General features: G+C 41.2%; 1 long non-coding RNA gene across 1 annotated transcript; it reads right to left on the reverse strand.

Annotated features, from left to right (window-relative positions):
- Nucleotides 1-5,806: 5,806 nt before the first annotated feature.
- LOC142069852 (uncharacterized) lies at nt 5,807-226,325 on the reverse strand. Its single transcript, XR_012665820.1, has 5 exons — nt 226,258-226,325; nt 195,869-195,931; nt 137,299-137,366; nt 25,465-25,510; nt 5,807-5,932 (listed from the first exon to the last, which is right to left on the reverse strand). It is a non-coding gene; the product is annotated as an uncharacterized LOC142069852 (long non-coding RNA).
- Nucleotides 226,326-288,358: the final 62,033 nt, after the last annotated feature.

The following is a 288,358-nucleotide window of genomic DNA, read 5'->3' on the forward strand; positions in this document are numbered from 1 at the left end:
AGAAGTGACCAGAGAGCCCTGGAACTCAGGGCAGGTCTGCACTTAAATAGCTGCACCCGTGCCACTGCGCTTTAGTGAACATGCTACTATGCTGCCAGGTCAGCTCCCCTCAGTGTAGTGAAGCTACCTCCATGAGAGATGGTAGCTATGTCAACGGGAGAAGCTCTACCATTGACATAGCACTTTCTACACTGGGGGTTAAGTCAGTGTAACTACGTCGCTCAGGGGTGTTGATTTTTCACACTCCCTGAGTGACCTAGTTATACCAATAAAAGGAGGACTTGTGGTACCTTCTAACAAATTTATTTGAGCATAAGCATAAGCTACAGCTCACTTCATCGGATGCATTCAGTGGAAATTCATGCGTCCGATGAAGTGAGCTGTAGCTCACGAAAGCTTATGCTCAGATAAATTTGTTACTCTCTAAGGTGCCACAAGTCCTCCTTTTCTTTTTACAGATACAGACTAACACGGCTGCTACTCTGAAACCTATCGTTATACCAATGTAAATTTGTAGTGTAGACCTGGCCTCAGAAACCTTCCCATTCAAAATGCTGAAACCAATATGTCTGCATGAAATGTTTCATTTTCAACGAAACACCGTATTTCACCAAAAATGTTCCAACCAGCTACACTACTACTGTGAATCTCCTCTCTGTGTTTCAGCAAAATAGTGGATAAAGGAGAATAGGTTGGTATAATTTCTTTAGATTTTCATCTTCCACAAGCCCCATCCCAAGAGTCTGTTAAGAAAACTTTGCCCCCCATATTGCAGTCAGATCCCTTCAGCTCATGTGGAGCCCCAGTGAAGTCAGGGCACAAAGTCAGGGAGATGCAGAGATCAGCTTGCCTGGATCTGACTGGAAGACTGGGGTCTTGGTATCCAGGCAATGCAATTTCTGTTTGTGGCTGAATTGCAGAGCTACATTTGTAGTAAAAGGAATGTGTCATGTAAGGAAGCCACATGATATCTGAGGTTTCTGCCTGGAGACTGCTGATGGGGTTTAGGGTTTACATCCTTCTTTTATAAAGTTCGTATTGGTGGGGTTAGGGGACCTCACTATCTTATAATGTAATGTTCTGAATGAGTATTAATGATTTAGAAAATGAAATGAGCACTAAGATGGCAACATTTGCAAATGACACAAAATTAATTTAGGTTACTTAGGATTAGAGAAGACTGGGAGGAATCTTGGAAGGACTTAACTAAATTATGTGATTGAACAGCACCATACAGGTGAAGTTTGATGCTGACAGTGTGAACTATTCATGCACATTGCTAGGTTTTAAATTAACTATGACCAGCCAGAAAAAGACCCAAGCATCATTGTGACTAACTGTCAGGGGAAAAAACAAAACAAAAAACCCGCACAATCAAACAAAATTAGGATGCATAAAGAATGGAATAGAACAGAATAATGAAAAGATTATAATGCCATTGTATAAATCAAAAATATGCCCTTAATTTGAATAGTGAGTTCAGTTCTGATTGCCCTATTTCAAAACAGATCTTACAAAATTAGGAGTTCAGAGAGAGAAGACAAAAAAGATAGAGGCAAAGGAAAACTTCAGTACGAGGAGAGACTGAAAACACTCTTATTACTTTGGAGAGGAGAATCCATCATGACCCTATGTAAATTGTTCCAGTGGTTATTCCCACTGTTAAAAAAATCATGCTTTATTTCCAGTCTGAATTTATCTAGCTTCAGCTTCTAGCCATTGGCTTGTGTTATATCTTCCTCTGGTAGATGGATGAGCCCATTATTAAATATTTGTTCCCCATGTGGGTCCTTATAGACTACAATTAAGTTAACTCTTAACCTTCTCTTTGTTGAGCGTAATAGCTCGTGCTCCTTTAGTCTATCACTGTAAGGCATGTGTTCTAATCCTTTAATCATTCTTGTGGCTCTTCTCTGAACTCTCTCCAATTTATCAACATTTTTCGTGAATTGTGAATATCAGAACGGGACACAATATTTCAGCAGCAGTCACTACAGTGCCAAAGACAGAGGTAAAATAACCACTCTACTCCTGCTCAACATTCCCCTGTTTATGCATCCAAGGATCACATTAGTCCCTTTGGGCACAGCATCACACTGGGAGCTCATGTTCAGCTGATTATCCATCCCCTGCAAATATTTTTTAAGTCTCTGCTTTCCAGGATAGAGTCTCTTATCCTGTAAGTATGGCCTACAATACATTCTTTGTTCCTAGATGTGTACATTTAAATTTAGCCATATTAAAACACATATTGTTTGCTTGTTCCCAGCTTACCAAGTGATCCTGATCACTCTGTATCAGTGTCCTGTCCTCTTCATTATCTACCCCCATTTTAGTGTCATCTATAACCTTTGTAACTGATGATTTTATGTTTTCTTCTTAGTAATTAATAAAAATGTTAAATAGGATGGGGCCAAGAACGGACATGTGGTACCCCACTAAAAACACATTCACTCAATACTGATTCCCCATTTACAATTACATTTTCAGACCTATCAGTTAGCCAGATTTTAATAGCTGGGTTAATTTTATTTCTTTCTAGTACAAAGTGAAATGCTTTATAGAAGTCTAAGTATATTACATCAACACTATTACCTTTATCAACCAAACTTGTAATCGTATAAAAAAATCAAGTTAATTCGATAGGATCTTTTTCTATAAACCCCTGTTGTTTGATATTAATTATATTATTCTCCTTTAATTCTTTATTGAGTCCCGTATCTGCCATTCCATTATCTAGCACAGGACCGATGTCATACTGACAGGCCTATAATTAGCAGAGTCATTCCATCTACTGTTTTTATATATTAACACAACATTAGTTTTCTTTCAGTCTTCTGGAACTTCCTCTATGAAAATCAACATTAACCGTCCAAATAGTTCCTTAGCCAGCTCTTTAAAAACTCTTGGGAGCAAGTTATCTGGATTCAACACAGTAAATGGTAAATGGTGAGCAAGATCAAGAGATGGCTTCTTGAGCTGGGGACTAACAACTGCTCTTTCAAGAGCCAGTGACTTCCTGCCTTCTCAAAGACAGACACTGAAAATCTCTACCAAGATGTACCCAATAATTGAGACACTCACTTTGGTGTTTTGAATGTATTGAAATTGTAAACTGTGAATTTAAATATCCAGGAGGGGTTTTTGGTCCTGTTTGCAGGCTAGGCGGCTCTGTAGGGAAGCATGCGATCTGGGCCTACCAGCAATCAGTTCAGCCAGCTTAGAGTAAAGTGGGGTGAGTTGTATCTCTCCGTTTTAGGAAGCACACAGCTCTGTCTCTCTGTGTTATGGGGTTCTTATTGTGTTATTATTCTGAATTATAAGAAATACAGTGGTGTTACGCTGCAACCTTCCTGCAAGAGTATATATGTTTTTATCCTAACTCCTTTGTTTGCATGCTGTGAAACGTAGCACTCATCCCCCACTCCTGTCCCTTTACATTAGGCAGAAGGGCCAGAGTGGTGTAAAGGGGTCTTAGAAGCAGAATGAGTCCCCAGGAACGGTATCTGAGGAAGACAATTGTTAGGGGGACATGCTGGGGGACTGGAGGGGAGTGTCTGAGATGGGGGCAACGTCAGATCTGTAGTTATTTCGGCAGGACTGTGACCTACAGGTCAACACTAGGAGTTAATATTTAGACAGGAACGCAGTGCTAAGTTAGGCCAGCCCCAGGAGTAGCCCAAGATCTAGAGTATGCAAAAGTATCTTAAAGCCACTTTAGCCCTTCTCCCGTAGGCTTTTAGAAGCATGCACATAATCTCACCTGGTGTGTCTCTGAAAGATTTCACTAGGCGTGGAGGATATGGTTCCAGTTCTCAGTTCCCTCAACACAAAACCTCTTTAGTATTTGCATAATCAGAGGTTGTTTTCATGGAAATGATTGTGATGTTACAAATCCAGCATTTTGATTTTACTGCATGATCAAGGAGGAGGAACAGTTGGGTTGAGAGAGAAATTTTTATTTAAACAACAGTCTTCGATAATTAGCAAAAAATGGCAAGGGAAATCATCATCTTAAACTTGATATATTTGAGCGTACTCCTCAGTGTGAAAGCCTCTTTTTAATGTGGCACTGTTGATCTCACTTGCTCTTTGCATTCTTTTCCCATGCATTTCTTGAACAGCAGTTATTATAGAAGGACAAGACGTGTATCTTTACCTAGGGACTCATATCTTCAGCGGCATGGAGAAACAGGTGCTTTCCTCTTGCTTATTGCCATTTGGAAGGCTTTCAATTAATAAAGCCTTTTTAAAAAAATATGTTGAGACTGCTTGCCAGTGTCATATCAAAACTGGTATAGTTAGTCATATTTTTATTGCCAAGAATATTTAGTTTTTTGAAAGCATTTGTTGGACCATCCTATCACTGCTGCCAGTCTGGCTTTTTCCAGCTGTACAATCAACACCTCTTGCCAATCACTGTGGAAAGTGAACTGGTGTTATTTAGTTTCTTTCCTTGGAAAAATTTCTGACTGTGTATGCTTTTTGTCTGAAAGACATAAGCTATAATTTATGAAGGAATCCATCTTACTTTTCCCACAAGGCCAACATTCCTCTTTCATTTAACTAGAGCGTTTTGCCAGCTGATCCACCTTTACTTGCTGCTTACCTTCAATACCTGAGACTGTTCTTTCAGAAAGGAAAAATGGCCTTGTGTTCAGATGCTGGACTAGCATTCAGGCACTCTAGGTTCAGTTCCCACTTCCACAGACTTGGTGAGTGTCTTAACCTCAACTGTAAAATGAGGATATAACAATTACTTGGTCTAACTTGTGTTATTTATCCTTCAGGGAATGAACAGTTTCTAGTTATGGGCATGTAGTACAATGAGGCTTCCAAGTGTTACTATAATATAAAATAGTAATAATATCCCCCATAGCTAAGAACATTTCAGGCAACAATTGTCTATCAGGTACAAATGGTTAAGGAAATAAATAGAATTGCGCCTTCGGTAAAGAAGGATCAGGAAAAAAGGGGTACATTGGTGTCAGAGCTAAAGTAGTGTAGCTCACATTGATTTGGCATTTAATCTATGCAAACAATTGTAACTTACAAGAGAAGATGAGTTATAACCGAAAAAGCAGTGAGGCGTGAAAACACATAGGGGAATCTACTTTACCCTATACCTCCTTTTGGCTGCTTTTTCCAATACAGAAGCAGCATGTAAATTACATTCCTGCTATATATCTACAGAATGCCAAATTGATGCAAGTTGAACCTTGCACCTATTTTCTAACTCCTTTCCATCCAAGGTGGAATGTACCCCATCAGTGATATGTCTGTTGAATTTGTCTTTTTAGTGTGTCTTTAAAGGAAAATATCACATATTAATCTGTGCTATATGAAGTATATGAAAATATATAATGAAGACCCACAGTAATTAAGCTCAAAGCAGTTTAATTGAATTATATTGACATTATAATGTTCATATTCTAATGAGGTAATTAGTAGCAGCTATTATAAGTTTAATTAGCCAAATATAGATGTCTTATATGTAAAGGTTTCTTTAAAATACTTCAAAAGTGTTATTCAGGAATATTTTGATATTTTAGGACCCACGGAATTGTTTAATTGTGGGGATTTTTTTTTTCATTTGAAGCTCTACTTGTAAGTACAAGTCCTAGCATTGATCAAAAAAGCTATGGGATAGGTCCATCATAATGGTGGATAGGTCCCTCAATGGCTAGTAGCCAAGCTGGTTAGGGATACAACTATATTTTCTGTGTGTCCCTAAACCTCTGTCTGCCAGAAGCTGGGACTGGACAACAGAGGATGGATCACTCAATACTTGCCTAGTTCTGTTCATTCCTTTTGAAGTATCTGGTTCTGGCCACTGTCAGAAGACAGGATACTGGGCTAGATGGACTGTTGGTCTGACCTAGTATGGTCGTTCTTATGAGAATCATCTGGTCTTCTTTGACTTTTGATTTGCCTGGAAATTAGAATGTAATTGCATATTAACTAATTTAAAATTAATCTACATATTATGAAGGGAGTTATATCCCAAATGAAACCAAACTTGGCACAATTTACTATGCATCTTTTCTATCTACCTTACTGTATAGTCACTCAATATTTCCTCATGTAAATTACAATATAGACTTATTTAGGTATTTTAATAAGGTTCTCCTTCAGACTTCTCACTCATGGAAGATATTGCACTCATTAGTGACTTGTGAGGCACCAGGATTGGGTTTCCTTTTCTTGTCATCATAAAATCCATCCCTCTATCAAGGAGAAATAGGCAAAAGCAGGAGTGTTTTTTCTGTCTCTGTTTTCCAGTGATAGCCAAATCAAAATGAAAGCCAGTGATGCAGATCTGCACCCCATTATGTGAACTCCCAAAGTGTGAGGAGGGTTGGATAAATGGGTCCAGTTTTGGCCAATATATAGTATTGCTCCCTCAATCTGCATACTCAACACCCATTGACATCAATAGATATTGCACATGCAGACTGACAGCATGTCATGATATCCACTGTGTATCTTGTCAGTGGACCTCTGAAAAATATTTGTGATGAACCCTTCAAAATAACATAAAGTTGCCTAGTTGCAGATCCACCAATGAAAGTGACTAAATGTTTTCATCATATTTGCTGTTACTGTTTTCCAGACATAGTAAAAAGACAGTCTTTGCTGAAAGATTCGCCCCAAACCCGTGAATTTCAGTCAAAGGGTTTTAATATAAAACGAATGAAATTCACCAATTTTTATGACAAAAATTGGTGATTTTGTCTTAGTTTTCCATAAATCCATAAAAGGAAATGCAGTACTATGCAAACTGAATCTGTTGGAAAGGTTTGACAAAACACATGCACACTGAAACTGGTGGGTGATTATGGTTAATGGTGCTTAGATCCATCAAAATGTCAGACTGTGCCAAAACCATTTCCCCCCGACAGAATCTGACCACATCACCTCCCCTACAATAGACTCCTTCCCATAACCCCCAGGAAGACTCTTGTCTGCCTTATGCTCTTGAGTTCTTGATTTTTCTTCCAGGTTAGACAGCTTGGCTCACCCAAGCAGGCAGCTGGCCAACATCAATCAGCTGTACCTCACGCAACCACCTGCTACTCTACCACAAACTCACAGCTCCATCTGGGCCCCCTGTGACCATGTGGCACAAAGCCCAAGAATCTTGATTTGATCTACCCCAGAAGCGTCTGCTTGTCACCCAAGAGTATACAGAAGAAGCAGCAGGAGAGGATGAGGATATAGAAGAACTTCAGGAATCAGAAATGCTTTAATACTTACTTGCCAAAACATCAGTACACAGAATATAAAACAAAATGTGCTGTTAGGATTTGCATAGTTACATGAGATGATCAATAAAGGAGATTTTTTGTTACTAATAAGAATTTTCACTCAGACACGACCCAAAGATGTTCTTTATGTTGATCATCCGAGAGCCCGCAATCATCATACTGCACAGAAAATCAACTAAAATAGAAAGCAAAAATGAATCAGAAATTGAATTAGCACAGCTATATTTCCATACCTCATTGTATTTTTAAGTTCATATTTTGATCAACTTTGATACAAGCAATCTTGATACTGTGAGTTCACAAACAAAATTTTAGATAAGGCTCCATTTTCAGGTTAACTGGGGATTTGAAATAATGGCACTGCACTTTTAGCTGAAAATACACCCATTAACACACATTAGCGCTCTTTACAAGGATTATGCAGTGTGACAAAGTTCCTCCTCTACCTTGGTGGGTCTTGTGCTTATTGGCAGATATGCTCAACTTGGAGCATCACAGCAGCCCTCAGTTTGGCCGTTTTCGTGAACCCACAGTCCAGGTCAACTCCTCCTGTGTCTGACGAGGAGTTGGGAGGTTTGGGGGAAAACTGGGCCCGCCCTCTACTCTGGGTTTCAACCCAGGGCCCTGTGGAATGCACGTGTCTAGAGTGCCTCCTGGAACAGCTGTGCGACTGCTACAACTCCCTGGGCTACTTCCCTATGGCCTCCTCCCAACGCCTTCTTCATCCTCATAGGAGCTTCCTCCTGGTGTCTGATAATGCTTGTACTCCTCTGTCCTCCAACAGTCCGCGTTCTCACTCTCAGCTCCTAGTACCTCTTGCTCCCAGGTCCTTACATGCACACCACAAACTGAAGTGAGCTCCTTTTTAAAACCCAGGTGCCCTGATTAGCCTGCCTTAATTGATTCTAGCAGCTTCTTGATTGGCTGCAGGTGTTCTAATCAGCCTGTCTGTCTTAATTGTCTCCAGAAGGTTCCTGATTGTTCTGGAACCTCTCCTGTTGGGAAACGGAACGTCTTTTGCTTGCTCCTCAGGTATCTGCTTTCTATTCTTTCCTAAAGCCCCTGGCCCAGATTTTTCTTACTTTTTGCACCTGCCTTAATCCCCCCCCCGACCGGGCCAGACGCTTTTTTTTGTTTTCTTTTAATCTTTTGTGTTTTTTTTCCCGTTTACGTGCTTCGGCCCTTAGCTCGCCAGCACCCGCCCCCCCACGCCTGCTTTCGGGCGCAGTTATTTGCCTCAGCTGAGCCCCCGGAGGAGGTGGGGGAAGATTGCCGATTTTGCTGTCCGGAGGGGGGAGTGGAAACCCCCAGACCCAGCCGTTTTGCTAGCAGCTCGGACTTTACAACATTCTCAGCATGCCGGAAGCCTTGGAACACAGCCAACACAGCTGGAGAAGAAGATTTCAGAAGACAGGAGAAATAATCCAGGAGAGCTATAAATCATCGTGAAGGGGGCCGTAAGACTGAGTAATTTTCTGAATTATACTCTTGTGGGGGGGAGTTTGACTGTGGTTACTTGCGTTTGTGGCGGCACAGGGGGTGTGGCGTGGAGACCCCCACCCCCGATCCATCGGTGCCCCTACCCCCCCATCGTTATTACAACTGTCACGGCCCCCCCGCCGTCTGTCCCTGCTGGCAACCTGCCATCTCCCTTCGGATCCAGCTGTTCACTTTGAACTTTGCCTTCCGGACCGGACATAACAACCGACCAACCGAGACTCTTTGGACAAACGTGTGTGGGTCTGCACCCCCCCCCGGATTGCTTATCCCACAGCTTGCCCCTATTACCGGACCCCGATTTTGTTTCTTCCCCCCCTCCCAGTCCAACCCCCTCGGCATTCCCCTCCCTCCCCGCCTGCAGCCTAGCGGGGAGGAGTGTTTTTTTTCCTGTTCCCCTCCCCCCTTCTCCTTCCGGTGTCTCCCTGTCTCTCCCTGCTCACAATGGCGGGGAATGAGAGGGGTGAGGCCGCTTCAACAAAACTAGTTGTCCCTCCCCCACCACCACCCCTGCCCGACCCCCAAGGTCCCCCCACCACCACTATTGTCAAGATACTTGCCCCCCCCCACAGCAGGAGGCAGTGGGCCGATCGCTGCTGCTGCTGCACCCACCGCCCCCCCAGATTCTAGGAAACCCCCCCTGGGTTGGCCAGAAGGGCCAGGGCAGGAGGAAAGGAAAGGGCCCCGCTAAAACCACTGAGTCCTCCATGGCAGAGGCTGCCCCCACCGCTGTGGCCTCGTCATCAACCGTGGCGCCCTTCCCTGCATTTCCCTCCACCAGCTCTGCGATTGTCCCTCCCCCGGCCCCCAGGACGTATGCCCGGGTGGCAACGGGCTCCTCCCTGCCTGCCGCCTCATCATCTCGCCCCCCCCTGCCTCTGCCACCATCACCAGCAGCCGGGGCCCTTTCCCCGCCTTGACCAGGAGGCACGGCGTCCGTTGCCTCCTGGTGCCCACCTCGCCCCACGTGGAGACGTACGTGCAGGCATTGGCGAAGGTGGTAGGACCCACGGCTATTGTGGCAGCCTCCAAGATGTATGGGAAGGTCGTTTTTTTCTTAGCCTCGGAGGCTGCCGCCCAGGAGGCAGTGGAGAGGGGCCTGACGGTGGCGGGGGTGTTTGTCCCCCTAGAACTGTTAGAAGACCTGGGCGTTCGCCTCGTCCTTACCTCCGTTCCTCCCTTCTTACCCAATGCTGCCCTGTTACCCGCTCTCTCCACTCTGGGGAAACTTGTCTCTGTCATCAGCCCTCTCCCGTTGGGCTGCAAGGACCCCACCCTCCGTCACATCCTTTCGTTCCGCCGGCAAGTGCAGCTTCTACCGCCGGCAGGGGCGCGTGATGAAGAGGCGCTCTAGGGGTCTTTTCTAGTCCCCTACCAGGGAGCCCTCTATCGGGTCTTTTACTCTACCGGAGAGGCCCGGTGCTACCTCTGCCGCTCAGCGGGGCATGTCCTCAGAGACTGCCCTTTGGCCCAGGGGGGAGGGGCACCCGAGACCCCCGAGATCCGGCAGGACATTGGCCCCGTTGCTGCCGACGCCCCTGGCTGCCCGGCACCTGAAACCAACCCTCCTCCTACTCGACCCATCGCTGCTCCCGTCCGGGCCCAAGAAATACCTTCCCTACAACGCCCGGGCAAGCAAGGGAGTTCCACCCTTGCTAGTACCACTCCAACAGAGCCCATGGAGGAGGGTGTGGCAAGGATATTACCGGGTAGAGGAAAGGGCCCTCCCCAAGGAGAAACCCCCGCCCCTCATGTTGCCTCACCGCTACCTCCCCGAACCCCTAAACCATCGCCTCCGCCCCCCGACACAACCCCTGCTAACCAGCCCCCAGATGACGCTATGGAGGGCTGGACCCTAGTCCAGGGGAAGTGAGGCAAGCGGAAGGCTCGAGCTCCGCTGCATCCATCCGACGCGGAAGCCCCCTGGAAGACCAGGAAAGGAAGCACTGCTATAGAGCCTCCCGCCACGGCCACAAGCGAGATCCATCCGCTGGTGTTGGGAGGGGAAGACGGACTGGCATTGGAGGGCAGAATCCCCCCTCCACGGGAGACCCTCCCCTCCGAGACTTCTGAGGACGCCCCTTCTGCCTGGACACTACCCAAACCCCCCGCGGACCCCGAGGCGACCGTTGAGGCGGGCCCTAGAGGAGAGGCCCCCGGGGTGGCAGGAGTTGGCCTCTCCCCCGTGTACGCGGAGATTGAGGCCCTAGATTTGACCCCAGTCACCCAGGGAGGGGATGATCTGCTGCCGGCTGGCCTCGAGGTGGGCAGCCTTACCCCAGCCTCCCTTTCCCCATGCTCCCTCCCCCTAATTGCCTTCCCGGGTGAGTACCCTGCAGAAGGTGGTCCACCACCTGATGCCATGGCCTCTAAGACCACCATGGAGCCAGCATCTAGCATTATTGGGAGCCCCCTCCCTTACCTCTTAACCCTTGACTCTGCTCAGGAGGCACTTTCCTTTAGCTGCTTGCCTCCTGCACCCCAGAGCCTTACCCCTGCCCCTGCCCCTGCCCCCACCCCTGCCCCTGCCCAAGTCCCCTCCTCCTGCAATGTTAATGCCGCCCCTGGGGTTATTTCCTTTCCGCCTTTCGCAGATTCCCCCCAGGGAGCAGTCTTTGCACTTTCTACCTGCGACCCATTAGGAGTGGCAATTTTTCCCCTGCCATCCCCCTCCACCCCAAGGCGTGAAATGAATTTAATAACCCCAGCCTCTCAGACGCCCCGTCGGTGGTCCGCACCCTGTCTACCCGCCTTAGTGGACCACGAGGCTGTATTAAGAGGCACATCAGGGAACACCTCGGGAATTGTAACCCCACCCTCCCATGATCTGCGGCATGCGCTACGGAAGTTCCTAGAGCACACCCGTGGCGCCCGCGATAGGGCACAGCTGGCTCTTCAGCTATGGGGGAACTTTGATCAAATCCTCCAGGCCACAAGGGCCCTTATAAAGGAGGGCAGGGGGCAAGGAAGGCGCGGTGCTGCGGCCTACGAGCGAGCCCGCAGCTTCCGACGCGATCTACTCACCCATGGGATGGGTCACGTGTTGCTGCGCTACCCGCTGGGGGCCCTGAACACCCCCGCCAACATGAGGCCCCCACCCCCCCAGCCCTCCGCATGATGCCTCTTATTATTGCGACCCTGAACACCAGGGGCTGTAGGATGGCTCTCCGCAGGTCCCAGGTGCTCTCTTACCTTCGGGAAGGGAGGTACTCTGTAGTTTTCCTGCAGGAGACCCATACGGACCCAGCCGCCGAGGACAGGTGGCGGCTGGAGTGGGGGGATGGGGTATACTTTATCCACTTCGCGACCTGGCAAGCTGGAGTGGTGACCCTGTTCTCCCCCAACCTATGGACCGAGGTGCTAGGGGTCAATGAAGCCGTGCCGGGCCACCTGCTGCACCTTCGAGTCCGTATGGAGGGGCTCGTGGTTAATCTTGTTAACATCTATGCCCCGCAAATGAGCTCCAGGCGGCCACAATTTTATCAGCGGGTGTCCGACTTTCTCGGCACCCTGGATTCGCACGAGTGCCTGGTCCTGGGAGGGGACTTTAACACCACCCTCGAGGAACAGGACCGCTCAGGGGCCGAACCGAGTCTGGCCGCTGCGAATTTTCTCCAAGGGATAGTTGACCATCACTCCCTAGTGGACGTCTGGCGTGACCATCACCCAGATGACACCTCCACGTTCACCTTTGTCCGGGTGGAGGCCCATCGGTCACACCACTCTCGGTTGGACCTTATTTACTTATCCCGTTTCCACCTTTCACAAGCCCACTCCTCCGCCATTCGGCCGGCCCCATTCTCTGATCATCATTTAGTCACCATAACGGTCTCCCTCCGTGCAGAGAGACCGGGGCCGGCCTATTGGCACTTTAATAACAGCCTGTTGGAGGACGAGAGCTTTGTGATGTCCTTCCGGGAGTTTTGGCTGGCCTGGCGAGAGCAGTGGCGTGCCTTTCCCTCGGTGGGGCGATGGTGGGATCTCGGGAAGGTGCGCGCCAAGCTCTTCTGCTGTGACTACACTCGGGGCACCAGCCAACGGCGAAATGCGGCGATAGAGCAGTTGGAAGGGAGGTCTTAGAGATGGAGAGGCGCCTGGCCGCCAACCCCGAGGACCCGTCCCTCTGCGGAGCGTGCCGGGAGAAGCGGGAGGAGCTCCGGGCCCTCGAGGACCACTGGGCCCGAGGTGCCTTCGTTTGGTCCCGCATCCGCCTCCTTCAGGAGATGGACCGCGGCTCCCGCTTCTTCTATGCCCTGGAGAAAACGAGGGGGGCCAAGAAACACGTCACCTGCCTTCTTGCGGAAGACGGCACCCCCTCACGGATCTGGAGGAGATGTGTGGGAGGGCCCGTGACTTCTACACAAGCCTTTTCTCTCCAGATCCGACCGATCCTGGCGCTTGCAGGGTGCTCTGGGAGGAACTCCCCACGGTCAGCGTGGGCGACCGAGACCGACTAGAGCTGCCTCTCACCCTGGCCGAGTTCTCGGAAGCCCTCCGTCTCATGCCCACCAATAAATCTCTGGGCATGGAAGGGCTGACCGTGGAGTTTTACCGCGCGTTCTGGGACATTCTCGGCCCAGACCTAGTCACCGTCTGGGCTGAGTCCTTGCAGAGCGGGGTCCTCCCTCTGTCGTGCAGGTGAGCGGTGCTCGCTTTGCTGCCGAAGAAGGGGGACCTCCGCGATGTACGAAACTGGGCGTCCCGTCTCACTCCTTAGCACGGATTACAAAATCGTAGCGAAAGCAATCTCGCTGCGGCTAGGGTCTGTGATGGCGGACGTGATCCACCCAGACCAGACCTATACTGTCCCGGGTCACAGCATTTTTGACAACCTCTTTCTAGTCCGAGACCTTTTGGAACTCGGGCGGAGAGATGGTCTGTCATTCTCCCTCCTGTCTCTTGATCAGGAGAAGGCGTTCGATAGAGTAGACCATGGGTACCTCCTGAGCACTCTGCAGGCGTTTGGATTCGGACCTCAGTTTGTGAGTTTTCTCCGGGTGCTGTATGCCTCCGCGGAGTGTTTGGTTAGGCTCAACTGGACCCTGACTGAACCGGTCAGCTTCGGGCGAGGAGTGCGGCAGGGGTGCCCCCTCTCAGGCCAGTTGTACGCTCTGGCGATCGAGCCTTTCCTGTGTCTCCTCCGCAGGAGGATGACAGGGTTGGTGCTGCGGGAGCCGGAGCTGCGGCTGGTCCTGTCGGCGTACGCTGATGACGTACTCCTCGTGGTCCAGGACCCGGGCGACTTGGCACGTGTGGAGGCATGCCAGGCCATCTATTCGGCAGCCTCCTCCGCCCGAGTCAACTGGGTCAAGAGCTCTGGCTTGGCGGTGGGGGACTGGCGGCAGGTAAGCTCCCTCCCACCCGCGCTTGAGACCATCTGGTGGAGCGCTGGTGCTCTGCTCTACCTCGGTGTTTACCTTTCTGCCACGCATCCCTCTCCACCGGAAAACTGGGAAAATTTAGAGGGCGGGGTGATAGAGCGGCTCCGGAAATGGATGGGACTACTCCGATGTCTCTCCCTCCAAGTGAGAGCACTGGTGCTTAATCAACTAGTCCTGTCCATGCTCTGGTACCGGCTCAACACCCTGGTCCCGGCCCCGGGTTTCCTGACTAATCTCCGGACATTGATTCTGGGGTTCTTTTGGTCAGGAACGCACTGGGCCCCTGTAGGGGTTGTTCATCTACCCCTGAAGGAAGGAGGACAGGGCTTGAAGTGTCTACACACTCAGGTCTGTGTCTTCCGCCTCCAGGCCCTACAGAGGCTCCTCTATGCTGCAGGCATTTCAGCCTGGAGCACACTGGCACATGCCATCCTGCGCCGCATCCGAGGGCTCCGATATGACTGTCAGCTCTTTTATCTCCATCCGGGAGGTCTTCCACAAGACCTCTCGGGGCTGCTGTTCTTCTACCAGGACCTCCTCTGGACTTGGAAACTGTTTTTAACGACCAGGTCCGTGGCAGCCACCGAGGGGGTAGATCTCCTCGCGGAGCCCCTGCTACACAACCTCCAGCTCCATGTGCAGGTGGTGGAGTCCCGTTCAGTGCGCCAGAGCTTGATCCTGGAAGAAGTCACAAAAGTTGGAGACCTCCTGGACTATGATCGGGGAGACTGGCTGGATCCCCTGATGCTCACCCGACGCATGGGGCTCTCCAGACCTCTCACCCCCCAGCGCGTACTTCAGGAGGCGAAGGCCGCTTTGCCGCCCGCTGCTCGAGCTTACCTTGACCAGGTCCTGCTCGAGGGCATGCCCCACCCACCCTCTATCCCAGGCCCGCTGGACCTTTTAATTGGACCCCTGCCCCACAGACCCAATCGACCCCCTCACCCCTTCACTGCGAGCCGGCTGCATAAACTGCAGCCGGTACGCTTCCAAACCATGCCAAGGAAACATCTGTACATGCTCGTGCTCCACACCCTTCATGCCCTCACCCTAGTGTCCCACCCCGACACAAAGTGGCAAGACCTTCTGCCACCTTTGGAGGGTGAGCAGCCCCGGTGGGCCAGCCTTTATTCCACCTTGGTTCCGAGGCCCATCGGGGACATCAGTTGGCAGCTCCTTCATGGAGCTGTGAGCATGGGCACGTACTTGGCACGGTTCACCCCCGTCCCAGATACTTGTCCTTTTTTGTGGTGTGAGGGAAACTCTGGTGCACGTATATTTGGAGTGCGCCAGGCTGCAGCCCCTGTTCCAGCTCCTCACAAATCTCCTATTACATTTTTGGTTGCATTTTTCCCCTCACCTTTTTATTTATGCACTCCCCATCCGTGGCCTCACAAAGTTGCGGGATCTCCTAGTTAACCTCCTCCTGGCACTGGCTAAAACGGCCATCTATAAAACCAGAGAGAGGAGGTTGGCCGATGGAGTTTCCTGTGACTGTGGGCCGTTTTCCGATCCTCGGTCCGTTCACGTATCCGGGCGGAGTTCCTCTGGGCGGCGTCCACCGACTCCCTTGATGCTTTTGAGGAGTGGTGGGCACTGTCCGAGGTTTCTCTGCTCGGTGTCCCTGTCCGGGTCCCTTTGACTGACCCTTTGATTGGGGGAGAGAATAAGGGACCCCAACTCCAGCCATTGCTGCTGCAGACACCACCACCTTAGAAGGATCCTTTCACACGTGGATGCATGTGCCCCCACCCCCGGATTGTCAACCACACAGCCTGCCCCTCTTGTTGGGTGCTTTCAGAGGAGGGAATTGTTGGTGACACTTGGGCATGGCGCCAGGTAACTCGAAGGGGTGGAAGACCACAAGAGTCGATGAAGTCCCCTCGCTGTGAGCCACCAGGTAACTCGGATGCGTGGAATACCACGAGAGTCAAGGAAGCCCCCTGCTCTGGGCCCAGGCAAGCTTGAACACTTCCCTCCCCTGAAGCTAATGAGAAAACAATTGTGATTGGCTGCTGTGTTTCACATTGCATATGCCGCTGTTTTTACTTTGTAAGTGTGTTATGCAAATAAAAAACATCTTTTGCTTCAAAATACTCTCCTGTAGCCATCTGGCCCCACCCTGTCACAGCAGCCAGTGAATAAATACTGTGTGGCTGGCTCAGGTTAATACTTGAAAAGTCTTTGAGTCTTGCTCACAAAAAGAGAATCCTATTGTAAGCTGCACATATGAATAATGTTGGTGGGGTTCAATAGCTGTGTGCAAATTATTATCTAGCACTAGCCACAGGGAAACATTGTCAACATCTGGAGTTTTTATTAAACAAATACCAACAGCTACCGTTCGATTGCTTTCCCAAAGCAAAGATTAAAAATTAGTCCGTCAGACACCTGCTGCATGAGATACCTACACGCGAGCTGTCCCCTCCACACCACAGGCACAGTAGTACTTTTTACTTTTTCTTTTTAAAAAGTGTTTTGAATCATATTTTAAAATCCTAAAAACTTATTAGAACTGCACAAATCCCTTTGTGATTAAACTTTGGAAAGCCGTGATTTGTTACATCGCCAAACTTTTCTCTTCAAGTAGCACAAAAACCCTGATGCTAAAATCATAATCCTATCTATGTCTTCTCAGTGTTTTCATACATAGCATAAGTAACATGATGTGACAGTTGCTAAATTTTTGTGTTTGTTTTTTCATGAACAGTAAATTAAATGAATGGAGATGTAAAATTCCAGATAAAATGAGCAGCACATACATTATTACTGGTCCAGGATTGTGTGTTTGTGCGTGTGTCAGGAACTGGCTCAATCCTTTCCTAAAGTCTGGACAATTTAGGAAACTTTTACAGCACTATGTATTTTATTTGGTGCTCCTCCTTAATGATTTAAGTTGGGAACAGAAGGGGAAATGCAGCAAGAGGAGCTATACTGGTGACACTTCAGACCGCACCAAAATCAGGAAGTAATAAACAATATTTTATGAGAATCTGTTTTTATATTAAATAGCAAGTCTATTCCATTACATGCTGTAAACTGAAGGTATCTGTTTCTTTAAATGTTTATTTCCTTTGTTTATAGTTTAGACCTTGACAACAGTATTTTATCTGAGATCACATAATTCTTAAAATAAAACCAACAAAGAATAGCTACTTCTGATCAAAATACTGTCAACTTCCTCCCAATTCTGTGATTATGTACTCAGAATTTCCGGATGGGCCCTAATTGAAAAATAACTCTTTAGTATATGGACCAGAAGGATCCTCATTTTAATCTTGATTTTGGTGGCATGCCAGAATCATACTTAGAACAGCTTTCCCCTCCTCACTCCCCTGCACTGACTGAATTCCCACAGAAGTAATTTAGAGTTCATCTGAGGGAGTTTCAGGGTTGGGTTGTCATGCATGATACAACACCCACTGAAATCAATGGCAAGTTTTCCTTTGACTTTAATGGGGATTGGATTGGATCCTTAGTGAGTCCAGGCACCTGGTAGAGGATTCTACGAGTCTGTTCCCTTGTCCGGCCACAAGTTGGTACAAGAGGGCATCAGATTCAAGACCAAACTCATCTAAACCTTACTGCTTCTCTTTCTGAATGATTTGCCAGCAATTTTGATCAACTTAATTTAGCATTTATTTTTTCAGTTAACTAGTAAATTTGGAAATTAAAGATGATACCAATTTACAGGGTGCATTTCTGAGACTATTTGGCCAAATTCTGATCTTGCCTATATCGATGTTAACACAGAGTTACTCCTCTGAAGTCAATGGAATTACTATAGCTTTATATCAACATATCTAAGGGCAGAATTTGGTCCATTGGTGTAAATCAAATCAGGAATAATTCCATTGAAGTCAATAGAGTTTGGTGCAGAATCAGTGTAAAAGAAGAATGTTTATCTAATATTATTGGTACCTAACGTAAAATTGTTTACAGAATCTGAGCTAGATTTTAGCCCACACTCTAGCAATGACACAACACCCCAGCAATGTATGGGATAAATAGAGGCCAGAGTTGTCCAGGGGAGAATTCTCTTGACAAAGAAGTTGTATGTGGCTGATATAAGGGGCTTTACGCTGCCCTGCAGTCCAGGCCACAACCTGAGCAGGAGAATCAGGGTAGGAAATGGGTGTGTTCATAGTATTCAGCTTTTCAGGGATTCTTGGCTTGCAGAGCAGTCCATAGGCAGCTGGAGACTGCTCAAGGTTGCATCAGGAGCCATTACACTGGTCACCCATACGCAGGAGGTGCAGAATAGAAACTAGCCATCTACATTTTGAATAATGTTCTATTCTGGAACTAGAAACAACAGAGCTGCAGCTATAACAAATAACTTCTAAAATAATGCACGACACGTAAAACATTAAAATGAGTGAGCTTGGGTTCAAATTCTACATATTGTAACAAGAAACATATTGTTGTAGACACCACATAATTGCATTATTTAAAACAGATAATCACAGTTAAAATTTTCTGATGAGGAGATTCCCAGGGCTTGACCATCCACGGCTTTGCAAGTGACCGGTGCTTTGGCATGTGACAGAAGCTTGAATAGTGCCTCAGAAACTGATAGCATGGAATAGCTCAATTAGACATGTATTCGTTGAGAAGTTCACTAAGAGAATGAAAAGCAAATTAAAAACATGTCATGCTAAATGCAAATGTGATGTCCTATGTGTAGTTTGATAAGAATGCAGAAATCATGGCTTTGCACCAGAAAACAACAAAGCATGGTATGCTAATGTGAAAACTATTTTCAGCTGTAGCAACTCACTCGGGCAAAATCTACCATGCTTTAGAATTTGTTGAGGCTGAGCAATTCCATGCACCTGGGGACCACACTACCAAGGATTAGAATAATTAAACAGGTAGGTTCCTGGGGTGGTAAGCTACCATCATAGGGTGCACAAGACCCACTTTTCATTTTCAATAAGTTAGGCCTACGAGCCTTTTATGATCTCAGCTTCTGTTAGTTTTATATAGAGGTGATGGTGGGAGCTATGCTTTGACACGTTTACTTACATTTCACTTCGTATAACATTAGTTTTATGGGTTTATTTTAATGCTGGACATCTGCATTATTTACCTGATATGGAACAAAAATGATCAGTATTGCCAGATTTTGTCATGAATCTTATGATATTTCATGTTCTTCTTAAAGCTCCAACTCCTGGAGTTATATAATTATGTGAGAATCTCAGCTTTTATTTAAAAAAAAACAACAACAACAAAAGTTTCTAACCCTTATGGCTGTGGAGAAAATCCATAAAGGCACCCATGCCAGAAGGCAAATAAAAAGAACACAAACTTTATTGCTTTTTTGTATTTATGATTTTTAAGCCCATCTCATGATATTCGGAGGGCATGACTCATGATATCCGAACACTTGGGACTGTCAATATTGAATTATTATATTGTAATGGCTTGCTTTCTCAGATACCTTGCTGCCATTGTGCACTTGTACCCATAGGCCTATGACCTACCTTTACAGATGCTTAATATATCTCAGATTTTCACATGATTTGACTGAGGAAAATTGGGTTACTATTCTAAGGCTGCCTCCAGGCATTTTGATGCCATGAGTGGCATTACTCAGTTACAGCTGTCATAGCAATATTTCTAGGGTCCTGATTTCACAGGGATAAATTGTTCATGAACATTTTTTTTGTCATATTGTAGTGCCATGAAGCCTTGTATCTTTGTAGATGGGTAATTCCGCTAGAGATCACATTTAGTGTGATGTGGCACAAGCTCTAGAAATGGGGTGTGATAGTCCTTGGCCTACAGTGGGCCTGCTAATGCACCTGGGTTCTAATGTTCTCAGAGCTGAATTTCTCCTTCAACAACTGTATCCTTCCCTTCATGCAAATAATGGCTCCTGAAAGCTCTTTTTTATCAGGGAAGTGTTGACATGTTTTTTTTTTAAGACTTTGTTGTGCTCTGGAGAAGTCTCTAAATATGAAGAAAATCTAATTTATATTTAGCTCCCTTCAATAATTAGAATTTCAGTATTTCCATCTGAGTTTGTAAAACACATAACATTCTATAAATATTAACAACTAATACTTATTTAAAGTGTGTGTGTGCATAGGAGGAGGGCATTCTTAATTCCAATACTGATAACCTGCCCTCCATATTTAACAGATATGCTCACTCTCTCTAGGTGAGAAAGTTCTACAGTAGAGACAGTTTAAGCATGTGAAGAAGACCTTAGGATTACTACAAGAACAGAAGCCTTTCTATCCATTTCTCTCTCTCCCGCATGCTTCCTCTTTTGAAATAACCTTCTGTTCTCTGTATGTTAACGCCAGTTTTAGGTTCCATTAACTAAGGCTCAGTGGTCTGTTCTTTATGTATTTCTTTCAGGACTCTTTGTTCTGATACTGTTTATGATCTGGAACAGATCCTCTGCTCATGTATAGTGGTAGAGATACATTGTCATCAGTGAAACTACACCAGTTTATACAAACTGAGGGTTTGTACATGGTTATGCTCTTGTGTGAGCTGTCTCCCTAAACAAAGGGTGAGCAAACTACGGCCCAGGGACCGCATCTGGCCCTTCAGATGTTTTAATCTGTCCCTCGAGCTCCCGCTGGGGGCAGGGTCAGGGGTTGGCTCCACTCCATGCGTGCTGTGGCCCCCACAGCTCCCATTGGCCAGGAACCACGGCCAATGGGATCTGCACAGGTAGCGCCTGTGGATGGGGCAACACGCAGAGCTGCCTGGCTATGCCTCTGCATAGGAGCTGGGGGGACATGCCGCTGCTTCCGGGAGCTGCTTGAGGTAAGTGCTGCCTGGAGCCTGCGCCCCTCCTGTGCCCCAACCCCCCGCCCCAGCCCTGATCCCTCTCCTGCCCTCCAAACCCCTCAGTCCCAGCCTGGAGCACCCTCCTGCACCCCAAACCCCTCATCCCCAGCCCAACCCCAGAGCCTGCACTCCCAGTCGGAGCCCTCACCCCCATACCCCAACACCAAATGTCATGATCATTCATGGCCCGCCATACAATTTCCATACCCAATGTGGTCCTCAGGCCAAAAAGTTTGCCCACCCCTGCCCTAAAGTATTGGACTAAACAAAAGAAGACATTTTTTGAATTCAGAAACATTCTAGGAAAATTAGGGTGGCTGATGTGTCTACTCATAACACTTAGCTCGTACAGTGCAGCTACAAAAAAATCCACATTGCTTAATCAGCCCCACCCCCAGCTACAGACAAGAAGCTACAATTCAAATGTCCCCACGCTTTACCACAAATCAGTTAGCTATATTTGGAACGCCTATTAAATTTTGTATTACAAGTTATATTGGAAACGGCCACAATATCAGCACTAGTAGTGTTAAGTAATTCAGTCTCCATGGCAGCTTATTCCAGTGTTGAGGCTTCCATTTCTAAAGGACTTTGCTGAATTATAATGCAATGCTGTTTTAACATCAACTGTTGTCCACTCAAGAGTAAGCTCAGGCCACCAAACTCATTTCAGAAAATTGGAGATTGAACTAAAACCACATTTCCTTGAAATTGAATCGTTTGGATGCCAAACCAGTAATGGAAAATTAAGTTAGAAGTTAATTTCAAGATGATAAAAAAGCTGCTGTGAACATAGAATGAAAAAAATTAATATCGCTGTTTAGTTTTCATGCCAAGTGGATCTAAAGAAACAGCCAGAAAACTGTCTTTAGGGAAAGGAATTGCATTACTTAATTCTCCAGTTTGAGGCCTCAGTTACAGTAGCTCCCATTAGCCATATTTCTTTCTTAAGCAAGCTTGATTCATTGACAAAAAATAGGCCTTTTTTCTTTCCAAGAAACGTAATAAAAGTTTTATATCAGAAGCATATATAGAAAGATGTGACAAGAATCTTTGCAGAAACAGTTTAGTATGCTAGTGTGCATAGACAATATGTAATCTATCTAAATCTCTGTGTATATTATTACATTAAATAAAACTATGTTGAAAGAACATTAATATTCCAAAGTTAAGAACAAATACTCAAAAGTTAAGAAATGCCGGAAAGGTTGTCCATGTAATCTTAATTTGCCCCCCTTGTGTATATGCATTACGATACAGTCTTTAATTACAGGATCACACGCTTTTTTTTTTTTTTTACAGGGCCATTGTCTTATTCAGTGCACAGGACAGTACTCATATATTCCTTTTATCTGTTTTTATTCTCATCTTTCAGTATGTGGCCCCATGAATTATTTAATTATATATAATTATATAACCCTTTACTGAGTATGGAATTATTAATGTCCTTCTGGGTTTTTCTGTGAGGCTCACATCATAATATCTTAGTTCTGTAAAAACATTAATGAGTTTATCTTCACAACACCCATGTTTTATTCATGGGGGAATGAGATAACAAATTAAATGCAAAAGTGTCCTTTAATTTTGCATGCCCAAATTGAGAATCATAAAATCAGATTTTTCAGAGTATTTACTAATGTATCATATTTTATATATTTGAGCACAGCTCCCATTGATCTCAGTTGCAGCTTAGTCCTCAGCACTTCCGCAAATTAGATCCTAGATGTCTCAAGTTGGGGTACTTGGAAAATGAAGAGCACACAATTAGTGACCACCTGTGAAAAGTTTGATTCATACAACTTGCCTGTCATCACACAGAAACTTTCAGACAGAGGCAGAGATAGAATCCAATACTCAGGTGGCATTCAACTGCCTTAACTCTGAGATTAATCTTTCCCTTCCTACAGTTCCCTGACTTGTTCATTACATGCCTTCCTGTGTCTGTAGTAAATGAAGCAGGAATCATATAGATCACAGCCTCATTCACTACACAGCCCTAATTCAACTCCAGAGCAAGTCTGTTCTGTGCACAGAATGAGGCAGCAGTCCTATGGAAAAATAGCATATAACCATGAAGTTAAAACTATATCATAATGTACATGCTCAAGGTGGGAAAATTGAGGTTGCATGGATAATTTTAATTTTGGAATTTCTACCTTCTGAGTGCTTGATTTTGCAACCATAACATTCTTTTAATGTATTCTTTTGTATGCCTTTTGAGGTGTATAAATGCAAACATGCACATTTCACACACATATATAATCTTTCTCTGTGTACATACAGTTTACCTACCACTGCTTCCATCAAAATCAATGAAGCTACATGAAGTACATGATGATGTGGTATAAAGTTTTTACTGACCCTCTTTTGAAATGATATGCAGAACTCATTAATAGCTTTGCCACAGGCGAGTAAGGCAGACATCCCATATTCATACAAATAAATCCTTTATATGTTACCTGTACAGCTATGATCTTTTTTGTTTGGTGGCAAATCTGAAAGGAGGAAGAGGGTTGAATGAACAGCACTGATTGTCTGATCTTTCCAGACCTGGGGCCTGTGTGGGGTTTATTAGAGTCCATCAGGGAAGTCTGGGTGATGAAAGAGTTTGGAAGGAAGCCTTGAGGCAGGATATATATATATAAAAACAAGTGAAGGAAAAGCAGTACAACCTAGTAGGGGTGTGGGCTTTGGACCTACTGTTTAAACCTATCCTTCATTTCAGAGTTTCCATAGAGGATGGCAGGAAGCCCCCTTTAGTCCTCGGCAACATGGAAGAAGATGAGGGTGAATTTTAGAGACAAGACTATTGAATTGTTTAGCCTGTGGAGTACAGAGGATTGTTTGGCTTAAAGGGCCTGGTGCCTTGGACTCTTTTGTTCACTGGTCTTCTGTTTACCCTGTGAAAGGAGGAGTTTTGATTTGGTAATAGGACCCTATTGCCTAAACCTGAATAGTTTACTGATCAACTGAAGGATACTGACACACTGAAGAAGGGAAACTGAGGCACAGCTCCATCTAGATGCCTCGGTGAGGTAAGACCTGCTATCATACCTTTGCGTATTTTTAAGATGCTCAGTCCAAACATTTATTGACTATATTGTATTCTGGTTAAAATAAGTGGCTAGTTACCATAAGCATGCTACTCCACCAGACATTCTCTCTGGTGCTTGTATGAAAATTGACTTTTGTGGCAATTTTAGCTTTGATTTAAATAATCTTACTGTCATAAATATAAAGGGAAGGGAAAACACCTTTAAATCCCTCCTGGCCAGAGGAAAAACCCTTTCACCTGTAAAGGGTTAAGAAGCTAAGATAACCTCACTGGCACCTGACCAAAATGACCAATGAGGAGACAAGATACTTTCAAAGCTGGGAGGAGGAGAAACAAAGGTTCTCTCTGTCTGTGTGATGCTTTTGCCGGGACCAGAGCAGGAATGCAGGTCAGAACTCCTGTAAAAAGTCAGTAAGCAATCAGAACTCCTGTAAAAAGTCACATCTAATATGCGTTAGATTCTGTTTTGTTTAAATGGCTGATAACATAAGTTGTGCTGAATGGAATGTATATTCCTGTTTTTTGTCTTTTTGTAACTTAAGGTTTTGCCTAGAGGGATTCTCTATGATTTGAATCTGATTACCCTGTAAGGTATTTACCATCCTGATTTTACAGAGGTGATTCTTTTACTTTTTCTTCAATTAAAATAGTTCTTTTAAGAACCTGATTGCTTTTTCATTGTTCTTCAGATCCAAGGGTTTGGGTCTGTGTTCACCTATGCAAATTGGTGAGGATTTTTATCAACCCTTCTCCAGGAAAGGGGGTGTAGGACTTGGGGGGATATTTGGGGGAGAGATGTTTCCAAGTGAGCACTTCCCCTGTTCTTTGTGTAACACTTTGGTGGTGGCAGCTTTTAACCTAAGCTGGTAAGAATAAGCTTAGGGGGTCTTTCATGCAGGTCCCCACATCTGTACCCTAGAGTTCAGAGTGGGGAAGGAAACCTGACACTTACCAATTTTGCTTTTGTCATTAAATGACTTTGCAACCTAGAATGTTGTTGCAGAGCAAGATCCTAGGATGATTTTTGTTACAGAATTGAGGCCCCAGTCCTGCCAGCATTTAGGCATATGCTTAACATCATGAAGTCAACAAGACTACTCCTGTGCATGAAGTTAGGCATTTGGGCAATTGTATACAGGATTCAGACCCTCGTCTCTTTTTTCTTGTAACATTGTGAAGGTATATTTCTACTTGAAATATTGAGGCATAATATGTTCTATGCTGATGTATTTTTACTGAGCAATTTTTAAAAAGAAAATTGGTATGTCTGTGAGCAGAACAGCAGAATTGTGTCATGAAATAGAGGAGTATGGCCCAGATATGCATTCCTTCACCTCCTGAATAATCCTATGAGTCAATGGAACGACATGTGAGTAAATGATCATGATCATTACCAATTAGTGATTATAAATGCATATCTGTGAGACATGTAGCTTGAGATTTACTGTACCTTTAATGCAACCAGTCTGCAGAGTCGTTCTCCTTGCTGCTGCAGCCTGTTACAGAGAAGAAACATAAACACTGTTTATTTTTGTTTTCCTTCTTTTGAAATCAATGTTATTATAGACAGGTATAAGAGTATAAAATATCCTGGGTTATGACCAAGGGTTTCCTATATTTGTTTTATACATAATTAAAATTAGAATCCACACCTTATGTTTGATAGGTATGTATTTAGCATAACACTACCCTCGGATAGCACTGATATTAAGGACCACGCAGGGAAACAAAGAATTTCTAGGTAAAGGCAAGCATATAACCTTCACCTGAACCCAGCTATTCCCCGGCATAGGAGTACATATGGTTCTCTTTCAGAGAGTATCACAACATAAGATGATACTACAAATCCTGAGGGATCATTTGCAAGTATGTTGTAATGCTATAGTGCAAAAATGCACATATTTATTATGTTTAAGTCCATACTAGAGAAATAATTTTCCCAGGGTATATTCGTAACTAATAGCTAGAGTTGGACAAACGTGAAAAGCAGGTCAGACTAGATGATCACAGTGGTCCCTTCTGGCCTTATAATCTATATGTGCTCCAATCTCTAGGTGCAAAGAACAGGGCAAAATTTGATATGATCTCCTGCTTTCAATACCTTTTGTATTTGGGAGACCAGTTTTAGCCTAATGGCTTCGCTCCCATATAGAAAAATAAGGAAATCCCCTATCGGAGCACTGGAACAAAAATAATAAACAAAATGAAGGTTTGTACATAAAACATTTTATTATATAGTTTAAAAAGGAAAGAAGGTTTAAAACAGTTAAATTATTATTCTTGTTACCGTGAATTTAAACAAGCCATGTGGGCCAAGTCCGGGCACTCAGATTCAACACCTTTCATTGTTTTTTTATTTAGAAAGTGATAGATTGGTATTGTTAAATTATGTTAATAGTTTAATGTTATGCCATGTTATGTATAATTTATAACTCTAGTGCCAAAATTCATTAATGCAGGACTCTTGATTAGATATTTTAAGAGCTAAGGAATCTGAAAACTCTGTTGTTGGCATTATTTTATTTAGCTAATATAATGTTTTTTTAGCATGTTAACGTCGGGTACTTCTAGAAGACCATTGGAGGCATCAGTAAATTTATCATAAGAAGTGTACCTAGATAATCCAGGACACCACTGATTACTCTCATGTATCATGTTAACAAAAAATTGAAACAGGCTACTATACCTGATTAAAACAATTCACGCTTCCTTTCTTAAAGTGTGTGAATTTCTCTCTGTCACTTTTCTACATGTTTAAGGATAACAGTGTAATTTTGTAATAATTAGAATTAACAGACTGAAGTCTGATGTGCCTCTGGCTTTTTAAATTTAAATTGTGAAACAAGTTGAATGTAGTATAGCACTTCATGAGCATCCTCAAACACTGGAAGTATTCAGGGAATCTGAATAGAACATGATGGTAAAATAACCCGATTTTCCCTTGTGATACTGCAATAGCATTTGTTGTATTTGGCCAAAAAGACAGGCAGCTGCAAATTTAGGGTCACATTGCCCTTAATCCACACATATGAAATCCCCATTGATGTTAATACAGAGTCTACCATAGGCTGAAGGTAAAATGTGGTAGATGTTTTTCTTGGTTCCAATGACAAAGGGATAGATTTTCCTTTCAATTACACTGTTATGAAGGATTAACTCTGATGAAGTCAGTGTAGAGACACTCATTAAAACCAGGGTAACTGAGCTCAGAATCAGGCCTCTTATATTTGGTGTTATAGTTAAAAACAGACTTTTAAGTTATACATTCTCTTTTGAGTTTTGGAGAAGACCTGCACTAAAACAAAAGGACCTCATCTACCCCTAAATAAATGTGTCCAAATCCTGAATTCCTTTCTCAATTTTAATTCAATTTTATTCAGTGGGAGTTAGTCTAAGTAAGGACTGAATAAACATTTTATCCATGTGTTTCAAGTTAATTAAAGAGAGCGAGTCACTTAAATCCTATCTTGCTTGCTCCTTTATAACTCTTCCATATTTCCTTGCTTCTACATTTGTTCTTTAATATTTTTGTAATAAAATAATTCATACTGTCAACAGTCTGGTTTGTCTTCTAATAAGAAGTTATTAGCTAGGGCTTTAAACCTGCAATCTGTTCTGCATGGATGCAGGGGTCTACCACATGTAAATAGCTTGAAGGATTGGGGATTGAAATACCACTTTACTGAATTCGTACACTGGATTTAGATATACTGTATGTGAGGACTTTTTCCTGACCAGTGAAAAGGGGTGGGGACTTGAAGAGGAAAACAGATGGAGATGTAGGATTTAGTGTGAGTGCAGTGGTGGGAAACTGAATTCTGGAACCACCGGATTTCCAGAGTGAATCTAGATTTTACTTATAGAAACAAAATGTGATAGGAAACATAAGGACATCATTACCATTATCTCAAACACACTAGGAATGTTTTCCATGCAGATCCCTGACTTTAACAAAGATGAGAATTTGGCATCCTGCCTAGAATTTATTGTTTCTGTGATGGCTCAGATCTCCAAATTAGATTCACTCTTTTATGAGAGCTCAGTCTTCCAATAGCTGGCCCTTTAAAGGTATAAAGGATCAACCGCTGTAGCCATTTTGCGTCTGTCTACTGCAGACGGCATCTTCTTCCTTTCCAGCAGGTAAGTATTTTTAGGTTTTACACTAGTTTGACTTCTAACTTATGCCCCTATCATGCAAACACATGTGAGCATTCCCTGTGAGCTAAATATGATGATATGGTTAAGTACATTATAAAAATATAAATAAATAGGTAGGGAATGCTTTCACCCTGTCTGGGGTGGGCCAGGGAATGGCTCACATCTCTGTGTCCCAGCACCCCTTTTCTTTGTGGGTGAGTACTCTTTGTAGCTTGATCATATAGGATCATAAATTCCTGTATTCTCCATGATATGAGAGATTTTTGAGCTGCTCTACTCTGTATTGTAAGAACAGTGCCCTGCCACCATTAGCTGAAGCAAGGAAAATATAAAAATAACATTAATTAAATTGGTAATAAATAGAGAGACGTAAGTCATAACATTAAGATGCATCAGTTATATATTAAGGAAATAAGATAATTGTTTATAGTCATACGGATTTAATAACGTATAAAGGCAGTTTCAAGCCGTTAAAGCTAGGAATAAAGTAAAATGGCGGTCTTGGTTGATCACAGCCAGGAACACTAAGATTGCGGTCTTGGCGTAATTCAGCCTATGGCTAGCCAGCAGACTGAGGTTAGACAGAGGTCACTAACCCTGAAGGGAGGGGTCAGTCAGGCATAGCGCAGATTTTCAACTAGGTCTGGCTTTGACTGACAGACAGATCTAATGGCTGTGATTGCTTTATAAAAGCAGACCAATCAGAAAGGGCTTAAAAATGATTGGAGGATAAGTATGCTAATGTTAAGGACTGAAGGAATAACCCATCAAAATAGGCCAAAAACTGTATATAAGGCAGACAGCTGGCAGGCTTGAGTCAGTAAAAGCAAGAAATCAGGAATAGAAGGAGAAGCAGGAGAAGAAGAAGGAAGAGCCAAATCACTGATAAGGGAAGAAGAGGGTTAGGTTGTTGCAATGGCCCAAGAAACCACCACAAGCTGCAACAGCAGTGACAGAGAAGCAGCAGCAGCTGAGAAGCATCCCTGCTGCTGAAATAGAAGAGAAGAACCCCTTCTGACAGATCAGAAGGAAAAGATGCCTGTGCAAAGTAAGTATAACAACTATACTATAAAATAGAAAATGGAAATAAGATTCAGGGTTGTGTATGCTTGGGATAATAAAGTTGGATGTCTGCATAGGTGTATTTGTTACTATGTATAAAGTTTAGTGTTCAATTAAAATTGCTGTCGGTGTCCTACATGTGATTGATCACCACATGTAGAACATAATCACTTAAGCTACCTCCAACTGTATGACACTACAATATTAAGAATTTTCCTCTATCATTCACCTGGCCCACTGGGGACTGTGTCGTTAAGAGGTGAACTTCCCAGACAGTGAATCTGGGTGAGGTGGAATCAAGGATCCTTGACTGGATGTTGGATCAATGGTCTCCTCCTTTTGATCTTCAAGGGAGAGTTGAATGAAGAGCCACAATTCAACAAGCTGCTTCCTTTTTCCCCTTGTCAGAGGACGTACAATTAAGATCTTGGCAAATGCTCTACCTCACTAGCCTTAAGGAGTGGAGCAAGATCCCTTCCCCCAGCCTTCAGGAAGGTGAAATGGAGTGAAGAACCCTCACACCCAGTTCTCTTCTCCTTCCTGGCTGCACAACCCCTTTCTTTTTTGGCTGCAGTGGGAAGAATGCTGAGTAGCTTACACACTTGGATTGGAAATAAATACAATTCCTATGGGTCAGATTAGAATTTGCAGCCCTTATTTCACAAACTTTGAGGCATTCTGAGCACTAAAAAAATAAATAAGAAAAAATACTTTTATGGTATTCTACTTTGTATCTGGTCACCTCTGAGCATGATGCATAAACTCCCCTTCATCTACCTTGAATTCTATTTTATTTTAATACCAAGCATGAGGCAGATAAATCAAAAGTGATTTCATTCTAATATTTTCTCTCTTAATGTATTCAACACAAAATATTGTGAAAAAGCATAAGCATAGCATCCTTGTACTGGCAGTTCCATCTACCAAGACATCAGTGTCTATTATGCTCACTTCTAACAGAAAAGGACTATGTGAAGTAGATAAAATAAGAGCAGTGAGCTTAAATAAAAGCTCTTTATTTTATAAGAAATAAAACTACTAAGCCAAGATCTGCAGCCAGTTCAGTAATAGATTCTGCATGGAGGATGCATCCTTCTTCAGTACTTGCACAGATCCCATAGAATCTATGACCCATTTCCCCATCAAAAATAAATAACCACACTATTAAATGTTTCCTACAATAGGGGATACCCTTAACATATTAATCAATAAAAGAAATAGAACATTTTTAAAGAAGACTGAACAAATATGAATGCATTTGGGACCAGATTGTACAGCCCTTGCTGACACTGGTCAGAATTTACTAATATAAGTATTCCCATTGATTTTGGTGGGACTACTTGTATGAGTAAGCATTGCAAAAATAGGTCCTATAGCTCTTTTAGTTAAATCCTTATAAGAGCCAGAGCTTAGAAAACAGTGTTTTTTTAGAAATAGTAGCAGCAGCAGCTCTTAGGTGCATTGATGACAAACTCTTCTACTGAACCATTTGCCTCTGTATTTACTACTTTGTGCATATGAATGTGCAAAATAGGCTGTGCTATGTTCCCAGTGTTCCAGCTATGTCTGAAGCCTCACTGCAAGAGGGCTATCCGAGAAGGAATAATACTGTGGCTTGATAAATTAAGACATATAATGGTGTAAATCTCATTAGAAATAATGCATCCATTAAAGAGATAATCCTAATCTTTCCCATTCTGTTACTGTCTCTGATTAATTAAAGTCATTTTGGAATCTATCTTTTTTCTAAAGAAAAGTAATGCTTGCCCAGTATTAAAGGATTCAGATTTTCAAGCATATCTAAAGTTGTTACCCTAAAGTTTGCATAAATATATTATTCTTCTGCACCAGAAATAGTGCTAACCCAATTATTTAGGGCTCTATTCATTAATATTTTACTATTTAGATATTTTATTATGCCTATTTTCATATTTATGTAACTTTTCTGTGTGGGTAGATGAAAAAAATTCTTCTGTGCGCTCATGCTGAGAATGAAGGGAATACACATAAAATGTACTAGCGTTTGGGAAAGACTGTCTCAAGCAGTATTTAAGCATGCAGCTGCAGAATGAGTGTAGGAGCACTATGTCAGTTATGTCCTCCAATGATCCCTTTATTAGAGAAGGGCCAAAAATAATATATCTTGCATGCCTGTCTCCAACCCGAAGGGATCAGCCACAGGAAGTACAAGGAAAAGCATGTATTCAGCTTTACAGCAAAAACTGAATGTTAAGTATATGGTGCTTGAATATATTACCTACTACAAGGACAAATGTGCAGTCTTTATTTGACCTTGTAGAGACCATGGGCTAGATTCACAAAGATACTTAGGTGCCTAATCCCCCTTCACTTGAGAGGGAGAAAAGATTTGAACAGGGGTCTCCCATCTTTAAGGAGACTGCTCCAACCACTGAACTATGGGATATTCTCCTGTGGTTGTCCCCCATTTATCCTGTTGAAGCGGTTACACTTTGGATAAATAAAGAGTCATTGGGGCAGAGAGAGAGACAACTAGTATGAAACTGTTTCTATAGCCTAGTGACACTCACCCAGGATATGGGAGATAAAGAGTCATTGGGGCAGAGGGACTGTATCTCCCATATCCTGGGTGAGTGTCACTAGGCTATAGAAACAGTTTCATACTAGTTGTCTCTCTCTCTGCCCCAAATGACTCCCACATCCCAGGTGAGTACCCTAACCGCTGGGCTAAAAGTTATGGAGCAGTTCTTCCTGTTCCTGGCTTATTGCTAAAAAGAGGGTTCTTGGTTGTGAATCACAAGCAGAGAGAGATGCCTACACGTGTGAGAGGGGAAAGGTTTGGGACATATCCCTCTCATCAGATCTCCCAAGGGCTAGTTTAGGTGGCCCCCTGCCTACTGTGCTGGCTTTTGTGAATCAGTCTAAGAGGCTCTTGTTAGGGAATGGAACAGTGAGGATCTTTTTGTCAGAATCATTCAGGAATGGGAGCAATAAAAGGAGCTGCTGATTAAAAAACTGAAATGGAGATGATAACTTGGTAAATCAGAAATTAATACCAAATATAAAATAATGGCACTGTAGTGGGGAGGGATTTTTTACAAAAATGTGAGGAAATGTATTCTTTTAAAATGCGGAGACTTTCACTTAGCTATAGTGAACTTGGTATTGTAAACCAAATTAGTTCCCCATTTCTGGAGAAAGCAGTCAGTATGTACTGAATTCACTCAGCCTTTTGGGCCCCCTGGCCAGCCATCTACTTTTCAGTCTATGCTGGCTTCCTGTAGCCCTCTACTGCAGCAAAAGTTGTGTGATTACTTTGAACTGTCACACCACCTTCACCTCTCAGGTGGACTTCCTGCTTTTGGGCTCTCTGTGACATGGGTGTAGGGTGACAATAACCTTTTTAGCTACACTGGTGTAAATCCCTTGTGTAAACGTGATTTACCTCAGTGCAGCACAATTTACATCTGTGCCACTTTGAATCTGGGCTAAGCTGCACTGGTAGAAATCATGTGGCATCCTTGTAAATTGCATGAACAGTAACGGGTTTGCACTGGAGTCAAAAAACCAATGTATCCAAGGACTTATTCTAGCTTTTCAGAAACTAGAATAATACCAGCCCTTAATACTAAATAAATAAATGTAAGTGTTTAACAATCAGTGCAGACATTACTAGAGTATAAGGAACCTTTGATTGTCACTGCTGAGAAGAAAAATGTATACATTATCTCTCAGTTCATCACAGCAAGGGATTGTTTAGCAAATCTACAGAAATGGGTTGATGAACTCATTAAAGTGAATGCCTATGAGAGGTTAGTTCATTACAGATGCCAGGGTTTTGACTTAGAATGTAGAGCACAGTGTAGAACCAGTTATGCAGTTACAAGATAAGTGTGTAAGAGATACTGCACAAGACAAACATATAAATGTAAAGAGCAGTGAGTAGAAAACAGCAGCTATGGGAGGAAATGAGGATGATTTAACTGGGAATTGGTCCTGCTTCGAGCAGGGGGTTGGACTAGATGACCTTCTGGGGTCCCTTCCAACCCTTATATTCTATGATTCTATGATTCTATGATAAATGTAGTAAAAGGATGAAGTAAGCACTGAAGTTAGACAGGATGCGTTTCTGTCTCCTTGGTTAGTCTGGCTGCCTGAACCACTTCCTCTTCTGACTCAGGATATCTGAAACCCATTCATGAGCATTCACAAGGTTTGGACAAATCCAAACTGGTGGGTTCTGTTTGCTGAGGTTTGCATCCCTTGGGGTTCAAGGTTCTCATTAATCAAAAAACTCCAAGTAAACTTGGAGCAAACCCTGCTAAACTGGCTGGTCTTGTGACAAAACGTATCAAGTTTTACCTCTGCTCTACCAGACGAGCTCCCTCTCTCCAGCTGGCTTCTGGACTCTCACTTCCTCCTACCATTCTTCTCTGCAATAGACATTACTTACCTTCAAGTTGCCTTTTTGAGAGCAACTCTGCTCACCTTGTGTGTATGTTTTATGGGCAGTCATCTAGTATCATTTCCTCCCTCAATCTAGAGTTTTAAATGGACTAGCTGGTAAGTCTAATGTTCTTAATTCACTGACAACATTTTCAGAGTAGTAGGCTGCCTTTTGCCACCTCCCATTTGTCATCAGCAGTAAATTAAAGCCAAGTTTGAATGTTTTTGTTTGTTTAAATATAATTTAATTTTCATTGTTTTCTTATATAATTGAATACTAAACTGAAGGACCATCCTAACAGGAAAATCAGCCAATACTTCTTACAACTGCAGCAGGGCTGGAAAGGTACATTGTATCAGAACAGATCCAGAATGCTCCCCCTACCCAGCTACAGACCACCACCACATCATTCAGGAATGAATCCTACTCTTTTTTTTCTAATATTTTATTGGATGAGTAAATTTCAGGGTTTTTTTAAAAATGCCCTGCAATTGTGGGTTATCCCAATCACTCATTGCAGACATAACATGAAGACTGCTTAATCAGGACCAGTTTTGCCACTGTTTCTCAGAGATCTCACATGTGACTCCATCTAAGGTGTCTATTTTTTGTGAAAAAGAATGCTTACTGTATTTTTTGTCAGAGAGATGCTAAAGGCTTTCGTATTTCAAGGAAAAGTGACAACAAATGGAAACTGCTATAAGGCTCCAGGGAGTCAAGGATTGAGACATCCAGAATCTAATTTTCCACTAAATCACTAGAAACAACTTTAATTTTGTTCCTAAAGCTCAAAAGAAATGAAGCCCAATCTACAGCACAGAATAAATACTTTTAAATATGATAAAATAATAAAATTGCCATACATCACTAAACCTGACACTGACAATAAAGTTTATGGGTTTCCCATCCCCCTATTGTTGATATAAAATTCATGTGGTTTAATTACCTCAGATAGTGGAATTAAAATAATTCTGAATAAAAACTAGCAGTTGACTGGTATTCTTACACCTTCTCCAATTACAAGTCTAATTCTCAAAGAAGAGAACTAGGAAACCAAAATATCAACTTTCTAAAAAAGGTCACAAAAATAGCTACCAATTATATACTAGTTAGTTCAATATCAGTTGGAGAAGGGGAAGAAAAAAACATTAGAAAGAGTTCTTGGAGATTTTAAGAAGTTATTGAAATAACAGCGTGAACAAACATAATTTGATTAGAGAGAGTCAACACGGGTTTAAGAGAGGAAACTTGTTTTCAAGCAAATTAAAACACTCTTCAAAGATATGTTTGTCATGGAGTTCTGAATAGCTCAGGCATTGGTAATGTGATATAGATTGTTTCACCTCTGGGTCACCATTTCAAATTTGGCCTGGTCAGCAGTAACCAAAAGTTATTACTATTTTATGGCTGTTTAGTGACCTATGTGAAATAGGTTGGACGTCTCTTTCCAGTGCTAGTGGACGGTGCACACATCACAAAAGACATCATCACAATTGACACTGTTGTTGTCAGTCTAAACAGAGATCATGGATTGAATGGGCATGGAGATTGAACTACTCTCTGGCCTGTATAGATGATCTTTCCAGATCAAGACTGAGGTACATTGTCAGGGCAAAGTGGGGAAACTTGTACAGCTTGTGAGTTTTACCCTTGTACCCTTGTGAGTTCAATAACTTTTCTCAAGTACTAAACACAATTATTTAATTATTTTAAGAATAAAACAATCTCAGAGAAGACTATGACAAAGTTATTCTATGTGTATAGATTAAAAAGGGACCTGATAGAGGTTCACAGTGAAGATTCACAGACTAAAGCTATAATAATTTAGAGTATAAAATGGATTTAAAACAAGAAATGAGTGCTCACCATGGTAGCTTCTCTAGCCATGGAAATGTTATCAGTGCAGTATGCAAGGGATCAGACTGGAGGCCTCCTCATTCTGAATATATGTAAGAATTTGAATTAGAACATCATACAATATGGGTGGATATTCAGGTATAGGATATATCTCAAGTATATTGTTAAGTTTACAGGTAACTAGTAATTAGCCTAGACTGTCTATTTAAATTAAAATCATGCATGTATACTGATCAGAGATACTGAGTTGAGATCTAAGAGATTTAACAGTTTTATAGTGCAAACAAGTATTGAAAATGTCTGCCTAATGGTTTGAATGAATAAAGCAAACAACATAGTGGAAAAGGAATAAACTGAGGAGTCTAATGTGTTTTGACTGGGGAAATCCTGCAGTCGTTACTCATGCAAAACGCCTATTGAAATCAACAAGAGTTTAGCCTAGGATTTGGTTTATTAGTGTAGGCAGAGCTAGTCACACTCCCTATTATTAAGATTGCCTGACACTTACTATTAAAAGGACCCGGGTTTTCAGTTGCTTAACTTCCCAAATATAACTGTTCAGAGGCAGATGCCCAGCAGAAAAATTTCAGCCTAAACAGTTATAAATTGCAGCCAATATATACTAATTTCAGCCAAAATGGATTAGCCATATCTGAAAAAAAGACTAGAGGAAAATACATTGCTTGGCCCATGTTAGAAAATGTTGGTGATCTTTTCTTTGAAAAATTATATTACACCTACGCTTTGTAACAGGGACTTGAAATTTGGCAGGGGCATGGCCTTTGTGTCAAGATGTGTCTTTTCCCATTGTTGTGGCTAAGTTATAAATCTTCTGAAAAATCACTGTTTGCACATGCTCAGGAGAGGCTTCTTAGAATTTAGCAAGTAAAATCTTTGAAAGTTCAGTACTCACTGAGCATGCTCCAGCCTCTCACAGCCCCTAGTGATGACAACACTGATTGTGCTCCAGCCCAGAGTTACAAGGACGAAAACACACTTCTGCTCCTGGCTACTCCAGGCAAAGGGTGGGGTGAGGCACTGGACTTGACAGCAGGAAGTCTGTCTCTCCTGTGCTCCCAATGACCCCCAGCTGGTGCCTGTAAGTCCTCCAGGAAATGTAGAGATGCCACCCTTCCTGTATATTCTTCATTAAGTCATTGGTTTCCAGTCTACATGGTACCAGACAGTGCAGTGAAGAAGATGTGACAGATGTGAGACCTGGGAATCTTAAAGTATTTGAAAGACTATTATATTGAAGTGTGCCAGAAGGCATGGACTTTTGGGACAATAAGCGTCAAATGTGTTTTCAGTCTGAGTTCCTTTCCTGAGGGGGGTGGTTACAGTGAATTCTCCAACACTAGTTATGCAAAACACAGAGCATTTGAACCACTGACTCCTTAGGTGGGGCGGGGGGGCGGGGGGGGGGGGGGTCAGTGACTGGTGATTACCTGTTACAGGAAGCCAGAGATCAAAGTTTAAAAAGAGACAGCTGAAGTATCCAAAGGGGGTTCTAGTTCTTGATCTGAAATTTGACATAAATTTGTAACCAAAATAACAAACCCAATTGAGACAGGTCTGAAAGACACCTCCAAGAGTCCTATGCTGAAGTTAGGCTGACCTCTGGTAAGCTTGTAGTATGCTGTTTATTGTTTTATATGCTTTTCTGTGATAATTTTTGCCCTAAGAATAAATGTACTTTGTTTTGTGAAGGCTGGTGTACACTGCTGTAAACCCTAGAGAAAGAGTGAAGAACGGTTACTGGACCTTGGTCACACCTGCTGGGGAAATTACAGTGAGGTACAGATGAGCTGTGTGATGTTGCACTTCATATGATTTTATGAAAATATGTTAATGAGTGTGAATATAATGTAACTGGAGTATGCTTCATGTAAAAGGTCTCTTGTAAGGTTTCATTACAAAGCTTATAATCTACTGAGTGTGTTCATCCTATCGGTATGAATGTATCATTCTTGTATCTGAAACTAGGAATATAAAATATAAGTCTGAGGTCCTACTGTAGTTATGCAAAGTGTGGGGCATTATGGTGGTTTAGAATCTTGATGGTTCCCATTAACTAGGACAATTGACTGTAGATGGCTCTGTTTACTTGCAAGCCTTCCTGTGAGTCAGGCTGAGAAGAATGAAGGCTTGGGGTCTTACAGGACATGTGACCATGTCACCTGGTACTAGTACATCTTAAACCTGGTGCTTTTCCATTTAGAAGGAAGGGTGGGGACCCAGAGAGTCAAAAAATTCCCGCCTTGTGCCAAAGCTATAAAAAGGGGTGGAACAGAACAAAGGAGGTTCCAGTCATGTGAAATCCCTTGCTTTTCACCTAAGATGCCTGCTGGAACTATCAAGATCTGTATCAGGGGAAAGGATTGGACCCAGACTACGAAGGAGTCTAGTCTGTGAAAGAAGCTTATTGGAACATCTCTGAGGGTAAGATTTCATCTGTAATCAGTTTCTTACATGTATTAGGCTTAGACTTGTGTCTTTTGCTTTATTTTACTTGGTGACTTACTTTGTTCTGCCTGTTATTACTTGGAATCACTTAAATCCTACTTTTTATACTTAATAAAATTAATTAACCCAGATTAAGTAATTAATACTTGGGGGAGCAAACCGCTGTGCATATCTCTCTATCAGTGTTATAGATGGAGGACAATTTATGAATTTACCCTGTGTAAGCTTTATACAGAGTAAAACAGATTTATTTGGGGTTTGGATCCCATTGCGAGCTGGGTGTCTGGGTGCTAGAGACAGGAGCACTTCTTAAGCTGTTTTCAGTTAAGTCTGCAACTTTGGGCACGTGGTTCAGACCTTGGGTCTGTGTTGGAGCAGACTGGCATGTCTGGCTCAACAAGGCAGGGATCTGGAGGCCCAAACTGGCAGAGAAAACAGGCTCAGAGGTAGTCTCAGCACATCAGGTGACAGTCCCAAGGGGGTTTCTGTGACCCAACCTGTCACAGGCTTCCATGCTAAATTCCCTGTCTGGAAGGAGAGAGATATGGATCTCTCTGCCCAAGAGAGGTAACAGCTAGGGAACCTGAAACTTTAAGTGAATACCTTCAAATAGGTCATGTAGGTGAGTCAAAGGTACAGTTAACCATGTCACTGTGACAGAAGCCACCAGACTCAAATGCAGAAGGGACAAGAGCTAGACCAGGAGAGAAGGAAAGGAATAGATTGGTGATAAGGGGACTGGAGAAGGCAGGGAGATAACTGGAAGTTTGAGGGGGAGACTGGGACTGAAAGCCAGTGAGGGAAATGGGGGGCAGGGGAGACTGAGAACCAGCTGTCTGGGGGAAGCACTGAGATTGGATAAGGAGCTGTCCGGAAGGAGGACACTGGGACTAGGTGGATTAGGATTTGGGGTAGGGGATGGGATGAAGGAAGGGGAGGCAGATCTGAAAAGGAGATTACAGGAAGAGTAACTACAGTCTCATGGTTACCTCACTTGAAAATACTTTATAAGATTATAAATTAAATACTGCTGGTAGTATAATTATTGTGATGGGAGACAGCCATTATGCACTCAATAGTAATCTATAGACAGGCTTGGAGGACAAAATTTACTGAACAAAGCCAAAATGTGGGTGTTATTTTTCCATTCTGAAAAGTGGCATGGGTTTGTTAACTTATACTTGTGCACACTGCTTTGATGAGGAAACGGAACCTTGTTTAAATTAGAACTGGTAGAAATACAGACATATTTGTTGCATGGTTTTTCACATTTCAAAATTTTCAAATGATTCTACTGTACTTGATAAACAGGATGGGAGAGGACAGGCAGAGAGGGGGATCATGGATTTGTAAAATTTTCTCTTCTTCAACTTTAAAAATGTCATTGAAATGTGAACAGTTTTGACTAACTTAAATGTCTCTGTGATAGGGTGTCTGGCCCCTTTAAGAAGGAATGGGGTCCAGTGACTGATTACTTTATTCCCAACTGGGTTTAAGAGAAGCCATCTGGGCCTTATGAAGGGGGGCCCTGACAGGAAACACAAAGAAGAAAAGGAAGAGGGTGAGCCTGGTAAGAGTCACCAGGAGTCCTGGGCTAGAACAAGTTTATTATCTCCAGGGAGAGAGCCCAGAGAAGGCACCATTTGGGGAAAGATGGCAGAATACATAATATACTTAGAGAAGAAGTTTATCTTTAGAAAGAGAGCCTGGAGAGATTCCCCCCTGCCAAGAGGCCTGTGGGATGTTTAAGCATTGAGAACTGTGGTTTAAGAGGGTTTCAAGAAAGAGGATGCCAGAAATGGGTGAACTGGAAGAACTGTAAGGAGAAGGAAAGATTGATATTGTTACTGGACTTTGGGATTTAGAGCAAGGTGAACTCCTATTTGGGGGCATGATAAGATGACATTGTACCAATAAAGAAGTCTAGCTGGGCATCAACACAGATAATCTTGGTGTATTTCTGATATGGAAGCTCTAAATTGTGGGGAAAATGAGGCAACAAGGCCACTGCAGAGGCATGCCTGGCCAGAAGAGGGAGCTACAGAGCAGGTGTTCTTTTACAGTCTTGTAAAAAAGATTACAACTTGAATAATGTAGCATCCTGTGAGAAGTGTGCTTTACCTTTCCGTAAAGGTACAGTTCCAATGTCGGATTTGAACTCCAGCATCTAATTGAGAAGTAACAGTACTTTCAAATGCAGAATCAAAAGAAATAACAGTTAATTATTTGTAGGCACTGGTATATCTAATCTAAAATACTGAGTTTTGGCTAGAGCTGGGTGAAATTTTTCAATCAAAACACTTTTGGGCAATATATGCAGTTTTGGTCCTATCCAAATATTTCACAAATTTGTGTCTGTTTGACCAAACTATTTGTGTTTTTTTAAAAAAATCTGAAAAAGTTGAAAGTTTTTTTTCAACATTTTCAAAAACAAATGTTTATTGTTTTTAATTCAAAGCTTTTTGTTTAGAAATTTCATGCAGTTTTATTTCAAAAAAAAACTCTCTCACAATCAAAATGAAAAATTATGTTTTGGGTGGAAAGAAACATTCAATATGAAACATTTTTTTTTTACTTTTCAGATTTGCCATCTAACCAAAATAAATCATTTATTCTCACAGCTCTAGTTTTGGCCACTTTTCATGTGAAGACTGTGGTGTTTTGATGACCCTGATTGTTACACAGTCTAGTCTTGTCTTTAAGGGCTTGATCAGGAAAACATTTATTTCAATGGAACTACTTGCATTCTATGAAGGTACAAGGGATAGCATTTATCTGGGATCAGAGGCCAGCACCTAGCTGGCTCACTGATTAGCTCTACCTGCTGCCCTTGGGGAAAAACTTGCAGCTTAAGGCTGAATCTTATAAAAAGAGAAGCAGGAAATGGGGAGAGAGAGAGAGAGAGAGAGGGCTGCAATACCTGCCAAAGGCTGGAACTACTGCTGGGAGGAACTGCATCCAGAAACAAAATGGACAGAATGGAGACTGTGGGAAGTCTTATTATCACAAAGGCTCTGAGCTAAGAGCCAGGAACATTTGGGTTGAGGAATTTTATGGGGGTGAGGGACGGACTTGGGGAAGTTTTGATCTTGTTTTGATTAAGAGACTTGAATTAAAAGAAAAAGAAACCACAACTGACCCTTCTGGAAACTACCTTCCCTGGACTCTGTGAGAAGGTTCCAAGCAGAATTTCCCCAAGAAGGGCACTTGTTCAGCAAGAGCAATCTGCATCCATCAGGAAAAGGAAACTATAAAACAGGCACTAATCCTTTACTCATGTAATAAGAGATCACAAGATTGGACCCAATGACAACTAAAGAATTCTGCATTCAAATGTCAAGAGTTTGTGTTATGAGAAGTCATCTCAATGGAGAAGAGAAAGACTCTGAAGGAATGTGAGGGAAGTATTCAGTCTGATAAAGGGGTTATAAAGTGCAGCTTGATAAAATGCTCATACCAGTTAGGGATTAAACATCCAGAGGACACAGTCTAAACAGGAAACTAAAAGTAAACAAAGGCCTGAACCAGAAATATTTCACTTAAATAGCAATAAACTCATGGAATAATTTGCCACAAAGGTCAAAAAGGCAAATCCTATCATCAAGATAAGAGAACTAGCATTTGTTGGAGTGAAAGAGAGATGAAGGCAGAACACCTTTTGAACCCAGATTTTCCAGTTTAAGAATTTTTTTATCTTCTCTATCTACTCTATGGATCAGTGTTCATAATGATTTAGTTTGTAAAGCATTGAGAAAATATGTCAAGCACTATATGAGAAATGACAATTATTATCATTGTTATTAAGTGTAGAATCTCTTTTATGTAGGGTGACATTACGATCTACCCCTTCTGAATAGAATATGATTACTCTTCCCCTGGAGCAGACAGAGGGTGATTGTGACTTTAGGAGTCACAATCTCCTTCATTGTTTCACCACTATATAAGAGAGAATGCATGATCTAATATGAGATCAGATTTACACCTGTGAAGTTTATCTTCCCCAATCCATTGGGGTAGCTACATGCTCCAAGACTCCACCCACTCTCCTCCCCTTTTTACTCTGCTGCACAAGGGGAGAGGTGTAAGGCCTCTGCAGAGCCCACTGTCCGACATACATGGGCATGGCTACATAGCACTACACAATAGGAAAGATCATATGTCAAGGTTCTTTCCCCACTCTGAACTCTAGGGTACAGATGTGGGGACCTGCATATAAACCTCCTAAACTTATTTTTACCAGCTTAGGCTAAAACTTCCCCAAGGTACAAACTATTTTGTCATCTCAATGGAGAAGAGAAAGACTTTGAAGGAATGTGAGGGAAGTATTCAGTCTGATAAAGGGGTTATAAAGTGCAGCTTGATAGTTATGGGTTAAGTTTTCATTTCCCAGGCCTTTATTTACTGTATTGTGTGTGTTTTCATGTGAAAAATGAAACAAATGAAATAGTCAATAGGTAGCTGTGGTTATTGGTTGGCTAAGTAACCAGCATTCAAAAAAGAAAGAACAGAACACCTGCCATGCTGCAAATATAAACAGTCTGCCACATATAATCACATTTTATTCCAATGTTCATACTTCAAACAGTAATTTATAATACTTGGTGTTCTACTGTTCTGCTGTGCCATAAATGACTTTTTAGACAGTTTCCTACATCATAATCATTGTAATACTTCATTTTTTGACATTTCATTCTCTTTTATCTTACCCCTAAATCTTATTTGCTTATGTGTGTTGTACATGTGCACCTACAAGTGAGCAAAGATAAAATAGGAAAGCCTAAAAATATAATAATTGCTATGTTTTGAAATGTTACAGCAGCTTTGAATAAGTTGGTGATTAATTGGATGCTGATATCACATGAAGGTAAATGTTAAATATCCCTCTGTCTTTAAAACTGACATGGTGGCAAATGGAAGAATTTACAATTTGTTTATTTATATCTGGCTACATGTTTAATGGAATGTCCGCTTAAAAACAAAGGAACCTTCACTTGTGCTTACTTTTTTCCATTTATCTCAAATACCATCAACAAGAACCAGCTTTCTCCCCTGCAGAAACCTAGCTGCTTATCACCCAGATGATATGTGAGTAAAGCTCCATATTTGTGGGCAAACTCTTATCTATGGAACGCAGAAGCACATAGAAAATCAAAATAGAAAAGCATCAACATTAATGTCAATGAAGAGAAGTGAAGCAGGACCTGCCACTTTGATTAAGAGATCACATGACAGAACCCCTTCCTTTGTGCAGAAAGCTCATTTGTAGCTTTGGCAACCTGGCTGGGTTGCTGTTTTCTCAAGTCACAGTTATTAATTGCTTTATAATCTTTGCTTCATCTCACCACAGTTACAGTGTTGCACACATAACCAAATGGCCAAACTTCTTGTTTATTTTTACTATTGATATAAAGCCGTCCTCCCTGTCAAGTAATTAAAAAGACTTAACATTGAGACCTGCTTTATCTGAAATGTGCTCTCCAGGAAGCGATGAAAAGAAAATTGTGGACTATATATTTTTGTTCTAAGGCCACTCCAATAGGTTGCTCCAGCAAGGGAGCTTTCATTCAACACCCAACAGGCACTGCAGAGTTGATGGCAGATTAATGAGTGACTTATTAGTGTTGAATTCCATACCAGCCATGAGCATTTTACCATCATTGCATTATATGGTCCCACCAACACCAAGGCCAACAGTGTGGCTGAAGATATTTTTTACTCCAACTTCAGTGTTTAATAAAACTTTGAGAAGAGATATCATCATGATCCTGGGTGACTTTAATGCACAGATAGGAAAGGACAATGACACCTGGACAAGTACACTCAGGAAATTTTGTATCAGACAGAAGAAAAGGAATGGAAAGCAAATGCTGGAAAGGTGGAGCATGGTGATCACTGCCTCACTCTTCCATCAGCCAGAGATTCACAAACCAATCTGGTTCAAACCAGGTGGTTTCACCAGGATTGCTATTGATCATGTACTCATTAACAATCCTTGGTGTCCAACAGTCAGAGAATCATAGAATATCAGGGTTGGAAGGGACCTCAGGAAGTCATCTAGTCCAACCCTCTGCTCAAAGCAGGACCAATCCCCAACTAAATCATCCCAGACAGGGCTTTGTCAAGCCTGACCTTAAAAATATCTAAGGAAGGAGATTCCACCACCTCCCTAAGTAACGTATTCCAGAGTTTCACCACCCTCCTAGTGAAAATTTTTCCCTAATATCCAATCTAAACCTCCCCCACTGCAACATGAGACCATTACTCCTTGTTCTGTCATCAGCTACCACTGAGAACAGTCTAGATCCATCCTCTTTGGAACCTCCTTTCGGGTAGTTGAAAGCACCTATCAAATCCCCCCTCATTCTTTTCTTCTGCAGATTAAACAATCCCAGTTCCCTCAGCCTCTCCTCATAAGTCATGTGTTCCAGTCCCCTAATCATTTGTGTTGCCCTCCACTGGATGTTTTCAAATTTTTTCCATATCCTTTTTGTTGTGTGGGGCCCAAAACTGGACACAGTTCTCCAGATGAGGCCTCACCAATGTCGAATAGAGGGGAATGATCACGTCCCTCGATCTGCTGGCAATGCCCCTACATATATATCCCAAAATGCCATTGGCCTTCTTGGCAACACGGACACACTGTTGACTCATATTCAGCTTCTCGTCCACTGTAACCCCTAGGTCCTTTTCTGCAGAACTGCTGCCGAGCCATTCGGTCCCTAGTCTGTAGCGGTGCATGGGATTCTTCCGTCCTAAGTGCAGGACTCTGCATGTGTCCTTGTTGAACCTCATCAGATTTCTTTTGGCCCAATCCTCTAATTTGTCTAGGTCCCTCTGTATCCTATCCCTACCCTCCAGCGTATCTACCTCTCCTCCCAGTTTAGTTCATGAATGTATGAATTTGCATAGGTACTGAATTTGACACTGACCATTGGCTTATGTAGATAAAAGGGCACCTTTGTCTTCAAAGATAGCCACTTCATTGGCCAAAATTAGTCCGATTCAGCCAAAAGCTCTTATTACAGCCAAGTTATCAGATGGCTTTCTTTATGGATTGCATAGGGCCATTGAAGGATTAGGGACTGAAGTCTCACTCTGTCATCTGATGAGGAATGGTGTCATTTCATGTTATCAGTGCTGGCCACAGCCAGTTGAATGCTGGGGCCTCAGCCCTTCAAACGTCATGCTCGGATCAATGAGGAAATGCTCATGGCAATTGGAGCTAAGAAAAAATAGAGGGTTACAATTTGAGTCTTCCAAGACACATTTGTCAAGAGCAAAAATAAAAGTAAATTAGTTTGACTTTGAAATGTTATCAAGTCATTGTGGATATGGAATCCTGATGGTTGACCCAGGCAGGCTGCTGCCTTGTACAATCTCCACACCATCTCCTAAATTTTGTGGTCTTTGCAGGGGGAGGCAGTACCAGCTTGTCCAGTAAAGGGTTGGGATACCATCATCAGCCAATACCTGCAGGATCCGTTGCATCAATGGGAAAATTATTTCAAAATTACTTCTCAATTGTTCATCATTTGCTGTTCTTATTCCACTTGAAGAGGGACAGGATATTCTGATAGAGCCAGCGTTCTTCAATCAAGAAGAGATCAGGATCGAAGTTCATAAGCTGAAGTCTGGGAAGGCACCAGGGGTTTGTAACATTACTTGTGAGCTGCTGAAGACATGTGACAGTATTCTTGGATGGTGGCTGCATAGGTTCTCCCAGATCATCTGACTTACTAGTATCATCCCTGATGACTGGAAGAAGGAGGTTATTCTGCCTCTTTTCCAAAAGGGTGGTAAGGCTGAATGTAGCAACGATAGAGGTATTATGCTATTGGTCGTAGGGAAAGTCTTTGCTTCTGGGTTAAAGTTTCTAATCAACAACTCACTTCATGGAAAAGGTGGGTATCTAAGTGCAGTTTTAGACCTGGTTATTCCACTGTCAACCAGATCTTTATCTTGGACAGCTTTTTGAGAAGATGTCTGAATGTAATAAGAAACATGCAGCACTTTTTATAAACTTTCATCAGGCCTTTGATTCAGTGCATCAATCAAGTTTGTGGGATCTTATGAGGCATCCAGGCATCCCTGGGAAGATAGCACTTTTGATAGAGTTCTATACTAGAACTGAAAGCTGCATTTGCATCAATGACAGATACATAGTATCGTTTCCCATCTCCAGGGGGGTTTGGAAAGCCCATGTGCTGTCTCCATTGTTGGTCAATATTGAACATTGATGGATGGATAATCTTGATGAGGCAGCTGTCATTGACACTGAGCAGAACACCATTATGTTTTGAGATGTTGAATACATGACATTGCCTTGTTGACCCAGTTTGGTGAGCTGCTGCAGCAGATGGACAATCTGGTTGGGCAAGAAACAGAATATATTGGTCTGGTTATTAATCTGGATAAAACTAAGTCCCTGTCCATTACTACTGAATAGCCTCCAGCTCCAGATTACAACCAGCTCAGTAGTAATCTGTCCAGATGGGACATTGAGCAGGTTGCAGCTGTTGAATATTTGGGTCGTGTTACAGACAGTGCTGGAGGATGCTCAAAATATGTTGATGTTCAAATAATAACAGATACTGCCATGTTTTGGGACCTTCGGCTGCCTCTGTGGGGATGTTGTGACATCAAGCTTGCTCTGAAGCTGCAGATTTATAGAACCGCAGTTATACCAACTCTTTTGCATGGAAGTGATATGAGGGCTCTGAAGAAGGCAGAAGAGTACCAAATTAATGTTTTCAATTCTTATTTTCTTTGTCATCTGCTCCATATCAGGTGTCAGAGCAAGATCAGAAACAAGAATATTGGAAGCTGAACCCAGCAACCACCTCCAGCAGAAGTGGCTTGATTTCAGCAGCTTTCTTGATCTGAACATATGATAAGAATGGAAGATCAATAAATGCCAAAACATGTACAAAGAAATGCCATTACAAGACTGGAGATCACCGGGGCACCAAAAGCTTTGGTGGCATGACCAGATTGCCAGTAGTGGACATAAACTGAATATAAAACCAGACCACATTAAGCACCTTGCCAGAGACTAACTTGGGTGATGCTCAGTTTGGAAGGAGGCCATATCCTTTTGGGGATTTTCCATAATAATGATAGATACGGTACTGCTGTTCTCTCTTAGACTGGAAAGTAAATTTCTTCTGGAGTGTTTGGATATAGTGGGTGCTACAATAAATAGATAAACAAATCTATTAATGACAGTTGTTAGAAGATAATAGACATTTTCATAAGGAGTATCAAGATCATCTTAGGTCTCTTTCTTCTTGCTTTATAAAAGTTTTGTGAAGTTTCCCTGTATGTTTGGATGTCAGATCTCTCCCACCCTACTTAAAACAAGCCTGGGATATTACATGTACTTAAAACATTTAAGCTGGTTTGAATGGAGGGGTGGTGTAATGGGGCCTTCTTTCAGTTCTGTATATTTAATGTCCACCATTTTTCCTCCTTTTACTAAAGCTTCACTCTGCACACAGCTGCAGTGGGTAAGATTCCTCCAGACAGTCATTAATGGGTAAGTGTTAGTGGTAAGGCACATTGAAGCACTCACAGCCCAGCACAGTATAATAGGAGCTTGTGTATAAGAACCAAGGTTCATTTTTAATCTCAGTATCTGACAAGGTAATATGCTGCACAATCCATCAAACCATTAGGTCTGCTCAAGATAATCTTAGTTCTTAGTGCACAAATGTGTATGTTTAGTCAAAACATACTGAATACGTTATTTTGGTCTTGTTGCACTGTAAATATCTCTTCCCGAGACTCTTTTCAAGAACACAAATGTAGAACATATGGAAAAGGATAAAAATGCCTATTAAAATATACTCTTATAGGGCTGGACCAATAACTAATGGCAGCTGAGGGGTCCCAATGTGGGTCTAAGATTGGTTCCTCACCTCCAGTGCTGGTGTTTTTCAGAGGTAAGGTGCTCTGTTGCTGGTTAGGAATTGAGGATATCGCACTTGAGTAACCCCCCTGCTAAAACCCAGTCCTTGCCTTGATGGACTGGCTGCCCTGACATGCAGCCTTTTGGATTGGGAAAATATGGGGATGCCCAAAGAACCCTTCTCAGATAAAAATGTAACCATATCAGGACTGAATCCACAAAGTGAGGAGTCCCTCATGATGAGTATCCTCAAATCCCACTAATGGTAAATAAAAGTTGGTGCTGCTCTATACATGTTGAGATATGTGATCAGGCCCCTAATGAAATCTCTTCAAGAACATATGGCCATCTCTCACAAGCATGACGAAAAGGGTTGTACTGCAGTTACTGGAAGGATCTGTCTAATCTATTGTTGAAACTGGGCCCTACTGAATTTCTTTTTGTGTGTATAATATCACAGAATGCCATGATTCTATCTTATTTTCTTTTCCTGTCCCCTATGATATTTCTTCCTCCCCTCCCCATGCTTTCTTAATTATTTTCAGTAGTATATAATGATGTGGGGGAAATGCACGTTGCTTTTCACGTCTTTTTGAGCTATAAAACATAAGTAACCTTGCATTCAAACTTGGTTCATTAAATATGCATGCCTTTTGATAATCTGATCCCTAATATTACAAATATTGTGCACTAACAGCAATTATATTCTCTCTAATGGGTTTTGTAATTGCAATACCATCATGGAGAAGCATATGAAGAAGCCGGAAATGCTAAAAATATCAACATACCAGATTTTGCGAAGTGATAGATGAATGGGGAACATGTGGGAAAGGTAAGAGTCTGGAAAATGATACTAGATTATGCAAGGAAGTGAAATACTGAAATTCATCTTTATTTTGACCTGAGAAAGAGCAGAGGAAAAGCCGCATCACAAATGCTGCAAAATATCATGTCACTGCAATGTCAGTGTTTAGTGCAGATGGTCCTGGTGCCCTAAATCTAGCCTTCAAACTCATTGAAGCATTTTTTTTCTCCCCGTACAAGCATTCCTTTGTTAGAATTGGATAACCAAGTACTGGAAGAATTCATTTAGTGGAGATCTCAAATTTAGATGCTTTTCTTTCTGCAAATAAACAGCACTATGAATATTTGCCAAAAAGCATCTGAATAGGAGAAAAAAGGACTATCTCAATTGTATTGAATCTATTTGTTTTATGTGTGATGAGTGTGTAATAATGGTAATACTGTGTTGCATGTTGTAGCTAAGACAAAAATGTGTGGGTAAGAATAACTACAAAACCCTTTTTTGTATTTTTATGCCTGGTACTTGAACCTTAAACTTTCATAGAATATCATGAGCTGTCAGTGGATGCCTGACACACATCCGAATTAATTTAGACAATGAGTCCAAATCATGACCGGCAATAGTGGAGGTGGGGCTTAAGTGCATAATGAAGCTGGTCATAGATTGACTGTATTCTAATTGTGCTGCACATGTAATAATAAAGGGGGCTGAATTCTTCTCTCACTTCCAAAGGTTACACCAAAGTTACTCCTGATTTACAGCAGTATCAGTGAAAGGAGAATTAACGCCAGGCTATTTGGCTAATACAGGGCAAATTCTGTTCATAGTTGCACAATGCAAGTCTTGAGTGACTCCACTGAAGTCACTATGTGACCTATGTTGTTCTAAGTAATCAGAGTTGTTGCTGAAGTCACTATGTGACCTATGTTGTTCTAAGTAATCGCTTTCCCCTGGAGAGGTTTATAGTGTATGTAAAGCAGTTGCACTTGTCAGCTTTCAGACGATAGTCTAAAGCTCCTGTTACAACACTTTGTCCTGAAATCAATTAATTTAACCAGTTGTGAATCCTAGTAAATATATTTTAAACTATTTTGATTTTTTCCATTAGTCATTTAACTCATTATGAAATGTTCAATTCACTATCTTTCCCAAACTTGACAACATATTTATGGCATACCTCAAGTCATAGAAATGGACACTTTTTTTTTCAGCTTCACATCAATTCACAGTTCATAGAATGTTATGTCAAAACTCTATTATTCAACTCTTTCTGAATTATCAAGAACTTATCGGAATTTGGATCTAACATTCTGCTTCTTCCTCCTCAATTCAAGATTGAAATTCAAGTCCCTAATAAGGAACAAACAGACAAATTACTTCAATATTTGAAAGTACCCTGTGATGGTAGTTTAAAATCAATTACATGTAGAGCTGTTTCTTATTTGACTAGTTGGCTTTTCAAAGATTCTCTCATTCTTTTCTCCCAGGCTTTCAAGTGCTGTTCCAATTTTCTTTTCATTATTATTAAATACTTCAATTATGCTACCACTTAGAGGCTTCAACCTTCAGTTGGTTAGATGCTGTACAAACAAAAAGGAATATATGATCCCTGATTTAAACAGTTTACAACCTACGGCCTCAATCCGGTGGTTTAAAAAATGACGATGGACTTCTGCACCCACAGGGAGTTCCTCTGAAGTCAATGGAACTCCAAGCAGGCATAACAGTTCACCCACACATTGAAAATTGCAGGTTCAGGGCCTGAGACTGTCTAAAGTTGAAGACAGCAAGAAAGAAGAAGAAAATAAAACGAAATCGCAATAAGAAGTGCCATAGTAACAGCTATAACCAACTCTACAATAGCAGCATGAATAAATTATCAGAATAGGAAACGCTGTCAAGAGCCACAGCCTGAAAGTGAAATATTAAAGGCATTTTAGGCATTTACTAGGAAATAGCCAAGTACAGTTGATAATTTTTCTATTTTAGGAACTTTTATAATGCCTATTAGTAGAACCTTCTGGTTGTCTCGCTTCCCTATTTAAAAGGGAAGTCTGCTCTGTTTTGGTTTTAGGTATAAATGGAGTGCAAGAATAGTACTTTAATGTCTACAACACTTTAAAGCACTTTTGTATTACTACAGGTAATATTGTAGAACACATTCCCTATAGTAAAATAAAGAATTTCTATTAAACATACAATTGTAAAGATTTCTGACTTGTAAATCTTACCAATTCCTTGTGTCCAACCATGTCTTTTGATTCTATCAACAGTGTAATATTTCCATATATCCCTGGCAGACAACCATGACAAGAGATGGGTTTCCAACAGCACTACTAGTCAGCATCAAGGATATTAAGCACGGGTGAAGATAATAACTTTTATTCCATAGTTTATCCATTGCCAGTCCTATTCTGGAACATATTGCCTTCCTGGGTTGGTATGGATAGTATAAATGGAACTGCATGAAATGCTAAGCTGTTAGCAGTGTGGGTCTTATGGCACTCAGTTGAGCTGTTCTCAATCTACCTAGATACAGGACAATAGTAAATATACCCAATGGCCACTATCATCACAAAAGTAAAGCTAGTAGGAGAAATTGTAGTACTATATTTCCACTGACTAATATATTGAATCTGAGGAGCATCTGCATGTTAACCATTCTTCTAGCTAGTTCTTATCTGAAGCAATTCACACCTGTTCTACAGCCAATAAGATGATTTATCAGTTGTCACTTTCCTAAAACCTTACAAAGCAATGTCATATATTATCAGATTATTCTTTTACTGCCCCCTCCCTGGTAATCTGCGTTGTAGGGTGATTTCTCCTTTGAATCTATACGGGCAGTCAGAGAATTGCTTACAATTGATGCAGTCTGAAGAAAGAGTAAGAACTGAGACTGAGGACAGTATATCATCATTAGAAATATTTTACAACTAATCACTGACATTATCACCCTCAATCACAAACTGGAAGAAAGTGTTTTCTTCTCAAATGCTTCCATCTAATTAATGTTTCTTTCATGGCTTCCATTCATTATAAAGATAGATAGAGTTTTAGAACACTAACAGTGAAGAAAAGTTAGGAAGAGTTTATATCAAACTAGCAGTGATAGTGGCATCTAATACCTACAAGTCTTAAAGATATATTGTGGAAAACTTTAGAAAGTATTTTATTGGAGAAAAAATTCTGATTGCATAGATGGCATCTCTTTTCCCCTTCTTTAGTATAGAAGTCGCCAGTAAGGAGAAAAGATTGTGGGCTTCATTTTCAGAACAGGAATCCACTTGCAATAGTGTGTCTCTAATGAATGGCAAATATTACCATACAGATATTTAAGGCAACATTTTCAGAAGTGTTTTTCTAATTTTGGATGCCTTTATTTTGGGGTGTCCAACTTTTAGCCAGCCACAGCCAGTTGTACAAGGATGCTGAGTGCTTCTATTTTCCATTGACTTCACATGGAGTTCAGAGTGCTCAGAAATTCTGGAATTATGACTTTAGATGTCTTAAATTGGGCACCTCAAAAATCAAAGCACCCAAAACTTCATAGACACTTAATAAAATTGGTCATCAACTACCTAATTTGTGGGCAGAATCTAAACAAAACATCTCAATGATGGCGTCCATGGGGCTCCATGCGGGGTCATTGGCTCTGAGTCAGTCTCAGAAAATGGATGGCCACTTTGAAAAATCAAAACAAATATGTCTGTTACATCTGTGATTCCATGATTGCTGCAAAGTCATTCTGAATGTGCTTATTTCTATGCAAATGTAGTATGAATATCTGTTGATATGCAAATAAACTAGATTATAAAATAGGAGGCATTTTTAAGATTTACTTTTTAAATGTGTAAGCATTAAAATGCACTGTATTAGTCTTTCAGAGTAGCAGCTGTGTTAGTCTGTATTCGCAAAAAGAAAAGGAGGACTTGTGGCACCTTAGAGATTAACAAATTTATTTGAGCATAAGCTTTCGTGAGCTACAGCTCACTTATGCATCAGATGCAGTGAGCTGTATCTCACAAAAGCTTATGCTCAAATAAATTTGTTAGTCTCTAAGGTGCCACAAGTCCTCCTTTTCTTTTTGTATTAGTCTTTGTTCTTCTGATGTAACCACTCTATTTTTATATTAACATTTCCATTCATCTTCCGTTTTGGTGCAGGATATATCCCAGATGACAAATTCTGTAAAGGTGAATTTAAGGTTGGCAGTACATATAAGTAGCTTGAGGGTAAAATTTCTTACAAGAACACTGTAGTTGGGCGGAAGCCAGGAAGCACTGTGTTAAAGGTTAAACTTACAAGAAACCTAAACATTTCAAAATATGAAAACTCACAGTTAAAATTCCCAAACTACCTTAACTCTGCCTCCTTAGAGATCCCAGCTTCCCATATTCCTTCCTTTGCTACTTTTTTTTTGCACCTCTGTAGGATTCTAGAACTTTAAGAAGTGTGCAGCTTATGTCTTGAACAGCAACTGTGCTTATATAGCTTTCTAGTGAAACATCAAAAATGTGCACCACAGAGCATAGGTTTATACTGGGTTTCATGTCTCCACTGTAGACATGCTAGCTGTAAGTCAAACAGGGAGCTGTGCAAATACCTGATTTTTTAATTATTATTATTGTTATTATTGTTATTATTATTGGTTCAGTGGCTGAACTGAAAAAAAAATAAACAAATTGTTTTGGTTCAACCCCAAACAATTTTTTGTTGTTGAAATGAAAAGGTTAAAAAATGTTTCTGGGCAAAATAAATATTTTATCTGAACAAAAATGAAACATTTCATTGCATTTGAGGGATCCTATTTTGAAAAATAAAGCTGAACAAAATTCTCAGTGAAAAGCCATTTCAAATTAAAAAAAAGAATCAATGTTTTGCTGTGAAAATGTCAAAACAAAACATTTCAATTTTGTTGGTATTGCTTTTCCTGACTTAACAGTTTGGTGAATTCAACATAAATTCATGACATGTTTTGGTCAACCCGAATCTCCATTTTTTTCAGTTAAAAAAATTGTCAAAAAATGTTGCCCAGACCTAGTCAAATGACAACTGGGCTATTGTTTTGCATACATAATCATAGAGTGTATCTTGAGAGGTCCTAAACATCCCCAGGACTTCTCATGATTTGAAATTTATGCCCTGAGTCAATAAAGCATTTAAGCACATCCTTGAACTATATTTACTTAAATGGAAAGCATGTGCTCAAAGTTAGGCACATGCTAAAGTATTTTGCTGAATCAGAGACTTGGAACTTAATTCAAAACCCACCAAAGTCAGTAGTCTTTCTACAGTTTTAAGTGGGCTTTGGACCTGGCCTTTAATGAGGGAATCATGGTCTTTTAAGGAACAAACACAATGATATGTCAGAACAAATCAGAGGTTCATCTGGTTCAGTAACCTGCCTTACCCCATAATGGAGTCTGAAGTAACCCTCCCCTTTCTCCAGACAAGTGTTCAAAGCTTACAAGGGATGGGGACTGGGGAAGACAGAACAGTGATGAAATAGATACCATATATAGCACATTCAAATGTGACAGATTAAAAGTATTTTAAATATTCTTCCTGGAACCCCAACCCACAAACTCAAAAACGGTTTCAAAACGGATTCAAAACGGTTTCAAAACGGTTTCAAAAACGGATTTTGTATTTCAGACTCAAATTTCATGCCATTTTTGCCACAAATCTTTAGAGTGATCTTGGGTCCAGTTTCTTGAGACCCTCAGCTGATTTATGGATTACGTTAGCAATATTTCAAACTAGTGAGCTCCGATGTTTTAGATGTGAAACCAGGATGTGTAAAGCAATGCAAATAGAGGTACTGCCTTGAGATTTTGTTTTTGTTTAAGCTTGAAATTTAAACTTGAGTTTAACACAGCTTTTCTTTAAGCAGTAAATCATTTATAAAACATATCATACTTAGTCCTATCATGTGTACAGGGGACTGGACTAGATGATCTCTCGAGGTCCCTTCCAGTCCTATGATTCTATGATTTTAACCCTTCTGTCGCTTTAGGTCACGTGTATTTCCAAAGAGATGTGCATTGTGAGTCTTCCAGTAAAGGGCTCCTGTAATACTTAAATCACAATTCAGTTGTGATAACTAACCCACAAATGCACAGACAAAGTGTCATTGTAGAGGAAATAAGAAACACAGTTATTCTACAGTATATATTATGCTGGAAAGCATCAGTAATGTGAGAATTCCAAATAAGAGTGAGAATCAAAGTGTGGGGTTCATACCAAAAAAGTGAGTGTAAGTATCAATCAATAAGTAATAACGATAAATAAATTCAATAAATAAACTGTTTATTTTAAATACTTCTCTTATTACCGTAACATAGCTTGAGGCACACTGAAATAGCCTCTCTCCTCCAACATTCAGTTTACCTGAATGCATTGTCTCAGTACCTCACTGATATAAACATCTTTGAAATGGTGTCTTTAATCTACATTTTTGATCTGCTTAAATAGCTGCTGGCTTCAGCAGAACATTAATGCAAATCTAATGTACCTGCTGGTATGATTAGCTGAATCAAATGATGGCATTTAAGTAACACCTAAATAATCTTAATTAGGATCTTCAGCTCATCTTAGCACTTGGAACTCTACAGATGGATGGTCTTAATTATCAGCCTTTTGATTAGGATAACAGCTCTAATCAAGATGATGTAGGCCTGATAGACAGCATATCAGTAAATTAATGACTGCTGTTAAGGGAAACATAAGTGAAAAACAAGAGCTGTCTGCTATTTGAAACATGGTGAAAGAATAAAGTCTACTGTATGTGAAGAAATTAATATTTTGTGGGAAAAATATAGGTATGCACATTTGGTATGTATGGAATGGAGCCAATAATAACGCCTACTTCCAGTTTTTCCCATTCTACTACCCGACCACTAAATATGGCTATATTAGTGCTTTCTCACACAGTCATAAATCATGTGTAATGCAAATTAGTTTATAAACATTCCTGTTTGACACGTTGTGATTTTATGAAAGTTCAATAGACACAGTGAATTTAAACCAATGCCAGTGAAATTATTCCACCATATATAGGTAAAAGTAACAAATGGCTTATCAGTGTGGGCTTTTCATTTGAAATGAAGGCAATAAATTCAAATGTATTGCTATATCACAAAAGTACACACAACACTATATATGACCATGCCACACTTGAAGCCAGTTAAATGGTGTAACTAAAGCTTTTCAAATGTTTCATTATTCATTTTTTGGAAAATGAATGTAAATATTGGACTAATTAGGATACTGTAATAGAATATGGCAATGTTGTCTATCCAATATCCAGATATTGACATTATGCATTATATTTTTCCAAAGAGTATTTAATTAATCCTAATGAGGGCAACCATGTATTTTTTTTACATATCAGTTATTTTACATTAGGAATTGCAGGGAATTCAAATGTTGACTTGTTCCTGCCTATTGCAGCTCCATTTACTAAAAGGTTTTTCACTTCCAGCAGAGGGTGACTTGGGTATATTAGAATATGGCTGTGAACCCTGATTGCTCTGATTGGGTAGTTGGGTTTTTCAGGATGATGAACCTAGTCCCAGCACTGAACAAATGAGACCTCAGCATTGAAACACACACACCAAATCCCAATGTGTATTATATTAATCATGTGAGGAAACCAAGTAAATGAGGGAAGACAGGAACAAAGTGGATTAAGGGTAGCCTGTGGAGGTAAACATTGATGAGAAGCAAGGTTTTTTGGGGAGGGAGAAGAGCAGAATCTGAAAAAGAAAAGTGACTGCTCCCCTGTCCCCCACAAGTGCCAAGGGTAGAAAGTGTGACAGAGGGCTTGAGGACTGTTTCTGTTTCATGATGAGAGAAAACTGATGCATCTATATTATCTGTGTAACCACTAAAATAGAAACTGAATATATCCAGTGTGGGGGCATGATCTAAGTCCTATAATTAAGAGTATGCACATTCATATCAGAAGTCAATCTCCTGGACTGGAGAGGAGCATCTAGGGAAGTGGAGATCAAATGGCCTGTTAAATGCTGGACTTGGAGACAAGAAAGTGAGTGAATCTCCCAGGGGTAAGTGGGAGCCATTAATCCTTGTCTGGAGGACAAAGATAATGGCATTTACTCCAGATGGTGCTGATAAAACAATACATAGTGGAAATGTTGATGGAAGCTTACTCTAATATGAAAATTAACTCTAATAAAACAGATTTCATAAGGAGGCTGGGTCAGGGAAGGAAAGTGGAAGAGAACTGTCAGATTGACCAGGGAATGACCAGAAAGGGACTTGATTTCTAGAGATATGAGATTTTTCTTTTCTCTGAAACTAAGGGGAGCCTACTTCACTCATCTTTACAAAGTACACAGAAGGGGTATGTTATGCAAACAATTCATTTTATTTTACTAGTTTTCTCTTTATTTTTAAGAAATCTTGTTTTTAAGAAATCTATTCTTGTGTTGGGTAATTTCACACAGACTGCCTCAAAAGAGACGAAAATCCTTCAGGAAAAGAGCTAACAAGTAAGGAGCTCCTGAGCCAAGTCCCTCAGTTATGGTCTGAGTCAGAGAGGGAATGTACAGAGATATATCTCCCATTAATGTGTATCACAGAGGGCTGTAGCAGACAAACATAGGAGAGAATCCAAAAGACCTAAGGGGAGATGTGAGTTGGCAGAAGAACAAGATTGTGAGGCCTTAAACCCCACAGTATATAAAAGGGACACCAATAGACTAATAAACACCCTTTTGTGACTTATTGGTATAATGGCAGAGGTTGTCATAGGGATGAATTGGATTCTGCTGTTTTACCTGGCTTCTAATTTGATGTTATTTAGCTAGCAATATAGTTTCTCATCCACCAATCCTTGTGTCCTTACTATAAAAGTTAAGAGGCTTAATGAATGAAGAATTTGGCATAAAAAAGTTGCCAGGGGATAAATGTAGCTATACTCAATGGTCAAGTTATACCAAGTTGAAGTTGTATAAGCTATTTCCTTCCATTCTTAAGTCATTCTTTTGTTAAATTATGCCCACCTGTTCTATATTATTGTTTGTTTTGTTATAATAAATGTTAACAAACAGTTTGAACATAATGAATACATCCTGAGAAAGGAAAATTGGCAATTAAATAAAAAGTACCAGTATTCTAGATTTATGAAGATTTTCATTGCTGTGTAAAATGCATTTAGTTGGTCCCAAAAGTAAGTCAAGATAAATACAACACATAGGTCAAATGAGGCATTCTTTGCATTACCCAAGCCCCCCGTGTTTTGTTTTGTTGCAGCAATACAGGCTCAGACCCATTCTCTATTATCATATAACAGGTAACAATTAAACTTCTAGCTAATACGACGTTTATTTTGAAAAGTAACATGTTGGTAATAAAGTACTCGTGCATATAGAGTTTACGAAATCGGCAATTAAATTTCATCTAAAATGCATTTTACACACCATACAATTTTTGTATTTTTAATTAATTGGTATTTAATAAACACTTGCATACTGCAGGATTAAATGTCAGTGAAATGCCTATTTGAGAGCCATTAACCATCACCAATTTACATCTATAAGCTAGAGCCCCAATCCCCCCACTGGATCCACAGGAGTGGATCCCAGAAACCCCACAGAGCCCAGTGGAGACCTGCATGGGCAGGAGGGTGCTTACACAAGGAGCTGATTGCACAACAAAAAGTACAGCAATTAGAATGCAGTTGCACAACAGGCCAGTTCCATGGTTCGGGGTCAAATCACTGTTTCTTCATTGAAGTCAATGCACCGAATGTAATGTATACTAGCTGAAGATTTGTCCCCAAATGGCAATTTTCTAGTTTTCAGTAGGTGTTATGAGAAGGGTAATGTTGCCCCAGCACTTTTTTATTTTGTTATATTCACAAACTTCCATGCAAACTTGTGATTGTGATGTCACAATTGTGTATTGAGTCCTGCCTCATGTTGATATTAATAGTCCCTTCACTTACCTTAATATGAATAACCAGAATTTTAACCTATTTTTAATGATATACAAGTCTTTAAAATAATGCTATTTTTATAGCATTAAAAGACATAAAAAATGGACAGGGACATAATGAGACTCTGAATGGCATTTGATTTTGAAATTGCTCATCATTTGCCATGGTTCTAATTGGTCTCTAGCTAAGACTTCCCCATTAAAAATTATATGCTTCTCTGCAGTAGGTTATAGCTATCAATTAGCCATGACAATGACATTTCCAAAGGAGAAATGCATCAGTCCCAGTGTTCGCTGAAGTCATAAACCCCTAAAGGAAACCTGGCATTCTTCTGAGGGTCCCTAGATACAGTCCTTTATCAGATTTCCTTTGTTTAGTTAGTTTAAGGCTCACAAAAGCTACAGCTACTGACAAAGATTTCCCAATTCAGGATTCTTGTGATTTATGGCTACCTTGGAAAGTTATAGAGCTGCGGTGTCAAAAAGGGGCCATATACTATTTTTAATCTAAGTCCAGGAATTGGGGTATATATTCAGAATTACATACTCCCCTCAGTCCATGGTTGAACTCCTGATGATGCCAATGCAGAAATATCGACGTGGAATATGATCCTCATATAGTAAATAAACTTTAGTTATTTATTATATGTTATTGCTGCATTCAGCATCACTCAATGGAAAGTATGTTTCTGATTAAGACCATCACTACTTCTGTTCATTCCCTCTTGCCCATCCTCCTTTCTATTTCTCCCCACGACCCCCCAATCCTTTCTTTATTTCTGTCTTCCTTTTTTCGCTCTTCATTTTCATCTCTGAAGCAGCTCCATTTTTCCACCTTCAGGGGCTTGATTCTCTATTCCCTCTTATATTCCACCAGCTTAATCAACCAGCAATTAAATAGTTAATACAAACATTTAAAGTTTTTTTATCATTAATTCGTAAAGTCAATGCCCCAGTGAGACTAATAGGGATATGGGAGTTAACACTTTCCTGAAACATTGTTTCAGGCTGGCTGTAGACTCAGGAAAAAAATACACAGCTTTGGGTTTATAGTTAGTTCATGTTTTCCAGGTTATCTTCACAACTTTTTTTTACATGGAAGTTTAGAATCTCCAGAATCTGAATGTGATACGCAGATCATAAAAACACATTAAACAAGCTCTCTCTGGCCCATAGCAAAAAGGTGCTTAACTCCTCCAGTGGTTAGAGCAAGGCCTTTTCCATTGTCATTTTGTATTGATGTCATTGTATTTCTATATTTTAACTAAATCTCTAAGAGGGATCATTTTGATATAATCAGATGTCAGATACTAGCCATTAAATCTATCCTATCATGTCTCAACAAGATTAATGTAATGCTTTTCTTATTCACTTTTTAGAGTCCACAGGCCAGTGCCATTTTATAATTAATGTAATTGCTTCTCCCTATATAGAAAGTCACTATGTTGTAAGGACGTGATCACTCTACAGGCTTTGCTTTGTAGATGGCTGCTCAGTAGTTGCTGCCAAAGACTTGCAAAAATTGATGAATTTATTATTTCTTTGAATGTCTTCTCAGTGCTGATCACAAGTCTCTAAGACTATATTCAAAATCTCAAGACATTAAAGAAAAATAGAGTGGCCAAATGCCAGCAAAAACTTTCTAGCTATCTGCTCAATACCTGTCTGACTCCTCTTAGTAAGTTCCCTCCTTCACCTCAGGGAAAGCCTGGGAGAAAAAAGAAGAGCTTTGCAGTGTGCCAATATAAACTATATCCTTGGGCTCAATCACAAGATGGTCATGCTTTAGCAGCTCTAGTTCTGGGTGGGAGATCACCTTCCTTTAGGGACAAATATAAATATCACAGAAATGTCACCTGCCTAAACCCTCCCTTGGTTCATGCTGACCAATTACAAGCTGTAGTTAGCTGACCCCAAACTGGACCCACTGCACCATCCAATCTGGTTTCTGTTATACAGGTGAGGTCATGTTCCTCTTCTTTAATCAACTCATAACATTAGCGTCTGGCCTTGATTTCCACAAGATGAATTAAAGAGCTCATCATCACTGTTGACAAATCCCAGCATTCATGAAAGAAAACATCACCAATAGGACCAGTATAAAATGTCACAGTCCTGGTTGGCGAAAAGCCTAATAGTCTATTTTTGCCTACTCCTTTCCTGCCTCTCAAGACAGGGAAATGAAAGACTCAAGCTCCTACAACCATTCCCCCAGGAAACTGCCATATCCCAATTCACATCAACATTGCCCAAGTGCCTTGGTCAAACAGAGGCAACCACCAAAGTAGAACAGCCTCTGCTGGATTCCCAAATAGATCATCAAGGCAGTCTTAAAGTGCCATCTGCCAGAGGATTGCCCCCACCTCTCCTGTCCCACAAAACCCACCCTCAACTCTCAGACCAGAAAAAGAGCTTTACAACCCATTCCACCCAATTCAATCACCTACAATCTCTCTTGCATGGGACTGCCTGAGGGCAGAATTTGGCTTTATATCAGAATTTGGCTTTGGATTGCACTCAGATATGAGCAATCATTCAGTGTAAATGTGTTTGAGCTGTAACAACTGATACAACCTGTAGTGATCACACTATTACAATCTTTATGAAGTGAGAGCATCCATAATGGTACCCAGTAATGGACTTCTACTTGCAACAAACGCTTATTATAAAATCAGCCTTTTTGATGTAGGTAGGATAATGAGGGATGAATATTGTTGCTATTGGCTTCCATCAAATGGTTCCCATTGTGAGCGACTGACAATATCCTAATCCCCAGAATTCTACCCCTACAAATCAACACAGGTCTTTGTAAAACTCTTAAGAAACCTCTTTAGTCTCCAAGTAAAACTGCTATACTTTTAAAAATATATTTAAATTTATTTTAAATTAATATTTATAATAGCAAAAGTGATATTATTACTGTTTTTATTTTATTATTTATTTGAGGATCAATTATTTTTAAGCTCTCTCAGCTTTGCCTTAAACCTTAAACGACTTTTATCTGATTTTTAGCTGATAGAAATAAATTAACCAGTGATTCCTGCTTACTTAAATAAAACAAAAGGACAATTATAGAGTAAAAGCAGTATTTATTTGCCAGAAGCCTTGAGATGCAAAGCCTCAAGCTTATAGTTTTAGCAGCCAAAGTGTACCCCATGAGAACTGCTTTCAGAAGAAGGGAGGATGAACTCCAGGTGTTTGGATAAATGAATCTTGGGCAAACTAGCGTTGACACTAATTGGTTACAATGCCTATGATAACAAACATTTAACAGGGTGGGCTTCCAATGTCTGACATCAACCAGTTGCTTGCCTCAACAACTAAATGCCTCTTTAGGCAAGCTGTACATGGTAATCTGATAAGGATTATGAGAATACAGGTTTTTGAGCATATAGCTGGAAAGATATCCCTGATATAATAAGGTCTAATTCATCATTTTAGTGATGCTTCAATCCAGAGAATTTAACTCCATCAGCATTTGGAATACTGAAGGTACCCTAATATTATAGTAGGTGCCTCAGAGCATTCCTAGTTGTATTTGTAAACAGTATACTTGGTTTGATGACACTGGATTCTAAGACACTGAAGAAAGAACAGGACTATTTTTCTGACTCATGTTTCATGTTCATCAATCTGCTATACAATGGCATGAGAATCTTCATAAAATACTAGTACAGAGGAAGAGATGAAATTATCTTTTTCGTTCCACCCTCTTCAACATATTTCCATGGGACTCACTGACCATCTCGCTCACACTGTAAATAAACAATGAAATTTGAAAGAATGGTGGAGGGGGAGGGAAGAGACTGAGAAAGAAATCCTGTTGTTTTATTTAAAAAAACATTGAGGAAACAAAAAGAAAAGGAGGACTTGTGGCACCTTAGAGACTAACAAATTTATTTGAGCATTTCGTGAGCTACAGCTCACTTATGCATCTGATGAAGTGAGCTGTAGCTCACGAAAGCTTATGCTAAAATAAATGTGTTAGTCTCTAAGGTGCCACAAGAACTCCTTTTCTTTTTGCGGATATAGACTAACAGGGCTGCTACTCTGAAACCCGAGGAAACAAAGTTCACAGAAAACACAAGGGAAACAATTTATTCAGCTGAATGCACCCTCAGTCATGGCACAGCTGATACGTAGTTTATTATATTTTGGAAGGGAAGCCATAGTGTTCAGAAAATTCATAACTTCAGTAAAATGCTCTCCTCTGGTGCAGAATTCCCATACTGTTAAAAGTGGACAGCTCAGTTGCATTTGGCCTCTCCTCACATTTTAGCAATGCATATGTTCCTGCATAGACAAAATGTTTGGCTCCCCAGTCGTGGCCCTAAGAGATGCACCAAGACGGTTTCCTGTATATGGCTATCTCTCTACTAAAAACACAGTCCTCCATTTCTAGCTTCCCGAGATCCTTCTGCCATGTTGGGGGGGGAGGCATTCCACAGGAAAAGGAGGATAAATCCCAGCCCCTGATGAATAATTTGGGGGAAGTCCACAAGGGAAACCTCAAGGATTTCCTCTCCCCTCTCCAATAATCACTCCTCCTTGTGGGTTTTTCTGTCGGGGGAGTGATTTGGCACTCTGCTTTGAGGGGGTGACTTTCTGAAAGCCTGCTATGAGGTTAAACAGTGGCTTCAAATCACAGTCCTCCCTGCAGGACCTACCAAAGGCAGTATGTCTGAGACAGCGTGTGGCTGGGAGTGTGGTCCTGCAAGGCAGTGGAGGGTAAGAGAGACGGGCTTAATTTGGCCCATAGATTTTCAGGGCCAAATAATTAATTTACATCTTGTGGAAACAGCCATACAGTCTGTGACAGTCTGTACCTCAAAGTAGTTCCCTGGGACCCCCATATTCACCACAGTGACGGTGGTGATGATATGTTTTGTACATAGTATGCCATGTGAGGTATCATTTAAAAAGTGCTGATGTGCTGAATATTAGTATCCTGTTGCATTGTATGTGCAATCATTGTATGTGAAGTTATGAAGTATTACTATATGTGTTACTGAAATATGTTGTGAGCTTAGGAGATGCCCACCGTCAATCTTTCAGTTGCAACGAAGGACCAGCCAGACGTGTGCTGATGGCTCATTGAAGAGAATCCACTCTCCCAATGGCCATCCCAGAGACTTCTCAGAGAAAGCATATATGCAATGGAGACTGCTTGACCAATGGGGACTCCCTGATTCCCACCTCACAGCAAAGATCTTTCCAGCAAGCTGGAAGAAAATATAAAAGAGGGGAAATGACATCACCATTTGGCCTGCCCCCCACCCGCAACTCAGCACCTGGAAGAATGTCTGGAGGACAAAGACTTTGAACTGGGAAAGTGTGGTCCCAGGCTGGAAAGCAGTCCCAGCCTGTGTGTTGAGGAACTGTAACCTGCTTGTACCATCTGTCAGGGTGAGAAAAGCTGCATAATTCAACTCCTCCTTAGACTAAAATTTGGGATTTAGAAAGTGTGTTTACTTTTCATTTTCTTAAGGTAACTATCACTGACCTTTATGCCTACCACTTATAATCACTTACAAGCTATCTTTCTTTAGTTAATAAATCTGTTTTATATTTTACCTAAAACTGTGTGTTTTAGTTGAAGTGCTTGAGAAATCTCAGCTCCGTTTACAAAGGCTAGTGTGTGTCCGTTCCACACTGAGGGGGTGGAAAACTATTTAATGAACTTGCACTGTCCAAAGGAGCCTTGAGCACAGTAAGAAGCTACAGTCCTAGGATATGAGACTGGGAAGCTGGGGGCAATTGGCTGGAGCTTCTCTATTGTGGGTTCATGAGTGGCTGGAAGGTCATTCATGTCACTCAGTTGGGTGTATCCCTGCCTGTGGATGTCTGTGTAACTGCAGTACTTGTCAGAGGTTTGTAGCTTGACATCAGTGTCACAGTGTGAGGAGCAACCCAGATTGGTGGGACAGAGGGCTTAGTGTTCCCATAATCCAAGTTGCACCCCAGGGACCCTGTCACACAGTCCCATTAATCCTAATGAATTACACACTGATTACTCTCCATATCATTTGGCCCTTTGCTTTCATCATATTGAGGTATTTTATGCTTTCAATTACATCTGGGAAACCCCAGTGAAGTAAATGTAATTGCATAGTAACTGAATGGGATTTGAAATGCTATATACAAATACCTCAGAGAGGCCATGTGGGCTAAAATATGTTCCAATTCACCCAAATGCTAATCCCAATTATGCCAATGAATATCGATGCCAGCTACATCACTTGGCAAATCACTTCCTCTCTATTCCTCAGTTAATCATCTATACAATGGGGACAATAATATTTACATACATAACTCAGGGACATTACGAGTATGAGTTAATATTTATAGCACTTAAAAATGTTCAGTGCGGAATATTATTAAACCCTAAGGCAAAATAAATCTTACTAGGGACTTACCAGATTTAACTTTCCTACATTATTTTTAATTTTTTCTTGTTAGTGAATTAAGTACTCATGAAGTTGCGGTAATAAAGGTATGCTCCAAAGCTGAAGTTAATGGGAGTCTTTGAGTAAGACTCTAATAGTGCTAGTTAGAGTGATAATAATTATGTAAGGTGAAAAGAAAAGGAGTACTTGTGGCACCTTAGAGACTAACCAATTTATTTGAGCATGAGCTTTCGTGAGCTACAGCTCACTTCATCAGATGTTTACCGTGGAAACTGCAGCAGACTTTATATACACACAGAGAATATGAAACAATACCTCCTCCCACCCCACTGTCCTGCTGGTAATAGCTTATCTAAAGTGATCAACAGGTGGGCCATTTCCAGCACAAATCCAGGTTTTCTCACCCTCCACCCCCCCACACAAATTCACTCTCCTGCTGGTGCTAGCCCATCCAAAGTGACAACTCTTTACATAATCAAGTCGGGCTATTTCCTGCATAGATCAAGGTTTTCTCACATCCCCCCCACCCCCATACACACACAAACTCACTCTCCTGCTGGTAATAGCTCATCTAAACTGACCACTCTCCAGGTTTAAATCCAAGTTAAACCAGAACATCTGGGGGGGGGGGGTAGGAAAAAACAAGAGGAAACAGGCTACCTTGCATAATGACTTAGCCACACAGACAGACATCATCTTCCTTTAACTGCATGAAGAAACTTGTACAGATACAGACAGACATCATCTTCCTTTAAACTGCATGAAGAAACTTGTACAGATACAGACAGACATCATCTTCCTTTAGACTGGGAGTGGCTAAGTCATTATGCAAGGTAGCCTGTTTCCTCTTGTTTTTTCCTACCCCCCCCCCATATGTTCTGGTTTAACTTGGATTTAAACCTGGAGAGTGGTCAGTTTAGATGAGCTATTACCAGCAGGAGAGTGAGTTTGTGTGTGTATGGGGGTGGGGGGGATGTGAGAAAACCTTGATCTATGCAGGAAATAGCCCGACTTGATTATGTAAAGAGTTGTCACTTTGGATGGGCTAGCACCAGCAGGAGAGTGAATTTGTGTGGGGGGGTGGAGGGTGAGAAAACCTGGATTTGTGCTGGAAATGGCCCACCTGTTGATCACTTTAGATAAGCTATTACCAGCAGGACAGTGGGGTGGGAGGAGGTATTGTTTCATATTCTCTGTGTGTATATAAAGTCTGCTGCAGTTTCCACGGTAAACATCTGATGAAGTGAGCTGTAGCTCACGAAAGCTCATGCTCAAATAAATTGGTTAGTCTCTAAGGTGCCACAAGTACTCCTTTTCTTTTTGCGAATACAGACTAACACGGCTGTTCCTCTGAAATATGTAAGGTGAGTAAGTGATGTACAGTACAAGCTTCCTCATACAGCTCTGCCAATGCACTTTAATGTTGATTTGTATCACTAATCATGGCCTCAACTGAGAAGCTTGCATCAAATAATGTAGTGCTTGATCCAAAGTCCATGGAAGTATGGGAAAGTCACCCATTGACTTCAGTGAGCTTTGGATCATGACCATAATGATTTTGCAACATGAATTAGAAGAAAACCACAAAATACTTTTCATTTAAAGTGAAAGTTGGTGAACTAACCCACTTACTTTCCAGTAAATTTATTTTAAAACACATTTTATACGATAAATCTCTTATTTCAAAGTATCCTGATACACAGAGATGCCCATGCAGCAAAGAGTCCTGTGGCACCTTATAGACAAAGGGACGTATTGGAGCATAAGTTTTCTTGGGTGAATACCCACTTCGTCGGATGCATGTAGTGGAAATATTTCCACTAAATGCATCCGACGCAGTGGGTATTCAACCACGAAAGCTCATGTTCCAATACATCTGTTAGTCTATAAAGTGCCACAGGACTCTTTGCTGCTTTTACAGATCCCGACTGCCCCTCTGATACTTGAGAGATGCCCATATTTCTGGGCTGGTCATGGCACCTTACAATGCACGGATTCTGCACAATACCTCTCATTCTACACCATATTGTGACATATGATTTATAGTACAGAAAAAATGATATTTTTAAACAAGACGCTGATAACAAGAGATGAATATATAGGGGGAAAGAATCAAATTATGAAGCAACCTTGAGACAAATCATTTTGATGAATCACCACTGCAGAAAGATGAAAAAGATCTACAATTTAAAAAGGCAAGCTAATCATAAAATCATAGGATATCAGGGTTGGAAGGGACGTCAGAAGGTCATCTAGTCCAACCCCCTGCTCAAAGGAGGACCAATCCCCAACTAAATCATCCCAGACAGGGCTTTTTCAAGCCTGACCTTAAAAACCACAAAGGAAGGAGATTCCACCACCTCCCTAGGTAATGCATTCCAATACTTCACCACCCTCCAAGTGAAAAAGTTTTTCCTAATATACAACCTAAATCTACCCCACTGCAACTTGAGACCATTACTTCTTGTTCTGTCATCTGCTATCATTGAGAACAGTCTAGATCCATCCTCTTTGGAACCCCCTTTCAGGTAGTTGAAAGCACCTATCAAATCCCCCCTCATTCTTCTCTTCTACAGACTAAACAATCCCAGTTCCCTCAGCCTCTCCTCATAATTCAAGTGTTCCAGTCCCCTAAACATTTTTGTTGCCCTCCGCTGGACGCTTTCCAATTTTTCCACATCCTTCTTGTTGTGTGGGGCCCAAAACTGGACACAGTACTCCATATGAGGCCTCACCAATGTCGAATAGAAAGGAACGATCACATCCCTCGATCTGCTGGCAATGCCCCTACTTATATAGCCCAAAATGCCATTAAACTTCTTGGCAACAAGAGCACACTGTTGACTTATATCCAGCTTCTCGTCCACTGTCACCCCTAGGTCCTTTTCTGCAGAACTGCTGCCTAGCCATTCGGTCCCTAGTCTGCAGCAGTGCATGGAATTCTTCTGTCCTAAGTGCAAGACTCCGCACTTGTCCTTGTTGAACCTCATCAGATTTCTTTTGGACCAATCCTTTAATTTGTCTAGGGCTCTCTGTATCCTATCCCTACCCTCCAGCATATCTACCACTCCTCCCAATTTAGTATCATCTGCAAACTTGCTGAGGGTGCAGTCCACACCATCCTCCAGATCATTAATGAAGGTATTGAACAAAACCGGCCCCAGGACCAACCCTTGGGGTACTCTGCTTGATACCAGCTGCCAACTAGACATGGAGCCATTGATCACTACCCATTGAGCCCGACGAGCTTGCCAGCTTTCTATCCACCTTCTAGTCCATTCATCCAGCCCATACTTCTTTAACTTGCTGGCAAGAATACTGTGGGAGACCATATCAAAAGCTTTGCTAGAGTCAAGGAATAACACGTCCATTGCTTTCCCCCCATCCACAGAGCTGGTTATGTCATCACAGAAGGCAATTAGATTAGTCATGCTGTTATTCCAATCAGATCATCATTCCTTGACTGTGCCAGGACTTCCAGTTCTCCCTGCTTGTTTCCAAGGCTTCTTACATTTGTGTCTATGCACTTAAGATAACTCACTGATCATCCCGCTTTCTCAGTATGAGGCAGGAGCCCTCCCCTCTTGCGCTCTCCTGCGCGTGCTTCCTCCTAGTATCCCAGTTCCCCACTTACCTCAGGGCTTTGGTCTCCTTCCCCCGGTGAACCTAGTTTAAAGTCTTTCTCACTAGGTTAGCCAGGCTGCTTGCAAAGATGCTCTTCCCTCTCTTCGTTAGGTGGAGCCCATCTTTGCCTAGCACTCCTCCTTCTTGGAACACCATCCTATGGTCAAAGAATCCAAAGCCTTCTCTCCGACACCACCTGCGTAGCCATTCATTGACTTCCATGATTCGATTGTCTCTCCCCGGGCCTTTTTCTTCCACAAGGAGGATGGACGAGAACACCACTTGTGCCTCAGACTCCTTTATCCTTCTTCCCAGAGCCATGTAGTCTGCAGTGATCTGCTCAAGGTCATTCTTGGCAGTATCATTGATGCCCACATGGATAAGTAGGAAGGGGTAGTGATCTGAGGGCTTGATGAGTCTCGGAAGTCTCTCCATCACATTGTGAATCCTAGCTCCTGGCAAGCAGCAGACATCTCGGTTGTCCTGGTTGGGACGGCAGATAGATGACTCAGACCCCCTGAGGATGGAGTCCCCGACCAGCACCACCCGCCTCCTTCTCTTAGGAGTGGTGGTCAAGGAACTTCCATCCCTAGGACAGTGAATCTCATGTCTTCCAATTGGCGGAGTCTCCTTCTGTTCCCTTCCCTCAGATGTATCTGCTTAAGCGATGGTCACATAAACACCACCCTATACCAGAAACCTACTGACTGCTATAGTTACCTACATGCCTCCAGCTTCCATCCAGGACACACCACATGATCCATTGTCTACAGCCAAGCTCTAAGATACAGCCAAGTTCTAAGATACAACTGCATTTGCTCCAATCCCTCAGACATAGACAAACACCTACAAGATCTCTATCAAGCATTCTTAAAACTACAATACCCACCTGCTGAAGTGAAAATTGAAGATTGACAAGTGATTGACAAGATTGAAAAGTGAAGATTGACAGAGCCAGAAAAGTACCCAGAAGTCACCTACTACAGGACAGGCCCAACAAAGAAAATAAAAGAACGTCACTCGCTGTCACCTTCAGCCCCCAACTAAAACTTCTCCAGTGCACCATCAAAGATCTACAACCTATCCTGAAAAATGATCCCTCGCTCTCACAGATCTTGAGAGACAGACCAGTCCTTGCTTACAGACAGCCCCCCAACCTGAAGCAAATACTCTCCAGCAACCACACAACAAAAAACACTAACCCAGGAACCTATCCTTGCAACAAAGCCTGATGCCAACTTTGTCCACATATTTATTCAAGTGACACCATCATAGGACCTAATCACAATAGCCATGCCATCAGGGGCTCATTCACCTGCACATCTACCAATGCGATATATGCCATCATGTTCCAGCAATGCCCCTCTGCCATGTACATTGGCCAAACCTGACAGCCTGTATGCAAAAGAATAAATAGACACAAATCTGACATCAGGAATCATAACATTCAAAAACCGGTAGGAGAACACTTCAACCTCTCTGGCCACTCAGTAACAGATTTAAAGGTGGCAATTTTGCAACAGAAAAGCTTCAAAAACAGACGCCAAGGAGAAACTGCTGAGCTTGAATTAATATGCAAACTAGATACCATTAACTTGGGTTTGAATAGAGACTGGGAGTGGCTGGGTCATTACACATCTATTGAATCTATTTCCCCATGTTAAGTATCCTCACACCTTCTTGTCAACTGTCTAAATGGGCCATCTTGATTATCACTACAAAAGTTTTTTTCTCCTGCTGATAATAGCTCATCTTAATTAATTAGCTTCATACTCCACCTTTTCATGTTCTCTGTCTGTATGTATGTATATAGATATCTTCTTACTGTATGTTCCATTCTATGCATCTGATGAAGTGGGCTGTAGCCCATGAAAGCTTATGCTCAAATAAATTCGTTAGTCTCTAAGGTGCCACAAGTATTCCTGTTCTTTTTGTGGATACAGACTAACACGGCTGCTACTCTGAAAGAAGCATATCCTGATGTCTGTCCAGGAAATATTCAGTTTCTCTTATGCAACGCAGGGTCGATACTTGTTTCTCCAGCCCTTGAACCTTCTCTTCCAATATGGAAACCAGCTTGCACTTTGTACAGACAAAGTCGCTTCTGTCCTGTGGAAGAAAGACAAACATGGCACATCCTGTGTAGGTAACAACAGCTGAACGCTCACCATCCATATTCCTTCTAAGAGCTTCCTCAGCTGTCGTAGTAACTACTCAGAGAAGCCTGCAAAATGAAAGCCTCAGTGGGCTCTCCCCAGGCGAACTCCTGGGCAAACTCCCTCTGTTAGTCTCTCTGCTGTTCACAGCTGACTGGCACACTCAAGGCTCAACTGGAACAAAGCACTCCCGATTCACACTTTTCAAACAATCAAGCACACAGTCAGACTGGCAAACTGTCCCCGCAACAGACACTCAGATACTCACCAACACAGCCCCCCTAATGCAGCACTTAGCTTACCTCTTCTCGGACAGATCCCCAGCAAACTCCCTCTGTTAGCCTCTCTGTTGTTTGCCGCTCAGCTGGTTCGCAGCTGACTGGCTTTTTATAATATGCAATGCAATGCAATGCAAGCTTACATTGTACAAAAAAAATATGGATTATCTTTTGATTTCAGGAACTAGCTATTGGGCACAATAATAATGAGGTTCCTTTGAAAGTCAGTGCTTTGTCAAAATCTGTTGTTTTCAATGGAAATTATTAGTTTAATGGAAATGTATGAGTTTATTTTTTTAAATAGCACTGGGGAGTCTAAATTGTCTTCTGTGTAACTGTACTGAAGCTCATAAATAGTTTAATGCATATACATTCTTAATAAAATCGAAAAAAGAGTTTACTTGTGATCAATCATTTCAGCAGTTAGAGAAAGAAATATTTAGAATTTTATTTTTAGTTTCTCTTCCCACCGCCTTTCTCTCAGACAGAACCATATTTATTTAGGCATTCAGAAATGCACTCATAAGTTGGAAATCCTGGCTTCATTGAAGTCAGTGGCAATGCTCCCATTGACTTCAAAGGGTTAAGCTTTTACTCAGAAGGTGTAGAGTGGACTCAACTCAAAGAATCCATGTGTAAACATGGATTTTGTTGCTATTCCATTAAAAAAAATACTCTGGCAAGCATATATGAGAATGTATTTATGGAAAAAATAATACCTCATCATTAACCCCTACTCATTCAGTTTTACTGTGTTAAGAAAATGTCCTCTCAAGCTTCAGTTTCCCTCATGGAGGGAGAATTATGTTGTGCTCCCCTGAGTGCTAATATTGTATTCATGTACCTGCTTGTTTTGATACTAGCTCTACATCACTTTTAACATCCTAAGCAATAAACATAAAAAGGTAATTATACCAAAGAGATGAGTATATGTACAGTGTGAGTCTATAACAATAATACTTAGCATTTACATGCTGTAGCCCTTTACATCTTCAACCTGGCATCGTCAAAAAGAGGTTATTGCAGGAGCAGGTAACTCTTCAGAGGGAAAAGGAATGGAAGGGGGAGAAGGTAGTTTCAGTTCCAAACAGAGGAAGGGAGGACTTGTGGAGGCTGCACTGATTATGGATGATCAGGATAAATATGGGGCTTCAAGGACACACAAACTTCAAAGCCAAGAGTTTAACTGCAGTTCATCAACTCTGTCCAGTCCATCATGATAGTTGCTGTGGCCATTCTGTATGGGAACTGAGTCAAGAATCCCTCAAAGCAGGTTGACACGGTACAAGAGGTATTTATCCAGGAGCATAATGGTTCAGCATACAGTCTCTATTGGTATTTAAAAAAAAATTAATCACATATACCTAGGATATAAGTGTAGATCCAACACAATATGTCATTATGAACATATTTTAATTAGAGCTATTAGCATACGCTAACTACCTGTCAGTCCAACCCAGAATTTTACAGGCTGTTAGCTGATGCTCAGTGGCTATGTCAGCTGGTGGAACCTAATGCTACGGGAAGTTTCAGGGAGGGCAACTCCTCAGACTCAGCCTAGAAGTGGAAGGCAATTTTTTTTCCCAAAGGGAGATGGAAATACTGACTCATATGACCAAGGAGCACTTTGACGACAAGTCTGGTTACATTATAAGGAGATACTGTGAATGGAAATTCTTGATGTGGTAGAAGCTGATGCAAGAGCGGACTGAAGGATACTGAGAAGAAATGGAGGGCATTCGGAAACGAGAAACTGGTGAGCAGGGCCTGTGTGACTGTAAAGCATTAGCAAGGTTCTCTAGCTCTGTACGTACAGTGGTGGAGGTCCCAAATTAGTGTGGCTGATTCTGCAAAAGCACAAGTTGTGGGAGAGGGGAAATAGGCCCTCAGTTCCTTATTTGACTGCCTTAGCTAGTGGCCTTATTTTCTAAAGGGCTGAGCACCCAGAAGCTCCCATTAATATCAATGAGAAATTAAAATTAGTTGTGTAACACCAACAATCATCAAACCCCAGTCATTGGCGGGTGGGATTGAACCTGGGGTCTCTGGAGTTTATTGCATGAGCCTCTGCTACATGAGCTAAAAGCCACATGGCTCTTAGCTTAGGCTGTAGTGCAGACTCATGAATCTCTCTCTCTTTAAGTGGTCCCGATGCCACTAGATGGGACAGACCACCACACCGATGAGGTATATTGGTTATATACTTTCCCTAGCTGAGGAAACACATCCCGAGTTTCAGAGACTTCCCAGTTGAAATCCCAGATGAGTCCCCACTTTTAACACCAACAGACCCCAGTCGTCAGCGGGCGGGATCAAACCTGGGACTTCTGGAGTTTAGTGCATCAGCCTCTACTGCATGAGCTAAAATCCATATGGCTCTCAGGTAAGGTTATAGAGCAGACTCATGAATCTCTCTCTCTTTAAGTGGTCTTGGTGCCACTAGATGGGACAGAACACCACACTCATGAGGTGTGTGGGTTACAGTTGCACTTTGCTTTTCTTCTTTTCTGTAGTTCTGCTGTTTATAATAGTTTTAAAATAATGTTTATACCACATACGTTTGCCTGTGTCTTCTTACTCTAATACTCTGCTTCATCTGTAGATATATTGGTGCAGTTTCTCACAGGTAGACTCCAGCACTGTCTGGAGCAATGCAGTCCTGCACCTGTTTATTTAGACAGACTCTATGATGTCCTAATCTTTCATTGCTCAATGTTTCTTATGCTCCTACCTACATAGTTTGATCATCCCTATAGGGTGCCTAATCCCAAGGCTAGAGCCACAAAAATGTGCATCTCCCAAAAGCCAGCAGCCACCAGGCACTTTGATCAATCAACTTTTGAAAAGTTGCTTGGATATGTAAATCCTTTTGCACATAAGCACATAAATCTATATTTGGGTGCCAAAATCCCAGTCCAGGCATTCTCTCACATCAGCGATCCCATGTACTTATGTACTTAAGCATGTTGAACACTCTATATACTTGTACTTCAGTACTTGATTTTTTCCATACTTTAAGTACATTTTAAAGGCACTCAAAGCATAATTAACTATTTTTTCACCAAGTAGTTTTTTTTTCAAAATAGTTTTTTTTAAACTATCACATCTCTCCCAAGTGTCCCGGATTCTGACTGGCCCCCTGGAACTCATTGCCCTGGCTTGAGAGCTTCAGGCCCTTAGCTCCAGCTTCAGGACTTTTTTTTTTTTTTTTTGGCTCTGCTATTGCACCAGTCCGGGAGGGTGGCTGCCCTGACCCCTTCACTTGTGATTGGTCACTGCAACTGGCAGGGGGAAGACTCCCTTCCCAGCCTGGCCCAGTGGAGGGGTGGGAAATGGGCGGTGGGATGGAGGGAGAACAGGAAGACACATACCTCTCAGTGTCTTGCATTGAACAAGCCCAGTAACTGCATCTGGGGAAGTTTGGGGTAGGAAACAACTTATCAGTCACTAGGCACACTCCTATGGTGAAGAGGCTTTTGGGAAATTGAAGCCTAAGCAATTTCTTTCTTTCTTGCTTTCTTGCTTTCTTGCTTTCTCACTATTTGCTTACATTATTTAGGTTGTTGTCCATATATTGACCAGACAGTTGAAGAGAATATGGGAGTTGAAAGTACATGTGCTTATACTTCTACTTTTACCTATAAGTACATAAGTACTATTCCGCGCCATACTTGTACTTATAAGTACTTCAGTACTGGTGTGCTTGAAACTTATACATAAGTCCTTTTTGTCAGAAGTGACAGCTGTACTCATGCAAGACTGTGCCACATTCCCAAGCCTGTTTTTCCCCTAACATTACTTGGATTGGAAAGTTCTTTGTTTAAATTTTACAGTATAATTTATTTAAGAGTTATATGTAGGCCCAGACTTTCTAAAAAATGTGGTTGAAATTAAAATGTACTAAGTGTAGCAGTATTAATACGTTATCTGATTCATATTTACAGCAGCCTTCTTTTGGGTGTCAGTGAGTTTGTGACTCACTGATTGCTGGGCAGTCATAGATATTGCAGGTATTATACTATCTGTACTTGTCAATTGTTTGCAGCTGCAAAACAGACATTACCTATTGCTCATGAATGCAAATTTCTATCTTAACCTATAATGGGTAAAAAGGTGAAAAGAGAGCATACTGTAAACTGTCATTGTGCTTTGTTGCATGGGGTTACGCTGGGCCACACTTTGATACTATACTTCAAATCACAATCAAAGTGGCAAACGTATAATAAGATATGAAATAACACATATGTGAGAGTATTCTTCTCCTCCCATCACCTGTCTAGTCGGGAGCTGAGTACTGAATAACTACTTTGAACAGATTCTTGTTTCACATGAGGGGAGGGGAACATGTTTTATTTCCTTTTCATGTTTTATTGACACAGTTATGTTATAGGCTACTTATGTCTACATTTCTAATAATCGATTCAATGGGTGAGTCCAATGCTTCATTCTACCAGTTCAATCATCTCACAGGATGTCACTATATATCTACAATCTTTCTCATTTCCTATATATTATTCATTCAATTTTCTGTTTTTGCACACCATGAAGTAATCTCTAAACACATTTATTAAACTTTCCCTCCCCAAGAGAAAACAATTTCCTCTAATCTTTTACATAAAGTCAACCATCCTATGTAGACAATTAAGATGTTTTATCTCTTACAGATCATAAGGAACTGAACCAAAAAAAGCATATGAACTTAATAGTCTTTGAAATAATTTTGAGCTAATTTTAACAATCTAATGGCAGTCTTAAAAGACGCTGCTCCCTTTTCAGGCTGTCCAATATATCTTGACTTATAAAACCCCAAATGCTAAAAAATAGACAATTGTTTAAAATTATAAAGAAATACTCTACCCATTCTTTATTAGTTTCTATCTCTCTCCCTTTTTCCTTAAAATTTTACGCATTTTGTTTTTCATTCACAGACAAGTAATGCAATGATTTGATGACAATCAAATTGGGGTATCATCTCTCTTGCTCCATATGGTGCATGTTCTGTAACTTGTATTAGTTTTTGTTTGTTTTCTGTGTATGGCAATTTTGATAGATGTAGAAAATTCCCTTCCTGTACCCCCCTCCCTGTTGCAGAGGTAACTTTCATCTTGTGTAGCCATTTATACTTGTACAAAATAGGACACATCCTGACTCCTGCTCTGGCAATTCAAAAAGGATTAAAAGTTTGTTTAAATAGTCTTCTGTCCACTTCTCTTGTGTAGCAGAATTTCCTGTGTGGCACAGAGCTATGATAGCTGACTTTATGCCACACACTCCAATAGCCTCCAGCCGTGAAGTCATCCTTGGGTTTGTAAAGGATATGACTTTGTAGGCCATTACTGCTGACACAAGTTAGAGCGACCCCAAAGCTGCTGTAACTTGTTCTGGAAGCCAGTGTGACCCCACAGCTGCCACTTTAATGCCAACTATGCCTCAGTGTCGCAAGTGTAACTTTTTTTATACTTGAGGATCTATATACAGAGTATAAAGTGTGTGTGTGCAGCTAATTTATACGGCACAGAGGCTACACTGGCCCCTGAAGCAGACTCAAATCTGGGAACCATGTCTAAGGGCTGGTCTACACTAGGAACTTACAAAAGCATAACTCCATCTCTCAGGGGTATGAAAAATCCACAGCCCTGAGAGACGTAGCTATAGCTATCTAACCCCCAGTGTGGACCAGCATTAGGTTAACAGAAGAATTCTTTCATCGATCTAGTTACTGCCTCTTGAGGAGATGGATTACCTATGTCGAGGGGAGAGTGTCTACACTGAAGCACTACAGCACTGCAGCTCTGTAACTGTGCTGCTGTCGTGGTTTAAGTGTAGACATACATTATGTCTTAAAGCCACCTTGCTCCCCTCTGCACACACCATATGCTTCAACTTCTGTGCTGTGCCTCCTGCGATGCTCTCATTAAAGCTAGCCCTTGATTTCCATTCATGGAGCAGATGTTTTTCCTTAATTTGTATCTTTACCTTAATCTATTTTGTTTCTTCACTCACTGAATACTGTGGGAGTTTTTCACCTCCAAATCAAATGCTAACATTTTCCTGAAATTCTTTGATCATATTTTACTTTCTCAGCAGTTTCAATATGTATTTTTCTTTACTTTCTGTGACATAGTATTGTACGCTGTTAAAGACTTGCTGTGCCCCACCTAAGAAGTGCTTCAGTTTCAGTGATTCTTTTGTTTGAGAACCTCACATAGTGCTAAGTACATCCAGAGTTACTTATTGTGCCTAGAGGCGCAGTGAATTGGGACCTCATTATGCTAGGTGTTGTATAAACATGCAGTAAGAGACAATCTCTGCCCTGAGGAGCTTACAATCTAGGGGTGGAACTCACAAAGGGATTTAGGCACCTAACATCACATTAGGTCCCTATCTCCAACATTTAGTCACCACTGGCATTCACGGAACCCCCACTCAGCTGCCATCTAAACCTGTAGGTGCCTAAAGTCCCTAAAGCACCTATGTTTCTGCCACTAATTTCCCCAGGGTGCCTAAATTTGGGCAGCTGTGTGTGTGTACAGCTGCCTCAGTCCTGACACCATCTGCCTAATTCATTCCAAAGTCCTAGCAGGATTCACAAAGTATACATTTCTCTACCTATCTTGTCTTTGAGGCCCAATCTGGTAAGTGTGCTAAGAGCACATCTAAACTGATACAAAATGGCTGGTGGAAGAGGTAGTAGTAGTGCTACCCACCCCCCTCCATATATAAATCATAGAATATCAGGGTTGGAAGGGACCTCAGGAGGTCATCTAGTCCAACCCCCTGCTCAAAGCAGGACCAATCCCCAACTAAATCATCCCAGACAGGGCTTTGTCAAGCCTGACCTTAAAAACTTCTAAGGGAGGAGATTCTACCACCTCCCTAGGTAACGCATTCCAGTTTTTCACCACCCTCCTAGTGAAAAAGTTTTTCCTAATATCCAACCTAAACCTCTCCCACTATTCCTTGTTCTGTCATCTGCTACCACTGAGAACAGTCTAGATCCATCCTCTTTGGAGCCCCCTTTCAGGTGCTTGAAAGCACCTATCAAATCCCCCCTCATTCTTTTCTTCTGCAGACTAAACAATCCCAGTTCCCTCAGCCTCTCCTCATAAGTCATGTGTTCCAGTCCCCTAATCATTTGTGTTGCCCTCCACTGGATGTTTTCCAATTTTTCCACATCCTTCTTGTTGTGTGGGGCCCAAAACTGGACACAGTACTCCAGATGAGGCCTCACCGATGTCGAATAGAGGGGAACGATCACATCCATCGATCTGCTGGCAATGCACCTACTTATACATCCCAAAATGCCATTGGCCTTCTTGGCTACAAGGGCACACTGTTGGCTCATATCCAGCTTCTCATCCACTGTAACCCCTAGGTCCTTTTCTGCAGAACTGCTGCCTACCCATTCGGTCCCTAGTCTGTAGCGGTGCATGGAATTCTTCCATCCTAAGTGCAGGACTCTGCATTTGTCCTTGTTGAACCTCATCAGATTTCTTTTGGCCCAATCCTCTAATTTGTCTAAGTCCCTCTGTAACTTTTAGACAAGTGGTTAGAGCACTCACCTAGGAGGCACCACTGGGTTCTGGGGTATTCTGGGGCAGGACTCTCTTAGTCTCTCCAGTGAAAACTATTCCACTGTGTATAAATAAATGTTGATTGGATCAAAGTGTTCATTAGAATGACTATCACCATGGTTAGTGAACTCACCTAGGAGATCCAGATTCCAGTCCCTGCTGCAATGAGTATTTATTTACGCAAAGTGGAATACATTCAACAGGAGAGATTGAGAGAACCACATACCATAATCCAGCAGAGAGGACTGGGAGATGGAGACCCACATTCTAATCCTTTTCCACATCAGGTAGATGGAGAAAGTGAATCCAGGTCTCCCATATCCTGCGTGAGTACCCTAACGTATGGGATAAAAGTTATAAGGGGAGGCATCACCTCTGCCTCTACCTAACTCCAGGAAAGGATTAATCACTGTGAATCTCACATGGAGCTAGGTACCTAACTCGCTTTAAGGGGTGAGGTTGAGACCATGGCATTTTGGCATTTTCTTTTGACTTCCTTTGCTTGCTAAATCTTTTATACAGCTTCCTGATGAACTTGTTGGTGTTTGTGAGTCTCATTGTTAGGCACCTAACTCTCCCCATGCATTGTATAGGGGGTCTAGGCACCTAACTAAGGGCTGTTAGGATATAGATATTCAGGCTTGTCTGTAAAGGCCGATACTCTAAGAATTTAGGTGTATTCTTATCACTTAGCTAGTTATAGAGGTATAAAAGAGAGAATAAAAATCACTGTCTGCTGGTGTAAGGGCCTTCTCTTACTATGACAGTCTGAGGCCCTGTGCTTAGGCTAAGATCTTTGGCTAAGCAGCAGAGGCAGCCATAAGCTGGGAAGCGAATTGTCAGATCCTCACATTCCAAACTAGTCACATTGAAAGAAGGTGCTATTGGGCTGTTAGGAATACAATCCTGTCCTGGTAGTGCCTATCGTCTCCAGAGAAAGGGAAGTGCCTAGAAGATGTAAAAGGAAACTTAGTTTGATAGCATCCTGTCTGGCAAGAACTCACTTATCAGTAGCTGGGATGTGAAATCCTCACTTCTGTATTGTTTTGTCATTATAGTTCCCACTTTGCTATTGTTTATTTGCATGGTCTCTGTCTGGTTCTGTGATTGTTTCTGTCTGCTGTATAATTAATTTTGCTGGGTGTAAACTAATTAAGGTGGTGGGATATAATTGGTTAAATAATCATGTTACAATATGTTAGGATTGGTTAGTTAAATTTCAGGAAAATGATTGGTTAAGGTATAGCTAAGCAGAACTCAAGTTTTACTATATAGTCTGCAGTCAATCAGGAAGTAACGGGGGGAAATGGGAACAGGGAATGGGGATGGGGAATTGGAATCATGTTTAGCTAAGGGGGGGGGAATGGGAACAGGGAATGGGGGTGGGGGAATTGGAATCATGTTTTGCTAAGGGCAGGAATGGGAACAAGGCCACAGGTAAAGGTCTGTGGTGTCAGAGCTGGGAAGGGGGACACTAAGGAAGGAAACTGGAATCATGCTTGCTGGAAGTTCACCCCAATAAACATCAAATTGTTTGCACCTTTCGACTTTGGGTATTGTTGTTCTCTGTTCATGAGAGAAGGACCAGGGAAGTAAGTTGTGAAGGAATAAGCCCCCTAACAGCTGTGAATTCTAATTGGCATCAGGATGTCCTAAAGTTAGGCATTGCAATGCCTAAGTCCCTTTTCAGAGGAACAGCCATGTTAGTCTGTATTCGCAAAAAGAAAAGGAGTTCTTGTGGCACCTTAGAGACTAACCAATTTGTAGCTCACGAAAGCTCATGCTCAAATAAATTGGTTAGTCTCTAAGGTGCCACAAGAACTCCTTTTCTTTTTAAGTCCCTTTTGTGAATCTAGCCCTAAATAGGTTAGGCAGACCACGGGTGGGAGGAGAAACACAGAGGAGAGTGACTTGTTCAAGCTCACACAACAGGTCAGTGGCAGAACCAGGTATAAAACCCAAAATGTCATGATTTTCCGGTCACCAACATACATGTGACTACACCATACTTTCTGCCCTTAGGAACTCAGCACCACACAGCCTCAGGCTGATATTTCGTCAGGCACTTTGACAACCTTCAGTATGAAAGGCCCTATATTCTATTATTATATTGTTGCAACTGAATGTGGCTCTATCACTGCAGATGATCTGAACAACTCATGCATTGGTCTGTGTCAGAAGTACTGTGGTACAGTCAGAGTAATACTTCCCTTCCTTGCTAAATATTTTATGTTTAGGATTGAGAGGCTTTTGAAGTGTAAAAGGTAAACTGCTTGTTTTATTGCTTATATTGATTTCACTGTGAATAATAGGATGTATTTTGGATAGGTAATGCTGCCTTCTGTCCTACAAGCTACTTTTTTAAACTGAAATAATAAATCTCATAAATTGTATATTCAGATAGTAAACTGCACATTTGTAAGACTGCCTCATTTATTTCCATAAAAGCTTCTCTTGAAACATGGGAATTGTTTGCCAAGGAGTCAATCAGGTGAGCCAACATGTTATTGATTCCTCTATTGCTCTGCATCATTTAAAAATAGCATCAAAATTGTAAAGCATAAAACCTTATACTTTGCGGTGTTCTAAGTCTACCCCCTCCATCTCGTTCCTTATGTGGCAAACTGGCATGCAAGCTTGCTTGGCTCATTAAACCTTCAAGGTCAATGTTAGGTTTTGTCTTGCGTTTTTGGTGACAAATTGATTATTCACAATTGGATTTTTGTAGTTGTAAGAAGCCGGGCTATCCTATTATACTGTGGGCTCATAGACTAGGAAGCATAAATAGTTAAATAGCTATTTATTGAACAGATATGTTTTCAAAATATAAGTGACTTGGCTTGTCACAGTTGCTGATTTACCAGGGATCAGTATAGCAGACTTGAACACAATCCACAAAAAGCCCCTGAGTAGCAGAAAGGTGCCTCACTTTAGTTCAAACAAATCTGTTCAGAATTTTTGCTTCTGTTACTCAGATAAATCACAAATATCTAACAGCTCAAATGAACTGAAGTTTGCTATTGTAGCACATGTTGAATTTCTTCGCACCATCTCTCAGCTGCAAATAACATACAGTGCTAAGTCTTCTGAATTTACTGGAACAGTAAAAAAAAACCAACCGCTTTAGACATGCTTATTAAGAGAAATCAGTTCTGTAATGGTATTTCATCTGCCACTTCTGGTCATCCTTACTTCATAATCTGGGGAAAATCCTATTGGCTTCAATGGCAGTTCCTCATTGGAACAAAAACAAACTTTAAAACCTCTAAATTTTTCATGAAATTGAACGCTTGTTTTCTGGCCAGCCCAAAGTGGCAGTATGTCAAAGTTCTGTAATAAAAAAGGAAAAATAAATTCACGAATTTGGCCAGGACTTGGGGGATAATGTCTTTACCCTTGGAAAAGTGCCACAAACGATGAGGACCTTGGCTATATACCTCATCAGAGACAGCGCTTCCAACAGCATTTGGAAGACTATTGGCTTAAGCAGGCTTATTGGCTTATTGGCTTATTCGCAATGGACTATTGGCTTAAGCAGGTCCGCTGAAGTAGCAGGTACGGCAGCAGTATTTGCTGTGCTACTTCAGGGTGTGGTCACCCCTGCCAAAGTGAGCCTTGGTTCTGTCTGGCTCCAATCAGTAGTATCTGACAAGGAATTGCCTGCTCAGGGTTACGAGTAAGGGCCAATGGTGGACCTAACGGAGAAGGGGAAAATATCCACAAACAGTAGTAAAAGCTGATGAGCTACTATCTCAGAAACCATCTGCTATGCACAGAAGGGTTTCTAGGAAGGGGGTTGGAGGTCCCTACTCCCACCCAAAATCACCACTCTACATCTTCCTTCTCCCAACGAGATAGAGTGAATTAAGGGACATCCAATAAAACATGATCCATGCTTCAGGCCAAACTCCATAATGCCCATTATTGGTTTGAGAAAATCCACCAGATTTGCCACCTGGAATGTACTGACCCTAATCAAGGTCTGACCCAGGTACAAGGTTTCATTAATATGTGAGTTGGAAAGATGCAATGCTGCAATTGCTGGAATAACTGAGGTGAGACTCATTAATTATGGTGCATTGGGTGACCTATAGTTCTGACTGGTTTCACACTTGATCTGTGGTGAAGCAGGGATATATCCTGGCCTCAGCCCTGTTGTACCACACAACAGATTGGCTCCTTGAACATATCTCCACAAATATTGGTAGAACGGTCAGTTTAACGTATTTTACCGACCTGGGTTGTGTGGATGATGTTGTCTGCTTAAGTCAGGATCGTAACAATCTCAAAGATGCACTATAGTTTCCAACATGAGGCAGCTATCCTGGAGCTAAGGATTTCTTGGGCAAAAACAAAAATCTAAAGTGTTGGCATAAATTATGTTATATAAGAGATTTGTGCTTCCAGGCAAACTGTGGAAGTAATGGATGACTTTATCTATCTAGTCCAGTGGTGGGCAACCTGCAGGCCGCATGCAGCCCGTCAGGGTAATTTGATTGCAGGCCGTGAGATATTTTTCTGATATAGACTGTCTGCAGGCATGGTCCCCCGCAGCTCCCAGTAGCTACAGTTTACCATTCCTGACCAATGGGAGCTGTGGGAAGTGGCGCACTCTGGTGGGTCCCTTTAGCCATTCAGACACATGGCTAAGTCAAAAAGTGTTTTGCTGGTAGGAGAGGGAAACATTGTAAATACCTTAGGTACATGAATCATAAACATTTATGGTTCAAAGTGAGTAGTAGTGGCTTTTGTTTGGGTCCATGGGGGCAGTCAAATCAAGAGTCAGGGCTCATAAAGTCAAGCAAATAGGAGCTTCCGGGTTTCTAGCATTGACTCAGTTAGGGTACATCAAGATATATGTAATTAGACACCCGCGGCTGGCCTGTGCCAGTTGACTCAGGGATGTAGGGATCAGGCTAAGAGGCTGTTTAATTATGGTGTAGAGGTTCTGGCTCAGGCTGCAGCCTGAGCCCCCTTACAAAGTCCTAGAACCCAGGCTCCAGTTCAAGCCTGAACGTCTACATGGCAATTAAACAGCGCCACAGGCCTCACCCCACGAGCCCAAGTCAGCTGGCATGGGCCAGTCATGGGTGTCTAATTGCAGCTTAGACATACACTGAGTGTCTCTCATTGGGGCCCCTCTGCTGCTGCCCCATATTTCCCACCCAGACTTGCACCCTGCTGTAATATCCAGTAGTCATAGCCTGTTGTGCACATGGATATGTCCAGAATACCCGGGGTTTCCTCCTTGACTCCAGCTTCTGTGCAGCTTCTAGCTCTGGGTTGGAAGGGACCTCAGGAGGTCATCTAGTCCAACTCCCTGCTCAAAGCAGGGCCAGTCCCCAACTCCGCAGATACCCAAATGGACCCCTCAAAGACTGAACTCACAACCCTGGGTTTAGCAGGCCAATGCTCAAACCACTGAGCTATCCCTCTGCACACCTACTGCCTCTCAAAGAGCAAGGCCACTTCCTGGTTCAGCACCCATCCCCTTACCTTTCCAGAAGGAAGAGGATGTGCAGTGGGGAGGAGGCTAATGGGAGTTATAGTCTTCTGTTTAGCAGCCCCATCACAGTATATATGTCATACTTGTTCCTTCAGCTTACAATACAATTTAGGCTTAATTCTAAGCATATTTGGCATAAGTCTAAACATTTGCCTTTCCTGATATTATTGTTTGTATTATTCATAGATTCCAAGGCCAGAAGGGACCATTGTGTTCATCTAGTCTGACCTCCTATATAACACAGGCGACAGAACTCCCACAAAATAATTCCTAGAGCATATATTTTAGAAAAACATCCACTCTTGATTTTAAAATGGTCAGTGATGCAGAATCCACCACAACCCTTGGTATGTTTTTCCAGTGGTTAATTATGCCTTATTTCCAGTCTGAATTGGTCTAGCTTCAACTTCCAGCTATTGGATTGTGTTATACCTTTCTCTTCAACACTGAATACTCCATTATTAAATATGTGTTCCTCATGTAGGGAACTTCTAAACTATAATCAAGTAACCCCTTCACCTTCTCTTTGTTAAGCTAAAAAGATTGAACTCCTTGAGTCTATCACAGTAAGACATGTTTTGAAAACTTTAATCATTCTTGTGACTCTTCTCTGAATTTCTCCACACCGTTTTTGAATTGTGGACAGCAGAACTGGACACAGTATTCCAGAAGTGGTTGTACCAGGGCCAAATACAGAGGTAAAATAAACTTTTCTCCTCCTATTTGAGATTCCCCTGATTATGCATCCAAGGATTGGGTTAGCCCTTTTGAGCACAACATCACACTGGAAGCTCATATTCAGCTGATTATCCACCAGGACCCCCAGTTTTTTTGAGAGTCATTGCTTCCCAGGATAGAGTTCTTCATCATTTTTGTGTTGTATTGCAATGGTGCCTAAAGGCCCAAAACGGGGGCCAGGTTCCTCTTGTGTTAAGCACAGTATATATATATATATATATATATATATATATATATATATATATATATATATATAATTTTGTTTTAATTGTTTGTCAAGCAAGGTTTTTAGTGTGCGATTTGCACGTTCAACAATGGCTTGGCCCGTGGAGTTATAAGGGATCCTGTGTGTGAGACGGACGTCCCATTGGACACAAAAGGCGGAAAGGGCTGTGGAGCAGTAGGCTGGGGCATTATCTGTTTTTATTTGGCTCGGGCGACCCATAACAGCAAAACAGGCTAGCAGATGGTGAATAACTTTAGGAGTGGCTTCCTCACGCTGTGGGGTTGCCCAGAGGAATCCCGAATAGGTATCAATGGAAACATGTAAAAATGAATAGGGGCGGAATTGTGGCACGTGAGTGACATCCATTTGCCACAACTGATTCGCTGCGGTACCTCTGGGGTTAACGGCATAAGAAAAGGTAGGGGCAGCAGCGGCACAGTGGGGGCAGGAACGAACAATGGAACGTGCATGATCAGCAGGAATGTGAAACTGGCGGGCTAAAACAGAGGCAGACTGATGAAAAAAGGCATGGCTTTCAATGGGGTCAGAAAAAAGAGAATTTACCTCACCACGTAACGCGCGATCGGCGCGCGCATTGCCTTCAGTGAGTAGCCCAGGCAGAGGGGTATGACTGCGAATATGAGCAACAAAGTACGGAAAATTACGAGTGGTGATGAGATACTGTAAAGACAAAAACAGGCGAAGGAGGTCTGCATCAACCTGAGGGGTAATGAGGGCTAGGGGTAAATGATCAATTACTTGATAAACATAATGGGTGTCCACAATCAAGTTAAAGGGACAATCAACAAAAAGTTGAAAGGCCAAAACAACAGCAGCCAATTCTGAGCGCTGCGCAGAACGCTGAGGCAACGTAAAGCGAGAATGCCAACGAGGGGGGTCACCTAATTGATAGGTGACAACACCGCGACGTGGAGAGCCATCAGTAAAAAGAGTGACGGCTGAAACAGTGGGTTGAGAGCGACTAAGACGATGGACAACCAGGGGCACCTGTTGGGTAATTACCAATCGGGGATCTTCAGGGGGATTATAAGAGATCTCTCCCACATAATCACAAAGAGCAACCTGCCAGGCCAAGGAGGTGTGGCACAAAGAATCAAATTCAGTACGGGACAAGGGGAGCACAATGGCAACTAAATCAGTGCCAGTAAGTTGCATTGCACGGTGGCGGGCTTTACGAACAAGATCAGATAGGGCATCTAAATACGAATAAATATTTCGAGGGGGGGTGGATGAAAGGTACAGCCACTGTATAATAGAGACGGCTGTGTCTGTACGGGGTACAAACAGAGCCGCAGTTGGCGTATGAGGGGTGGCAAGAAGAACCAACCGTAAGGGACGGACCTCTGGGAGTCTGTCCACAAACTGCTGACTCAATGCTGCATTGATTTGTCGAATGCAGGCAGTATGCTTTTCAGTGATGGCAATAACCGCACCCGGTGCCCGGGCTCCACGCAGGAGCTCGAACAACGGCTGCAGCATTGAAGTGGGGAGACAAAAGTAGGGCTGAATCCAATTTAAATGACCCAAAACTTGTTGTAATTTAACAAGGATTAGGGGTTGAGGTAGAATTAATTCCGGACGAACCGGAGCAGCATAAGTTTGTAAAACCTTATGTCCAAGGTAGTGGTAGGGATAAGAGCGTTGGATTTTTTCTGGTGCCACTAATAGGCCATTTTGGCCGAGGATCTCGGACAGAGATTAAAGTTGTTCTGCCGTAACCTGGGGACCACTAAGCAAAATGTCATCCATATAATGGTAGACCTTTAGTGTGGGGTACCGGGCACGAAAAGGGGTAAGGGCCCGATCCACAAAGAGCTGACACAAGGTCGGACTATTTTGCATTCCCTGGGGCAAGACTTTCCATTGATACCTATGAGAGGGTTGCTGATTATTATATTGTGGCACCGTAAACACGAATTTTTCGCGGTCTTGTGGGCAAAGGGGAATAGTGAAAAAACAATCCCTTAAATCTAACACACAAAGCTGATCGGTTTGAGGAATTAAATTTGGATTTGGCAAGCCAAATTGCAAGGGGCCCATAGGTTGGATGCGTTTATTTATTTCCCTTAAATCATGTAACAGCCGCCATGCACCCGATTTTTTCTTAATAACGAACACCGGGGTGTTCCAGGGACTAGTGGAGCGTTCCAAGCGCTGTGCATGCAAATGTTGCAGCACAAGCGACTGAAGTGCTCTTAGCTTCTCTAGAGGGAGGGGCCACTGGTCAATCCATACGGGCTCTAAGGATTGCCACACCAAGGGTAATGCTGAAGGCATGGTGGGTGCGGGAGGGTTTTGGGCCATTAGATATTAATATCGAGGGTGGTGTCCAGCTTTGTAAGCAAGTCACGGCCCCAAATATTGAGGTGGACAGGGAGCACAAAAGGACGGATTGTAGCAAGGGCACGGCCTCCCGGTTTAGAGACCGTGACCCAAGACAAACTTTGGCGCCCGGGTTTACTATCCCCGATCCCCCACAACTCTTTAGAAGGAACTGTTGGCCAACTGACCGGCCACTCCAGATCACGAATCACCGTAACGTCAGCTCCAGTGTCCACCAGCCCTGTAAAGGGAACATCATTTAAGAGAAGTGTTAACTGAGGTTTCGAGGGGTGGACCGACATTGTTAGAGCAACAAGTGGAGAGGACATGTTGTGAGATGGCGACTGAGCCAGCATCGATCCAAAGCCGCCTCCGCCCCGGTCTCGATCCTCCGCAGCTGGCACCTGATAGGGGACTAAAATCAATTGTGCAATTGACCGTCCACACGGGAGCGACTGTGGAAGATGAGTCCACACCTGAACCTTAATAATGCCTGTGTAGTCAGCATCAATGACCCCTGGAATGACAAAAAAGCCCTGTTTCCCAGCATGTGAGCAAGGGAGAACGAGACCTACAAAGCCGGCAGGGAGAGGTCCCGTCACCTGTGTAGGTATAGCACAGACCTCCCCTGGCAGCCGAAAGTCAGTGTCCTCCTGCATGATCAAATCAAGCCCTGCACTTCCAGCAGTCGCCGCCCTCATAGAGTCTATGGATTTTAAGGCAGAGGAGCGGTTGCCTGAGTGGGAAACACCCCCGTTTGGCCCTGGGTTCGGGGGGGACCCGTCGCACGGTTTCCCGACCCGCTACGACACTGATTAGCCCAGTGATAACCTTTCCCACACTTGGGGCACTTCTTGGAGGGTCGGGCTGGTGCCTTAGATGAGCGGCACTCCCGCTGAAAATGACCCTCCTTACCACAGCGGTAACAACGCTTCCCCTCCTTCCCGGTTTTTCTCAGGGCGGCAGCCAGAACTCCAGCCTTATGGGCTTGTGTGCCGATGTTCTGGCACGCCCGCAGCATGTCTGAGAGCTCTAAAATACCAGAGTCTTGCGCTGCCTGGAGAGCACGGCGGCAATCCTCGTTTGCATTTTCAACTGCCAATTTTAACAGGAGCTCGTGAGCTGCCTCAGTGTTATCCACCTGTCGGAGGATAGCCTCATGCAATCTGTTGGTAAAATCCAAAAAGGACTCTGAGGCACCCTGACGGATACTGACAAAGCTTTTGGTAGGCTTGCCTGAATCCGGGACCTTCTTGAATGCTGGGCACAGGTGGAAATAATGGGGAAGACGGCCTGAGGGAGTTGAGACTGCATCTCAATAGTAGCAAACGGGCCCTCCCCTGCCAAATGCTCATAAATGATACCGTGCTCTCTATGTACCTGAGCTTGGCGTTCTGCCATCTGCCGATACTCACTAATCCAAATAACATACTGACTGGGTGATAACATCATGCGCAGCAGCGTTTTCCAATCCTCGGGGATTAGGGAGTACCCAGTACCTATCCCCTCAATGAGACCACGCACAAAGGTGCTAGTCAGGCCAAACTCACGAATTGCTTTCTTTACCTCTCTAACCACCGAGTATGGCAAAGTGGTCCAGGTGCCCACAGGGTTGCCCTGGTCATCATTCTGCCAGGTCACCGGGCAAACTGAGACCAGATCAGCCAGCTCCTCCGCTGTAAGATCTGAGCGAGTCTTCGCTGCATGGACCATTTGTTGCACCAACGAAAGCCCCTGAGCAGACGCGGATGACCCTCCGGGGGGCCCCACGGGGGGAGGGTGATCACACACCGGCTCCGGTGGGGAAGGCCAGGGAGGCGGTGGTAATAGAGGCCCTGGGGGTAAAGCAGGGGGAGGGATGGTTGCAGGAGCGGACAGGGGTGGCGAGATCACCAGCCTCACGAGGGAGGGTCTGTCCGAGGCGACACGCTGTATCGCGTCGCGGCAGAGGTGCCAGGCATGTAAAGCCTGCACGGGCGCCCGAGGCTCCTCGTGCAATGTCTGGCCCAACCGCTCCCAGTCAGCTAAGTTAAGGGTTCCAGCTTCAGGGTACCACGGGCACTGGGCACTCACCTCCTGTAGCAGGAGAGTGAGCTCTCTAGTGGGACAGTCATGCTGGGCCTTACGCAACAAATACTGTAGCTCACAGCGGTGTTGCACTTGCAAAGCAGAGAGGGAACTTCCCATACTTACCACAATGAAAAATACTCACCGGGATCCGCGAAGCGGATGAGTGACGCGTCTGAAACCCTTGCCGGGCGAGGTGAGTGCTGAGGGCCCCACGTTGGGCGCCAGTTGTGGTGGTTCAATACAAGACAGGACACGGCTTTAGGCAAGCAAGCAGGCTGGTCTGCTGATGGGATTGCCCCTGTCAGCTTTTCCACCTCTTTTATTTCTCTCCCCTCTGCGCATCACATACCCCAACCGACCGCAAAAGGCATCAACAAAGGAAATAATATGACTTTGATTAATATTCCTATTTACTAGCCTCTATCTACTACAATCTTTATTCTCAGGCCTTGAGCTTCGGCCGAGGAAGCTTCCCACGGCTGATGTCCTTATTTTGACTTCCCAGATGGTCCATGTTTTCATGGTCCATGTCCTTGGATAGAACAGAGCAATGTGTGCATTGCTCCTACACAACAGTCAGGGTGTGCCCTGACTGTTTCCAGGTGCATGAACGCTACATGAACCCTTCAGATGGTAATAAACAGCAAGGCCATGGGAGGACAAACATTGCAAAAGCAAGAGATTATGAGATCAGCTTATTATTATGCAGGTAGATTTTTTTTCCAAGTATATTATTAATTCTATATTAATATCATTATTATTTATTGAATTACTGTGGAATCCAGGAGCCATAGTCATGGACCATGACCCCCTGTGGTAGATGCTGTTCAAACACAGAACAAAAAAGACAGTCTGTGCCCCAATGAGCTTAAAATCTAAGTATAAAACAAGAAACAAAAGATGGATACAGACTGACAAATGGGGTAGTTGAAGGAAGCAATGGAACAGTAATGGGCAGCATGATAGGGAGTGATCTCAGCACACCAGCAGCCTAACCTTTGTCAAGTTTTATCAAATATTTGCGGATCGTGTCTGGAAAGGGAGCTGGGGTGGATGTCACTAATGGAAGACTAATGGATAAAAGGAAATTCTGAGGAGAGATTTCAAAAAAAATGGAGAGGCTGTGTGGCACACAGGGCCAGGGAGAATTGATCCATGCAAAGGGCAGTGTAGAAAAAATGAAGAAACAAGGGGCCCATCCAGACAAAATGAGTTTTTATAGCCCAGGGTATGAAGCAGCAACAAAAAAATGTAGGCAGGTGTGGAGCTCTGGAAGATGTTGAATGTGATAATACAGATACTAAATGTGCTAACAATGAGACTGAAACCCCATGTAGGGACTCCATGAGGCATATGTATGATAATCACAGCTGTGGCTGAGGAAAAGTTTCAGTGGTAGCATGTCAGTGCAATGTAAGGATCAGGAAAAGCGAAGAAGAGAGAATAGAAGTAATAGAGAAAGAGCTGGCTAGGGTGTGAACCAAAGTTTAGGGAGTATGGTGAAGAAGTGGTGATGTAATTCAGAAATGATACTGTACTCATACACCAGAGATCAGCAGCCTTTGGCACGCAGCCCATTAGGGAAATCCACTGGTGGGCTGGTACTTGCAGTGTCCACAGGTTCGACCAATCACAGCTCCCACTGGCTGCCGTTCGCCGTTCCAGGCCAACGGGGGCTGCGGGAAGTGGCAGCCAGCACATCCCTCGGCCCATGCCACTTCCCACAGCCCCCATTGGCCTGGAACAGCGAATTGTGGCCAGTGGGAGCTGCGATCGGCCAAACCTGTGGATGCTGCTGGTAAACAAACCTGCCCGGCCCGCCAACAGATATTCCTGATGGGCCACATGCCAAAGGTTGCCGATCCCTGTCATACACCTACCCTTGTTAACGATCTTTCCTTATTACATTTGTTCTAGATATATGCAGAAAACTCTTTAAGGCAGGTGCTTGTCACTTATTTGTTTGTAAAGCACTAATAAACCTCTGAGGCATGTGTCTCTGTCACTCTTACCTGCCTTTAAGTGAGCCCATGGACCTTCCTGATATGCATGTCTCCATTGGAACCCTGTGCACAAGGGCCATGTTGATTTTAATGGAAGTAATTTAAAATATTTTAAAGTCTTCTTCAGGCATCAAGGCCATGTGGAATTTATGAAGTGCCTTGTGACTTTTCACAGATTTTGAGTTGGCTCATTTGAGAGTTTGTACAGTCCGCAAAGGTGCCATACAGACATTGTAAAGTTTGCCCTCAACATGAAGGCTATGCAAACTTTGTAAAGGAAGAATAAGACTAGAATGAGTATCTAGCAACTCTGGAATTCCATATGTATGTGGAAACCACAACTGATAAATATTTCTCCATCCCAAGCCCCCACCACATTTCAAAGGCAACTTTGATCACCAGGGAAATCAAAGTCAAATACATATCTAAACTGCATTTGAGTTATAATATCTAAAAAAGTTAGATTTTTTTTAGAAAGAACACCTTCTTTTTGAACCCCTGTATTTCCCAAACGATTTGTCTGATTTGCCTTAAAACTTGGCAGAAATTTCCTGTACTGTTTTAAGATGATACATGTGAAAATTTTTGCAGTTTGTTTTTGGTTTGGCCAGATTAGGTTCTTTTGGGGGTGAAGTGGAGGGGGGGTGTCAATGGAAGGCTTGTCTCAACCTTAATTATGGAAGAGACTAGCATCTCTCCATAATTACTGAGCACATAGAATCATAGAATATCAGGGTTGGAAGGGACCCCAGAAGGTCATCTAGTCCAACCCCCTGCTCGAAGCAGGACCAATTCCCAGTTAAATCATCCCAGCCAGGGCTTTGTCAAGCCTGACCTTAAAAACCTCTAAGGAAGGAGATTCTACCACCTCCCTAGGTAACACATTCCAGTGTTTCACCACCCTCTTAGTGAAAAACTTTTTCCTAATATCCAATCTAAACCTCCCCCACTGCAACTTGAGACCATTACTCCTCGTTCTGTCATCTGCTACCATTGAGAACAGTCTAGAGCCATCCTCTTTGGAACCCCCTTTCAGGTAGTTGAAAGCAGCTATCAAATCCCCCCTCATTCTTCTCTTCTGCAGGCTAAACAACCCCAGCTCCCTCAGCCTCTCCTCATAAGTCATGTGTTCTAGACCCCTAATCATTTTTGTTGCCCTCCGCTGGACTCTTTCCAATTTTTCCACATCCTTCTTGAAGTGTGGGGCCCAAAACTGGACACAGTACTCCAGATGAGGCCTCACCAATGTCGAATAGAGGGGAACGATCACGTCCCTCGATCTGCTCGCTATGCCCCTACTTATACATCCCAAAATGCCATTGGCCTTCTTGGCAACAAGGGCACACTGCTGACTCATATCCAGCTTCTCGTCCACTGTCACCCCTAGGTCCTTTTCCGCAGAACTGCTGCCTAGCCATTCGGTCCCTAGTCTGTAGCGGTGCATTGGGTTCTTCCATCCTAAGTGCAGGACCCTGCACTTATCCTTATTGAACCTCATCAGATTTCTTTTGGCCCAATCCTCCAATTTGTCTAGGTCCTTCTGTATCCTATCCCTCCCCTCCAGCGTATCTACCACTCCTCCCAGTTTAGTATCATCCGCAAATTTGCTGAGAGTGCAATCCACACCATCCTTCAGATCATTTATGAAGATATTGAACAAAACCGGCCCCAGGACCGACCGTTGGGCACTCCACTTGATACCGGCTGCCAACTAGACATGGAGCCATTGATCACTACCCGTTGAGCCCGACAATCTAGCCAGCTTTCTACCCACCTTATAGTGCATTCATCCAGCCCATACTTCCTTAACTTGCTGACAAGAATACTGTGGGAGACCGTGTCAAAAGCTTTGCTAAAGTCAAGAAACAATACATCCACTGCTTTCCCTTCATCCACAGAACCCGTAATCTCATCATAAAAGGCAATTAGATTAGTCAGGCATGACCTTCCCTTGGTGAATCCATGCTGGCTGTTCCTGATCACTTTCCTCTCATGCAAGTGCTTCAGGATTGATTCTTTGAGGACCTGCTCCATGATTTTTCCAGGGACTGAGGTGAGGCTGACTAGCCTGTAGTTCCCAGGATCCTCCTTCTTCCCTTTTTTAAAGATTGGCACTACATTAGCCTTTTTCCAGTCATCCGGGACTTCCCCCGTTCACCACGAGTTTTCAAAGATAATGGCCAATGGCTCTGCAATCACAGCCGCCAATTCCTTCAGCACTCTCGGATGCAACTCGTCCGGCCCCATGGACTTGTGCATGTCCAGCTTTTCTAAATAGTCCCTAACCACCTCTATCTCCACAGAGGGCTGGCCATCTCTTCCCCATGTTGTGATGCCCAGCGCAGCAGTCTGGGAGCTGACCTTGTTAGTGAAAACAGAGGCAAAAAAAGCATTGAGTACATTAGCTTTTTCCACATCCTCTGTCACTAGGTTGCCTCCCTCATTCAGTAAGGGGCCCACACTTTCCTTGGCTTTCTTCTTGTTGCCAACATACCTGAAAAAACCCTTCTTGTTACTCTTAACATCTCTTGCTAGCTGCAGCTCCAGTCATATAGATTACCTTAGACATGTGGTCACTTCTGCTGACTCAGTTTTAACTTTCCAACATTTGGCAATGATAGCATTCAGGAAACATAAAATTATACAAACAGCTTGAAGGATTGCAAATCGTACAGTAGGTCCACAGTAAACCGAGTATAAGAAAGTAGATATTTAAGCAACAGAAAAGGTAAGTTCATATCTCCTCTTTCCCCTTCTCCCAATGAAAACAATGGAAAAATGGGTAGGTCAGAGATTGTCAGTCCTATCCCAAACTCAACTTGACAAGATGATGTCATAAAATTAAAGGAATCATCCAGGAGTTTGGAACCGTTAATAAAATATTACATTGAAGATGGGCAATCTATAGTGTTAGGAAGGATAAGTTGAATATGGACATTGGGTCTTCTTTCCATAGGAAAGCAGAAGCAGCCTACAGGACTTCCAAGCACTGAGTCTTATCCTTTTTGAAGTGAAGAGTCATATACCATTTTTCTTTGCTTGTCAAAAGGAAGAAATTATCCTCCACATCTACTTGTTATTATCCACCATCTGTGTGATAGCGTCTCATAATTACTTACATACGGTGTCTTTGATAAGCCTTATTCCTGATAAACAGAAAATAAAATTAACTCTCATGCAAGATCAGTTGCAAAGATGACTTGGAATAAATATAGTAGCTTTAATTTTTCCCTTTCAGAAACCTGACAAGACAGCTGCTGAAACATACACTTAGAAATCTTTGTTTAGAATGAAATTCTAAATGAAGCTAGGGCCTTTGAAGGCTACATGTGCTGCATGGTCAATTGGAAAGGAAACGTTAAGGCGTCTGCTGTCTGAGAAGAATCAACAATTATGAAAAATAAGATAATTCAGAATTGCATAATAGTCAGATTTCTTTCTCTTTTTTTTGCAACTGAATTTTAAAATCAACACCTGGGTTAGACATTGGCAATGGAACATGAAATCAAGTCCATTCAAGGAGATTTAAAAAATGTGGATTTTATTTATTTATTGTTTCATTGATGCTGCACATCTGTTAAATTCCTAAAGCTGGAAGTATGGTGGAAATTATTACTGTCTAAATGAGTTCTTGCTATAGTAAGCAAAGGTATGGTGTAACCCACCTATCTCTGGTCAGAACATATCACCCATAAAGAAAGAAATGGGGATGCACTCTCATAAAATAAGAAACTACAAATTGCTTCATAGAAGCACTGATTACATTGTTGTATATATGCACCATTTATTTTGATGATCATGAGAGGTATAGTATAGTGTTTCACTGAGAAAAAATCAAAGTCTCAATAATACTACTTCTCCAGTGCCTCCTCAAGGACTAACTCATAAATCTTTAAATAACTGCTATTTTGTTAATTTATAACATAATTCTATATATGGCATTTCAAAGTACCTTCACAAAGCATTTTAAATGAGTCCCTTTACAAAAATGGCTTTTATTGTTCATAGGGGGTTAAATCCTTATTCCCTTGAATTCAATGGGAGTTTTGCCAGAGATCAGTAATTTGGTCCTATAATCTAAACATCTTAAATTCAAAGTGATTAAAGACAGACATTAAATAAAGTCTTCAAATAACTGGACAGAAATTAAAAATGCAAAAGAACATGTACTGTGCAAATACAGACAGTAATCAAAAAGCAAGCCCGCATGTGTTAAACAAGTGCTCACCAGTAACATATGGAGGAAATAATATTCAAGTATAATATAGTGGAATTCTCTAGGTTCAGCAATGTCCTTTATGTTAAAAACAGCTTCCTTTGTATCTTTTATATCTTCTTTAATAGAAATAACTTTTTTAGAATCTGGCAAATAACTGAACTCTTCTCTGAATTTCCCCCCTTCCCCAATTACAAGGTTGATTTTGCTTTGCCTGTGTTTGCATGAATTTTGCTTTCTATGAAAACTCTAGACAATAAATTCATTTGCATATATGTTCAAATAAACAGTATTAAACAAATGTTAGAGAATATTTATAGAAAGTGAATTTTAAATGTGTAATCATAAGAATTTGCACCAGAAATCTGATCCCTAGAGTTACATTCATCCAATCACAGAACAGAAACAGTAAATTATGATCTAGGTTGCCAATCAAACCTAAAAAGGATTACATCTCATATTAGAGATATGTATATGATTTGAACAATCTATATTTAAAAAAATAATATTAATATGCTACAAAATAATTTATTGTGACTTGCAAAGTACTCATGTTGGTATTTTTAGATTTATTTCTCCCAGTTGTGAAGAGTGTTCAGAACAAACATTTAGGTTCAGATTAATTTCTAATAAACATGTAAATTATGTAAACCTGTAGTGTGCAAAACTCAGTTAAAATTAACCAGTCTGTCTTTGGCTCCCAAACATAATCCTAGATCCACAGTAAGGTAGATTTAAAGGACTATAAATGTTCACATAAGATACAGTTTTTTAGTTCTAAACTGTACATTTTGACACCAGTAGACCATCAGGGCAACTATCCATAGACAAGCAGGTTGAGAAGAAATCCAGATGGTTAGAGGGATTATTATATTGTCAAGAGTTTTGTTTCATTTTTTACCTCTATCTTGACTCATCCCCAAAACTTTAGAACATAAAACTAAAATCATAACACAGCTAAAAGAAAAGCTGTTTGTTAGCTAAAAAAATTCCCAAACCACTTTTTTTTTATAATTTCCATTGGCCAGATTTTGCTCAGAGTTGCACATAAATATCTGCCATAATAGAAGCAAGTTGCATTTCACATATGTGTAAATGACTATGCAAATAAGTAGACATGCTGATTTTTGGCAGCATTGTGCAAACTACACAGTACACTATACGACCTCTCAGAGACAGTATGGCACTCATTATGTACACGTCCTCAAAAACTTGGAGGGACAGAAAACCCACTAAAATCAATTGCTGTTGCAATGAAGAGTCAACATCCTTCTTACCCCTTCCAACCTCTTCCCAAAAAAGGTCATTACCATTCAAGCAAAGGACCTCTCAAACAACACAGCATCATCTAGTAGAATAGGGTTTCTCCAAATGGGAAGCAGTATTTGGATTTCGTTTAAGAAATCCATTGGATTTGATTGACTCAGAACTGTATCTGAGAAGCTGTGACCCAGCTAATCCTTTTGATTTATTACCATCAGAGCAAGATTTATATTAGAATAATAGAATCATAGAATATCAGGATTGGAAGGGACCTCAGGAGGTCATCTAGTCCAACCCCCTGATCAAAGCAGGACCAATCCCCAACTAAATCAATATTATCCAGCTAGCTGACAGATGCAGGAGGAGAACATGGATTTTACAAAAGCAATCCTGACTGAAGGTGTCCCCGAAGGTATCTTTGTGTTACATCAGGACTCTGAGACAGCAGAGCTGCACTGAGTCCTGCCACAGCCTGCACCAAAAACTGAGCAGGGACCTTGGCATGTTAGGGTACATCTAGACAGGGATAAAAGACCTGTGACTGGCCCAGGTCAGCTGACTCAGGCTCTTAGTGCTAAAAATCACTGTAGACCTTCAGGCTCGGGCTGGAACCTGAACTCTGGAACCTTTCACTTTTTCAGGGTCCCGGAGCTCAGGCTCCAGCCAAAGCCTGAGCATCTACACAGTGATTTTTTCAGTCCCTGAGCCCGAGTCCCGCAAGCTTGAGTCAGCCGACATTGCCAGCCATGAATTTTTAATCCCTGTGTAGACATAGCCTAAGTGACCACAGGAAAATCAAATTCCACTCTACCCCCAAAGCTTTTGGAGAAGTTGGTTTAAAAAAAAAGAACTCTGAATTTCAGAGCTATGGTGTTCAAACACAATCTCCTCCTTTATCAAGATCTGAAATTTGTAGTTCAGTCCAACGTCCAGGTGTAGCAGTTCTTGGAGTACCAAAGCTATGAGTCACTTTGTTACACCTCTGCCTCCAGCAAGAGTGTGACATCCTTGTGCCTAATTGGGTGTCAGCTCCCTGACACCACCAGCCTGTTAACCACTCAAACAATCTTCTCTGGGCTATGCCAGTTCTTGCTTTGCCTTGCAAGTTAACAAAAGGTGCATCTTTGAAGCTTCCCGTGTAGTGTCCAGCCAAGGTGAGAATGTACACACCAACTTGTGTGATTCAATGCAGGATCAGCACTTAACTTAATACCACAGCACTGAGATATATTTATAGTGAAAACTGTCATACACTTATTATGAAAGATAAAGATTTAGGAGATAGTGAGTATGGATATCACTTGATAACAAAATAACACACTTTCTGGAAGCTAAACTTTACTTAACATGCTAACCTCCAGTCTAAATAATTTTATCTCACCTCAAATGTCTTCTGCAGCATTTTTCAACCAAGTCCGGTTGAGATCCCATTTTCATGAACATAAAAGCACTGTTTAGTTCTGAGGTATAGGATAAAGGAGTGTCTTCCTTGACTTCCCCTATAGTCTCCAAATTTCTTTGTCCGCTCCCAGAGACAGGACAACCCTCTGTGGTTCATTCTCTGTTATCCTGTCTTTCTGTTGACTTCACATCACACTACTGAGTTTGTATGTAAATAGGACTTCCATTTTGTTGCCTTACAATGATTAATTTACATGTAGCCTGAGAGAAACAGGTGAGTATGCATTCTTTACCTGGCTGAAACCTGTTGGTCAACTCTGCCTTGTTACAGACTTTAGGAATATATTGTCATTAGACATACATAACTCCTTGCATACTGTGACACTGGTAGACCCTGTGCCAGCCCAAGCCAAAGCCCTAGGCACCACGGAATACTGACAAATGCATGGCTGGAAACCAGTCTGGTTATCTGTGGGTTAATATAGTTAAAATAGATATTAATGTTATAAGAATGTGTTTAGTGTTTAGACTTCATGGAATGCTTTTGGGATGCTGCATGTGTTAATCATACTTATAATATTTGTACCCCATGCTATAAGGTGTTTATAACTATAAAATGTTTGTTCTGAAACTATGTAACTCAGCAAACGGGGGTGGGGGTGGAGGAGGGCGGAGACTTCACCTAATGCAAAATGCTGGATTTCTACGGAAGGTGTTATCTCCTGTCCATCAGGAAGGACTATTGAATCCAAATGGGCCATGATGGAACAAAGACTTTGTTGATTGCTCCCCCATCCCACCCATGAAGAGATTACATGCAGAAGCGCTTATCCCATCAGCTTGGACTCTGGGGAGGTGGGGATAAAAATCCATAAGCAGAATGAATTAGAGTCTTTATGTTGTTTGGACTCTAAGGGCTTGTCTACACTGGCACTTCACAGCACTGCACCTTTCTCGTTCAAGGGTGTGAAAAGACACCCGCCTGAGCACTGCAAGTTTCAGGGCTGTAAAGCGCCCGTGTAGACAGTGCACCAGCGCTGGGAGCCACACTCCCAGTGCTGGTACCTATTCCCCTCATGGAGGTGGTTTTTTTATAATGCTGGGAGAGCTCTCTCCCAGCACTGGTGCCACGACCACACAGCCACGTGAAAGTGCTGCCGCGGCCGGCGCTTCAACATTGCTAGTGAAGACGTGCCCTAAGGGTCAAAGATTCCCGAACACAAGCAAGAGATTCCCGGGACTAATCTAGGTTAGCCCTTTTGGGCATATAGAGCTGTCACATTTCAGCAGCTCTATCATCATCTGAAACCTAAAACTATAACTCATTTGTGTGTATGCTTATCTGTTTTAACCTTGTAAATAACTCTTATTTCTTAGTTAATAAATCCTTAGTTCGTTTGCTACAGGATTGGCTACAAGCATTGTCTTTGGTTTGAGATCTAAGGTGCATATCGGCCTGGAGTGACTTATCCTTTTGGACTGGGAGTAACCTGAATATTTTATCTTTCATGTAAAGTGACCACTTATCACAGAGTCAAGCTTTCCTGGGTTGCCAGATAGATTGGAATGCCCAAGGGGACTGCCTTTGACTCCGGGAGAAGGCTATGTAGTGCTTTACACTTACACTAGTTTACACTTGTTACTTGGTTGGTGAAGTCTAAGCATAGAACTTACAACCAGTTTAGGGTTTGTGCCCTGCTTCTTAACAGTCTGCCTTGAGGTTGGTTTTCACACTCCAGACAAGTGGTGCTGGAGCAATATTTATAGTCGGAGTGCTGAAGGCAGACACCATGTATTTGGGTTGTTATTTCTACTTCACGCCAGCAGCACCCCTTGTTCTAGCACCTATGGTCCAGGCAGCATGACACATCTGTACATACATTTCATAATGATATTAAAGGCCAGCATGTTCTTGGCTTTCATTTAAGATCTTACATAACACTCTTTGGTGAATCAGAATGTACATACCAGGATCAGGATTTTCTTGTAACGCCCTGCCAGATGGCATTCAGAGATGTTAGGGCCACGCCATGGAACATGGCTTGGAACAATTTAAAATTTGTTCCTACCTATGTGTAATTATGATAGGCTGTCTGAGCACTTCCAGAGGAAAGAGCAGGAGCCTCCATAGCTTGAGATACAGAACCCGGCTTTAACTGGGGGCTGTAACAGACTCACATCCCCTGTTGATTGGGCACAGAGGGGGACACATAACAAACACTGAATAGTGGTTTACATAATATTTTTCATTAATCCTTTCCCTGACTTCTCCCCCACCCTCCAAAAATCCTTGTGTGGGTTGTCATGATAGTTGCTTCACACTATAGATTCATATAATGGAACCATTAGAAAGTCAGTTGAAGAAAAAAACACTTTTTAATAACAACACCTTGCAATGGATTGAAATAACAAACTATAAAATGTTCCTAATATAGATTTACAAGTATTTACATGAAAGACTGTCAAACTTCCCATAATGGCCTATCAACAAAATTATATGCATTGATGGTCTGGTCTGTCAGGAAAATCAATTAATAGTTTTAAGGCATAAAATTTTAGAAACTTTTTTTTCCTTTTCAAAACTATTTCAAAAAGTGAATTTGCCCATAGGTAATATCTGCAAAAAAGTGCATCCTGAAGTGACAAACTCATCTTAAATAACTCCACTTTCACTGCATATGAGACTTGATGAAATGTTCACTGAGGTCTGGGAAAGAGAAAAATGGGAGATTAGTGACATTAACTGGAAGAATAATGCAAAATTACTCTTTGGATTCAGTTTTCCTGGAACCTAAATACTAAGTCATCTTTCTGCAGTTATTTCTTCTTTGTCATTTTGACCCGATGGAGGTTAAGAACGGTTAACTGTGCAACATGAAGCCTTTCATTAATACAGGCCAAGTATAGCACTTCCCCACACTCCCTCAACTACCATCTTAATCTTGCCCTGGAGGACCAATTTTGCTGGTAATTGAAGCCTGTTTTCCTCTGGCGAGGATCAATTTAGGAACCATCTCAACACACTTTGAAATCCCCGCTTCCAGAAAAAGGAAGTGCTTTCCTAACTACTGTGCTCTACTCAAAATTGACCTGGACTGCTTTAGAGGAATATATCCAAATTGGCTTTTCAGAACTTTCTATGTGCAGAGTCAAGAGGACTAAAAATAAACTTTATCAATATAATTTTTCCTTTCTCTCTTATGCTCAGGCTAGAGGCGGTGGGCCAAAATTTGCAGTGATTCAGTGTTTTTTTCATGTTATGTAAATTGGGGCAGGATTTGGCCTCTCTGAGTGCCCTTTTCCAGTACAAATGGTAAAATTTCTCATTCTCTCCCCATTAATTGCTTTAGATTTCACTGAATAAGTTCTTCCTTGAAAATTGAAAGGAAAAAAAAACACAGTAAGACAGGTCAAGTGATTGCTCCCTGTGTGTTTATTTACCCAGAGAATGGATACTGAAGAACATTTCTAATTCTTCCCACATTTTGTCACACTACTTTTGCCTTCACCCACAGTGGTTTGATGTCTTTACCCATCATAACTAGACTGTAATCTCCTTCATGTAGTGACCTTGTCTTCTTATATCTCATTAATGCTCCATGTAAGTCTCATGCACCATAAAAATAATAAAACTAACAGTAAAAGCAGTGCCCTCAGTTGTGCATACTCTAACCCAGAATGGAGCTTGGGCTGTCTCACCATGGTGCATCAACAGGGTCAGCCTTAGGGAGAACGGCGCCCTGGGTGAACTCGTATTTTGGTGCTTCAGGCCACTGCACGCACAGCATCCCACCATTGCTCCAGCCCCTGCAGGGGACCCATCCTGCCCGTCACTACTGGACCCCTATGCTCCCCAGGGCCCCGCTGCCTCCGACCATGCTTAATTTATATTGAAAGAGGTGCTGGGGCTCAGCCCAAATTAAACGCTAGGTGGCCGGAGAGTGGTGGCTTCTGGCTGGGCGCCTAGCTCTGAAGGCAGCGCCACCACCAGAAGCAGCAGAGAAGTAATGGTAGCATGGTCTGTGGTGTATTGGCACCCTTATTTTGTGCTGCACTGTGTCCTGTGCACCAGCCTCCTGCACCCCTACCTCCTACATTCCCCTTCTGCACTCATGTGGGAAAACCGATCTGGATGCATGGAGCAGATGGCATTGCTGCTCGCTGCCCCCCAGACTGCTGCTCCTCCATGCCCCCCTAAGGGGCAGTGGGGGGGGAAGAGCGAGGTGCTACATCAGGGCTCCCTGCATCCAAGTCACTTTCCCTACCTGAGCTGCACAAGGGGAGGGCAGGAGAACGGCAGCTCTTGATGCCTTACAGCACAGCCCAGGTGAGGAAAGTGACCTGGATGCAGGGAGCTCTGGTGTAGCTCCTCATTTACCCTCGCATAGTCCCCTAGGGGGTGCAGAGGAACGATGGGGTGGGAATGTCATTGCTCATCCTCCCCTTTGCCCCATTCCAGGAGGAATCAGGGAGAAATCTGGGCACTCCACACACGTTCGCCTCTGCGGGTTTGTGGTGTTTCCCTGCCAGCTGGTAGAGCGTACCTCTGTGCTGCTACACAGAGCCCGATGACCACAGCACCTTGGGTGGTCACCCAGGTGGCCCCACCCCTAAGGCCAGCCTGTGCCTCAAGATCCAGTAATGAGGATTATCAGTAAGACAGGAAGATGGGGGACAGTGGCAAAATCCTGAAGCTTTACTTACGTTGTAAGCTCAATGCCAACAAATAACATGGGCTGCATGCACAGACATGCTAAACCTACATGGTCTACTTGAATTTTTACACAGTTCTATTTAAAATCAAGCACATTGGTAATCTTACTTCCATTACACCAGCACAGGCAAAAGCTACAGGCGATGGGGAATAAAAAAAACAGGCAGACATTTTTGGTTTCCCAATTTAAAAAAAAAAAGCTTTAAGACAATCCAACCATACTGTCTCTCACATGGAAAGTCGTAATAGAAATGTAGGGGCTTGCCTGAGTTTTGTATGTTGCCAGCCTCACTCCCCACCCCCTCCCACCCAGCACAGTGCACTTATTCTCCTCAGGTCAGGGGCGGCTCCACCAATTTTGCTGCCCCAAGCAGTTGCTGCCGAATTGCCAGTGCCACAACAGCACCTGAGCTGCCCCCGAATTGCTGCCGCACCCAGAAGAACGGTGGAGCTGATGCCAAATTGCCACCATTGGACACGGCCTGCCGCCCCATTCTGAATGCCTCCCCAAGCACCTGCTTGGAAAGCTGGTGCCTGGAGCCGGCCCTGCCTGAGGTACATCACAAAAACAGACATGCAGGATCCTCAACCTTCTCCACCATCCCCTTCTACTTTCTAGCACTCCCCTAGGATCTGCCAGAACTATTGACTATAGAGGTGTGGTCTCTCTGTCTCTCTCGCCCACATCCCCCATACCTACCCCACTATTCTTTTTGTGTTATCCAATACTGCACCTTAATTACCCTCTGTAGAAATCACAAATTAACTGCATTTAGCTATAGTTTTTAATTCATCACTTTCATTCCTAGCTGATTCTCCTGGCCTGGATAAGGATTATCACCCATTTCAGTTACTTTACCAAAATTTGAGAGACTTTTGCTAGTGTCTAGCAAAATAAAAGCAAGCAAGCAAGCAAGCAAGCCTTCATATCACACAAATGTTTGTCAGAAAGAAGCATTATGTTCAGTGATATCAGGGAGGGCATGGTTCTTCATTTTGTCCAGTGGAATATGCCATTTTCATAGAAACATAGAATATCAGAGTTGGAAAAGACCTTAGGAGGTCATCTAGTCCAACCCCCTGCTCAAAGCAGGACCAACACCAACTAAATCATCCCAGCCAGGGCTTTGTCAAGCCAGTCCTTAAAAACCTCTAAGGATGGAGATTCCACCACCTCCCTAGGTAACCCATTCCAGTGCTTCACCACCCTCCAATCACACACTGAAGGTTGATAGCAATGTCATTGGTATTCCACACACTAACCTGAGGAAAAAAAATGAGAGGAACAAATCCAGATTTTGGATAGGCCTTGCCTGATATCAGAGATGATTGAACATTTATTTAAAGACCTCCCCTGCTTCCATACGTTACTTGTTATTTAATATCAAGCATTATCTTTTTACAGAGAGGTTTATAGGCTCAGAAGAGCTGGATCAGCATCTGAACTGTGTGACACTTATAGGAATCAAATTAAATAACAGTTTTTTAAAATGTATTAATCAGGCCTTAATTTCCCCTTTCCCTTGCTAGGCCTGATAAGTCTTTGGGGAAAAAGGGACTCAAAAGATTATGTAAGGTGTGCTCTTTTTCCATTTATAAGGAACAGCATATTGCATACTCTTCAGTTCGTATTGGATTCTGATGCCGTTGCTCATGTAGAGTAATTCATTGCTCTACAAATAGACCCACTGAAATTAGTGTGATTAGTCCTGGAAAAAGGTGCTATTCAACATAAGCAAGGATATCAGAATCTGGTTCATAATGAGGTAAAGACTACTAAGCTGTACAAACATCAAATGTCCTGCTCGTAGAATGTCTATGCATTCAAATTTGAACTTCTTATGTAATTATTATATTGCTAGTGAGAGATGGTTTAGGCACAATGGCTATGAAGTTTGGAGATTTACTGCACTAATTAAATATTTTCACTCTGGAATGGCACATAAAGAATTTGCTTATTATACCTCTGAAATAAAATGGAAGGACTTTATTTCATAAAAACACTCAGTGTCGCCTGTTTGAAGCATTAAAAGAGCCTGAATGCAATTTAAATAATTCAGTAAAGGAAATTATGTGGTGATACTGCCACATTTCAGTATGAACAGTGAACAATATCAACATTGAATAATGTTGAGAGAAAGGAAAATTTATATTGATAGAGTTTATTTTCAATGTTGATATTGAATATTCGACGGAATGACAAACTAACTGACAGGCAATAACAAACTGTGGAGCTGCTTATGAAGGCAAATTGATCAAAACCAATCAGCCCACGAGGAACTAATAGACACTGACTGTACTTTTCAAAGTATGCTGCTTCTCTTTTATTAGCCTTGAACAAATGGTTTTGCTTTTTAACACCTTTGGACAGCAACTACTGTGGAAAAGATAAGATTTTTCTGTCTTGATTTATTCTGTTTTAAAGAAAGGGTTGCACCCTGCTTCATCATTATTGTGTTTCTTCTTTCTGGAATCTTATTTTAATGGGCTGTTTTCTACTCTCATTTTCCTCTTGGTTATTTCACTAGATCAAGACCTGCCTCATACATAACTCCTAACTTTATTTTAGGGATTTGAAATGTCAAAGAGAACCCTTTTTGTTTGTCTGTTTGTTAGTTTTAAATATTCTGGTCTATTTATCCACTTCCGTGCTCACATTCCTATAACAGTTTTTTATAAGAATTGTTCTTTCTTACAGTATATTCAGTTAGGACTTCTCTAGTTCCCCATTACATCTTTATGTAAAAGTTGCATCTGATGCTAACCTACAACTCACACATTTTTATCATTCACATATTAAACTTGTAAAAGATAGGCAATTTAACATCCCACCCTATCTATTTATATGAAACTTCCCTCACCCCCATGACTGTAGGATCTGAAAGTCTCACAAATACAAATTAATTTATTTTCACAGCAACTTCGTGAGGCAAAGTTGGATGATTCTTCCCATTTTATAGATGGGGAACTGGTGCACAGAGATATCAAAGATCCAAAGTCTACTGAAGTCAGTGGGAGTCTTTCCATTGACTACAAAGGGCTTTGGATCAGGACTTAAGTGGTTTGCATTCTCACGCAAGATAGCACAGGATATGTGCAGCACAGCTAGGAACTGAATCCACCTTTCCCAGTTCACAAGTCAGTGCCATAAGCACAAGCCCATCTTGCCTCCCCAAACAAAACATTTCACATATGACAGTACAGCAACTAGTTCAAATAACCAAACACACTCGAAAACGTGTCTCAAATAAATTCACTTCATGTGAACTTAGATCATAATAGTGAAGAAGAATACAAGGCTTGAATTGGTTGAATACACTGTAGTGTGCAAACTATAGTCCCAGTTATAGTGAGCCTCCACTTAGATCTTGTCTACACACAAAAGTTGCACTAATGCAACTGATTAAACTAATGCAAAACCCCATGTAGACATTCTTATTTTAGAATAAGACTGGTTTATTTCAGTTTAACTTAATCTTTTGGGTTTTTGTTTTGTTTTACTTGTTTTGCACTGGATTAAGTTAAATTAAAATAAAACAACTGCTAAACTGAAATAAGAGAGTCTACACATACATTTGTACTTGTTTAACGAAATAAGCTTAAACACATACTTCTAGTTTAACAGGTTCAAGTCTGTATGCAGACAAAGCCTTAGAAGGATAAAAATCTGATCTCAGCTACCCCATACTATGCTATTAAACGGCAATAATTTGACAGACACTTATGCACAGACACCATGATGGTGGGCATTTTAAGAAGACCTATGTAACCACCTTGCCATTTGGGGGTCTTGAGAGAAACATTTCCCATAGACCAGGAAGAGCTGAGAGACAGAGGCTGAGAAATGGAAACAGCCTGCCTAGCCTGGTTCTCAGATTCAGACCAGGAATGGGGCCTGGGACTGAGAAGAAAAGGAGGATTTCCTATATCAGAATGTGATTGACATGCAAACACAGCCAGTTGCATACCCAAGTAGCCTACATGGTCAGGAATGGCCAGAAAACAAAAATTATTTTTCACTAAAAGATTTAAGGTTTCACCATAAGGTGTTGTTCCCAATAGGAACAAAACCCAAAAATTTAATTCCACCCCCCCCCCCGCCCCGCCAGAAAAGCTATACATGAGAGACACCCACTCCTGAACAGCCTGACAGGGAGGACAATCACCTGGGATGTGGGAAAAACAGGTTCTGAATCAGACAGAGAATAATGAGTGCCTTAACCACAAGGATATTGGCTATTCTCAGATCTCTCTCGTTCCAGAAGTTCCATGCTAGACTTCAGTAACTTTCCTGAGGGAACTTTCCATGAAAATATTTAATTTTGACAAATCAGCATTTTTCAATGAAAAACAATTTATCGAAAAATTCCCAATCAACTCTAGTCAGACCTGTTGTGATAACTGGGCTTAAAAATTTATCCTAATTCTGAGTTCAAATGTAAAAAGTGAAGGTAAGTTCATCAGATGTCACAATCACCTGCAACTACAAATGTTGATGGTAAAAGGTATAAAACGGAGATGGAAAGACTGAATTAATCTAAACAAAAAAACTTACTGGTATAACTCCAGAACTATGTTAAGATCATGTCTGGTAAACAAGAGAAGGCGTAGAACCAGAAATCAGTGAACCAAAATTGGTATGTCAGAAATATACCTAATTGGTGGACAAATTAATGAGGGGATGGGCTATTCTGCCTGTCATTCCCTTTTAGGATCCTTTTAAACAGAGGCTTTGGGGAGAAAAGCTGGCTATCGGAACAGGCTTCACTATCATGGCTGCCCCTGGGATTCCAGGTCTTTGTCCTCTGATCCTGAGGGATGTCTTGTCCTGACCAGACCCTGCCAAAGAGAGGGACACAGATGATATTGCCATCTCTATCAGCTATGGCTGAATTCTGAATACCACCTGGGATGTGAGACTTTGTCTCGCTCTCCTCCCATGTGGCCTTTTGCTTTTCCACCTTATTTCTTCTCTATCCTATACCTCCTCATTTTCTTTGTGTTTAACAAAAGTGGCTTAGCCAGCCAAGACTGCATGTTTTGCATCACAGCTGTAAGACTGTGACCAGAAAGAGGCAACTAAAAGCAATTCCCTAAACAGCCCAATGCTGGTATGAGTTTGCCAGGTCTCAGAGTGGCTGATCAGACTGTATTGGGCCTTTGTTTTTCAGCAGTGAGGTTGCAAGTGAGAGTCCACACCAGAGACAGAAACTTTATTTTCTATCTTTGCTGTACTTTTATCTCCCCTTTTGTATGTTGTGTTTGTCTGGGTTTGTCTTATAGGAAACAGCATCAGACTTTAACAGCAGCATCAACATTTCCAGATGATCTCAACTGACTTCTTCTCTTTTCCCCAAAAGGCCAGCTATTATCATTTTAATATCATCTAAGAGACTGTCAAACAAGAATGTTTTTCCCCCTGCTAAAAACTCTCCCTAGCTAAAGAGAAAGAGAAAAAAGGATGTTGTTACCATGAAAGCCTTACTTAATATTTTACATTTCAGATATTTTAGCTGTTTTCCCTTCTTCTCTGTATCTTTAATAATAGGTTTAAATGATGTTTTGGTCTGTTTGCCAGGGTACTAGCAGGTGGAGGTGTCTGTATACTAAACCTTAGGCCTTGTTTAACACTGTTTAATGTCGGACAGTGACTGGGTTAACAGTAAACACTGTTACCCCACATATTCCATCTAAATTAACACAACAGACCTTGGAGACATAGAATCATAGAACATCAGGGTTAGAAGGGACCTCAGGAGGTCATCTAGTCCAACCCCCTGCTCAAAGCAGGAATAATCCCCAACTAAATCATCCCAGTCAGGGCTTTGTCAAGCCTGACCTTAAAAACCTCAAAGGAAGGAGATTCCACCACCTCCTTAGGTAACGCATTCCAGTGTTTCATCACCCTCCTAGTGAAAAAGTTTTTTCTAATATCCAACCTAAATCTACCCCTCAGCAACTTGAGACCATTACTCCTCATTCTGTCATCTGCCAGCACTGAGAACAGTCTAGATCCATCCTCTTTGGAACCCCCTTTCAGGTAGTTGAAAGCACCTATCAAATCCCCCCTCATTCTTCTCTTCTGCAGACTAAACAATCCCAGTTCCCTCAGCCTTTCCTCATAACTCATGTGTTCCAGTCCCCTAACCATTTTTGTTGTCCTCCGCTGGACGCTTTCCAGTTTTTCCACATCCTTCTTATAGTGTGAGGCCCAAAACTGGACACAATACTCCAGATGAGGCCTCATCGATGTCGAATAGAGAGGGACGATCACATCCCTCGATCTGCTGGCAATGCCCCTACTTATGCAGCCCAAAATGCCGTTAGTCTTCTTGGCAACAAGGGCACACTGTTGACTCATATCCAGCTTCTCGTCCACTGTAACCACGAGGTCCCTTTCTGCAGAACTGCTGCCTAGCCATTCAGTCCCTAGTCTGTAGAAGTGCATGGGATTCTTCCATCCTAAGTGCAGGACTCTGCACTTGTCCTTGTTGAACCTCATCAGATTTCTTTTGGCCCAATCCTCTAATTTGTCTAGGTCCCTTTGTATCCTATCCCTACCCTGCAGCGTATCTACCACTCCTCTCAGTTTAGTGTCATCTGCAAACTTCCACACCATCCTCCAGATCATTAATGAAGATATTGAACAAAACTGGCCCAAGGACCAACCCTTGGGGCGCTCCGCTTGATACCGGCTGCCAACTAGACATGGAGCCATTGATCACTACCTGTTGAGCCCAATGTTCTAGCCAGCTTTCTATCCACCTTATAGTCCATTCATCCAGCCCATACTTCTTTAACTTTCTGGCAAGAATACTGTGGGAGACCGTGTCAAAAGCTTTGCTAAAGTCAAGGAACAACACGTCCACCGCTTTCCCTTCATCCGCAGAGCCAGTTATCTCGTCATAGAAGGCAATTAGATTAGTCAGGCATGACTTAGCCTTGGTGAATCCATGCTGACTGTTCCTGATCACTTTCCTCTCCTCTAATAAGTGCTTCAGAAGTGATTCCTTGAGGACCTGCTCCATGATTTTTCCAGGGAGTGAAGTGAGGCCGACTGGCCTTTAGTTCCTCGGATCCTCCTTCTTCCCTTTTTTAAAGATGGGCACGACAGTAGCCTTTTTCCAGTCATCCAGGACCTCCCCCAATCTCCATGAGTTTTCAAAGATTGTGGCCAATGGCTCTGCAATCACATCCGCCAACTCCTTTAGCACTCTCAGATGCAGTGCATCCGGCCCCATGGACTTGTGCTCGTCCAGCTTTTCTAAATAGTCCCAAACCATTTCTTTCTCCACAAAGGGCTGGTCACCTCCTCCCCATGCTGTGCTGCCCTGTGTAGTAGTCTGGGAGCTGACCTTGTTCATGAAGACAGAGGCAAAAAAGCATTGAGTACATTAGCGCTTTCCACATTCTCTGTCACTGTGTTGCCTCTCTCATTCAGTAAGGGGCCCAAACTTTCCTTGACTTTCTTCTTGTTGTCAGGATCCTGAACTCGACCATCTCATGGTCACTGCCTCCCAGGTTCCCACCCACTTTTGCTTCCCCTACTAATTCATCCTGGTTTGTGAGCAGCAGATCAAGAAGAGCTCTGCCCCTAGTTGGTTCCTCCAGCACTTGCACCAGGAAATTGTCCCCTACACTTTCCAAAAACTTCTTGGATTGTCTGTGCACAGCTGTATTGCTCTCCCAGCAGATATCAGGGTGATTGAAGTCTCCCATGAGAACCAGGGCCTGCGATTAGTAACTTCCATTAGTTGCTAGAAGAAAGCCTCGTTCGCCTCATCCCCCTGGTCTGGTGGTCTATAGCAGACTCCCACCACAACATCACCCTTGCTGCTCACACTTCTAAACTTAATCCAGAGACTCTGAGGTTTTTCTGCAGTTTCATACTGGAGCTCTGAGCAGTCATACTGTTCCCTTACATACAATGCAACTCCCCCACCTTTTCTGCCCTGCTTGTCCTTCCTAAACAGTTTATACCCATCCATGACAGTACTCCAGTCATGTGAGTTATCCCATCAATTCTCTGTTATTCCAATCAGATCGTCATTCCTTGACTGTGCCAGGACATCCAGTTCTCTGTGCTCATTTCCCAGGCTTCTTGCAGTTGTATCTAGGCACTCAAGGTAACTCGCTAGTCATCCCGCTTTCTCAGTATGAGGCAGGAGGCCTCCCCATTTGCACTCTCCTCTTGTGCTTCCTCCCCACTTACCTCAGGGCTTACCATGCAATGAGCATGGACACACAGTGCATTTTGGGGAGAGTGTCAGCTTGGAACTTCAGAGAGAGGACTGCTTCTGAGTTGCTGTCTGGAGCATAGTGGAATGAGCTCCATTTTGCCTCTTACCCCAGTGGGGCCCAGCTCAGCCAGAAACACCCAGCTTCTCAAAGATTGCTCACATCAGCTACCTGTCTCTGAAACAGCTTAGCTATTGAAAACACCCAAGAGGGAGAGAAGGTACCCAAACAATCACCTGGTACAAGCTGGACTGAGCAGGGAGAGGAGTTTCCAGACTCCATATTCAGAGGGAGAGGATTGTCCGCTGCCTTACTCATTAGACCTCCTTTAGTCCAGAAGCTAAGGGAAATCCAGGGTTTGTTCCACACAGAAAAAAATCTGTCTTACAGTGGGATGCTTTGACAATGAGACCATGATATTTGCTCTCCATAGCGAGGTAACTAGGAAAGCCTCTAGGTTTGAGAAAAGTCCCAGTCAGAGGTTGCACAATCAGATGAAGGCACACTTGCAGCTGAAGGAGTATTTTGGCTCCACATGACACACAAATGATGGTCAGGCCTTCCATGTTTATTTGATTATTTTTATAGTTCCAGTTTATCTATGTTCAGTCTACCCTACACATCTCCAACAAAGAGAAGAGTGTCCATATTAACCAGCCTGAACATGTGGACTAGGATTGTTTTGTTTTATTTATTTATTTTTGGTGGGGGATTTTAATTGCATCAAGTTATTAGTGGGGGTAGTTATTTGTGGGACAGTGTGATCATTAGTGTGGATATACCCATATCCTTCATTTACCTGTTTCCCTTGATTCCTCTCTGCCTGCTCCTCTTACCCCAATTCCTATCTCTACCCTTTCTTTAATTTAATCACAATCTTTTCCCCTGATGAATTGTTTGTTCCTCCTTAAAATCAGTTGGTCCTGTACCCTGGAAATTCTTTATGGCCAATTGGGATATATATTAATAATTTATTCACCTGGCCCCTAGGGGGAGGCACTTCACACTGAGAATCCAGTATACTTCTGGTAATGAAGGCCAGGGATCACAAAGACTACTGGGCCCACTAATCCCAAGGTGGGATACAGAATCACTAAGGAAGGAGGAGGAGGTAGATTTGACCATAATTGGGATTTCAGAGTGCTCCCGAAGGGACTACCTCTATGTAGAAAGAGATGCATTACCAATATGTGGAACTTTAGGAAATGTGTATTTATAACTGTCATAAATATAAAGGGAAGGGTAAACACCCTTAAAATCCCTCCTGGCCAGAGGAAAAACCCTTTCACCTGTAAGGGGTTAAGAAGCTAGGATAACCTCGCTGGCACCTGACCAAAATGACCAATGAGGAGACAAGATACTTTCAAAAGCTGGAGTGGGGGAGAAACAAAGGCTCTCTCTCTCTGTGTGATGCTTTTGCGGGGAACAGAACAGGAATGGAGTCTTAGAACTTAGTAAATAATCTAGTTAGATATGTGTTAGATTCTGATTTCTTTAAATGGCAAAAGGTAAAATAGTTTGTACCTTGGGGAAGTTTTAACCAAAGCTGGTAAAAGTAAGCTTAGGAGGTTTTCATGCAGGTCCCCACATCTGTACCCTAGAGTTCAGAGTGGGGAAGGAACCTTGACAATAACCATGGGATGTTTAATTAACATTTATAACTGTCTCCTTAATATAAAGGCATAGTTATAAGTTGAAGCAAACAGACAATGATTCTATGTAAACGGCACTGGACTAAATTCCTCCCTGGTGCAAGGCACCCACTTAAGTGAGGTCAATGGGCTTTCAATAGTACTGTTGAATTTGGCCCATTATCATTGACTTTAGTTGCATTGCGTGGATGTAACAGAGTATATTTTGGCTCTGAGTGAAGATGTTATATGAAAAAAATTACTTCATTGTCAAGGCAGCCCGCTGTTTTTAATGTTTTCATAAGAGCAGTTAAGACGTCCACTGAGGTTTCCTAACAGCCCTTTAGGAAGTTTCATTTACATACTTGTAAAGGCTCCGTATGTTGCAAATGTTTTTCCATGATCACTTTACCAATGGACATTTCTCAAAGAAAGCAGGGCTGGGGTGGGGGGGAGCTCTGTGGACCTGGTTTTAAGGCAGATAATAGATGGTATTTATTTAACTTTATAAACAGCTTCTGAGCCTGCTTTCAGAGGTTGCCAGCTTCCACTGTGTTCAAATCAACATAACTGTACAACTGATTATATAGCTTATGGAAGACATAATTGTTGTATCTTAATTTAAGTCAAAGTGATTACAAGGACATCTGAGGTACAACAAAGTTGTAATATATATCTACACAAACTATCAAACTTATATACATTCAAAGTATGTGTTCAATTGTTAAATAGCTTTTGAATTTAAATGAAACACAGTGAGATGATTTAGAATACTTATGTTACCAGATACCCTGCTTCTGTAAAAAAACAAGAGAGACCTGGCAGAAGCCTTTTTGTGACAGGATTAGTTCAACCATCAGATTTTTAATATGTTTTAAAAGAAACATGCCTACCATACAGTACTGTTCATCTTCTTTATTTGTAAATGGTTCAAGGTACAAACCAGTAGAACATTATAAGGGAGTTATTAAATGTTTGAAGCAAAAATCTGCACTGTAATATTGCAGCATAATTTAAATTGGCTGTAAATTTTGCTTTTACGGGTAGGGAGTTTAAAGAACATCTGGATATGCTGAAATAACCTGCATTCATTTATGTTATTTAAGTTGTAAAATCATATTCAATCTTGACCCACTCAGGAAATCTAACATAAACGTCCTGCTGATTTTGACAGTCATACAGCAAAAACACCCTCTAATGAGCATTTAATAGCCACCAAAAGTTCTGCATTAAGTACAAAGCCCTTTTGATTACTTATTCCACTAATTTAAAGTAAATGCTTTTACAGATGGCATCTGTTAGGCCGCAGAGCGTGTGCTGCATTTATATGTAGTCATTGAAAATAGATTCCAGCTTTGGTATAAAGATTGTACAAAAAAAGATCAAACATGAAACACTGAGTAAACATTTACTAGTGATATTTTTAAAGCTCTTCATAAATGCTTATCCAATAATAGATTACAATACTTAAGAGTATGAGAAGTAATTTAGATATACCTTGGCAAATTAACACCTCGAGCAAAATGACTGAGATAAAGAAACTGAGTTCTTCCATTTTTCTTATCTTCTTCCTGTGTGTGGAAGATTATATTTCACCACTCCCTTGAAATAGTATTATTTTACAAATACAGAAAATAACATGAAACACTTTAATTTATTAGAGATTGACAGGAAAATAGCACTGACACAGATAGGAAGAAAATCCCAAAATAACAAAAAACCCCACACAAACAAACAAACAAAAACCAAAGCAAACGCGAAAGAAAAACAAAACAAGACCCTAAAGCAGTTAAGCATTAATTTGAAGACAGATATGGGAACAAGATTATTTATTTTTTTGCCATTTCAATAATACATCAACAAAGATAATGCTAAAACATGTATTCTAAATTATGTAAAATTAATTGTGATTTATTTAATTTTACTGTATTCCATGAGGAAATGCCTCACAAATGGCCAATATATAAAATGGCTGCTGAGGCTGAAATTGAAATGTACAAATGCAGCACTTGAACTTGGGATAACAGAATTGTACTATTGTGAAATGACACTTATTATAATTATTTTACAAAATTATCTATATGCCAAATGTGAACTGTGTGCACCCTCTTTCTGATGACAGTGTTACTATTAAAATCTTTATAATTGCTGTCTGCAAGTAATTAATGTTACCACAGTATTTGTGCTGTTACACATAGCATACTTAGGCAACATTAATTAGGCAAAAGGTAAAATTATCCAGATTTTAATAGCAAATTATGTGGCACAAACAACAAGTAACACGAAATAATGGTACAAACATTCCACTGAGAGGTTCTGTTGCAATCATCGAAAAACTCCAGAATCGAAAATTAGAGAGCCTTCAAATTACACATTTGGCACTTTTAGTTTGATATAATCCTGTTCTCTAAGCCCCAGAGCTATGTCTCAGGCTGGTTCCCAGTGTCTCCTATTCCTATTTTCACAATTGCTGCCTCCCCATACCTCCTGCAAAAATGGTGACTACCGTTCAAATCTATTTTAATCCTCTTGGCTTTGTCTATCATTTTTAGTCTTATAATAATTAGAGTTAATTGATTGCCCATTAACTCAAATTAACTAAAATGCTTCTCTAGACACTTCACTAACATTTGTTCCAGGACACAATTATTTATATGTTCCTTGTCATGGCTCAGCCAAGGCAGTAAATTAACTCAAGTTACAAGATGGAAAATTCTCATCTAGACAAATCCCTCGAGAATAGCCTCCCTTCCTAATTAAATGCTTTTACTTTTAAACTCAATTTTAGCGCTCAAAAAGGTGCTGCATTGGCCGCACAATGCATCAAAGGCCCCAATTCATCCATAGATTTAGCAGAGGCAGCAACAGCATAAACTTTTCACTTCACTTCTTGCCAATATGCACATAACCTTATTCTGAAGAGGCTCTCTCTTCTGGGAGTGAAAAGGTGGATCATTCATTGTCTATAATTTAATTTTTTTCCTCTCTAAGGCTATGTCTACACCAGAGCTGGAAGATGTAACTTTCAGCTTGAGGAGACATACTCATGCTATCTCTGATCCATCTAGGATGGTAAAAATAGAAAGGTAGCTGAGGTGACGTGAGCTATGGGAGAGGATAGCCACCCTGAGTAGAATCCCATTTAAGACCATAGTTCTTGGGATAGTATTGACCCTATATCCCTAGACTGAATTCCTATTGGTGACCTAGTGGTGATAGATTTCACTATAACTATTATTTGTACAGCACCATGGGTATGCGTGGTCCATCTCAGGCCGAGAGCCACATTTTTTATTACTTTGCACTTTGTGTGGTCATTTACGCCTGTGTAAAGTGGGTGCACAATGGTTTTACACCCATTTTACTCTTCCTCTGCATTGCTATAAATGACTACACTAGTTCTGGGCAGTGGAGATTCACTGTTTTTATATCCTGTTATCATATCTCTGAGCCATCCAGTACTTCCAATGGCTTCCCTCTTAAGTACTACCTTCACTTCTCTTCCTCCTTCTGTTTCCCAAGCCGCTCTCCATACTGTATGCAGGAGGCCTTGACAACAATCTGAGAACTGCTTGATGTGAATAGCTGCAACTCCTAATTCCAAGCTGTGATGTCACATGAATGAATCAATGAATTGCAAGTGTACCAATATTTTTATGTGGGTTGGATATGATTAGCTCTGTCTAAACATGTATTGTCTCATGATAAATGCAAATCTGAACTGATACATATTCTACAAAATGCATAATATGTGGTTATATTGGAAAAGGGATCTGCAACCTTTTGCATGAGGCCCGTCAGGGAAATCTGATGGCGGGCCAAGATGATTTGTTTACCTGCAGCATCCGCAGGTTAAGCCGATCGCAGCTCCCACTGGCTGCAGTTTGTCGTTCCAGCCCAATGGGGGCTGCGGGAAGCAGCGCAGGCCAAGGAATGTTCTGTCTGCCGCTTCCTGCAGCCCCCATTGGCCTGGAATGGTGAACCGCAGTCAATGGGACTGCGATCGGCCGAACCTGCTGACGCTGCAGGTAAACAAACCATCTCGGCCCGCCAGCGGATTTCCCTGAGGGGCCGCATGCCAAACATTGCCAATCCCTGTATTAGAATGACCTGGAGCTATGTCTGCCCTTTGAATTTATTTCCAAATAGGATTTTTTTTAAAAAATAAATAACAACTTTAGGTCAAGAGGGGAGTGTTACTGGAGGATTACTATGTCAACATGACCACAAATACTGGATCTATATTGTTTTGCTCCCATTGTGAAATTCAAGTTAAACAAAGATTGCATAGTACCTATCTGATAAAATCAAACATTATGTCAGACTGTACATAGTGGAGATGAAATAAATAAATGTAATTTTAAACATAATGAAACCGGATTGTCCTCTCATTCAAAATGGTAAAAATCAAAAGCAACAGCATTTAAATCAGTGCAGCTAAATCAGTGTAAAACTGGCATCAGAGAAGAATCAGACCCATTATATAGATGCTTATCTTATAATAAATTGTTGTTTCCTGGACAGGAAAAGGTACTGAGTATGATTCAGATTGCATGGCAAATGACATCTGTTACTGTTATAAGGTGAAACATGGTAATATATGCAATCTGTCATCAAATAGTGTTTTCATTGCTGGATGTTTGTCAGCCTACAGTAAAGGCCTCTTTATATTAGTGTCTATATATATCACTGGCATAGTACCCCCTGATTTTGTCATATGGCATATTCACATTTCCAATGAAATCACTCAGTGTAAAATTTTCAAAAGCACCCCAGTGAGTTAGCAGCTTAAGTGGCCTGGGCACTTAAATTCCTAAATCCCAGTGACCTTCAATGAAAGAGAGCTAAGTGCCTACGTCTCTTTTGAAAATGGGATGTAGGCACTTTGGAAAAATTTACCCTAAATCTTTTACATTATCACTGCAATATAATATTTGGTAGACTAGTTCTGCTGGAGGTCAACATTATATGTCAGTAATGATTTGAGAGGGACTATTTGAAAATGACCTTTCCATATTCCAACAGACAACAAAAATATCACTGAAAAAGAGATATAGCAAAAAAGCAATATAAAAACAAATTTATGGAAAGACAGTTTCACTGCAGAATACCGAAATGTTCCTACTAGGTTGTGGTGCGCTGAAGCAATGGACACCACATCTGTAGCCAGCTAATGCAGCAGCAATTTTAATATAGAATAGTAGCATGATTTTCAGAGTGGCTGAGAACTCACAAATTCGATGAGATCAATTGGATTTAGTGACATTTTGTACCTTCGGTAAAACAGTCCATACAATTGCATTTTGAGTACTGGCTTCCATTGTAACTGTATAGCGTTTTAACTTAAAATTAAAAAGAAATGGGGGAGATATGCAAAGGAAGTGGAGAGATGTTTTATGATTAGTTTGGAAAAATAGGTGGACAATTGGTGAGATACAAAATAAAGACTCCATAGCGGATTTATATGGGGAACTTAAAACACAGGAAGCAATATTAATTAAAAGGAAAGGAGTACTAGTGGCACCTTAGAGACTAACCAATTTATTTGAGCATAAGCTTTCGTGAGCTACAGCTCACTTCATCGGATGCATTCAGCGAAAAATACAGTGAGGAGATTTATATACACACAGAACATGAAAAAATGGGTGTTACCATACACACTGTAACGAGAGTGATCACTTAAGATGAGCTATTACCAGCAGGAGAACAGGGGGGAGAAAACCTTTTGTAGTGATAATCAAGGTGGGCCATTTCCAGCAGTTAACAGGAAAGTCCGAGGACCAGTGGGGGGTGGGGGTGGGGGGAAATAAACATGGGGAAATAGTTTTACTTTGTGTAATGACACAAAAGCGAGTTGGGGGGCGGGAGAATGGTAGGTGTCAATACAAGGGTCTTGAGGGAATAGGGCAGCAGAGTAAAGATCAAGAAATACTCTCCAGCCTGATTCTCTAATGTAATAGGATGAAAGATGAATCACGTAGGGTAATATTCTGAAGGTTGATAGATTATGAAGAGCATCTAGGAAGCGCTGGGGAATGGTCAGTGTAGGCAAAAGTTTGACAAGAGGAAAAGGGCCAGGAGGTGAGGATAAGATCACAGTATAACCATTGGTGTGGTTGAGAGAGATGAAAAATTTGGAAAAGGAGACAGGAGTCAGGAATTAAGAGGAAGTTAGAGTAATTATGGTCATGAGACTCATCACTGATCCAATCAGTCCCGCTCCTTTTAACTACAGTTGCTAGATTTAGCACCTCTAGACTACTTACAAGTAGAAAAGCAGATTCACCACAGGGAAGAGAACAAGGCAACAGACCTGTGAGAGTGGAAATGACAGAAATAATAAAAGTATACAATTTAGAACATGGAAAAAGTAAAGCAGTGTGGAGAATGGAAGAAAAAAGCATGGAAGACCAGAGACAAGAAGGAGATACAAAAAAAAAAAATGTAAAGGGTGAAGAGTAGGGGGAAAAAAGATTTAAAAGGTAAGAGGTTTATGCCTGCAGCATGTACCCTTCTTCTCAGTTTTCAGTAAGTTTCCTTTCCCCAAAACTCTGATATAGCATGAAGCCACTTATTTTTGGTTACAAAACATTGTGTATGTAGAGCATTCCATACTCAACCAGGGTCCTAACCCTTTCTTCTGGAATGAATTTCACCCATAGCATTGCCTTTGAATGAATTCTTTGTTTTCTGTTATGCTGTGCATAATTTCTTGAACTTTTCTCTCCATGCTTTTTGGAATTAAAGTGACATCACAAATTATGCCCTGAGGAGCAGCTCACTTGACTCATTCATGAATAAATTAATGTTTTAATGTACCTGATGATTTTATTGTTTAATTTTCATTGCTTTACATTTTAAGAGATTTTTTTTTTGGTTTCTTGTTACATGAATGACCTCAGAGCAACCTGTGTGATTTTCCTATCAATATATTCTCACTTAAATGAATATCATTATATCATCAAAAACAACAACAACAAAAACCAACCAAAAAAAGCAAACATCGTCAGTTAAATGTTTTGCATATGTGTTGTATTAAAACAGCTGAATTGTCTGGTCCTATAACAGTATCATCCTTTCAATGCAAGGAATGGTGAATAACAAGGTCAATTGAGTATGTAGTGATAACAAAGGACAAATAAAAAGTAAACCATCAATGTTATTTCTAAATACAAAAAAATAATGAAAAAAGTGCCTGACAAGAAAATTGATTTGCAAAGGGAAAGCATAGGTACAGTAGCTCTGTTTCACCAACTAGTTTCAGACTGAGCTTTCCATCTGTGGTTCTCTGTCCTGGTATGAAAAGTTCAGTTGATTCCTTTGTTCACCTTTCCTGATAATTTTTGATCGCTGCCATTATGAGAGCAGACCTCCAATTGCCACTGATGTATCTTATGCTATTTGAAATAAAGATTTTCCTTCATAATCACATTAACTCTAAAATTAGGGTTAAGATAAATAGATATCACACATGTATTTTGGCACCATAGCTATGACTCTTATAAAATATCTACTTGTTTTAAACAACCTAAATCGATTGATAAAGTTCCCTGTGGATCAGAAAATAACTCTCAGCTTTAGTGTCTAAAGAAAATCCACTCACATAGACACTTTGGCATCCAACAAAGTGGGTATTCACCCACGAAAACTTATGCTCTGATACATCTGTTAGTCACAGGACTCTTTGCTGCTTTTACAGATCCAGACTAACACGACTACCCCTCTGATACTTCACATAGACAGGTACTTATGTTTTCATTCAAACCATTATATGGCTGTAAAATTGGAAGTAATCACATTTTTGACAGCTCTTTTTATTTGTTCAGAGAATTCTATCTCCCTACTGGAAGAATTAGAATGCATTTGGACCACATTACTGAACAATTATCCTTTAGAAATGAGAGAGGAGTAGAGTATATCAATGAAGATTTGGCTATGACTGAACATGAGTTCAGCGACTTCCAGGTATTTTAATACATGCTCCATTATTTTGGTATGCATTGTTTTCCAAAGTGAAGTGAAAGTGCTGAAAATATATACTGCATCATGGCCAGAAACAGAAGTATTCAGATACCACCAGAAAAAAAAAACACATCAAGCTTTTCCTAAATTTAGAGTTAAACAAAATGTCAGCATAATGTAGTAACCAAACATCAATTAAAGAAAGAGATGCAGTGATCTCTAGAGCTGTATAAATGATTGATTCTTTTGGTTTGCTGGCAGTTCTGAAAAATTAAAAAACCAACCAAGCAAGCAAAAAAAAAAAAACCCACCACATTTCTGGTCAACCAGAAACAAAAAAATTGGAATTTTCCACAACAGAGAAGTCAGAAAAAATGTTTTGGATCAAATAAAACATTTCATTTGACCCAAAATGAAATATTTCATTTCCATTTCAGGCATATCAACTTTTATTTTTTTCACTAAATGCAAAAGAAATTTGGAAAAAAAGGGCTGGATTTTCAAGGGGACTTAGAGAAAGAACTCCAACATTTAGGAGCCATTCATAAAACCATGGAAGAGAAGGAATGCTACCTCCAATATGCTCAATAGTCCAATGTTTAGGGAGCTCACCTGGGATGGAATACTGAGGTGTGACTCCCTATTCTGGAAAAGGGACTTATACTCAGGTCTTCCGCCTTAAATAGTCATTGGGCCAGAGAGAGGGAGAATGCCTCTGTAGCCTGGCGGTTATGGTACTCAGCTGAGATGGGGGAGACCTAGCTTAGAAATTCTTCTCCAAATCAGGAAGTGGAAGGATTCAAAACTGGGTCTCCCGCATGCCAGGTGAGTTCCTGAAACCACAGTGCTATTGGGTATTCTGGAAGACAGCTGAAAACACCCTAACCTGACTTCTACGTGGGGCCTCAGCACACCTATTGCATTGGGCCCCCCTGGCAAAATACATTGGAGAACATGGTTTGAAAAATGGTGCTAGGGCTCTAAACTGCTTGTTGGTTGTGGGGCAGCATCAGGATTTAGGTGGCTAAGTACATACCCTGGCAGAAACTTGTGCGCCTACTGGGTTAGGTGAGCAAATGTGCCAGTGGGACCTGAATATTGGATGTTATTTCTAGCACCTTCAGAAAATATATGGGAAGAGAACAGCGGATTCTCCTTGATTGTACTTTGCATGCAAATACTGTCTGAGCCTTGTGCTGCAACTTATCTGGAACTTACACCTCTAGCAAGAAAATTGCATAACGATTCAGTTGTTCTGACAAAAAACCAGGCTTCTCAGCCATCCTCAGGCACTAATTGACACTCTACACTGAGTGAACATATATCATCAGAAGGATTTTACCACAAACAAAAGGGTGAGAGGACATTCCATCATCCTCATCCTTGTCTTCTTTCTCCTTTGTTCCCAGCAACTGAAAGTCAAAGTTCATCCTCAGAGAGAAAAGATACAAATGTTTCTGGAATAGTCCATGGTGTAAGAGATTACAGCTATAGTAACAGCCACAACAGCTTCAGCAGAAATAGTTGTTTAGCTGAAAGTTCAAGCATTTATAACCATGGTTGACTATATATATATATATATATATATATATATTTTAAAGAGACTCAGAGAAAGTCTTTTTTTTACTCTAGAATCACCAACCAAGCAAACTCAGTGACATAATATTTCCACAATCAAATGGGCTACTGATGCTTTGGACAGCTATGAAATGTGCTCTGCCAAGAAATCAGCAGTTGTCAGCTCTCACAACAATTGTCATAATTTAATTGGGTTATGTCTATATACAATGAACTTTTATCCTGTTGCTACTGTGCCATGCTCCAGCTGCATGCTCCAACTTCTTTGTGTCCCCCCCCCCACCCCCGGTGAGGCAGAACAGCATAAACTATGCTTATGGGAGGCTGGCTTTGCAGTAGTACAGCAGCATAAACTCATTACAGCATTCTGGCAAATCTGGTCCAATATTTTTTCAGGCATAATTTTACTGGTTAAACATCTGCCTCAATCTGTATACCTGAGAGGATGTTCTCATTGAGAGAATGAGGATTTCTCTCTTTATTAACAAAAGGTGGTATTTTTTGCCAGTGCTCGTTTGGTGACCCCCACAACCAATAACTTTGGGGACCACTAATAAGTGAAGGACACTCCCACTCACTGTCCAGCCCTCTGGGAAGTAGAACTCCTCACTCTGAATTTTGTTCTGTGGGTGATCACTCATTGCTATGTTTACTTACAATACACTATCCGGCCACTAGAATCCCTGGTAAACAAGCGAGACAAGACTGAAGTTCAAGGAATAAGGAATCTGACTGTAGTTACAGCCATTTTCTTGAACACAAGTCACCTGTTTAAGACAGGCTGTGATGCTCCCTATCATGCTAAGCACCATCACTAGGACTGTCCCTGAGTTGCCTTCTCTGCTGAGGAGATTCTATACTGAAGATTTCTCTAAATGAAACCCCACCTTTCTCAGACAATTCAGCTCTAATGAAAGTGGAGCCAAGGATAAGAATATCACAAGAATCAGGGAGTGCAGAGATCCATCTCTCAAGAAGGTAGTGGGAAAGAACGGTAAGAAAAAGAATGGGAATGCTGGCAAGGCTGGGATGGCTGAAAGTGGGATGGGAGAGAGATGTTGGCGGTGGGCGAAAGAGCAGAATATGAACCACACCAACATGCCATGAAACTAATGAGAGAGGAATGTGTGAGAGGATCTTCGTGACATGTGGAGGGACAGAGACGGAGAATTAAGACTAGTGTAGACATTGGCTCAGCTGCACTGATGCAGCTGCACCACTGTAGAGCATCTGGTGAATATGCTCTATGCCAACAGGAGAGAGCTCTCCCATCAGCATAATAAATCCATCTCTGTGAGAGGCAGTAGCTATGTCAGGGGGAGAAACTCTCCCACCAGTGTAGTGCTGTCCATGCTGGTGCTCAGGTTGGAGTAACTTACATCACTCAGCGGAGTGGCTTATTCACACCCCAGAGGAACATAAGTGATACTGAAGTGAGTGGTAGCATACACCTGACCTTAGAAACCTGGGATTGTGACAGACATGGCAATTTCCTGTAATATCCTGGAAACCTTACTGAATTCAGTATAAGTATCATCGGAGTTTATTGTTTTTAAAATGCAAATGTTTATGTGTTGTTATGGGATTGTATGTAATGTCTGTAGACTTGAATAATGTAAACCCAGGGAAGTGTTATGAGCTCCAAAGGACTATTTCAAACAATGTGCCAGACAAAAATGAACATTTAAAATTAAGTGGGTTTCCAAGGAAATTTCTAGGAGGATGTATATGCAAATGTACCCCCCTCTGATTATTTAAGAACTCAGCCTTTTGAAGCTCCACCTTGAGGAGGAGACCACCTATGTCTGCTGATCACCTCTTACATGAGACAAGATCAGAGGCTCAAGCTGTATAAAGGGGAGACTCTCCTCTTCATGGGTGTTCTTGTTCTGAGCCAAGGCAAAACCACCTTGGTGGATTTTGAAGGACTGACTCCTCCTACCTGAGCCCTTGGAGTTGGGGTAATTTCTGGTAAGCTTAGTAGCATGTCTGTAGGTTCTTTTATTGGTTTTTTATGGTTTCTCTGTAATGCTTTCACCTTAAGAATAAACATGCTTGTTTAGGAAAAGCTGTCGGTACCTTATAACTGTAGGTAATTATAGCCCCTGAGGAGAAAAAGTAATATTAAGTAGTCTGACTTGCTGGGGAACTCAAAGCGTAGGCAGGGAAGCGTAGAGGTAAGCAGCCTGGAATACCTCCACTCAGGAGAAGATCGATTTGCGTTCCCACTTAAGAGGTGTGATGGCTTAGGAGCCTGGTGCCTAAATGTGGGTAATCTTGCTGAATCAAGGGGGTAGGGCATGGGATATTGGTGAAATTGCCCTGGACTGTGACAGGGATCATGTAGCCAAAATGGGTGAGAAAGAAAGATGAGGGCTGAAGTAAAGTGGTGGTGGAAGAGAAGGACAGAAAGATGGAGAGAGTCTGCCTGGGGAGACTGATAGCACATCTCCCAGCTTCACTACCTAAGTTTCCTTTCTGGTGGGCTCCACCTACTTTCTGTGCTGAACTGACTGGTACTAAGACAACTGAGCTGAGCAGGGGTTGTGGGAACCTTCAACCACCTTATTTCCAGGAAGTCTTTCTACCACCAGAGATGCACCATCAAGGTTCTCTCTTTTGGAAGGCAGCTAAGCCCATGATTGAATTGAACCTTAACATATTTTTCATTCCAAAACAAAACAAGCCACAATTACAAGAAGTTAACAGATCCTTGTTAAGAATGTAAAAGACAGTGAATTACTTTACAGCAGTGGTTCTCAAACTAGGGCCGCTGCTTGTTCAGGGAAAGCCCCTGGCAGGCCGGTCCGGTTTGTTTACCTGCTGCGTCCTCAGGTTCAGCCGACTGCGGCTCCCACTGGCCGCGGTTCACAGCTCCAGGCCAATGGGGGCTGTGGGAAGTGGCGCAGGCCAAGGATGTACTGGCTGCCCTTCCCGCAGCCCCCATATGCCTCGAGTGGCAAACTGCGGCCAGTGGGAGCTGCAATCGGCCGAACCTGGGAACGCAGCAGGTAAACAAACCAGCCCGGCCCGCCAGGGGCTTTTCCTGAACAAGCGGTGGCCCTAGTTTGAGAACCACTGCTTTAGAGCATCATAACCTGTCACTGTGTTTTTAAGACACACTGCAGTCTAATATACATTTGTGTAAAAAAAATTAAAAAGGGAGTTAATTACCGCTGCCAGTCAGTGCTTTGCACCAGCTGTTGGCTTAACTGAATAAATACTGTCTGTTATGATTACAATGATGCATATTGTAACTATGGTTATAAGAGAAATAGAACCAGATCATGAATCATAAATCAATATAGCTTCATTGATTTCACTGGAGCTATGCTGATTTTCACTAGCTGAGGTTTTAGCCTGTAATTTTTGCTTTAGAAGACTTTTTATTTTAAATGTGAAAGGCATTTTCAAAATTAGCTTAAACTACCTGGACAAATAACAGTGTAAATTTTCATATTGGAAAAAATCATGAGTGCCCCACCTTCAGAATACAGATTATATCATATCAAACATAATTATTTCCTATCGATAATTTAAGAATTCGGTTTCATAGATCTTTACATGTTTCCCTTAAAGAGCCTTAACAGTCTTTTCATGTTGTTAAGACTGTCATTCAATTTAATGTATTGAAAGAGCCAACATGAAGCAAATCAAACCTATTTTGCTATATTGTTAATAAATTAGAGGATATGTGATTAAATCAGTGGGTGCTCCCCATTTCAGATTTCATATCATTATGAGGGAAAATATCTCATGTTAACAAACACAATGTCATACACCAAGATTGGGGAGGGGAGGAAGGAGACTTTTTCCACTCATAAAATGTATTAAATTAGGGCATTTCATATTTGTAGCCATGGAGATTCCCAAAATACATTTCAACTGAAGTCTTTTTTGCAATCAACTGCTGGCAATATGTATAGTTACAGGACCAGTAAGACATCACATAGCATGTACACAGTGTTGTTATAACCATGTTGGTCCCAGGATATTAGAGAGAAAAGGTGCGTGAGGTAATATATTTTTTTTTATCAGACCAACTTCTGTTGGAGAGAGAGACAATCTTTCAAGCTTACACATTGCTCATCTTCAGGTCTGGGAAATGTACTCAGAATGAATTCTGTGTACGTTTCCCAGACCCGAAGATGAGCTCAGTGTAAGTTTGAAAGCTTGTCTCTCTTACCAACTGAAGCTGGTCCAATAAAAAGATATTACCTCACTCACCTTGTCTCCTACATATCATGTAGGCAAATATTATTCTGGTGTTAAAAAAGAAAGTGTGTTTAAAAAAAGTAAACAGCGTCTCAGTCCTTTCAACCAATTTATGAAATGTTGAAATCATCACATCCCCAAAAGATTGCATTTGCATCCAATACTAAATATTTAATGATGACCTCTAGCCCACAATGAAGAGATTCAATATAGAACATATACTATTTGGAAAGTCCCCTCAGGCTTTCATTATTTTGTCATGAACTCTGTTCCCAGACCCATTTACCCAAGTCAAGAAATTAACTGGGGAACCTTCCATTTCTACCAAAGTCTGGCACAGAGTGTAGTTCATAGATTAAGCTGAAGAGACCTTCTAGTGCATGTTTTAATTGTTTTGTCCTTTAAAAGTGCTCCAGCTACAAGATAGCAAGCTGATTACATACATCATTTACAGTCTGTAGTGTTTTAAAAAGATGTGTACATAGAGCAATCAACACCATAAACATATGTAAAACTTCACAATAAGTTATTTTGGAGGTGCCATTTGGTACTTATTAAAATTCTATCTTTATGGATTTTACCAGGCCATAGCATTCAGCAATAGAGATTTTACCAGGGGTGAAATATGCCTTTTTGAAGAAGTGGAAAACTTAAATTTCAGGGACACAATGATAAAAAAGGTCAAGCTGCCCCTCTGAACTATGAATGTTACAGATTTCCCAGAAATGAAAGCAGTCATGAAAAAAATCCAGTGAAATTGACAACCTACGGCTAAAATTCAAATGATTTCCAACTGAAGTGAAAAGTGATCGCAGCAACATGAGCACCCCGCCCAATGAGGATCCCATGATTGTTCTTTATAATTAGCCCTACCTTTAACTTTTAACATATATATGGATGTGGATATATATTATACATAACAAAATTAAAAGAAAACCCAAGATGTTGGCAGTGAAAAAAGCAACATACGTATGGCAAGAATCCAAGATTCAGACGGATCTGGAATCATTTTTAGATGTGTGAAAATAGTTGAAAAAAGAATTTTAGCACTCTAGACATTTTATCTTGGTAAAATCTTACTTGATTGTGAATGATTGACACAAGCTCTTATATCTGAAGATTTGAACAGAGAATGTTCAGCGTCTAATAAATGGTGCTCCTCAGACAGTTCAAACATTTGTTTGTTCAGAAAACCACATGCAGAGCTCTCTGGGTCAGATGCTGTGGAAACATTCCATTGTCTTATGCAGATGAAGCTGTCCTTTTGTACAGAGCCATGATATTTACCAAAGTAGAGATAGTAATTTTTACATAAAATATCACTTCTGCTACAGAAACAAGACTGCTGGAGATTTAATGAGCTGAACTCATGTCAGAAAGAAGCAATTTTATTTCCTGCTATGGATTTTGTTAAGTGCCTATCCATGTGTACTTTTGCTCTCAGGGTCTAGTGTATAAGAATCACTCAAATACAAGTCTGCTGCAATTTCAAATACATTTGGGCTTATTATTATACTTCCTTACAAATCATTGTAATCTATAAAAAGAGCTTAGAATAGGTTGTGTCTCAGACTTCAGTTATTCCTAGAGGACATTTAATTGTTACAAAATATGCCACTTTCGGATAATGGAGTGATGAGAAAAGTATGTGGGTCAAATTCTGCCCTCATTTGCAGTGGTATTCGTCAGGAATAACCCTGCTGAAGCAAACACAATTAATCCAGATTTATACCTGTGTAGCTGAATTGTTATGTTGCCTCTGTACTCACTATAAATTAACTTGGGCTTGATCCTGCAGTCCTTACACAAGCAAAATGTCCATATAATTCAGTGAGAGTTTGCTTGAGGAAGAATTGCAGGATTAGACTATTATTTGCTTGAATAACTATGAACTCCAACTGAAACACACACACACACACACACACACACTGTACAAAGCCAGAAGACTTGGGCTTTATGGAGAGAGCACTGTGGGGGTTAGGAAGTAAGAAATCCGTCCTCCAAACCAGAGGTAGGCAAGGAGGCTGCAGCTGTTGTTTCAGCTTATGGACTGGAATAGCGACCACTGATTCTGAACTGTGGCCAAGCCACTTTCAAGACAATTGCATAGGTTAAATATTAACTTGTGAGTCTATCACTTGGGTAATTTTCATCTTTAATAAAATTTTGCATTTGCGGGAAGCCTGATATAAAATCATCTAACCAGACACAGTAAAACAAAACACCAAAACCCTATCCAGGCATTATGAGATATAAAAAAAAAAAAGTTATTTTCAATCAATGCAAATACTTGAATAACCTTCTTATTTCTCCTTATTATTTTTACAGTCTTATGTATGAAGATGTCATATAATAAAAACACTGAGCTTGTATCCATTGAAGTCTATGGGATTACTCACATGATTAAATCTAAGCCTGTGCTTAGGTGCCTTATTGGACCAGGGTCTGTTTCCCTTGCACTTATTTGTGAACCTCAAGGCACAGGGAATTCTGCTTTTGACTTGAATTGGAGGAAGAACAGGGTCTTTTATACATGGATTCAAATTCATCTCTGGTATAGATAGCTCCATTGTGTGCAGTGAGGTTGCACTCAATTCTGTTCTAGCATAAGAAAATCAAATTGTTAATTTTAAATCCTCCACTTCTATTTTTAAAAATTCAATTTGTGTAAAATATTATGGGTAATAAATCACTTCATGACAGAAATAATAATACTGACCGCACATATCTATTTATCATTGTGTTTGCTCTCTCCCTCCCCTGTGCAAACTTCCTGCTGGGTCTGCAACATCCACGGGCAGCATCAAAGCTGTGCATCACTTCCACTGGAGGTATTTCCATAGAAGAGCTGGCGCTGATAAAAAGTCAGTTTCTCCTGAGAGCCGAGACCTAACCCAACTCTCCTTGGGCTTAAATGGATTTTGGATCAGGTTCCAAATGAAAATGCAAGCACGGAGTCTGTGAGACAAATGTTTGATAAAATTATTTAAAATTAAGACAAACATTACAGACCTCACTCATATTCCCTATCACCAGCCACTACATCACTTTTGCACCATGACATTTAATGCTTGATGTTTACTTGATAGTCTGTTTTTTAAAGAAGTGTTTATTATGTTTTCTTTTCATGAAATCAAATAGTGTCTGTTGTTAATGGTGTCTGGCATGAAGTGTCCAGCTATTCCATGTATCAAATCAAGACACTTTAACAAGGGATGCAGTCTTCTCACAATCTCAGTAAGTACACTATTATAGCTGATGAGTGGACATTTGACTCAAGCTCGCAAGATTTGATTTTCACACTGCCAGAAGCCTTTACCATTCCAGTGGATAAAGAAAAATCTTGTTGACACTGACACTGTTAAAATTTACATTAAGTTATTTACTTAAGTCTTTGATATGATAAAAGTATATGCATATTTTATTACAAACACAGGAAAAAATGCCTAAGTTTGGCAGATAGAACACCCTTTGCTTAGACTACTGCAACGAGCTGACAGATTGTAATACTGACTGATCAGTTACTGGGTCCCAGGAGCCACTCCCCAGCCCACCAAAAATTAAGAACATCTCCCTTAACTGTCAAATTACCATCTGGACATTAACTATTGGTAGAATGTATTTTCTGTTGGGAATCCATTTTCATTTGAGTATACCAATTTCATAGAAACACCACCAAGAACAATTGATTTGATTTTTAAACAGACCCATCTCAACCTACCTACACAGTTAATGTATTTGAGGCGGAGAAAGGGTGCTATTCTATAAAACTGCTGCTTTGTGCGGGTGGGGAGGGGAAGAAGAGGAAGGACAGTTATCTTTGTTATATTGTTAACTGTAATTTAACATTTTTACACATTTCTCACATTTGGAAAAAAAACAAGGTTTTTTTTCTAAGTCAACTTATTTGTTTCCCTTAAATGATATGGGATGCAATACTAACTGGTAAAAGATTAACTCAGTGACTCGCAATTAATACATACTAGCCTCCAGTGTTATTTAAGAATACAAACACACAAAACTTAGGCTACAATACAAAGGCTGTCTCCCTTCTTTGGTACTTATGATTCAGTTTTAGAATCCCACTCTATAGTGACAACCTCATAGGTTGTGATTGATCTGCAAACCTACACACTTTGATTGCTTGCAACTTTTTTTCTCAGTTTTTCTAGCATCTATTTTATATGCAAGTCCTATATCTGTGACTTCATCATATCCATGTCCTGCCACCAGATACAGAAGTGCTTTGTTCTTCATCTTTTCATGCTAGAGGAGTTTTTCCTAGGGGTTGCTTCTTGTTCTGAAACATGAAAATGTGCGAAGCATAAAACTCCAGCTGTGAATACTTACCTCCCCGCAGTGTTAAAAAGTTCAATATACAAAACACCTGGTTTCAAGTAAAATGTACACCAAGATATATGGCAATGAGACAGATTTAATATACCCCATAGGGCCCCGAGGCAGTTTTTAAATTAAAGACACAACACAGATTTTTTTTTTCAAATGAGCCTTTTCCATTTCACAAATAATGAACCAATGCCTCTTATAGTTGAAGAGAAAGTTATAAGTAAAGCAAACAGTGGGGAGAAAAAGATCACTGTCATGCAAATGAAAGTCAAACTACAAAGATCGCATATATATACACACACAGTACAAGTATGTTTGTTACATGTTAGTGAAATCCTTCTAAAACTTGTAAGAACCGCGTTAAAAAAAATGTTGGCTTTGATGTATATGGTGCGGGGAATGGGAGTTCTCAAAAGCATTTGGAGCTTACTTACCAGAAGTCCGGCACTATCTGAATTTGTTTTACCAATAGTTATAATAGCCAAATGTCAATATTTTGGGCATCTACTGTCAACAAGCGGACTACAAAAAAGAGGGCAATTGAAGCCCTCTCAGCCTTTTGCTGCTACATAAATGAATAATAAACTAAATATTATTGTGTGTCTGTATGTGCATGTATGAACACATAATAAATTTATTGCTCAGGAATGTAAACTGAGCAATTACATTAAACAAGTTCACAGAAAAAATACATTTTAACAAATCTGAGTCAGAGCATTACTATTACTCTGACGTAATACACACCATCTTAAATTCTAAATTTAAATTAAAAAAAAATCTTAAAATATCCAAGTGCCATTTTTTGAATTATTACACAATGCTGACATAGCTGGATATGAATAATGACAAAAGATGCAGCCACGAAATATCAAACAATTATGGATGTCAAATTATGTGATACATAGAAGTGTCAGAAACCAGCAAGACACAGCAGAGCGGGTTACATGCAGAGAGTGAATTTGGGACAGACATGGACTGGCAGTTTTGTGATATATAATGATTTATCTAAATTTTGCTACTCCAGTGGTCACCCTTTAAAAGTCAATAAGTACCTACTGTTTCCAAACTGTGGTATCAGAGATATGTGGAATATTTTCTATTCTATGTCACTCAGATCTAACCCGTGTGTTAATATTGGTTAACTTTTGTCATTTGAATGGTCACCACAGAATGATAAAAGATATACGTTGCTCCTGAATCAAGAGGCAGCTTTATGTAGTTCATGGGAAAAGGGAGAGAGAAAGGTTTATGGGCAGAAAGAAAGAAACCAGATGAATTGAAGAAGTATGTTTCTAGCACACACATAAATAGATTATCTTCCACAATTAGGTCCTGATATTTTTTTGTAAATGCATTTGATACAGTTAACAATTCTAAACAAGTCACATTACTATAATATTCACATGCCTTATATAATGAATAATGTATTCATTCTTTAATAGCTCATTTCAGCTATTTTCAAAATAGTAGAAGGTTAAGGTCTACATACAAACAATTTTTCAGATGGTGAAATACATTTTCAGTCCATTCACAAGCACAGTAAGTAAGATGGTTCTACCAAAAACCAGGAAAAATAGGAATTGCATTTAACAAGTGATATTGTTTAAACCCACAATGGCAATAATTTGATAATTATCAGCTAATGTGTTGCTCAGTTATTGTATTGAGATAATGAGTAATGCAAGGTAATGAGATGCAAGGTAATGAGATGCAATAAATCTGATATAACACGATACTGAATTCTTATATGATTATAATTAATAATATGCTTGTGTATATTATGGCAATACCCCATGAAATGTACATTGAATGGAGCCTGCTAAGGCTCCATTCAATGTACATGTCACAGATAAGGCTACACACTTCTTACCAGCTAGCAAATTGGCGTAATCAGATCATTATATTTTACTATATTTTTTGGTGGCATCAAATCTGTGAAATATAGGTGATTCAAACTGTAAAAAACAAACAGAAATTCCTCCCCTCTTCCCACCCATATCTAATATCTTAAGCACTGTCCCTTTAAATCTCTGACACCTCTCACCTCCCAACGGAAAACTTGCTGGTTATGCATAGTCTTATATACATGCATATATTTACATGCATGTATATAAGCTCCCAGTGCTCTCTGAATAGCATTTATATAAATATTTTGGATGTTTTCTACATTTTCAAATATATTGATTTCAATTACAACACAGAACACAAAGTGTACAGTGCTCAATTTATATTTATTTCTGATTACACGTATTTGCTCTGTAAAAAAAACCAAAATAAATTGTATTTTTCAATTCACCTAATACAAGTACTGTAGTGCAATCTCTTTATCATGAAAGTTGAACTTACAAATGTAGAATTACGTACAAAAAACCAGCATTCAAAAATAAAACAATGTAAAATTTTAGAGCCTGCAAGTCCACTCAGTCCTACTTCTTGTTCAGCCAATCGCTCAGACAAACAAGTTGGTTTACATTTTCAGCAGATAATGCTGCCTGCTTCTTTTTACAGTGTCACATGAAAGTGAGAACAGGCATTCACATGGCACTGTTGTAGCTGGCGTTGCAAGATATTTACATGCCAATGCACTACAGATTCATATGTCCCTTCATGCTTCAGCCACCATTCCAGGGCATATGCATCTATGCTGATGATGGGCTCTGCTCGATAACAATCCAAAGCAGTGCTGACAGACGCATGCTCATTTTCATGATCTGAGTCAGATGCCACCAGCAGAAGGTTGATTTTCTTTTTTGGTGGTTCAGGTTCTGTAGTTTCTGAATTGGAGTGTTGCTCTTTTAAGACTTTGGAAAGCATGCCCCACACCTCGTCCCTCTCAGATTTTGGAAGGCACTTTAGATTCTTAAATCTTGGATCAAGTGCTGTAGCTATCTTTAGAAATCTCACATTGGTACCTTCTTTGCATTTTGTGAAATCTTCAGTGAAAGTGTTCTTAAAATGAACATGTTCTGGGCCATCTTCTGAGACTGCTATAACATGTATGGCAGAATGCAGGTAAAACAGAGCAGGGAACATACAATTCACCCCTAAGGAGTTCAGTCACAAATTTAATTAATGCATTTTTTTTTAATGAGCGTCATCAGCATGGAAACATGTCCTCTGGAATGATTGAAGCATGAAGGGACATTAGAATGTTTAGCATATCTGGCGTGTAATGCAATGCAATGCCGGTTACAAAAGTGCCATGCATATGCCTATTCTCACTTTCTAGTGACATTGTAAATAAGAAGAGGGCAGCATTATCTCCTGTAAATGTAAACAAACTTGTTTGTCTTAGCGATTGGTTGACCAAGAAATAGGACTGAATGGACTTGTAAGCTCTGAAGTTTTACATTATTTTGTTTTTGAGTGGAGTTATGTAACAAAAAAAGTCTACATTAGTAAGTTGCACTTTCATGACAAAGAGATTGCAATACAGTACTTCTACATGGTGAATTGAAAAATACTATTTATTTTATCATTTTTACAGTGAAAATATTTGTAATAAAAAAATAATACACACTTTGATTTCAATTACAACACAGAATACAATATGTATGAAAATTTAGAAAAACATCCAAAATGTTTAGTAAATTTCAATTGGTGTTCTGTTGTTTAACTGTGTGATTAAAACGGCGATTAATTGTGGTTATTTTTTTAATCACAATTATTTTTGAGTTAATCGAGTGAGTTAACTGCGATTAATCAACAGCTCTTTTTTTTAATTTCCATTTTACAGGAAAAATTACATTTCTGATTTTTTTCCTAATCCATTACTTTTTTTGGAAATGCAAAATTTCCCACAGGACAGAAATTAAAGTTCCTGACCAGCTCTAACCTGCCTTAAAAGCTCCTGCACACTCTATTATACCACCTATAAACCTGCCACCCAGCACTTCTCTATTTAGTTCACTTTGTTAAACAATTTAAAAAAAAACACAACAGGAAGGGGTACATCTACACTGCAATAAAAGACCGATGGCACTGCCATGGCTGATCTGGGTCAGCTGACTTGGGCTCAGAGGGGCTAACAACTGCAGTGTAGATGTTCGGGGTAGGGGTGGAGCTTGGGTTCTAAAACCATGTGAATGGGGTAGATTTCAGAGCCCAAGCTCCAGCCTGAGCTCTAACATTTCCACTGCAATTTTTATCCCCACAGGCTGTGCTCTGTGAGCCTGAGTCATCTTGAGATTCAGCGCCGGGCGTTTTTTCTCTCGGTTTGACTTATACACATACTAAAAAATCCACTTTGTGAAACAGTGATTAAAGGACTGGTGAGGGGTGGTGCATGATAATTTTTCACATATATGTGGAGGACAGAAATTCCAGCAATGAAGAGGAGCTATTTAACATGGGTCAAGGAGTATAAGGAAGAGGTAAGTAATGAAATTAAAAGGAAAATTAAGATTAATATCAGGAAAAGCTTCTTCACACTGAGGCTGTGGAATGTTCTGCTAACAGTGTTATAAACACTGCTTGAAACATTAAAATTTGAATGGGCAAAGTATTAGCTAGAAAATAGGTTGCAGGGAATAATCGTGCACTCACTGGTGGATGGGCCTGCTAAGTCTTTTCATCTCTTAATTTCCATGAATTCTAGGATAACAAACAAAGAATTCTTTCTTTTTGTTAATGATATTGTACCAACATCAGAGCGAATGAAACTTCTATATTTCTTGACAACAGCAGAGACAAATTATTTATTACACATAATATTTGCCCTACATTTAACTTATTTTTTTTATATATTTGGATAATATTCTCAAACTGATACCAAATTCTGTGACTGTATAATGTTTTTTTGTAAGTTTTCAACCAAATAGTTTATATGAGCAAATTTCAGCTTCTGGGATTTTTGGGGAAATAGTTCATGTGAATAGTGAACAACAAACTCTCCACTTTCACTATAAATAAGTGATTCTGCTCTCTGATTGGATGACAAACTTTTTAAATAGGAGAATGGTGATTAATAAACAATAAGCAAACAATGAATCATGCATTACTGCTATAATTTTTCAGATAAATGATAATTCTTGCACAAAATTCAAGAAATGTTCAGGATTCACAGACGTTTTAAGTGTAGGCACCCTTACTAATGGGGCCTCTGAACTTAACTGGCAGTGATCCAGTTGGGAAGATCCTGTGTTCTGCAATCCAGCCTTAGAGACCACAACTCCCAAGATGCCTTGGGGAAAGAGTGAGAGACTTCCTCTCCTAGGGAGTGCAGGTGGCGGCCTACATTTTAGGAGAGCAGCAAGATGGCTGGTGAGGAGGTCTGTCAACACCAGGAGTTACTGCTATCTTCTGCTGAGAGCCTGCTAGGGTTTTGATCAAGCCAGAAGCTTTGGAGATGGTTGGTGGCTTCACTGGAGCCAGGGCAGAGACTACTGCTGTACCTAGAGCTGACTGAGTGGGCCTGCAGTGAAGGAACTGTGAGTAACCCCCATTCTTGTTTGGGAAAGTGAAGGGGCATAGCACAGAGACTGAGGAGTCTCTGTGCTATGCCCCTGAGTCTGAGGAGAGGCAGAATGATCTTCCCATTGAACCAGGACCCAGAGCTGCTGACATTTGGTAGGGCCAACTCCAATTTCAAGGGAGTTGTGCTCCTTGTTGCCTTGGCTGGACTGATACACAGAACCAACAGAGTGCTGTCTCCAGCTTATATGTGTACTGCATTGCATAAAATTAAAAATAAATGGAGAATGCTTTGAAATGCTAAGTTTTGTTCAAGAAGGATACTTCACATTGAATAATGATAAATTAAACTTCAAAAATATGAGAAAAATCTGTGACAGAATATATCACTAGTATATTTATATGGATGAATAGGTCTATTTGCTTCAGTTTATTTTCACACACAATACATGGGAAGACACCACTATAATAAAATTGTTGCTAGGTGTAGATATAACCATAAAAGAGAGACAAACGTGCAGAAAAAGTTTGTGTTTAAGAAGGGTACTTGTAAAGCTGAAGTGGTAAATATCTAGCAAAGAGAGTTCCCATTCTCTTCTAAATCACTTGTTACTTTTTGCTTTATTGAAAGAAAGCACTAACATCACATTTCTCATTGATTCAACCCCTCTCCTTCTTCAAAATCAGCTTATCCCCATGACTCTATGAGAAAGGGGAAAGATAGCAGGTACTTACCAGCTAGAAGACAGACATCTGCAGGTATCTGTTACAAATGGCCACTTCAGGTCTGAAGCTGCTTGACTCTGTTGAATATAAAGGGACAGTGCCAGAAAAGCAGACTGGGAAAAAGTTTCTCATAAAAGGGCAACCCTGCACTAGACTAGAAAGTCACTGAAAAAGAGGCTTGTTTGGAAGGGGCTACTTTGGTGTTATGTTTACTACCACTAATATCCTCAATCTTCAAACCCATCGGTAATATTAGTACCAATTCAGCAACGATGAAATATTATAGGTAAAGCTGGTAGTGATGCTCAAAGTTAAAGTTGTCCTACTTTCCCATATAAGCCCTTGCTTTTATAATTATGCTAAACTGTAACTGTTTGAGGTGAAATTTTCTATGCTTGGTTTCTGCCTCCCTGAAATGCTTCATAGCCAGAAGCCCTGAGCCTCAGCACATCCCTCCCCCACCCAACCCCACAAGGCTGGAGCCTCAAGTGCCTACTCGTCCTGCTGCGGGGGAAATCCCCGATCCTCCACATCCCTCCACTGGGGTTGCAGGGGTTGCCAGATGTCTGTTTTTTTACCAGAATGCCCAGTCGAAAAGGGACCCTGGAAGTTCTGGTTAGCACTGCTGACCTGGCCATTAAAAGACCGATAGACAGCACAGAAGGGCTAAGGCAGGCTCCCTGCCTGCCCTGGCTCTGCACAGCTCCCGGAAGTGGCCAGCATGTCCCTGTAGCCCCTAGGCACAGGGGTAATCAGGGAAGCTCCATGTGCTGCCCCCAGCACCAGCTCTGCAGTTCCCATTGGCCACGGGCAGCGTGTATTGTGCAGACCTGCCTGGCCGCGCCTCTGCCTAGGGGCCAGACATACTGGTCACTTCTGGGATCAGCGCAGAGACAGGGCAGGCAGGGAGCCTGCCTTAGCCCTGCTTTGCTGGTGAACGGGAGCCAGCTGAAATAAGCGCCACCTGGACAGCGCTTGCACCCCAAAACTCTCCTGCACCCCAACTCTGTGCCCCAGCCCTGAACCCCCTCCTGTATCCCAACACCCTGCCGCAGCCTGAAGCCCCCTTCTGCATCCCAAACTCCTCATCCCAAGCCCTGCCCCAGAGCCCGAACCCCCTCCCGCATCCTGAACCCCTCATTTCTGGCCCCATCTCAGAGCGCGCACCCCCATGTGGAGCCCTCACACCCTCCCACACTCCAACCCCCTGCTCAGCCCAGTGAAAGTGAATGAAGGTGGGGGAGAGAGAATGACTGAGGGAGGGGGGCTGGAGTGAGTGTGGGGCGGGGCCTCAGGGAAGAGGCAGGGTTTTGTTTGGTTTTGTGCAGACAGTAAGTTGGCAACTCTGAAGCCCCGAGCCTCCACCCTCCCCCTCTGCGCAGGGCTGGAGCCACGAGCATGGCTTGTCCTGCCACAGGCGGGAAGCCCCGAGCTTCCACACTCCCCTGCGGGGCTGTGTATGACCAGTGACTTATTTTTTCTGTGCATCAATAGCCCTTGATAGAAAAAAGGTTCCTCACCCCTGCCTTAACTGAATAGAGCTTCATATGCCTACTTTAGGAATCTGACAAGTATCACTCTCTTCATTTTACAGTCATGTCTATTAGTGCTGGTAAAAGTTAACTTAACCTTTGAGTGCTTCACTTTGCAACCTTAATCTTCTTTTACTGGAGCTTTTACAAACACACACAGAGTTAAAAGCTCTAATGAAATACTATAAGGAACCAACACAATTTGGTGTGATACCTTTGCCATAATCTTATTTTATGTAAACCTATTTTCCTCCTGCCTTTCCTAGTATTAAATTATGTTGTAACTTACTTAGGATCAGATTGTTTCTGGACCTTTTGGAGGTGCCTTAAAGAGCCTTCCCTCCCACTTCCCTCCCACTCCCAATTGCAATTCCTATACTCAGGGTGGATCAGCGAATACTCTGTTCCTACTCCTTCAGGTCACAGGGTGTCCAAAGGGAGTGTGGAGGAGAAGGAGCTATGGTCCCAGTACTGTGGAGTCAGGGGAGAGCAGAGTGAAAACAGAAAAGAACGCTCTAATGGCTGTGCTTTCTTTGAGCTTGAGAGAGTCATTTTACTTTATGCCGTCCCTCAGGCAGTGTGGCTTCACCATCCCTTGCTCTGGGCTGTGTCAAACAGGCATGACCTGGCACTTCAATTATAAATACCTCAGGGCAGAGATTGTTTTCCTAATCTCTCTAAAGTTCCATACATGTGTACAGTGTTATACTACAAAAAAGGCAGAGTACTCAGCTGGATAGGTCAACAGAACTGGAAGGCAATGGATCTGAATTCAAATCTCATCTTTGCTAGGAGCTTGATGTGCGAGTATGTGCATGTCACATCCTTTTAGATCTGATCAGGAATAATTTTTTATTCTTTCTTTTTTTTTTTTTTTGTCAGAAAGTATCAGTTTGCCAAACAAAAACTTTTTGCGGCAATGTACCAGGTTTTTCAGTTGTAGCATGGAATTTCTGGTCAAAACTAGAGGGCAGGGCAGGGCACTCAGCTGGGATGTGGGTGATCCAGGTTCAATTCCCTGCCTGTTTCATAGCACAGACTTGACTCAGATCTCTACACCTTGGGTGAGTGCCATAATCAATGGGACATTGGCTATTCTGGGGTGGGGAGCTCTCTCTAATTATTTATTCACACACACAAAAAATCAAAAGGTGGCATGCAGAACAAAAACAAATTTCAGAAGCTGGACATTTTTTGCAAAATGGAATTCTTGTTTTCTGTCAAGCCCTACTTCCATTCACTTGCCTTATCTGTGAAACAGAGACAATGATACTTTGTCTCTCCCTGAAATGTTCTGAAATCTGAGAACTATATAAGGAACTAAGCATTATTATACAAAAAATGAAATCATAAAATAAAAAAAATTCTAATGACTATAATATGAATACTAGTCCATGTTATGTAAAATGTTCTTTATCTCTCTAATGACACCTGAATGCAGTAGAAATTTTTTAAAAAATTGAATAATAAATTACTGGGAATGTGTGTGTGTGTGTGTGTATATATATATAAGTTTTGGAAGGCTGAAAAAGTTAACGAACATATGTCTACAGAAGCCTCTCTTCACAAAATAGCCCAGAGGGAAAAGTCTTTTGTTGAATAACATAAGCCTCTTTTATGTATGATACAATACTATCTGGATAATATGTGCTTACAATCAGGATGCCTAACGTACTTTGTTGGAAAGAGATAAACACTTCTATTAGTGCCTTCCTATTTTACATTGTCTTCTTCAAGTATCATATAAGTGCTCTTCTCACGCAGTACATCTACCAAATAGTGTAATCTCTCAGACATGGCTTATGTGGTTTTAGCCTAAGTGTTTCAGGCCTGATCTCAGCATTTAGTTGAAAATCTGACAACACTTAGGATGGCATGAAAAGTCTACTTTAATTTAGCCACCAAGTTATCCTTAAAACATCAGCCTTTGTTATTCGTTTATTTATTTTGTGACTGTTTGTGTTTGCAGAAGACAGGGTTCTGGATTCTCTAAGATTTATTGCAGTGGGAAGTCAACTAACAAGAATGGCACCTATTTAAGAATTAATACAAAGTCTAAACCCATTTGAATGGCTATCTTCCTAATTCCTAGAATAACCATCAGCACCTCCATATGGTAATATCATCTACTACTCTACTTCACCCAGTGATCTTATGAAATGCTGGTATTGCATTTCTGCCACATCAACCTGAAAAAAAGAAAAATACAGAACAATGCATGACTGTTCACAGTAGTGTACCAGAAGCAGACCAGTGTCCCATTGTATGTCCTAACCCTAACCCTTTCCTCCTAGGTCAGGCTTTCTAAACTTTTTATCATTTTTGTTGCTCTCCTCTGGACTCTCTCAAATTTGTCCACATCCTTTCTAAAGTGTAGAACTCAATTGGGCACAGGAATCCATCTGAGGCCTCACCAGTGCCAAGTCTAGTCGGACAATTACCTCCCATGCCTTACATATGATAATATACTCCAGAATTATATTAGTCTTTTTCTCAACTGTGTCACATTGTTGGCTCATATTCAATTTGTGATGCACTATAATCCCCAGATCCTTTTCTGCAGTATTACCACCTAGCCAATTATTCCCATTTTCTACTTGAACATTGGATTTTTTCTTCCTAAGTAAGGACTTTGCACTTATCTTTATTGAATTTCATCTTGTTGAAGTCAGACCATTTCTCCAATCTGTCAAGGTCATTTTGAATTCTAGTCCTGTCCTCCAAATTGTTTGCAACCCCTCCCATCTTGGTGTAATCTACAAATGTTATAAGCATACTCTCCACTCAGTTGTCGAAGTCATTAATGAAAATATTGAATAGTACCAGGCCCAGGACTGACCCTTGCATGTCCCCACTAGATACTCCCTCTCAGTTTGACAGCAAAACATTGACAACAACTCTTGGAGTATGGTTTTTCAATCAATTGTGCACCCATGTTATAGTAATTCCATCTAGACCACATCTCCCTAGTTTGCTTATAAGAATCAAAATATATCACATCTACTGCTCCCCGCCCCCTCCCCACACACACATCCATGAGGCCAGTAACCCATGTCAAGAAAGAAATTAGTTGGTTTGGTATGATTTCTTCTTGAAAAAATCCTGCTGGCTATTCCTTACAACACTATTTCCCTCCAGATGCTTACAAATTCATTGTTTAATAATTTGTTCCAATGTCTTTCTGTGTATCAAAGTTAGGCTGAATGGTTTATAAATCCCTGAGTCCTTTTTGGTCCTCTTTGTAAAGAGAGGTACTGTATTTACTCTTTCCAAGTCTTCTGAGATCTCATCCATCCTCCAGGAGTTATCAAAGGTAATTTCTAATGATTCTCCTGAACTCCTTTTCCCCTTAGTTCCCCCCGCCCGCGCCCTGCCAATAGGGCCTTGCCTACCAGTTCTCTGACTTTGTGAAAGTGTCCTGTTTTAAAGTCCATTGTCTTTATTCTGCTGTTCTGACTCCTCCCTCTCCTTAGACTTGAAATCTTTTATCCAAATTGCCTTCCACCTTCAGATTCGCTACAAATTCCTCCCTGTTGGTCAGAATAAAGTAAAAAATGGCTGTCCCCTGGTTACTTCCTCCACTTTTTGGAACAAAAAGTTGTTCCCAATACATTCCAAGAATTTGTTGGAAATTTTTGTTTTGCCATAGTACATTTATAACAGATGTCAGGGTATTTAAAGTCCTGCATTACTACCAGGTCTCATGTTTTGGATATATCTATTATTTATTCTAGAAATGCCTCAACCTCCTCTTCTTCATTTGGTTGTCTATAGTAGATCCCTACCATGACATCAGCTCTATTTTTATCTCTTTTATCTTTACCCAGCGACTCTCAGCAGGACTGCTTCCAACCTCTTTCTGGAACTCAAATCAACTTGCATTATACATTCTTGATGTATAATGCAACATCTCTTCCCCTTTTACCTTGCCCATCCTTCTTGAACAATCTATACCCCTCATACCAATATTCCAGTCATGAGACTTATTCCACCAATTCCCTGTGATGTTGATTAAGTCATAATTTAGTTTATTACTAATACCTCCAGTTCTTCCTGTTTATTCCCCTTACTCCTTGCATTTGTGTATAGACATCTAAAATGTTAAGCAGATTCCCGCACCGATTTCCATCTTGTTGTTAGTATGACCCTATTGTAATTTACCATTTCCCCACCCAATATCTAACTCTCTGTTAAGGTCACCATTTTTACATAATTACCTGTGGGCTTTTGTCACTTGTTCCATTTGAACCTAGTTTAAAGCCCTCCTAACTAGGTTGGGGAATCAGTGCATAAAGTTGATCTTCCCCTTCTTGGTCAAATGGACCTCATCTCTTCATGCAGACCTTCTTCCCAGAAAGAGAATCCCATGGTCAAGAAAGCTGAAGTCCTCCTGTTGACATCATTTGCAAAGCCATGCATTCATTGGCAGGAGGTGTGTATCCCTGCCTGGGCCCTTACCCTCCATGGGGAGGTTGGATGAGGTGTGTATCCCTGCCTGCACCCCTTACCCCTTCATCCTAGTTTCCAGAGCCCTGTAGTCACTGTTGAGCTGCTCAGGGGCAGACCTGGCAGTATGATTAGTACCCACGAAGATGAGCAACATGGGGTAATAATCAAAGGGTCAGGGGAGCCTCAACAACCTTTCTGTAATATCTTGAACACAGGATTTAGGCAGGCAGCACACCTCCTGGGACATCATGTCAGGTCAGCAATTGATGCTTCCATTCCCCTCAGAAGGGAATCTGTGACCACTCACTCTCTACATCTCTTCCTCTCAGGTGCAGTGTCCGGGAGCCTCGCAGCCTTGGGGCCAAATGGCTCCTCCTCAACCATTGGGGTCTGCTCCTCTCCTTCTGTTGCCAGTACGGCATATTTGTTCTTCTGATGGACAAGAGACCCGAGTGGAGGAAAGAGTGCCACCTAATGCCCAAGGTGGCCAGTAGCCAGTCTTCTCCCCACAGAGCATCCAGTTCTTCTTCCTCCTCTGGTACTGTGGTAATAATATGTAGTCAGTTAGCACCCTCCAGCCCAGATATTTCCATGTTGTCAATTAAATCCTTGTGCTCCCAGATGCTATGCAGATGAGCCATCTCCTCCTAGTGCTGTCTTACCTGCTTCCGTAAGACTCCATCAACAGCCACCTCTCACACCTGGTGGTTCCCCCTGCCTGGCTTTCATTAGTGGGAATATGCAGTCTGGGTTCCCAGGAAGTCAAGGCTAGGTGCTGGGTGGAAGCCTTCAGGGTCAGGATGCTTGTCTGGCAGGAGCCCCCCACAAGTTCAGGCAAAGAAAGAGCTAACAGTGGTGTTGGCAATGTGTCAATTTCCTCCCATGGAGGGATCTTCATTATAAAGTACCAGCAAGTTAAGAAAACAAAAAACAACACGCAGCTTTGCCTCCCTCCACTGGCTAAATCAGGTGTCTGAAGTCTCCCAGCTGCCTTCATCTCACCAGCCACTGGAAGCGTACATGCTTTTTAAAGCCTTGGTTCCACACGCAACTGGAAGGGGTGACTCAATCCCTCTAACCACTAAGCTATCCAATCACAAGCACTGCTCTCACTTCAAAGGTCCCCTAGTAACTGTAACAATATTACTTCATCTCCTTTTCCACAGTTGCCAGAGGCTGATTCATGTTTGCTGCTCTTCCTTTACATGTTTCTAGGTCTACGGAGAGGAGAATAACATACTGGCACGCCCAAACTACTTAATATCTTTAAACAGTTTGGGGACAGACCAAACACTTTTTTTCACACAGATGGTCTCCGTATCTATAGGGGAATATCCTAAATTGAGACATTTTATGATCCAATCTATAAAACAGAGTCCATCTAGGAAAATGTGCCTCATAATTGTTTTTTTTTTTTGTTGCTGTTTTTTTTTAATGGGTGACATCTTCAACTCAAACTTTTTCATTGCTGTGGTTAGGGAGATGGTCACTATGCATATCAACCCTGTAATGAATTGTATCTCTCCCACTATATCTGGTGTATTGATAAAGTTGTTGTTTTTAAAAAAAATTGTTCTTCTAAATTCAATTAATAATATAAACTAACATTCTTGCTAAAGGTTTATAGCATATTTTTGAAGGCAGGCATTGGGGTAAATCTGTAAAAATGACATGAATCCCAAAGTTGCATGAAGCGTCAAATCCTGCTTGCCTTACTAACAATGAAGTCAATATGTGTAAAGCAAAAAGGATTTAGCCAATTATCTGAAAATATTTATAAATCATTTAAAGGATTTATTTAGCATAACCTAAGGTAGCTGTTTTGAATAGGAAAGTCCATCAACATCTAAAATGGGCCACTGGATTTCTGCAAAATCATATTAAATAAGGAGCTCAGTTATCATGACTGTCCATCTTTATAATCCTTGTCTGTAGACAGCATTGTTGGGACACAAGAAAAATCAAAATGTTACCTCATGTATCACAAATACTTTCATTTTGTATCCTGGAAATTTTGTCCCAAAAATGACTAAGGCATGTAAATCTTGATGGAAAGTTATTGCAAAGCAGTATGGTGTCATAATTAAAATACTGGAATGGGATAGGGCCAAGAATTGGCTTCAGCCTCACATTCATTGATCAATGCAGTTGAGCTGGAACAGGTGGTGTAATAATTTGCTGCTGGTATAGGTTAGCAGTAGATATTACTCCCCCTAAGAGCAAGGAGGAAGGTGGGGAGAAATTGAGGTTCAGAGGTGAGCCTTTGAGTCACTACAATGCCTCTTGTAGATACATCTGGGATGGTGCATTTTATGTACCACCCCTTGCTTGGGGCTCTGCCTAAAGTTACAATCTAGTCCTAAATGTAAATGGCCAGACTAACCTATGGGTGCATTAAGGAGCCTATTGTAAACACAGCCACAAGGTTTCTGCTCAGGAGGCAGATGTAGTCTAAGGACTAGCACTGTCTGGGATTTTTTTTTTTTTTGGATAAATAGCTTTTGTTGAAAAACGCCAATTTGTCAAAATCTAAAATGTCTGTGAAACAGGGTTGAGTATGACACATTTCCTGACTCTGAAAAAATGGTGGGTGAAAAGGCTTTCAAATTGTCAATGTATCATTTCAACATTTTCTAAATGAAAAATTTTGGTTTCTGGGTCAAAACAACTATTTGTTTCAAAATTTAAGTTAACTAGACTGAAAATGGTCAACATCAAAACAAAGCCGTTCAGAATTATCAAAAGGAAGCATTTTTATTGGCCCAAAATGGGGGGAAATGTCATTTTCAGTTCACAAATATTTGTGAGATTTCAGCCTTTCATCCTTATTTGAGGTGGGACACAGCTCTGCTAAGGACTCAATTCTGCCACACTGATGCCTTTTGAGTAGTATTTTACCCTGAGTCTTACAGTGAGCGGACCTGAGGGAAATAGAGCAACATGTTACTGCTTTGTGTGGCTACCTGCATTGCGGGTCACAATGCTGAGGGGAAACCAGTTGCCAAGGAACTGCTATTTCTCCCTTCCCTAGAGGTGGATGGACAGGTGTGAGGAATGGGTGGAGCCTTGGTTCCAAACCCACAACATACTATCCTGCTGAGCTGGCATGGAAGTAGAAGTAAGCAACACCAAGAAAGACTTGGCACAGATTACTTATCCTCTCCACCATAGAGCAAGGTGTAACAAGGGACCTAATTGTGACTCTGTTGCACAGGTCAGCTTAGGGTCTGCTCCTGTAGTAAGTAGCACAACTACACAATCTGTCACTTTGCAAGCAGTCCCACTGAAGTCATGGGGAAACATCTGTGGAGTAAAATATTATTCAGTGTCTGTAAAAGCAGCATAATTGGTGCCCTCTACCTATATTTTGAGATAGGAGAATAACTGGCTTCTGGCTCTGTGTATATTGTTCTACTTTAACACCAACATCAATAAAACTCTCCGTCTGGTGTGATTCTGAGGAACATATATACATATTTCATGTTTCTAAAAATCAAATTCTTGTTACAGACAAAGTCAGTTTTCACATTAATGGATGGTGATTCATTCTGACATAGCTATAAAAATTGCTGTCAAACAATATAAATAGTTTTGAATCCTAAACCAAAGCACTGAGGAAAACAAGATGGATCCAATGTGCATTATCTCCAAAACAGCAAAGAAACAAAAAAGAAGAAAAAGGAACGGAATGGAAGGAAAATAGATATGTTTAGAGGAGAGACAAGGTGAGGCAGGTGATATCTTTTAATTGGACCAACTTCTGTGGGTGAAAGACAAACTTCTGAAATACACAGAATTCTTCTTTGAAAGCTCGTCTTTCACCAACAGAGATTGGTCCAATAAAAGATAGTACCTCACCCACATTATCTCTCTAATATCCTAGGACCAATATGGCTACAGCACCACATATATTTAGAAGAGTTTGAAATTGCTGTTTGTTATTAATTATTATTTCTTAAATACATTGATCTCCATGGTGGGTGGATACAACTCCATTCAAATACCATCATACACCTTGTATGATAATTTTCTAAAATTTCTTGGTAAATATGGCTGATAATCTGAGTGGCTCTTTTCTCAGGAATGGGGGAAGGGAAGGAGGGCCAATTTTCTTATTGTTGTCTTTTAAAAAAAGTGAAATGAGTAATGCTCTTCAATTACAGAGCATTTGTTTGTTTGGGGTCTTGCAAATTTATAACATGTTTAATAGAAGAAGTAAGATTTGAGTGTCAGCCTGGTTCAATGGGCAAGTCACTTTATTTCTCTTGCCTCCAATTACCTTCCCACATGTTAAGAGACTTGCCCAATGTCTCAGAGTGAGAAGTCCTAGTCTCCATACTCCTGCAACTACACAACACAGCCTTCCAAATTAAATGAATTACTACCCCTGGCAGGGAAAAAAGGCCACGTTAACAGCATGAAAAAAGGGAGCAAGGAAGGCTCAAAAAGGCAAGTTTTAAAAAAAAAAGTTAAAAAAGCCACCTGAAGTTATTTTATCATTTAAGTTTCATGTACCATTAACATAATTCAGATTGATGATGTTATACCTAAATCAGAAAATAAAGTTCTGAATGTTGGTGATAATGATGGAGAGAATATGCATTTCTGAATAAAGCTTGAAAGTATCACTGGGGCAGGCAACTCTCCAGATGTTTGAGATGTAGGTCACCCTTAGATTACTTAATTTACCATACATCACTTCTAATCTATCAAAACAAATCTTTATTTCTGCCAAAACAGCACAGGAAATGATTTTCTCTCACACACAGCGTTCACCATCCAGGACTTGGCTTCATTACAGGACAGTGTGCAATAACTGCATGTAACAAAAAAACTCATCTTTTTTACTCCTGTGTGACAACCAAATGTTGTTAAAATTATAGTTTTTCAGTGAAACTGGTCCGAGGTTCTTTTGTGCCTAGCTTAATTATATGCAGTAACACAGACTTTTTTCTTTATGTTGTCTCCCTACTGAATAGTACCTTATTCTGTGACTAATCCGGCTGATTTCAGTGGGCTAGAGGACAGAGCCTTTACTTACACCAGGGAGTTTTTACTCACTCAGTTATTCCCTTTGCCTTTAATGGAACTACTCATGTGAGTAACCGACCACCAGAGTGAATAGCTGCACAATATGGCCCAGCTGGATCTCTTCTTGGATCACATACTACTCAGAACAAGAGTGGCAGAAACTGACCTCAGATTAGCAGATGCATATATCTTTTTCCACATTCTGGATGCAACATTTTATGCAGCTTCATATCCAAGACTAAATATGCTTAACAAAAACAGTAATAAAAAGGCCTTCCTTTCAGTTTGTGGCAATATGATGCTATCTGTTATCATTCTGGCACTGTGAAAATAGTTGGAAAAAGTCCGTTTCTAATTTCTACTTAGGATCTGAATTTTGTCCTATGAAGTAACACAGAATCCAATCAGTCTTGCAGTGGAGCATGCCACCGAAATATCACCATGTCTTTTATCTCGCTCTTCTCCTTTTAGTTTTCATTGTTGCTAGAAAGTCATGTTCACATTTTTCTCAGTAATGTGTCACCATGATTCTGGCAACTCTATACCCCTCTTTTTTGTTACAGCCAAAAAATATGTGCCTTGAGGCAGCAACCAATTATCAGCCTGTGAAAGTGATCAGAAAACCTGGAGTCACAACGCTATGATAATGGGAAGGCTCAATCTATGCAAGCCATTTTAACACAAACCAGCCTCCACTTTGGTGTCCGTAGGAGATTATTAATGGAAAGAGGGAAAAAAAACTAAACAAATTAAGATATGAGTTCCTTTAGGAAGAAGACTAATTGAAATAGACACCCTGATAAGAGCGCCGTATCTAATGAGTCACGTATTAGAGCTGGAGGGGAAAGTTGCATTTCTGTCATCAATTTTTTTGATACACTAACTCCTTTCTATTAAACTTGCTGACAAAAAATTACTGGTCAGGAATTGTTTTTCGGAAAATGCCTCAGTGACAGGAAGAGACAAGAGGGAGAAAAGCTTTTAAGCTTTTTTCTGAGGGGGGGTTGCTATATGAGAGGCCATTATCGGTCTGTCAGGGTGTGTTGCTTTGGCGTCGTCTGTCTATGAAACTGCACAATGCATCCTATGTGACATACGTAAGATGATCTCAGGTTAGACCAAGTCCCTTATACCTACCATCAAGGGTGACAGGTAGAGGGAATTTTCAGCTAATTCTTGACTTTTTGTATGCAACTGAGGGCGACCACACCATCAGAGCCCCAGGTCAAGTTACTAGAACACTTTTCTCGTATCAACAGTTTTTAAATTGAAGGGTGCTGAAGAATATTTTTTTAATAATAAGTTTTTGAACTGGAGAGTAAAAGATAGCATACAAATTATTTTCTGAGTCTCAACATTCACTAATGTCCTTTCCTGCCACATGTGTCAAAATAAGATTTGGAAGATTATTCCAAAAGTGGTTAATGATCTGGCTTTTTAAAAAAAAAATTGCATAGTTTTATTTTAGTTATTTAGAATTGTACTAAAAAAAACCAAACACCTATTCGTATGAGGAAGAGTTGGCCAGGGCTTAAGGCACTGACTTAGGACATACAGGTTCAATTCCCTATCTGCTACAGATTTCCTATGTAACTTGGGTAAGTCACTCTCTCTGGTCCAGATATTTAGGCATCATTTTGCTCAGTGTTGTAATGTCTAATAAACAAAGGAACCTATTTCAGAAATTACTTAGGCATGTAGGAGATTAATTTCCATTGATGTTCAATCAGACTTAGGCTTCTAAGTGCGTAAGTCACTTCTGAAAATGAGATTTAGGGCCAGATTGGTAGTTGTGCACCTAAATATCTTTATAAACCTGGTCCTTAGGCCCCTAAGTCAATTAGGCTTTCTGACACTGAGTGGAGTAATTCCTAAAATCTGGGCCTCTAGGCCTTAGTTACCCATCTGTAAAATGGGGATAATAGCACTTCTCTGTCACACAGAGGTAAAGACTGAGGCACTACTATGGTAGTGGGGACCATACGAGTACTTTAGTTGGCTATGCTCTAAATGTCTTTGATGTAATTTAAAAAAGCCACAAACAGTGTCCCTAATGTGTCTCTACTTTATACTGGAGGGACAGCAGAATTTGGCCCAAAGAGTGTTGGAGGTTTTTGGCACCTGTGTGATCCTTCCTTCGATACCAAACAAGAACAAAATACTTCCAATATTGTTTATGATCCAAATGGAAACGAACTCCTATCAAAAAATCACTTTGAGGTTGAACGAATATGATATAATGACAGACATCTACCAAGTGGTCAAGCCAACGGGCAGGAGAGGGGCCTCTGCGATGCTATCTAGTTCCAAAAGGACAGTGTGTCCCTCATCTGTGGTTGGAAGACGAGTAGGAGGGTGTAGTAGAAAGAAAGAGCCTGAAGCAGGGGCCTGCTGCAAGGCCTGAGGCCTGAACCAAAGTCAGCAAAATATGAGGCCCTGTCCAAAGCAGCCGCTTGCCTACAAGCCAGTGTCTGGTACACAGACTTGGTGCCAGTATGCGAGCATTGCTACAACACACTGAATATATAAACACATTGCAGCAGGCCAGCGCAAAAACACCCCGACCGAGCACATGATACAATGGTTTGACAAAAGTGATGAATAGTGATATTTTGTCTGAAACATCAAGAGTGAAAGTACAAAGACAAGCGGTAAATAGGAATATTTTGCCTGAAACATCAGGAGGAAAGTACAGGGGGAGGTAACAAACATGTCATGAAACCCGTATGATGATATGTACGCTGTTTATCCTTGATTGTTTATCTCAATCTATAAATGTTGGAATACCTCACCTTTACCCTTTGTCCAGCCTAGGGGGCAGTGGAAATTCCCCACCAGTGACTGAGCTGCGTCCATTTTCACGGGTATAGATGTCTTAGTATCCTCGTGAAGTCTGCCAGGTGCTATTATTGTGCTTCGTCAACAATAAAACTGGTTGGGTGCCTTCGCTACTAAACCAAGTCTTGTGGTCATTGGGCATTTTGATTGAGGTCTGCTGTGCCAACTATCTGTGCAGAGCTGGTACATCACACAAAGAACACACACGCAGCCAAACATTTGAAGACATCTGACGACAGAGGGAAAGATGGGCCTTGATGTTGGTCATGTAATCAGGAAAATATATCTTCAAAAATACAAATGTGCATGTAGAGTGAGAAGACTTCAAACAGTTCTTCCCACTTCTAAAGATCTCATGGCCTTAGCAATTTTGCCCATTTTAAATATAGAAGATATCTGTGCAGAACATCATGCAACAAGGCCAGCAACCTCCAAGTTAGATTGTATGTAAAGATAAAATCTATTAAGTCTAACATGATTGTTCAGAGACATGCAAACAGTATTCTTCATGTTTAAGGATCAGGAGTTCAAACTCAGGTAATGATTGTACTCTAAAGTGTAATGTTTCTGTGTGAGTGGTTGTTCTGGAAGTGTTTTCATTTTTATAGGTTCTCTCTTCATTACCATGAAATACAGATTTCCTTTCATAATGTATTTCCAGATTTCATCCAAGAAAGCTTCAAATTGGTAACTTCCTCAGGAAAAAAATGTTTTTTTCAATATTCTGGGGGAAAACATTTCTCTTAAAAGCAAAATTGCTAGTCAAGTGAATAGTTTATGAAATCTAAAGTTAAAATGAAGAGAAATACAAATTAATTATCTACATGTGGAATTAATAATTTAAAAAAAAAAAACCAGGAAAGACACTCAGGAAAAACAGTAACAGGAAAATATTGAAAGCCAAAGTCTAATTTCATGCATCTAAACCTCAGATCAAGATCAGTGAAACATAGGAAAGTGTCAGTTAAGGGAAGCCTGAAAAATCTATGCTCCATTTACATCATCTCCGGCAGAGGCCATTATGGGTAAGTTAAATGTAAATAGAAAAAGGTTTGTTTGTTTGTTTGTAATACATTGAAGGCTTATATTTCTCATAAATTCAGAGAAATGAATTTCAAAAATTGTTCTAGAAAGTTACACTTGGAAAATAATGGAATTATTCGCTCCTAACTATCCATTAGATATGGATGAAACGATACCCTTTTTGTCTCCACTGTGAAATTATAGACCTCAGGTGATGTGAATGATATCTTTTATTAAAACGGGATCTAGGAGTATTAAGTAACATATGAGATGCCTAAAGATTGTTAAGTCATTGACTGCACCTTTTGAGAAGATTCTGCTGCATTTCACTTTAAACTAATCCTTTAATGTCACCTGTACTTCATTACTTAGAGCCAAGTCTAGGGACACCATGATTGCAAAGGATTTCTGTATGGTCACATTATGAACCTATTTTTCTGGGTTTTATATACCTTAACAACCATTTTAAATCACATTTGCCAGAAACTTAGAGTATGTTTGTACAGAGCCTAACACAAGGGGGTCCTATTCCTTGACTGGGGCTCTAGGAGGTAATATGTGGCTACATATATATACACATAAATATATACTAAATGTGCTGTGGACCAAGCTAGATAGGACAGATAGATAGATGAGATAAAGTATCCCATTAACTTCAGTGGGCTTTTAATCATGCCCATATATGACACAATCTTGTTGATATAGACAATATTAAAACACATTAAAATAACCAATAATGGACTGACTTAAAACTGAAACAATTGTTACATTAAGACCTGAGTTTCTAAAGAATCTTGCACATAGCAAAGTGCATGTCTTCTGAAAGCCCAAGATGACATTTTTCCCCCAAAGGTTTATGTGCATGCCTATGCAGATAATTAAGCCAGCTCTGTGCAAAGCCAAACTCTGGGCATACACCCACAGATTTTGGCTTCACACACTGCACTGGGATTTACAAAAGGAGTTTTTGTATGTCATTCACCTAGAGCGCCCACAAGGCAGCTGCACCTTAAAGTGTCAGCTCATTAGATCTTTTTGTATCTACATGTAAGTCACACAGGAACAAAATCTGTTATCACACCACTGCGACTGAAGTGGAAAAAAAAAAAACCAGGAGAACATTCTTATGTTCTCATATCTATATGCCCACATATCTATTCAGGGGACACCATCACAGGGCCTAATAACATCAGCCACACTATCAGAGGCTCGTTCACCTACACATCCACCAATGTGATATATGCCATCATGTGCCAGCAATGCCCCTCTGCCATGTACATTGGTCAAACTGGACAGTCTCTATGTAAAAGAATAAATGGACACAAATCAGATGTCAAGAATTATAACATTCATAAACCAGTCGGAGAACACTTCAATCTCTCTGGTCACGCAATTACAGACATGAAGGTCGCTATCTTAAAACAAAAAAACTTCAAATCCAGACTCCAGCGAGAAACTGCTGAATTGGAATTCATTTGCAAATTGGATACTATTAATTTAGGCTTAAACAGAGACTGGGAGTGGCTAAGTCATTATGCAAGGTAGCCTATTTCCCCTTGTTTTTTCCTACAAACCCCCCCCCACCCCGACGTTCTGGTTAAACTTGGATTTGTGCTGGAAATGGCCCACCTTGATTATCATACACATTGTAGGGAGAGTGGTCACTTTGGATGAACTATTACCAGCAGGAGAGTGAGTTTGTGTGTGTATGGGGGTGGGGGGTGAGAAAACCTGGATTTGTGCTGGAAATGGCCCACCTTGATTACCATACACATTGTAAAGAGAGTGGTCACTTTGGATGGGCTATTACCAGCAGGAGAGTGAGTTTGTGGGGGGGGGGGGTGGAGGGTGAGAAAACCTGGATTTGTGATGGAAATGGCCCACCTTGATTACCATACACATTGTAAGGAGAGTGATCACTTTAGATAAGCTATTACCGGCAGGAGAGTGGGGTGGTAGGAGGTATTGTTTCATGGTCTCTGTGTATATAATGTCTTCTGCAGTTTCCACAATATGCATCCAATGAAGTGAGCTGTAGCTCATGAAAGCTTATTCTCAAATAAATTGGTTAGTCTCTAAGGTGCCACAAGTACTCCTTTTCTTTTTGCGAATACAGACTAACACGGCTGTTACTCTGAAACCTATTCTTATGGCAGGCATCACCAGATGGTGCTGTTGCTCATAGTCTTTTAAGTCTTAGTTTGCAAGCAAGTTTTTAGTCTTGGAAGAAATGCTTATATTGTTAGGTTTTGGTTATATAAAGTTCTGGAGAAAGGGAAGCGTGCTAAGGTCAAGAGAGTTTGTCCTTTGTCTTGGACTTCGATTCAAGGCAGTTCTTGAGGCAGAGTTGGTCCTCGGAAACTCGGTATTGGTATTGGGCTGAGAATCCTGGAAGGGGTGATTGCCTGCATCTCTGAGTCAGGACTAGTATATGTGTAAGTAAAGAGTTTGTGTCACGGATTTCTCTTCTAGTGGATAGCCAAGCTACAGGCTTGGACATCTACTACCACATGGCAGAGGGACTATGCCAGTGTCAGGAATGGGTCTACATCTCATCTCTGGGTAATCTCAAGTCCCTCCTTCAATGACTATTTAATTATTTATACAAAGTGAAATACCTTCAATAGAAATGTTTGAAAGAGACTTGCCCCAGAATATCCCATAGCTCAATGGCTCAGGCACTCTCATCCAACAGGAGATCCAAGTTTAAATCCCAGGTCCAATCAGGTAGTAGTCTTGAGTAGTAATCTAATTACTGGCCTAAAGATAAGGGTGGCCGCCTCCGCCATGCGAATAGCATAAAAGTCTAAAATCTTTGTTTGGCCAAAACTGTTTGGGAAATTCATGGGAAATTCACAAATAGTTGTGGAGTGACTGAAACTGCTTTTTTTGAGGGGGTGGAGGGGGGAATGAAATAGTCTCCAAAATTTTTGCATAGTTTGGTAATTTAGGCCTAATTATGAAAGAAAACTGGATTTTTGCATTGGTTAGAATCTATGTTTCATTTTAAAGATTTCCAAACACCTTTTAAATTAGTATCTTGTGTGAGGGTTGTTCCAGCAAGTGGAATACTCTTTCTGAGTACAGTTATGAGCCCCGTTCTCAGAGAACGAAGGTAGCAGAGCTCAGCAACCCAGACTCCTGCTTGCCACACTGAGCTGTCTCAAGTGGCAACACTGATCTACACGATCAAACAACAAAAATATGGCTCTTCCAAACTATCCCCTTTGTGTCTGGCTGCCCCATGCACCAATAGGATGATTAACAATAAACTCTTAGTATTCCATGCCACAGTGCCATCTGCCCCAGCTCATTTCTTTCTGCTCCCCTCATCACTGACCTTCCTCTCAGTCTGGCCACAAATTCCACTGCTGACCTTTTGTGAAAAGGGCCTAGGAGTAAGAGGGACAGAGCTGGGAGAAGAGGTCCAGGCAGTAGCGGATTAGCGACTGGGCCGACAGAGCCCATGCCCAGGAACCTAGGCCAATTGGGGGCCCCCCAGAAAAATGGGCACCCCTGACCCCACTCCCCGACATGTTTTGGCTTGTGGGGAGCGGAAGGAACAGGACAGAGCAGCTTTTCCCCTGTGTTCAGAGTCCTGCCTCAGCAGCTGGACGCAGCCTCCTGGGTCCCAGTGCCTACCTGTTTCCTCTACAACCTTGAATGCCTGCAGTGGGAGGGGGGGAGAGCAAGGGAGGGATGAGGAGAAGAGAAGATGAGAGACTGAGGGAGGGGATGGGGAAGAGAAGGGGATACAGGAATGGGCGGTGGGGGAGGAGCAGGAGCCCAGCATTTGTCATTCCCTGGGCATCAGCAGCCACAGCTGGGAGGCAACCACAGCAGTACCACAGCAAGGAACATTGCCAGTGCCGGAGTGGCCACCAGCAGCAGCTGTGGCTCCCTCATTACACCATCCCGTCTCCTGCAGCACCGGCAGCCCAGGTACCACAGTAGGCAAAGGTGGGAGAGAGCCAGTGAACCAAGGAGACTGGCTTCAGTGTGCACGTGTGCACGTGGGCATGCTTTGCCCCCCCAAATATAGCAGTCAAACTACGCCTATGGCCCCAGGACTGGAGGATCTCTAGCCCCCTGCTGCAGCCTCAGGGCTGGGAGAGCTCTCACTCCACACTGCGGCCTGGGACCATGTCAGGGGGTGGTGGGAAACAGAGCTTTTCCAGTCTTGGGGCTGCAGTGGAGGGTGGGGGGGCAGAAAGGAGCAAGATTGCAGGACCACAGTGCGGGGGAGGTGAATGGGTCTGACCGTGTGTGGAATGGGGCAGGGCGGTGAGGGAAGAGGCAGAATGGGTGGGGCCGTGGGTGGAGCTGCTGGTGGAAGGGGCAGAATGGGTGGGACTGCAGGCAGAAGGTGTGGGGAGGGACCCCACACACTTTCTTTGGTCCAGGGCCCCATGAAACCTTAGTCCGCCTCTGGGTCCAGGTGTTACTGAGGAAGGACTAAGACAGTGCACTGACTGGAGAACAGAGGATGGATCACTTGATAAATGTTCTGTTCTGTTCAGTTCATTCCCTCTGAAGCATCTGCCACTGTCAGAAGACAGGAACTAGGTTAGATGGACCATTGGTCTGACCCAGTATGGCCATTCTTATATTTCTTATGAATCCATACAACTCTCTGTTCACAGGCGCTTCATGTTCTAAACATCCTTTGAAAAGAGCTGCACTAGATTAAAATATTTATTCCAGCATTTACAGACAACCAATGTGTTTCTTTCCCCTTAATGGTGATCTCTACCATATGGTTGCTAAATAGCCACGGTTTCACTTGCCTAAAAACTCCTTTCAACAGTGCAAGGGCAATGGTGTGTGTGCATGGTGCTCAGGGGCGTACACACTAATGTATCCATTTGCTAGAAAATCTTTCAAAACATCAGTACCGGGGAGACTGGTCTTCCAAGGCCAACCTCACAAATGCATTAGTAAAGTTTTAAAAGTAATACACCCTCACAAAAAATACCCTCAACTTTGCATAAATAGTACTGAAATGCCACCATTCAGATGGATTAGCAACTAATTACATTTGAGCCTTGAAAACCTTCACTTGCTTGTATTTTTGGCTAGCTGCTGATGGAAGAGAAAACACAAGTGACAGAGAAGGGAATTACCACCTGTACAGAACACAATTTTTTTTTTTTATGTTAGATGCTGAGATCACACACAATGCACCTGTTAGAATTCTCTCAGAAAAATGCATGCTTCAAAAATCAATGTAAAAATCCAGGAATTTAGACAAAAATATTTACATCCCAAAATACTTTGTGAGGTTTTTTGTTGTTGTTGCTAAAATAAAAAATGCAAAACAGTTGCAGATACTGTGTTTCTTTTGGATCCATTAATAAAAGGTTTGTCAAAACACACAAAGTGATGTTTCTACCTTACTGGGGAAAGTATTGAGAATATCTTTCAGTGATATGTGATGCCATCAGCCTATTACTGCAGGCGTTAAACCCCACTGTAGATCACTTTGTCAGCCTATGGGTCAATAATTTCCATTATAAACCTGAAATCTATGTGATACAGTGTGTGTGTGTGTATTATATAATATTATAGAGCAAGTGATAACGTTTTGTCCTAGTGCATATCTTTTTAGAGTGGTTGTCACACGGACTACACACCCTTGCCCCCACATTCACAACGTGCAGACTACATTTCTCCCATTTATGATCACATAACATCCCTGCAGCCACAACAGCAATTGCTTACATGGAAAGCTAACGTTAGGAAAGTATTTAATTGGTCTTTACATTATGATAATATGATTTAGCAGTGGGTTACAGAAGACAGCCATCACCATGTTACTAGCCAGCTCCCTACAGGATGCCAGCAAGTGCTTTGTAGACCACAGTTTGAGAAGCTCAGAGTTAGACAATTAACATCTATGTAGGGTTTTTTGTGTTTAATTGGAATTATGTGAAGAAGTCATGCATTGCACCTTAAAGGTCAGGTCTGTTTTTTCTCTTGTTACTATGTTACCACTGAGAAGCTTTAGTCACTACAGCCAAGTAATAGAACTGAAACCACACAAATATACATATCTGATCTTAAAACACAGGGATCTCTTTATGTCTTTAAGGAACTCCCATTTTCTTGCTTAAAAGATATGTGTATATTTATATACTGTATATAAACACTAACACATGAACAAAGAAGGAGAAATATCTGCCTAATTACTGAGATTTAATTCAAGCACTTAGAAAATCCCAAGAACCATTGCCTGGGTGATAGAATCTTCAAGATATTTCAGTCTTCTCCACTTCTTTCCGCCAGCTTCTTTTTCAAAGATATTACTTTCCAATTTTGTAATGGATAGTCAGTTAGTGGGTTCAGAAATTTACCTAATTTAATATTTGCTAGAGTAAAACATCTGGTGGTAGAAGATCTACTCTCATTGTTGGACCTAATGATTTTCTTTTCTTTATTAAAATAAAATTCTCTGGCGCTTTGATGCTGGTTTTACTATGCTGTATATGTGCTCTTAGTTATCTGCATATTCAGTATTTCTAGTTACTTCAAAATTCACTAGCCAGCCCTCCCAAAACTAATTGAACATGATTTTGAAGATAGACACTAAAAAATAATTCTTGCATGCCTTCTAATTTGTTTACCTTCATGAGGAAACTGCCCATCCCCAATCTGTGTACCATTATGTCAGGTTCAAAATTAAGGCTTAAATACAAGAAGGGAATTTTCCTATCCATTGTGGGCATAGGGGATGGCATTCTATCCTTCTCTAAACCTGCCTCTGACTAGATAGAAGAGGCAACTACCCCACTCAGATTCTCCCACATGCACCCTTACAGTCTCCTGTCCCCCACCAACTTCCTACCCCCACTTCCACCCCATATTTCCTTGCATTTGCCTTCACAGTCTCCTATGAACCTAACCCATTCTTCCTTTCTGCTATACTGTGTTTCCCTGAAACATATCTCAATCTCTTCCTGCTCCTCATCTTCCTGTGCTTCCCTCTCAGTCTCCCCCCTCCATAAGTTTTCTGTTTTGCTTGCTAACCCATTCCTCCTCTTTGCTGCCTCCACAATCTTATCCCTTGGCATTCTCCTGTCACTCATCTGGCTGCCACATAGCATCAAAGGGGCAGCATCTCCCCAAAGATTTGGGAATAATGGGAAGGAGTGGCCATGTTTCCTGGGGGCAGCCTCACTCACACCTACAAAGATAAAAGAGTGGCTAAATTGCTGAGTGCAGTATGTGGCCTCAGTCCCATTGACAGTAATGCTAGATGGCGGCCATTCTGGATAGCAGCAAATGTTTGAAAACTGAAATCAGAACTCAGAAAATCTGTGGACTCCTTCTATATACATATATGTAACAATACATGCAGAGCAAGAAAGAGAGAGAGGATGCATGATACAATCATGTGAGTTGGCAACAATGCATGTATAATAGTTAATATATCATTTCTCTAGCTGACCTGAATGTTGCTATACCTATATAATCAACAAGAATTTTACCAGGTAACAGGATTCCATCATTTGGTTAGTACTGAGCCAGAAATTCATATGCAGATTTTAAAATATTTGGAAAGAGATTGCTGTAAGCAGTGTCAGGATGAGCTCCACCCTGACATCTGGTGGTGAGGTGTGGCAAGTTGTGGAAAAGAACTTCAGGGGCCGATCTCATTTGCATAGGCACACCCACCACACCTAGAATGAGACCATAGCTGCCCAAATGGTCACTTTGGCTGCTGTGGGATCCCCAGTGTCTCTGTTATTGGGGCAGGAAGAATAAATTGTTATTACCCTGATTATGGGAACTGTGCTTGGAACTGTATGTGGCCTTTTGTCATGATGGAGGGATTCACCATCAACTAAGTAGCACTCGCTAGGCAAGGGTCATGGGTTCCAAAACTGTGTGAATAGAGAGAGGCTGGGGACAAGTATTAATACTTGGTGGCATGGGCCCCTTGGTGAGGGCCTTACATGCTAATTGCACTTCCTCCTCTCTCCACTGTGGAATATCAGAGCTAATTTTGATTTCATTAGAAGTCTGGTTATAGGCTGCTGAGCTCATTTTGGGCTGACAGTGCACCAGCACTGGGGCTCCCCTACTACAAGCTGAATTCACCTAAGAGCTGAAATCACTGAGTGTTGTGTTAAGTAGTGGGGGAGCCTGAAGATATATTGTGGAGCAGTTTGCGGGACGGCTGGTGAAGCAGTTCGACGTGGAGCAGTTTGTAGATGGCAGGAGCTGCTTGTGGGCCGTGGAGCTGAGTGAAGGAGTTCGTGGGGTGGCTGGCAGAGCGGAGCACAGCTGAGCAAATGAGTTCGTGGGGCGGCTGGCGGAGCGGAGCGCTGCTATGGAGCTATGGGGCGGTCAGCTTCAGATCATGTAAGGTGCCTCTTACCCCCGTCCCATTTCCACCCAGGTTGGGAGGTAAAGCTCCGCAGATAAACTTTTGAACTCTGGGGCTGCCCTGACCAGGGACAGAGACTTTTGGGGCATTGGACTTTTGGGACTTTGGGTGATTTGGGGTTGCTGGACTCAAGAACCAAAGGGAAAAGGGCATGCCCCAATTTGCTTGGGGTGGGGTTTTTTTTTTTGGCTCATGGGTTGTGTTATGAATCCTGTTGGTGGTGTTTCCCCAACATAATGCCACATTGTTTCTCTCTGTTATTAAAAGGCTTTTGCTACACTCAGACTATGTGCTTGCGAGAGGGGAAGTATTGCCTCTTGGAGGCGCCCAGCGGGGGTGGTATATATTTGTCCCAGGTCACTGGGTGGGGGTTCGAGCCGGTTTGCATTGTGTTATTGGAATAAAGAAAAGGAGTACTTGTGGCACCTTAGAGACTAACCAATTTATTTGAGCATGAGCTTTCGTCACTTCACCCTAGATATTGAACCCGGCCCTTGTTGCTGCCAACTCTGACGGGCAGAAAGGTTACATTTTTGGGGGCTCATCCGGGATCGCCTGGGTCAGTACCCCTCGCAAGCACCTGTTGAGTGATCCACTACATTGGGAAACAATTTATATTTTTTTTTGTTTGTGCTTATATTTTGAAGAAATTACTGTTTGTATAATGGCTAATATGTCAGGTTTGTTGGGCCCTGGCTCAGCAGCTTCTAGCTCAGAGGCTGCAGCCTCGGCTGATGATTGGACAAAAGCTCTGGGGCAAACATTGGAAAAGGTTGTGCTGCCCCATGCTGAGTCAGACTCTTGTCGTAAGTTAAGATTATTTGCTGGGGAGGAGGAGTTTGAACCCTGGTTAGAGCATACCACTGAAATGCTGCAAGAGTGGGCCGTACCAGATGCAGAAAAGCGAAGATGCCTTATAGAGAGCCTTGGCGGCCCAGCATTAGGTGTGATTCGCACCCTGAAGCTCATTGACCCTGGGGTCAGTGTGAAGGACTGCCTAGAGGCCCTTGAACACAACTTTGGGAGTGTAGAGGGCCCTGAAGACAGCTACTGTAAGTTCCTTAATTCCCGACAACAAAAGGGCGAGAAGGCTTCAGCCTACATACAGAGACTGGAGAGACTGCTTCAGAGAGCTGTCATGAGGGGAGCAGTGACTGCTGAGCAGATGGATCAGACCAGACTGGCTCAAATTGTAAGAGGAACTCAGTATCAGAACCCGATTCTACTTCATCTCCAGCTAAGAGAACGACGGGAACATCCCCCAAGTTACTCCCAGCTGATAAAAGAGGTCAGAGAGGAAGAAGAAAGGCAGGCTGCCAGTGAGTTTTGGGAAGCCCAAACATCGGAGCCAGCCAGCACAACACCACTGCAAACGGCCAGTGTACTGATGGTGAGCACCAGAGAGGAACTTGCCCAACAAATGCAGGTCCTGACGGAATGGATAGCTGAGCTGCAAAGTACCGTTGACCGAGTTAAGACTTCCAGGAATAAGAAGCCTCAAACTGTGGCGATTGAGAAGCCCGCACTTAGAGCCACCATCCCCCCCAGGCGAAGGGGGAAAGGTCAATTCTTCTGCTACCGATGTGGTCAGGATGGACACAGTGCTGCCAAGTGCCGTAATGAAGAAAACCCCTCCTTAGTGTATGGAAAGCTGAGGATCAGTTGGGAGAGATCCGGTAGCCAGAGGGTCTGGGGACGGGAACCCCCCAGGTCTGCAGGATTTGAAGATTCCCCCAGAAAAGACTGTCCAGCTGGGATCCCTGCAGGACTGATAGGGCCTCGAGCAGAGGTCACGGTGAGGATCGAAGGGGTGGAGTGTAAAGCAGTGCTTGACACTGGATCTCAAGTGACTATTATATTTCAGTCATTCTACCAACAGATGCTTAGGCACCTGCCTATACAGCCACTGACTGGCCTTGGCCTGTGTGGCCTCAGCATGGATGAATACCCCTATCAAGGGTATGTCATAGTGCACCTGGAATTCCCAGAGGAGGTTGCTGGGGTAAGAGAAGAGGTAGACACAGCTGCCTTAATATGCCCTGACCCTAAAGGGACTTCTGATGTGTCTGTGCTGATAGGGACCAACTCCAGTCTCTTCAAGGTACTCGCGGATTACTGCAGAAGGCGGGCTGGGGACCAATACCTGAATACCCTGATGATCCATACGCTTTGTGCTGAAGCCTATAGGAAAATTGAGAGCGCTAAAAGGGACACATCTGAGCTACCGCTTGGGGCACTGAAGTACGCGGGCACAACCCCCTTAGTAGTGCCTGCAAGGATGGAGCAAGAAGTGCTTGTCATGAGTACCTGTCTGAAAGGCAGTAAAGGGACGTTAGCAATGATAGAGCAGCCGATGGGAGGAGAGCTCCCTGAAGGAGTGCTGGTCCCCAGTGGAGTCATAACCCTACCTGCTGAAGCCCAGGAAAGGGTGACTATACTGATTGCTAATGAAACGAGTCGTGATGTTGTTGTGAAGCAAGGACAAAAGATAGCAGACCTCTTTGAGCCTGAGTCAATTGTAAAACCCCAGTGTGAAACTCAAGTTCCGACAATAGACCCAGCAAAGTTTGACTTTGGAGATTCACCAGTGTCCGAGGACTGGAAAGATCGCCTGAGGAAGAAACTTTGTGAAAGATCCAAGGTGTTCTCACTGCATGAGTGGGATGTGCAAAAGGAGTAGAGCACAATATCAGACTACATGACTCTCGACCTTTCAGGGAGAGATCTAGGAAGATTGCTCTCTCTGAGATGGAAGATGTGCGACATCATCTTCAGGAGCTGGCTGCAAATGGCATCATTACAGAGTCCTGCAGCCCATATGCCTCACCCATTGTGGTAGTCCGCAAAAAGAATGGGAAAATCCGGATGTGTATTGACTACCGCACCCTAAACAGCCGTACTGTGGTCGACCAGTACACTATGCCTCGAGTGCAAGATGCCTTAGACTGTTTGCTGGGAAGCCAGTGGTTCTCTGTGTTGGATCTTCGAAGTGGATACTACCAGATCCCTCTGGGAGAAGAAGATAAGGAGAAGACAGCCTTCATCTGCCCATTAGGGTTTTATCAGTTCGAACGCATGCCCCAAGGGATTTCTGGAGCACCTGCCACCTTTCAACGTCTCATGGAGAAAGTTGTGGGAGACATGAATTTCCTGCAAGTGTTAGTTTATTTGGATGACCTGATTGTGTTTGGAAGAACCTTAGAGGAGCATGAAGAAAGACTTCTTAAAGTGCTTGATAGGTTGGAGGATTATGGTCTGAAGCTTTCAATTGACAAATGCCAGTTCTGCAGAACCTCAGTGAAGTATGTGGGTCACATTGTGTCCCAAGAAGGTGTGAGTACTGATCCTGATAAAATAGAAGCACTCACTACATGGCCACGTCCAAGTAACTACAGAGAATTCAAGACCTTTCTTGGATTTAGTGGCTACTACCGCAGATTTGTGAAAAACTATGCTACGATTGTAAAGCCTCTGAATGATCTTACCAGGGGACATCAGTCCAGCAAGAACAAATCTAAGTCCAAGAATAAGGGGAGGTCCCCAAAGCCTCCTGTGCAGAGACACAATGGCCCCTTTGCACCATTTGGGCCACGGTGGGATGAGAGATGTGAAAGGGCTTTTCGAGAAATCATTACTTGCCTAACTCATGCTCCAGTCCTAGTTTTTGCTGACCCAAGCAAACCATTTATCCTGCATACTGATACCAGTTTGGAGGGTCTGGGAGCAGTCCTGTACCAGGAAGTGGAAGGCAAATGTAAACCTGTAGCCTTTGCCAGCCGAGGATTGTCTGATAGTGAAACTCGCTATCCCACCCACAAGCTGGAATTTTTGGCCTTGAAATGGGCCATCACTGAGAAATTTCGAGACTACTTGTATGGTGCTCAGTTCCAGGTGTGGACAGACAACAATCCACTGACTTATGTGTTAACAAGTGCTAAGCTAGATGCTACAGGGCAGAGATGGGTGGCCACCTTGGCTAGCTATGAGTTCAGCATTCAATACCAATCAGGGAGAAGCAATGTAGATGCAGATGCATTGTCCAGGCGTCCGCAGGCTCCAGAAGTTGCTGTGATACCCACAGATGGAGTGAGAGCTATTTGCAGTGTGAGTCGCCGAGAGCCAGAGGCCTGTGAGGGCCTTCAGGGATGTGTTGCAGAAGCTTTGGGCCTGCCCCCTGAATGCATGCCTTCTGCTTCAGTGAACTATATTGCATTAGACCAATCTCCTTTGCCCATGCTCAATGCGGCTGACTGGCAAGAAGCCCAGCGGCAAGATATTGACATTCGTGATACACTACTTGCCAAAAGGGAGGGGCGAAGCCCAGCTGCGGTTGTCCCACCTAACCCGGAGGGTAAACTACTATTGAGAGAATGGACCAAACTAAAACTGATTCAGGGAGTGCTACACCGAATGACCACTGACCCTTTACAAAAACAACGAGCACAACTAGTACTGCCAAAAAAGTACAGAGCCCTGGCCATGAGGGCCCTGCATGATGACTTTGGGCATTTAAGGATGGAGAGGACCCTGGAACTTATTCGTAGTAGGTTCTATTAGCCCCGAATGGCTGAAGATGTTCGCAGGAAATGTGAGACTTGCGCTCGATGTGTTCAAAGGAAAACTCTGCCCACGAGGGCTGCATATCTCAAGAACATCACCAGCAACAAACCTTTGGAGTTGGTATGCATTGATTTCTTGTCTGTAGAGGTAGACAAGAGGAATGTTGGAAACATTCTAGTAGTGACTGACCATTTTACACGGTATGCACAAGCATATCCCACACGTGATCAGAGGGCCACCACCGTTGCTAGAGTATTGTGGGACAAATATTTCTCAGTCTATGGATTCCCGGCTCGGATACACTCTGATCAGGGGCGGGATTTTGAGAGTCACCTTCTGAAGGAGGTGCTGAAGATAGCAGGAATTAAAAAGTCTAGGACAACGCCTTATCACCCCCAAGGTGATCCTCAGCCAGAGAGGTTCAATCGAACCCTATTAGATATGTTGGGAACTTTGCGACCAGAGCAGAAGGCAACCTGGAGCCAGCATGTCGCATTTCTGGTGCATGCCTACAATTCCACAAAGAACGATGCTATGGGAGTCACCCCATATCTCTTGATGTTTGGGCGAGAACCAAGATTACCCATAGACTTGTGCTTTGGTGTATCAGAGGATGGAGATAGCTATGAAACTCATCAGCAATATGTATCCCGACTAAGAGAAAAGCTGCGGGATGCTTATCGCTTAGCTACCGCTGCGGCTCGGAAGAACGCAGACCGCAACAAACATCGATATGATGCTAGAGTGCGTTCGCAGGAGCTCCAGCCGGGGGACAGAGTCCTGCTGCGAAATTTGGGTATTGCTGGCAAACACAAGATAGCTGACAGATGGAAAGCAATACCTTACCTGGTGATGGAAAAGCTGGGAGATCTGCCGGTCTACAAGATCAAACCTGAAGACAGTCCAGGGCAAATAAAGACGGTGCATAGAAACCTGTTGCTCCCTGTGGGGGAATTGGTAAGCACCCCTTATGAGATGGGCCACGGCAGGGCCGCCGGGCAGAACAGAGGTGCTAGACCAAAGCCGCCATCCAACACAGACAGTGGGCCCCCTGCAGCTAACTTACCCCTATTTTGCACATCTGAGAGTGAGTCTGAGGAGGAAGACACAACCCTGGTGTATCCTGGGATGGAGACAAGATTTCAGTCTCGATCAGCTGAACCAAACGAGAGTTTTCCCTCTTCTGCCCTAAACCCAATGGCGGAACTATTTAGGCCCCTTTCTGATACCCCGGTGCTGCTGATGAGACCCCCCTGTGATGACACACACAGGTTATTGGACAATGGGGACAGACAGGTAGAGGATGTCCTGGGCACCTTGGACCCTCCAGCGTTAGAACTAGGAGTGCAGGGGCCTACGCCAGTAGCCGAGGGACCCTCCAGGGAAGCCTCTCCATCCGTCACTCAAGAGGATGTTCCCCCTACCTCGGCAACAGAGATTCTCAATAGACGAGACAGGGTGATAAGACCAGTGAAACGGTTAACTTATGATGCACCTGGGGTGACTAGTGAGGAGCCAATACATTTAGCACACAGGCTTGTGGAAGCTAAAGTGGGCTTCCTGAGGCCCTTTGGAGGAAACCAATGAGTTGGTATAAGGGGAGTGTGATTTGTCGGGATGACAAAGTCTCGGCTGGGGGGAGGATGTAAGCAGTGTCAGGATGAGCTCCACCCTGACATCTGGTGGTGAGGTGTGGCAAGTTGTGGAAAAGAACTTCAGGGGGCCGATCTCATTTGCATAGGCACACCCACCACGCCTAGAATGAGACCATAGCTGCCCAAATGGTCACTTTGGCTGCTGTGGGATCCCCAGTGTCTCTGTTATTGGGGCAGGAAGAATAAATTGTTATTACCCTGATTATGGGAACTGTGCTTGGAACTGTATGTGGCCTTTTGTTATGATGGAGGGATTCACCATCAACTAAGTAGCACTCACTAGGCAAGGGTCATGGGTTCCAAAACTGTGTGAATAGAGAGAGGCTGGGGACAAGTATTAATACTTGGTGGCATGGGCCCCTTGGTGAGGGCCTTACATGCTAATTGCACTTCCTCCTCTCTCCACTGTGGAATATCAGAGCTAATTTTGATTTCATTAGAAGTCTGGTTATAGGCTGCTGAGCTCATTTTGGGCTGACAGTGCACCAGCACTGGGGCTCCCCTACTACAAGCTGAATTCACCTAAGAGCTGAAATCACTGAGTGTTGTGTTAAGTAGTGGGGGAGCCTGAAGATATATTGTGGAGCAGTTTGCGGGACGGCTGGAGTGCCTTGCGGACCGGCTGGTGAAGCAGTTCGACGCGGAGCAGTTTGTGGATGGCAGGAGCTGCTTGTGGGCCGTGGAGCTGAGTGAAGGAGTTCGTGGGGCGGCTGGCAGAGCAGAGAGCAGCTGAGCGAAGGAGTTCGTGGGGTGGCTGGCAGAGCGGAGCACAGCTGAGCAAAGGAGTTCGTGGGGCGGCTGGCGGAGCGGAGCGCTGCTATGGGGCGGTCAGCTTCAGATCATGTAAGGTGCCTCTTACCCCCGTCCCATTTCCACCCAGGTTGGGAGGTAAAGCTCCGCAGATAAACTTTTGAACTCTGGGGCTGCCCTGACCAGGGACAGAGACTTTTGGGGCATTGGACTTTTGGGACTTTGGGTGATTTGGGGTTGCTGGACTCAAGAACCAAAGGGAAAAGGGCATGCCCCAATTTGCTTGGGGTGGGTTTTTTTTTTTTGCTCATGGGTTGTGTTATGAATCCTGTTGGTGGTGTTTCCCCAACATAATGCCACATTGTTTCTCTCTGTTATTAAAAGGCTTTTGCTACACTCAGACTATGTGCTTGCGAGAGGGGAAGTATTGCCTCTTGGAGACGCCCAGCGGGGGTGGTATATATTTGTCCCAGGTCACTGGGTGGGGGCTCGAGCCGGTTTACATTGTGTTATTGGAATGGATACCCTAGATATTGAACCCGGCCCTTGTTGCTGCCAACTCTGACGGGCAGAAGGGTTTTACATTGCTTAATGAGTTGATGGTTTCAATCCACTTCCCAGGACTAAAATGTCCTCCACAAAAAATAATCCATCAACACCACAATCTGCACTTATTGGCACAACTGTTAGCATTTTCAGTAGAGATTACAAGGACTAATTTAGCATGGAAACTGAACTGTTCTCCCACTTCTACAGGTCATCCCTCCAAGTCAGGATCAGCATATTGGCAGGTCAACATAGGGCACCTTGCACTGCTGCTGCCTTTGCCGCACTGTCAGTGGAGAGAGCTCTTCAGTCACTAAGGTTGTCAGTCCAGTATTTTTTATCAGTAGTAAATTCATTTTTAAAAAATAAACTAGAAATACTGACTTTCTTATAACCAAAGGGTTAAGGTGATTCCAGATATCCATTTTGATCCTCAACTTTTTCTACTAATGAACTACACTCATTTGTTAAACATAGAATTTTTTTTAAAGTTTCTCCTAAGAGTTGGCTTGATAGCCAAAAAAACATGATACTTTAAGTCCTCAACATATCTGAATAAATTAGTCTGGTTATTGGTTTAAATGACTTAGCAAATTTTGAAGAGTTATCGGTATATTTCCATGGAAAGCAACAGGAAATAAAAATATGATCAGTGTTTCTAGGATTATGTGATTCATATGTTCTTTATTTGTTTTTCACCAGTTATGTCTATTTATCCCATTTCCAATTCAGTCCAACATCTATTCAATTCTCTTCATTGACTTTCTCTCAAAATAACTGTCAAACGTAAGCTTTTCATCCTCATCTTTAAAATTCTAAACATCGAACACCTTATTATCTCTCCACTCACATCTCTTTTCCTTTCCCTTTCCTGTACTCCTCATCCTCTCTCTCTCTCTCTCTCTCTCTCTCTCTCTCTCTCTCTCACACACACACACAGTCTCTCTCTCACACTCTCTCTCTCTCTCTCTCCCCTGCCTTCTTTATGTGTCTCTTCCATCTCATCTCTATACTTTTTCCCACTGTATTTTCCTTCAAGTTTCTTCTTAAAACATAGTTTTCTTTGAGGCCTATAAAACTAGAATTGTTCAGGAAAAATGTTTTCCCTTGAAAATTTTCCATCACAAAATTGATATATTATAATCTGAAAATGTTTGGGTTTTGGTTGTGGAAAACTAAATATTTCAGTTTGGGGAGTTTCAATATTTTGAAAAAAACCTGAACATTTTTAATCAAAAACTATTTTCCTTTGGGGAAAAAAACATTTAGAAGGAAAAATTTTGACCAGCTCTATATAAAACCCTGACAAAATATTAACAAAGTAAATTAACAAAAAGCAAACAAAGAAAAAAAAATCAAATAGAATTGTGGAACTAATGAAACAAGCTATACTTCATTGTTGAATTTCATTGCATCCAATGTCCACTCCTTTCTCTGTGTAGACTGTAAACTCTCCAAATAAAGAATCTTGTTTTTCCACTCTAAAAAGCACTTATCACTTGCTATATACATAAATATTTAATAAACATTTTTTTTTAATTTATAGTTATTATGTTGCATGTGTATCTTTGTGGTTGAGTCTACAGTATTTATTTTTGTGTTCCTGCATTTGTGTATTCTAACCACTGTAATCTATCATGAGTATGGATTGCACTATATAAATAATAAAATACACGATCTTAAAAATAAAGTAAGTCTTTATTTTTTGAAAAAGGAATTGAAAGAGCAGATATATTTGAACTAATATTATATTTAACTATAATGTTATTGATAAAGGATTAAAAACCATTCAAACCCAAAAATAGCTGTCAATTCAAAAATGCAAGAGAAAAAGAAAGAAAAATCCACATATTTTTAAAACAAACAAATAACGAATTCCCAAAAGTTATGCAGATGAGAAGTGTGCAAGAACCTTAAAATGTGATTTGCCTCTTACTTAGGGCCCAGTTCTAGTGAACAGTTACATACCTGATTATCTGACACAGGAGAGTAGTCCTACAGGGTACCCTCTCTGAGTAAAGTTACTCATGTGCAGAAGTGTCAGCAGGATTTGTCCTCACTGGTATAAATCAGTACGAAGTCAAGGGAGTTGCAGTAGTGTAAAACTAGTATAAGTGACAGGAGAATCAGATCCTTAATGCATATCATTTGTGGTAAGTAGAACTTCATTGCTTTCAAATTAACTATTTAGTTACATAATAAAAAGTTTCAGAGTAACAGCCGTGTTAGTCTGTATTCGCAAAAAGAAAAGGAGTACTTGTGGCACCTTAGAGACTATAAATTGGTTCGTCTCTAAGGTGCCACAAGTACTCCTTTTCTTTTTATAATAAAAAGTGCATAGCTTCATTGTTTCTATTGCGAAAACTCTAACAATATGCAGAGATCAACAACCAATATAAACTATTAGCATGACAGTCAAACAAATTGAAGTGGTAAGTACAAATAGAAGTATCTGTGACAGCTGAGTCCTGGCATGATTGCTGATTTGTCTTGCAGGGCACTTATAAATCAATGTTCGAAAAAAAATCTCAGCTCTAGATCACAGGTCATGTATTTAACTACACAATACTACTTAAATAAACAATGCTTTTATATGGCACTATTTACTCTGCATGGCAGCAATCCAAATCAAAGACAGAAAATGAAAGGACCTGGTAAAGGAGGATCAACAAGATCATCTTCATAAGAAGTTTGTGGGGGGGGGGTCAGATCCTCCTCTATTGTAAATCAGTGTAGCTTAATTGACTTAATTTGTTCAGCTCCAGTGATACATTTATGCTGCTTGAGGATATTGTCCAAAATATTCTGACATGATTAACCAGGTTTTAATACCATGAGGGTTTTGCTGCCAACTCAAGTGAGCATGATGTGACTTCCAGATTTCCACAAACTAGTGGGTCAAATTCTCGGCTTGTGTAAATAGATGCAGCTCCACTGAAATCAATGAAGCTGTGCCAGTTTATGACAGCTGAGAATTTGGTACACCAGTTTTACTCACAGAAATCAGCACAGTTGGTTTATTCTGGACATATGACAATATCAGCCTTTTAATTTAAATTAATTGATAACCAAATATGTGACAAACATTTAGACAGGTTTATTTTAAATGTTCTCCAATTTATTAAAAAAGTTAAGACAGTGGGATAACACCCATGTTTTATATTTAGCCCTTTAGGACTCATCTATGACAGAGCCATACTAGAGAGAGAGAAATATGTGGACTGCCTGAGCAGCAGTGTCTCGAGGCATTACACCTACATAAAGCATAATGTCTAGTAGATACTGAATGCAAAGCATCACTTGCTGCTCCGGTAGAACAGCAAAACCAGCCTCTCATCACAGTGTAGACCTGCCCGTGTGGACGGGCAGAAGGACTACAGGTCCCACTAGCTTTAGTTCCCCTTCCATTGTCCTCTCCTTGCCATTATATTATTAATACCCTCTTGGGCAGGCATTGGCTACAGGGGAAGGCCTTCCTGTTCCCTCTCCTGGCCCCAGCTTAGCCTGGGGGGAGCGGCCATAATTGGGTCACTTTGCCATCCAGTTTGGTATTTATTGAAAGTCCATATGTTCATATCCGTAAGAGCAATTTCCTGTATACAGATACCGGTTTTCCATTATTTTTAGATATATCTATATCTATATGATTAGAATTATCATGCACAAAGCTGGTTCCAATTCAATAACTAATTATTGTTTTGTTCTTTAACAAGGATGTGGTTAAATCCTCTTTAAATTCATATCTAACACCCTTACAGCAGTCCAGGCATTAAAAAGAAAGATTTACCCAGTATTTCTACTCTGTCCTGGTGGGGAAGATACAACAGCCCAGTTCCATCAGACATCTTAAAGCTGGCCTATAACCTTATCAAAAGCCAGATGGAAAGAGAGAAGGATCTTTAAAGTAATAATAATATTTGATTTTTATATAGCTCCTTTCCCACCCAAAATGCTAGTTTATACAATATGGAAATGCAACACCACTGAAATGCAGCCACTTCTGCCATGGATAGTGGCAACATCCAGTGCCAAGCACACTACAGAACAGTGTGGGGAGTGTAAATTTAAGCCAAGGACTCCCAAGACAATGTCTGCTTTTATGTAAAGGGCAAACTGAATTTTAATTGGAGCAGAAGCATGTTCTTATTATAAGATATCATTCAAAAGAAATCCAACACTGTCAACTTCATGGAACTCCATTAATAATGAGCAAAAGCAAAAAAGGGTGGTTGTTTTTTTCTCTTTTTTTCACAGAACAGCTGCGAACTTTAGCAAGAATACTTTCACTCCTGTTTCAAAAAATCTGTGTTAAGTGTTAATAAGATCACAAGTTTAATTGATAAATCAGCCTTGAGGGGAAATTTTTTAAAAGAGCAGCATCAACAACAATGCACATACGTGCAACCCTTCCACCAGGTGGTGGTGGCAGTAAAAAAGGTATGGGTTCAATATATAAGGGTTCCTTTTAACATTACAAAACGGAACCAGCTTCAACCCCACCCCAGGCATACTTCACTCCTCTTTTCCCTCCCCTCACAGTTTGTTGTCTGAGCTCAGCAGAATCCCAGAATCCAGTGGTGCATTCATGTGGGTTCACCCCACACACACACAAAGGGTGGGGGGAGCTTGAGTGTTGCTTCCACCACAGCCACTGCTGTCAGTTGGGCTGCTGCTCACTGCTGTCGCTGCCCTCTCTCCTGCAGCTCACTGCTGTCACAGCTTGCTGCTGCTTCAGTCTTTAGCTGTCATGCCATGTTCCAAGATTTCACCACATAGCCTAGCCCTTAGTGATTTCACTGGGTAGCTGGGAATCTCACTGCTGCTACATCCCCCACATTGCTTTTCACCATAACACTGTCCTCACACCAGGTCTAAGATATATCCCCGCAGACCAGCTTATCAGTGATTTCAGCTCTAGTGATCACTGAGCAGTAACAAGGATTTTCAATTGAGTCTTATCAGTTCTGTCTGGAGGGGGAATCTAAAATGACAACAGAATCCACACTCCCAGGTAGAAACACCTGTTCCCACCCTCTCTGACTTTTGCTTGGATTTGGGATCACTATCCCTCTGCCTGACTTAGGGATTGAGATGAAATATAGCGCGACTCCTCTCAATTGGGGCATATTAAGTACAGTTTTGCTGCCCTTTTATCATAAAATAAGAATAACAAGCATTTTATTACCCCTACATCCAAGATTAAAATGACCTTTAACCCCAAAAAGCCAAAACCGATCACTCTGGCAAACCAGATCTGTCTACTGATCACCTAGGCAAAGTGGTTGTGTGTACTGAAATATTCTCCAGAGTTCTTTTCCCACAGTTCATCAACAGATGGCAAGGCAGAGCTCATTCAAAACGTAGCTTACATATATTCTTTACCCTGGAAAGTAACAGAAGAAATATTCACCTTTTAGGTGAAACATTTTGGCAAGAGCCTTGTTGAAGTCCTTTTTGAAGGTATTTGGTAAATCCAGTGTAATTTGCTATGTGATTGTGTGAAGGGAAAATTGTCTTCTTGTAGGTTAAGAATTGCTATACATGACGAGAGCTCAAAGGTGCTCTCTGTCTGTTTTCCATTAATGAAGAATTGTTGAGTTGTAGGTAAATTCTAAGCTACCTAAGAACTGTGAGCAATGCTTCTCAATAATACATATTATGCATGCAATCCAGAGCTGTATATGTCTGGTCTAGGTGGGAATCACACCCCTGGCTTCAAGTATAGGCATAGCCTAGGAATGCCTTCTTCCACCCTCAGCCAGCCCTGACATGCTCCCTTAATCACACCAGGAGAATCCATAGCTACTCTTTTAAGGCAGCTTCAAAGTCCCTTTTATGCTCCTCTGGAAGCATAGCCGGGTAACAGCATTGCACTGCATGCTCATACCACTGAAGAGCATTCAGATAAGGCACCAAGGCAGAATACATGAAAGCTTCAAAAAAGTGGCAGAAGTGTGCACAAACTGGGAACACATGGCACCATGCCTTTTGATATTTTGAAGGGACCATTAAAGTACTGAGATACCAGAATGAGTCTATGACACTGGCAGACCAGGTGCCAGCTCATGCCAAGGCTTCACTGAACACTTACAAATCCATAGCTGGAAACCATGCTTGTGTGAGCATTATCAAAATAAATATTAGTTGTTAAGTTGGTGAGATTGTGTTTAGTGTTTTATAACATGTTTGTAAGATGCTGCACGTATTGTTCTCATCCAACTATACCCCATATTATAATGTAACAGCAAATATTTGCATTGTATGTACCCTCCTAATTAAGTAACCCATCAAATGAGAAAGAAGCCTTGTGTAATGCAAATGATGGTCTCTTGCAAGAAGATGTGAAATCCTGCTCATTAAAAACAAATAAGCCACTGTGTGAGATCAAGGATCAAAGACTTTGTTAAATGCATTCCTTCCCTCCACTCCCCATGACGAAGGGACCTGTATGGGAAATGTTGCTGGTAACTTGGTTTCTGTGAGAAGAAGCTATAAATATGGACACAATGAAAAATTCTTCATCTCTGGACTGTTTGGATTCTAACAGAGAAGAATAACTGCATAAGCAGACATAGATCACCAGACACATTCTGGGCAGCTCTGAGAGACTTTTGGGAAACTGGCAGTTTACTATGGCTTTGCTACCACTTGAAATTATAGACTATGACTATACACATATTTTGTTGCCTGATTTTTAGAGGGTTGTACATTATTATAGGCTTGCCATTGATCTGACCAAAAGATAATCAGGTTCTTGTCCTGAAAACAGGCTACACAGAATTAAATGTAGAGAGTTACAATATTTTGTAAGGACCCTCAGGGTGTGTGGCAAGAACACTCACACTGAAGATAAAGCCAAGCTTTAGAGATTTTTATTAAATAAAGGACAAAGTTATCAATGCTCTAAACCACAGAATCAAAAAGGAATAATATAGTCCTTGGGGTATCTGCAGTATCATTCTTTACACAAGCTACTTAGACTAGCATATTCAGACAACTTCCTTGGGGATCTGGTGATGAGACAAAGGACCAGACAAATATAATGAAATAATGTCTAATGAAATAATTCAATACAAAATATAATCCAAATATAATAAAAATCAATTAAACCAGTTACTAAAGACAGGATATGATAGAGCAAGCTAGCAGGCTATACCTATGGGCTACAATTTTTACTCTCATTCTTTTTTTCTTAGCTAATAAACCTTTTGTTAGTTTACTATAAAATTGGCTACCAGTGTTGTTTTTGGGATGAGATCTGGGACACCAACAACAACCAATCTGGGTGAGTGGCTGGTTTCTTGGGACAGGGTGTAACCTAAGTGTTTTGTGCTTTTTAGTGTAAGTGACCATTTATCACATAGTTCAACTTGCCTGGGTGACAAGATAAACTGGACTGTCTAAGACTCCATTATAAGACTATTATAGTACTTTGGGAGTCCACATTTACTACAGGATTGGTGAAATTGAATTATAGAACATACCACCAGCTGGGGTGTCTGCCCTACTTTTTGACAGTCTGACTTGAGGTAGTCACTCCAGATAGTGTAAGCCACTCCATTCCAGACAGCGTGACAGAACCAATTTGTGTTCTGCTATTCCAGTACCTCATATACTCAGTGAGCTGTAAACTAGACCTGCATTACGACTTCCCATGTCACTTTATATCATGGATTGTGGAGGACTTACTTGGTGTGGCTCTATTTGTCTCTGGGTGATACCATTTTTTATTGTTTCTATAACTCACAATACCGAATACTGGAGGCACTTGTCAGGGGAATACTTGCACACATTTGGCTCTTTTCATTTCCATGCAATATGAAGAGGAATTTTTGTCAATGTGCATATTTCCATGCATCAGGGTTATCGGTCCCTATGGTATTCAGTTTTTCCTCATGCCATTGTATAGTTTTAAGGCATTTTATTAATTCAAACTAAATTAAACAATATTTGTTGTTTTTGTTATGCAAAATAGCGATGACTCATTTAGACAAGTATCGCTGGACAAAAAGGTTCTTGTTAGAATTTGTGCATGAACAAATCAATGGACACTTTCTCATACATATTTCTCAGAAGCACAGGACAGTGCCTCAACTATTCATATTCTACAAGTGAATTACATTCCTAACCACGGAAAAGTGAAGTGCACCTACAGGGCAGGACTGGGAAATTGCAAGTTCTCCCTTGAGCTTCACAGCAGCTTTCTATTTCCTAGTGGCAAGCACTATACATGCTGATTTTAAAGAGAAGGGGTAGTTCATTTTCTCTTGTGCCGTTTTGATGCTTTTCCTTCTACATATAGTATTTCACAATTTATGGCTCTATTTTGGCATGTTATAGTATTCCCAGTGAATCTTCAATGCAGAATATGCATTCATAGTCTGCAGAGTGTTTACCCTCTCCATGATGATGATGATGATGAGCAGACATATACTATCAAGATAGGTGGATTGATAAAGAATTGTAAATATTCATAGGGATTCCCTATTTCTTCACTACACAAGGCAGGACTCATGATTTACTCTAGACTGAAAGACTAGGGAGTAGGGAGAGAAATGCATCAGCCAGAGAGAAGGTAACTCAGCTTGCTTCCTATTACATTGAAAGTAGAACACGTCTTGAAAACTTTGCCTTGGACACTTGTCTTTTATAGTCATGACCATTTTAAATGAAGAAAAAAAATGAAGGAAGAAATGCTTGTCTCCTTAGATGCCATATTACTTCCCTAACTCACTTTACCACTACCTACTTGTGTTTTGTTGCCTTTTTGGATTAATGTTATTGTTGTGTGCAGTTTTGTTGTAGCCATGTGAGCCCCAGGATACAAAAGAGATAAGGTGGGTGAGGTAATATTTAAAGATATTACCTCACCCATATCGCTATAATTAATTACAGTCTCACCTGGCTGCCTCGTTGATTGCCCTTTTGATCCATGCAATATGGCCATTAAGCATCTTGTTTTCTATAAGGCTGAATTCTACCTGCCTAATAGGGTGGATATTATCGTCAAAGGACATTCAAATGGAACTTCTTAATATTCAGTCAGGAAAGTAGGCCTACAGAGAGAGATTAGGTAACCTGCAGTGCAACAAAATCAGGCTTGAAGCCAAGAAGTTTCAGAAGGGAACCTATACAGGTGAAAAAAGCCTCCTCCAATGCATGTAGAACTAATATACTTTCAATATAAAGAGGCTTTGGCTGCTAGCTTATAAGGGGGAAAATAAGCAAACTAGATTTTTTTTTACCCAGTTAGGAAAAAGTGTTCATAAATCCACTTTCATAGGATTCACTTTCCTTGTACAGTGTATTTGATATATATTTATACTGTGTCAGTATTCTTAAAATAGCTTGAACACTGTATCTGAATGAATTGTGATAGTTCAAATGAATATTCTCAAAACACAATCAACAAAAAAAGATTATTCTAACTTATGGAATAGCTATATAAAACAATCTTCATTATCAATGACCACTGAAAACTTAGAAGAAGGGAAATATACCAAAAAAAAAGTCTATGGCTACTAAATTAAAATCTGTTGGTGTTTATGGAATCACGACTACATTTCAGCTATAATTATGTATTTATTTAAAACAGGTCCATGTGTCAATGCAGAGTAGGAAGCACTGATATAATGTTGCTTGGAAGAAATTGACTTTGTGATTTTTTCCTTTCCCATCCCTACACGCATTTTTGACCCAGGGTTAGAAGAAGCCAAATGCCCTCAACTCCCATGCAATTCAATAGAAGTTGAGGGTGCTCAGAACCTTGAAGAATTTTGTATACACCACAGAGAAATATGTAATAATTCTGAACACTATTTTGATTTAAAAGAATAACACGACTTTTGAATAATATGTATATGTATGTGGGGGTGTGGATGGTATGTGGGAATCCAGCAAAAAGAGAATTATATTAGATTACCCTAAGTGAGTAAAAATCTAAATTATTATTGCTTTTTTAAGCACCGTCTATTTGGTATATACATTTTAATAGCAATGTCATAGCTACATTTATAGTAGTACTAAAGACAATAAGGAAAAGAATACCAGCATCAAAAGGCAAAAATAATTTTACAAAAAGAAAAGGAGTACTTGTGGCACCTTAGAGACTAACAAATTTATTTGAGCATCTGCGAATCAGTGGCTCTAATAAATTTGTTAGTCTCTAGGGTGCCACAAGTACTCCTTTTCTTTTTGTGAATACAGACTAACACGGCTGCTACTCTGAAACCTTTAAAAAAAGAGGAAATCAATCTTTTATCTCAAGAAGATAAAAAGAATGATAAGGATTACAATCAGAAACACAATTGTAAATCAAACTGCTTTTAGAACATCAAAAATTCTAAAGCCTATTATGACCCTGATCCTTTTCTCAGACAGTTTCACATAGTGACATTTACCATGCAAATCTGCAATTTAAACACATGTAACAAATATGTGACTAAGTAATTTCTAGTAGTTGTTGCTGAATATAACCAGAACCCTACATCTTAATCAGGGTATTGAGAAATAAAGAAAACAAGTCTGTTTATACTGTAGATTCTTTTATACTTTAAATGCATGATAGCGAATGATCCTAACAGAATATCTGAACTACCTGAAACAATAGCTCTGAATACTCTCTGAAAGAACTCATTCCCTGTACTATATATGTACACACACACACACACACAAATACAGACTCACACGATTCAAGTATACACTTAGTATATGATATAAAAATAACCATTTATTGTTCTACAAACCACAAATAAAAATAGTCCCTGTTCTGAAGAAGATGCTATTGAAAAGACAAGACACCCTGGGAATGTAGAAGAAAGAATAATTTCATGTGACTTCTTCTCTCTCTTTTTTTTTTGCGGGGGAGGGGGAATGTTATTAGCTCACATTTTATGAAAATCACAGAAATAATGCATCTTCAGGAGGGACTTCAATGAAGATAGAGAGGTGATGAACTGCCATATTATGATGGTGAACATCCTGAAAGAAGACCCAAGGTAGGCATGGAAGGAAAAGATGAACAAGTCTCTAAGAGTAGCATCAGTGGTGGACAGAAGCAATGGTGCAATACCTGAGACTGAAAATGTAGGGTGGGTTCCAGTTGTAAAGGCTCTTAAAACTGAAGACAAAAAATTAAAATCTAATGTGATGAATGATGGGAAGCAAGTGGAGGGATTACCAATGGAAATTTTTCATGGTCAGTGTTAGCATATAAGTCTGTTTGTCAGCCTGAGACAGAATTTTGGTTTTGACTTTTTGATACTCTTATATCTTATACTAACATGTGTAAACAAAGGACAAAGACACTGTATTTTACATCTGCACACAAACAGATGGGGTATGATGGGAGTGTAATATATGAGCATACAATGGAAGGCTGCTTGACTCCTCTCTCAAGCCAAGATCAAACAACCAGCTAGGAGGGGTGTCATAAAAATAAAGGGAAGGGTAACCACCTTTATGTATACAGTGCTATAAAATCCCTCCTGGCCAGAGGTAAAACCCTTTCACCTGTAAAGGGTTAAGAAGATAAGATAACCTCCCTGGCACCTGACCAAAATGACCAATGAGGAGACAAGATACTTTCAAAGCTGGAGGGGGGGAAACAAAGGGTCTGTTTGTCTGTGTGATGCTTTTGTCAGGAACAGATCAGGAATGCAGTCTCAGAAACTCAAGTAAGTTAGTAAGTAATCTAGCTAGAAATGTATTAGATTTCCTTTTGTTTAATAGCTGGTAAAATACGCTGTGCTGAATGGAATCTATATTCCTGTTTTTGTGTCTTTTTGTAACTTAAGGTTTTGCCTAGAGGGATTCTCTATGTTTTGAATCTGATTACCCTATAAGGTATTTACCATCCTGATTTTACAGAGGTGATTCTTTTAACTCTTCTTTAATTAAAATTCTTCTTTTAAGAACCTGATTGCTTTTTCATTGTTCTTAAGATCCAAGGGTCTGGGTCTGTGTTCACCTGCACAAACTGGTGAGGATTTTTATCAAGCCTTCTCCAGGAAAGGGGGTGTAGGGCTTGGGGGGATATTTTGGAGGAAGACGTCTCCAAGTGGGCTCTTTCCCTATTCTTTGTTTAACACGCTTGGTGGTGGCAGCATACGGTTCAAGGATAAGGCAAAGTTTTTACCTTGGGAAAGTTTTTAACCTAAGCTGATAAGAATAAGCTTAGGAGGTTTTTCATGCAGGTCCCCACATCTGTACCCTAAAGTTCAGAGTGGGGAAGAAATCTTGACAGGGGAAAGGAGGAATGGGGGGCAGGCATAAGACACACTAAAAGCCAAACAAACACCTGGCTTTGGCCAGAACACAACCTCACTCCTTACCCCTTCCATGGGATACAAAAGAGGTGGGATAAAGACCCCAACTCACAACCCTCTCAAATGCAACATGACCATAAGTAGTAACTAGGGTTGTAACTAGGGTTGTGCACTGAAGGTATATTTGGGCCTGCTAAGGAGGAGGAGGTAGGAATTTGGAATTTGGAATGAGGAATGGGAGGTGGGAATAGGGAACAGGGACACAGGCATGGCTCTGAGGTGTCAGAGCTCGGAAGGGGGACATGGGGTAAAAACTCTGCAGCATCAGAGAGCTGGGAACGGAACACTGGGGAACAGACTCTGCTGGCGTGTAGAGCTATGGATATGCTTACTTGGAACTAACCCCAATAAACATGGCATTGCCTGCACTTCAGACTTCTGGTCTTCTGCTTTCTGTCTGTGTGACAAGAACCAGGGGAGAGGGTGAAGGGAAAACCCTTTAACAGTCAGAATGACAGGCAAGAAGGTAATTTGGTGGTCCCTTTTTACATGGACTTGAAGGAGGTGGCATAGATATTCGGGATTCAGGAGAGGAGGAATTTACAATACACAGAAGAATATGGGTTAGAAATATATATATATTGCTAACTTGGCTAAGTAACATATTCAGGATATTGTGGATTTGTTTTAATAATAATACTTTTAATGTGATAGTATTTTACATGTTATGAAAGTTTCATGCTGCCTGGAGTGGCTCACAGCTGTGAGCGCCTATCTCAGGGCGGATGGTCAGAAAACAAGGGCCAATACCCTAAGCGGGTGGTGTGTTCTATAATTAGATTTCACCAAGAAAGTAACAAATGTGAACCCCAGGATCACTATACCAGCCTTACCATTGAGTCGCAGACAGTCCCCTCAGACTCTCCAGTCTGTCTTGCCACCCAGACAAACGCACTTTGTGACAAAAGGTCCATTTGGTATACACATCTTAATAGCTCAAAATCACACCACATCGAGATTCTCCCAGTCCCAAGAGACCAGTCACTTACCCCAAATCAATTCACACTCCAGATCTTACAGCAAAGACAACACTGGCAGCCAATTCTATAGAAACTAACTAGAGGTTTATTATTTAAGAAAAGGAAATGAGAGTTGTTGAGTGTTAAAGCAGGTAAAATATATGTACAGATGAGTCAGTTTAGTAATTCTAAATGGTGGCAGTGATGTAATAAACTGCCAGTTTCCCAAAAGTCTTTTCAGGGTACCCAGATTGTCCTGGAGAGCTCCACTTTGCATCTTGTACACTTCCCTGTAAGAGTATCCAGAGATACTCATATCCAAGAGATAAAGGATCTCTCCCTGAATCCATATTTATAGCTTCTTCTGACAGAAAGCAAGCTGACAGTATCTCTAATCATGTGGACTTTCTCCTTTTATGATGGTGAGTGAGGAATGCACTTTGACCTCTCATCATCAAAGACAATGGCCACTTGCTTTGAAATTTGCGCTTTTCTGTTAAATTAGCGTTCCACAAGACTTCTTTGTTGCATTATTTAGTTGCAGAGGTATACACAATGTAAACAGGATACATTCTATTATAACAGGTTAGACACAAGTGAAAACAATGCAAGTAACATCCCATCATTTTTTATGAAGTTTAAACATAAAATATACAAATACATTTAACAATCATGTTAATCTATACTAATACACAAATTAATTGACCTACATACACTCTAGCACAATGGTGGGCAACCTGCGGCATGCAGGGTAATCTGCTGGCGGGCCACAAGACAGTTTGTTTACATTGACCATCCCCAGGCACGGCCGCCCGCAGATCCCAGTGGCTGCGGTTTGCCGTTCCCAGCCAATGGGAGCTGTGGGAAATGGCGGCCAGCACATCCCTGTGGCCCGTTCTGCTTCCCACAACTCCCATTGGTCGGGAACGACAAACTGCAGCCACTGGGAGTTGTGGGCGGCCATGCCTGCGGACAGTCAATATAAACACTGTATCGTGGCCTGCCAGCGGATTACCCCAACATGGGCCGCAGGTTGCCCACCACTGCTCTAGCATGACCTGGCCTGCCAGCACCACACAAAGCATTGCGCAGATGTTAACAAATTATTTTCACAACATCCATGACAGGTAGGTATTATTATTCCTATTTTACAGCTAGGGAAACAAACAGGATATATCTGTACTGTAGCTGGAGGTGTAATGTCCAGCTTGGGTAGATGTCCGTGCTCTAGCTTTGATTGAACTAGAGCACTAAAAATAGCAGTGTAGCTGTAGCAATGCAACCTGTGGGATGGGCTAGTTGCCCAAGTACAATCCTGTTTGAGACCCTATGTACGTACTCAGATAGCTAGCCAGTCCTACTGCTCGCTCCACCACAGCTATGCTTCTATTTTTAGCACACTATCTCAATCCAAGCCAGAGCGTGTATGTTGAACTGAACTGGACATGACGCCTCCAGCTGCAGTGTAGATGCACCCACAGAAAGTGAAATGTTTTATCCAAGGCCACAGAGAGTCCCTTGCAAAGCAAAATACAGAATTCAGAATTTCCTGACTTCCAATTCTCTATTCCTTTCTCCTGATTGCACTGTAATATTTATTTCAAACTCAGAATACTTCAAATTATTTTACGTTCAGGTAATATATGATAGTTTCTAGTGTTAATCCTCATTATAGGCACTACCTGTTCAAACTGGTCATAATTTTTACAGATAAAGACTTTTAAATTTACCTGTAACCTCACTGGGACCCTAATCCTACATTTTAAAGATATTCAAAATTCTCTTTGAAGAACAAAATATTTTAATTTTTTTTAATCTTAATACACTACTATCCCCTTTGCCTTTCTTCTGTGTTTAAATTGTGAGCTTTTTGGGGCAGGGAATCACTCTTATTCTGTGTTTGTACAATATCTACACACTATTGGATCCCAATCTCTTTAAAGAGCATGTAAACACTACTGCAATACAATGAATATATAAATAATACCACAAAATGATGCTCAGGATGTCATACATTATACATTTATGCTAAATTTTTCATAGACCGAGTTCTAAAATAATTATTGAGGTATAAAATCTTTACAGTGATTTTTTTCCCCTCTCAATCAACAACTTTATGAGCTTTGAAGATGTAACATTCAGGAAGGCATGTGAAATAAAATCTATCTTAGGGACTCATATGGTGCCCATTACCGTAGTACAAGTTTTAATGTTTTTGTCCTCACAACACCCCTATGAGGTAGGGAAGCATTATTATCTCCATTTAACAGACAGGAGAACTGAGGCACACAAAAGCAAGCATCTTACCCAAGGTCACATAGGAAGACTATGTTGGAGTAGGGGCTTAAACCTGGGTCTCCTAATTTCTCAGCTAGTACCCTATCCACCGGACCATGTTTCATCTTTTCTAGTGTTGTTCCCATGATTTCTTATCTCAAAACACACAGGAAAAGAAAATGGATCGTTAACAAGGAAAAATCCTTAAGACCTTCAGGGGGGGACACACAAAGAAGAAGGATCTATTGGGGGAGGGGTTATTGGCAGAAAATCACTGTTGACAACTGATTTTTATTTTATTTTTTTGTTACAAGGGTGGCATTCAGTTGAATTTAGCTTATACAAAAATATTATGGTGATACTATATTTGCTGATACTGTTATATTCTTTCCCTCCTTCTGCAATTGCTTTAACCATTAAGAATTGCTAAGAGCCTGTCCAAAGGCATATTTTTATTCATAGACATTGTTAGAGACCGCATGAAGAACAAAGGCTCTGAAAACCCTCACTGATTTGATGAAGTTGAGCAGCTGTTTAAAAGAAGATAAAGGCAGTGAACCAATGTATGCCAAAGGCATAAATCGACACTTTATAACTACAGAAGGCTTTGCACTTTTGTCTAATGAGAAAAATGTTAGTTCTGTAGAAGTATCAAAATGAGTTAAATAAAAGGTTACTGGGAGGATAATGCGGCCTAGTGGGTTACACAGCAGCCAAAGTCTGTGACAGCTCCAGACCCACGACTACAACGGTCTACAGAGAGTTTGCTGGAGTCTAAAATATATAACATAATATGCTCCACACAGGACATGAAAGTATTGCAAAACATAATGAATGTAGTAACCAACACATGTTACTTCAGTAGTGGATAAGCAGCAATTGCCAACATTTGAACCTCAGCATATGGACCCCTCTAAATGTATCTCAACAACTCTAGAGTAAAGAGTCTCTTCCACAGTGTGTCAAATGGTTTCTGTTACGGCATTTCTATGGCTGACATGAATTCCTCCTGCAATTTCAACATATTTCCTTTCTTAAACTATTTTATAACCTGAAGGTGACTGAATTTAGATGTATGTAATATTAGATACATACACTGGAAAGTTGGATGTGCTGCAGTAAATCAAAAGTCTTCCAAAAATTACATAATGTTGGACATAATCTCAGTTTTTCGCTGATGCCTATGCAATAGGTTGCAGTGAGGACACCCACCTGATGCCATGAAGCAGAGGTGACTTTAATTTTTAAGCTTCCTTTATTTAGAAAGCGATTTTTATAAAGCCAGACTTACTGTAACTTACTTATAACTTGATGTTAAATTCTATTTTTTTAAATAATTTCTATACATTTCTCACTTTAAAATTACCATTTTACTTAATTCAAACCCATTTAATGAACATAAGAAGGCTATTGTATTATTTCCCGTAATGCATCCAAGAAAAAGGAAATATAACAATGACAAAGTGCATTTTTTAAAATTGAACACGAGCTAACAGTTCCTGTTATAAAAATGCCTTGAACTGTTACACAGAGTATATTCCAATCCACCTCTGTTTTAAAGCTGCTTCTACCTCATCTAGATGACTTTTAACTTTAGTTTTTATCAAGAAACTAATTTGGAGGATGAAACATTCCCCCATCACTTTATTTTTAATACAAACTGGAAAAGGTAAGTGACGGGGCCAGGAGGGAAGTTGGTCTCGTCTCTGCCTAGCCACTTCCTTCAGTAGTCCTTCCCCATGGCCAGGCTGATTTTAACTTTAATTTCTTTTATTAAAAAAAATATTGAAGATATGAAACTCCCCATGATGTTACTTATTTAATAAAAAGTGAAAGCTGGGTGGCTCTGTTCTGGATGAAGAAGCACTACAACGGAGACTGGCTGAATTATTTGTTCTGAATATATTATCCAGAAAAGGTTTCTTTTCTCTCTCTCTTTGTAAATCGTTTACCAGTGATTCAGATTTCTGTGAACGTGTATATTATTTGCAAGTATGTACCAAATAACCAATGGGATTTTGGAAAATTGTTCACTTTGACTACTCACTATGGGTGAGTTCACCCTGTGCAGTGACAAGCACAAGGTCTATCTGCACCAGTGAGGGTGAATTTTGCCCTGCTTGTAGTTTGTGAATTGGACTATTTGCATTGATAAGGATTACTCAGGTGAGTCAGGTTTGCAAGATTAAGTTCTTCATATCTATCAAACACTTTTAGATTCTCAGTTGATATTTTTATTTGCAAATATTCAGGTCCATAGACAATAAAGTTGAGGTTTTCAAAAACTTTCAGTGTTGGCCTAACACTGAAATCAATCACCGACTGAAATCCCACTGAAATTACAATCGGTGATTGATTTCATTGGGAACAGATTTAGGTCAATACTGAGTGCTTTTCATAATCCTACCTGGTGTGGAAATATTTTTTTATGATTTTCCTTTCCAAGACTTTTGCATCCACCATAACTGTATGGCTCACATTACTCTATATATTAATCTGTACCCTACTTGACCTAAATACATCACAGTAATATCAACCAGCTGCTAATATAGTATATATAAAATTATTTGTTATGAATACATTATCCAGTAAGGTATTTTTTCTCTCTCTTTGGAAATTGTTCACTATCATATATATCTATACACACACATATACACAAGTAACAAAAAATTCAAGGAAAGAGACTATGAAAGGCTAGAATGCTAAGAAAAGCCATGGACAGGCTAATGTGAAAAACAATATTTTTTCCCTGTTTTCAGAATGATAATGAACATAGTGAATTTACAAAAATAAACTAAACATTTTACTTATATACCCCTGTGACAGTATATGTACTCAGTGGATTCACTAATCCACCCCAAATATAACCCCTGGAATACTGCCTCTATAATGCAAGCAGAACTATTTTTTGTGTTCTGGGCTGCCAAACCCTGATCTTTGAATCTCAGCAAGTTTTGTTTGAGGCGGGGACCAGAGGTTGTTGAGGGAAAAGTGACTTTATGTCACCTTTAAACACCCTTGCAAAAGTTACATCAATCTCCGGTCTACTCTAATTTGTTCTAGCTGGTAACAGCCCTCAAGGATTCAGTCACCAGTCAAGAATGTCGGGACACAGCAGCACTCCAACCACACACTCCTACTTTAGGAGGAGGCTCAGTAGAGTTACCAGAGAACCAACAAGTCTTTTCCTCACTCAGTGATTTCTAAATGCTGGAGTGATGTTTGATTGCAGCTTTATCATCCCTTCTGCCATAGCAGCAGCTCAAAGCAGCCATATTGGAGCAGAAAATCTAGCCTTCATTAATTAAATCATTTACTGCATACAGACAACATTCCAACTTTGATTCTAAAGTTAGAGTCTGTAGATTGTGCACCTCAGAAGAATGCCATCCTTCTTGAGTATTTGGAAAGAGCTTAACATATGGTGGTGGCGACTCTAAATATATTAATAATATGTCTGTATTTAGGCTCCTCAATAGGCTCGGTTGAGGTGTATGAAAATGATTTAGGAGCATAACTTTAGGCATTCGGTTCTGAAAATTTTGAGGAACCATTCCACAATTTCCCAACCATCATGTAACATTTCAAAATTGACCCCATCCATCAACGCTGCACAACACATCCCTCACAGTGCCTGATTTATTTGAATACTGTATTGGATTTGAGAGTATTTAATGACATAACTTTTTAACTCAATATCCAGATAACTTTATGATTCATTCTCTAGTCTTATTTCATGCACATAGTACGCTCAAACACTGGAATCTGTTTCAGTGCTGCATCAAAAAAGCATGAAGCTTTACAGATTAACTAAGCAAAGACTGAATCAACAGATGACAATTCAGAACTGCACTGGATGCATAAAATAAACTTTTTTATTAATACCTCCTACATTTCTAACAACTCTACAAGATCAATTTCATGTAATTGAACATAAGAAATGTATATGTTTTATAGTCAAAATAGGAATTTATTCGCCCAACAGAATGTTTTTTTCAAGAGGTCTTGTGAAAGAAACAAAGGACAAACTAGATATTTACATGTGGAAACTCTGCATTCCAATAACTCGAGCTGTGTAGATCCTAGTTTGCGTATGTCTCCCTCCTCACCCAGTCTCCTCTCCCTTACAAATGTCATGCTCTAGGGTTTTTCCAAATATACAAGTGTGAGAGGGAGCCTTATCAATTTAGAAAGGCTAGTTCACTACTTAAATTTCACTTACAACCTATTTTAAAAGTTTAAGTAGGATTTAGGTGGTGAATAGGCCTTCTGGTGGTCCTCTGCACAGAGGTGAATTTCACCCTTAATGCAGTGAAACACAGAGGCTCGAGTACCCTCTGAAGTAAGAATAATTTCAGCCAACCCACCTATCCACTGCCATGGTAAGTAAGCATCTTAAGTAATGAGTATTGTACAGGAATCTTTATTGTTGTTGTGTGGAAAATATATTGATATCTTATTTCTCTACTTAAATAGAAACACTTAGTTATACTTACTATTCCCTGTTGTTATTATTTTTTTTTAAATGTGGCAATATAAGTAAGGCCTTGGAATTAATCAGTCCCATCTGCATGCACAAAAGACATGACACAAGGAACAAAAAACGTCTAAGACAAAACTATGCTTCCTTTCACAGGCAATAGGGGAAATTAATGTCATCACTAGGCTGAAGACATAAAGAGATTCAAAATTAAAAATCCTTTGAAAGCTTCCAACAAGATTCCTATAATCAGCTGAAAGATATGTAATGATCAAAGGCCTTTAAAATAGTATTGTTCATACCATTAGAACTGTTTAAATGTACCCTAGTATTCATCAGAAATTATACAAGATTACTGCTGAAACTACACTATTGTTTCAGTAAGGAGCCCAGATGTTTTACGGGTAGACTTCCCCCCACTAACATAAGGTTAAAAGCTAGGATAAAAAAACAGCTGCAGTTATAAACCTTAATTACTAATAACATACCACTTCATAGGTGCTCACTTGCTATGACAAATTGCTTTATACTGAAGTGAGGGCATAGTAGGGGAAGGAAAGCAAACATTTTTCCCCATGGAGTGAGATTAGGAATGTTTTTTCTTAAAGCAATTAATGTTTATATCCAGTGTTTAGTTTTGTTCTTCCCAAAGATTTCCTCTTCTTTTATTAAATGTCATCTCAGCTACACTGTGATTGGTGAAGTGAGATAAGCACAGTTCTGCATATTTCATTACCACTGTTGTTCTGTGAAATAGCCCCCGGGATGTTATGCACAGCAGTGTCAGGTTGGGATCTGAGAACATTCCTAAGCAGGAGTCCAGAATAATGAACGTTTGACAGCTTTACTAAATCTTTCAGATTTATTATCTGATGCACTGTGTGCTTTTAATAACAATATTGTTATTGCTTTTGTCGATAACAATTTGAAGTGGCCACCTTGTCTCCTTCTTTAAACATTTAGAGGTAGCTCATATGCCATTATTTATTAGCCTTAGCTGCAGACCTGGAAAGTATGCATGTTTCAGAAATGCTTGGTGCAAGCCCTTTCAAAGGGGAAGCCAGTTTTTATTACATGTAATGTGCAGATTCAACTGAAACATCACCTTTATTTATTTATTTATTTAGATTTAACCAAACACACAAAAGAACTTCCATCCCATACTGCAGGTATTAGTCTTCAGTTAAAATACAGTATAAAATATGACAGGTTTCAGAGTAACAGCCGTGTTAGTCTGTATTCACAAAAAGAAAAGGAGTACTTGTGGCACCTTAGAGATTAACCAATTTATTTGAGCATGAACTTTCGGCATGAGCTTTCGTGAGCTAGCTGTAGATCACGAAAGCTCATGCTCAAATAAATTGGTTAGTCTCTAAGGTGCCACAAGTCCTCCTTTTCTTTTTGCGAGTATAAAATATAAAATTATTTTTAAACTAAAAGAGCAGTATATTTTCCTCATTTATACCCCCTACTCCTCTACACACAAAACCATCAGGCACCCAAAGCATATTGCAAACCAAATTAACTTTTCACCACAACTCAAACACCCTGAAGAAGCTCTCCTGCCAGACACTTCAGGTTTCCCCAACTGCCCTTATATAGGTCAAAAGTTGAGGGACCCTCACAGAGCGCCCCTTTCCAGACGCTCCCTTTCTTACATGCCAAGGCAGTTGTGGCAGTACTGCAGAAGCCATGAGGCAGTCTTTCAGGTCAAATGATACCAAGCCATTTAAGTCAAAAACAATAGCCTAAATGACACCCAGAAGACAATCGGCAACCAGTGCATCTCAGAAAGCACTGTATTGCATGCTCATGATGATTTTCTCCTATTAACGGCTTCCAAATGGATGCAAGGTACAGAAAAATGTAAAGAAAACAGCAGTAATTCAATCTCAAGGTGACAAAAGCATAGGTCATGGTAGAAAGCTTTAGCATCTCACATAAGAGACCCCTTTAAGAGGAAGAGAAACTCACTAAAACTAGTCTTCTCGGGTCTCTCTGTGAGGAAACCTAAAGACATAGATGGATAGTTCTCTCCATTCCTGTCAGGGACCACAGGACATGTTAGCAACATTTCATGATCTAGGCTGTCCAAGGCAGATGAGAGAGCTAATACTATCAGCATGAAACCTGACTTTTCTCCATTTCAAGGACAAGATCATCAACCAACATAACAAGTGCAGTCTCTGCATCATACCAGGTCAAAACCCCAATTGAAAAGGGTCAAAGAAGTCAATGGCATCAAGATAATGACTTGCCTCACTATAGCTTTTTCCAAAAATGGGAGACTTGAGGACAGTGCCAAGAGATGTCTTTCCGAACAGACTATGATGATATTCTTCCTTTCAGACAGTTGGCTCCCTCTTTAATAAACAATGATAGTCTCTGCTAGGAACCGTACTATTTCCTCACTTACCTTCAACAGCCAGGAAGGACAAATCTCCAAACTACAAGCTGTGCCATAAAATGCTCCCAACACACCCGGAACCTCAGTGTTTCACACTGAAACAGAGAAGACCCAGCATTTCCCCCTTCCATTTATATCCTGGGTCAGTGGATGCAGACAGTTTGGTCTGAATCTCATTGATTTTATCTGCAAAACAACCAGAAATTTCCTTACAACTGTAGGGATTTACATAACTGAGTAGAGACAGCTAGAATTAAGTATCTACTACTCTGAAGTAGCTATCTACTAGTTGTAGCTACTAAACTATCTACTACTCTTAATAAATCAGTTTATTGAGATTCATAGAATCATAGAATCATAGAATATAAGGGTTGGAAGGGACCCCAGAAGGTCATCTAGTCCAACCCCCTGCTCGAAGCAGGACCAATTCCCAGTTAAATCATCCCAGCCAGGGCTTTGTCAAGCCTGACCTTAAAAACCTCTAAGGAAGGAGATTCTACCACCTCCCTAGGTAACGCATTCCAGTGTTTCACCACCCTCTTAGTGAAAAAGTTTTTCCTAATATCCAATCTAAACCTCCCCCACTGCAGCTTGAGACCATTACTCCTCGTTCTGTCATCTGATACCATTGAGAACAGTCTAGAGCCATCCTCTTTGGAACCCCCTTTCAGGTAGTTGAAAGCAGCTATCAAATCCCCCCTCATTCTTCTCTTCTGCAGGCTAAACAATCCCAGCTCCCTCAGCCTCTCCTCATAACTCATGTGTTCCAGACCCCTAATCATTTTTGTTGCCCTTCGCTGGACTCTCTCCAATTTATCCACATCCTTCTTGAAGTGTGGGGCCCAAAACTGGACACAGTACTCCAGATGAGGCCTCACTAATGTCGAATAGAGGGGAACGATCATGTCCCTCGATCTGCTCGCTATGCCCCTACTTATACATCCCAAAATGCCATTGGCCTTCTTGGCAACAAGGGCACACTGCTGACTCATATCCAGCTTCTCGTCCACTGTCACCCCTAGGTCCTTTTCCGCAGAACTGCTGCCTAGCCATTCGGTCCCTAGTCTGTAGCTGTGCATTGGGTTCTTCCGTCCTAAGTGCAGGACCCTGCACTTATCCTTATTGAACCTCATCAGATTCCTTTTGGCCCAATCCTCCAATTTGTCTAGGTCCTTCTGTATCCTATCCCTCCCCTCCAGCGTATCTACCACTCCTCCCAGTTTAGTATCATCCGCAAATTTGCTGAGAGTGCAATCCACACCATCCTCCAGATCATTTATGAAGATATTGAACAAAACCGGCCCCAGGACCGACCCTTGGGGCACTCCACTTGATACCGGCTGCCAACTAGACATGGAGCCATTGATAACTACCCGTTGAGCCCGACAATCTAGCCAGCTTTCTACCCACCTTGTAGTGCATTCATCCAGCCCATACTTCCTTAACTTGCTGACAAGAATACTGTGGGAGACCGTGTCAAAAGCTTTGCTAAAGTCAAGAAACAATACATCCACTGCTTTCCCTTCATCCACAGAACTAGTAATCTCATCATAGAAGGCGATTAGATTAGTCAGGCATGACCTTCCCTTGGTGAATCCATGCTGGCTGTTCCTGATCACTTTCTGCAGTTGCAACAATGGAGGCAAAGAAACATTTGTTTGCCTCACACATAGTTATGGCAAAAGAATTTAAAAAATCATCATGGCACAAATGCCCAACTTCTATCAGACACTTTTATTCCTGGTGTGGTAATCCTTTTCCCCCTCTTACTTCATCAAGTAAGTCATCATAAACTATGGAAGTGTGCAAGGATGAAGTTTGGAAAGTGGGTATCTAAGGGCCACCACAGATAGCTGAGGATAAAATATTATTTTAAAGGCCTCCCAAAGCATTAGCAGAGTGGTCTCTTGGCAATCTATTATTGTTCCTCAGAGCCCTCTGGAAGTATTCAGCATTATATTCTGGTGACTGCCATCCAACATAAGAAAGGAGAAAAGAGGAAAAAGTTAACCCAAACTACCCTTCTATGGTTTCTAACCTAACAACACATAAGGGTAGTCCTGTCCATTCCTGTCAGGGACTGCAGTATATGTCTATGGTGATTTCTCCATGACAGTAGAATAATATCCAACCTTCCAGTCTCTACTCCTAAACCAGACATGTCATACAGAACGTGGCCTGTCATATGAGCTGAAGAATAGGAAGATTCTGAGCCAAATCCTCGTCTGCTATAAAGCTACATAGCGTTGATTACTTTAATAGAGCTATTCCAGTTTATGCTACTTGAGGATGGTTCATTATGCCCAATAGCTTGAAAGTTCAAATAACTGAAATATTGTAAAACGTGAACCAAGAAAGTTAGACTTTAATGTGTGGGCAAAACCTTTAATGTTCAGTTATCTCAAATTCTCAGAACTACCTGCAAGTCTGACTTAATTGTAAGTTTTAAATCCAAATAATCTCATTAATTCACTTTTTTTTTATATTCATATTGCCATGTTTTTCCACAGTTCATTACATGGAATAATGTTAGTGGTAAGAGAAGTAACAGCAAGTTACTGGTGCAAGGAATTATTATGAAAGGAGAAACAGATACATCATAACATTCCAAGTAAAAAGCTGCAAGTTTGTATTTTAATTTCTGTTTATATATCCAATAATTTTAATAATGATGATACAGAAATTGGGTTCATGTGCTCTTGCATCATAGGTGTTTCTGAGGTTTAATTTATTTACACATTTCCCTAAACCTTCTGAATTACCTCGCATACTTTAAAGGTTCGTATCATCCTTTTTACTGAGGTAAAATGAAATCAGTCAGGATTGTGACTGCAACTTTATTAAATTGGGAGTGGGATTAAATTAAAAAGTTTTTGTTTCCTTGGGGCTCAGGTTATGAGACCTAAAACTTGAACCTATACTTAAAAGCAGAACTCAATCTCTCTACTTCCTCTTGTTGTTGTAGCTCTTTTTTTTAAAAGTGATAATTTCACAGTAAATATTTGTAGAAAAGTTAATTATTCCTAAATTTCATATGATAAATTAAGTTTGGATTTTAAAAATTATATTATTCAGCAGTAGTGATGACATAAAGTTGGCCTTTGCCAATAGTTACCACACAGTAATATCTGAGATAACGTATTTTTTCCCTATTTATTGTGTGATGACTGTGTCGCACGTGAAATAATACAGTTTGCTCAGGTATTTTGCTAGTCCTATGAAGTAATGAACAATGTCTCAGTAAAACACTACTACTTTTTTCCTACTAAAATTATTTAGTTGAAACATGAAGTCAACTTTAAAAGGCAGTTTAAAAAGGTTGAGTTTTTGCCCTAAGGAATGAAGAGATATTTAATCAAAGGGTATTCATACAGTCCGTGATATTACGTACTGGCAAAACATTAGCAAAACAAACAAACAAAAAACAGAATTGCTTTTGAAATAATTCTTGCATGTGTCACAGACATGAAATCCAGGGGGTTAGTTGTTGCAGATTTTAACATTCTTCAGAGAATTTGGCATTGTTCTTAGGCTCTAGTGGGCAAATCCTTGTCCCGTTGAAATCAATGAGAGTTTTGTAATCAACTTCAATGAAAACAGGAGCTAGCTGTAAATGACCACTCAATTTATATAACATGATGAATAAGGCATTTCAGTGATAATTTATGTAAATTTGCTAAAACACTTCATATTGTATGAAATATACAGTCACGAGGAAAATGCATTCAAGTCATAATATGGAATTGCAACAACTTTTACTGCCCTAGCAGTTATTTTTGTGAAGTGAATATGAAAAAGATTATCATTGTTCACTGTCACTCTTTGCCTCGTTAGGCCAACTTCCATCACCACCAAGATTAAGCAGATTGTGTCCCTGATCTTATTCCTATATCCATTTTAAAGCTTTTTTTTTTACAAGCACAAGTAACATCTGTCCTTTTCAGTCTTTTAACAGCATCCAACCAAATTGACAGATGTTTCCAAAACCATGCTGTCTGCTAACATTTAAAGAAATACAGTATTTGCATAAACACTGGGAATTCCAAGCTTAGTACCTTCCATACTGCTTTAATTTTTAAAATCAACATTTTTTTGTTCTATACCCATCATTTTGTTTTACTCCTCATAAAGCAGACATTGTGTGCACACATCTGTTAAATCTGGGCTGCATTTATTACAGTTCTGTTCTTCCAGAAACAGGAAGGATTAATTACCACAGACCAGCTCTAGATGCACCCCCGTGTTTCTTAACACACAAAATTAATTCAGAGTTGACAAAACTCTTTCAGACACAACCTGCTTCCTGCTGATGGCGCTTTATTAGCATATTCTTCCCAGAAAAAAAATGCCTCATAGGCCCTTTTTACCTCTCCTCAGAGTTCAATTTGTAAAGCACTGAGTGACAGGCAGCAAAATGGCTTGAATATATCTAAGGCAAGTTGCCAAAATCCTCCCGATAGAAGCACTTTGGAGCCTTTGTTCTGAGTACATTAAAGTCACAGAAGGTCCATGTACTGTAGACAGTACAGGGCAGGCAGGATGTTCACAGTAAGACAAAACAGCAGGTGATAAATGACATTAAATAACAGTGAGAATTTACCACAGACTAAATTAACTACTGGAGTGAAATGTTCTCAACTCTAAGGCTGTATTAACAGTGAATTTATAATGAGGTGATTATCATTCTTTTTAGTGTTCAAGGAAGTCTATATGTAAAAATGATGAAGACAGCTCTATTTGACTCCAGAGACAAGAGGCTGGAAATGGTTCTAAAAACGGTAGAGAATAATTCTTCTTCCAGCCCTTATAAAGTCATTTATAAAATAAGTACTTACAAGGGAATTAGACTGTTGGATACCTGACACACACAGATTCATAAAAATTAGAGCAACAGTGAGATGACTTCTAGCAGTTCAAACCCTTGCAAATATGCTTCTGTCACTGTCATTGAAAAAGCTCACATTTGAAAGTCCGTTTGCTTTGAGAGAGGGAGGGAGATGCGTAGGAGGGTGGATGAGAGTGAATCTCTGGTGTTTGTAGGTATTTATATCTCATATTGTATTTTGTAAAAGGCATATTATTAGGGCGAGTGCTTTTGTTAGCTAGGTTACGTCCCCTCATAAGCTCTTAACACTGTTTTTTTCCATTTGTGATGTTTTACACGTAAATACTTTTATGGTTAACTTATTTCAAAGTGCTAAGAAATCAAGGGAAATGCAAATGCCATCTCCTAAGAAGTATGAACATACGTAATAAATGTATTACTTGGTTTTAGTAACTTCATATTCTTTGTTGAGTTATGTACATAGGTAATTACGAGCTTCACACAAGATTTCCCTCTTTCGCATTTTACTTACCTGGATTTGACATAATTCCCACCATAATATCTGGTTGATCTGCCAGAACTCAACATGATCTCTCTGTAAAAAAAGGGAACAAAGAATAAGCTCTATTAAAATACCCAAATGACTGACAGGGCTTAGAAAAGGAGTAGAAATGCACGCTACAAAAGTGAGAAAGCATATGGCTTAGAAAAGGAAGGGATTTCCAATGTTCCCTAAAACTCGGTGGTAACTCCATCTTAAAAGACATCATTTTTGAAATTCATTTACTTTCATATTAAAGCCTGACCGATCCCTTCAAACTACCAGGCATTAGTAAGGATAAATGGACTCACAACATACAATCAAGGAATGAAGGTTGATCCCCATAACCATGCCCTAGCTACTGAATTTGTGATTCAATCCACAGATGAATTCCACTTCGATCTCATTCCTGGTGAGGAGGGAATGAGGATATAGACAAGAGGGAGCTCACTCTGCAAAGACTTGAGACTTCCTCTCAATCCACAAGCTAACAGGGTCCCGCAGTCCCTCCTGACTCCTATACTAAGGTTTGCCTCGCATGCTGGTCCCTTAAAGCCTGGGTACCAGCTGCGTTGGGACAGTATTTATTTACATTTATTACCCCAACTTGTGGAGTTGTCATGTTTGCACAACAAGAAGTTCCCAAATCTTTGCACTCCATTTTTCAAAAGGCAATGGTTCATTTCTTCCTTTAGCTGCATTAACTACATTGGTGACTAATAACTGTAAAATTGTAAAAATTTCTTGAATTGGGTTTGCTTGTTTCATTCACTGACGCATTTCTTTATTTAAAACGAAACAAACAAAATCAAATAAAATACCTTCCCAGGGTAAATTTCTCCTCCCTACTCCTTCCCCACTTTGCAGAGCCCCAGTGCAAGACCTCATGTGCCACTTTTTAAATCATTATTATTAATTTATGTTCTATTTTTGAAACAATACACCTGACAGCATATTGCTCTTTTAGTACAGTTGGCAGCTTGCTTCCAGTCTTTATTCTCTCATCATTTAGATTATGTACTTCCACAACTGCTTCAACAAAACAACAACAGGCTGGGGTACTTAATATCTGTCTTAGAATTCAGACAGACTCCAACCTTTGCCTCGCCATCAAAAGATCAGGTTACATTATGGGCCTTTCATCAATTGTGTTGTATAAAGATTTTTCTATTCTTGATCTTGCTTTTTTTTCCCTTCCTTTCCCTTTTCCTATTTAAATCCCTTTACTTAGTACATCAATATAAATATGTGTAAGATGCAGCCTCCTATCAGACACAGACGTGGTCTCCATTGCTTACAGCAAAGCAAAGGTATGCAAATTCTCCAAATAGATTGGACCATAGGATAGTTCTTCTGACATTCTTTAACTCTGCAGTTGATGCTAGCCATTGTGGAATTCTCCCTGACTTGTTTCTTGCTGTTAACACTAGGAAATCTCACAAGCATTCAAAAGAAAAAAAAAGTCAGAGGTTATTAAGGAAAAAAAATCAGAAAATGTGTATTTAAGAGCTGAGGTATTATCGGACTTCAGGAAATAGAGTAAACAGAGTACAATAAGGATACCTGAACCCCAAAATTAGCCCTGCATTGGGGTTTGTTTGGTAATGCATTTTTCAAAATTAAAAATATGGAAAGAAATCTCTAATATAAAGATGTTACAATGGTAATTAAAAAAAAAAAAGAAGAAAATTGATGGCTTGTAGGTGAGCACTGCTCCCATGGCCCCACTACTTCCTACAAAATAGAGTCTGACTTCACTCCAAAAGCAGTACACAGCTCTTTGCAGGGATTAAATACATATATCTGCAAGCAGGCAGCACTGGGTTTATCAAGCATTATTTTCACTGGATTTTACAGATTGCTGTAGTGTTGAAAGCATCTCATTTAAAACTCTTTTGAGAATGTTAATTAAATTTCTTATAGTTATGGTCTGCCATTTTTTTTTCTGAATACATAGTATCTTATTTAAATTTCCTACAGAATTTAGATAGCTGTGCCTCTGAAATGGCCAGCATTCTATAGCCCTAATATGTAGCATTGGACAGATGTACAGCACCAAGTAGAGGTTTACTCCTGCTACCTGTCTCTCACAATGGCGCATGGTTGGGAATTTGAAAACTAATTTTGTTTGGCTCTGAGCTGTGTGTGCTAAAATTCTTGCAATCTCTAATGTTAAAAGCATAACAAATACTGTGTTTGACAACTCAGCATTACTTATAACATGCCTATTAAATGAGGAAGGGATTTTACTTTAGGGTTTCTCAACATAAAAGCAATCTGGGAAGAAAAAAAGAAACCAGGAATTAAGCTTTTTTGTTATTTAGTATCTGGCAATTTGCAGATATTAGTTCAAATATGTAAATGTAGTCCCAAGGAGGAGTTAATTAGAGCCCTGCAAATCTGTTGATATCTGCTTTATAGCCACAGATATCCACAGGCCATGTTTGCTGATCGTGGATCAGATGCAGATAAAAATTTTGTATCCACACAGGGCTCTAAAGATAATCAGAGACTGGATGTCTTTAATAAACTTGTTGCATGTAATCTTAGTTCATCCTGACTGCTAATTGGTGATGGTACAAGTGACTCTGGGCCAGCTTCTCCTCTCAGTTACACTCAAAAACCAATGTAAGTGAGGGTGTTTGTATCCTGTTCAACCTTCACAACCAGACATACAATCAACGTTTTTGACTCAATCCTCCTTCCATTGAAACAATTGAGATTTTTACCACTGACATCTTGGGGCCAGAAAAGGCCCTTAATTTGCTGAACTTTCTTAGCAGGAAAAGCACAGGAGCATATAGACTTCATTGTACACAAAGAACTAGTTAAAACACCTCTAAGAGGAAAAAATGGTTCAAGTACCAAAAGGTGACACAGTACAAGGATAGACAAAATCCTGCAATCCTCATTCAGCCAAAATTCCCATTGAGACCAAAAATAAAGACTAAATAATTTGCCTAACCATGAATAATTATATTAAATGAATACATTTAATGTGTATCAATATTTATCAATGCTGGTGTGCAAAGTATTTCTGGTACAGAAATAATTGTAAGGGTAAAAACAAAATTATGCATTTTAAAGGCCTCTTTACTGTCCATATGCCTGTCTGCTGCTTAAAAAAATCTACAATAATTTCAAAGAGCTTGATATTCCCATCTGCAGTGGAGTATGGATATCAGAAGAAAACAAATGACATGGAATTGCTTGCACATAACCATTGACAAAGGCAATGCTTTCAGCTTGTCCTGTTTCCAGTATGTTAAAGGTGCTGAATACAATTGTAACACCTTTATTACATTCAATATCAAGGAATTTTCTCTGTTATCATCACTATTACAATTTAACTAAAATATTTAACCTAGTTAATGCTTATGACCTGTAAATCAGCCTGGATTTCTTATGCATCCAAAATCTCATTGACTTCATTTGGAGGTGTGGATGTACAAGGAATAGATCTTTAAGTATGTACTTTGTTGTGATTCAGTTTTTAAACAGACATACAATTTTTACCGCTTAAAATCCTATTTTTGAAGAGAGGAATACCCAAAAAATGTAGGGGATAATTGTACCATTATTTTCCTTTCAAAGAGCAATTTTATATGTATTTACATTCCATATTCATGTGCTGGTGTGTAGCTGCATTAAATAGATACACAATAAACAATATGGATAACGATATGGAAACGGTCTAGAGCATTTGTACTTTACCATAAGGTTGGCAATTTGTAATCAACTGTAGTTAACATTATGAGAGTTCTTGCTTTCTGAAGGGACTACTGGAAAGGACATAAAGAGGCAACGTTTTATTTTTGACACGTTGACCTTTGAAAACCAACAAGACACATAACTTCTTGTTGATTTATTAAGGTGGCTTGGACAGTGTTTCTAGTTATGTTGCATTCAGAATTCCAGAAAGAACAATCAACTTCAAAGTTCATTTTTATTAGCTATATTTACTCAGGAAGAGGAGCCCATCCTTCAATCTGTGAAGATGTTTATGATCCATGGAGAGATAGTTTATTCTGCATGGAGCATTGGTAGGTCACATGATGCTGGATCTCCCTATTTATAGCTGCTAAACTCCATTACAAGACAGCAAGTAATCTGTTAAATATGTTCCTTTTCAATGTAATCAGTGTTTACAGTTACCAAAGGGAGGTGGACCATGTGATTGTGAATGGAAAAGCAGGTAGACTATGATACACTGGTTCATTGGTGATCTTCCAGAAAACACCATCCTGGCCACTATGGATGAAGAAGCCCTCTACACCAACATTCCACACAAAGATGGACTACAAGCCATCAGGAACAGTATCCCCGATAATGTCACAGCAAAGCTGGTGGCTGAACTTTGTGACTTTGTCCTCACCCATAACTATTTCACATTTGGGGACAATGTATACCTTCAAGTCAGCGGCACTGCTATGGGTACCCGGATGGCCCCACAGTATGCCAATATTTTTATGGCTGACTTAGAACAATGCTTCCTCTGCTCCTGTCCCCTAACACCTCGACTCTACTTGTGCTATTGATGACATCTTCATTATCTGGATTCATGGAAAAGAAGCCCTTGAGGAATTCCACCATGATTTCAACAATTTCCATACCACTATCAACCTCAGCCTGGACCAGTGCACACAAGAGATCCACTTCCTGGACACTACAGTGCTAATAAGCGATGGTCACATAAACACCACTCTATACCGGAAACCTACTGACCGCTATACTTACTTACATGCCTCCAGCTTTCATCCAAACCACTCCACATGATCCATTGTCTACAGCCAAGCTCTGCGATACAACCGCATTTGCTCCAACCCCTCAGACAGAGACAAACACCTACAAGATCTCTATCAAGCATTCTTACAACTACAATACCCAACTGCTGTGAAGAAACAGACTGACAGAGCCAGAAGAGTACCCAGAAGACACCTGCTACAGGACAGGCCCAACAAAAAAAATAACAGAACGCCACTAGCCATCACCTTCAGCCCCCAACTAAAACCTCTCCAGCGCATCATCAAGGATCTACAACCTATCCTGAAGAACGATCCCTCACTCTCACAGATCTTGGGAGACAGGCCAGTCCTTGCTTACAGACAGCCCCCAAACCTGAAGCAAATACTCACCAACAACCACACACCACACAACAGAACCACTAACCCAGGAACCTATCCTTGCAACAAAGCCCGTTGCCAACTGTGTCCACATATCTATTCAGGGGACACCATCACAGGGCCTAATAACACCAGCCACACTATCAGAGGCTTGTCCACCTGCACATCTACCAATGTGATATATGCCATCATGTGCCAGCAATGCCCCTCTGCCATGTACATTGGTCAAACTGGACAGTCTGTATGTAAAAGAATAAGTGGACACAAATCAGAAGTCAGGAATTATAACATTCAAAAACCAGTCGGAGAACACTTCAATCTCCCTGGTCGCTCGATTACAGACCTAAAAGTGGCAATACTACAACAAAAAAACCTTCAAAGACAGACTCCAATGAGAAACTGCTGAATTGGAATTAATTTGCAAACTGGACACCATTAAATTAGGCTTGAATAAAGACTGGGAGTGGATGGGTCATTACACAAAGTAAAACCCTTTTTCCATGCTTATTTTTTTTTCCCTACAGTTACTCATACCTTCTTGTCAACTGTTGGAAATGAGCCATCCTGATTATCATTACAAAAGGGTTGTTGTTTTTTCTCCTGCTGATAACAGCTCACCTTAACTGATCACTCTCATTATAGTGGGTATGCAACACCCATTTTTTGTATATGTATATATGTATATATATATATATCTTCCTACTGTATTTTCTACTGCATGCATCCAATGAAGTGGGTTTTAGCCCACAAAAGCTTATGCTCAAGTAAATTTGTTAGTCTCTAAGGTGCCACAATTACTCCTCGTTCTTTTTGGTTCAATTAAGTTTTGATCCAGTGGTAACTGTAACATTCTAGGTGGTCATAGATGTGTTACAAACTGAATATATCTTAACATTTTAAATTCTAAATAGATCATACAAAACTTCCACACCCCCACATTACCTTTCTATTCATGTTGATATGCAGCCCACTGAATTTTCATTTGAAAGTCACCTTTCAACAAACCCCCAAAGTCAAAAGAAACTTCAATAGAAACCACCAATTTTGCATGTTTTCAGATCAAATACCTGCAGAACTGCTTGGTTTATAGTGGCTTCAGTCTGAATGTACAACTTCTTTCAGTATTTGCCTGGAAGTTGACTCTAATTTCTCAAAACTCAACCAAGGCTTGTCAAAATAACTATGAATTATTTGAAGCAAAACACACTCAAGCTCTCTCTCCATATGTGTCTGTGTGTAAATACGTTGTATAGTGCCCATCACTGTAATATCTGAGCACCTAAAATATTTATTTTTAAAAAATCAACTGAAATGTATATAAATTTCCACTGTTTTCTTTGTGTTTTTCCTCTTTCACACAGTTCTTTTACTAATTAGCTTTTGAACTGCTGTTTGAATCCTGATTGGGTGACGTAGATTATTTTATCCAGGACTGAAATGGAAAGGGGAGAAAACAACATCATGAAATCATCTGGAGTTTCCTGATGAAAGAAAATGCTTTGATGTCCTCATCATCTGGCTAAATTACAGCATAGATTTCATGTATTAAATAATAGTTTACATTTAAATAGGACCCTCTCATTCTGAAGGGTTCCAAAGCTCTTCACAAACTGTAAACATAAATCAGCACTACTACCATTATAACCAGTATTCATGGACTTCAGCAGGGGCTGTGGAATCATGTTATGGGGCAGTATTCATTCTTCAAAACGCAGTGGAGCATCCTTGTATAAAACATGTGTCACGTTCTGGGATGCAATCCAGACTGGTGAAGAGTTTGCAGTCACTCTACCAGTTGTTAAGCAAGGCTGGAGGAGACCAGTGGAAGTCTGTGGCATTGCAGGCAGGCTCCTGAGAGGAGAGAACTCAAGGAACCCAGGGTGACAGGGCTGGCAGTGACACAACCCTGAGACTGCTCTAATTTACAGTGTGGGACTGACCCACCTCAGCTGCCCTCAGGCTTATGGGAACAGAAAGGTGGTTGAAAATGAAACATAACCGGACCCAAGGATCTAGCTCTTATGATTGCATTGTCCCCCGCTCCCGCTGATCTGCTAGCTAGCTCTGATGGCTCTGCTGTCCATTTCTCTCACATATGTTTCCCTGCCGTTTCCCTTGTTGCCCTTTATGCATGGTATGCTCTCCCAACTTTTGTCCACCAAGCTATCATATGCTCCTGAAAACTCAACCCCTTTTGTGATGTCTACAGCAAGGAACTGATCCATACCCCATTATTGGGAAAGACTCCCATTGGCCCCAATAGGTTTTGGTTCAGCCCTTTAATTGCGGGCTTGCCTACATGGCACTACAAAGCACACCAGAGGGATATGCTTTGTTAAGGCACTAATGTGTTTCTCTCTAACTGACCTATATAGAGCCTAGCTCTAAAAGCTACCTAGATTGTATCAGCCCACTCCTGTTTGAAACAAGACTACATCAGCACTGACTAGGTAACTTTTAGAGCATGCCAGCAGGGTTTACATGGGCTAGTTAGAGAACAACATGTTAGAGTGCTTTACAAATCACATCCGTCGGGTGCACTTTGCCATACAATGTAGGCAAGCCCTGAATCAAAAATATTCATTGTTTTTATCTTTCTTTCTTTATATTCAAAATATACCTTTACTGAATCAACTGAAACACCAAGATGTAGACATGCCTTAACCAATAACAGTAAAAGAACAAAAGAGCTCTTCTCTAGTACTTTTCATCAATAGATCTCAAAGCACTTTACAAAAAAGGTAGGTATCATTACAGGAGGCACAGAGAGGTGAAGTGGCATTCCCAAGTCTAAGCTGGCGAGGCACACAGCTGGGAATAGAACTGTTTAATATATGGGTGTAACCCTCAACCTTTCACTACTAATTTTGTCAGAACAAAAATTTTGATTTTAAGCAAAGCTGTTTGAGGATTGTGGAATCTTCTTCATAACCATGTTTTGAAAAAAAATCTGTAAATTATATGTGGTAAAATTTTGACCAACTCTAGTTTTAAGGGTAGAGATCATGCATTTATTTGTCCTCTGCAAAATGCTAAAACATCTGTGGGTGCTATAAAATAATAAAGAAGAGGAATAATTAATAATTTTCTTACACAGATACCAAATAATGAGGTTTTCATGGCTTTATCACCAACAACCTGAGGTGAGGAAAGGTTAGACTATATGACTGGATTTTTGAATGTTTAAATTATTCATCTTTTCCTTAATCTTGAAATTTTCATATTTGTGTAGGAGCTTCTTTAACCATAGACTGGTGTTTTCGAGCAAACTTACTATGATATAATACTATGCATCCTTTACTAACAAGACACATATTTAGGACAACTGATATCTTATTTCCTTAGAACTTTAGATTTAGTATTAACTGAAATGCTGGAGATTACTAGCTAGCTTTGTGCTTTACTGACTAGTTCCTCCAAAATTGTTATGGCATTTCCTTTACAATTTTTATTTTTATATATCTATATATATATGTTCACATATTTCCTTTCAGGTTGTTTGGAAAGCAAAGGATTAGTCCATATCCTATGCACAAAACAGCTATCCCAGATTAATTGTGCCAAAATGCCTCATAGGAAACAGTAACATATATAACTATGTTTTCTACAGGAATTAATCTGCTATTCAACAAGAACATTCCATATGCATTTACATAGGGGCAAATCCAGCAGTGTTTTCCCATAGGGTCTGAGGGGGCCTCTTTGCCATGAAATTCGTAATTCTGCTATACAAGTGGAGAAGTGTTTTGGGATATCAAGTAAAACAATGTTTTTTTTCCCATTGGAGAAGGAGACCATAAAGGCCACACTAGTAGTGTGACTGGAGTAATGTCCAGTGTCACTGTACCCTTACCCTATAGCCTGGATTTCCCAATCTTCTCCTCACTCTTCCCCTCACAGGGGCCCCAAGAAGTTACTGAGTTGGGTATGGATTAAAAAGTTTCATCCTGTAGTATTATCTAATCTTTTCACCTATTCACTCTATACAATGTAATCCACATTCAGGTATCAAAATAGTCTTGTTTCCTTGATGATGATGACAGGTTTAAAAACACACTCCTTGACTGCTGCAGAAATTTAAAACTCACCTTTCCTTGTGTCATATTTCATTCATCTGAAACTCTCTTCCTCTCCGAACCATGTCTTGTCTATAAATCTTGTCTTAAATCATTGCTCTACTTATTAGTGGAGATGGGGTAAGGAAGCAGAGTTCAGATCTGAATCTGGAATACATTTAAGTAAGAGCACAGGCCTGAAGCTAAGGTTCAGGTTCAACAGTGCCAACCTTTACTATTCAGTCGACATTCCTTTCCCCAAGAGTGACAGTCTCTCAAGATCAGATGTTTCTATGGGGTTTCTTCCATTTTAGGCTGAAAACTTGAAAGATCCAGATGTTTTTCTAGGCACCTGCTCCATAATATCCCCATGCCAAAATTTACAAGGTTTAGATTTTAGCTGCAGTCACATCTCTACTCTTTACTCCTCAGGGCATTCTGCACCAAAAAAATTAAAAAATCTGTGCCAAAAAAATTCTGCACACAATATTTTAAAATTCTGTAAAATTCTGCAACTTTTATTTGTCAAATAAATGTGGAGGCTCCAGCATGGCATTAGGGAGCATAGGTCACAGAGGTGGAAGATCACAGTGCAGTTCCCCCCACCCTGGACACGGTCTCAGCGGTGAGGCTTTACCCAACCCTGACACAGCTCCAAGGACTGGTATTCCCCAGAAACACCCCTCCTCCATGCCAGGTGCATCAGATATGGGCAGGCAGACTCAGCAAAGCAGAATCCAAGTGTGGATGGGCTTAGTGTGTGTGGGGGATCCAGGTGTGGGTTGAGAGGCTCTGTGTGGGTCAATCTGGATGTGGGCGGCTCAGAGGGGGATCCAGGTGTGGGAGGGATCTGGATGCACAGGGGCTTGTTGTGGGGTTCTGGGTGCAATGGTAATGGGACTCTGCAGGGGTGTCCAGGTGAAGGTGATTGGGGCTCAGCAGGGGGGTCTGGATGTGGAGGGGATAGAGCTTGGCAGGGGGTCCCGGTGTGGGGATCTCAGGGGGGTCCAGATGCTGGGGGGAGTGAGGATCGGTGGAGTGGGGATCCAGGTGTGGGTGGCTCATTGGTGTGGTCCAGGTGCAGGGGGAGTGGGGCTCATTGCAGGGGTTCTGAGTGCGGGGGGTCTGGGTATGAGGGGGTCTGTACAGGGATCTGCAGCTGAGGAGCGATGGGTGCAGGAAGAGGAGGGTGGGAGGAGTTTTCAGAGCTTCCTGCATCTGGAGGATAAATCTAGGGGTGGATCTGACCCAGCCCTGGATATTATGCAGGGCAAGGGGAAGTCCCGTCCTCCCCAGCCCACCCAGGACTAGCAGCTGAGCACGGCACAGGGTAAAAAGTTGGGTCTTCCCCAGTCCCGTCCCCTGCCCCACAGTGATTTACCTCTCTGCGGCTGCCCTGGGCACCCAAAACATACTGCTGGGGAGGGTTGCATGACTGCTCTTGTGGCTTCCCTTTGCTTCGCTGTCAGAAAATCATTTTTCTGCGAGGAAGCAAAGAAATCTGCAGGGGATATAAATTCTGCACATATGCAGTGGTGCAGAATTTCCCCAGGAGTAAAGACTCTTCATGTATACAGATAGTCAATTTAGAGCTAAACACTATACAAAAATTCAATGCATTGCATTAGTAGAGGGAAGGAGTTTGGATCCAATTTTTTCAACTTCTGGGTGGGATGAAGGAACACAAATTAATTACATTACTCCCCTTTGTGGTTAACTGAAGGAGAACATCCTTGTGACAGGATGCCTTTGAGAGAGGAGAAAGGAGAGGCGTTGAGCTACCAGATAATCCCTCCTTCCCACTGAAAGTGGTAGGAAGATCCGCAGTTAATATGCAACGGACAGCCAATTTCTGATATTTTTTCCATGATTTCTAAAAGAAGAATGAAGGAACTTCTTCTCCCTTTAATCTCCATCCATACTTTTGTCCCCCTATGCTAACATGTACTAGACCTCTCTTCAACATTTACATTCTAATCTCCCACACACTTTTCACTGCTCTATTCATGCTCCAGTCTTTCAGCAATCTAACCACTTGATATGTTCCTTTCTGGACACCTACCAATATCCTCCCTTTCACCAACCACACAAATATCGGCAATATTTCCTACATGCCACTTTATTCTACATGACCATAAGCATATTTAAAGAGCTGGAATGTTAATAGACAAAAACAGTATTTGGATTAATAAATAATTCAGTCACTAATGTGGTTTTCATATGAGACAATGCGTGATGTACATACACTTAAACCTTTCCTCTGCTACACTATATACTTGGTTTATCATAAATGTAATATACTCCAGAGAGAGATACAGAGAGAAAAAGTGAGAAAGACCTGCTCCTTTTAGTCCTTAATAGCCTACATAAAGTGAATTCCTTCTATGAGAACCAATGGAATCTTCTGAAAAATAAACTGAAGCACTGTCTGCTTCCAGAGGTTTTTCTGTCTGGTCAGGAAAAGGTCTGGAGATAAAAAGAAAAGAAAATATTTTGAGTTAATTGTATCTCATGGTAAGTGTATAGATGACAGCTTAAGAGTGGTTTGAGAAAGAGCAGATATTTATCTCATTTAAGAAGTTTTAAAAAGAGATATTTCTATCAGCCTTTCCCTTTAACAATTTCCTCAGAATTTCCAGTGTTTTCCTGTTCACTTTCAGTACCCAAACACACAAAAATCGATAACTATCAGAAAAAACCCAATCACATGGCACTTGAAGTCTCCTACAACAATGAACACCAGAATGCTTACGTGTCAATTGAAGACTTATTTTGTTTCTTTTTCTAGGGAAAACTAATTCTATAGTATGTCAATTTAAAAATTAGATTGCATATGATCACCACTTACATCAAGTCTTGTTAATGGTAAAATTGTGTGAAATATGTCGTTCTATAGGCAAACAAACATAAAACAGACACAATTTTGAATAAAAGAAAAAAAAAGTATTTTCACACAAGTCTGTTTACATAGGGCACTACAACTAGGCACATTTAAAAAATTAATTGTTTCATATATGTTCCTTTATGTATCTTCAGATCACTGACTTCATCCTCCATTTGTATTGCTGATTCCTAAAGTTGGGCACTCTTTCCTTCACTATGTTTATTCCTGGTCCGGACTAGTGATTGGAAAGGATGGTTCAGTGTTTAAGGCATTAGCCCAGGACCCGAGTTCAATTTGCTGCTCTCCTACAAATTTCCTATGTAAACTAGGGGAAGTCACTGAGGCCCAGATCCTCAGAAGGTATTTAGGTATTTAACTCCCTTTGAAATCAAGTGGAGTTAGGGGCCTAAACACCTTTGAGGATGTGGGACTTAGTTTCCCTGTGCTGCAGTTCTTCATCTGTAAAATGGGGACAATTAGCTCCATGAATCCTTGAATGTGGGTAGGAGACAAGAGGTCTTTGTCTGGCCACTGGGAAGAAAGGAGCAGTTTGGCGATTGATTCAATAGACCCTGAATTTGGTCTATTTGTTTGGTACGTTATTCTTCCTTTGATGCTGCTGTGACCGTGATTAAGGCCTTTGGCCCAGGAGCACTGTTAGCAAAAACTGACATTCAGCTGGCTTTTCAACTACTGCCGGTACAGCCTCATGAAGATTATAACCTTTGGGGTTTCTATTTTGAAGATCAACCCTGTTTTGACAAGGCCATGCCCATGGATTACTCAACATTGTGCTCTGCATTTGAAAAGCTCAGCACAACGCTGGGAAGAGCAGTGGGAGGCTGGCTCACAGCAGGTGGTACACTGGGTGGATGACTTCTTGCTCGTAGGCAGGGTGGATTCCAAGGAGTGTGCTGGCTTGTTGGCCTCATTCCAGGCCCTCTCTTGTAGGTTCAGAGTACCACTCGGCAGATGAAAAAACTGAGGGGCCCTCAACTGAACTGACCTACTTAAGGATCAAGTTAAATACAGAAGCTGATATCTCTAGACTTCCCCCAAGTAAAATGATGGAATTTTTAGAATTAAAAGGACCTGGATATCCAAGGAAGTTACATTGCATGAACTGCAGGTTTCTATTGGTCACCTTCATTTTGCATGCTAAGTCATGACCCCAGAATGGCATTTTGTGCTAGACTAAGAGCTACCACCTCTGATATATTCAGTCCTGTGATGGGGTGTGCATACCCTGCACTGGACAAGAAAGGGTTAACCCCACACTATAGGCAGCAGAAGTCCAGCCCCTTAGACTGTGCTAGGCATAATCCAACTGCTGCCTCAGTATACAAGGGAGCAGCCCAGCTCATTCTAGGCTGACCTTCAGTGGAGGCTCCAGATGAAGACCCACCACAGCGTATGCCTGCAGGAACTGAAGACCCTGTGAGCTGGACTGGAGGTCTGAGGCCAATGGAGCCCCAGAGAAGTGTGCTGAGGAATCGGAGACCCTGACACCCCATGGACTGCAGCTCCTGGAAGCATAGTAGGAAGTGACCCCCCAGGGAGGGTGCGCAAGTTGTACCTCGCACTCAAGTGAGGTCAGCATGTTTTGATGGGATTCCCCACTAACTCAGTGGTAGATCACCCCACCACTGTTAGGGCCCTGGGTCGGGGCTTGGTGAAGTCAGGTGGGCCCAGACCCTCCTACCTGGGCCTCCACCCTCCTGATGGTGGCTCCTTCCCCCCCTTCCCCAGGTACTGGCCGTTGATCTGCGCTGTCCTGTGTTTAGGGGCTGCTCTATTGACGCTAGCCATTGGGTCACACTGTCCCTGTACCGAGGGCCATTATACTGACTCTGTCCAGTAGGTTGTGCTACCCTGAACACAAAGGCGGCTATAATTGACTTTGGCCACTAGGTCACATTACCCTGAATGCAAGGGCTGCTTTAATTGACTCTGGCTGCTAGGTTGCCTTGCCCTGAATGCAAGGGCTGCTGTAATTGGCTCTGACCATTTGGCCACACCTCCCTGACCCTGACATCATACCCTGACTGCCTCAGGGCTGTACTGCTTTCAGCCTAAAAACTGTCAGGGAGACTGTCACTGTGGTGGTATCACAACCCTGCCCTGCCCCCAAAGGGGAACGGGGTGTGCATACCCCGTGCCACATGGTGGAGACTCCAGGCAAGTATTGGTCCTGCCAGGACTGGGGGAACACAATACCATTCCTGGTAGTTAGGCCAAGAGAGACACTTTCTATGGGACTGCCCCTACATGGATTGTGGTTATTGACAAGTCTGCGTAGCTGGCCCCCGGGCCCAGAGGAAAAGTCCAGAAAAACTCATAGTCCCGGTTTCCCCACAACAGCCTTAGTAGACTCTAGCTGTAGTCTGACGATTATTCAGGAGGGACTCGTTCCTGACCTGGAACTCTCCCGGTTAAGTATACACCTAAAGTGCATCCATGGGAATATACAGCCTTACCCACTGCATGGGTAAGACTTGAGATCTGGCCAGGGAGAAACCCTCCAAGTCGGCGTGGCTCCCAGGTTAGCCTATTCCAGGGTAGTGGGGTGAGACTGGCGAGAATTTCGGGAAATCCCGCAAGACCACAGCCTACAACATCCAGGAGGAGGAGACACAGGATCAATGAAGGGGAAACTCTTTGGCCACCCTGCAGAACCTGACCCACTAAACCCCTGAGCTGCCTGCAGAGTCCCCTCCAGGCACAAAGCATCCTGTCTAAGATGCCCAGGTGGAATTGGAGCATGACAGGGACTTCGTCCAAGAGCAGAGGGAAGGCACATCTTTAAGTCGAGCCTGGGAGCATTCAGCAACCCCAAACCAGGAAGGAGATGATATGCCAACCCTCCACAAGGACCATGGTTTGAGATTCAGGGAGACTGCCTCTACCGAGTGGTACAGGAACCCCAAACACATGAAGTTATCAGACAGCTCTTGGTGCCCTGGAGAATATGCCGGAGTCTCCTGCAGCTGGCTCATGCAGTATCCTGGGTGGGACACCTGTATAGAGAGAAGACCCTCCAGAGGATAGCAAGCCATTCTTTTTGGCTTGGCATATACCAGGAGGTGAGGCATTATTATCCTGTCCCTAGTGCCAGCGGACTGGACTGAAAGGGGTACCCCAGACTCTCCTCATGCCCCTCCCTGTGGTTGGCATACCATTTGAATGAATTGGCATTGATCTCTTGGGAGCACTATAAAAGAGCCAGACAGGGAACTGTTTCATCCTCGTACTAGTCGATTATGCAACACGCTATCCTGAGGCCATCCCCTTACACATGGCTATGGCCCCTAATATCATGACGGAGCTGGTGAAGATTTTCACTCGGGTTGAGATACCCAAGGAAATCCTAACCAATCAGAGCACTAATATGTTCTCCAAATTGATAGCGGAGTTGAGTTGCCTCATGAATATTTGGACCCTCAGGACTTCAGTGTATCACCCACAAACCAATGGGTTTGTAGAAGATGACCCCAACATTGGGACTTATTGTTGCCCACTCTACTGTTTGCTGTGCGGGAAGTCCCACAAACCTTGACTGGGTTCTCGCCCTTTGAGCTCTTCTATGGGAGAAAACCTCGGGGTATACTGGACCTCCTGAAAGAGGACTGGGAGGCACAAGAGATGCGGGTCCTAGGAACTACCCACTACACATTGCAACTCTGGGAATACCTCCAGGCCTTAGGTGCAGTCACTCAAGAGAACTAGTTACAAGCCCAGCAAACCCAGGAGCAACAATGCAACAAAGAGACTAAGATAGCTTTGAGCCCAGAGACTGGGTTCTACTATTATTGCCCTCCACTGAATCAAAACGATTAGCCAAGTCACAAGGCCCTTTTGAGGTGTTTCGCCAGGTAGGACCAGTAGATTGCAAAGTCAGGTTACTGAGGTGATGGAAAGAAGTACGCACATACCACATGAACTTGTTGAAAGCCTGGAGGAACAGAGAGGCCTTATTCATCACACCTTAACACTCTGAACTCGAACTGGGACCACTAGTGTGAGAACCCCTAGACTTGAAGTCAATAGTAATGGAGAGGGCCTTAGCACAACGGGAACAACTACAACATCTCATATAGAACTTTCCAAACGTCTTGTCAACATGCCTAGGATGGACTGATATCATAAACCATCACATTGCAACAACACCGAGACAGATGGTGAGGGATGACCATCAGCCCTTCCCCAGGAAGATGTGGGATGCAGTCCGCTAGGAATTGGAGATGATGCTTGAGATGGAAGTCGTGGAGGAATCTCAGAGTGAGTGGCGAAGTCCAATCGTACATGTCCCAAAATCCAAAGGTGCCATCCACTTTTGCATTGATTTTCAAAAGGTCAGCGCTATCTCCCGGTTTGAGGCATATCCAATGCCATGCATCAAAGAACTCCTGGAGCGACTGGGGGAGCCAAATATTTGTCAACACTAGATCTAACAAAGGGGTATTGGCAGATACCCCTGACACCAAACTCCACGGCAAAGACTGCCTTTCCCACAGCATATGGCCTCTTCCAGTTCATAACAATGCCTTTTGGGCTAAATGGGGCAGCCGCCACCTTCCAGTAGTTGATGAACAGAGTACTGCAGCCTCACGACTGATACATGGAGGCATATATAGACAACACTGTGATTTACAGCAGCAGTTGGGAGGACCACCTTCAACACCTTGCCAGTGTTTTCAAGGCCCTTCAGGAGGTGGGCCTCACGGCCAACCACATGAAATGCCATCTCAAGCAGGAAGAGGTGACATACCTTGTGTATATAGTGGGAGGAGGCAAGTTATGGCATCTGATTAATAAGGGTGCAATCTCTAGCTGATACCCCAATGCTGGCAATGAAGAAGAAAGTGCACCAATTCCTGGAATTGGCCGGATACTATCAGAGTTCTGTGTCTGGCTTCGCAGTAGTGGTCCCCCTCTCTGAAGTGACCAAAAGTTGTGTGAATGGTACCTCCCACCCAAGTAAGGTCAGAGTGTTTTGGTGGGATTCCCCACTAGCGGCCTACCCGCCACTGTTAGGACTCTGGGTCGGGGCCCGATGGAGTCAGGTGGACTTGGACTACCCTACCCGTGCTGCCACCCCCTGGGTGGTGGCCCCTTCCTTCATCCCTGGTATTGGCCACCAGGCCACACTGCCCTGCATCCAGGGGCTGCTATATTGATGGTAGCCATTGGGTCATACTGTCCCTGTACCCAAGAGCTATTATACTGATTCTGACCACTAGGCTGCACTGCCCTGCCCTGCCCATGAGGGCAGTTATACTGACTCTGACCACTAGGAAGCACTACCCTGAAGCCAAGGTTCCCTGTGACTGACTCTGGCTGCTAGGCCATGCTGCCCTGAGCACAAGGGCCGCTATACTTGACTCTGGCCATTGGGCAATACTGCTCTGACCCCAAGTGCCGTCATACTATTGATGCCTCTGAGCCATACTGCTTTCAGCCTAAAGACTGTCAGGGAGACTGTAATTATGGTTTCAGAGTAGCAGCCATGTTAGTCTGTATCTGCAAAAAGAACAGGAGTATTTGTGGCACCTTAGAGACTAACAAATTTATTAGAGCATAAGCTTTTGTGGGCTACAGATGAAGTGGGCTGTAGCCACGAAAGCTTATGCTGTAATAAATTTGTTAGTCTGTAAGGTGCCACAAGTACTCCTGTTCTTTTTGTAATTATGGTGTTATCACAATCCTGCCCCACCCCCAAAGGGGGACGGTGTGTGCATACCCTGCGACAAGCCCCAACATTTTTATAAGAGTAAATAAAGACATAGAGGAGGATGACTTATAGATAGGGGAACTGTTCCTAAATCACTTTAATGGGATTTCCTTTTGGAAAGAGGAATGGATTCCTGATGCAGACCTAAAGTTTCACTCAGATGCATTAGAGGACATAGGGTTTGGGTTATTTTGACCAGGGCAGGTGGCGTGCTCAGAAATGTCACACTGACTGGACATAAAAAGGGATAGTATTCCAATATTACTGGAATTCTTTCCCATTTTACTTGCAGTAACTATTTAGGGGAAGAAGTTCACACACACAAAAAGAGTGATTATGGAGGGAGCGTGGTGATGGTGTATCTTACCAATAGCCTGCCCTTCAGATTGCTCAAGGTGATGAGGCTGGTGTGGGCATTTGTCTTGAGGAGTTTAACTGACAAGGTTTTTGTTTGTTTGTTTTTAAATGCTAAACATATACCAGGAATTGATAATGGCATAGCCACTGTGTCGTCTCAGTTACAGGTGGACAGATTTTGAAAATTGTCACTGGAAACCAACAAGGAACCCAACCAGACGCTGGTACCTTGCTACATGATTGCTCTTGGTTTAGTGCAGAGATCAGTAGCAACATGAACATTTAAGGCTTATGCTAGTGGTTTCAAGGACTTCACACAATTTCAGCTAAGCATGGCCCTACCTATGATTTGGCCTGTTCCTGAAGATCAAGTTCATCAGTATGTGGTGTCACGGGTACATTGCAGGGCTGGCATCGTCCACGATCTGAGGTCATTTATCAGGCACCACATTTTCCAGTAGGCTAAAAGGTTACCGAGATCCTGGTGGTGGGTTTTTATTTATGCCGTAGTTAGAGGGGTAGGCTTGAAACAAAGGCAAAAAGGAACTTCCCTGACATATTCATATGCTTAGGGATTTAGTCCAAGATCTGCACCACATATGCTAATATAGCCCAAAAGGTTTTCTTGTTCAAAAGCCATGTTCCTGAGAGAATTTTTTTGAGCGTTTAGAGTCAGCGAAGAGGTGCCTGGGTTGGCAAGATACACTTCAGGTAGGGCTTTGGAAGTTAGGGACTTACAGGGGTTGGAGTGGTCTGTCATTTTGACCCTGAAGATGTTAAAAACAAACCAAAGAAGACAAGGTGAGTTCACAGTGTCACAAGAGGATGGCAAGACAGAGATTTATCCAGTAGGTGGTATTAAGGACTATATCACAATAAGACTAGTTGAGAATGGGCCCCTCTTTCTTCATGGAGATGGCAGGCATCTAACAAAATACCAGTTTGTGGCAATTGTGGAGAAGGGGGCCTGCTACTGGAAAGGAGAGGTAACTACACGAGTCTACCACTAAGGAGGACGTGTCAGAGAGGTAAGTGTTGGAGTGGTATGCCTTGCCTTCTTCTGGAGATGACTTACTTCTACAGGGAGAAAGGAATGCTAGACAAACCCTCCCTCTGAAACGCTGGTAGTATTATATCATAATAGGAAGACAGGGATTTTTTTATTGCTTTTAGAGAAAAGGAGGTGCCTGTAAAGTATTAATATCAAAACACCCAGACCATTATTTAAGTAACCACACCATTTGTTATGTTCATCATATATTAACCTAATCTTAAATTATACTGAACATTTTAAAAAAAGCTGCAGACTAGGAAATGAGAGATAAAGGTGGGAAGAAGGCTGTATGACTAGAACTAATCCTGGAAGATACCCATAAATCTGCTGAAATCAATACTACTTGTGCCCATGAGAAAAAATGTGAGCGAAAGGATAAAAAAGATACTTCTGCATGAATAATGTATTCACTTCAGGGTGCACTTGCTATATATTTAAGTTACACATATGTTGTGTGGCGGGCACCCAAACCTAAGAAAATAACCTCGGGCAAATTGCAGCTTTGAGGAGAGGAACCACTTGATACAGGGATGATCCTAGATCCTGAATTCTTTCAGAAGTGCATAGCAGACACACCACAGGCTATCCAAGGCACCTTTATACATGTGCTGTGGAAAGACAATCTGAAGGAGATCTTAAGAGTCAGGTTATGCTTCACATTATATTATAATTGGCAGTGATGCTTGTTCAGAGTAAACAGGAATTATTTTTAAATTTCTTCTCCCCTTTTGGTGGTTCAGGTTATAGTGAAAAGAAATGTTCTCAACAGCAAAAGCAAACATCTTATTACCAATAAGATTAATTATTTGTGATATAGCTTTTGGAGTTCATCATGGCAGAGATGAAAATGTTTGCCACTTTAACTTTGGTTAGAAATAGCCAAAGTAGGCAATAATATGTGCTATCAATATAATATAGTATTCATCAAATGTTATACAGAAAAAATCATTTTATTTTTTAAAATGTTTCCATAGGGCCAGATCATGAAACTAGAAGAAATCATATTTAGTTCAAGCTACTAGAGCTAGCCAATGAATGGCAAAATTATGCTGAGGGATTTCTTTTTTCAAATTTTCCTGTGAGAGTTTTGTTTTTCCCAATGATAAACCGAAAATGGAAAAACAAAGAAAAACAATGGTTGTTGAATCTGTAATAAATAAAATAAAAATATTGTGAAAATGTAATTTTCAAAAAACAAAAGCTGTTTTTAAAAACCAAAACCAGAAATGTTTTAAGAAAAAATTTTTTTTTCCATAAAGAAACACAAAAACTCAAAGAGAAAATCTTCTGATCAGTTTTTTTGAAATGTTATTTTTCATTGAAAATATATTTCAAAAGATTTTCTTTTCTTCGATGCTACTACTATCCTCCTCATCCATTAACTTCATTTAAAAAACAAGAAAAAATCTGTACCTACCTACTTCCTATCTTCTCTGTAGCTTATCCCTACATTTGGCAACTAGTTAGGTCACCTTCTTCAACAGTAATTTACATTTTATTTCACATTCAGTATGGCAGAAAAGAGTTAATAGGAGAGCAAATGCTAAGCTGAGCATCTGGCAGAAGAGCAGAATAATAGTTTGCTAATATCTTCAGAAAAAAAGGAAAAAAATGCATTTGTCATATGATTTATGAGTCATGTGCCACAAAATACATCTGTCAGAAACATGGCAATTCTGCTTATTACCTGTTTAGCCATACCTCTTCTCTCTTCCGCATATCCTGGCTGCTTTGTCTACCTAACTGCCTCCTTTGTATCCTGTACATAATTTGTGTGTGCTGGAGAAACTTTCCACATCTGCCATCATTGAAAATGCACAGGGGTTACAGTGCATAATGAATTTTTAAACCTACCAGAACTTTTTAAATTGCATTTGCTTACATGGCGTAGCCTTAAGGCTATGTTAGTTCAAACACTGCAATGGGATGCACCACTATCTTTTTAAAATGCACTTTTGGAAGTTTGTAGTAGATAAGTCTCACATGAGCTACTCTTTCTGCTAAATGTAATTAAATTCAACTGAGAGAGAAAAGAAAGGGGAGGTAATATATTTTATTGGACCAGCTTCTGTTGGTGGAAGGTACAAGCTTCCCAGCTCTTCTTCAGGTCTAGGGAAAGAGAACCAAAGAGTTGGGACAGATGGTTAAGCAAAAGAGAGTTCACACATGTTGTAGGTAACTACCCCATAGTGGAATCCATGCAGGGTATCAGCAAATGATTACAATTCCCCTCCTTGCCCCTAATCTTGACAAACTCATCGACAGAAGCAAGCTCCCCACAGATCAGGACACACCAAATCTAAGCAGCACCAGACTCTGCCAGAACAACAGATGCAAAACTTTCAGATGTGCAAAACCTATCTCCACTGCTATGATGATCAGTACCCACCACAACACACCTTTCAAGATTCATGGGTCCTACACATGCCTATCACAATATGCATTGTATCTCATTCAGTGCATCAAATGCCCCCCAAACAACCAAGTTGGTGAAACTAGACAATCACTACATGTTCATTTTAACTCACACAGAAAAATGATTTAAAAAATCCCACAAACACATAATCACCCAGCGGTAAATACTTTTCACAAAGTGATCACTCCATATATGACCTCTCACTCTTCATCCTCAAAGGAAATGCATGCAGGATGAGCCTAGGAACTTACATTCGTAACTCTGCTAGGCCCTAAAAACCACAGACTTAGACACTGGTTTTATGGTCATTACAATAATTTGTAACAGAACCCACTTCCTACTAACCTTTAATTGCCCACTTCATTTTAAGTGATCTCCTACAGCATGTGAGAAACACTTATGATTAACAATATGTCCCAAAATTGTATTTAGCTCAGACACTTTGGTTACCTTCCCCAGACCTTGAGAAGAACTCTGTGAAGCTCAAAAGCTTTTAACCTCCTCCAATAGAAGTTGGTCCAATAAAATATATTACCTCATCTACCTTGTCTCTCTCATATTCTGGAACCAGAACAAGTACAACAACACTGCAAACATTACTTTCAATTATTATTGTCAAGATTCCTCCCCCACTCTGAACTCTAGGGTACAGATGTGGGGACCTGCATGAAAAACCTCCTAAGCTTATCTTTACCAGCTTAGGTCAAAAACTTCCCCAAGGTACAAAATATTCCACGCTTTGTCCTTGGATTGGCCGCTACCACCACCAAACTAATACTGGTTACTGGGGAAGAGCTGTTTGGACGCATCTTTCCCCCCAAAATACTTCCCAAAACCTTGCACCCCACTTCCTGGACGAGGTTTGGTAAAAAGCCTCACCAATTTGCCTAGGTGACTACAGACCCAGACCCTTGGATCTTAAGAACAATGAACAATCCTCCCAACACTTGCACCCCCCCTTTCCTGGGAAATGTTGGATAAAAAGCCTCACCAATTTGCATAGGTGACCACAGACCCAAACCCTTGGATCTGAGAACAATGAAAAAGCATTCAGTTTTCTTACAAGAAGACTTTTAATAAAAATAGAAGTAAATAGAAATAAAAAATCCCCCCTGTAAAATCAGGATGATAGATACCTTACAGGGTAATTAGATTCAAAACATAGAGAACCCCTCTAGGCAAAACCTTAAGTTACAAAAAAGATACACAGACAGAAATAGTTATTCTATTCAGCACAGTTCTTTTCTCAGCCATTTAAAGAAATCATAATCTAACACGTACCTAGCTAGATTACTTACTAAAAGTTCTAAGACTCCATTCCTGGTCTATCCCCGACAAAGACAGAATATAGACAGACACACAGACCCTTTGTTTCTCTCCCTCCTCCCAGCTTTTGAAAGTATCTTGTCTCCTCATTGGTCATTTTGGTCAGGTGCCAGCGAGGTTACCTTTAGCTTCTTAACCCTTTACAGGCGAGAGGAGCTTTCCCCTGGCCAGGAGGGATTTCAAAGGGGTTTACCCTTCCCTTTATATTTATGACAATTATCTATTAGTTAACTACAAAGGTGACTATATTTTTTTACTTGGTGCACCAATCATTATTCTCAGCTCAGCCATGTTATAAATAAGGCTCCATGTTTGTCACAGAGGTCATGGTTTCCATGACTTTCCATGACCTCCATGACTTCCCCTGGGCCAGTTGCACCGGTTGCTGCCGCTGGGGAAGTCTCACCCTCCCCTTGTCCTCCAGCAGCAGGAGTTTGGGTGTGGGGATTGGGGTGTGGGGCAGTGCTTACCTAGAACAGACTCCCTGGAAGGGTAACAGGAACTCCCCTCCCTCAGCTCCACATGCTGGCTCTACCCACAAGCACCGCCCCTGCAGCTCCCATTGGCTGCAGCTCCCAGCCAATGAGAGCTGCAGAACCAGGGCTTGGGGCAGAGTGAAGGCAGCACGTGGAGCTGGGTAGGAAATCTGCCCCAGCCCCGCCAATCCTCCCCCAAGCACCCGAAGCATGCCCTCACCCAGGCCAGGCCCCACCTCAGCACCTGCGACGACTCCCCTCAGGCTGAGCCCTCCTCCAAGCACCTGTGGCATCTCCCGGCCTATTCCCTCCAAGCCACCTGCTCCCCCCAAATTTTAGTCAGGGGTATATAGTAAAAGTCATGGATAGGTCATGGGCCGTGAATTTTTGTTTTCTGCCGGTGACCTGTCCGTGACTTTTACTAAAAATACCCGTGACTAAAACATAGCCTCAGTTATAAACAAATACCAACTCCTCAATTTAAAGAAAAACTGATTAATTACCACCATGTAACTCAAATGTCATTAATATTCATTAGGGAATGGCAATTCAACACTATAGTTAAGGATGCACTGAGTTTCCATTATAAGCCTGATTTTTCTTCCTCTTCTAAAACACAACAACAAACAAATGTCAGACACAGCTGCTATCACTCTGGGGTGATGGTAGAATTTTTCTACTAAATTTGGATGTAATTAGACAATGGGTTTCCAGTTTCTTGGAGAGAAAAACTTCAGCATTTCAAACAGATACCTAGGGGTATTTGTAAACAGAGAAAGGAGATTTTTTTTCTTCTAAAAGTAGAGCTAATCACCCAATAGCTTGTAAATTAAGACAGGTTAAAAAAAAAAGAGGCAAACAAGTCTAGCCTGAGATCGGAAAAGTGAGACATTTAAAATGAAGGTTGTTGGATTAATTTCTTTCATAGGAGAGAGGAGTAATATATCCCTGCACTACTGCTAGCTCAACTATCCCTTTCCTCCAGGCCTCCTAAGGTGCTTACTTCTTGTGGATCTTAGAAGGTTTGCAGAAAGTGTGTGTGTACAGAAGTTGTCAGCAGAGCATGTAATTTAGGGGAGGACAGAGATGGACTATAGGGCCAGAGTGGGCATGGGGTGGGTACATGGAAGAGGGAGCATGTGAAGGCACAACAATTGAGTGGAGAGTGGCATTTCTTTGGCAGCCCCTAGAAAGCTCGTCAAGGACTTCTCAGTGTGGGCTTTGAGAAACCCATCAGTAGCCACACCCAACCCCACTTAAAAATTTTAGAATGCTTGCTGCCTCCCCTCATCCCCTGCAAGCTTCAGCAGGTTAACTCAGTCCTTCACTACTACAGCTGATGGGGAATTTTTCAATTAAGCTTTTTTTCATTGGAAAATGCCAATTGGTCAAAACTGAAAGTTTCCGTGGGAACACATTACTGACAAAACTTTTTTCAGGAAAATATTGGACAGGGGGAGGGCGAGAGGGCAATGAGAGAGAGGAATACCCAATAGCTTAGTGGTTTGAGCACCCACCTGTGATGTAGCAAACTCAGATTCAAACCCCGGCTCCACCTGATTGAGAGCAGGGACTTGAAACTAGGGTTCCATCCAGTGGTGAGCTGAAGCCAGTTCGCACCGGTTCACTGGAACCGGTTGTTAAATTTAGAAGCCCTTTTAGAACCGGTTGTCCCGCGAGGGTTCTAAAAGGGCTTCTAAATTTAACAACTGGCCAAAAGTGGGGCCTTAGGCGCCGACTCCATGGGTGCTCTGGGGCTGGAGCACCTAAGGGAAAAATTTGGTGGGTGCAGAGCACCCACCAGCAGCTCCCCACCCCGCCCCGCACCTGGCCCCAGCTCACCTCCACTCCGCCTCCTCCCCTGAATGCGCCGCCCCGCCCTGCTTCTCCGCCCCTCTCCCTCCCAGCTTCCCGCGAATCAGCTGTTCACGCAGGAAGCCGGGGGCGGGGGAGGAGGGACTGAGAAGCAAGAAGCAGCTTTGCGCTCCAGCCCAGGGAGGCGGAGGTGAGCTGGGGTGGGGATGGGGGGCGCGAGGAGGGCCACCCACGCCGCAGCATGTAACCCACGGGGGGGGGCCGCAGGGCAACCGCTGCCCGCCCCAGCTCACCTCCGCCACCCTCGGCCTGAGCGGGTAGCCGCCACCTGCTTCTCAGCCCTCCCAGGCTTCCCGTGTGAACAGCTGATTTGCAGGAAGCCGGGGGGAGGGGGCGGAGAAGCAGAGCGGGGCAGCACGTTCAGGGGAGGAGGTGGAGCGGAGGTGAGTTGGGGCTAGGCGTGGGGCGGGGAGCTGCCGGTGGGTGCTCTGCACCTAAGGCGCCACTTTTGATGTGATCAGTGCAGGGAGCGGCTGCTATGCTACCCCGACCCCTAGGAGCCAGAGGGATCTGCTGGATGCTTCCTGGGAAATGCCCCAGGTAAGCACCACCAGGACTCCCCACCTTGCCCCTCTGGCAGGTCCCTCTAGCTCTTAGGGGCAGGGTGGGCACCCACTACGGTGGCCCACGAGACCCTCCTGCTCGGTTCTGGGGACAGTCAGGGGACAGCGGAGGGAGGTGGATGGGGCAGGGGTAGGGGGGGGCGTCAAGGAACGCAGGGGTTTGGATGGGGCAGGAGTCCCCGGGGGGTGGGAGTGGGCAACGACCCTCTCGTGGTGTGAGGAGGAACCGGTTGTTAAGATTTTGGCAGCTCATCACTGGGTCCATCTACATTGTAACAAATGAATTCCAGTAATGAGTCTCAGAGAACAGGTAAATTAACTCAGGTGAGCACTAAGGGGCCAAAAATTAACATGTAGATCAGGGGTCGGCAACCTTTTAGAAGTGGTGTGCCGAGTCTTCATTCATTTATTCACTTTCATTTAAGGTTTCCCATGCCAATAATACATTTTAACGTTTTTTAGAAGGTCTCTCTCTATGTCTATATATTATATAACTCAACTATTGTCGTATGTAAACAAGGTTTTCAAAATGTTTAAGAAGTTTCATTTAAAATTAAGTTAAAATGCTGATCTTACGCCGCTGGCCCACTCAGCCTGTTGCCGGCCTGGGGTTCCATTCCCCTAGGCCGGCAGGGGGCTGAGCGGGGACTGCGGCCGGGACCCCAGACTGGCAAGGGGCCGGCAGCCAGAACCCCAGACCAGCAGTGGGCTGAGCGAGGCCGGTGGCCGACACCCCAGACTGGCTGCCAGTCTGGAGTCCCGGCCTTGTCCACACAGGGTAGGTACCTACCTTCTCCCTGGTTCTAGCCATTCTCTTCCTCTCTCTGCACTGAGGTGAGGGTGGGAGTGTGCTGAGAATAGGGCTGGGGGTGAAGGAACAGGCTGGGGGTTGGGGTGCAGAGTCTGGCCAGGAGCTAGAATGAGGGAGGGGGCTCAGGTTTGGGGCAGGAGGTTTGGGTGCGGAGTGCTTACCTGGGCAGCTCCCATTTGGTGCGAGGGGTGCAGGTGGGAATGTGGCGGTGTGTGTGTGCAGGAGCTCCTGTTTGGTGCTCAGGGTGGGAGTGGGGATGTGGGGGGTGCAAGAGTCAGGGCATGGGGTGTGGGGGGGCTGGGTATGTGCGGGGGTGCAGGAGTCAGGGCTGGAGTTGTGGAGGGTGCAGGGGTCAGGGCACAGGGCTGGGGTGTGTGGGGGGTGCAGGGGTGAGGGCACAGGGCTGGGTGTGTGTGAGGAGGGTTCAGGGGTCAGGGCAGAGGACTGGGGGTGTGGGCTGGGGTCGTGGGGGTGCTCCCAGCCCCATGCCCTGAGTGGCTCACGGCAGGGGGCTGGAGGGGATATGCCCTGATTCCACCCCCCTTCCCCAAGGTCCCCAGAGCAGAGAGCCCGCTATGACTCCGCTTTTACCTCTCTCGCTCTGTAGCAAGGGCCGTCAGCTGATCAGCCACAGGGAGGGACAGGAGGAGGGGCAGGAACCCAGCACGCTGGGGGAAGAGACGGGGGGAGGGGGAAGCTTGCCTGCCCTGCAAGGAGAGAGCGGGGGGCGGAAAAGAGCGGGCCAGGCATGATTTTTAGTGGCACACTGCTGTCTGCCCAGGTCCGGAAGACAGCAGCGACAGTAGTGTGCCATTAAAAATTGGCTCGCGTGCTGTGTTTGGCACGCATGCCATAGGTTGCCGACCCCTGATGTAGATGCTTAGGCTAGAGCCTGTGCTCTAAAATCCAGCTATGGGGGTGGAAATATCAATACTGTTATTAGTAGCCCTATAGTATAAGCCTTCAAAGCCCGAGACATTAACCTAGGATCTGAGACTCACTACCATAGTTGTTTTTGTTTGTTTTGCAGTGTAGACATGCCTTCAGTTTCCTACAGCCTAGGCAAATGCCCTAACCATTAGACAACTGGCCATTTTGGAATAGGTCTCTCTCAGTCTCTTCTGTTGGAGCTGTTCCTCTTTGTATCAATAATTATTCACTGAACCAGAATCAGGCAAAGCAGGGACTTGAACTTGGCTTGTCCACATCCCTCTCTTTCTCAAATTTTGAAAGGTATTGCTGCTGTTATAATGCATAATGTAACAATTTTTGAAATCTTGACAATTTTCATGGGACAGGAAAAATTTTCTGCCCAGCTCTATTGACAGCCACTCCTCTACCAACTAACAGCCTTACTAGGTTTGAGGATTCTGATGAACCTGAACTGTGAACCTGCATAAGATCACTGGAAGATTAATCTGTTCAGGTTTGCTGGGTATCTGACAAACAAGTTTTAGTTTGGTTTGGCAGGGATGGAAAAAACCTCTCTGAAAAGTTATGCATTGCGAGTAAGGCGAATTGTGTGGCCCTGAGGAACATGCCAAGGGAATTCATGACCAGCAGCCCAGTGGAACATTTACCTCCAGGGGCCAAGTAAGTTCTGATGGATAGAGACTCTCCTCTGGTTGGCCTCCTATGTTTGGAGAAAAAGGGTTTCTCTGTGGTAGACTTTAGGACTGTCTAAAAAGATAGATTAATTTTTCCTCCCCCATCACTAAGCTAATTAAGTTTGCAGGCACATATCTATATTTTGAGTGTATTATACATTTCAAGAACACTTGATTTTTTTTAAAAGTTAGAAACTCAGACAATTCAGTTAAGTCTGCCCTTCTACAAGCCACAATGTCTGTCAAATATTTCAACCTTAAAGCCATACCTCATTTTTTGAATCTCCCTCTCTCAACCTCTTCCTTCTTTGTTTCAGAGTAACAGCCGTGTTAGTCTGTATTCGCAAAAAGAAAAGGAGTACTTGTGGCACCTTAGAGACTAACCAATTTATTTGAGCATGAGCTTTCGTGCTTTCTCAGACAGATAACTAAAAGAAGAGGTGAACCTTCCACTGTATCTTAAAGATCAAAATATCTGGCTTCTCTGTGACTAACTAGAATATGCACAATGTATATACTATTAATGGATTTACAAAAAATAAGGAATTGCCATACTATATCAGACCAGCTGTCTGTCTATCCTGTGGCTAACAGTGACCAGTACTGGATGCTTGAGAGACAGATGCAAGAAACTCTGCAGTAGGCATGTAAGGCAGTGTCCTCATCACTTTTAGCACCCCCTTGTGTTCAGGTGTAATGCTGTGAGGGGTCCTTGTCTCCAGAGTCTCCTCTAGGCTGTCTGCCTCTCACCAATTCTTCTGCGGTTCAGCCTTTGACCTAGTCACATAAAGTTCAGTCCCCACAGAGAAGTCCAACTCAAAGTTCACAAAACATCCCAACAGAAAAGACCCTGTCCTCCTCAACAGTGAGAAGGTGGGTGAGGTAATATCTTTTATTGAACCAATTCACACAGATATTACCTCACCCACATTCTCTCTCTAATATCCTGGGACTTTTGATGTGTCTACAACTACATTGCAGTGTCAATTCATTTGTCTGGTTCTTTCTTTCTTTCTTTCTTTCTTTCTTTCTTTCTTTCTTTCTTTCTCACTCACACACTCACACCGACCCTCTGGTTCCTTACAAGGAACAGGTGCCTAATAATCCTTATCTAGCTTTGTATCTTCTGGACAGGAGGTAATTAATCAATCATAAATGCACTAATTGGCTCTTAACTCCCTGTCTAATAAGTGATGGGAGTAAGTCACATCACAAGGCACTTAGGGGATAAATGTCTCCAGAGAAAGTTTCCTTCTAATCACCCATAGCGGTTTCCCTCTAACCAACACTAGTTAGAGGTTTCAGAGGAACAGCCGTGTTAGTCTGTATTCGCAAAAAGAAAAGGAGTACTTGTGGCACCTTAGAGACTAACCAATTTATTTGCGCATGAGCTTTCGTGAGCTACAGCTCACTTCATCAGAAGTTTACCGTGGAAACTGCAGCAGACTGGTAAACATCTGATGAAGTGAGCTGTAGCTCACGAAAGCTCATGCTCAAATAAATTGGTTAGTCTCTAAGGTGCCACAAGTATTCCTTTTCTTTTTACTAGTTAGAGGTTGGTTTATACCCTGAAAATAGAAAGTTCTCTCTCTCTCTTTCATACACACACAATTTCAGTAGACATTCTGGAAATAATATATTGGGAAAGCAATCTGAACTATGTAAATTCAGTAATGGCATGTGGCAAAACAACTAGAAGTAACCTAATTTTTGTAATTTCAGCTCAGCCTACCTCAAATATTAGTAACATTGAATAAACAGCATTGTAAGAAAATAAACAAAGCAGTATGTACAGAAAGCCACGAAAAATACTAGCAATATTTTCAAACATTTGCATGCAAGCAACCTGTCAAAATGTCAGCCTACAGTATCTTCCAAGACCTATAATAAAGGCTCAGATTTGCAATTTTCTCAGTGCAAAGCTTAACACAGATTAATAATAGAAAAGGCAACAAAATGACTTTTTAGCAGAAAAAACACTGAAAATGAGAAAAGAAACAATAATTACACAGTGAAAATGTACTGTTGTAGAATTTCAGTTTTGTAGAACTGATAAAAGCTCTTTTTTATTATATAAATTAAGTAAGGTGACAAACCTGTACCTCCTAAATATACACTTGTCTCACCAATCATGCCACATGAGTCCAGCATTCTTGGCATAGGTCCAACTAACAGCACCAAAATGCTTCCAGCAGTGGCAATTTCTTGCTGACAAACAGAGAAGCGTCACCTGAAGTTGTTCACCACAGACAGCACTAATTTTAGAATCTCATTTTTTATGTAAATAAGATGGAGAAATTATCCTTGTTTCTTCAGTGTCTGTTTTAATGAAAAATGCACAAGCACAATGCTAAGAAAAAAAAGTGAGAGAAAGAAAAAATACAAAACACAAAATCAAAACAGCAGCATTATCCATGAGGGATAGATACCATGATGACGGGTGCAATACAAACTAGACAGACAGAATGATCTGTGCTTGTAATGAATATTTTTGTTTTCTGCGATTTTGTGGACTGATTTTTAAGAAATAGATTGTCCCCATAGTAACTTCTACCTTAATTAGCTTTGGATTCAGCTTTGATTTTTAGCTAATAATGATTCCAAAATCCCAAACTTCAGCTTCCCCTTGCACCCAGTAAAATACTTTTGGTCTCACAGTACTACAAACAAATAGGTCGTCAGAGCTTATTTCTGCAATTATTTATAAGAAATCATTGTGAGGTTTCAGGCATGAAACATCCCACAAAAAAACATTAAGCTTTTGTTAATAGATTTATTTTACTGACCTTCATTTTAATTGCTTACCACCATGCCCTTTCCCAGCAATGCGTGTACAACCTTTAAAAATAATAGAGCCAATGTCAATCACACAACAACACACAAAAACTCTCAGCAAAATGATCAATTAAGGCCTAAGTACAAATGCAATGCAGCGAGGCAAACTGGACGAATTTACAGCCGCCAAAGCAAAGTGTACAATTAGCTTCAAATGTTAAACTTCACATGCCACTAAAGTGGCTGTACACTTAAAAAAAACTGTAGTGAATTCTGCATTCATGTTGAATAGACTTAAGATTTTTGGTGAACAAAAGCTATTCGGCTACGCTCATTTGCAAAGGATATAATTAGTTGTTCTTTCAGTTTTCTCCATAAAGATGGCACATATGAAAAATAATAGGCTGTCAATACCCTAAAGGGTTAGCAGTGTGGCTTTAACAAAGGAATATACTTTAGGACAACACAGCTTTTTAGATGAATATCTATAGTGTTCACAAGATTTTATGCTAAGAAACCATGTGCTTAAAATTCATTCAATACATTGTGTTTATGCTTTGTTTATTTTTAGCCTTCAGTTCTAAAAATATCTAGCATGACAGCAGAATATACTGTGCTAGCTACAGTTTTAAAGGGCACAGTGTTACAGGTAAATTCATCTATAAAACAAGGAATGTTAGAGTCTGAGATTTGGACCCACAAAAGGAAGAGAAATTCAGTTTAATGCTGGAAATCTGTACTAATAGTGATATTTAATAATTATGTTTAAAATGTTAGCAGACATTGCAGTCTTTATTAATACATAACATTTAGCTTCCTTTTCTGTCTCTCACACACAAGTATATGAATTATTATATTGTTTTCCTGGGTTTAAATTAGACAATACACTAACAAATTGTTGCTCAGCCTAAAAAATAGAAAAAAAAATTGGTAAAAAACATAAAGCTTAAAAAAAGACAACTTCCCCTGCCACTAGCAATTGCATAATTACAAAGGCTAATAAGCTATGTTTTTTTGTTATTAAATTCATTTTGCTTGCATATTTTTGTAGTAGTATTCCTAAAAGTAAAGGCAAACAAACAAAACCCAGATACCCATTCTCATATGCAACTATTGGAGAGTGGAGCGAAACTCCAGAACAGTCCCTTCTAATCTATTATGGTCAATTATGTAAATATGCAATTATAGGGAGAAATTTTCAAAGACCCAAATGGCAAGTAACTCCCATTGACTTTCAATTAACATACATTTGTATGTTACTTTGTAAGTCAATGGGAGTTAAGCTCTTCACTGCCATTATTTGTGCTTTTGAAAAAAAACTTTCTCTTATAGACTTCCAAAAAACATTAAAAAAACATAAAACCATTCATAAAGCTGGTGGAATTCTGCTCATGTATTGTGACAGATATAGGTAATTAACTCTATTTTTATTACAAGGATGGACAGTGTGGTTTAGATAGTGAGTGACCTAGGTCTTGGAGGGAAATCTTAGGGGCTGCATAGGCTGAGTTTTATGGTGTGGTGTTAATGGTTTTCAGTTACTAATAAAGACAAATCCCAGCATGGGATGAGTTTTTACACTAACTCAGGTTCTAAGGCCAAATTAACGGTGGAGTAGGGATTCTGATAAGCAAGTAGATAGATATATAGTTACAGATAGTTGCCTCTGCTCACTGGGCCATGGTCTCTGTGCCACAGCTGCTATCTATGGTATTACCATTTGCCAAATGTGGTGATGGTTGTTTTTTTCCTGAAGTAGACACCCATCACTAGGTAGGACGGAGACAAATGATATAGTGCTCAGTTCTATATTTGTTAATCAAGAAAAACTTCCATGAACAACAAAATCCTTTGTCAGTTAAAGTTGCTAAATAATGTAGATTCGAAGTTAGTGAGATATAATATGGATAGTAATTGTCGGTAATATGGATAGTAATTGCTCCCTCCATTTTCAAACACTGTCTTTTTAGCAATAATTTTCCTTTTATAGTCACATTGGTTGGCCCATAAGTGAGGGCCTTGTCTAGACTAGAATTTGGATATGTAATGACTTTTGTTTGCTAATGTATTAACTGCATCCTGTAGACAAGGCAAAATATTTTTAACACATATTGAACTATCAGTGTAGAAAACTGGGGTTGTTCAGGGCCTTTAGCCCCACCTCTCTCCACATTTTAGGGATCATATTAATACTGAGTTTGCAACAGAAGCTCATTTATCCCACTTTATTAAAAGAGGTTAAATTTAGTCATGGTACAAAATTACTCATTAAAGTATTACTTTTAAAAATATGAGTAAAAAGAATGACTTACAAAGAGTTCCAAAGAATGAACTTGGTTCATTCACCTTGGTTTCTTGAACTGAATTCTTCTGTAACATCTGGAAACTGTAAAACATCAGTTTTCTCTTTATGTATAAACTACAGAAACAATGCTCATTGACAGTATTCATTATTAGAATGGCTAAAGTCATTATCAACATCACTACTTCAGAAAACATCAGACATTGATCAATTTCCTTTGGAAGTGTAGTTTCCTCCTTTTTAAATAGCCAGGTTTTAACTGATTTCATTTTAACACCTTCAAAACACATACTTTGGTTTTGTATTCCACTCAGGCCTCCTGACTTACTAAGAATGTTATAAGATTGCTGCTATAAGATTCCTGCTACAATACTTAGATCAGATGAAAATTATATTTAGCAGCTATTTTATTATTTAACTCTAGAAGCCCCCATTTAAAAATAAATTATCTGTGCCCTTGTGAACTAGTCAAGATAGCTCAGCCAGTTTAATATGTTAAACGCACACTGTGCTGTCTACACTAGCCTGTTAATAAGGGTTAGAGTACACTGTCCATATTCTAGTCTAGACAAGGCCTAAATTTATGGCACATTGACTCTAAGTGTAGTGTAATGGATTATTTTCAATAACTAAGGCATTTCAACGGTGCTAGGAGGCTTATTCCTTCACCCACTTACTTCCCTGGTCCTTCTCGCATGAACAGAGAGCAACAATACCAGAAGTCCAAAGGTGCAAACAATTCAATGTTTATTGGGGTGAACTTCCAGCAAGCATGATTCCAGTTTCCTTCCTTAGTATCCTCCTTCCCAGCTCTGACACCACAGAGCCTTACACCTGTGTCCCTGTTCCCATTCCTGCCCTTAGCCAAACATGATTCCAATTTCTCCACCCCCATTCCCTGTTCCCATCCCCCGCCCACACTTCCTGATTGACTGCAGACTATATAGTAAAACTTGAGTTCTGCTTAGCTATACCTTAACCAATCATTTTACTGAAATTTAACTAACCAATCCTAACATATTGTAACATGATTATGTAACCAATTATATCCCACCACCTTAATTAGTTTACATCCAGCAAAATTAATTATACAGCAGACAGGAACAGTCACAGAACCAGACAGAGATTATACAGACAAACAATAGCAAAGTGGGAACTATAATGACAAAACAATACAGAAGTGAGGATTTCACATCCCAGCTATTGATAAGTGAGTTCTTGCCAGACAGGATGCTATCAACCTAAGTTTCCTTTTACATTTTCTAGGCACTTCCCTTTCTCTGGAGGCGATAGGCACTATCAGGACAGGACTGTATTCCTAACAGCCCAATAGCACCTTCTTTCAATGTGACTAGTTTGAAATGTGAGGATGTGACCGTTCACTTCCCAGTTTATGGCTGCCTCTGCTGTTTAGCCAAAGGCCTTAGCCTAAGAACAGGGCCTCAGACTGTCACAGTAAGAGAAGGCCCTTACACCGGCAGACAGTGATTTTGATTCTTTCTTTTATACATCTATAACTAGCCAAGTGATAAGAATATACCTAAATTCTTAGAGTATCGGCCTTTACAGACAGGCCTGAATATCTATATCCTAACAAGAGGTACCAGGCACAGCAGTAGTTTATAGGTGCTGACACTATCATGTTTTGTAATTCCAGCGTGAAATCCTGTTGTCTTTCACCAGAGCCACTCATGGTATGTCTACAGTGCAATCGGGAGATGTGATTGAGGCCTGTGTAGACATTCCCAAGCTAGGTTTGATCGAGCTAGGTCAAGTCTAGCTCGAATAACAATAGCAATGAAGTCATGGCAGCTCAAGCAGTTGCACAGACTAGCCTGGCCCAACCAGCTCCTTGGGCGCACACCTAAGCAGCTGCCACCCATGGTACTGCAGCTTCCCTGCTATAGCTACCTGAGCTAACTTTGATCTAGCTAGGTCAAGGCTAACTTGGGTACATCTGGGTATGTTTACACACTCTGCAATCATACCTCCAGATTGCAGTGCAGACAGACTTCAAAGAACATGAACACAGGTAAACTGCACAAATTCCTGCCTCCAGTAGGGCTGCTTGGGCGTATTCTTTCCCTTTCCTGCCTACGCATTGGTCCCTCGCGCACAGCCTGGTTTTTTAGGCTTGTGTGAAGCGATGTGAATTTCTTCATTCCTGAAACAAGTTTATTAAGGATCCTTATGAAACTGGTGATTAAATGATTTAAATATTCCATGTGCCCATAAGCCCACACTTTTATGTAAATATAGTTACTATTTATAAGTATTTAAATAGAAAATGCATCTGGTCAAAATATTAAAAGAAATCTGAGCAATTTTAAAATATATGACTACAAAAAGCATACTAAAAGGATTTTTTTCTGCAGCTTTATAGTTCATAAAGAACAAACTCCAACTTTGTTTTTCCAAATTCTTTCCTCCCACTCCCCTTCCTCTTTCCCCCGCCCCTATATAAAATAAAATAAAAAATGCTCCCAAGCTAAAACTTTGAATGGAAATTGCAGTCAGGAGAGATTTTCTTATAGGTGAGTTATAAACTCCTGAGCACAGGATTTTATTATGTGAGTGTTGACAGACCTCCAACATTTGACCAGAATAATCAATAATGGTATTGAAATATCACATAACTGATATTAAAATTATAGCAGTTTTCTCTGAGCATTCTCCTTTATTTTATATAGGGTGCAGTATGAATAGAGTCAAATGAATTCTCTGTGAATACATTCCTATTATACTGTAAAATGTAATCATATGACAAGTGTCTAGGAAAAAAGTATGCTATGAAATCAAATCAGCATACACACTTCTCAAGTAGTTAGGATATGTTGAATATTTTGCAACCAAGCAAAATTGCTATAAATAGAAAGTGAAACTCACAAACTGATGTGTGTTGAATCCTAGGTTTGTTACTGATAAACAGAAAAGGATTTTTTTTCTCTGTTTAAACTTTACAAAACCTGCTCGTTTATGAATTTATATAACATCATGAAATATGAGTCACTGAAATAAAGCAATCGGCTTAGACAGCTCATTAATCTTTCTGATACAAACATTGTGATCTTCTATCTTTCTTTAATGATTTTTTTTTTGTGATTTCAGTATAAAAGGTATAGTTTCCATGACAGTTTGCAATACAATGCATTCTGCTACATAACGAGTAAATTAAATTCTGACTTAATTTCCTTTATTTTTATGGTAACGTAAAAATAGCAAAAATAAATATGCTCTGATTATGTTATGGAATCTGAAGTAGCTTCATACCTGGTACCTGGTATGGATTTATTAAATTTAACCAGAATTTTATTATTTTTAATAATCTGCACTGACATAGTCCCACTATAACAGAGCCTAAATGTTCTAAGGGCCTGACCAAAAGCCCAATAAAGTCAGTTGGAGTAGTTCCATTGGTTATGATAGACTTCAGCTCAGGCCAGGAATTCCCATTAGCTATATTGCATATTTTGTATTCATAATACAAGATGCATTTAGCCTGGGTTTTGTTTATAATACATAAAGTACAATCACAACACACTAAACAGCCATTATTAACACATGTTACGAGTGCACTTGGAGAAAGTAGTTTCAGCACAATGAAGGCAGGACTTTAATTTATACCTTTGAAGTATCTTTGACAATATCAGTCAGTTTTACACATAGATGTATGATAACAGAATAAAGGCCAAAGTGTTGATGTGTGCAAGAGTCCCTGAAATAGCATTAATAGTGGCAGTATTACAGAGGCACCAAGAGGCCTTAACCTAGATTAAAGCACCACTGTGCTCAGCAGGGTACAAACAGTGAAAGATAGTCCCTGTCCCAAAGATCTTATACTTTAAAAAGACAAATTGTGTGAGGTAAAACAGGGGCTCAAAGACGTGAAGCGATTTGCCCAAGATCATGCATAAGGTCAGTGGCTGAAGAAGGAATAGAATCCAGATCTCCTGATTCCTGCTCCAGTGCCTTATCCCCCAGACCAAATTGCCTCTCAAGTGGAAATGTAGCTTTCACCCATGTTACACTATCTTTTTATAAAGAGATTTTAATTCAAGTGGAGCAGTTTCGTGTGACAGTATCCATTTTATGTACTTATCCATATATTTTGGAGCCTTGGGATTTGTTAAATAAGAATCAGGCAAAATTACTAGATCAGTATACAAATGATTGTGGTGTAATACATCTTTACACCTTGAGAGATGAATGTTTTCAGTCACAATTATGCAGGTCACATATTGCTATAAAACATAATAGGAAGCTATAAAAGTCAATCACATTATTGCCATGAAATTTTGAAGGGAAACTTTGACAAACATCTGACACGGAGAATCTTGACATCCACTAGTGAATCATATATTGTCTAAAATGTCTGAGCTCTCTATATACATTTATGTCAAAATCAGAAGTGTATTTGGAAATGGTTGAACCATTTTGCAGAAACTTCCAAAAAAAAAATCACCAGCATGGAAAATTTCAGTCAGAACAGTTAACATCTGGCAAAGTTATAAGCAACTAAGAACAGAATCTATAATGGAAAGTGTCAGACAATCTTAGCTATTTGTAGTGCTACCAGCTGTGTGTTCTTTTAACAATTTTTTGTGTGTGTAATATCTATTTATATATACATATAAATAGACATTGAATTTAAACCAAGGAGGATATTTAAGCTAATTTTTTGTCTTGAAAAGTCAAATCCCATTACACTTTCTTTCTTGTAAGCAGAAGATCTTGAAAGGTCTGACTTTCAGAAAATAGATGGCTCCCTAAAGTGTGGGAAACAACTGATACCCTTGGCCACAGCTCCTCTGACAATATGTGCTGCAGTAACTAGAGACATTTTACAAGCTTTTCTCAGGTCAAATGTTATAGAAACAACTGCAGAGCAATAAACACACTAGGCGCTTTGTCCAGTTAGTGACAATTAGCTATAATTTCACCATTTAGTTGCAAAGGAAAACTTGTAAAAGTAATCAGTAGTCTTCAATCCCTTGTAAAACATGACTGCTCCATAAAGAAAGGTCAGAAGTTTTTCACCCTCAGGAGTATCTGTTGATTTCAGGTGTTGTTGAATATGTATGTGAATGTGCAATGAAATCTTTCCTCTTCCCCCTTTTTTCACAGGTGGGTTGAGTCAAATGAATAACACATGCTACAGTAAGTATTACTGGACTGGTAAACTAAAATGTATGGTTTATCTGCAGCTAATTATTATTTGGGGCTTGTGCACTTTTAATATCTCTAATGAATTACCATGCCTTGCATACCAAATATGCAAATAAATTCATGATCACTATTGACCACAATCATGGTACTGTAAATCAAAGTCCTACGATACTTTGATTCTTGTGTAGACACTTCTAGTTCATTAGAGGACACTACTGAAGAATCAAAAACATTTTGTTCCTATTTTTTCAGAAATGTAAATTACAAAAAGTCAGGTTATTTATTCATAACTGGATGCATTTAGACCTTATAGCCATTTTGTGCATGTTGAACATGCATTCTGCAAAATAAACTGTGAAATTTCATGGGTATTTTTGGCATGCAATTCTGAAAAATCAGGACCTTCAACCCGATGAACTTTGTTATGTGTCACAGAGTAACACTGTCTATCCACTCATATGGTCCTAGCAAATGTAGTGTCTGAGCAACTATTTGTTTAGATTGTAATAGTGCTCAAAATGTATTAGGTACCTTCTAAACAGAGAAGAAGACACAGATCCCGCTCCAAACAGTGTCCAAACTAAAAAGACAGGGCGGTCAGGAGAAGGAATATAAGATACAATCAGAATTATCAGGGAGAGGAGAAGAGAGGCATACATTTCAGTTTCATGTTTGGTTGTGGTTGACATGGCTTAGTTTGCTTTTTGTTAAATACACTAAGTTCGCCTTCAGCATTCATCTCTCTTATTTCCCCTCCTACAGCAATCCTCAGTTCAATTCCAGCATGCTATATCATGTGTGGGCCATGAAAATACATCCAGCAAGCCAGCTGCTTGACACCAGGATGAAGCCAAATAAGTTGTAGGTTCCTTCTACTGCTTCTGAAAGTAGGGGGGTTCAATGTTTATGGTCTCACTAATGCCAATTTAGTGTGCTTTTTACTGCTTGGGAGGGAGCCAGAAAAAGTTATCCTTTTAAATTTTTGTTCCGTTCACTGCAAAAATGCAACACATTTACTTTTGTCAAAAAGCCAATGCACATATCAACTGAAAGCATACTTTCCCCCTCAAAAATAAAGACACATTAATGTGTTTTGCTGAGGTCTTTGAGGAGTAAACAAAGGGTTAATCAATAAATGATATAACTGATTTCTAATACAGTACTGAGTTTTCATGGTTTTCATCATGTTCTCTTAAAATATATGTAATCTAGACAGAGGGAAAAGATCAAAAGCCAAAACCCCCATGGAACATCTAATGATTAAACAAACAGGAACTGTCCAAAAACAATGGAAAGACCCTATTATTCATGTTCCTTTATTAAAGCATCTTTCACATCTAACAATGTTAATAATGCCCTGGTGGTATGATTTTCAATGCCTTCAACAAGAAGTAAGCCAGAAAATTTCCTAATAGCAAACCATAACTTGTTATAATGAAATTATGTACTTGCTAAACAGCTGAGAAGCATACGAGCCAAATAAACACATAGAAAAGACTATTCTGAAGTGAGTAATTCTGATGTGGATGCTTTAGTAATCTTGGCACCTGAAGCATATTTTTGTGCATGGCAATTATTTGTTAAATTGTAATCAGTAAATTGAGATTACCATCTAGGCACATCATTAGTGGCAAAAGAATACTGAAATGATTTCTGTCATGCTTTTGCTAAGCAGTTTTCTTTGGTCTTTAGGAAAAACAACAAGGATGGAGTTAATCAACACAGTCAATAGCTACAACTATTTAAAAACAAAAAGACCCTGACAACCATCTCATTCTATCGAAGCTGTAAGAGCAGATTTAGAAAATAAGAATAATCAGCTGCAATTACCAATAATTTACTTCGTATGATTGTTGAAAAATACGATACAAAAGTCTGTCATAAAAATTGATGATCATTCCCATGAATAACTCACTTCCATTGTGAGGCAATGTGTACAGGTATAGATTGCATTTAATTGCCTTCTGTTGTATCCTTTATGCACTTCAGGTCAAATTATGGTCTCATTTTCATTCATGAAATCTTGCTGAAGTCAATGGAGTTGCAAGGATGGAAGAGAGCAGAATTTCACCTTGTATATTCTTCTTAACCATTTTGTTCTAGAGGAGTATTCATTTACATCTTATGTTTTATAGTCAAATTATATATTTTTCCTATCTCTAATCTAAACAAAACAAGAAATACCCAGTGACACTATGCGATTTCCAACACCCTAAAATATGTTTTCCAAAGATATATTTCATCTTTTTAGAGCACCAATGTTACCTAGAAGGTCGTGCATCCAGTTTCTGCACCCTGTCAAGTTGTTCAGCAGGAATTTGGCAGAGAGTCAGGGAAATTTTGACAAGCAACCTCGGTACCTCCTATGGAGAGCTAAAAGGGTGGTAGGAGACATCATTATAATACCTCTCCTTCCCCCTCCCAGAAAACTAATGCCAATTCACCAGTGCCAAGAACTAATTTTATGCATCTGAAGAAGCTTTGGGGGCATTTTAAACATTAAGGCTGCTCCAAGCCAGAGTACAGCTGATATATCCCCTTAACCATGCCAATAGTTAGTAATAGAATTGAATGACTTAATATTTTCTCTCATTCTTATAGTCAGGAAATGTTTACCTATTAGGGTAGAAGGGCACAAAAGGAGTTCCAATCATTTGTGTAATGCCAACCCTATACAGTTCCAGTGCAATAAAGATACCAGCCAGCTACGGGGTTTAAAAAGACAGCCTGCAAAATGGAGCACTCTCTCTTCTGGCAGCATATACTCATTTATATTAGGCCTGCCATGAGTAATACCTTCCTGAGTTTGTTTGGAGACCTTAAAAATGAACACCCTCACAGAATCTGATTTTGCTCTGGTCCTCTTCTCCAGAATGAGGGTCATTCTTGTCAGTTGCCAGCTTGTGCAGATCAAGGAGTGACTGGTTCACATTCTTTTCCAGGTGCTGGGGACCATAAAGACTAAGCAAGCCCTTTAAAGATGGAATTCAGAAACACACGACTGATTTTAAGAATTTCCTCTTCTTTTCCTTTGATTGTAATATTATTTATTACACATGCATATAAAACATGTGTGGAATAAATATAGTGTATAGAATACACAGGACTTTGAGATAGATTCTGTGGTCCTCACTGGGCACTGGCTATGGTATATTTCCAGCCATGTACAAAGTAACTATGAGACAATAGAATTCAATTTCCTCTACATCACCATGGTATGCTCCTTCTCTTCCCTCCCCTGCTCTTCAAGCATTTTGTTAAAAAAACAAACTCAGGAAGGAACCTGTCTTTGTTCTTTTTGCTCTTAACACACTTTGCTTTGCCAACATTTCTTGTGCATGCCATGAGCATGGCACCTCTTTAGGGCAATGGACCAAGAAAAAAAAGAGGGGCATTATTATTCATTGTCACCCTCTGGGGCTGTTTTATGAATGCATGAATCCTAAAGAGGAATCAGCTGCAGAAATCAGGTTATGGAGGAAGGGGTTGCTGAGCTTGCAGATGATGCTGAAGAGATGGGCTGCTGTTGCTAACGGCTACTTAGGCAAAAACACATTCTCAGCACCCAATTTTCAGAGTCTGAAGAGCTTAATTGGATTTAGGGTGCTCTGCTGGTGTAAATTGTCATAGCTCTCTTGAATTCAGTTGAACTGATGACAAGTTATATGATCTGAGGATTTCCCCCTCTCCCGAATGCCTAAATCCCTTTGGTCCCTTTGACAATGCCAGTAATAGTGACATGTTCTACCAGAACTGTTGGATTCAAGTGAACTAAAGGGATGGGTACTTTTTCCTTCAGTATATTCACATAAAATAAAAGTGATTAATATAGAAGGTAGCAACATACAAAAATATTATGCAGTCCTAAGAGGTATGCAAAAAAAACTTCCATCCAATGACAGCTTATTATTGGTGTGAGTAACTTATTTAGTATTTGGCCCAGATAAGCTGTATGGATCAGGTCATGGTGATCCAAGATCCTGAGGATGAAGCAATGCAGAAGAAGCCTGAGCGCAAAAGTTGTCATATTTTGTGTCTAACAGTAGCCAAGAGTCTAAAGTTTTTCATACGTAGACATCTCATCTCTGGAATCATGACAAAGGCTGCATGGCAGCCAAGCTGTGAAAACTGCACAGCTGCAGTTGGCAGAGATACAGCACTCCTGACACGTGGTGTGCTGATGAATTGAGCATACTGACAAATACCTCAGCGTGAGAGTGTTGTACTGAGGTGGCATTATTAACTCTGAGATGATAATACCAAGTATGGAAAGATGCACCAGACACAGGTTTCACTGTTCTTTGAGCAACGTCGAGGTTAATGACATGATGAAATATTTCGTAATAATACTAATTCGATTGCTATCTGGAATTCACAGGCAACACTGAAACTTCTGCACTGTTCAACCATTGTTCAACCATAGTGGGATCAGACAAAGCATCTTCACTTTAGATAGGAAAATGGCAAATCACCAGTACAGATAGGTATGTTTTACATTTGATATTTGGATAATGAGAGGGCACTTTTTGTGTGGTAGGTAATAAATGTATCATGGGCAAAAGAAATTCCAGAACTTCACCACAAGTTTTTATTAGCCTGTGATCTGATTGTTACCAATTAGATTATGATAATAATAATTAGTAATAAATAATATAACACCTGCTCTTATATAGAATTATTCATTAGTGGATTTCAAAGTGCTTTACAAGATGCAGCCTGATGTTTTATTTTATATTGAAATGCCAAACCTGGAAGCCCTTATTAGACAAAACTCCGAGTTCTGTGAGCTGCAGGATTTGGCCTGCATGATTAATTATTTAAAAAGCATATACAATAATAAAATGGTAGAGCTAACGTAGATTGGGTACTTCTATTTTTCCCCTTGGACATTCAACACAACCGAAGAGCAGCAAAATGAAAAATGCTGTAAGGAAATAACATATATGGTATGGTCTCTACAATTATCCTGTGGAACTGACTGCCACAATATATCATTGAGGACAACAGTTCAGAAAGATTCAAAAGGAAAACTGGACACTCCTATGTATAACAAGAACATTTAAGGTTTCAAGAGAAAGGATTTTTTTAAACAAACATGAAGTTTTGAAAATTATACAAACCCTCATGAATTAGGAGATAAACCAATCTCACTAATGGGGGCTAGGGAGAAACTGTCTGTGGGAATGTTATTTCATAGCTGCTTTCTGCACCTTCTTCTGAAGCATCTGGTACTAGCAATTGTTAGAGACAGGATAAGATGGACCACAGGTGTGACCTGGTATAGCATGTTCTGTGTCCCTATTTTTGAGAAGTAATTGGATTAAACAAGACAAAATAGTTGAAACAAGAAAACCGTGGCAGCCACATATGCTGTAGTCGGGTCATAGGGTGAACGCCAGAGTGCAAGTATTTTTATTTCAAACAGCAGCAAATCAGAATATAGGGATTCTATATCTACATACTGAGGCACTGACTCAGCAATTTTTTAAGTATGTGAATGCTCTGATTGAAGTCACATGTGCTTAAGTACCTTCTTGAATCAGGGTCTGAATAAATATAAACCATGAACTAAGTGTTTGTTTCAGTAAATGTATTATATGAAAAATACTGACACTCCCTCTAGGAACTCCCTACAGCTGTAAGTTGGTAATTGCACACTGTACTCTTGTTTGAAACTATTCCATTTTGTCACAGTTTTGCTTACATACAAAAGGAAAGTGAAATGTGTGTGTTACTAACACTCTTTAGTATTGTCCACACATCTTTCTTTTCTGAAGAGGAAGTGAAAGGTGTTTTATACTGTTAGACATGAAAGGGCAAAGACCAACATAAAATGCAAAAGACTAACATTTGGTCTTAAAAAGAAACAAGACGTTACAATACCTGATAATAGAAACAAAATAGAATTTATCTTGGTCTCCTCACTCCTTCTTGATGGTTAAGAAAGTTCGAGGGATAGAGCGTGAGTACATTTATAAAACTCTTGTCTCTCTCTTCTCCACTCTCACCACTGTTTTGTATGTTGAAAGAAATCATCAGTAGCCATGAGCTGAAATCATTCTGAAGTGTCATTCAGCACTAAAAGGTGGGGAGTGGGGGAGGGAGAGGGGAGGAAGAGAACAAGGAATAAAACCATTTGCTTAGTCTTAAAACAACAGGTAGTGGAGGCGAAAACATCCCACTACATGTCAGTGCTGTCATCAACTTCATTATTTTTCTTAGGAGATAATGACAGCTAGAAGACATCCATAAGGTCCATATGGCAAAGGAGGATACTGATGTTAACAATATTACTGGGCTACAACTATGCATACTGCCCAAACCAGAGTATTTAGATTAGAATCTATGAGAAATATGGGACTTTTACAACAGTATCAAGGTTAGTGATTAGGCATACTAAAGACGTTGGCATACATGGTTTTTAGAAAAATCATAACCAGGGAAGATCTGCCTTAATGCACTTCCCACAATGATCTCTAGTGCAAAGGTCACAATTGAAGTAGATATATAGGTGGAGCTTAGGTATTAATCACCTGGAATGGACACAATGAACAAATATAATTTAATGCTCTGATGCTGGAACTGGATCTATAAAGGTAGACCAATGAGCCTGCATAGAGGCCCATTACCACAGATCTAGTTGCCTTTCTTTGCTTTCCATATGACACTGGATTACGATATGTGATTTATAATTACAAATTACCTGATCATTCACCTGATCATTCTTCAGTCTTTACAATGTTGCTGAAATTAGATTCTAAATCACATCCTTTTTTACTTACATTGCTGTTAATTAAGTATAAGCTATTAAGGTCTCAGTTGTGTGAGGCAGGTGCACTGCCCCAAAAGAAACAAATTGTAACTCGTAGAGTCACAATCTGCCCATTAGTTCTCCCCTGCTCCAGGGTCAACAATGCCCCCTGTACCAGCTATGTACTTAATTCAGTCCACATGCCCCAGTGCAACTGCTCACTGTGAGGGGACTGGCTGAGCCAAGGTTCTTCCCACTCTACACATCCCCACCCTATCAATTCCCCAGCCACCTGTGCAGGGGGAAAGTTATGGCTCTCAGAGTGCTTCTCCCTTCTACACCACACTGCTCCCCTTCACGAACATGCAAAACTGGTCCTAAAACATCACCCCACCCATTAATCATAGAATCATAGACTATCAGGGTTGGAAGGGACCTCAGGAGGTCATCTAGTCCAACCCCCTGCTCAAAGCAGGACCAATCCCCAAGTAAATCATCTCAGCCAGGGCTTTGTCAAGCTTCACCTTAAAAACTTCAAAGGAAGGAGATTCCACCACCTCCCTAGGCAACACATTCCAGTGCTTCACCACCCTCCTATTGAAAACGTTTTTCCTATATCTAACCTAAACCTCCCCCACTGCAACTTGAGACCATTACTCCTCGTTCTGTCATCTGCTACCACTGAGAACAGTCTAGATCCATCCTTTTTGGAACTCCCTTTCAGGTAGTTGAAAGCAGCTATCAAATCCCCCCTCATTCTTCTCTTCCGCAGACTAAACAATCCCAGTTCCCTCAGCCTCTCCTCATAATTCAAGTGTTCCAGTCCCCTAATAGTTTTTGTTGCCCTCTGCTGGACGCTTTCCAATTTTTCCACATCCTTCTTGTAGTGTGGGGCCCAAAACTGGACACAGTACTCCAGATGAGGCCTCACCAATGTTGAATAGAGGGGAACGATCACATCCCTCGATCTGCTGGCAATGCCCCTACTTATACAGCCCAAAATGCCATTGGCCTTCTTGGCAACAAGGGCACACTGTTGACTCATATCCAACTTCTCGTCCACTGAAACCCCTAGGTCCTTTTCTGCAGAACTGCTGCCTAGACATTCGGTCCCTAGTCTGTAGCAGTCCATGGGATTCTTCTGTCCTAAGTGCAGGACTTTGCACTTGTCCTTGTTGAACCTTATCAGATTTCTTTTGGCACAATCCTCTAATTTGACTAGGTCCCTCTGTATCCTAACCCTACCCTTCAGTGTATCTACCTCTCCTCACAGTTTAGTGTCATCTGCAAACTTGCTGAGGGTGCAATCCACACCATCCTCCAGATCATTAATGAAGATATTGAACAAAACCGGCCCCAGGACGGACCCTTGGGGCACTCCACTTGATAGTGGCTGCCAAACAAACATGGAGCTATTGATCACTACCCGTTGAGCCCGACAATCTAGCCAGCTTTCTATCCACCTTATAGTCCATTCATCCAGCCCATACTTCTTTAACTTGCTGGCAAGAATACTGTGGGAGAATGTGTCAAAAGCTTTGCTAAAGTCAAGGAATAACATGTCCACTGCTTTCCCCTCATCCACAGAGCCAGTTATCTCGTCATGGAAGGCAATTAGATTAGTCAGGCATGACTTGGCCTTGGTGAATCCATGCTGACTGTTCCTGATCACTTTCTTCTCCTCTAAGTGCTTCAGAATTGATTCCTTGAGGACCTGCTCCATGACTTTTCCAGGGACTGAGGTGAGGCTGACTGGCCTGTAGTTCCCCGGATCCTCCTTCTTCTCTTTTTAAAAGATGGGCACTACATTAGCCTTTTTCCAGTCATCCGGGACCTCCCTCAATCGCCATGAGTTTTCAAAGATACTGGCCAATGGCTCTGCAATCACATCCGCCAACTTCTTTAGCACTCTCAGATGCAGCGCATCCAGCCCCATGGACTTATGCTCATCCAGCTTTTCTAAATAGTCCCGAACCACTTCTTTCTCCACAGAGGGCTGGTCACCTCCTCCCCATGCTGTGCTGCCCAGTGCAGTAGTCTGGGAGCTGACCTTGTTCGTGAAGACAGAGGCAAAAAAGCACTGAGTACATTAGCTTTTTCCACATCCTCTGTCACTAGGTTGCCTCCATCGTTCAGTAAGGGGCCCACACTTTCCTTGACTTTCTTCTTGCTGCTAACATACCTGAAGAAACCCTTCTTGTTACTCTTAACATCTCTTGCTAGCTGCAACTTCAAGTGTGATTTGGCCTTCCTGATTTCACTCCTTCATGCCTGAGCAATATTTTTATACTCCTCCCTGGTCATTTGTCCATCTTCCACTTCTTGTAAGCTTCTTTTTTTGTGTTTAAGATCAGCAAGGATTTCACTGTTAAGCCAAGCTGGATGCCTGCCATATTTACTATTATTTCTACACATCGGGATGGTTTGTCCCTGCAACCTCAATAAGGACTCTTTAAAATACAGCCAGCTCTCCTGGACTTCTTTCCCCCTCATTTTATTCTATTAGAGATTTTTTAATGTTAATTAGGGTTTGGGTTTAGATTCCTTGACTGAATATCATTTATAGATGTAAAACAAGGTAATCTGTCAGAATGTGTTCTCTCTCATTCTTCTTCTCATCTGAAAGTAGTGAAATAAGATACTCAAAGGTTTAGCTGACAATCCAGTAATACAGTACATAAATCATTCAAGGCTGCTGATAGGCCAGATTGTTAGCTGGTGTAAATGGGTGTTAACTCCACTGAAATCAATGTAAATTTACACCAAATGAAGATCCTCTATATAGTAACAGCTGTGTAAGGGCCAGAAAACTCTGATGGTACCTCTTTCTTCTGCGTTCTTCTAGCAGTGGTGTGAGTTTTACTCCCCAGCTCAAGCCACTGTGAAAAAAGGGGGGTCTGTAGATTCCTCCAGAATCACCCTTAAATAGGGTTTTCCCATTATGGAGGAAGTACTGCATGCAAGTTAACACCTGCACAGGTTTTGGAGACATCAACTTTCAACAGGGTGCATGGAGCACAGTATATACACCCTAATTTCACCCTCATCCACCTACTACTCCAGTGGCCCAACCATCCATCCATTCATGTGAGGAGACATCTATCTCAGTGAGTACTGAACCTGTGTCCCAGCACAGTGCTAGGGACCACCGTGCTCCAAGGAGTGTAGTATATCAGAGGAAATATATAATGAAGGTCCCAATACTTGCAGTACTTAAAGACCTCATGGCATTCCTTGTATGAATAGGAGTGTTAACTCCTGTGATGTAGCTCATTACTGTGTCAGGTAATTAAATTCTGCCTGTCTAAATTCTGAATGAAATGTCAATGATATATGTGTGACCCAAGAACCTTTTAATGTCAACAATCAAGGGGGTTGCAGGAATGTCCTGATTCTGGTACAATCATTTTGGTCCAGTAAAGAATATCATGTGAGATGTTAAATAAAAGCCAGGGTCACACTGGTCATTAATATCACTGAAGTGATTAAAGGCTGAAGTGGAACCTGAACCTAGACTAACTAGGATTTTTAAATCAAACTTCATTTGACTAATGTAACCTCTTCACTGCTGTTATTTCATCCCTCTGAATACATGAATGTGTTATCATGTCTGTTCTTAAAAAGGCCAGAAATACAGAAAGATAATATGTCTGATAATAGATCTGAGGTATCTTTTCACTGCTGCCCATATGCTCCCTTTTCAGTTGATACTGCGCTGCTAATTGGCAGATTGTTATATCTTGAACAGTTTAGCATCTTGAGCTCAGTAAATTTTTTTGCAAATAAGTGAATTTGACTTTTGGAATTTTAAATACATTAATATTTTAAATAGCATTTACACATATTCTCTGTATTATTAACTTACTTTAAAAAAATAATGTTAATAATGATTGTACCTTACGAGACAAATATGTTGACCTTCCCGCACCAGCCCCCCAAGAATTTTAACTTGTTTTTGCAAGCACAGAACTACCTAGATAGTCCTGGATTGATGTGTGTAGTACAATTGCAGCCTTCTGTGAACAATAATGTTGACATCTTATATATGATCAGTTTGTAGAATGGGTTTGTTGAAATAAGTTTACAGAAACCTTATCATGTGTATACAGCTAGCCCTTTGGATGATGAAACTGCTGTTAGTTGGGATTTTGCAAGACTGGAGGTTGCAAAATGTAATTTTGCAGCAAAAATACCTGTTTAATCTGCTTCAACCACTGGTGAGCACTCCATCATCACAAAAAGTGCCACACTGACAGCAGTCTGTAGGCGCCTGTAAAGGTTAAATAGTGATATACGGGTGCTAAATTAAGGCTTATCAGGTTACCATACATCAGAACAGTGATACAGCTCCCTCAGGAAACTACCAAATGGAACAAGGGTCTATTCAGGAACTGTTAGTTAGCAGATGCACCATTACAATGGAACTCATCTAAATGACAGCATGGCTTAAGTGCGGATTTTTTTCTATGAAGTCAGTAAATTCTATGCAGAACCTGTGACTGACTTGATTCCTGTGATGTGTGCAGAATCCAGACTGTTATCAGAGATACTGTAGGGCTAGTTTTGTGAGTTATCCAAACATGATGGATCTGCACAATCAGGCAAGAAATCTTGTGAGAACAGCCTTTCTTACATTCTTTCAGCATTTTGGCTCCAAGCCCCTACTAGGACAAAGAAGTACAAAAAAATATGAATGAGGATATGTGCCTTTGACCATAGTAAAGCTTCATCTTGAATTTTGAGAGGAGGTTTGTAGTGAATATTATTGAATTTAAACTATTATTAATCTAAATCCAAAATTATTTACCATTCCCACTGTTGAGGAAAAGACTCTTCTGGGCTCACAGGGAGTGTGAGTGCCCATCCCACAGATTCTGAGGGTACCAGCCAGCTCCCCAGAGGCAGGAGCCTTCTCCATGGAGGACTCCTTTCTCTTCTCTTTTAGTTAGCCCTCTCCCTTCTGATTTCATCAGTCCAACTAAGCTATGTTGCCACTGGCTGCATCCAACTGTGGCTTATCAGTAGCAGCCAGGGAGGTGACTTACAGAGTGTTAATTCTGCTTCAATTACTATCTCTTGCTTGAATATCTCCTGGAATAGCCAGGAGCTTCACAGGGGACAATGACATGAAGAATGTCCAGTTTTTGTTCTGCCACCTCCAAAACCCTGCAGAGCCTCTCATTCTGAGAATTCCAGTGGAGGGTAATCAACTGGATTGCAAAGAGATGGATGAGAGGGCATGGCACTGCCTCCTTCACATTTATGCAGGACTTAATTCATCCACTGAGGGGAGAAGTAAGGGTGGAAATGACATACCATGCCACCCTTACTTTTGTGCTGCTGCTGGCTGTGGTGCTGCCTTCAGGGCTGGATATTTGGCCAGCAGCTGCCGCTCTCTGCTCTGCCTTCAGAGTTGGGTGCCCAGAGAGCAGCGGCTGCAGGCTGGATGCCCAGAGAGTGGGGGTGTAAACTATTAAATGAAGAGGTGTGTGATAAAATAAGTTTGAGAACCACTGATCTGGAGGCCATAAAAATTGAGCTTTCATATAATTTGGTGATTGGAAATACCATTAATAATCTATTTCATAATTGTCTGGATATACCAAATCCACTTGAGAGATGCACACAGAGAGATATATCATAGTGTGTCATTTCAGTCATGGAGCCCAGTACAGGCAGTGGAGCTATGATACTGATACTTAGTTTAAAAATACAATGTGTAAAGCAATGTATACATGTACACATAGATATAAATGTATTTTGAAGAACATCACATGAAAATATAATTTGCTAGTTTAGAACAAATTAAAATATTTCAAGTCATTGGTATTTAGAACTTTTGCAGTTCATGCCTTTTCTGGCTTTAGCACTATTGAAACACTACTTTCACTTGGGCTCAACTTTTCAGCTTCAAAAAGTAATAAATCAGACACAGCAAGTTGTAGATCTTGATCTTAGTCATAACAGGAAAGAGTTATTTTCAGTTCCAATGATGTAACTGGTTGCTAATCTATTTGTGGGCAGGGGGAATGAGACCTATTAAGCAAACAAAATTTCTGGGAAGGCATCATGGCTGTGATTCATGGTCATGACAGCAATTAGTTTCTGATCTTGACAGGGAAGGAGGGAGTGCCATTCTTCCAAGTCTGGTAGTTAAGGATAGCAATAAACTTCCTTGAAGGTAAAACTCAGTTACTGTACTGCTTAGAACTTATGTTTCCTAAACCAAAACTTTAAATTGTATGAATTTTACACAGAACTGTACAGTTTCATGAAATTATCTATGGTTAACCTCTCCTCCACATCTTCTCCTAGCCATCAAACATGTGATAGTATCTTCACTATACATATTTTTGGCATGAGGGATTACAGCAACTGCTTAGCTGATTCAGAGCCATCTCACTGTGAGGCTACCTACATCCAATGACATCCTGAAATTGGACAATGATTACAGGACCTATTGTGTAACTTGTCCTCAATGTATTTTCCACAAAAATTTGAATAGTGAACATTATATCTACTATATCAAGTTCTGGAACCATAATTCTTATAGTACCATGACTGCAATCAGCCACTGACAGAATAGAAATAGTTTTTTCTTTAAACAGAAGTAAAGTGGTAGATATAAGTGTATAAGTCAAACTGTGCCAACTCAAAGGATCATAGACTACCTTCCTTTGAATATGCAGTTTTGTTCCCCAAAATCTAAGCTTTAAAAAAAAAGGAAAAAAGAAAGAAAAAAAATGAGTCACTAGCATTTAAGATTTCAAGGACCACATTAAAAATGTGAGCCAACTGTAAACCTACACAGTTAAGTCTCCCTGAGTCTGTAGGATGACTGAAACAATAGCTGATAGGTGTGAACTGTCCCTTATTCACCTACATATTTTGTTAGACCTCTGGAGTCTAATAATGAAAATGCAAAGGTAAGCACTGATCAGCAGCATTCAGAGTACATAAGGAAGAAGAGGGAGGAGCATATGAAGATATGTACAAGCTACTAAGAGTGGTGTCTTCTTTTGACATCTCTTTTTGGCATCCTAATTAGGCAGACCTTAGAAGAGTACCACAAGGGTTTGAGAATTACACTTTGTTGTCAGTGTCGCGGTTTTTCGCCCTGCTTATTAATGCAGAAAAGGATTTAACACATACAGCAAATGCAAACTAAAGATCATAGTGTAGTCATTATTATGCTTTATATTTATGCACGCATGTGGTCCATCCTGGATGGGTTGAGCTTGTCTATAAATGGTATATTCAGTATCACCCAGTGTATGCAATTCACCCCAATGAGGAGAGCCAGCACAAAGCTTGTGTACTTTATTTCAGGCTTAGTTGGATGCGAGTAGTGTATAAGACCTTGTGCTGACATTCATCCCTGTGCAGAGGGCCACCTTCTTTGGACAGTTTCTATTTCTTTATCTTTATATATATGCTGAACCTTCCTGATCTAAAATGTTGGAACATTATTTTAAATGATGTATAGACTTAGTTTGGGAGAGAGATTACTTCCCTGTTTATTGGTAATGTAGATTTCAAGGGAGAATGGAACTTTTTGTTCTGAATAGCTAGTTTAATGTTTTGTATGTCTGTGTAGAAGATTCCACTAGAGAAGTGTTGTTACTGTTTGATACACTTATATGTAGATATCATGTGTGAATTTCATATTTCAGATTCTGAAGACTCAAGTACAGTTATGAAAGAAAATTCCATTTCTCCCCCTAGAATTTCTCTCCCGAGTGAATGCGAACCAGATATTTTTAACTGCCTGTTAGAGTGGTGATTGCTTCAGCCATCAGTACTCAATCAGATTTCTAGTACAGCTTCTCATATACAATGACTCACAAAAGAAACATAATGCAGGTTATGAATTAGTCTCATGATACTTTGGCCTGGTCTACACTACGGGGTTAGGTCAAATTTAGCTGCTTTAGGTCAATTTAAAAATGACTGCGTCCACACAACCTGTTCCATCGACCTAAAGGGCTCTTAAAATCGACTTCTGTACCCCTCCCCGAGGAGGGGAGTAGGGCTAAAATTGACCTTTCTGGGTCGAATTTGGGCTAGTGCGGATGCAAATGAACAGTATTGTACTCCAGGAGCTATCGCAGAGTGCTCCATTGTGACTGCTCTGGACAGCACTTTGCACTCCAATGCACTAGCCATGTACACAGGAAAGGCCCCAGAAACTTTTGAATTTCATTTCCTGTTTGGTCAGTGTGGCGAACTCAGCAGTACAGGTGACCATGCACTCCCCCCAGAATCGTAGCGCGTAGAATGTTTCTACGCTCCCCATATTATCTCCATCCCTGAGGTTACTGCAGATTAGAAGGCAAAAAAATGCACTCATGGTGACATGTTTTCTGAGCTCATGCAGTCCTCCTGCACTGATAGGGCACAGCTTAATGCATGGAGGTATTCAGTGGCAGAGGCCAGCAAAGTATTAAGTGAGCATGAGGAGCGGAGGCAGGACACGATGCTGAGGCTAATGAGGGAGCAAACGGACATGATGAAGCATCTGTTGGGGGAGCAAACAGACATGATGAAGTGTCTGTTGGAGCTGCAGGAAAGCCAACAAGAACACAGACCCCGCTGCATCCACTGTATAACCGCCTACCCTCCTCCCCATGATCCATAGCCTCCTCACCCAGACGCCCAAGAACGCAAGATGGGGGGAGGCTCCAGACACCCAACCACCCAGCCACTCCACTCCAGAGGATGGCCCAAGCAACAGAAGGCTGTCATCAAAACAGTTTTTAGTGTGGCTACAATAAGCAATGTGGCCTTGTCCTTCCCTCCTCCCCCACTTCACCTGGGCTACCTTATCCGTTATCTCGTCTTCTTTTTTTAATTAATAAAGAAAGAATGCATGGTTTCAAAACAATAGTTACTTTATTTCGAAGGGGTGGTGGTGGTTGGCTTATAGGGAATTAAAATCAACAAAGGGGGTGGGTTTGTATCAAGGAGAAACACACACAACTGCCACACCAAAGCCTGGCCAGTCATGAAACTGGTTTTCAAAGCCTCTCTGATGTGCAGTGCACCTTGCTGTGCTCTTCTAATTGCCCTGGTGTTTAGCTGCTCAAAATCGGACACCAGACGATTTGCCTCAACACCACACCATAAATGTCTCCCCCTTACTCTCACAGATATTATGGAGCACACAGCAAGTAGCAATAACAATGGAAATGTTGGTTGCACTGAGGTCTGACCTAGTCAGCAAACAGCACCAGCGAGCTTTTAAACATCCAAAGGCACATTCTACCACCATTCTGCACTTGCTCAGCCTATAGTTGAACTGCTCCTTACTACTGTCCAAGCGTCCTGAGCCATGGGAGCAAGGGCAGGCTGGGGTAGGTGCGACTGCGTGGTGCTGCCAGCTGGGAGCCTCTCCTCCAGCTCGCATGATATTCCAGGTAGGACTGAATGTCCATGAGACAAAACTTAAAGAAGAGAATGACCTGGAGTCTCTGGCTCCCATTTGGTGCTCTAAGAGGGGAATAGCCATGTCTGTCCAGGCAGCCCTATCGACCTCACCAAGGTCTGCCAGGAGCACCCAGGAGACATACGATGGCTATAAGTCCTACTGTACCATTTGCCGCGAAGGCAAGGAGCTACTGCTGTGTAGCAATGCAGTACTGCATCTGCCAGCAGCACCCAGGAGATGTACTGTGACGGTGAGCTAAGAGGGCTCCATGCTTGCTGTGGTATGGTGTTTGCACCGGTAACCCAGGAAGAAAGGCACAAAACGATTGTCTGCAGTTGCTTTCATGGAGGGGGGCCTGACGACATATACCCAAAACCACCCGTGACAATGTTTTTACCCCATTGGGCATTGGGAGCTTAACCCAGAGTTCCAATGGGCAGCAGAGTCTGTGGGAACTGTGGTATAGCAACCCACAGTGCACTGCTCTGTAAGTCGATGCTAGCCACAGTTGCCGACTTAATGCACTTAGTGAGGACATACGCAATCGACTCTATAAAATCGGTTTCTAAAAATCGACTTCTATAAAATTGACCTCATTTCGTAGTGTAGACATACCCTTAGTTTTAAGCTCACTAGGGAATTAAATATGACATTGGAGTTAATTCAGTGATTTAAGTAGAAATACTATTTTGTTGAGACACTGAGCCAAATCCTGCTGATTGTTACAATGGTGCAAATCCAGAGTGGGTCCACTGTGGTTAATGGAGTAACTCTATATAAAGAGAAAAGGTGAGTTAAGTAAGTAAGTAAGTGAGAGAGACAAGCTTTCAAGCTTACACAGAGCTCTTCAACAGAAGTAGGTCCAATAAAAATATTACTTCATAGATTCATAGATATTTAGGCCAGAAGGGACCATTATGATCATCTAGTCTGACCTCCTGCACAATGCAGGCCACAGAATTTCACCCACCACTCCTAAAAAAGACCTCACACCTATATCTGTGCTATTGAAGTCCTCAAATTGTAGTCACTCACCTTGTCGCTTTAATATTCTGTGACCAACATGGTTACAAAAACATTATATCATTTTCAGAACAGACTTTGGCCCACTCTCTCCACTCTTCACACCTCATTCTAAATGGACAATGAAAAGTGTCATTCTGCCATTGTATAGTGTGGCAAACAATTGATAAGTAAAGAAAATAATTATGTCATTAAACCAGAACTCAATCTGTAATGCAGTGAAGACCACTGAAAAGTGATTTTTGTATGTGAGGAGATACCTGCCAAGTCTGAGAATTCCTCAGAATAACCTAAAAACCTGATAGTGTATGGTACACAATTTTGTTGATACAAATAATTTGTGCAAGATTGTGAACCCCTTACCCACATTGACAAGCACTTACTCACAGGAGAATTCCCGCTTACAACAGGGACACTACTCCAGTGAATAAGTATTCCCCATTTTGAGGAAGGGGTTTTAAATCTAGTCCTTTGCCTTGAAATGTTAATATACTTTAAAAAGCTATTTGTATTTTACATTGATTGCTATTAGTACACTTTTTGGAAGCTTCGAATTTTTAAATAGGAGATCTTGCTTATCAAACCAAAAGTTATCAAAAGAATTTACTGCAATTTAAAGACCTTTACTTATCAAAAAACTGATTTCAGTTAGCTGGAATTACAGGTTATAGACAACCAGAAATCAAGAGTTCTGTGTCTGTGAAGGCTCCACTCATTTTAGATGAAATTCAATTTCATGTACAAGGCTTATGCACAACTTCAGTCTCACATAGGCTGGTGCTGGGCATCTGTACAAGGGCGAATTTCTTGGCCATAGCTTCAGCTGGAAAAATACTCAAATTTACATGAGCTAACAATCTTTCCGTTTGACTCGTCAAGATATTTCTTCATGAGTAAGGGCCAGGGGAAGCAGTTCCCTCCTTTTCCATTACGGTATATATGGTTTTAGGCTTTTCCATTTCCTAAAGTGTACTAGAAAGCGTACAAGGGGAGGTGGTGAGAGGAGAGAGGAAAGAGAGCAAGGAAATATAATTTGCAAGTAAATAACTGAAAATAATAAAAGCAATAACTTTTCTGAATCATGTACTAACTGTGGACCAGATTCTGTCATGCTTATATTAAATAGAACCTTATTTTTTGAGTTGTCCTATTGAATTCAGTGGGACTATGCATGAAGTAAGGGACTACTCAGCATCGATAAGGGTGGCAGAAATTGGCCACTTGTATTCAAGAGATTTTAAAAAGTAAATCAACCTTAGGTTTAAACTATCTACTTAATAAAATGTCCATTTAGAACTTGTATTCAATAACAACAAATTTAATAACTGATATTGTATGTTTGTAGTTAATGAAATTTATATTTTTAATTGTATATAAGAGAAAACAGTGCAACATTTTGGGTCCCATAGTCAAAATTCCTGTTGCAACTCCCAAAACTGTATTATAACTAAGAAAAGTTTAAATTACAAGATTTTGGAATAGGTGTTTGTTTCTTTCAGTCCTACCCTCCTATCCACACCTAATATCACTCATAAGTGTCTCATACTAAACAAGATACTTACCTGTTTGGTTGAAGTGGTTGGTTATTGTTGCTGCAATTTTTATTTCCATTTTAGTCTTTAGTTTGTCACAGGAATCTGTTCTTCATACTCCCTTCCCTGGCTCACTTTCACTTCCCCTCACACTGTCTTTCTCATACACTTGTTTTCTATTATCTTTTCCTGTTCTGTGTTTTTGAAAGCAGAAGAAAAACAAACTCCCCAATCTCTCTCATATTTGCCAAGATAAAGCAGAGGAGGGTTATCATCTAAATGAGTTTTCATACCCTGTGGATTTTCCATCATGTGGGATTCAAATATTATTGAGATTAGGATTTTGCAAACTGTTGGGTGGAGATATGGATTTAAACCCCTGTGCAACTCATTTCCAATTTTTGGAACTTATTAGTTCCAAAACTCTTTAAGATGGATCTGGATCCAACAAATTTTACATCCAAAACTAGTCCAAAGTTTGGGCTTGGAGCTATGCAGTTGGATATCTAATTTCAGTTTGGTCCAATCTCCTGTATCATAGATATGAATAACAGTAAATACTAATAGCTGCATAGGGAACTATCAACTAAAACTAAGGATTTAGCAAAATATCGTGGTCCCTAAATCCAATAGGGATTATCACCAGGTGTTATCATTCAACCAGTTGATAACTGCCTAGCAGTTTCACACGGGTAGCTTCAAGGATTTAAATGTTAGTATTTACAAAGGGAATTAATGGCAAACAGTTCTAAACAGACTCTGTGTGCACCCAATTTATAGACACAGTAGTTCCTGATTTTTTTTCTGTACAGTGTGGTAAGAGCATTTAGCCTGATATTGTCTCATAGATCTTTCCCATGTTAACATCAGTATTATTTCTAAAGGTCTTTAGAGAAGTTGGTCTAGCCAAAAGCTAAGATTTCTAGTTCATAAAAACTTGAGGTTTCAGAATCTGTTTGTGCTCCACATTGTTTTTGCTCCAAATTTGACATTTTGGCACGTCCCCACCAGGAGATTGACCCACCTCTTTCCAGAATATCCAATACCTTCCTTGTTAAGGTATTCAGCTGGGATGTAGGAGACCCAGCTTCAAGTCTCCTCTCTAGCAGATTCAGAGAAGGGATGTGAGCTTGGTTTCCTGCATCCCAACTGACTGTTCTAACCATCAGACTATAGAGTTCCTCTTTCCTGTTTGAGCTGTTCCACTTTGTATAAATAATTAAATATTCACTGGGCCAGAGAAAGAGAATGACTCTGTAGCCCAGTAGATAGCTCTGCTTTAGGCTGAGCAAGGAGTTGAATCTGGGTCTCCCACATGTCAGATGACTGCCCTAACCACCAGCATATTGACCATTCATGCATTTGTCTCTTTTTTTTCAAAAATTCCATCCTGGACAAGAGAAAACCTTCTCAATATAAGTTTTGTTCAAACCAATACGTTTCCAAAAAAAAAGTTTTGGTTTTGACAAATCAGCATTTTCTGACAAGTAACATGGCCATCAAAAAATTCTTGACTGGCTCTATTTAGGAGTAAAAAAGATGATTTACTTAATCTCTGGATTGCAGTTGAGTAAATCCAAATTATTAGTCACAATTTACCAACTAAAATCTTTCTGTGGCTTTTTTGCCCCTACATTAGTACTGAAAAAAATCTAATATAATGTCTTCACCAAATTTAGTTTCTGGGATTCATGGTAGTTGCCATGACATTAACATTCTCTGGTCGAACAGGAATCCATAATTATGCTTCATAACTATTTCATCCCGGGGTACTTTGTAAGACTACTGATGACTACAATGCTATCTCTGCTCCGTAATTTGTTTTTATAGGGGCATCCAGAGATGATTTCAAGGGGTTTTTTAAACAAAAGTTGTCAAATGAAAAATGTAGAAATCAAGTCTCAAGTTGCTCAGTTAGATTTGATGTGAAAAAGTTGAAATCTCATTTTTGGAACTTTACTCCTTTTTAGACTTACCCATTCAAGACTTCCTGGAGACAAATACCTCAGATCAGACTGGCAGGGGTCCTTTAGTCACTAAGGAGTTAAAAGGATGTGGAATTTCACAGACACTCAAGTCTATTTACCTCAAACCTTCTTGTAGTCTGGAGCGCTCTCAACCACGCATTTTTCAGGATGTTACCATACAGGTATAGTCAGGAAAGCTTCACATTAAGAAATACAGCCTGACTGCCCAGACCAAGGCTTTGCTGGAAAAAGGCCTATGGTAAGATGTGTCTTAGGAAATGGTGTTTTTTCTCAACCCTTCTTCAAGGGCAAAGATATATGTATCCCTCTCTAGACTTATTTGCAAAGGGGTGATGCTCTGGCATAGTATTTTAACTCTTATGAAATTGTAGCCCTCCTTATACTCATTCTATGGACTGATGGCAAGAGTTGGGCTAATCTTTCCCAGATTGTAACATAGAATGTGCTCTGTCAGTCCTTAACAAATAATAAATAAGAATGCAAGTCTGTCTGCTGGTTGCAGGCTCAGTATCTCTGATAAGGACTGCAAAGGAATTCCTTCATGAAGGCTGACAAGGCTTAAGTCTTTTATATTCAAAACCATTACCAAGCTGTTTATCACTTCCAGTCATCTCTACAGAGGAGTTTTCCTGCCTGGAGACACAGAAAAAAGCTAGGTTTCAGAGTAACAGCCGTGTTAGTCTGTATTCGCAAAAAGAAAAGGAGTACTTGTAGCACCTTAGAGACTAACCAATTTATTTGAGCATGAGCTTTCGTGAGCTACAGCTCACTTCATCGGATGCATACCGTGGAAACTGCAGCAGACTTTATATATACACAGAGAATATGAAACAATACCTCCTCCCACCCCACTGTCCTGCTGGTAATAGCTTATCTAAAGTGATCATCAGGTGGGCCATTTCCAGCACAAATCCAGGTTTTCTCACCCTCCACCCCCCACACACAAATTCACTCTCCTGCTGGTGCTAGCCCATCCAAAGTGACAACTCTTTACATAACGTAATTAACATAACGTAAAGAGTTGTCACTTTGGATGGGCTAGCACCAGCAGGAGAGTGAATTTGTGTGTGGGGGGTGGAGGGTGAGAAAACCTGGATTTGTGCTGGAAATGGCCCACCTGATGATCACTTTAGATAAGCTATTACCAGCAGGACAGTGGGGTGGGAGGAGGTATTGTTTCATATTCTCTGTGTATATATAAAGTCTGCTGCAGTTTCCACGGTATGCATCCGATGAAGTGAGCTGTAGCTCACGAAAGCTCATGCTCAAATAAATTGGTTAGTCTCTAAGGTGCTACAAGTACTCCTTTTCTTTTTAGAAAGAAGCTAGACGCTGTTTGTGCACAGTTATAAATGTGGCTTTTTAGAGTCTTATTCACTAATTGCTGGATGAACTTCCAAACAAAGGACTTGGAGAACTCTATTATCCTTTTTTCTCTCTCTTCAACACACCATAAGTGTTACAGCATGTCAGAAATTCATCAATAAAAGATCAAGGCTCAAATTCAGAGATGTGTCAGTTAAACCTTTGTAGAGGTATTCAAACTTGATCTACCCATGTATAACTAGATATAACTTCAATTTCCTTGGAGTGTTCAGTATATACTAAAGGGTAGATATGCCATCTTCCAGATACTTTTCGTGAAAGCTACACCAACAGAGAACGTGTTAGACTGCCTCATAGCTGCTTATTGCTGATGTACCAATGTGTGAGTGAAAAGGGGTCCAACTAGCATATCACCTCTGATTTTAGCCTTCAGCATCCAAGGGCCTTGGATACAAAGTTCTCCAAAATTATCTTTGTATATTTACCAGATGACTTTGTTAACATTGAACAGGAAGTGTTATGACAGAATTAGGGTTTCTTGACAGATGTATGGAGTCATTCTTTTCTTGCTGAGATGACAACGTGGTCATCTCACTTCTTGCATGGAGTCTACCTTGTTGCTTCTCCTATTTGTGTGTCTTGGGCTGTTGGGGAGATAGTGAGTCAACGTGGTCACCAATATCTCCAGTATACAGGTAACATTCAGAAATACATTTCTGCCCAATTGAAACTAACTTGACTGGCTTACCCAGGGTCTTGCTGTGCCAGTATGTGTACTTTACTGAGAGTAAACTGGCTGTGGCTTAATCTATGCTCTATTTATAGGGTCCTCCATCAATGTTATTTTAATTGCATGGTTCAGCCCTGTTCACCTGACATCATTTATAGGGCAAGGTGAATACTAAAGGTAGTAGATACTTCTCAAATTTGAAACTGATGAAATGTGGAGGAAAAAAAAACCCAGGAAAAATAGATGTACCTTTCACATTTTTTCCCAATTTTTTACCAGCTGTGCTAACTATCCATAACTGAAATCCCTGGTTGGCAAAAGGGAAATTAAATATGTTTGCACCTTAAAGCAAAAGTCATGTGTAACAACAGTCCTAAAGTCATAATTAGTAAAGCATTTTGATACTACATTTTTTTAAAAAAGGTACCACTCAAACATTGTAGGGACCAGGCAAGGGTTAATGCACTAGACATTTTTTACTTTTTTGTCAGGACTACATATATTAAGAGAGCGGTGTGTGGAAAGTTTGTAAAAAGTCTGCTTTTACAATGTATGGCACTGGCCATTAACCACAAATCCCTCGCCTCAATTCACAACACAAAATTCACATATAGATTTTATAGGAAAGGAAAATTGTTGGGGATGAAATATTAGATCACCTTTGTCTAAGCCAGAACCAAGGAAGGGATAAAATGATCGACGATATGGAAAAGGCTGTTATCGGAGTACAGATAATGCATTAACACCAAACTTGTATTTTTTGTCCTTACAGGGCCATCAGCTGTGATATCACTGTCAGCTGTGTCTGAAAAGCCTCTTCCACATGGGAACATTGCTGTTTTTGTTTTTCCCCCCGGACAGTACACTCAGTTGAATCTTGTTATAATCTGTTTTAAAATCCCTGTACAGTATATGGGGCAAATTCTGTTCTCAACTATCAGTGTGACCTTGAGTATTGATTTAAACAGTTATTCTAAGTTTACACTGGTATAAATTAAGGCAACACATGGTGTTTACATGTTCCATGGGGGGAGATGGGGAGAAAGATTATATAGCCAAAGAAATACATACATCTTTGGGCATCTACACTGCACACTTTTTTGGTAATGTGTAGTTTACATATATGTATGCCCCCAACACACATATAATAGCAGCATAGATGGTGAGGGATGACTTAGGTGAGTGACGACACAACTGAAGGATGTCGGTATTAGGCAAATGGCAGACACCACTGATTTGATAGATTCATATACCTTCGCCACACACATGCACATCATACATCACTTGAAAGCTTGTTGTGTCTACTTTAAGATGACGTATGATGTGGCTCTGTTAAGTGGTGCCGTTACCTTAGAAATGTGGATAAACAGTGACTTCATCAACACATTAAAGTGATTACTTTGAAATTTGGCATTCATTTCTGTTAGTTGAATGACTATGTATTATTTCAAGATGAAATTGAGTTGCTTTCCGGTCACAGTCTAAAGGGTAAAACAAAATCTAATAATACATTTGTAGAGGTATCATTGAAAAGCATTAGTGCTGGTGACATTTCTTGTCAACATGATCATCATCACTATGATCCGTCAAGAGTGTGTGGCTTACCACAGTCTTCATTGCCTTGGCATACACACATTTCTGTACAGAGAATGTTGTTCTGACTACAGACTGTTGATTATGCAGCAACCCATACTGGTACAGGCACAGATAAGGTCCTGTAGAAGCTCAGATGCGATTGGGCCCTTGAAGAATACAGAAAGTAATTCATCATCCACATTAGCCCATGCATGTTGCAGTGGTGATCCCATATCTGGTTTGCCTATATACAAAGACATCCACATATTTGTTTGCCAAGATGCTCTATGAACATGCTCTTCAAAACTGTCCTTACATGGTAGGAGTTTGGCCAGTGACTTGTCCTTTTTGATGGACAGATTCAGGTGCAAGCAATTCAGGTCTCTGTGGGTCTCCTTTTCTTTCTCATTCTGGTCATACAGGAATGCTACCAATTTCTTTGCTGCAGAAATTGTGCCTTGTCCATCATTCCCATTTTGGCAATCCCTTTGAAGCGGTCAGCTCTCTCTGTTTTGACAACATAGTATGATGTGATACTTGTAAGTTGTGCTGGTAATGGCGCCTGTTTCAATCCATATGTTATCTCCACTTTTGAAAATTAATGATCAGCAAGATCCAAAACATCTGTATCAGGTGACTTAATTACTATGGTTCCTTTGTCACCAAGAGATCCAAAAGCCATACTGGCACATAGAGCATGCAGAAGCGTCCTTGTGTCTGCTTCCTCTTGAGTATTGTACAAGTCCTGAGCTTCTTCAACACCTCTGTTGGTGATGGACTTTGCTACTTCAAAGTGTTTGTGTTTGGTGTTCTCCTGCTCTCTCAGACACATTTTGACCCATATATTTACAGAGGAATTTTACTAGTGACTGTTTGCTGGATGCCACATTTAGAAACTTTTTCCAAGGAGGTACAGGTTGTCCACCAGTCATCTGGTATGACTTGCATCCAACCTCAGATCCTATCCAGTGCTGTCTTTCTGCAGTTTTCATAGACATGTTGTCATGCCTGTCAAAGATTTCAGTTACAGAATTTGCTTTGTCAAATCCTTTTTGGACCTGCCTCAAGTACTCTGAAGCCAATTCACTGACTGTGTGGAATTTGTCTCCTGCTATCATTTTTATGACAGCCATGGCAACTCTGAAGTACACTGCAGTTTGTTTGTTGTATGCTCTTAGTTCATGGATTTTTTGACCTTGAGCATCCAATTGATGCCCTAGGTGCCCTCTCTGTGGGTGCTCCGGGGCTGGAGCACCCACAGGGAAAATTTGGTCAGTGCAGAGCACTCACTGGCAGCTCCCAGCCCCACACCCGGCTCCAGCTCACCTCTGCTCTGCCTCCTCCCCTGAACGCACCAGCCAGGTCTACTTCTCTGCCCCCTGGCTTCCCGTGAATAAGCTGTTCACACGGGAAGCCTGGGATGGCTGAGAAGGAAGCAGTGGCTTCGTGCTCAGGCCCGCAGAGGTGGAGTGGAGGTGAGCTGGCTCAGGGGGGCGCAAAGAGGGCCACCCGTGCCGCAGCAGGTAACCCAGGGGGGCGCACAGGGGAACCGCTCCCCACCCCAGCTCTGCACCCACCAAATTTTCCCCATGGTGCTCCAGCCCCAGAGCACCCATGGAGTTGGCGCCTAAGGCGCCACTTTTGCTGTGATCAGTAGGGGGGCAGGGGGAGCAGCCACTCCTCCTGCTCCTCCCCTAGCTATGCTACCTATGCTACCCTGCCCCTAGGAGCCAGAGGGACCTGCCTGATGCTTCCTGGGAGTCGCTCCACGTAAGCACTGCTGGGACTCCCCACCTCGCCCCCAGCAGGTCCCTCTGGCTCTTAGGGGCGGGGCAGGGTGGGCACCCACTACGGTGGCCCACGAGATCCTCCTGCCTGGTTCTGGGGGCAGTCAGGAGAGAGGGGAGAGGGGTGGATGGGGTAGGGGTCCGGGGGGGTCAAGGAACGTGGGGGGTTTGGATGGGGCAGGAGTCCCAGGGGGCGGGGGCAGGCCACAACCCCCTCGTGGGGTGAGGAGGGAACCAGTTGTTAAAATTTTGTCAGCTCATCACTGGAAACAGGTACTTGTATCTGGTGGTGTGGACCTTGCCTAAGAGACCCAAACACTATTTGACCTTGACTCTCTTCATTGTGTACTAACAGAGCTAATTTAGACTCAATTGAGAGTCTTTTTACATGCTGCAGAGCTGAAATCACTAAGAGCTATGTTAAGTGGGAGGCTCTGAAGACATCTTGGTGTGGCTGGCATAGAGGTGTGGTGAGCAGCTGGCTGAGAGTGCCAGAGCAGAGCCCTACAGAGAGTGATGGTGAATGAGCACACAAGCAGCAGAGTGAGTAAGGTGCCTCCTTACCCCCACTCCACCCAGGGTGGGAAGTGGACTCTGCAGATGCACTTCTGAACTCTGCACTGTCCACTGCACGTTAACAGGACTGTTGGGTTACTGGACTTAACCTCAGGGGAAAAGGACACAGCCCAACTTACTTGGTGGTCGGTCTTTTGTTCATGGTTTATGTTTATAAACGCTGTTTGTGGGGTTCCTCAAATTAATGCCACATGATTTCCCTCCTTTTATTAAAAGTTTTTTGTTACACTCAGACTCTGTGCTTGCAAAAGAGGAAGTATTGCCTCTTAGAGGTACCCGGGGGTGATGTATAATTGTCACAGGTCACTGGGTGGGCTCAATCTACTTTGTGATGTATTATTGAAAAGGAACCTGTAGATCGGGGTGAGCAAACTATGGCCTGTGATCTGGCCCATGAACTGTGTTAAGCCAGCTGGGGCACAGGGCCAGGGGCCAAACCACGCAGCTCCAGGAAGCCATGGCATGGCTCTGCTCCAGCACTCCAGTAAGTGCGCAGGGTCGGGGTCTGCGCCATGTGGCTCCCGGAAGCCACAGCATGGTCTCGCTCTGGATCCTATGCACTCCAGTGGTCCCACTCCAATGGCCCCCTCTGGGGCTCCAATGGAAGCTGAAGGGGCAGTGCCTGTGGATGGGGCAGCGTGCAGAGCTGCCTGGCCACACCTCCATGTAGGAGCTGGAGAAGGGACATGCCGCTCCTTCCGGGAGCCACTTGAGATAAGCACTGCTCGGAGCCTGCAACCCTGAGCCTCTCCCCATGCCCCAACCCCCTGCCCCAACCCTGATCTCCCTCCCACCCTCCTCCACCCTTGATTCCAGCCCAGAGCACCCTCCTGCACCCCAAACCTCTCATCCTCAGCCCCACCCCAGAGTCCGCATCCCCAGCCAGAGCCTGCACCCCTTCCCACACCGCAACCCTCTGCCCCAGCCCAGAGCCCCCTCCTGCACTCTGAACTCATTTTTGGCCCCATCCCAGAGCCCGCACCCCCAATCAGAGCTGTCACCACCTCCCACACTCCAACCCCAATTTTGTGAGCATTCATGGCCCTCCATACAATTTCCATACCGAGATGTGGCCCTTGAGCCAAAAAGTTTGCCCACCCTGCTCTAGTTTCTGAACCTGGCCCTTGTTGCTGCCAGCTCTGACTGGCAGAAGGGTTACAATAAAAAGAAAGCATGGAAAGAAGAAGTGGGATCACTAAGCACTGAGGATGAGGTGAAGATTAAAAATAATATAGGCATGGCCCAACACTTAAACAAATACTTTGCCTCAGTTTTTAGTAAGGATAATGAGGAGCTTAGCAATAGTGACAGGGTGGCTAATGGAAATGAGGATATGGAAGAAGAAATTATCACATCCAAGGTGGAAGTCAAACTCAAAGAGCTTAATGTGACTAAATTGGTGGCCCCAAGAATATTAAAGGAACTGGCACATGAATTTGAAAACCCATGCAGGAGAATTGCTAATATTTTTTAAGAAAGAGAATAAAAGTGATCTGGGAAACTACCGGCCTGTTAGTTTGACCTCAAGTGTTTCAAGGTCTTGGAACAAATTTTGACATAGAAAGTAGTGAAGGACATAGAGGTAAATGTTAAATGGGATAAAATACAACATGGTTTGTAGATTGTGCTTTGAGAAGATAACTGATTTTTTTAAACAAAGGAAATGTAATAGATCTCATCTACTTAGATTTCAGCAAGTCATTTGATACCGTTCCATGTGGGAAATTATTAGTTAAATTGGAGAAGATGGGGATTAATATGAGAATTAAACGGTGGATAGGGAACTGGTTAAAGGGGAGTTACAATGTGTCATACTGAAAGGTAAACTGTCAGGTTGAAGGGAGGTTACTAGTGGAGTTCCTCAGGGGACCTATCTTGGGGCCTATCTTATTTAACATTTTTATTAATGACCTTGGCATAAAAAAAGTGGGAGTGTGCTAAAAAAATTTGCAGATGACACAAATTTGGGAGGTTTTGCCAATATGGAGGAGGACCAGAATATTATACAAGAATATCTGGATGACCTTGAAAACTGGAGTAATAGAAATGGGGTGATATTTAATAGTGAAAAGTGGTAGGTCATGCACTTAGGAACTAACAACAAGATTTGTTTTCTATAAGCTGGGGATTTATCAGTTGGAAGTGACGGGGAGGACAAAGACCTGGGTATATTGGTTGATCACGGGATGACTATAAACCACCAATGTTATGTGACTGTGTGACAAATGAAGGGGGGCGGTGGAATAGCACCCTTTTATGGACACCCAGCCAGCCAGTTGGCTATAAGTCCCTCTTGGTGGTTCTTCTCTGCTTGCTTTACCTGTAAAGGGTTAAAAAAGTCCCCCTGTAAAGGAAAGTGAGTGGGCACCTGACCAAAAGAGCAAACAGGAAGGCTAGAACTTTTTTAAATGGGGAAAAACTTTCCCTTTGTGTCTGTTTTTCTCTGGGAAAGAGGGGAACAGAGAGCAGTTATCCTAGGAGAATCTTTAAGCCAGGTATGATCATAGATCATCAGATCATACCTAGAACTACTAATTTGGAACCCCCAAATGTGTAAGTAGATGAGGAATGTTTAGAAAGATGCTACTAGGGTTATTTCTGTTTATTTCTTAGGGTAGTGGACTCCTCTGTGCTAACCCCAGATGCTTTTGTTTGCTTGTAACCTCTAAGCTGAACCCCCAAGAAAGGTATTTTGGGTGCTTAATTTGGGAATTGCTCTTTTAAAGACTAGCAAAAGCCTAAGTTCCAGATGTATTATCTTTCTTTTTGTTTTTTTAATAAAATTTACCTTTTAAAGAACAGGATTGGATTTTTGGTGTCCTAAGAGGTTTGTGCATAGGTTGTTTTATTAGCTGGTGGCAACAGCTAATTTCCTTTGTTTTCTTTCTCATCTCTTCACAGAAGCGGGTGAAAGGGTTTGAGGGTACCCCACAGGAAGGAATTCCCAAGTGCACCTTCCTGGGTTCCAAAAAAGGGTTTTGCATTTGGGTGGTGGCAGCGTATATCAAGCCGAGGTCAGAAAAAAGCTGTAACCTTGGGAGTTTAATACAAGCCTGGAATGGCAAGTATTAATTTTTTAAAAATCCTCGTGGGCACTCAAAATGCCAGAGTAGGAAATCAGCTTTGACAGGCCATTAAAAAGCCTAATGCAGTCCTAGGATGTATCAGAGGAGGTATTTCCAGGAAAGACAGGGAAGTGTTAGTACCATTATTCAAACCTCATTTTGAATACTGTGTGCAAAAACCTACCTTATTGTTTTACCTAACCAAAAGAGGGCTGAGGGCAGATATGATTGGCTCTATAAATACATCAGAGGGATAAATACCAGGGAAGGAGAGAAGTTATTTAAATTAAGCATCAGTGTTGACAGAGGAACTAATGGATATAAACGGGCCATCAATAAGCTTAGGCTTGAAATTAGACAAAGGTTTCTAACCATCAGAGAAGTGAAGTTCTGGAACAGCCTTCCAAGGGGAGTAGCAGGAGCAAAAAACCAAACTGGTTTCAAGACTATGTTTGATAACTTAATTGAGGGTATGGTATGAAGAGACTGTCTACAATGATATGTAGCCAATCTGCTACTGCAATAGCAAGTATTTCCAACAACTAGTGATGGGTCACTAGATGGGGAAGGCTCTGACTTACTACAGAGAATTCTTTCCCTGGTGCCAAGTTACTCATAGATTCATACATTTTAAGATCAGAAGGCACCATCATGACCATCTAGTGCAGGGATCAGCAACCTTTGGCACGCAGCCCATCCGGGAAAGCTGCTGGCTGGCTGGGAGGGTTTGTTTATCTGCAGCGTCCTCAGGTTCAGCTGATCGCAGCTCCCACTGGCTGCGTTTCACTGTTCCAGACCAACTGGGACTGCAGGAAGAGGTGCCCCAGGCAGCATCGCTTCCTGCAGATCCCATTGGCCTGGGATGGCAAACCGCGGGCAGTGGAAGCTGCGATCGGCTGAACCCGCAGGCACTGCATGTAAAAAAACTGGCCTGGCCCGCCAGTGGCTTTCCCTGACAGGCCGCGTGCCAAAGGTTGCCGATCCCTGGACTAGATGATCACGATGATGCCTTCTGATCTTAAAGTGCATGAATCTATGAATAACTTGACCTCCCTACTTGACCTCCCTTGACTACAATCACCTGTCTTTGGATAATATTCTAAAGCCTTCAGTTTGGCTATTTCAGACCAAAGGATTGAAGTGGCATTTTATAAAACTAATTGCTCATTTGAAAGTGGTTCATCAGTCTCACTCGCCAGAAGGGCACCCATAAAATATTTCAATGATTTATGTTCCTGTTTCAGATTACTAGCAGCTTAGATTGTCTGATGCTATTTTATTGCATGCATAGAACAATGGTAGACTTGCCTTGTCCATGTTGTGCATGGAATGAAATTGTGTTTTTTTTAGTATTGCCTGTAATTTGATATGGGCATAGCTTGTAGTTCCTACATCTGAGAGAAGTAGGGGCTTATATCTATGTAGCAGCTTGGACAGGAAAATATCCTTCACTTCAGTCAGCTGATAAAGTGCAATATCACGAGGTGACTGTATTATTGCAGTGTAACTAGATGGTTTTGCTTTAAGATTCATTTTACTCAAGTAGGAAAAAGGCATGCTGAGTGATAAACTGCATCCTTAGCAATCAAGTCTTCCACAGCTATTCTGTGGAACATGTCATCATCTCCTCTTTGAAGCACAGTCTCCCTTAGAGTGGTTTCTCTCTCCAGTATTTCTGTTTTATGAAGTTTCCTGTGTATTTTTCCTCAAGCAAACAATGTAACAGGACCAATTGCTAGAGGATGAGCTTGTTCTGGTGGCTATATGATAGTCATTGAACATGATGCTCTCTGATCAGATTCAGAGTGCCTTCTTTCCTGGGTTCAGTACAACTCTGACATGTGCAAAGTTTGACTGGATTGGGTATTTCTGAAAGCAACCCCTAAGACAGAGAACTGGTGGCACATCATCTACACTAGAAAACTCATCTAGTGGCCACAAACGCAACTAATCTCTCTTGCACATACCACAGAATGCTATCCAGCACTAGTGGCTTTTGACAGCTTTACAGTCTCTTGTTTTCTTGAAAAATAACAAATTTTTCGAAGTTAATAGAAAGTTTCTTTCTCTTTGATGTAAGCTTTAAGGGGCTTGTATCCTCCATGTCTTCATACGCTATAACTTCCCTGTAGAGGTAAAGTTCCTGAAGTTTGTTGTTAGAATTACCACTACCACTTCATTTTGTACAACTATGCAGGCTTGTAATAAATTAGACGTATATATTAGTATCAAAATTACCATTTTTGTTTAGTGATTGATTTGATGAAAGCCCAATATGAAGATGTGTATTGTCACCTCGAACACTAATACTGAGCTGTGCACAAGTGTCACTGAATTAAAAGGGTTTCGGAGTAGCAGCAATGCATCTGATGAAGTGAGCTGTAGCTCACGAAAGCTTATGCTCAAATAAATTTGTTAGTCTCTAAGGTGCCACAAGTACTCCTTTTCTTTGAATTAAAAAGCTACTTTCTAGAATATTTCAAAGGCTAGTATTGCATGGATAGGCACTTACAAATTAATAAACTTCTACCAGGAAGACTAGATGCTACATTGTATGGAGAAGCATTACATTAAGAAGTTATATATGAGGGATCGGCAACCTTTGGCATGTGGCCTGTGAGGGAAAGCCGCTGGCGGGCTGGGGTGGTTTCTCTACCTGCAGTGTCCGCAGGTTCAGCCGATTGCAGCTCCCACTGGCCACAGTTTGCCATCCCAGGCCAATGGGGGCTGCAGGAAGTGACAACCAGTGACATCCCTTGGCCCACGCTGCTTCCCGCAGCCCCCATTGGCCTGGGACGGTGAACCGCTGCAGGTAAACAAACCAGCCTGGCCCGCCAGTGGCTTTCCCTGACAGGCCGCATGACAAAGGTTGCAGATCCCTGTTATATACATTTGTATCTACCCACTGTGCAGTATAAGCTATGGGCAAACAATCTACTGCATCTCTTGCCCAACCTTCACTGTGAGACTGATCTGGTCAGCACATTTCAGTGGGAAATATAGAAAGCTATTATAATTACTTGTGAGATAATTTTACAATTAAGAATATGAAATATTAGAACATTTCATGTCTGTACATTGCAAAGTGTTGATATTCTCCATTTTTTTGTCAAATACAAAGCAGTTTTATCATTTCTGAAAAAAATACTTGTCCATGCAAAGCCAATAAGAATCTTTCAATGCATTATAGTTGGTAGCTTTGACCAAAAGCCACTACATTAAGGTGTTGAAATCAGAGGTGGATTATGGTTTTGTGGGGTCCTGGGCCAGAGCAAGTGGGGGGCCCTCCCCACCCCTTCTGCCTGCAGTTTCCCCCTCCTGCACTCCTGCCAGGGAAATGGGGTCAGGGCATGAGGACTTGTCCCGCTCCACCTGGCGCTCCTGTTGGGGTGCAGGGGTTTTCCCCACTCTGCCTGCCTGCCTGGAGCACTGGGTGGACAGAGCAAGTCAGGGTGCGGGGGTGCCCATTTTCGGGGGGCTCCCAATTGGCCCGGGCTCCTGGGCATGGGCCCTGCTGGCCCACTAGCTAAATTAACTTAAACAGTAAAAAACAGTCATGTTGCAGTGTTTCTGGACTTGACAGCTCCACATCAGACTTCATTTAAAAGTATATAAAATAAGATTTCAAATTATATATGATGTGAGTGTGTGAAGGGCAGGTACATGAAACTCCAAAAATATGGCCTTTTATGGAGAATTGCCACATGTGTATATGTACTCAAGTATATACCCTACATGTCTCTGCTCGCCCAAACAATGCCTGGCTTCCCATCTACACTGCTATTTTTAGTAGTGTAGTGTCTCACTGCCTCACTGCTGCTTGAGCCTTTCCCCAGAAGAGACTTGGGCAGCAGAGAAAGGCTCTGATGGAGGGGAAGTCTCTAAGTTTTCTTCCTACTTCTTTCCCACTGCCACAGCCTTTTCGCACTGCAGTGAAAGGCTCTGGCAGTGAGGAGCTGCTGAATCCTTTCCCTGATGCCTTTCTTTTGCCAGAGCTTTTCGCTGACACATTTAATTGCATACCAGTGTGGACATGGTGTGCTTTTCACTGCAGGGTGCAGTTTCGTATGCACTACACACTGCTGGAAGTAGTGTGTAATTTAGATGTAGCCTCAGACTGAGGCACTCACATACAATGCTGATGGATGTAGTGTAAAAACCTACATATGAAATAAAATTAGACAAGAAAAGACAAATTGTTCTTGAGACTTGACCTTTGGAAGTCTGCGGTGTTTCCAAGCTAAAGTCACACATCTCTGGACTTTTTTTGATTAGAACCCATAATCAAATAGACAAAGTCCTGAGGGGGCTGCACTAACTATCTCCCATTGAATCAGTGGTGGTTGGATCAAGGCCTCAATAAGCTCCACAATTGCTTTTGCAATTCTCCCATTTTTGATGGGCTCCTGAAAAGTGGAAGGAACAAGATAAGCTGTTAAAATTTTAGGAATGATATCTTCAAACATACACATTTTGCCTCTATAACCTTTTATCTTCTACTGCGTATTAAATACAGATTTATATTTCATGTTTCATGCCCCCCCCACAGAATCCAACTCATGGCTCCAGGTACCCTAATCAATGTATTCCTTGTCTGTCAGTTTCTTCTTTTCAAGATGGCAGGTTTCCTTTGGTCACAATCGACTGTATTGATAAGAAAGTGGCTTTATTATTTACAGTGATCTGCTTGAATAATTTTTCCCCTTTCTATATATACATGCAAGCAGGTCACAATAAATTCTAAAGTTACCTCCTTTACCAATATATTAGATTTTTTCAATCTACTTCAGTTGCCCATTAGTACATTATCCCACCCTTGTATCATTTCCATTCTTATTTTCACATGGCTTTTGTTCAAATTAACCCAACATGGAACATTGGCGTCCAATTCATTCCACACTTTTGTATATAATGGCATAACTTACAGGTTGTCTTTTCATGGGAAGGCAGAGTTTGAGGCACGTCTCTCCATAGTCCAATAGCCACTCTAATAGCTAGACTTATAGCAAATGACATCCTTGTAGTGCATTTGTCTTTGTGCTATTACAGCTTCTGCCCCACAACTCATTGAAGAAACAGTGTTCCAGTTGATGTGATATCTCCAAGGAACAGAAATGCAGATCCATCTGGTTAGTTGATATTTTCTGGGCTGTGTTCCCTGTAAGCTGCATGGCTGGGCAACCGCTCAAGAAAGATTCAAGTGCTGCCCAGTTGAATATCAGAGTGCAGACATCCGGCAGTGTGTATTCAGGTGCGCTCCCCCACCCCCGCTGCTGCTTTGCAGCCACATTGCTCCATCCTGCAGCTGCTCCTGGGACCCTCCTGCTGGCTGTGCCAAGTACGGGGGAGAGGGTGGGCTGATGTCAGGTTGTCCCCCCCCACACACTCCTTACCCCATCTCCGCAGAGAGGGGGAGAGTGGACAGCCTGGCTCAGGACGCAGGACACGCTGCAGTCTGAGGTCTGAACGGTGAGGGAGTGAGTGCTTTTCTTAAAGAGACAGTGCACAGTTTCTGTGATTTCCTCAGCAGCCATCTCACACAGTCTCTCTCTGTCTCTGTCTCTCCCTCCCCTGCCCATGTACCTCATCTCCACAGAGCAAGGGAGGGGCTCACACACACACACACACACACACAGTCTCTCTGGGTCACATATACACATACACTCTGGTGCACATATCAAAATTTATACCGCTCAAGGATGGAAAAAATTAGAGGGAACATTGCCTCTGGGTTGTCTTTAACTTTGGCCTGAACTTCCCTCCCGTCCTCCATTGGAACTTGGAAAAAGTCCTTTCAGAAACTGTAGAAAAGTGTATGGTTTTTGTGGACTTCAACAATTAATCTCTGTCCACAGTTCATTCCAGGGTAAGTTTTTCTTGACAATGATGCTCAGCAGCCTAACAAGTTTTCAAGAACTACAGGTAGTGGAACGCTTTTTAGTCTATCTAGAATAAGTACTATTTTTATGTCAAATTGGTTTAACATTTGAAATATGTCTCATCTAGGAAGTCTAGTTACAGTATATTACTATGCGAGCCTCTCCATTGGTGCTTATACTCCATCTCATCCAGTCTGGGTAATAATCAGAATCTTTAAGCACTGCAAATATCACTTTTCCTGGCACTGCCTTCACTAACATTTGCATAAAAATGCCATGTTCAAGTCTCTGAACATAGGCTTCTAATTATCTCATTATTTTATTGAACTGGATATCTTCCATATTTCTATAAATGGTTATTTTACCATTTGTATTTTTTACCTTTCTAACTTTGAGAGCTCTACTGCTTCTTTATTTTCTTTGAGCACTGTGTCTTAAAATTCCATCCTCCATGCCAGGTCTCTTTATGTGTCTCTCCACACAAAGAAGTAAACATGTATTTGCTGACCTTTATTTCAGATTAAGAAAAAAACACCACATATAACTTACCAAAACAGCTCTCTCTGGTTTTTCAGCCACTGACTATAATACAATGTTATGTAATGGTCTAAATTAAAAGCGCATATACCCTCTTGCTCCTATTATCCAGCTGCTCTGCATTAACTTGTGCTATCAAGAGTCATGCAGATCCAGTACTGACTTGCTAATACAGAGGAGGAGAGGAGCATGTCACAGAAAAAGTGGAACTTGAAGTATTATGTAGAATACCACCTCTTTTTGGCTACCGCTTTTGTCATGAGAATAGCATGGCTAACAGGATTCACACTATAAAGTTTGACATGGTGGGTAAGAATAGAGGCGGGTGAAAAATTTTCTGGAAATGTCAAAATATTCTGATTTTGTGGGTTAGATTCTCAAGGGAACTTGGACACCATTCAAGAGATAGAGGAGGGAGTGCTGCCTGTCCCTATCCAATAGTCCAGTGGTTAAAGCACTCATATAGGAGATCTAGGCTTGAATCTCTGCTCTGAAGCAGGGACTTGAACACAGGTCTCTTCTATCCGAGGTAAATGTCCTAACCACCAGGCTATTGGTGGGTGAAATGTGCTCAATCTCTCTTGTTGAAGCTGTTCAACTTGGTATAAATAACCACATATTCATTGGAGCAGAAACTTGAACCTGGGTGCCCTAAGTACCAGGCTATAATGTTATTCTTGTTCTGGCCCAGAGAGGGGGGAGAGTTATCATCATTCCAGCCTCAGTTTTCTGACTGCCACCCTAGACCTCCTGGTGCATCTACCTTTAATTTCCTTTGCTTTTATTTAAACAAACAAACAAACAACTGTTAAAGATCTCTGAAATCGAAATGAAGTGAAACATTTTTTTTTGGCCCAAAACAAGACTTTTCCAACTTTGTTTAGTCAAAAAATCTGGGGGGAAAATGGGTTTCAGCTGACCAGGAACTATAATTTTCCAGTTTTTTGGACCTGCCAGCAAATTGAAAAAATCAATTATTCACACAGCTCTAGTTAGAATAGCCCGTTTAATTCTGCCAAATTAGTGCTGAATGTCACTGAAAGGCTAAAAAGTCTCTCTCATTTGAATATTTCTCAGAGCAGTTTTGTAGCAAAGCATTCCACAGTAGATATACTAAAATAGTCTGTTAGTAACATTCAGCCAAAGTAAGGTGGTCAATCTTTCTAGTTCACATTGGGACTTTACCTATGATATTTGGAGGAACAGAGCAGAAGCAGCCAGTGTTTATCCATAAGAGGAATGGGAGAGGTAGCCAAAATCCACATGAGTAAAATAAATTAGTGTTCACTGAAACTAGGTACTTAAACAGAAAATAAATTCTGGAGATGTAAAGCTAATAAATACATTTTCCCCAATGAGTTCTTAGAATGTATCAGAGACAACTTTTTGTTTCAGAAAATGAAGGAAGTAACCAGAGGGATAGCCATTTTAGACTTGCTTCAGACTAACAGGGAAGAATTGGTTGTGAATCTGAAGGTGGAAGGTAGTTTGAGTGAAAGTGATCATGAAATGATGATTTCATGATTATAAGGAAAGAAAGGAGTGAGAGCAGCAGAATAAAAAAAAAAGACTTCAGGAAAAAAAAGCAGACTTTCACAGACTCAGAACTGATAGGCCAGGTCTTATGGGAAGAAAAGGAGTGCAGGAGAGCTGGTAGTTTCTCAGTATTAAATGCACAACTGCAAGCTATTCCAATTTGAAGGAAAAACAGGAGGAACAGTAAGAGGCAAATATGACTCTTTAAAGACCTGATCAAAAAGGAATACTACAAAAAGTGGAAACATGGTCAAAAGAAAAATACAAAAGAATAGCAAAAGTATCAAAAAATCAGAAATGCCTCAGCTCAAAATATGTTACACATAGCTAGGGACAGATAAGGTAATAAGAAAAGGTTCTTTGTATGCATTAGCAGAAAGAAAAAGAAACATGTAGGTCATCTACTTAGCTGGGAGGAAGAGCTAATAACTGGTGACATCAAGCAGGCTGAGTTGTTTAAAAAGGTTAATGGTGACCAAATGTTAAACAATTAAATATTAACAACAAGGGGAAAGGAACACAAACCAAAATAGGGAAAGATACATTTAAAGAATATTTAAGTTAGATGTATTCAGTTAGCAGGATGTGATTAAATTCATCCTAGCGTACTTAAAGAACTAGCTGAAGCAATCTCAGAAATAAGCAATTATCTCTGAGAACTCCTGGAGGACAGATGAGCTCCCAGAGACTGGAGAGGGCAAACACAATACCTATCTTTAAAAAGGAAAACGAAGGACTGATCACCATAAGTTTAATACCTGGAAAGATACTGGAACAAGTTTTTAAACAATCAGTTTGTAAGCACTTAGAGGATAATAGGGTTATAAGACATAGCCAGCATGGATTTTTTAAGAACAAATCATACCAAACCAACTTAAATCCCTTCTCTGACAGAGGTGCCAGCCTAGCGGATAGGGAAGCAGTAGATATGATATATCTTTATTTTAGCAACGCTTTTGATAATCTTACATGACAGCAAACTAGGGAATTATGGTCTAAATGAAATTACTACAAGGTGGGTGCACAACAGGTTGGAAGACCATACTTAAAGAGTAGTTATCAAAGGTTTACTGTCAACCTGGGAGGGAGTGTCCAGTGGGGTCCCACAGGGGTCAGTCCTGCATCTGGTACTAATCAACAGTCTCTTTATTTACCTAGTTACAGGAGTGGAGAGTATTATAAAGTTTGCAGATGGCATCAAATTTTTGAGGGATTGCAAACATGTTGGAGGATAGGATTAGAGTATCCTAGGGTACCTGGAAAACAGGTAGTTAAACAGCTACAATTCTAAAGTAACACCTGCAAATGATTTAGGGTATGAAACTGCACCCACAGTTATTTACTGTAGAAAATTATGAGTAGGAAAAGGGATGCCAGTTAAGACTGAAATAAAAATAAGTCCTTAAGGGTGATTTTTTTTTTTTTTACACACAGACACATGCACACATATAACCCTCCTTATTAAGATAAGAATAAAGGGTGTAACCTGGCCCAAAAGACATAACATACAGAATATTTGTGAAAAATAGAGGTGGTTAAAAAGCGGAGTGGGAGAATCAGCGGCACTGCTATGGGTACCCGCATGGCCCCACAGTATACCAACATTTTTATGGCTGGCTTAGAACAACGCTTCCTCAGCTCTCGTCCCCTAACGCCTCTACTCTACTTGCGCTATATTGATGACATCATCATCTGGACCCATGGAAAAGAAGCCCTTGAGGAATTCCACCATGATTTCAACAATTTCCATCCCACCATCAACCTCAGCCTGGTCCAGTCCACACAAGAGATCCACTTCCTGGACACTACAGTGCTAATAAATGATGGTCACATAAACACCACCCTATACAGGAAACCTACTGACCGCTATACTTACTTACATGTCCCCAGCTTTCATCCAGACACCACACAATCCATTGTCTACAGCCAAGCTCTGCGATACAACCGCATTTGCTCCAACCCCTCAGACAGAGACAAACACCTAGAAGATCTCTATCAAGCATTCTTACAACTACAATACCCACCTGCGGAAGTGAAGAAACAGATTGATAGAGCCAGAAGAGTTCCCAGAAGTCACCTACTACAGGACAGGCCTAACAAAGAAAATAACAGAACGCCACTAGCCGTCACCTTCAGCCCCCAACTAAAACCCCTCCAACGCATTATTAAGGATCTACAACCTATCCTGAAGGATGACCCAACACTCTCACAAATCTTGGGAGACAGGCCAATCCTTGCCTACAGACAGCCCCCCAACCTGAAGCAAATACTCACCAGCAACCACATACCACACAACAGAACCACTAACCCAGGAACCTATCCTTGCAACAAAGCCCGTTGCCAACTGTGCCCACATATCTATTCAGGGGACACCATCACAGGGCCTAATAACATCAGCCACACTATCAGAGGCTCATTCATCTGCACATCCACCAATGTGATATATGCCATCATGTGCCAGCAATGCCCCTCTGCCATGTACATTGGTCAAACTGGACAGTCTCTACGTAAAAGAATAAATGGACACAAATCAGATGTCAAGAACTATAACATTCATAAACCAGTTGAAGAACACTTCAATCTCTCTGGCCACGCGATTACAGACATGAAAGTTGCGATATTACAACAAAAAAACTTCAAATCCAGATTCCAGCGAGAGACTGTTGAATTGGAATTCATTTGCAAATTGGATACAATTAACTTAGGCTTGAATAGAGACTGGGAGTGGCTAAGTCATTATGCAAGGTAACCTATTTCCCCTTGTTTTTTCCTACCCCCCCCCCCGAGACGTTCTTGTTAAACCCTGGATTTGTGCTGGAAATGGCCCACCTTGATTATCATACACATTGTAAGGAGAGTGATCACTTTAGATAAGCTATTACCAGCAGGAGAGTGGGGTGGGAGGAGATATTTTTTTATGCTTTGTGTGTATAAAAAGATCTTCTACACTTTCCACAGTACGCATCCGATGAAGTGAGCTGTAGCTCACGAAAGCTTATGCTCAAATAAATTGGTTAGTCTCTAAGGTGCCACAAGTACTCCTTTTCTTTTTGGGATAAAAGTGTTTGTGAGTCTTAACTTCCTCTTTTTTAAAACGGATTTTGTGATTCAAAATTTTCTTTAAAATTAAAAAAAAAAAAAAATCAAGCCGCTTTGTTTGTAAGATGTGACTCCCAAATGTTTCATTCATTGCAACATAAAAAATATGAAAGTATATTAGCAATTCCTTTATTTAAAAATAGATGCATGAAGTAAAATGCAAATTAGATTTTTTAAAAATTTACATTTTAGTAATCTCACATGTTGTATGTGAAACTAGTCAAGTAATAACAATGGGACTCAATTTGGATCAAGCCATCGATTTGGAGTGTGTGTGGAGGGGAGATACAGGTTGCCCAGGTTCTTGAAGTTATATTATTTGTTACATGAGAATAGTCCCTCGTCCTTCCTGCTGCTGGTGCAGTAAGGAAAAGGGGTCTACTGCATGTAGGAGGAAACACCTACCACTGCGATGATTCTGAGCACCTTGTGGTTTGACAGCCAGGTGTAAATTACAGCAACCAGACAGCTGTTTCAACTCAGTGCCAGATTAGCAGCTATTCACACAGAAAATGCATTTTTTGTACAGGACCCCACAGTCCTAGGCACTAGAGATACATTTTGAAAATATTGTCCCTGCTTCAAAGGGTTAATCTCAACATGGACACGCTTTAAGCCACATTTGTGTATTCTCTTACTAGGTTTCCAAATATGTGTTGTACGCAGTTCAGCCATCGCTGAGATTCTGTCTCTATAAATTCAAATTCATAGTTTTAGGAGGTGGAAAATTACTGTGTTGATTACTAGTGCTGGTCAAACCATTTATTAAAAATACTATTTGTTATGAATTTATCCCCTATTCATGAATTGATCCTGATTTCTACAAATCTATTTGTTATTTATAAATATTCATCAAATAGCTTAGATGACTATTCTTAGCTGGTTGATCATTAGTGACCTGTTCACACTGAGAATTCACTATTTGTTATTTATGTTATGTAGTCGGTCAACTAACTCAGAATCTTATCATTCCCCAATTGGATGGCTGATTTTTCTTACCTAAATTAAAATAAGTTATCATAAGTAATGGATAACAAACATTATATGCTAAAAATCTGAGTGACTGTCAGGATTCATTAATATTTTTGCAAATACCCAGTGTCACCTGAATGAATCCACCTAATGATAATGAAATTATGAATTTTAATATGGTGCTTTATTCACAAAAACACCTCCCTCTTTATTATACATGAGTAATCTGCAGATAACACTTTAGATTATTAAAACTGAAAGATTTGTAAAAATTAATTTACGCTATACCATTTAATTTATATTTTGTATGGAGTATCATACTCAACAGGATCAATTTTCACTTTTTTTGTTTATTCACATGTAAAACTATGTTGTGTTTGAGTTACCAACACAACACAGTAAAATTTAATTCCCAAAAGCCATTGGCACTGGCATTTTAAAAACCTGTAATTCAAACATTTCACCTTGTTTTCTTTTTAAAAAAAATAAAACCTACATTTTGAGCCTGAATTATTTGTCAATGCCACATTAAGCTCATTAGAGAGGATTAATAGTTCATTTGCTACAGAGTTTGTCACTTTGGAATATACTCGAGTTTGTTCTGTCAAGACACGCCACCTTTCTAACTTTTTGATGAATACTCACTTATGGGATCTGCCTCCAGGAGGTAAATCATCTTGTTGATTTGAAGCTAGGACTACAGAGCCACGATATTCTAAAATATACCAAATCAGTTTTAACATTATCTTTTCACAGGTTTTTGAATGTCATCATTTACATTTACTTTATGCCTGAAATAATTGCTTGTTATTTAACAGCCCCTTGAACTCAGAAATGGAAATATTGGCTTAGTGCTAGCACTGACAGTTTTTCAAGTCTCTTCAAGAGATGCGCATTTTTCTCTTTCCTTTTAAATCTTCTCTAATGCAATTGTGTTGCAGCATTTTGCGGTGTATTACATTCCAGCCGATTTATTTTGTTCTTGCATGCCTTTGTGTTAGCATTCAAATTCATACCTAAACATCCTGGAGGCAAGATTGGTCATGACAAGCTAATTTTCCCCCACAAGGAAGAGTTTGGGAGACATGATGTGCTGCAGGTCTTTTTGAGCATTTCCCCCCCATAGTGCCATCATTTATTATTTATGTTGTGATAGCATCTGAAAGATCCAATCAAGATCAGTGCCCCATTCTACCAGGTACTCTACACACAACAAAATGATGGCCCCTGCCCTAAGAGAGTACAAGTCAATCAATGTTCTCCGACATGTGGTGAAACTGCATTTGACCTTAAAGTGTGTTGGCCACTTTGAGAAGCAGCTTGAATGGTTAGAGGAGAACAGGGATAATGCCAATGTTAGGAGGATTCTACCTATTTTCCTTGTAACTGTAACTGTCTGGTGATACACAACTCTCAATTCTGGGCTTGAAGCTAAACCACTGAAGTAAATGAATTTTTTTTCCAAGGACTTCTGTAATAGCAACCCATTGTTGCTTTGGATTACAGCTTCCCACTTGTTCTGGATGGCAACATTCAAATGGGTGGCAATTTATGGAAAAGAGCTATATAAACTATCACCCATATGTAAGTTTAGAAAACTTCAAATTTGCACTAGGAAACTTCAGAGTAAAATTGAGTTATATGAATTTGGGGACCCATCTTGCCTTACTGAGGCAAAACTTCTCCTCTAGTCAGACAGAGCTTTTCCTAAATTAGATCATGTCTTGGCTCATTGTGATTTCATGATTTATAATGTGCTAGCATACTTAGTGTGGCTATGTACAATGTTAATATTCCCTTTCAAGAAATTGGGAATCTGTTACTAAGACATACATAAGAAATACACTAATGATTGATGGTGGGTTTCCATTGCCCCCTCACCCTTTGCAGAAACTATTGAGTACAGTGAAATTCCAAAGACCTTTTTCATGCCTTCAGTTGAAATAAGTAAACTCTGCAGTTCGGGAAAAAAATCTCTTGTTTTGAAAAATAAGTACACTTAAATATATTGTGTTGTTATTGAACTTGACTAATTATAAATGGAGACCTTGACTTGGATAATGAACGTAATAACTGCAAGGAGGTAAAAGTAGACATGTTTTGTTTTCATTATTCACCTCTAAATTTGTGTTGGAATTATTCTTTAACATTTTCTTCCCTATAAATATTATAGCTTGTAAAATCTGGCCCTTTTCCCAAATTTAGGATAAACTACATCATGACTAGGTTTGGTCCAATTCCTCCAATAACTTTGACATGTTCGTTATCAATATAACATACAGGTGAGACTGAAAAATGTGCTAGTTTGACCAAAAATAGATAGATATGGGTGGCTTGGTATCTTCAGTTTGCAATTTTATTTTCCTGTATTTACTACAGGAATGTTCTTGAATGTTAAAGTACTGAGGATAGTGATCTGTCAGTCTTACAAGTTATTTAACAAGTTTGAAAGTATAACTGCCACATCCCCTCCATCTGCATTATCTAAGCAAACAAATACCCACTTTTTATAATGAAGATTTAGGGATATATATATCTTTCGTTATCTTTCATGTTAACAAACAGTGAAGGCCATAAGAAAACTCTGTTTTTTATGGCCCAATGCAGTCCACCTAAGTCAGACAAAACAATTACAACACGCCATTCTGGTGATCTCTCTGCTGCATTGGCCACTTCGGCAGCACCAAATCAACCTCAGGCCCAAGTCCTGGCCCTATTCTACAGAGTGCTCAATGAACTGGGCCTTGACTACCTCAGAAGTCATGTTTTTTACTCTGACCCACCATGACAGCTGCAACCCCTCAGGATCGTTGGCAGACAGAGCCCAGGGTTGGTCCATTCCATCAGAAATCAGAATAAGCTTGGAGTTGTAGCACCTTCAGAGTGAAAGTAAGATCCCATCTCTTGTCATTGGTCTCCTTGCAGTTAAGTCAGAATGACCCAGCCACATTCCCTTGGAAAATAAACAAAGAGCAAAGCTAATATTATACTTTCCTTGTACACGCAGATCGTATAAGTAGAGAGAATAGTGGTTAAGAGAGAAATTTGCTTTACAGAATTCTATTAGCAGCCAGATACCATGATGTTTCACATAATATAAATACATAGATTAAATACATAAGCAGGCTTATGTTTCCATTTCATTTTAATACCAAACACATTCTACCAGTGTACACATGCACCAGTTTCCATAGAAAAATTAATTCACCACAGAGAAAAACATGCCATGGCCATCATCTGCTTTTCAGTCCCCCCCTCCATTCCCCCCTCGCAACACACCCCTTCATTCCCCTTAGATCCATCAAGCTCCAGTTCCACAAATTCCAGTGCCTTTCTGCTCCATTTTCTACCTTCTGCACCACATAAGTTCCTCAAGCTTTTTCCTGCTTTCACCCAGATTTCTGTTCCATATGTTTATTGTGCTTGATCATAGACTTTAGGATCAGCACAGATACACCTTTAAGCTAACAAACTTTCCCACTTACTGCAGTATGAGACAAATGTCTATATTTATCTTTCCCTTTGTGATAGTTCTTCTATGTTTTTTTCCTGCATATAAGGGTTAAACATATCTAGGTTTTTGCAGCCTGCAAACTTTGGCAATATATTAACTCTTTGTTTCTTTCTCCAACACAAGCCACAAACAATACAGGACTGCATCTGTTCTCTTTTGTCCTGAATCAATGTCAATAACTTTATTAGCATGACAAAAGCTTATGAGTAATTCCAAAGTCAATATATCAGGCGTGTGTGCATGACGTGGCTCTTGGGAGTGGAGAGGGTTCTGTATTTTTCTTATATGTTCATTGAGTTCTCTCATTATAAACGCTGTAGTGAGCTTTCTCAGAATCCCTGTGACTATTCAGTTATTCACAGAAAATAAACGACTTTTTCCTCGGTGTGAGCTGCAGTTTGAGCAGACAGTTCATTGCCTCTCTGTTTTCAGTTACTCTCACGATTTTTCAAATGACATAATCTGTCATCAAAAATGTATTTGTGTTTGCTTTATCATCAACTGCCAGGTTTGCGTTATCCTTTTTTTTCCTTTTTTTTTTTTTTTGGTACCTACCTCATCTTAATTAACTCCACCTGGCTTGAGACTCTCCCTTTCAACAATCTGCATCAATGCCATTGTACAACCACAGCGGGAGAAAGCCACAAATCTAGTGAAATTAAATCACTCACCATAGAAACATCCTGAACTATAGCATGAGAACATGAAACTAACCAATCATGTTCAAGCACATAGAAGAGTGGAAAAAAAGTTGCAACAAAGATAAGTGCACGGCAGCAACAACCAATATACAAAAAGGAAAAAAATATCTTCCAAAAGGAATATATCTCTGACAAGCCATATTCAAATTCTACCTACCCCTGTTCTGTAACCTTAACCACCCTCAATACACGTGAAAAAATAAAACAATTGAGAAACAATACAGAAGGAATTTATACCTTACAAGTGTTGTTACATCTTTGGTGTCTAATCCAGCCCCATGCTGAGTACTGCTGATGCAGCTGAATCCCCTCTCCTCCCACAGGAAGTGTTCAGCATCTCAGAATCAGGGCCTTACAGGCCTTCTCCTACTATTGTTGGAATCAAAGGCAAAACTCCTATTGACTGCAGTGGTGCAGAGTTAGGCCTATGGAGTAAGGGAAAGAAAAATATATGGTGGGCAGGTTGATTATAAATGTAGTTTTTTATAAAGTGTTTTTACACAGAGGAAGGAGGCCCCAACTCTGAAGTGGAGAAACCTAGAATAAGATGCAAGGCCCTGAATCTCAGGAAAACAAAAGCCATTTAAAAACGAATACATTGTTTGATTACCCATTTCTAACTTCCCACCCACCCAAATGTATTACAAATGTTTTTGAACAAAAAATATTGGTGCTGATTTTGCTTATTGTTCTGTTACTTCTAGATAACTAAAGCAAGTAAACTGTAGCCTCATTGTGATGAAAGGAGAATAGTACTCAGAGATAAAAGAAGGCATTAAATGCACAAACCTAAGGTTTCAGAGGAGCAGCCGTGTTAGTCTGTATCCACAAAAAGAAAAGGAGGATTTGTGGCACCTTAGAGACTAACAAATTTATTAGAGCATAAGCTTTCATGAGCTGCAGGTCACTTCATTGGACACATTCAGTGGAAAATACAGTGGGGAGATTTATATACACAGAGAACATGAAAAAATGGGTGTTATTATACACACTGTAACCAGAGTGATAATCAAGGTGGGCCATTTCCAGCAGTTGACAAGAACATCAGAGGAACAGCGAAGGCGGGGGGGGGGGGGGGGGAAGGAGGAATAAAGATGGGGAAATAGTTTTACTTTGTGTAATGACCCATCCACTCCTAGTCTTTATTCAAGCTAAGTTAATTGTATCCAGTTTGCTAATTAATTCCAATTCAGCGGTCTCTCGTTGGAGTCTGGTTTTGAAGTTTTTTTGTTGAAGAATTGTCACTTTTAGGTCTGTAATTGAGTGACCAGAGAGATTGAAGTGTTCTCTGACTGGTTTTTGAATGTTATAATTCTTGACGTCTGATTTGTGTCCATTTATTCTTTTACGTGGAGACTGTCCAGATTGGCCAATGTACATGGCAGAGGGGCATTGCTGGCACATGATGGCATATATCACATTGGCTCTCCTGCTGGTAATAGCTCACCTTAACCGATCACTCTCATTACAGTGTGTATGGTAACACACACTGTTTCATGTTCTCTGTGTATATAAATCTCCCCACTGAATTTTCCACTGAATGCATCCGATGAAGTGAGCTGTAGCTCACGAAAGCTTATGCTCCAATAAATTTGTTAGTCTCTAAGGTGCCACAAGTCCTCCTTTTCTTTAAACCTAAGGTTGATTCTTTCCCTTTAAAAGGAATGTGAAAAATTTCTTTACATACTACAGACATGCCTATTTTAGCACTTGTTTATGTTGCACCAAGTCACATTATGGGCCAGATTTTGCCAGACTTACTCACATTGAATAGTACCTTAGTCTGCCAATAGTCCTACTGATATCCTTTGGACAATGTGAGTAAGGCTGGCAGAATTTGGCTTTAAATTATTATGCACCCCTCAGCACCCACGCAATGTCTCTTGCCATTTTGACAATCGTGTATTCATTGTTGCTGATTTTTCCAAATCAACAGATACTGTGGACATTAATTTATCGCACATATTTATAATTCTATTTTATTGCAGAAGAAATGTAGCAATAGTCTGTGATGCCAGTTTACATTTCTCTTGTAGTCTGCATGTCAAGAGAGTCCCTAAAGAGAAGAAAAGGAGAGAAGCACACCAGTTACTAGAACTGCACAAGGTATTTGTAACTAGTACTTCATTCAGGAATTTGGCTGTTTCTTCTTGGAGAGTAGATCATGTTTTCCTCAGACATGTTGGTTGTTCAATTATTGGTTTTGCAGATATATTAACTCTACTGACTGATCACAAATTTTTGGCATGAATACTCATGTCTGTCAATATAGAATTTCAGTTCCCCAAATATTGAACTTCATACTCAAAGACAATTTGTGCTGGTAAAAGTTGGTTTATCAAATGTTGTGAAAAGTGAACACAACCAAGTGAGTAAATATAGATGAAGCTAATTCCCTTTAAAAACAGAGCCATCAAAACATATGTGTACACATTGGTAGCAATATTCAATACAAGTTACCAGTAATACCAGTTCCCCCTTTGCTCACACTGAATACTGATGTTGCTATAACAGAAAGTGGTTCATTATAAAGAGTGTGTTCATTAAGAACTTAAATTTAATAAGTCAAAGTACACTGGATTGTGCAAGCAGCCACCCTACAACAAACAGTCCAGTAAGACAGGTAGATTTTTTTCCAGCTGTATGTACATTGGAAAGTGTTATTTTTAATATTTGCTATGTATTGTCATCTACTGCCTCAGGCTTAACTATCTCTTACATTTTTCCCCTGATATTTTTAATACCATATAATTTAAAAAATTGATGTTCCTACATGAATCAATTACATTTTAATGGTTCAGTGCCATGACCTTTTAGATTACAGTGTAGGACAATGAACACAATTTACATTTAGAAACTAGTAAGTGTGCACCTTCTGAGTTAAGGAGTTTGGCGAGGGAGAGGTGAAGTCAAGTTAGAACAAATATTCAACTCCCAAAGGACCTGTTATTGAAATCAGAGTATAAGCTTGGACTGGTCATAACTTATTCCTTGCAAATGTCATGTGTGCTAGAATAGCTCATGCACTTGGATAAACATAATACAAAGAACCAAGTGTTTAGCATCAAGGTGTCAATCAATCAATGTGGACTTCCCAGATGCAGCCCACACATCAGGCTTCATGCCACTTCACATCCCTGTAGTACTTTTCTCTATTGCACCAATTCACAGGATTCCTTAAAACCAAATCCAGCCAGCTTTTCAGTCCGGAAAGACAAAGTGTTATTTCTGGATCTTCCAATTTAATCTACACTGGCAGCCTACTAGTTTTTAGATCTCTTGAAAAATGATTAAAGCTGCAAGTTGATTTTTAAATAAAGAAAGCAAAGATGAGATTGCACTTGTTCAAGCACAGTGGTAGGAATCACATTGGCTTTGTGGGAGATCTCTTTAAGGAGCTTTACAATAAGGTTTAGTCAAAGAGCTACTAAATGGTACTCCTTACAATGGGCACTATATTTTATTCTCCTAATGAAAATGTTATCTTAATGGATCACAAAAAAGCTTTAACAAAATACCTTAGAACTGCACCTGTGTGATAGGGGAGTTCTTTGTGGTCTTTTACCAGAGTAAAACAAATAAGTACCCTTTTCTGAAGAAGACTCACCTACAGTTAGTTATAACAAAGGGACTAATTGACCTATTTGTAAAAATCTGGAAAAAGTGGCACCTTATGGCTAGACAATACATTTTACACTCAAGTAAGAATGTTCTGTATTGTACAGGTGATATCTTGATTCCTCAAAGTCACTTAAAGATATAAATTATTAACATTAAGAAGGCACCACAATCGCAGTCCTCCAATTATATTGCTGTGCTACTTTGATCAACTGATGTCAAAGTTCCTCCCCCACTCTGAACTCTAGGGTACAGATGTGGGGACCTGCATGAAAGACCCGCTAAGCTTATTCTTACCAGCTTAGGTTAAAAACTTCCCCAAGGTACAAACTTTGCCTTGTCCTTGAACCCTATGCTGCCACCACCAAGCGTGTTAAACAAAGAACAGGGAAAGAGCCCACTTGGAGACGTCTTCCCCAAAAATATCCCCCCAAGTCCTACACCCCTTTTCCTGGGGAATGCTTGATAAGAAACCTCACCAATTTGTACAGGTGAACACAGACCCAAACCCTTGGATCTTAAGAACAATGAAAAATCAATCAGGTTCTTAAAATAAATATTTTAATTAAAGAAAAGGTAAAAGAATCACCTCTGTAAAATCAGGATGGTAAATACCTTACAGGGTAATCAGATTCAAAACACAGAGGATCCCTCTAGGCAAAACCTTAAGTTACAAAAAGACTCAAAAACAGGAATACACATTCCATCCAGCACATCTTATTTTACCAGCCATTAAACAAAAGGAAATCTAATACATTTCTAGCTAGATTACTTACTAATTTAACAGGAGTTGGAAGGCTGCATTCCTGATCTGTTCCCAGCAAAAGCATCACACAGACAGACAAACCCTTTGCCTCCCCCCCCCCTACAGATTTGAAAGTATCTTGTCCCCTCAATGGTCATTTTGGGTCAGGTGCCAGCGAGGTTATTTTAGCTTCTTAACCCTTTACAAGTGAAAGGGTTTTGCCTCTGGCCAGGAGGGATTTTATAGCACTGTCTACAGAGAGGTGGTTACCCTTCCTTTTATTTGTATGACAATTGCCCACAGGTTAACTATAAAGAAAAACTGCGGTCTGCTGCACAATAGTGTATGAATAGAGCTTCCCTTTCTCCTCTGATTGTTTGTTTCATCCACCTCTTATATTCTCATTGCCTGCATTGCCCACCATTTGGGGAAGGGACTATTCTGAGTTTGTACAGTACCTAGAGCAATGTGGGACCCAATTCCTAATCACAGCCTTAGGTTACCGTAGCAATATGTAAATAATAGTAACTGACAATTAACAACTAATAAATAATCATAAATACTTATACACAAGGATGTTTTTACAAGAACAGATTACTAGGATTTTCAGTTCAGTGAAAATATTTTTAAAAACACTTTGAAATAGTAAATCTGGAGCAAAATATAAGACTTGTTTGAAACAAATATTTAACAAGTCATTACCCAAATAAAATAACTATCCAAATTAGCTACAAGCAAATATTTAAAAAATAAAAAGCTAAGGATATTCTGTCATAACTTGGAAAGGAAGGTTTCCAAAAAGAAGATCCTGAAAGAGAAGGATAATTCTACTAATTGCCAGAACATCGTATTCTTTTCAGTAAACTGCAATTAAGCAATTTATTATGAAAAGAGAATACAACTTCACCAGAGCAAAAAAACTTCTAGAATAAATACAGGGTAGAATTCTCTACCCTTCCCCTGAGCTTTTCAAAATGTTCTTGGATTATTACAGTGACCACATGAATTGAACAAATATAATTTGTTACAGACTAGGCAATCTAGCCTCACTAGAAAATAAAATACGAAAAGACAACAATGACGAGGCCTGTTAAATAACCATAGCATGGTTGCCACTACCCAAGCATCCCCTTGTGCCCTGGTGTGGCTCTGCAGCACCCTTTCTCAGTTTCCCCTTCTGCTCAAAGCCCCATTTAGAGTTTCATGTAGTCCAAAAGGCATAAGACAAAATTCCCCTGCTGGGGTTCTACTTTATTTAAATCCAAATAAACACATTAAATCTCTTCCACCCAGACCCCAGCCTCTCCTTCTCAAAGGACTGTCTCTTCCTACTCCGTGAGCAGCTGGAGAAGGTGCAAGGCTTGCCCTGCCTTCTTTGCCTTCGACCTTTGCACTGTCAAAGCTTCTGGCTGTCACTCAAGCACCTCACTCTGCTCTTTCCTTGAATGAGGAGCCCCCAGCCCACCTTCCCAGAGCTAGGATTTCAATCAAACAGACCCTTCTGCTCTCTGCTGCACCCACCTGCAGCTGCTTCTTCAGGTCAGCTGCAGCTTCCCAGAATTCTATCCTGCCTGGCACTGCCAGCCCTGCCCAGCTGCAGCATCACTGGGTCCCACTCAAGCCCCTACCTCTCCCTCATGCCTCTTTCTTATATCCATAGGTCTGTCAGGAGTTACTCACTTGACCAAAATCATTTTGCCATCTGGGAAGATGATCTGAGCTTGTCACAGGTAGTGCTGAGCCCCATCTCCTCTTAAGAGACCAATCATTCTGTGACCTTAACACTGTGTTAGGTGCAACTTTGCAGTCAGTGGAGACAAGGCCAGTTGTGTTTAACATTATGTTAGCTCATCATGAATAAATATTACTGGTAGCATAGGGTAACCAGGACTGACTGACAGGGGATTAAACATGGTTTGTCCCTGCAACATTGAATTTAACAATGTGCTATTTAACATGACTCTTCAAGGTCATATTTTAACATGACTTAATTTTCTAATGAAGACAAGGCCAATAGCAGTAATATGACCAATGAATGTATCTGTTGCATGACTAAATATCACTTTGAGTGGTATTTAGAAATCCCTTGTGGATTTACAATTCCTTTTAGTTGTAAATCCACAGTCCAGAGAATCAGGGAAGGAAAGAGGCAAAATGGAGATGTCTCAGGTGTCTTTTCTATCCTTTGCCATTTGCATGGAATTTACTGTCTCAAACAAAGCCTACAACCCAGGTGAACTGAAAATTACTGACCCAAGATGGAGTCCAGGGTCACATGAGCATATCACATGCCCTTACATCGTTTTGAGGACTCACAGGGAGTGGCCATTGGCCCCTTGGAGACTGAGTCATCTGCAGGAAGAGCTAGCTGGGCTGAATGAGTTTCTTCTATGGCTTATTGTTAGAGTGAAATGTTCTTAATGGGCCACCAACACATAGCTGTCTGGCTCGAATGTAAATTCTATCTGGTGGATGTTACTCAAGCATACAACACATGTATAAGATACCAGTGCACAGCCAATATTCATAACTTTGCATACAAAGATGATACACGCATATAAACAGGATAATCATATTTGATGGATTGTAACTTTTCCATTGATACATTACATGACATACTTTGTACAAGATTTGTTGCAATTGTATAGCAGTGGTAATATCAATGATATAAATGGTCATATTCAATCATACAGTATCACATTGCCATCTTCTGAAACTTTTCTGTTTCCTGATATATAGGCCTACAGTGCAGGACCCATTAATGGACAATAGCTTAACAGCTAAATGTACACCCACATACAGTCCCACAAACTACGGCTACTGTAAAAATGCACTACATTGATGACATCTTCATCATATGGACCCTCGGGAAGGAGGCCCTTGAAGAATTCCACCTGGATTTCAACAATTTCCACCCCACCACCAACCTCAGTCTGGACCAGTCCACACTAGAGATCCACTTCCTGGACACTACAGTACAAATAAGTGATGGTCACATAAACACCACACTATACCAGAAACCTACTGACTGCTATACTTACCTACATGCCTCCAGCTTCCATCCAGGACACATCACACAATCCATTGTCTACAGCCAAGCCCTAAGATACAACCGAATTTGCTCCAATCCCTCAGACAGAGACAAACACCTACAAGATCTTTATCAAGCATTCTTAAAACTACAATACCCACCTGGGGAAGTGAAGAAACAGATTGACAGAGCGAGACTGGTACCCAGAAATCACCTACTTCAGGACAGGCCCAACAAGGAAAATAACAGACCACCACTGGCCATCACGTACAGCCCCCAGCTAAAACCTCTCCAGCACATTATCAACAATCTACAACCTACCCTGGAAAATGATCACTCACTCTCCCAGACCTTGGGAGGCAGGCCAGTCCTCGATTACAGACAGCCCCGCCCCCAACCTGAAGCAAATGCTCACCAGCAACTATACACCACACCACAGAAACACTAACCCAGGAACCAATCCTGTAGCAAACCTTGTTGCCTACTCTGTCCCCATATCTACTATAGCGATACCATCAGAGGACCCAGCCACATCAGCGACTCATTCA

The sequence above is a fragment of the Caretta caretta genome, chromosome 1 (genome assembly GCF_965140235.1).
Source record: "Caretta caretta isolate rCarCar2 chromosome 1, rCarCar1.hap1, whole genome shotgun sequence".
In the NCBI taxonomy this organism is placed as follows: domain Eukaryota; kingdom Metazoa; phylum Chordata; order Testudines; family Cheloniidae; genus Caretta; species Caretta caretta.